This window comes from Eretmochelys imbricata, chromosome 10 (assembly GCF_965152235.1).
Source record: "Eretmochelys imbricata isolate rEreImb1 chromosome 10, rEreImb1.hap1, whole genome shotgun sequence".
Lineage (NCBI taxonomy): Eukaryota > Metazoa > Chordata > Testudines > Cheloniidae > Eretmochelys > Eretmochelys imbricata.
The window spans coordinates 61,275,209-61,563,566 of record NC_135581.1 but is presented as its reverse complement, the minus strand read 5'-3'; the positions used below and the strand labels follow the sequence as shown (position 1 = coordinate 61,563,566).

The following is a 288,358-nucleotide window of genomic DNA, read 5'->3' as shown; positions in this document are numbered from 1 at the left end:
TTTATTTGATTACAGCTGCTTGTCCTTAATTCTTGTAGTGCACTGCACTGCTGTATCTCACAAAGAAATGAACAGGAAGATATTTTATGAACTGGTCATTGATCTATTTGAATTTATTACAAACACTCTGAACCCTTATTATAAGAGCATCCTTGAAAGGTAAGCATTTTGAATGTCACAGGGAGATGTTGCTATAATAAAGGTGAATGTAATAGGCCTTCATGTACAGTATTTGACAGCCATAGAATTTTCATCAAAGAGAATAACATAAGAAAGGGCCTTATAAGGAAGGTAGATCCTATACATATTGCAGTTTGAAGATTTCTTTATATATTACATTACATTCATACTAACTAGGATTCTGTTTTCTGAAATTTTCAGATGTATACGAATGAACATATTAAACTGTGTATCCATATATGCTTTGGAGGGTGTATAATCTGCCCAACAAATAAATAAAATATATCACTACATTGTACCATGACGATGGTTAGAGAACACTGGCATTATAGACTCAGTTTTAGACCACTGAAGTCAGTAGGAGCAAGAACATGCCCTATATTAAAATATATTTACAGTGTTGTCAAAATTTAAGAGGAAAGTTATTTCACGTTTTGTTATTTGGATACTCATTGTTTGTTAAAAATACTTAGCTCTTAGTTACAATATTGGGTGCCTAGACTGGGCAATCAAAGCCTATATTTGGGTGCTTAAATGGGCACTTAGATACCCAGAAAGAGTGCTCATCTGAGCATCCAAAAGTGGAATTTGGATTATCAATTTAGGCCTCTAAAGTTGAAGGGTTATGCATATTTGAGATTAAAAACCTAAACCAATGTAAATGATAGCACTAAAGCTTTGTTTGCATTTCTATGCAACCTTCCATCCAAGGACTTCAACTCTAGGTGCTTCACTTTCCATGTTCTCCGTTGATCCCAGGACTGAATTTCCAACTGATTTAGCTGAGGTTTGTTCTTTTTTAAAAAGTGAATGCATTGTTTTTGAAAGGTGCTAGACTTCCAGATTTATGGCATTGGAAATTGAAGTAATTCTTCCACCAGGCAGGTATATCATTGGAAGTGGCAGTAGTTGGCCAAGCTTTACTGAAGTGCTCTCTCAACATACTTCAATACTGACCCGGAGGAATCATCTCTAGAGGTGAGACTAAAAATTAGCTCTTTGGCCTCTTTTGCTGAGAGTGCCAACAAAGGTACCAATGCTGATGATCATTTTTGTGATATTGACCCATATCCATCAAAACTAGAGAGGATTAATTTCAAACAGCCATCAGAAGGTAATAAATTTCAGTCAATATCAATCTTCCAGGATTTGAGCCAGTGACCTACAGGTGAAAAGCTCTGCATTCCTTCCCGTTGCTACTCAGCTGGGCTATTCAGTCAACTGCAGGTCTTACATCCTTCATGTCAACTTCCAGTAAAGCATTCAAAAGACTTTAAAATGCCATAAGAATCTTGTGTTAAAGATTTGTCATTTTCATCTCTTAATTGAAACATAGGCTGTGAATAGTTTTGAGGACTTGCCCTTACTCACTGCTTCATTTCTCAGTACTTACAGGACAGCTTCATTTCTCAGCAGCTAAATAATGAAATAACTGATGTAGGTTAATGTTTTTTAAAGCTCAGACAGTATATTTTTATGTATAATGTTTGGGTTGAGTGGTCTTAGTCAGTTACATATGGGAATGAAAATGTGAGCAGGTAACTTATTAATGTGGACACAGCGGGAAAATGAGGACAGACACATGCATGGAATTAAGCGGCAGGCCATAACTTCTATTAGACTTGAACACAGGGATCTACCCATCACCCGTGCTCTCCTTTACCAGACATTTAATTGGTTCCAGTGAAGGGCTTACAGGGCTCCTCACTGCATAATCAATAACTGGCATCATGGTTACAAGGCTCTTTATCATATAACCCATAATGGGGGGTAGGCACTCCTCAGCCTGCCTCCCACGACTCGGCTCTCTCTTAGTTCTAGTATCGTCTCTCCACGCCCTGCAAGGTGCAGCAGGGTGTGAACCTCAGCCTGTGAGGGCCATAAGGTCTGACCTCAGCCCACAAGGCCTGACCCTATCACATGAGCCCAAGGCGCAACACCACAATCCCAGGACTTTTAGCTCTGGGAACTGTTAATTTTATTCTCTTAACCGCACTGGAAACTGTCTACAAGTTGCAACAATTAAACAACTCCACCCCCAGTATCTCAGCTAGGAACTAAAAGCATTCCTACTTAACCCACTGTGGCTTGAAGGTGTTGTGAGGAAGGCTAAAATCCTCCCTTGTCCTGTGCCAATTGGCCCATGGGAGAAAAAATTCCTTTCTGACTCCCTAAATAGGAGATCAGCTGGACATGCAATATCTGTCAGGCAGGGTTCCCATTCCTAGTTCAAAAGGGTAATGTGCGCTGATGGAATGGAAGCAAAAGAGACTCCACATGGCCCCTGCACTGGGTTAAATCCTGGGAGCTGGGGAATGCTGGCCCATCGGCACCCCACCGACTCAGCTGGCCAATGAGTGCCCGAGATTCCCAGAGGAAGGGAGAGACTCACCAAGGGACAATAGGTAGCTCCTGAGACTGTTCCCCTTTCACCACTGGCCCCATCAAGTTCTGCCACTCATTGTTGCAGGTGGGTAGCATGTCTATGAGTAAGTTAAAGTTGGAAGGGGTCAATGTAATTTGCGTCACTGTATTTGTATAAGTGCTCACTTTCACTTAATGAGTATATTTGCCCTTTACTCTCTGTTTTCCACACACTAAATGATTGTATAGCCCATAAAGAAATACACACATCTCAAACCTGCGCTTATTTTAAGAAAGGGCAAAATACTACAGTCTTACTCCTATTTCAGTTATGCAAAAATCGGAGCTATACCCAGCAAACTTGAGTTTAAGAGTGTTGCTGGAACATATTGGTACCTATAGTTTACTCCTCTGAACATCTGGAATATTTCACAAACCAGTTCTCAAGTTCTGCCACTTTTCTCTCTCTCTCTTACTGTTGATCTGCAATTAGCCACTGTTTGCCTCAAAAGCGCAAGTCAATCTAAAGAAAACAAACCAACCAAAGTCTTTCTGAGCAATCAGTTTATCCAGCCTAAGTGCCCTGCTTCCTTGAGCGCTGTTGCTCCATTTCAGAGGTCTCTTAGTGAGTTGTTCAGACAGCCAACTAGGGATTCTCATGCTTTGCATATGATCACTTCAGCTCCTCACTGGACCGAAATCTCATTGTTCTGGTCCTTCTATGCTGTTTGTCCTTAATGCGCACTTCCCGCAAGATATAATGAGCTGACTGAACTGTCTGATTGATGGGGTCAGTGCTGGTTCAAACATTTACGCCATCTTTCACATCAAAAGTATAGTTTCAGAAAGAAAACATTGGCAGCAGGATATTTTTTGGCTTCTATGAAATACCGCCCCCCCACCCCAAAAAGTTGGCTGAATAGAAAACTCAGCCCCATATACCTTGGTTCTGGCAAATAACAAAGCTAGCTGAATAATTCAATATTTGAATATAGTTTTTAAGACAAATACAAATAATGCATTTGATTGCATATATCAAAGCTTGGGACCTGGGTTACAAGTCTAGTCCCAATGCACATTTGCCTGAATCTGAACTTCCCCTTAAAAATTTATTCAATATTTATTTTGTCTTATGAATACTTTGATGAGAAAGTTTTCAAAACTGCATATGCAAAAGTACAATGGCTGATGTGTGCACAAATCTGATATTAGTGCATGCTCTTAGCAATGCATACACAAATCTCCAATTGACATGCATGCATCAGGCTTTGCACATGTGGATGTTGTGCATCTGCATTTTCACAACTGTGGGCCATGATTATAGATGGGATAATACTATTCTGGAAAGCTCAGATACATATACTGTGAAGCTTAAGAGGAGGTTTCAAGCTTAAAGAGATGTGTCACTGAGGCACAACTAATCTTGAATTGTAGCATTTTTGGAAGCGGTGCCATACTTCTGGAATGACATTACAGTGCTACCTGACACTGAATGGAATTGGCTGACACTGGAGAGATTATTCTTCTGGAAACACCATGTCATTAGAAATGTGCTGCATAAAAATATGTTGGCTCTTGAAAAGCTGGATGCCTGTAGTGATGAAAGTCTGGGTTAAGCAGGTAGTTCAGTACTGGCCCCACTCCAACTTCACAGATTTTTTTATTGATCTCATAATCTGCAGTGCAATGGTTTTCTGTGTGTAAACAATTCATAAACCAAGATACGAAATTTTCCAAATAAAACCTAATTAAGGCACAAAATCAGATGTGGCTACTAAATGTCAAATGAATCTTCCACATTTTGCCAGAAGCATAGTACCGGAAGACATTTAGTTGTCAGTGTCAAAGTATAATCTCTATTCAGCTATTATTCAGAGTTAAGAAATTCACATGGTCACATATACAGACGATAGTCTTTTCCTGATGTAAGGGGATACAATAACTCATATAACTCCAAGAAGAATTTTGAGTGACAATACACATGATCAATGTAACAAGTATTATACATCAAAACAAATTCTCTTTGGCTGAATATTCCATGAGGATGGGAAAGACATTGTTATCTAAAATTCTTTGAATACTCATTTTACATCTTTTGTCAATGGCAGCTATGTCAGAAGACACTGTTCCTCACTGTGATACAGGAATTGACACCGTGAAATGTTTTTGTTTGCTTGCATGAGCATAACCTGTTGGTAGCAGCAATACCTAAGATTATTCTAAATCAAGGATGCAAGTAAAAAGAACAGATTTACTATTAATATGCTCAGTATCTGAAAAGAACTACACCACAGCTGACCACAGGCATTTCTGCCACACAGAATTCCTTTCTATTCAGATAAACTGAGCTAGCAAGACCATCTTCAGTAGTATATATCCCATGCTGAGCTTCCTATAATCAAGATGTGTGCAGAACCAACTTCATGAAGTTCACAGGGTTCTCTCATACAGGTCTAATTTTCCTGGGAATCGGAGAAATATTTAGATTAGATAGATAGGTGGATAGATAGATAACTATGTGTGAAGGAAGGAGGAATGACATGGAAATATAGGCAAGGGAGAAGGAAATTAGATTCTCCATGGAATATGGTTCTTGAAGGAGGAGAGGCAAGTGAGTCTAACCCCCATCTAGGTAGTAAATAAATGCAAATTAATTTAAAGCATAGCTGTGTTTATGAAGAAGTGTGAAGACAAAAATACCCCTAAAACTATGCCTAAAGCTGTCTATTATTCCGCTGATTTCTTTGTAGAATGTTCCATGCCCTAATTTCCCACACTTCCTTTTTGGAGTGAGGTCAGAGTCATCCACAGCCATAGAAAGAAACTTCCACTGAAGAAGCACAAATTATATTTGTCACTTTGGAATTTTATTTGAATAAACCCTGGCAGAAATATTTATTTACCATAGATATGCAATGTATGATAGGAAAACACAGATATTTTCCTGTAACCTCAGCAATCAGAATGAATATTCACTATTGTGGAAAATGGATAACTGCTTAGCCAGCATGACATCATTCTTGGATAAGGGATTTTTCTCTTTGAATGGGCTTTTTTTTTAAATATACCTAGGTATATTTACATTTTGCATTTCATGTAAGTTTTTTTCTCTGGGTTTAGGTGATTGCTTTGCCAAAGAAAAATAGTGGCTGCTTGTTAATGTTATTAAGGATATATTAGTATTTTTGAAATATGCTTTTCTGTTTTACAAATCATCTTAATCAAGGTTTATTATGAATATACTGTCAATAATAATATCTTAAATGTTTTCCTGGAATGAAAAAAATTCTCATTTTGCTAATGCATCATGTGACTAAAAATATTTAATTGACCTAATGTCTCTGAACAGTTAAAATTGTTCTATTAGTTTCTTTTGGGATAAGACTCCTAAATTAATCATGGGGAAAAAAATAAAATACCATCTTTTCAAAGTCTCAGGTCCTGATCCTTTGTTATGTTAAAGCTCCTTTTTGCAGCTCCGGCAGTGTAAAGAAGCCTTAAAGAGAGAGTAAATATAATTTATGCTCACTTTAAGGTACCTTTTTCTGGGCAGAGCGGCAAGCTGAATTCAGTTCTCCAGAGAATCTTTTTTTTCATTAATATTTTTTTAAAAAAATTAATTCACTTGAGAACGCTGCATCTTTTGGGCCAAAACTTGACAAATTAAATGATGTAAAGATTAATATTATCTAGCATCACACAATTGAAATATTTTGTTCTAATTAACATTTTCTGGAAAGATGACTAAATTACCTTTCTATTAAAGATTAACGTTCTGGATAGCCTTGATGGCTTAGTATTCCACCATAAATCATATTGGGATGATGCTTGAAGAAGAATTCATTTAAGTTTATTAATTGCAAATATCTATATGAACACACACACCCCCACACCCACCACTGCACTAGCAGCAGCAGCAAAGAGCATCTACTAATCCAAAGCACTAATAGTTTTTAAATTACAACATATAATTTTTATACACTACATTAGAGAGTGAGTAAAGCAGACTAGCCTCCGGGCTAAGTTTCACAGCTGGCACTTATGCATTAGACAAACACTCACTGACCTTTGCGGCATTATGGAAATACTGTGTTTACAAGAATAAACTTCATCCCTTCCCTTAGGCAGTTACACAGCTAGGCATTAATGTTCCCTGACCCAGCTCAGCTTTGAAGGGGGCACATGCCAACTAGAAAATTTAACTTCCCAGTGGGCAGTGACACAAAAACTCTGCAAGTCTAAGCTCCAAGGGTTTCACCAATGCTCTTTTTCCAGGCTTTTATTTTTATTTATTTATTTTGTTGTTTTGTTATTTTATGTTATGTAATATGTACATTTAGGACCTAGTTCTGCCACCTTTACTCACACAGGGCACTCTTTACTCCACAAATAGTCCTAACTGGTTTGAAGGGGATTTAATGTTACCACTGATTTCAATATCAGTGAGGATGGCTGAGTGGAGCCCTTATTTATTTCATTTTATAGGGTTTCCATATGAAGTCCCTTTGACTTCAAGTATGTGCTACTGTGCTTTGCTGAACTGAGGTCATATCTCTTTAGAAAGACTTAGACACAAAATTTAAATGGACATTTGATTTTTGTTCATCTCTAAGAGAAGATTATTGACTGAGATGAGCAGAATTTCGGTGCCACACCTAGGTCTAAAGTAAGATTAAAAGCTGTTAAAGAAATCTGAGTTCCACAGCCGTCCTTTCACCATTTTTCACTCAGATGTGCTAATGGGTAAATTACTACAAGCGAATACTACAAGCAAATTCACTCACCCCCACAGTCAAATATAGTATTTCATGTCTTGTGGCATACTGGGAGAGGAGCACAGCAAATCCTGCAAAATATTTTCAGAGGATAGCCATTAATATTTTTTAAACAAATTTTCTTCTAATTTATTTGTGCCTCTTTTGGTATCTCTTTCCATGAAGATCCTAGCGTACTGGAATGCTCACACAGTAGTCTATTGGGTTTGTAGAAGGTGGGGGTGGAAAAGCAAAATTAGGTCTAATTGTGTGTGTCAACACTATGTGATGGTTAAGAATTAATGTGTACAGAGCACAGGAAAATTTACAAAATGATTTCCAAAGCAACATTTTGAAAAACATCAATGGCTTATAGTATTATATTTCTGTATATCTATCTAGATATCAGGCCAAATTCTGGTCTCAGTTACACTCTGGAAGGCAGAGGGGTTGTCTGGGTGTAACCAAAAGCAGAATTCAGCTCCTCATTTTCATTTCTAGCAAATCTTTCATTGTCTTTTTTTTCTGCTCTGCAAGAAAAATCAGCACTCAATACCTCATTTGTCTGTTTGTTGGAAAAGCAAGTTGTTTTATTTTTAAAACCGTAATCAATAATCCAGAGTGTAGAAAGTATACTTGGAGTCAGGCTTTTGGCTTCTTATTAAGGGATCTGGGGTACTGAGATAAAGGAAACCAATGAAACTGTTCAAAGTTGAACCCAGTAACAGCCGCTGATATTTATTTGTACCTTTATTTGAGTGCTTCATGTTCACAACCATTACCGCACCACCCATTATGAGACTTGAATTTGAAGGCTGTCCGTATTTAATTGCAGAAGAAACAATAACCTATAGCCTGATCTGATACAGGTGACATTTGCCCTGTTCACTAGGGAGCAGCTCTTTAAAGTGTTTGAAAGAACTGCCTACTGCACTAATTTAATGGTTGCTTTGAAATTTTTGTGCAGCTACAGTTATGTTCAACATAGTTGTAGGAAAGAAAAGAAAAGAAAATCAAAAGGGGTTAACATTTAGCCCTGTGTGTAGGGAATTACATGTGCAACTCCTGTCACTGTTTATGGGAGGTTGTGTGTCCAATTCCCCCATGCTGTGCTTAGATTTATCCTGCCACATGTCTCAGGTACTACAGGCAATTTTTAGTGCTCTCATATATATTTAGCATTGAGAAAAGGAGGACTTGGGGCACCTTAGAGACTAACAAATTTATCTGAGCATAAGCTTTCGTGAGCTACAGCTCACTTCATCAGATGCATGCAGTGAACTTTATTTGTTTAGCATTGCAATTTTCATATGGTGAGAAATGCTCTAAATGGTTTATAGAGAATGAAAGCATGTTGCTTTGCTATCTCTGGTCTCTCCTATTTTAACTCTGATACCGGTGGGATTCAGCACATGACCATTTGGATACTTCAGTACAACACAATGCATTATTTTGTAAATTTTCATATTTCCCTTCACATATAAGCATCCCAAGACACTTCACAAAGGCAACAGGCTACAGAATTTAATTTAATTTAAGCTAAGTTAAAAACAAATGAGATACTCCTAAAAAGAAGCAATATTGAGTCTTGCCTTCAGTCTTGAACTTCAGAAATGTATTATTTATTTATTATTGTAAATTGTAAATTAATTTATGTTTATTGCAGCTCTCTCAGATTCTGCGCTAATTAAATTGATGGTAAAACATTCATTTCAAAGGCTGCAAGATTGGGTACATATTTATAGCCGGACTAACTCTTAAGAGTTAAGGTTGTTTAACAGTTTCCATTTCAACTTAGTGTCACTCCATATGGTTTTAGAACTTATTTCTGATGGTCTGAAATTTTCAGAGTTTTGGGACCTGATCCTGCTCCCATTGATGGCCCTGACTGAAAGCCCATGAAAAGTCAAGGGAATGACCCATATTGACTTCAGGGGATATTGAATCAGGTCTAAAATACTTTTTTTTAATATTGACTTCAGTGGGAGATGGATAAGGATCCCAGTTTCTGCCTGAATATGTGAGTTTGTGTGCACACATGTGTCTGTTTAAAAAGTGAAACCTCCCCAGCCCACTGCCAGAGACACTGGGCTGGGGGGAGCCAGGGAAAGCCAGATTGCCAAGAGCCTTTCAGGCTGGCAGGCAGGCAGTTGTCATTTCCATTTTCTTGATGGAAAATCAAAAAATTTCAACAAAATTGCAATTTTCTCATGGAGAATGTGGTTCTGTGAAAGGGGCATTTTCCATCAGCAAATCGTTAAGCCGAGGGAATTCCCAACCAGCTCTAATAATGACATTACCGACAAGCAGAACGGTAGACCCAGATGACCACAATGCACAGAATAAGCTCGGATCAACACCTTAGAACAAGCTTCAGCCACGTAACCGAAAACCAAAGTAATTAACATCGCCAGCTATTATGAAAAAATGATGCAACCGTAAAGATTTCTGAAAGTGGAGCTAGTACATCAGACTCAGAATTAATGTTTTTTTCTGAATTCTCCACTAGCCAGTCTCTGTGGGAATGGAAACAGAAACTGTATATTCTTTTCTAGCAGAGAAGAAACATTATCGTTTCAAACTGTATTTCCAGGTATAAGAGGCAGTACAGCTAGAGGCAAAATTAAAACTGTGAGGGAAAAGTAAGTCTAATACATGGCCAACTGTAGCAAGCCAAGTAAAGCAGACAAATAATAATTCCAGTGATAGCAGGGAACTTTCACAGGCCTCAGACATGAAAGCCTTCAGTGTTTTCACAGTCAGGCAAAACCCTGAAGACTCGTGGCTTTAATCCTTCGGGGGTGCAAGAGAACTCCGGGGAAGCAACCATCTTTGTAGACAGACAGCAGAACTCTGGGGAGGCATCAGACTTTTCAGACAAGCTACAGAACCCCAGGGAGGCAGCAACTCTCTAAAGAGGCAGCAACTTCTGCAAACAGGCATGCAGGAGCTAACAAAGCAGCAGGTTTGCACACACACACACAAAAATTGCAGGACATAATCAAGGTCTACAGTGGGATTCAATGAAGGCCTCAAGCCTTGAAATAATAATCTTTTATTCTCCAAACAAAAACACAACAAACTTCCCACACAATTATTACCCTTCAATGATTTTCTCAGAAACAATTAATCAAACTCTGTCCTTCCTCCACTTCCTAAAATATTACATCACAAATTCTCAGGTACAGAGAACATTTCAGCTTGAGGTTTCTGGGTCTCACAGTGAGTTTCTTCTCTTTATTCTGCTTCACATTAACATCCATTTACAAAAACAAGAATTCTAGTTTTGAAATTTACCTGTGTACCCAAGTGAAAAGGTCTCAGCAACAAAGTCAGTTCTGGTGTTCTGAGCATGCTCAGTCCTTGGGAATAATTCGTTAGCAACTAAGCAAAAAAGGCAACTCTTCCCAATTTTCCTGGCCTCACTATCTCATTCCACCCAGTAGGGTAAATTTGGACTTATAAAATTGTCAGACACGGATTAACCAAGGCAATTCCACAAATCAATGTAGGGGATTTCAGCTGGATGGAAAACTGGATGACAAACTTGAACAATATCAAATGTTTTAACATTAATGTATTGCACAGACTCTTTACATCAGTGGCTCTCAAACTTTTTTACTGGTAACCCCTTTCATATAGCAAGCCACTGAGTATGACTCCCTTTATAAATTAAAAACACTTTTTAATATATTTAACACCATTATAAATGCTGGATGAAAAGCAGGTTTTGGTGTGGAGGTTGACAGCTCATGACCCCCCCATGTAATAATCTTGTGACCCCCTGAGGGGTCCCGACCCACAGTTTGAGAACCCCTGCTTTACGTGAACTAACATTTAAGAAGATCATTCATACTTCACTTCCTAATTTTAAAGGGCCCAGGGTCTGCAATACATACGAATGTGAATAGTACTGTTGAGTAAATTGGGACTACTCATGTAATTAGGTAATACTCCATGTGGATTGCAGAATTGGACCATTTGTTAGTTAGGAAACAGAGAACCAGATTCTTCCATCCTTACTCTTATATTGAGTATTACCTGACTCGACATAATGGGGAAAGATGTAAGCCTTCCAGCCAGCATAATTTAATGATGAAAAAAGTGCATAAGTTTGAATGTGTTGTACTTCTTATGTATCTTGCTCCCTCTTCTTCTACTTCTTCCATAAGCTCTTTGATGTTAAAGCACCGTGGATAAATACAGAATTGCTCCTGTAACTAATACACAGCAGAAAACTTTCACCACCTTAACACGACTGATTTGTGGCATTTAAAGTGATGGTAAAGGAAGATTCCCCTCCATCATTTCCTGCACAAAGATTTGTGAAAAGAAGGATATGTTCTGCCACGACTTGAATTGTTGCCAGACATTTAACCAGTCCACTTTCCACACAGGTAAAGAACACATTTAATGAAGCAGCTGTTGTCACTGACCAATGAACAAGCATCAATACAGAGAGCGTAGAGCCAAAAGTGAAACATGGGGACCTTTTCACTGGGAAGATTCTGCTCTAGCTGATACAGGTCCTGCTTCTTCTGCTAGTCTAGCAGCTTCTGATATACAGTAGCTTCTGACATGGATAGTGATGAGTGGTGTGTAATGTCACTTCAAGACCTACAACATATTAGTGAAAAGGAATCCTCTTAACATGAATCCCATGACACCACAGCAGCACTTAAGAGCCCAGACTTTCCCGACTAGGAGATGACTGACTAAAAGATCAAGCATCAAATTAATTTATTGCCAAGCTGGTTTAAAACTGGACAAACAAAGACTTACTTGTTTTCAGTGTGACCATGATGTTAAAGCATATTTTTGACAGAGTTGCAACCAGGGTTGGTAAGCCCAAAGTGACATTTTTATCTATCTGTTTGCAAGATACACATTTAAAAAACACACACACAAAACACCAGTGTTCTTGTTCTAGCATATTCCAGTATCCTAGAACTCAGGAGTGACCCTACAATAACTCAAATGAGACTGAGTTTAAGTCTGTCCCTACATTTTGTTGCTCAGGCCTCATAGGTGAACTTTATAGACATTTATGAACATAGGGCCCTGCATGGGGTGGAACATCTCCCATCTGTGAGTAATGGCAGCTGAAGGCTTGAAGGAGGTGCCCAGCACCTTGCAGGCTCAGATTGATAAGCAAAATTATTTCCCTTCTTTTTTGGAGTGTAACTTTTGTTTCTCTTTGGCATAGCTAATATGTTCAGAGTGGCCTTTGTTTTGTTATAGATGTGTTTTCTAATTACATTATTGAATTGATAGAAGGGCAGTTTTTATTTATTTCCTATTAGAGATCTTGAAGTTCCTTTCAGTTGGATCAGATTTCTTTTAATGACCCTTCATAGTTAAGTGTTGATCCTGAAGGACCTGTTCCGACTGTCAATGACACCATAGAGTTCAGCAGGAGGGATACGGATTCCTATTGTTCTGTAAAAACAACGAGGAGTCCTTGTGTAAGGTGCCACAAGGACTCCTCGTTTTTATTGTTCTGTGTTGCAAGCTGATGCTATTTTGTAAAAAGCAGTTAAAGATAACTTCACTGACAAAGCAGCACTACAGTAGGACCCTGATTTTATGAACTAACTGGGGGTTGAGGAGCTCATAAAACTGAAAAGTTCATAAGATAGAACATCTCAAAATTACAGTAGGTCCAATGCACAAATTACAGTATAATGCACTGCATGGCTTGCTTCTTGTCCTCCAAAGCACTGCAAAGCAATTTCCAGTGCATTGAAGGCACTGGAATGTGAAGGGTTGTTGACTTGCTCTTCATCAGTATCACTTTCATTATATGATTCTTTTCCCTCCATTGAGAAAAAGGTTCCTATAGCTGGTCGTTTGTAAGATTAGAGTTCATAAAGTTCAGTTCTCCTGCATTCTAAAATCATATCAGTTAATCCAATAAAGAACTTTATTGTCATATGAAATGCTCTTTTAGAATATAGTTTTCTAGTAACCTACACTGCTGATAAAACAATAGATACTTACTGTAGTGTTGCTTTATTATTTTGCTGGTGATAATGGATGCTCTGAAGCTGCCAGCACCAATGAGCTAAAGGTGTGTTAGTACTAACATCTCTGATACATTATTTAATAGAGGAGCTGGGAGAACTCACCTTAGGAAAGAGCTCAGTGTCTGTTGCTGAGTTTTCTGAGGCTGCCTGTTTCAAGGGATTCCTTGTACCTCTTTGTAACAGTTGACCAACTTCACTAAAATGTGAAAAAAAAAATCACCTCAAACAGCAAGTGCATAAGACTGTGACTGATAGAAACTTTGCTAGTGTATAAATTAACTATACATGTGGTTTTTAAATTCAATTTAGTACCGAGAACCTAACCTTGGGGGTTTGAAATAATAGGACATTAATTTCACCACCTTTTACAAACTACCCTGGAACATAAGTAAATGACAAAGATGAATAAAATAAGAATGATAAATGGTTTATGGTTGGTATTTTTTAAAAAATAATGTTACTGCCATTGAAAACCTAAGTGAAATGAATTTGGTCATTTCAGTTTAGTCCCTGGTGAACAACAGTCCACATTTCAAAAGCATCACACATAATTTGGCAAAATGGGCAGCTTCTGCTCAGATGTGGCTTAGAGCTGAGTAAGCAGGCAATTCCCATAGTGAGAATTCTCCTCTCCTTCAGGGTTAAGGTCAATGGCTAGTCAGTGTGGGGTAGGGAAGCTTTGTCTGCTTGCATTTCACCTGAACGATAGATACAACATTTCAGTTGCCAGAGAGCATCTTCCAGTGCTCACCAGAGTATTCACAGCCTTCCCTCAGCACACACGTACTTCACTCCCCAAATTAGTGTAACCTTCTCTCTCTCCAGCTCTTTCTATTCCATTTTATCATCATCCTTCTTTTACTTTTCCCTCCCATCTCCCTCCAAAGTCATCTTTCACTTTCTACCAGATCCAAAGCTTTCCCATTCTTGACTCAGAATTCGGCTGCTTTAGAGCCTAGTTTAATGGCAGAAAAAAGGGGCATCAATGGAAATGATGGAGAATCAAATTGAACCGATGTTCGAAAGGTCATCCTGCATTGTAAGTGTGTGGGATGGTCCATCAGACAAAATTGTGGAGATGAAAATGCTGAGATCATTAAAGCCCTTAAAAAATATCTACGACATGCTTCATTTACCTGGTGCATTGGGCTAATTATTTTGCATACTAGACACTTAAAAATTAACATAAACAGTGTTCATGTGATTAGGTGTTTCTAACATCTCTAAGAAAAAGTGATAGCAGATTTATGACAACACTGAAATAAAAGTGGGACATCTATCATCTAAGGGTTTAATTTTCAAAGGCACTTTTCAATGGGAATTAGGTGCCTAAATACCTTTAAAATCTAAGTGATTTAGAAGCCCAATAGATGCTTAGTGGGATTTTCAAAAGCAGCTAGGTGCCCCATAGGAGTTAGGTAACCTGGATGCTTTTTAAAATCCCACTAGGCACCTGTCTGCATCTCTAGGCATCTAAATACCTTTAAAAATCTGGCCCTTAGGTGCTTTTGAAAATGTTACCATATCCTTGTAGTATTATAGTGGGAATGCATGTCTACAGCTGACAACAGAATGAGTGAAATTCTGCTTTCATTTAGATGGATGTAAATGTGGAGTCATTCCCATTAAAGTGAGTGGTGTTACACCAGAGTAATATAACGGAGTAAAAACTAAGTCATCATGTTTAAAGCTAGTGTAAGTTCTGTTGCAACACAGAATCATAGAATATCAGGGCTGGAAGGGACCTCAGGAGGTCATCTAGTCCAGGGGTCGGCAACCTTTCAGAAGTGGTGTGCTGAGTCTTCATTTATTCACTCTAATTTAAGGTTTTGTGTGTCAGTAATACATTTTAACATTTTTAGAAGGTCTCTTTCTATAAGTCTATAATACATAACTAAACTATTGTTGTATGTAAAGTAAATAAAGTTTTTAAAATGTTTAAGAAGCTTCATTTAAAATTAAATTAAAATGCAGAGCCCCCCAGACTGGTGGCCAGGACCTGGGCAATGTGAGTGCCACTGAAAATCAGCTCATGTGCCACCTTTGGCACGCGTGCCATAGGTTGCCTACCCCTGATCTAGTCCAACCCCCTGCTCAAACCAGGACCAATCCCCAACTAAATCATCCCAGCCAGGGCTTTGTCAAGCCTGACCTTAAAATCTCTAAGGAAGGAGATTCCACCATCTCCTTAGGAAACCCATTCCAGTGCTTCACCACCCTCCTAGTGAAAAAGTTTTGCCTAATATCCAACCTAAATCTCCCCCACTGCAACTTGAGACCATTACTCCTTGTTCTGTCCTCTTCTACCACTGAGAACAGTGTAGATCCATCCTCTTTGGAACCCCCTTTCAGGTAGTTGAAAGCAGCTATCAAATCCCCCCTCACTCTTCTCTTCTGCAGACTAAACAATCCCAGTTCCCTCGGCCTCTCATCATAAATCATGTGCCCCAACCCCCTCATCATTTTTGTTGCCCTTCGCTGGACTCTTTCCAATTTTTCCACATCCTTCTAGTAGTGTGGGGCCCAAAACTGGACAAAGTACTCCAGATGAGGCCTCACCAATGCCGAATAGGGGGGGATGATCACGTCCCTCAATCTGCTGGTAATGTTCCTACTTATACAGCCCAAAATGCCATTAGCCTTCTTGGCAACAAGGGCACACTGTTGACTCAAATCCAGCTTCTCGTCCACTGTAATCCCTAGGTCCTTTTCTGCAGAACTGCTGCCTAGCTGCTCGGTCCCTAGTCTGTAGCGGTGCATGGGATTTTTCTGTCCTAAGTGCAGGACTCTGCACTTGTCCTTGTTGAACCTCATCAGATTTCTTTTGGCCCAATCCTCTAATTTGTCTAAGTCCCTCTGTCTCCTATCCCTACCCTCCAGCGTATCTACCACTCCTCCCAGTTTAGTGTCATCCGCAAACTTGCTGAGGGTGCAATCCACACCATCCTCCAGATTGTTAATGACATCATTGTTTTAGCCCTGGATTCAAGTTAAACAGGCTAGTATTCCCCTTCTCCATTATTTGTATTACCCTCTGCTATCCTATCCTGTCAGTTTTATCCATAAGAAGCACTGAATTAAAAGGTGTAGTTTTTGTACAGCGTTGCCTACTCATCTTGTATTCAAAGGGGTCTTGTCCATATATGTTTTTAGCACTTCTAGTCTAGATGTATAATTTACCTGGGAGTATTTCATTCAGTTTGCCACCGGGCCAAGAACTATGTTAAAGTATCTACACCCATGTAAAAGTGAGCCTCTTCTGGCAACCCCCTGAAAAGAAACAGTAGCCTAGGAGTGAAGGCTCTGTATACCACGTAACAAAGTTCCTCCTCTGCCTTGGTGGGTCCTGTGCTTATTGGCAGATTTGCTCGCCTCAGAGATTCATGGCAGCCCGCAGTTTGGCCACTTTCATGGCTCAAATCTGCCAGTCACTCAGCTAACCTTGTCACTGGCCAGCATGGGGAAAAGGAAGAAGAACAATCCCCGCAGTCTCTGCTGATCTGCCAAGTGGGCCAGGGAACAGACCAGACACCTCCCCTCTGGTGGAACCCATGGTCCAGGTCAACACCTCCTGTGTCTGATCAGGAGTTGAGAGGGAACCCGGGCCCGCCCTCTACTCTGGGTTCCAGCCCAGGGCCCCGTGGATTGCAGCTGTCTAGAGTGTCTCCTGTAACAGCTGCATAACAGCTGCAATTCCCTGGGCTACTTCCCCATTGCCTCCTCCCAACACCTTCTTTATCCTCACCACAGGACCTTCTCCTGGTGTCTGATAACGCTTGCAGTCCTCAGTCCTCCAGCAGTACGCATCCCACTCTCAGCTCCTAGTGCCTCTTGCTTCTAACTCCTTGCACACACGCCTCACTGACTGAAGTGAGGTCCTTTTTAAATCAGGTGCCCTGATTAGCCTTAATTGATTCTAGCAGCTTCCCAATTGGCTCCAGGTATCCTAATTAGCCTGCCTGCCTTAACTGGTTCTAGCAAGTTCTTGAGTGTTCTGGAATAGTCCCTGTTATTTTACCCAGGGAAAAGGAACCTGCTTAATCTGGGACTAATATATCTACCTTCGACCACTCTCGTAGCCATCTGGCCTGACCCTGTCACAACCATTACAAGACTCTTAACTCAGCCAGTTCTCCAGTTCTGCAGATACTTTATGCTGGCTACCAGTGGTCCCAACAAGCCATTCTGTCAGCTGGGGATAACTGGGGAAAAAGGAGCCCCCATCCTGGCCATACCCCCTGCCGCAGCATGTAAGATGCAAGGTGGCATAGGAGGCACCACAGCAGCTCTCTGCTTCCTAAGGATCCCTCTCTATCTGAAGAATACTGATGTAGCCTGGTATGGTCTCCCTGTCAGCTTATGGCACAATGTACCAGGAAATCAGGCCTGTGAATGTTGTGGGTGTAATTTTGCACCTGGAATCAACAACACTCATTTTTAGCACCTTCAATTAAGTGCAGGCGCAAAAGATAGTTAATTATATTCTATCTAACTACCTTCTGAGCAAAGAGTTGAACACCTCCTTTGAAGTGCTGAGAACCTTCAACTCTATTCACTTTAACTGTTTCCTATTCACTCCAGGAGAACTTGGGCTTTGTCTACACTGCCACTTTACAGCACTGCAACATTCTCACTCAAGGGTGTAAAAAAACACCCTTCTGAGCACTGCAAGTTTCAGCACTGTAAAGTGGCAGTGTAGACAGTGTTGACAGTGCAGCCATGCTCCCAGCACCGATAGCTACTCCCCTTGTTGGGGTGGTTTCTTTTACAGTGTTGGGAGCGGGTTTTTTCACACCCCTGAGCAAGAAAGTTGCAGCACTGTAAAGTGGCAGTGTTGAAAAGGCCCTAGATTGCTCAGTTCCTCTCAGGCAATGCTTAGGTCCCTGAAGCATCAAATTCACAGTCAGGTAGTTAAAAAGTTAAATCCCCTCATTTTCCTGTCATTTTGCAAATTGCACTTCTGTCCGAACAACTTTGACCAGCTGTTGTTGGCAATAACATCTGAGATTGCCATAGCTGAAAGGATGGGAGAAAAAAAAGTCTTTCTTTTGCTCTTTTTTCAATTTTAATTTGTATATTTGGCAGCACTTTGTATGTAGTAAGTTTAATTATTTCCTTTGTGTTGTCAGTTAGTTACTTTGACCTTGACTCAGGAAATCAATATTATTCAAGATGGGCAATTAAGCACATGCTTAAAGTGAATTCATCAATAGAGGTAGCTTTAAGCATGTGCTTAAGCAGTCCCTGAATTGTAGACTTTTTCCCTCTTCTCTTTGGGTGTTTTCCACAGCAACAAGGGAGAGAAATATCATTCACAAAACAGGAAAATATGATTGTAAAATTACAAAACTTGGCAGGAAGACTCAGAGGCTGGTGTAGTGCTTCAAAGTATGTTGAACTAAAAATCATCTCAGTTTCTAGTTGATGGGATCCTTTTAATTGTGGGTGTAATTTAGAGGTCAGTTTGAGGTTCATTTTACAATTTAGCCCTTGGAGTGGAATGATGAACGATAGATGGATCACATTAGAGAGGGAGTGGCTTGAGGAAAGGAGGATCCTTAAGTGACGCCAAACTCTTCTCCTTATTATGATGAATTGTTCAGCCTTCTGTTAGTTGGTAGGTAGTTTGCAGGTAGCAAAAAACAAATGTATCCATCATTTTGTGGTTCTCCTCATATTCTTAATTGCTTCAACCAAGCCAGTCCAGCTCATCTTTAATTGGAATGAAACTGTTAATCTTTCACACAGAGCACCCAGCTGAGTCTTTGTATGCATTTGAATGTGTAAAAGGGCTTTTGGCAATTCAGCGTGTGTGTGGCATTAGCTGGATTTAGCTCATTAGCAAACCACAAAAGGCTCTGCTGACACTGTACTCTTCTGGGTAAAATACATGAGGCTAGTCTACACCCTGTGGATATGTACAGCATAACTGCATAATAAACAGGCATTTATTAATAATTTTATCTGTCACACATACAGAGGGAGGGGGTGAGAAGTCAAAAGCTGTCATATGTTGTGACAAAAGAGGCATAATTAAAATGATAAGTGTCATGTGATTATAACCCTTGAAGAATTAATCTAGCATGAAACAACAATGGTATAAATACAACAGCATATGTTCCAAAAATTAATTTCACATAATAGGCAGCTGATGTAGCACTTAGATTCAATTATACATGGTTATACAATGACAGCTGATGCATGGAAAATACTGTACAGCAGAATAATCACATTATATATGAGTGAATAGATTAATAGCATTTGAATGAAAAACTTCCTTTAGTCTTTCAGAATGTATGCCTGAGTGTGTGGGAAGAGAGAGCTAGAAAAACTAGAATATATATATATTCTAGTATATCATTTAACAAATTCTAGTTTTTCTAGCTCGCTGTCTATTCCTACACACTCACACAAATTCTATAGTCTCTCTCTCTCTCTCTATCTTTCTAAAGTAGTTCCAATATTCATGCAATTCATTTGTCCTTAAGGACACATTAACAAATAATTGTCAATTTTTAAAAAACATGCAAATACACTACACAGTTGTTTACCTAACACTCTTACACATGCAGTTACATATTCTGCAAAAGCAGCATTTGCCGATGCACTAGGTAGAGAATCAAAAATGTTATGAATGCAAGTAAGCACCTCCATGTGAAAAATTGGCCTTAGTTTTTTTTTTAAACACAGTTGTCTATTTTACCCAGATTATTACTCTTCCAGTAGTATTAGTATTGCTTGGTTCTTAGTTTGAAATCAAATGCAATAAAAATATGGAATACTACAGAAATGTCATGATTGCAATCCTAGTTTTCCCTTTAGCATTTAGTTCACTAGTTACTGAAATAAATGAATTAATTATTTTGCTTTATTTACGTTAATATATTCATCTGGATTAATTTTTGTGTGAATTAATTTCGTAGGGTCAGTATTCTTTGTTCCTGGGATGCTAGATATGGAAATCTTGCACATAAATTTGACATGTTGGTGTCTTCTACTTAAACTGCTCATGTGCACAGGAGCTTTGCTCTATGTCTGTCTATTCACCTCGGTACAGTTTGCGTGCCATGCAATGTCACATCCCAAGTTTCAGCTTGAGAGCACAATGTGCATCCAAAATTTTAAACCTGGAAGCACAGATAAGAATTCAGATGCACACAGATTACCTTCCAACAATGACAAAAATAAACTTATTCTGGAGAGAAACTATATCTATTGATTTTATGTTTGGCCCTGAAATCACTTTGGCTGCTCATTAGGGCAATCAGAATGACCTGCCATATGTTTCCATAGTTGAGTTTCTTTCTTTCAAATTACGTAACTTTTAGTTATGAAACTGTGAACATATTTACCATTAACCAATGACATTTGATACTTTGGCGTCACAAGTGTTTCCAAGTTCTCATTCTGAACAGATGGATGGAAACAAATTCTGCTCATTGTGTCTCAAAAGTCAATGTACTAGGAGAAAAAACAATGGAAGTATTATAGCATTATGACAAGAAAACACCATGATCTACTCCTTCAAATTAATGTTAAACTGTAAAATAACAGTGTTCTGGTTACAGTACCAAACAAATCAATTTCAACATAGATGGGAAAATAGATATGGGTTAATCCTTACCACCATTCACATCAAAGCTGTTTTGAGAACAACGAACAACTAATGAACAAAGTTTTTCTAATAAAGATTTGGTGAAGAAAACTATAGGACTTAACAAACAAAGCTCTTTTTCAGTCTACATGTTTGTATTTCCCATTATTTTGTTCCCAGTCCTATTCTTCAGCACCCTTAACTCATATAATTAGAAAGTTTAGGGTCACCTAATTAAACGGATTTATTTTAAGAACAGATTAATTCTTATGGACTAAAACATACAGTATAAACCAGCAAAAGTCAAATACAAAAGCCCTGCCTGGCTTCTTGGGCAACATACCTATGTGTTCCTACTTGGGCTGGCTTGTAACTGCAAATGAGAAGAACTGGACAAGATTTTTGGCAGAAATAGGTTTAACATTAGGCAGGCAAAGAATATTGTTATGGCAGGGGTCATGAGATGGCAACGGTACACATAGTCTTACAAATCCTTTTTCAAAGTGTGTGAACAAGTTTTTAGTCTTGGAATAAAATGCTTTACTGTTGTTGGTTTTCTAATGCAGTTTGTTTGGGGGAGCTGTGGCTAGCAGCAAGTGAGTTTGCTCTCTGCCTTAATCTTGAACTAGAGTAAACTCTGGAGAAAGACTTATTCCCTGGGAATCAGACATTGGCATTTGGGATGAGATCCCAGAAAGAGGGGAAATGCCTGTGTGCTGTTTGTCACCACTTCTATTTAAGGACTGTTTTAGATAATGCAACTTGTTTATTTTGCATTAAGAATATACCCAGCTTCCATGTCACTGATTTCTCCTCCAGTGGGAGGAAGCCAACCTGCAAAGCCCCAACATCTGCTACTGCTTGGTGGAAAGCTGAAAATATTTATTTGAAAACAAAAAAGCATTAAAGAGTCTTTAAAACAGTAGGGCCAAGCACTGGCTCCTTGAGTTGAAAAAAATTGGCAAGGTGAGGTGAGGTTCCAAAAAGAAGGTAAGCTTCTACTTTTCCCATTGCCTTAATATACATGTGGGTGCCTAGATTATTTTAAAATGTCGGCTGGTTTCCTCATCTGTGATTTCATTCCTGTTAGCACAAAGTAGCTTACAAATGACGATGTTAAGTTTCAAATCAAGTCAATATTGTAGGTAAAGGGGCAGAGTGGCATCGTGTTTCTAACTAACTGCCTCTTTTCAAACAACAACAATCCCCTTCCTTCTTGATGGCTACTGTGAGAATACCATCCCTTGGGACGATATGCCTGAAAGACTGTTCAAAAAAGTGATAGTTTAAAGTATTTCTTCCCCAAACCATGGGTCAGCTGTGCCAAACTCAAACTTGTTACAGTTGAGGGGAGGAGGCAAAGGTAGCTGTACAATTAGTTTTCTATCTCTTTTGATGCTGGGGCTAGCTGAGCGCCAAACCAGCCACTGGCAACACGTTAGAGCAGCCAGCGTCTGTGGATGCCAGCATCTGTGTCATTGAGGAGATCCCCATCTCAGCTGGCTGTAGGTCGCCTTTTCTCCTCAATCCACTCCCACCCACACACACAGGTTAGGGGATAGGTGTGCGGTGGGAGTGGATTGAGGAGAAAAGGTGACCTACAGCCAGCTGAGATGGGGATCTCCTCAATGACACAGACGCTAGAATCCACAGACGCTGGAGACACACAGGGGCTTAGATTGAGCCAACCGTCTGGCCCCAAATCCTTAACTTATTTTAGTTAGGTTCAATCATTGGAAACTTTCATTATTATTGTTCTAGTAGATTTTTTCCCCTCTTCTACTCTGTTCTATTCAGGATACTACACCTATCACCACATTCATTAAGTAACTGAAGCTCTAGAAAACAATGCAAGGTATGGAAAGGACTTCTAGGGGGAATTCTGCTGTGATGGGTTTTGCATGAGCAGGATTTGCACTTGGAGTTGTCAAATATCTGCAAGGTGACATATATGGGTTTGAAGGGTTGAGATCCATAAGTGCTGTAAGTGAATATTACAAAGAAAATAATGAGTTGGAGGTATTTAAAGTTCAGATCTTTGACCTCTAGGACTGTGATCAAAGCCCTGGCTATCATGTATTTGGTCATTTCTGGTTTAGATTCCCCAATAGTTAGTTTCTTTTATTGAGGGAGAAGTTACTTGATATAATTTAACTAGAAGGATATTAGCATGATATCATATCATCTGTTTACCCAAAGTTATATATATAAGATTTCAGAATCACTATAAATATATTTTTAACAGCACTGAAGAAAATAGTGAGATATACAAACATTAAAAGACTCTAAAATGAAGTATTTATATTAAATAGAAAAATACATTTACATCAAGTTTCAAAACTAGTATCAGTAACATTAATTAAAGGATTATTTTCTCTTGGTGAAAAGATGTCTTCAGTGAATAAGCAACATAAGTGTACTACTGGAATTCATTCCATTAACATGAAAATAACACTGCTGATGACCTTTCAAGTACTGGATGTTTTACAAATATAATAATATTACTCTATTATGGATGTATTTCATTAGTTAAAAGGGTGACATTACTCACTATTAATGAAATACTGTGAGTATGCAAGTAGATAAACTTGATGTACAGATCCAATTTTAACTGAAAGATTATTTATGATTCATAGACAATAAAGAACATGTTCAGGATAGGAAAAAATTGTCAAGTATCTAGGCTCCATGGAAAAATTGTTCAGTGTGTTTATAATATATCAAATTGCTGCTTCTATGGTTTTAAATAGTACACGTTCCCGATATTTCTTAGTCTTGTCAGGAATACAACATGTGAAAAGGCTGTAGAAAATCAAGGTATTGCCAGAGTTCCCTTTTTAATAAGGATGTTTCTTCATTGCATTTTCCTATTATTTTTTATTTGATACCTGAGGAAATATTTTGTTTGATTCTTTGGGTATTTCATGTTAATTTCCCTGAGCAGGTATATAAAAGACCCAAGCTATGTGCATACATGACATATTATTCTGCCAATCCTTCCTCTTATTCTCCTTCTTTTAATACTTGTGTAAGAGAGATTCCTAAGATATCAAAATGAAAGGATGTTAGAAATTTGGAGTATTGTTAATTCTCTGGGGAAAGAGACACAGTTTATTAATAGCAGCTGGCCAGCTGGGGCTTCCTAGATCTGTATACAAGCAGATTCAGTCTGCTGTAGCCTGCTCAGAGCTGGGCTAGTCATTTTCTAACTCTCTAAATGTTTTTATAGCAAATAGTCTGTGATTTCAAAAGCAAAGACTGCTCTCATCCTGACTTTTTGGCCTATGAGTCCATATTTATATGTATTAGGTTATTTAGTGCAAAACATTCCAAACTGTATTTCATTTAGAAGGTGTAAAACACAGGAATAGTTTAGAGCTAGAACTCACTTTAAAATAGTCTATGTCTATTTATAATGGTATTGTGCATTTGAAAAAGTCACCACTGATTCTCAGATGTATCTTCCTTACATAGATATCACATCTCTTGTGTGTAAGGGAGGTGTCAACCACTTTTGAGGCACCATCCCTGCCTCTCCTTTCTATGTCCCAGGAGAGTGTAGGGTCTGCAGTGTTACCAACTTTTGTGATTTTTATCATGCATCTCATGATCTTGGGGTTTCCCTTAATGTCTCCAACTCCTGGAATTGTGTAAAGAGTTGTCACTTTGGATGGGCTATCACCAGCAGGAGAGTGAATTTGTGTGGGGGGGTGGAGGGTGAGAAAACCTGGATTGAAATGGCCTAACCTGATGATCACTTTAGATAAGCTATTACCAGCAGGACAGTGGGGTGGGAGGAGGTATTGTTTCATATTCTCTGTGTATATATAAAGTCTGCTGCAGTTTCCACGGTATGCATCCGATGAAGTGAGCTGTAGCTCACGAAAGCTCATGCTCAAATAAATTGGTTAGTCTCTAAGGTGCCACAAGTACTCCTTTTCTTATTACCTGAGAATCTCAGCTTTCATTTAAAAAAGGAAGTGTCTAGACCTCATGGTTGTAGAGAAAAACTAGAAAGAGTGACACACACACCCCCCACACTCACCACATGATCTCCAAGGCTATTCCTTGGAAAAGGTAATATGGTCTAATTCTTGGAGCCCCCTCAGCTGCAGGGAACTTCCCCTTTAAGGATCTCCCAGGCAGCTTTGGCCAGAGAGCAGGACTAGCTGAAAAAACAGAGATAGTGTGGAGGCACAGGGCCTCTGCACAGATCACCCCGGCTTCCTGAAGATACCACCTGATCCATGGGCTTGGAAGTTGGCCCATTAGATCTTTCTGCAGGAAGGCAAAGCCTGCCTACACTCTCCAAATGCACAACCAAGTCTAAACTCCTTGCAGAAATCTTCATGGAGATTTCTCCATCCTTAGCCCATTCCAACTGGTTTTGATGCAGGAGGGTGTTATCTTGGCTAAATATTATTTTTTATTATTATTATTGTTATGAGCACAATGGAAATCCTGCAAAAGAATGTCCATGAAAAATCTCTCAAATCTTTAAGCAAATTTTCTTTGAATAAATTCACACTATTCGGATTCACTTCCTGTGAGTAAGATAGTGAACGAGTCTTCTGGAAGCAATGTCTGTGGACACAGATCTTGCTGATCGTAGAAAATGCTTTCAAGAATCAAATTTTAACAACTGTGCTTATGATTCTAGGAATTATACTCAACCAGTAAGGGAACAGCAACAAGACCATGAGACCTACCTGCTGACTTAAAATTAACACTGCTTTTCGTTTTGAGATTTTGCAGATTGAATGCACATAATGCACTGGATATAAACCATCTATAGATTACTCACAGAAACTATTCACTGAATGTTAAATAGTGACTTTCCCACAGCCTTTGAAGAAAGAGCAATGCAGATTTGCAAGGCTCTCAGACCAAACCAAGAACAAGATTGTGACTTAATGTCCTGGTCTGGTTCCTTATTCTCCCTTTGCTCTGGGAAGAGGAAGTAATTTGTGCTAGTCCTATGCATAATGTGGCTTACTTCCCCTGGCACATTGACTCAGATGTCCTGGTTAGTATGTTGTGGGCATTGGAGCTAAGATTTCATCCACTCCTTGCCCCTGCCCACATACTTGCATGAGAGGGTGAGTTGCAGCTCCAGGAAGGCAATCCATGCAAGGGATTATTTCAAATAGCAAATAAATTCAAGAAAATTGTAACTGCTTATAGGCAACTCACAAAGAGAAAAGGGCACTAAATCTATCAAATTAATTATCCCTTATGAATTATTCTCACCACTTACATGTTTTTCCTGGCTAACGTATATCCAAGGTGCACTTAACACCACCATTCCTATTACCATGGAACTGGATCTGTAAGTTTACACTCAGATAATTATCCCTGGTGTAGCAGTACTGAAGTCAGTGTTTTGCCCTAAATTTTCCCAGAGCTGTGTAAGCATTCTTCTCCCTCCCAATGGGAGGAGAGGATCTGGACTTATGTTATTCATATTTTCCCTGTTCAAAATTAAATGGCATAATAGGTGAGTCTGGCTATTTAAAATATATTCTAACATGAAACATAAATGAGAATGTATTTCATTTTAAGTCAATATAATATTCAAAATCCAGCTGCTGTTTGTGATTATAAGCAGAATTATAGATTTATCTCTAACTATTCGAGGACAGGAAAAGGTAAAACTTAGTAAATTTCTATAGAATCTATCAGGGAATAGCTGTGTTGGTCTGTAGCCACAAAAACAACAAGAAGTCTGGTGGCACCTTAAAGGCTAACAGATTTATTCGGGCATAAGCTTTCGTGGGTAAAAAACCACTTCTTCAGATGCATGGAGTGAAAATCACAGATGCAGGCATTATATAATGACACATGAAGAGAAGGGAGTTACCTCACAAATGGAGACCGAGTGTTGACAGGGCCAATTCGATCAGGGTGGATATAGTCCACTCCCAATAATAGACGAGGAGGTGTCAATTCCAGGAGAGGCAAAGCTGCTTTTGTAATGAGCCAGTCCCTATTCAAGCCCAAATTAATGGTGTTAAATTTTCAAATGAATTTTAGTTCTGTTGTTTCTCTTTGAAGTCTGTTTCTAAAGTTTTTTTGTTCAAGTATAGCTACTTTTAAATCTTATAGAATGTCCAGGAAGATTGAAGTGTTCTCCTACTGTCTTTTGTATGTTACCATTCCTGATGTCCGGTTTGTGTCTATTTATTCTTTAGAATCTATAGATTGCCATATTTTGCTAACATAGGCTGATGAACTAATGTTATAATTAGCTGTTTAACAAATATAAGCAGAACTTTCCTATGGTACTTTAAAAAGGGGCTGAAATAGCATCTTCTCATAGATCAAGAAAAGGCTTAAATAAAAAAATTCCTCCCCATTTTGTGATGTTGCTCTGCTATAAAGTGTCCATGATTACCATTACTTCCTGTAGATTGGAGCTGTATGAACTTCAACTGACATTCTGAGCTAGTTTTCTAAGTCAATATTACCATTGAATAGAACCCATTGATCAACCAAGTGAAGCAGTAAAAAAATGGATTCCAGCCTGAGAAAAAACTCACTTGGGAAGCTGTAAATGTGGCTTGACCTGGCTTGGCAAGGCTGAATTCTTTGTTATTCAACTGGGTTATAACTGGGGCCTGCACAGCCAAGTAAACCCCAAGCAATTACAATCTAGCTTTAGCAGCATGCTGCAGTTAAAATAGCTTCCAGACTCACAGAGTTCACTTAGGGAGGTCAGTAGATGAAGCCTGACCTGGCTTCAGTGGATTGAGCCAGTGATATGGTTTGATATGGCTATGTGATCAAACAAAATCCTAGTTAATTATAGTCTTGCCAGGAGCTTGACTTTGTAATGAGAGGTTGGCGGTAGCATTGCTGGTCCCCTGAATGCCTTTCTTGCCTTTTGGTTTGTCACATTTTAATGGAGAAGAAGAATAGGTATAAGAAGGCATGGGGAGAGATGGGGGAGGATGAAGCAGAGTATGGGACCCCAGCTGGTCCAACATAGCTCACTTATGAATAAACTAACTAATCCTTAGAAATGGGTGAAGATTCGTCACGAAGAGGAGCAGCCTTTGTGATAATCATCTATTTTTGCCTTAGACGCCACTGTGAAGGGTGACATACTTGCCGTACCTTTTTGGTACACAGACAGCTTCTTTCTTTAAGAAGTAGGGAAGAAGGTCATTAATAAATCAGCGTGCAGGGATTCCTTTAAGGTTAATCCTGCATAAAACATACTATGGCAATGTAAGAGCAAGTTTGTAATGATGTTAAACAAACTAGAAATATAGCCGTAAATGTTACACATCCAGAATTATTGCAACGAGTTCTGCACTCTGAAAATATGCTTTCACTAGTTGTCAAGGAAAACACAGGTTGGTTGGTTGTTTTTCACTGTTATCCTCACAGGGCTAACAACAAAGAACACCCACACTACTAGTCTATGATGCTAGCTAATCCAGTGCCGCTGATCTCAGCTGAAACTAGTTATTAATAGCCCACTAAAAGCTACTGGGGACTGTTTAACCAAAGGACTTCTTTACTTTTCTGCCTGCATCTTTCAAACTCTTTTGCCTTTTCATTCCTGATTTAAATAGCAATGTTTCGTTTTGTATTTTAAATTTTCATTTTATTTCTCTATTAGAGCATCTTCAATCTCAAAACACCTTACAGATATACCACTCAGTAACTGAAGATACTGATTTATTGTTAACATGCTGTGTATCTACAACAGTTATTTAGAGCAGAGAAACTATTTTTATAGAGTTATCTGGATTAGAGATGGGTTTCTGTTCTGTATATGTTTTTATATTGCCTTGATCACTTTAGTATGCTAGCACCTTTCAGTAATGCATTAAGTGATGTGACTAACCAATTGTCACAGGTTCTTCATTTGTTTTTCTGCTCTTATCCTCTCCCCAGATGGAGAATTGAGTTTAGTGATTTGTTTTGGTAGGGTTTTTTATTGTTGATTTTTGTTTGGTTTGGTTTTTGTGAACAAACAAGCACACAAACCATGAAGTTAAGAAAATATATAGTGTCTCTCTATGTTACCAAGATACTATTATTAGTTATATGTTGACAGTGTGCTTGGTACTGTACAAAGAACAAAGGAATGCATGGACCCCCCCCTTGGGGAGTTAAGGTTTGTCATGTGTCTTACAGAGTCAAGAAGCTCCCATATAGTCTAACCGTACAGAGCATAAGAAAAACACATTTCAGTTTGGGGCTATTTATTCAAATCTGTAGGTGAATATTGACAGAAATATCCTAGACGACTGATACAATACGAAGCATGTTATATATGGGTTTGCTGTTCAACTTGCAAGTAATTTGTAAAGCCAAAGTCAGTCTTGACTATGAAACATTGTATCACTGTGATTGGAATCAATAGTTCTTGCACTGTCATTTGTCACATATTTACAAGCCTGAAAAATAGTTCATTTTGTCCTGATCCCATAACTCAAAAGATTGAATCAGAACCCTGGAGGGATCTGTCAGTGGGACACATTCATTACTGATCACTAGTCTTTGGTGATTCTATAATCAAAGACACACCAAAAATAGAATGCAAGTTCAAATTAAAACACCACACCCTGGGCACTCCCATATTTCCTGTCTGCTCAAAATCATTAAAAATCTGTTGGTAAATTTAATCAGCTCCCCTATGTTAGAACTACCTAACAAGTGGATTTATTTTTGTTGCAATTTATTTTCTAGTTTTTTATCTGTCTTTTAAGAATAAATGCACAGCCTTTTTGTTTGAAATTTTTAAAAAAGAAATACACCTGTAGTTAGACAATGTTAAATAATAAAGCGAAGCCAAAACATATTTGTATCCATTTATATTTCCTTAATTTAAAGTCTGTCCAAACTGTTACAATTGAGTGAGGGCAACTGTAGTCTAAATATTCTTCTGTGGAAGGGTTGTGTTCCAGTCAGGATGCGTAACCCGAATGCAGCCCATTAAGAGCCTGAGCAGCAACGCTGTAGTCAGTGGGAGTTTTGCCAGTTATGTCAATGAGACCAAAATTACAGCCTAATGCAGACTCTGGGCTCAGTTCTGCTCTCATGAAAGTCAGTGGCAAAACTCCCACTGACTTCTCTGAGAACAGGGTTACCTCCTCTCCACACACCCTGCTTCAGTGTGTGTTATGTATAGTCTATGCAGCAGTTCTCAACCAGAGGACCGGGACTCCCTGGGGAGCCGTGAGCAGGTTTCAGGGGGTTCGCCAAATAAACCAGACAGCAGGGTCTGTGTTAGACTTGCTAGGGCCCAGGGCAGAAAGCTGAAGCCTAAGCCCGCCCCTGGGGCTCAAAGCCGAAGTCCAAGCAACTTAGCTTCGCAGGGTCTCCTGTGGTGTGGGGTCCTGGGCAATTGCCCTTCTTGCTACCCCACTAACGCTGGCCCTGGCTTTTAATCTACTGGATATGCAGAAAAAAAAGTTGTTCTGACATAGGTGGGCCGTAGAATTTTTATAGCATGTTGCGGGGGGCTCAGAAAGAAAAAGGATGAGAACTGGTCTATGGCATATTGTGATCCTGCACTGCCAGGACAAGAACAGGTAGGCACAGTCTCTGCTGCGGCTGTGCCTTACCGCACTGGCTGGGGTTCAAGAGGGTAGCCATCACAGTGCCTCCTCCCCACCCTCTGTGGAGTTCAAGGACTGCCATCATGAATGACCCTTGCAAGTGGGGAGAGAACATTTTGCTAACCCCTCCACCCCTGTGCATACACCTGTCACTATCTAACCCTCCAAAGTACAAGAACAAAGGCCAATTTCCCCCTTGCCCCACTCATGTTGCATAGTGCCTTAGCAGGCAAGAAGCCCCTTTGTAATATTTTCAAAAGTAATTTCAGGGTGGTACAGATGGAACCCCCCCTTTGGAGTTTGTCAGCTCCAGAGAAGCAGGACGGAGCCTCTAGGGTTCTGTCTACACAGCATTTTGGAGCCCAGCCATGGCAATGAGCCTCCGGCCCAGACTGGTAGACTCAGGCTCATGCTAGCACTCTAAAAATAGTCTGAGCTTTGAAGCTGCATTTTGGGCTGGAGCCTGGGCCCTGCAGCCCAACCCGTTCCTAGGAGCTTCAGCTCCTGTTGAGAGTCTGAAGCCTGGACAGAATAGACTGGAAACGCCTGCAAAAGCCAATAGGGAGGCTTCTGATGGTATGGTTTATACAGACAGTTTACTGGGCCAATGAGGTTGGCCCAGTAAACTGCTCCTGGGTTGGAAGCAAATACTTGAAATGGCTGGAATAACTGAAGTCTCCTGCAAAACAAAATGCTTCTCTTGTGTCTGCTTTGGTTACTGTATTTCTTCCTACCTCCATGTCTGGCACATTAAAATCCAGATTCAGATGTCTGAAATGATATCAAAGTCTTATTAGAGATAGCTAAGAAATTTGGGTCAGATTCTCAGCTGATGTAAATGAGTGTAACTCCACTGAAATCAAGTTATACTAGCTGAAAATCTGGCCCTGAATTAAGGTAGACATTTTGTGGGACTCCATTGTGAGCTGTAGTGCTTCTTAACTATTCCCCTAAAAAGTGTTTGTGAATTCAGTTGTAACCATCATCTTGGCTTTCAAACTTTATTTTTTGTAGTTGAAGAGCCACATAAAACTATAACATTTTTACAGTATATTATATTCCTGCAGTTGTGTTCCTGTGTGTGCCTGAGAAAATATTGAGGTGGGGGAGGAAGGGGAGAGAGTGAAAGAGAGAAAGGCAGCAGGAAGAAAAAAGTGGAGGGCAAAGTGTCAGTATTAGAGCAGGGCAAAAATCTAAAAATAACCCCAAAACCAAAACTCCAACAATAGTCACTCAGATAAGAACCAGAATTTCCTTCTGTGTTCTGTTTCACAAATACTCTAGTGTAGAGGTTCACAAACTGTGGTCCGTGGACCACCAGTGGTCTGCGAGCTCCATTCAGGTGGTCCACAGTTAGTTCCCTCTAAGTGCATGCCTGGGCGGCCATGCGTGAGAGAATGAAGGGCCACCCACCCGCAGGCGTGGCTCCACTAATTAGGTGCCTGGACCCTAGAGAAGAAGCACATGTAAAGTGAGGTGATGGCCTGGGGTGGGGGAAAATTGGGAGTCAGTGGGAGGAGACAGTGGGGTGAGAAGAGGCGGTGGGGGGAATTTGGGATGTGCAGGGCTGCGGCAGCCAGAGAAAGAGGTGACTTTCCCCAAATCCAGGTCTGTGACTGCTGGGGAGAGACGGCCCTCCTTCCCAGCCTCAGCCCTGTGACTGCTGCTGCAGGGGAGAGAGGGCACATCCATCGCATTAGAAAGGTAAGATACTGATATTAAAATATGAGTTGTGTGCTTTTATTCAGATTTTTTTATATAGCGCTCTTATCCAAAGTGCTTTACAATAGTTAGCTAACAGTACAAACAATATTTGGAAAGAACATTAAGTGGTCTGCTGAGACCCTCAGCAATTTTCAAGTGGTCCTCCAAAAAAAGAAGTTTGAGAACCACTGCTCTAATGAATACATTTTCTGGCAGAAATGTTTGTGGACACCAGAAATGTTAAGCACACATGAAAGAATATTTACAATAAGCAAACATGTTACTTTTAGTGCCAGGTCTGCACCCATCAGTAGAAACCCCATTCTGAGAGCTACACTTCGCCATTCAGGGAAAAACAGAAAAAAATACGAGGTGTCCTAAATGTCCCATCAAAACTGACCAACATGGCTGGAGTTTCAAATACAAAAAACTGCTTGTGACCAGTCTACAAATTAATAATAATTTGGATCTATTATTCAGTGAATAAGTTCAAATACAATGTGATCTACTCCTGAGGCAGCACAAAGCCGACAAAGCTCTCCAAATAGCGTATGATGTAGTTTTTAAGCACTGTACAGAATATATGCTGGTCCTTTTCATAGTGGCCAATTTCTTCCATAATAAATTCATTTGAGAAAATAACTTTTTATATTACTTTGTTTAGAAACTTCTATTTTGTTCTATATTCTATGTTATTTGTTTTTGATATAGTAAAGTTGTAGGTGTTTGAAAATAGTTCTAAGTGTATGTACAAGAAGTCCCTTTCTTTAACTTCAGAAACATTCCCTTGAATTTACTGAATGTTCTAGTCTTGTGCCAATGGCTGCCCTAAAAGATGTTATACATCTGATGCATTTGGCTGAAATCTGCTGTGATGCTTCAGGTAGAACCAGAATTGGCAAGAAAAGCAAATTCTCTTTTAGTTCAATAGGGAAACCTACTACTTTCAGATGCAAAGATCCCTGGTATCTTTCATGGCTGGGATAAATATTAAACATTTGCTGCACTCATACCCTTCTGTGTTCTGTACTGACAACACACTAGGCTCTGTAGAATGGGGATAATAGTACTAACTTCCTTTGTAAAGGACTTTGAGATCTGCTGATGAAAAGTGCTATCATGGGTATTAATTACTATTATTATTGTATTCCTTACGTCTCAATCCCAGTCCATGTTTACTACAGGTGAAATAAAACCTTTGCAGTGTGCCTACACAAGCCCTGTTCACTCTTTCATTCTATCTCTTGTGATGATTGGTGTCCAGGATCCAAAGAAATATACTTAATCTGAGTTCTAATTTAGTCACCGTTTCTACACCACAGCAAACTATATATGTGCATATCTGTCCAGATTAAAAAAAAACAATTGAATTTAGGCATTTGCCACTGACTTTAATAGGGTTAAGAGCCACTAAGCTTTTCATATTCATTTCTAGTGTTAATCTGCACACTTCCTAATTCTTCATCTGTCATCCCATGAAATCTGATCCCCATTTCAGTAAATCTCCATCATCTTCATTTGTGAAGCCAGATGCAAAATAACTGTTTAATATCTCTGCTGTTTCTTTATCCTCTGTTCCCTAATCCTTGCTATAGTATCATCCTTAAGAAGATCAATGTTTGCTTTTGACATTTGTCTCCTGAGTGTTCGTAGTACATGAGAACTTTTTACTAACAGTTGAGATGGTTTACATTATTTGACACTAATTATTCAGGATTACTTCTGAATTTATTACTTGCTTTATCTTCTTTTTATAATCTGATTAATTTTTGTGACACAAAAGGTCAAGCAACATGACCTTTTCAACAGTCAAGAAATCCAAATGTGAAAACCAAAGAATAAGGACAAAAGTATTGTAACCCAGGAGTTTGGTAGCAAGCAAGTTCCATCTGCAGATTTCTGTGTTCTCTGTACATTGTATCTTACATTAATTAACCTCATTGCCTACTGCTTTTCTTTGTGGAATTGCATGTTGTTGAGATTCAGAAAGATTGGACTTCATAGGTGCCAAATGAAACCCAAGTATATCTAGCTGGACTGTTGTATAAACACTGTATGTATTGTGGATATTTAACCATACCCTATTGACTCACTTCAGAGAACTAGTCAGTGAAAGGTTGCATACCGTACCTACTTCTAAGAAGTATTTTCACACAAGAGACAGTGGAAAAGTGAGAAAAGATACATCTTGCCCATCTTATTTCATCAGTGTGGCTCCCCTAAGCTTCTGTTCCTGCCTTTGAGTCATTGTACCACCCATTACAAATATGGATATATCCTGATAGTTTGTAGAATACTGTTTAGATTAGAATACCTATGTAAAACATACATCCCAGAATTGCAGCAATAGTGTTTTGTCTGCAGGATGGAGTGGCTGCAGGGAATTACAGAAGGCTACGCTGCTCTTTTCCATTGTTATTATACAGATGGATGGCATGGGACATCCCGCTAGCTCACCATTTTAATTTAGTCAGACCTCGCCCTGAAAAGCTTGTCTTGTGCAAACATGAGGTAGGCATTATGGACTTGGAAAACAGTGTCTGAAAGTTACATTTTTTGCTACCATTAAACAAGATTTTGAGATTTTGTGTGGATTTAAGTAACACTGAAGAAGTGAAACTAAGTCATTTTTATTTGAAGCATGAGCATTTCCACATAGCTCTGCTTGCATGCTTGTGCGGATAGACTAACAACAGCCCCAAACCTTTTTGGAAGTTTGCAATGCTTATATCCTTGGAAGGAGGGGAAAAAGAAATTAAAAAAAAATCTTTTTTTTTAATTGCTGTTAAGATGGAACAGCTGATTGCAGCAACAGTCATATTACTTAACAAAAATGTTTAGGGTTACTTATGAAAATCAGTCAGATTCTAAAATGAACAAGGTTTTTGAGACACTTTAACATTCACAAAGGGTCTTTTGTAAGCATGTATGTATTTATAACCCCAATGGGTGTCTTCTACCAAGGATAACTTCTACAAACAGTAGTATATATTACCCAGGAAGTATCTACTGTTCATGTGATAGCTATATAGGCTATGTCTACACAGCAATTAAACACCCTGCTGGCTCATGTCAGCTGACTCAGGCTTGCAGGGTCCCAGAGCTCAGGCTCCAGCCCTCGCCCATGAATCTTCACTGCAATTTTACAACCACACAGCCTGAGCCAGCTCACATGGGCCAGCAGCAGGTGTTTCATTCCTGTGGAGACATACTGATAGATGTGTTGCTGTTTAGTCCTTTATCCCTTTCTCCGTGTCATCTGTCTTTGGATTTTGAACATCCACCATCCCTCCAAGTTTGGGGGAATTCTGGGGTTTGGGTTGGACCAATATTATACATAAGGTTTGTGCATAATTTTGATTCAGATCTGGATAAGGAGTTTGAAAGGGGAGGCGTGACTCCAGAATTTTGGTTTGGGCCCAGTTCCTCTGAAAGACCTCAATTTTTAGAAGTGACTAGTAGTTTTGAATACTTCCATTTTTGGAGACACTTTAAAGAAGTGATTTTCAGAATGCGGGACTTCAGCGATTTCTGAAGAACAGTGTCCTCATTAGTTTCTCAGATCTTGGCCTCTCTTTTCTTTAGATCCCGCCTTAAAACCCATTGTTTCTAGAAACCCTACCAAAACTGTTCCACGTCTTGCCCGAGTAGCAGTGCCTCCTTTAAAGACACTCTACCACCCACCCTAAAAAATACACAGGCAACCACATCCGTCCCTGCAGGTCCTTCACATTTTCTGTCTCACCCAACTCTAGCTATGGCAGCTTATTTCAGACACCACAGAAATTGCATTTGCAAATTCTGTGCTGGACCAGAAAAGAAAAAATTATCAGACTAACATATGTCATTTCACCGGGCAGAGTAGTTAATCAACTTAATGATGGTAAACGTTTACCTAACTTCTATAGATTTGTCTTATGAAACAAGAAATCCTCTTTCTTTGTAAAGCACTTGAGCCTTACAAATCTACTAATGATGTGCCTCCTGTTGAGCCTATGGTTTAAATTGATCAACACTTAGCAAGGATGATCATCTTGGTGAAAAATACTTTCTCTTACGCATTGCTTTCAAGCTACAAAATTTCTGTTCCACCTTTCTTGAGAGAGTAACGCTTTGTAAGACATCATTTGTCATCATTATAGGACAATACGAGCAGCTGTTGCAAAGCCATTATCAAAATTGCTGAAGATGGCTGCTAGTATCCTCCTTGCACATTCAGAAATCGTTTCCCTTTCTGTAGGCTCTTGTCTCTTATTTGGGATCACTCAATAATAAACTAAACAGGAAGCAAGGAACATGAGACTCATCTGAAATGGCTGATCAGCACTCAGTCCCGTGGCATGAGAGAGATTCAAATGGAGCTGAACAATAAGGCTCCACTTACATGCACACAACTCTGGGAAAAAAGGCCATCCTTCCTGGACAAAGCAAGGCATGTATTAATGCCTCTATGGTTACAATTTCTTAGAACTTATTAACTGGGAGCATAGTTACAGACACCAGCACCATCCAGACATTAAGAGCACCTTGGGTTTTTTCCTATTTACATTTTAATTTACTAACTTCTTCCATAATGTCCTATGATGGTTCACACAGAGGTTTCTTATACTAGAGAATTGTGAAGGCTAACAAGGCGCTCCCACTTTGTTTGCTTATGTCTCTACATAGAGCTATATCTTTACCTATATATAGGTTACCTGGATGATTCATCAAATCCCAAATGGTCGGCAGCCTTTAACAAGGACAGCCATACAGCCCGATGGCAAAAAAGCTGACACCCTCAAAAAGCATTTGAGTAAGCAAGATCTATTGCGTGTATCAATGATTTCTCTCACTGTGACCAATTGGTTTTTACTACTAGCTCCTGCTGTACTTTCCTCTGCTTGGGCTTGTGGAAGAACGTACAGTCCATCAGAGGATGCCGGCAGCAGCAAGGTAGCACAGGGGCCAAGCAGTTGCTAAGCAATAATGAGGAATTTCTACATCTGCTCCAATTTCATTTGCAGAAGGTGCCCAGCATCCACTTCATACTGCAAATGCACCAGCACTTACCAAATGCCCAGTCACTACGGCCAAATGGTGAATTTTGAATCAGCAAATTAAGTACAGAAAGTGTAAAAGTGAAGGCATTCTCTTTTGTGCTTTGGGTAGCGGGAGAGCTGGGTATAGGAACGTCAGAGCTGAGAGAGAATGCAATTATTCTTCACTATCCAGTGCAGCAGGGGGGAAAAATTACAGAGAGAAAAGCAAGCAGCTGTGTTCTCTATGCCAACCACAACTTTTATGAGGATGAGCTCTTAGCATCTGTGAAGGCAAAACAGATGCTCAGCCTGCTGATCACTTCATCACACAATATTTTTGAAATACAGACATGCAAGACAGGTGTCTGGCTTAAGCCAAAGGATACTGATCATTGATGGAAAAAGAAGTCCACAGCCCTCCCCTCACCCCAGGCACAAGGAGCAAGGAATTAAAGAGAAAAAGACTGCTTTTGTCTTCCCCTACAAAGTAGACACTTTTCAAAATCAAAGATCAAAGTAAGCGGTGTAGTCTAGTGATTAGAGCAGAGTAATGGGGTTCCGAACTAAATCCATTTGTGGCACTGTCATTGGCTTGCCATTAATCCTGGGCAAGCAGTGAGCCTCAGTTTACCCATCAATATACTCATCACCATTGAGCCAATTTACCTATCACCACTGATACTGGGCAAGGAATGAGCCTCAGTTTACCCTTCATAAAGGGAGCTCTTATGAAGTTTAGTTAGGTAATGCTCAGGAAGTACTTTGAGATAAAAGGCTCTGTGGAAAAAAAAAAGAAAACAGAAGTTATAAATAGGGAGAATATTGGGTTAACTCTTAAACACTGTCACAGAAGCATAAATTAGTGGCCACAAAAAAAAGAAGGAAAGACAAACCTATCCCATCCCATAAAAGTGATTACGCATATCTATCGACTTATATAACCCTTGGTACTGTAGTATCTGCCTGTCTCACAGTCATTAATGGATTCTAGGGTCAATTCAACCTGGTGAGGCAGGAAAGTATAACCCCATTTTACAGATGGAAACTGAGGTCCAGGGTAGATTAAATGACTTGGCTAAGATCACCCATGTATTCTGTGTTGAAGGTAGGACTTAACTCCATGTCTCCTGAGTCCTAGTCTAGTGGTCTGCCCACAAGACCATCTTTCTAACCCTTTCCTCCCTTTGGTTGAGGGAAGAGAATTGGGAAGAGAAGAGAATCTACCCTTTTCGCCCTCCACTTTGCTCCACCATTTGTGAATTTATATTTCTCATGTTCTCTTATCAAACTGCACACTATCCTGCATTTCACAGTATATGGAATTATAGTGAGAGAACAGGGTCCATAATTCATGAGATTCAAAGCCTCAAGTGACTTTGTCTCTCCCCTCTCATAAAGAGCTGTTATACCTTTATCAATAACTTCAGTTTTAAACTTGTGTTGTTGGCAGTCAGCAGGTTCACCTGTACATCTGACTCTGTAATTCTGGAAATGGTATGTCTTGTTTGTAGCTTCTGAGTCACTGCTCTCCCTAATACTTCAGGTGTATTGCTGCAAGGGACCTGGGGTAGTTGGGTTGAAGATTCAGAGCTCTGAAAGAAGCATTAATTAAAACAGTCATTGTAGACCAGTTTTCACACTGAGCTCACCAACCTGCAACACAGGCAAAATATAAAATATTTACAATGTGCATTAATAGGCCCCCCCCTTGAACATGGAAAGGGTGAGATGTATCTTCTCCCACTTTTCCCCAGGAAACTAGTTAACTGTATCTGAATGTGTTCTGAAAAGGTTCACATAGCTGAGCACTGTACTTTATTTGGGGCTCCCCCTTTTGAATATTTGTCACTGAGTTAGTCACAATGTTTTCTATAAGCAGTTGTGTTTCAGAACACATAGAAGTGTGTTTTAAATAGACATGTGGTTCCAGCGGGGTTGAAGCTATGAGCCTGCACAGAACACGTATCTGAAGTTTTGTAAACATATATCTCAACTGAACAAATAATAATACAAAGGAGGTTTACCGGTGTATATAAATCTTCAAACATCCCAGTCTTCAGGTTGGCCACAAATACATTTGGCACATCACTGCACTTTCAGTCTGTCTTGTAGAAATGGTTCTACAGAGATCTGTTTCCTACTGTCCATTAGGAGACTGTAATTTTTAAGATCTGAAAAGCTAAAAAATCTGAATTTTTTCCTTCGGCATCCTGAAACTAAAGCAAACACCTACTTTCAAGGTAATTTGGATGTGCAGAAGAATGGCAGGTAAATGCCTACAAGCCTCCTAAGCAAAAAAAAAGTATGTTCTCTTTCCTCATTGTTAAAAAAAATGCAAACAGTAGAAGTTTCTTCTCTCTCATGCCAAATCCTGTTTCTCTGTCTCTAGCAGTTGTGATGATGTAACGCTTCAGTGTACTAGCTCGGTCCTACTACTTTTCTAAATAGGAGCTGCCAAACATGCCAAATTGTGGCAATTATGTGATGGTTTTGTGATGTGGACCATTGCCCACTTGGGACTCAGCTTTGACAACCAAACTGATTTAATTTAGGACTGCAGGATGGATTATACCAGGGCTACAAGCACAAAGGCCACTGCTGTTAAAATAGTTTAATCTCTATTATAAACAGATACAGATTGAGACTTTGCTGAGTCTTCGCAGGGTTGATTTACGATGACAAAACAGATCTAGAACATTATTATTTTAATTATTATTTGCTCAGATTCCAAAGTGATAGATCAACCATTTTAAATTTAGGTTTTACTTATAAATAGGGCTCCAATGAAAAACAAATATGGAGAAAGATTTAATAGGGCACAATATCTATTACTTATCTTCTTTATCCAACACAGCCATTCTTACAAGTAATGGAGTCACATTTTTCTTTTCAAGTCCACTTGCACAAAAAAGAAGTGTCAGAGTTCAGATTTGGACTGGTTAGATGCCCCTCACAGAATGCATATTGGGATTTCTAGTTTGTCACATATGTTTAATTTAATTACAATTAATGAATTACAATTTACCCTGAGGGAAAACTGGCTTTCCTCGCCAAAGAGATGTTTAGTGGATAGCATTCAAATTCATGACCTAGACCTCAAATTAACAGGCTATCCATTAAGAATGCATGACTGGCTTTAAAGACCGCATTTATCTGTTATGGTCCCTTTAATCCCTTGTGATGTCTTAAAGAAGACAATTAAAATACTATAAATGGAGATTCTAATGTTGCTTTGGATGGTATGTTTTTTCACTACAAAATATATTGAGCTCTACTCGGTTACAGGCCATAAAGAGATTTTCTACAAACCCATAGTGGAACAAGGTCTTCCTGTCTTAATCCTATTCTGCTGGCAACTCAGCTCTCTTAAATCCTGATGCCTCTTTTGGGGCAGGAAATAAATACTAGGACTTAAACTAGATTAATTATAAGATATGCACTTCCCTGATAGCTGAAGAAGGAAACTACACTGAGCTATTTGAAACAGTTAATGTAGGTTTGAGCACAATGGAATCACAAGGTAGGGGTGTGTCAAAAATACAAGCCTAAATAAAAGAAGAATTACAAATTCCCTATAGATCTCCTCTGTAACTACTAGACCACTGAACTGTTTTAGCATCTGTTCTTTAGAGGCTAATGTTAGTGAGTGTAAAAATTAAGCACAACAACTTCAAGAAAACCTTGGCCCAGTCTTTATTGCATTCCAGTCCACAGAAACCTGTATAGCTACATAGTGGAGACATGCAGAAGTTTTTATATGGCACAATAAGGTGTGGGGGACTAAGTACTGAGAGCTCAGTTCACACCTACTATATAAACGACCTGTATTTATCATTCACATATTATTTGCTTATTTCAGTGCTGAACGAAGCAATTCTTTCATACAGGGCCAAATTCAGCCCTAAAGAAAGCAAGACAATCCCACTGATTTACTGGAATGACACTAATGCTAAGTTTGGCTCATAAGGTATAGACCACTTTGCAAAGTATGTTGAGTTCCGTTAGATGAAAGGATTATATAAATGTAAGCCAGCATTATTGTAACAGTAGCCACTAGAGTCAGTGAATACTGGCTTATCATGTGAGAAGGGTGTGACCCTGACTCTGGCCTGAGGCAAGGAAATAAAGTCAAGTTTCTCAGTAGCACTCCCGTGTGTCACGAAGACTCTCATATAAGTATCATTATGACTAGAAATGTGCCCACGCCAAACAATTGGAAAGTTTGGACCAAGATCCAGATCTGGCCAAACTTCATAGTTTTGCCTCTGCCTACACTGGGGTGATCCAAAACCACAGTTCCAAACACCCTCAAACTGTGAGCAAGTCTCTGATCCAGAGCTGAATCGAATGTTGCAGCTCAAATCCATCTCTACTTATGCCTAATTTTGTCAAACTCGAGAAAGCAGCAAAAAGCAGCAAACTGAGTTTCTACCTCAGAAAAGCTCTCCTTTACTCTGACTTAAACCATGAGCACTAAACACACTGTTCAATGACATACTCTTTTGGCACCCACAAAACCCTGATAATCCCCTCATTGCTAGTAAGCCAGTAATACACAAGTTAATACAGTGCGCTTCTCAACCTATTAACACCAAGCAAAAGATAGTCAGTACATTATTTTTATTAGCAAATATCAATGAGCAGTCTGCTTTAGCCACCTCCAGCACCTAGGAAGAATGTTCCAGACTTTTCTAGAGTCAGGCACACATCGATGGAATGTAAAGGCTACAAAAGCTACAGAAGCAGAGTCAGATGCCCAACAATACAGCTAAATGTTATTTGAACTTTTCAACCGAGTTGGCTGGACAAAAATCCAGTCACCTTATTCTAGGAATACTTTGTTCTTTCAGTGAAACTCAGTAAGTTAAAGTTTGACTAACCCCAAAAGGGTTAGATGCCACCGTCCCTGATCTGTATCCCAATCAAGTGGGTGAAGTGTACCTAGCCTAGTTAGCTGGTTAGTCAGGCATTTGTAATTGAAAGGTGTGATATGGCTGGGGTGTTCCGGGATCTGGGAGAAGGTGTCACACTATGAGATACTGTAGGAGTAATGCATATTGACTAACAGCCACATTGTGCATTCTAGCTGGGAGCTATGGGTGGGATAGATGCTCAAGAAATACACAGCATGAAGTGTGCATACACTGACCTATCCCTTTTGAAGGGGTAGCCTACACACCAAGCCAGCATGTGGTAGTGGGACCCATGGCTCTGCCTCTTTCTGCTCTGCTCTTCCTCCTTGGGGATAGTTTGCACCTCTGAGAGGTAGAGGGGAGGTGGTCTCTGCAATCCCTTTACCAAGGGAGCACAAGTGTGCACTTAAACTCAGGGACAGGGCACAATCTGAACGTAAATGTTTTGTCTGCCTGTTTTTCCAGACAACAGAGAAGGCATAATAGATGTTTTGATATTTTTCCTGCATCTTTTTATCATTTTTCTTTGAATACAATCAATCATAGCCAGAGACAAAAAATTACCACGAATATTCACGTCCCTCCTGAAACTGGCTAAGAGCTGGCAGAGAGGTGCAAAATTATTTTATTAGTGGTAGTGTTTAGATTTCAGTAACACGCAATGTGCACTAGGTGCTTTCCGAAAGCAAACGGAGACACAATCCCTGCTCAGAAGCTTCTGACTGAAGGAGACAAAGGTAGAGGAAGATTACAGTTACCGGGAGAGCAGCACTTCAGACCCCTGTCACTCCCTCTTAAGTGCACCCCATCAGGCGACAGGTCTGGCTTCCTGCACCTCTTTCAAGGGTGAAACGTTGGCCCATAGCCCAACCACTCTTGCACAAGTTCTCTAAGTGGCAGTTCCCCTACTGTGTTAACACAACAGGCCCAATAGTGTTTGGCACCTGTAAGCCTTTCTCCTCCAAGGCCTGGTGACAGCAGCTGATTAAAGTGACTCAAAAACAGCTTTTTTTCAAAACAAAGCATTATTCATTCATCCAACAGTACATGACCACAGGCTCAAAACAACAAAGGCCTATACGCATACATCCCTCTACCCCATGCTTTGTTACTCCTAAGTCAGGCATAAAGGGAATCCCCAGGCAGGAGAAGGAGTTTGGGACCCTCAGCCAGAGAGCACTGAATTGTGAGCAGTTCACCCCCCTTTTAAAGTGTATCAAATGCTTGGTAATAACAGCAACAATACACATCCAATTATGTATCAATGACTCTTCACTTACCACTCTATGAAATTATTAATTTTTAATTTTTAACAACATAGTGCCTCAGACTTACAAGGCATTTTGCAGTCAAAGGGCCAGAGTGCGCTTGGCCTTTATGTAGGTATGTGCAGGGAGAGTGCAAGGAGCATCCCTGCCTGTGGGTGGAAACCCCACCCAATTGCCCTGTACTCTCTGTGGCAGCCCTCAGCTCCACAGTTAAAGTTAGGCAGCAGCAGCTGGAGCAAGACAGTTTCCAGGCCTGCTGCTACACTCGTTGGGTGAAGAGGCAGTGTACCCCATGGATTTGGGTGCCGGGGAAGTGATCTTCCCATGCAGCACTGGGGTAATAGTCCAGCTGGCCATACTTCAAAGATCCCTAAATAGGGGAAAGAAGCTGTTGAAGACATTGCAAGTAAAAGAATAAAGGGCCTATCCCTTTCCTGTCTCCAGAGGGACACACACAATTCTCCTGGAAGAGCGGGTATGAAAGGGAATTATGACTGGCACAGAAACTTCACTCTCTTCTTCCAAGACTGGAGGGCTCTGTCTATGGCCCTCATTGTTCCATTCCCTCACAGAAGGTAGAAGAGAGACTTTCACTCCCCTTTACTCCAGGGTGTGTGTATGGGGGGAGGGCAGGTAAGCAGCAAGGAACACCAAGCCAGGAGATCTCCTATTTTAGCTGGGGCAAACCATAGTGTTGATAGGTAGCAGATGTACCAGTCAGCAAATATAAAATTTGACTTAAAGCTCACGGTCATCAATTTTCACCACTAAACACTCCTGGTGCTCTAGGTGTTTGAATGGAACAGAAGTAAAGTGGCTCCAACATAGGGAATGAAAATGTCAGTATCTGACATAGCTCCGCACTTTGCATTTCTCTGACTGAAATCTCACACAGTCTCTAGCACCTCACTCTTTAATAGAAAACATCTGCAATATCTCATCAGGATCTTTCATTCTCTCTTTTTTAACTCAATGTGCTTTAACAGCGAGGAGACTCTACGGAGGACAAAGACCTTTCCAACAATACGCCCATGCCCCCAAAGCAGAACCTGCAGTCCCAGGCACACTCCGAGGCCATTCTTAGTGCATTCTCCCCATTTTAAGGGTATAGCACCAGTCTTTTAAAAAGGTTTAGTTTCTTATTTTTAGACATTGTAAGTAAGAAAACGACCATCTGTTTTCAGAAGAGCTCTCTTGGCTTTATTGTGTGCAGTTAGTCAAAGCACTTGGAGAACTGGTTCCTATCGATACAAAAAAATTGTATATGTTGTTCTGGTGCCACAAAGGGGACACAGAGCTACCTGGCAGGCCATATAGGGATTCCCCTGACATAGGGGAGTCGCTGCATGGTGTAAAGCTGGTGTAGCTAGCTCTATACCACCCCATCAGGGGAAGGGGGCTTACCTGGGTGGGCCAGCAGATTGGCCAAGGCAGAAGGGGACCAAAGGAGGGGTTGTCAGAGCATCCCTTGCTTTGGTGATGTAAATTTAGAGCCTTTAGGCTACTCTGAGGTATGCTGGAGGACAGTTCTGCCTCTGATCAGTTCTAGGATCAGGTGAGTGGAAAGGTGGCTTAGAATACACAGTTTGGGTGCCTTGTTCAGACCAAGGATCTAGCCCTACTTGTTATATCTTTGGAGCTATCTTAATTATTTAAGTAGCACACACTGTGTTTATTGAGATTACAGAACAGTTGCAAAATAAGGGTTTTTCTCTAGAGAGTGTAGACACATACATATGAATTTTATACAGACATGCATATAAATATATACATATATATATATATTTTATACATGTGCACACATTATATACAGCATACACATATCCTTGTGTATTTAAATGCCGTTATCAGTATAAGCAGTTTAAATGAGTTAAGAAATTAATATTTGATGGATAGATTAGGACAGAGATTGACACACAAGTAATTAATTCCCTCAAAATCAGAAGTATTTATGAAATTCCTAGGGCAGGGAAATCCCACTGAGGTCCCAATTCGTCTCTCACCAAAGTCAATTGCAAAAATCTCATTGACTTCGATGGGAGCAGATTTAGGTGTGGCACAAGGTGCCGACTTATGACAGGAATACATTTGGTCCTGTATTTTTAGCACATGATCAGACACTGCGAGAAACCAATGACAATTATATTTTACTGGTATTTAAGTTCCTTTTCTCCTGTTTTCTTCCAAATTGATTTACAAGCTATCAATAGTTTCAATATACCACTCAGAGGCAAAAAAAAAAAAAAGCCACATTTTCCAAAAATAGTTTCTGATTTTGGGTGCCTCTGTTTTTGAGGGCCCAGCTTGAAATATTTTGTGCCTGCTGTTCAGAAGTGTAGAGTGCCCATAACTCCCTTTTATTTCTGGTGGAATTATGGGTGTTTGGCATTTCTGAAAATTGTGCCTATGGTGTCTCAATTTGAGTACTCCAAAACTGAGGCACTCAAAATTAGATACCACTTTAGAAAATTTTGGCCTTAGATTGTAAATCCTTCTGGGCAGGGACTCTTGTCTGTTTTACCTATATATGGAGCATCTAGCACACTTTTAATTACACACACACACACACACACACACACACACCCCAAGCAATAACAGCACTAAAACATAGCCCCTTCTGTAGAAGCCTGGCAGATACCCAGAGTACAACATGCTGCACAAACCTTACATGTAGCCATTGGGCAATCCCCTTGTGACAATCTATACCTTGGGGGAGCGTCCTGGAACCCCCATAGTCCTCGTTTTTATATAATTGTGATCTTGGATATAAACCATGCCTTATAAGGTATCAGGGGGAAGGTTATGACTTGCTGAAAGTCATTTCTCTACCCATATATATATATATATCATTAATGCATATGAAGTTATGAGAATTGTGTTGATGGTGGTCACTAAAACATGCTGTAAGTTGGGGAATCAGCCAGACAGTAGCTCTCCAGAGGCAACAGCAAGGAAAGTAGCCAACAACTGGGCGGAGTGCCAATCAACCCATCAACAACCATGGTCCAGCAAGGGAGCTATGATGCAATGACTCACCTGCATGAGGCCACACCAGGGGAATTGCTTAACCTTGCTTGGAGAGACTCAGCAATGCCCCTAGACATGCCTGGACTAGTGTTTTCCAAGCACATGGACTGAGGGTATAAAACAGACAGAGTGGACACATACTGGGCCCTTCTCCTGCCCCCACCCACACTGCAAGCAACCAAGACACTGAGAGGAAGACAAGACTCCAACAGAGGAGACTGGCCCAGGTTTAAGGAACAAACCTGTATATTAAGGACTGCAATATTCAGTGGGGTGAGAAAAACTGCTTTAGCTAGTTGCTGCCCAGTCTAATAGGGTTGAGAGTTTAGACCGCGTGATTATATTTTATTTTCTTTTGGTAACTAACTGTCTTTTTGCCTATCACTTAATGTCACTCTTTTATAGCTTGTATGAAGTGTGGGGCACATCTGCTCAGGTTGGCAATGGCTGGTGTATGTCCACTTTCCATTGTTGAAGTGGTGAACCAATTAATAAAATTGAACTGCCCATCTTCAGCAGGGCAAGATGGTATATTCCTGAGGTACAGTGCTGGGAGCTGGGGGAATTTGGCTCTGGTACCTTTCTCTGGGTGATTCATGAGTGGCTCTGGGAGCATTCATGCACCCAAGCTGGGTGTGGGGCTCCACATGCTGTTGTGCTGAGTGATCACAGCACCTGGAGGGGCTTGCTGCTGGTCATTAGCAAGGCATTGTGAGAGACAGCCCAGGCTGGAGAGAGTTAAGGGGTCACAGAGGTCCTACAGTCCCAGGCTGCACTCCGGGGGAATCCTGTCACACCCCTATTCTTAAAAGTGTTGTCAGATTCTTAATGTCTTTGTCAAACAGACAATTTCAAGCATGGTGGTGGGGAATATATTCCCAGACTGAGAAATGGCTGAATATTGGAGATCAAGGAACAGATGGTGTAGAGGGTGAATTTCACCAATATCCTTATATTCCCTATACATAAAAGTTACTGATCAACATACTGCTATTAAAATGGCAGTTCATAAATTGTTTTTTTAATGTGAATTCAACTTCTGTGCATACCAAGAAAGCTTGGGTTAACTACTTTCCTCAGATACCCACTAAGAATCTGTTAGCGTCTGTATGGGAGCCCTTTGCTATTTAGATACCAGAAAGATAAGTATCAGGGGGCAGCTGTGTTAGTCTGTATCCACAAAAACAACAAGGAGTCCGGTGGCACCTTAGAGTCTAACAGATTTATTTGAGCATAAGCTTTCGTGGGTAAAAACTTCACTTCTTCAGATGCATGGAGAGAGATAAGATTTCTTCTTTAAATATTAGCTTGTTGAACTGTGTTATGTCTTATTATGTTCCATAAGACTGGCATTCAGCACAATGAAGTGTAACAGCACATGCTGAGAGCACACAAATAATGTCACATAACTTAGTGAATAACGTTAAAGGGCAATAGACCCAGCTACCTGCTTACCATTATTTTCAGAAGAATAAACTCCAACCACACAAGTAAATGTAACTCATATTTGCAAAACTGGCAAATACCTTGTTTCACCAGCCAGCTAATTTGTTTTGTTGCTGTTCAGAATGACTGCTGTGTGTACTGCACTATGATTTTTGGCTATTTTCAATCACAGTAATTTTTACACAGTGCTTTCAAGGAATGTATGTTTTGTAGTTCTCAGTGGAGCAAACTGCCATTTGAGAGGCATCCTCCAGTTCGGATGTGTCAAGTACAAATTAGATAAACCTGAGAAGCAGTAAAGGGCAGGTTCTGAATTGTTCGACAAGACTTAAGAAGCACTATCTTATTTAATATGCCGAGTTCATTCTATGCCTCAAATATCGTGTACATTTAAACCCCTTTCACCGCGAAGAAAGGTTAACTCTTTTGCACTTTCAAAAGGTAACTGCTGAATTTAACAAGTTTTTCCAAAGTAAGCTGAAAATCTGTCACCTAAAATTGTGCTCCAGAGTTCTGAGAGGAACTCAATTTGTCCAGTCCAGCCTGGAGGATGTTTTTCTCATGTCAACTTTTATTTTCTCCAAATTTGGCCTACTAATTTATTAATGTCAGATGAATTTTTATTCCCTCCAGATTCAAAGATCACATTTTTAAAGGACAAATATTTATGTTTAGGTGGGAATTAAAAAGCTGACCTTCACTGGACTTTTTTTTCCAGTGGTTTCCAGACTAACTGCTCAGTACCTGACAAATGAGGCAATGCAGTTCTTCCATATTCTGTTTGGGGTCTATTGGCTGAGGAACTCTTGGTCATCCTACCTGCCTGACGTCTAGGATCATGATGAATTGTCTCCAACTCTAGCCTCAGATTGTTTTTTAACATTTAATTTAGTTTCTTCCTGTGCTTGGATGAACATGGCCATGTTATGGATTTCTGCTCTAATGTACACCAGCAGGCTGGAAGAACAAGCCTCAGCAAGCTGTGGAAATTAGAGAGGCTGGATCAATAGTCAAGGTCACGACCCTGGCTCTGATTTTGTACACTGTCCTGAGATTTTCTTCCTTTAAAAGCCTCTGACTGCCTCTCATGTGAATCCAAGTGCGTGCATACCGAGGAGGAAATTCATAACAGTCCACCCCAGAAAGGACAGGTATATCCATATCCTCTTGCCTTTTGAATCTTACACACAGGGCAGACCAGAAATGTGAATTTCTGCATTTGATATAAAATTCATCTTATTGTATGAATCAACCTTTTTGATGGAGAGATAGGACAAAGTAAAAGGAAATAAAATCTTTTGTCATCTAGTGCAATAAAAGCATAGGCAAAGAAAGTAATTTACATATTCATTTAAAAAAATCCCATCTTTACAGTAAACGCAACATTACATTTGATTTAATCAAGGTGCAGAATGGTTATATAATCTGAATAGCAAAAGGGATTTACTTTGCAAGCATTTTGCATTGGATATTACAGGTAGAAACCAGCATCATAAGGTGCTGTAAAAAGGCAATAAAGATGTTAAGTCTGCCTGCCTTTGTGTTGTAGATAGAGCTCTGAGTCTTCAAATACATAACAGCAATGCAACTAGGCACGTTTCTGAATGGGCAGTAATTTTCCACTGCAAGGCAGAGTCTTCTTGAGATTTAGGGCTTTTAAAACAGGAATGCAGCTTATTATAAGAGTATTTAAAATATCAAAACTGAAAAAAAAATTCACTGATATAGATAAATGATCATATTCACTAAAATGCAGCTCAGAATGATGTGGAGTCAATAAGATAAACAGTTCAGTTTCCACTAGAGATGAGCAAAAAAATTCTCACAGAAAAAAAAATATATCCAAACCTTTTAATTGTTTTTGTGAAAGAGTTGGGAAAAAAAATCACTTTTCACTGGTGCCTGTTTGTGACTTTCACTTAGCGGAATGGAAAGCAGCACATCACAGCAGAATGAGGGAGCTGAAGGTCAGTCTGTAAATTCAGCTTGTTGCATGACACGGTCTTGATCTGAATCTGATCCACATGACCAACAGTTGGGTAGCTGCCGAAGCATTGGAAGGAATATCTATATGGAAAAAAAAAATTGCTTAAAATTTCCCCACAATGGGTGACAAGTGCTTATATGTATGATTTTGGTCTTGAACTTATCACAAAGTAATGGCGTGGGAGTTTATCGTGTTTTCTTTTGCTGTGGAAACAAGTGTATGCAGCCCAAATGAAAGAGAAGGACATGTGAGCTATGGAATCATGACACAGATTAAAAACCAAACCCCCACTCCACCCAAGAAGAGGAAGGCACTAATAAAATACATGCATAACTTAGGCCTTGCCTACACTGCCACTTTACAGAGCTGCAACTTTCCCGCTGAGAGGTGTGAAAAAACACCCCCCTGAGCACTGCAAGTTTCAGCGCTGTAAAGTGGCAGCGTAGACAGGGCACCAGCACTAGTAGCTACTCCCCTCGTGGGGGTGGCTTTTTTTACAGTGCTGAGAGAGCTCTCTCCCAGCGCAGGTGCCATGACTACAGAGCCACGTTAAAGCCCTGCCACGGCAGGGCTTTAACCTTGCTAGTGAAGACATACCCTAAAAGTACATCTCATTTGCTCATGGTATTACTATTCCTATTCCATCCCTTCACCCTCAGATTAGGCTCTACTCCTCCAGACACTGGAAACTAATCAATGGGATTACCTCACTTGCATAAAACTGTGCACATGTTTGTAGGATCAGGGCCATAAACTGTAAACTCCTTGGGGCAGGAGCCTATCTTTTTACTTCCCTATAACATGCCATGCACACCTGCAGTGTGATAAAAGTTGTAAATAATAATATCATGCCGACACTACAGACTTGTAAGATATGTTAAGTACTGGAATAAATTGCCTCGGGAGGTTGTGGAATCTTAGTCACTGGAGATTTTTAACAGCAGGTTAGACAAACGCCTGTCAGGACTGGTCTAGAATCTAGACTCTAGATAATACTTAGTCCTGCCTGGAATATAGGGGACTGGACTAGAAGATCTCTTGAGGTCCCTTCCAGTCCTACGATTCTATGATTTTATGTTTGGGTAAGAGTAGCTGGGCAAGGGAACCAGTTAAAGCTAGTTATCATCAAAGCTACCAAAGTCACCACTATTTAAAATGAACAAACAAATGGCAGAGTAGAGTCGACAGAAGTTATAGTAATATGTCCACCAACCCCTATAACCTTGTTAGTGCTATAGGGCTGAATTCTCTATCCCAATATGGTCCCTTTGCTCTGCTCTATCGGGTGAGAAACCTGATTGATACAGCCAGGCAGGATTTCCCTGTATATGAAAGAAATCCTTTGGCAGATGATGCAGTGCAGCCGTAGGGACTGTATGTAACCATTTGAGACTCCACAATCCTCAATTCCCGGTGGTGGCCAAGGAAAAGAGTCATAGCCAGAGTGTCTCTATGCTCCATCAATTGCTAAATACAAGAACAGCATTTTGAGGCCACTGATAGCTGGGTGTAAGTTAGAGCAGTCCTAAGGCTGCTCCATTTTCTGCAGGAAACTCAATAGTCTCTCAAGTAGCCCCAGAACTAAAAAGCCAAACAGGTGTCATAAAACCACCTTTGCCTTCCCTCATCTTTGGGCCCTGTACCAAGCGCAGCTCAGCCAAACCCCAGAATCAAGTCCATAAGCTTCAAGTGTGGGATACTTTCACCTCCCAGAAACCACCAGTTCAAATTTTAGCAGTGCTAACTTGTAACTTCATTTTCCCAAGGAAGATGAACAGTACCGTGCAGTTAATAGTGGTGGGGACTCAAAAAGGAACCACAACAAACCCTACTGTGCTCTCTGCTGTGTGTGGCCATTAAATGTACCAGGACGGTTCCCACAAGACCCCAATGACTGTGGTCACTTTCCTTCTCTCATGATTGTGCAGTATGCTGTGTGCCAGTTGGCTGCCACCCTGTACCATCGAAGAAGCTGCAGTTAATAGCGCTGTGTGATATGTATGTATTCTGTAAAGAGCTTTGGGATCCTCAGGGATTCAAGGCACTATATACATTCAAAAATAGCATTAAATATCCCTTCTGCATCCAAGCCACACCAGGCATGAGCTCTTCATCTATCATCATCTCACAGCACCTTCAGCATGGGCCTCTGCTCTGAATACCTACTGCTACAACGTGCGCATCCCCAAGAAAAAGCAAGCATGGCCAAGGAGGGTCACGACTCATTACAGTAGTAACGTTGTTGCTAATGACAACATTAATGATTTAAATTGAAAATAAAGATGAGGTTTGTCTCTTTCTCTGTTGTAAGGATCAGTTTTTTCCCCCCTCAGGAGAGGATTTTCTCACATCTGCTCTTGATTCCCCCTCCCTTAAAGACCCTTCAACCTTTGCTCAGGTCCAACAGAAGGCCCCACTGTGGTTCATAAGCCTTGTCTTGGTCCTATTCCTCAGACTCCCTTGATTCTTACATGGCCATAGTTCCTAGCTCCATATTGTAGATCAAGACAGTACTCACGCTGTTCTTCACTTGTTCAATGCATTTTGTGTCAGTGATTCACTCAGTTTTGTTACTAAAGGAAAATATTTTCTTTTGTCTTCACCCGAGGGCAGGCAAATTACACAGTAAGAGGTGCACTCTAATGGACTGAGCACAGGACAGGCAACCAGGAATTCATTAATTCCAGTTCAGTGTCAGACACTGAATTGTTCCCATAGGCCCAAATGTTCAAAAGTGGCCTCTATTTTGGGGGGCCTAATTGTTGGGGTACCCAGCTTTCAATATCTGTGGCCTGGTTTTTAGAGGCAGTGGGCACCTGCTGCAGTATTAAACTCACAGCTACCACTTGAATATGCAGCTTTTTTCTAACGTTATTACTTGCTCATTATATTGATTTTGTTCAGAAAAATAAACCTTATAAATAAAAAGAGTCTTGCCCTGTGGGGAAAGTCCATCAAATCAGCTGAAATTTCTGTGCTAACTTTGTCCCTGAAAGTCCACACTATTTGGAAAACAATAATCCAATACTAGGAACTTTTATCTCATCACAGTTCTATGTAGACTTAAGAAGTGCAATATTTTCCCTTCTCATCTGTTTATGATTAAACTAGATATCATTAAGGCAATATGTCTTAACTGGGGGAATTTATTCTAACAGTCAGCCCTAGGACAGGCAAACAGTTTTATCCATACTTTAAATCGGAATATTCTGTTGACAATAAAGGAGAGTTTCTTCATGTTAGGTATCTGTATGTCTACTATAGACTGCACAAATAGCCACATCTTAGTTATGTTCTGGTCCATTCACAACAAAAAAAATTTTTCTTTTCATTTCAGGCATTAGGCCATTCCCGCTCTGAATTCTGTATCTTGGCATGTATGCAGTCTAATTCTGATTCAGGAGACAAAGGACTACATTATATGATCCCTTTTTGTGCAAAACTCACAGTGACGTAAATGAGAAACTGAGGCATAGAATGGAGGCAGGTTTACGAAGGAAAATGCATAGGAAAGACACAGACTGTGTCCCAAAGAGCTTAAAATCTAGATAAAGAATAAATCATAATAGTGTCGAGGGACTCCACTATCATTCTCAGGGAGTTTTCTGACAACGCTCTCCTGGGTAAAATTTACCCCTGTGCAGAGGGCCACATGAGGCCTAAGCATCACTTAAATCACATGCAAGACCTTTTTTGACTTATGTGGTGTATTCTTCTCATGCTATTCCAAGGCACATGGGTGAATTTCATCCCTTGTGAATACAAATTTATCAGTTTGTGATGGAGAAATGTAAGGAAGGGAAATGATCTTCCAGCTTCCAAAGCTAGAGAGCCAGTGATATTTTAAAAGAACAGAAAAAATGGATGAAGAGAAAATTGTCCTTAATGTATTAGAAAAAGACCATAGTCTTAACAATGGGAATTCTGTTAAAAACATTTGAAGTTTTCTATACAGGCAAATTTGACCAATCCCAGTGGTAATTTGCATATGTAAATTGAGGCACTGGAAGACAGCAAATTCAGATTTATATATTGCATTAACTCCTTGTAACAAAACGTCTTTTTTGCTTTTGCAGAACATCAGTTGCTCATGGCAGCTCAAACTGCATTACAAGACCACCAGCAATAGCTACCAGACTTGTATTCTGTGGACCAACTCCTTCTATGCTTATTCAGACAATGCCCCTGTCAATGGAAATTTTGCTTGAGTAAAGACTGGATTTGGCCAGGCACATTGAGACCTGGTAGAGTTGGTGGTGAATTGCTCGACCTAGTAAGGAGCAGCCAAGATCTGCAACCTTCCACCACTCAGGAAGGCTTGTAAAACTCAGTAGTAGCCAGCAGCTAGCTGCAAGGGTAAGCATTTGAATATTATTGTTGTTTCTGCATACTGTAGTAGAGCTGAGCAACATGAACTACTCCATGGACTCCTAAGCTAGAAACAGTGTTGCATTGTGGGAACTATATTTCTCCATCCAGATGTTTTCTGGGAAATTCTCTAGGAAACTATTTCACATAGAAATGATCTGGGTTTACTTCACTAACTAGTCAGATTCTCTGTGCTGAATGGATATTCTGAGGAGTTAGCGGGGGTTGGGGCAGTGTTCATATACCAATCAGATCAAACCACATGTTTATGGAATGCCATACGCATCTTGTTCCAAATTCCACCCTCACTTAGACACGTGCAGTCTCAGGAAGTGAATGGAATTGCTCTGTTGTAATTGACAGTAAAATCTGGCCGATTCTTTGCTTCAGTCTGTGGAAGCAGGAGGGAATTTGAGCCTGAAAAAACATGGAGCCTGGGGATCTGCAAGGAACTTTGTTTCCATCCACCATGCTGCTCCCTGCCTCTCATTCTGCCCTGTTCACCCTATTTCCGCCTTCAGGAGCCATGATGACACTGGCTGTCTTCCCTCCCCAAGCTGTAGGGGGGCATTAGCCACAGAGCCATGTTAACTTCAACTCAGTCATCTGTCCAGATAACCAGGGGATCCAAAGTAGAGCATGAGCATGCTGCCTATCTCAGTCTCCAAGTTCAGAGAGACATGCAGCCTTGCGAAGAACGGCTTTGTCAGTGTGTTGCAGCAGGTTTGGCTCTCCTCTCTCCTAACTCGTAAGGCAAGGGCTGGAATATGGCCCAATGTTAGCTAATATTGTCATTGCTGATAGCATGAAGGTCCAGTTCTGAGCCAAACTTTTTCTGTCTTGTAATACTTTGCAAGGTAATAGTCTAAGAGGAGCACTCAGGAGCACATCTACTCTTGGGAGGAAAGGGAAGGCCTCGTTCCAGCACCTAGCTCTGCTTACGTCTTCCTCTCGGAACCTCCTTTTTATACTACACGTCCTCTTTTTGATGAATCTTAGTTTCAATTAAACCCATCTCACACTCTCTCTTAAAGTCTCACTCTTTCACAGAGGGGTTCTCGCTCTTGATTGCGCACATACTGTCTGTTTCTTATGGTGACTCTCTCCCAAAACATCTGAATCTGTACTGAAATCCCTTTCCCCTTGAGACAGACTTTTCTTGACTCCCTCCATTTTCTTCCTGAGTTCAGTCTTTGAAAACCATGCACTGGGCTTGCTCTGTGTTATAGCTCAGTCAGACACACATAAATTATACAGAAGAATGCAAAATATAACAGGCTAGAGCCATTCATAGCAATGCCCCTGACCAATTGCTACAGAAAAGACATGACCCTTCGTCCACTTTCATATTTGTTGAAATTTAGTCCTCTGATATTTAAGGACCAGATTTTTACCTCTGTCATATGATAAAGATCAATATCGACTCACTCCCGTGGCTACTGTTTCATCTTTGCCATTTGTTCAATACCACATCCATTTTAAGTCACGTTTATTGAACGTGCCTGTGCCCCACCTGGACACTTCTTTCCAGGGCCACACGTACTGCAAACAATGCTAAACATCCCAATCAAACTGCTACTTCAAACTGGGGCCAGGCAAATTTTGGGTATCTGCTATCTCAGTGAATAGGGGCAGCAGCAGATAGTGCCCAAATATATAACTGAAAATTGCTGGGATAAACCTTTACGCAGATGAAAAGCTACTAGCAGAACATTGTCATATGCATTGTATTCAGGCTTGAGTACATCTGGTCCAGATGTGGATTGGTTTCCCAAACATTCATGGATATTGGGTCCATTATATATTTTGTCTGGATTATGAATCAAATCCAAATCCAATTTGAAAAACTGCTTCTCAGATTGGCCAAAGAAAAACTGCTTAAAACCCAGGCATGGTAAAGCTTCATAGGCCTCACAGGTAGAAGCCAAAAAAAAAAAAAAAAAAAAAGAAGAAGAAAAAAAGAAAAGAAAGAATAACAACTTCTGGACAATTCCAATATATTTTCAACCAATTGTTTGACAGCAAAGTCAGCCCCAAGCAGCCTTCATCCTGGATAGCTGACAGCTTCACTTTTTAGAAAAAGGGACTTTTCTATTTGGTCTTTTGCAGGGGTAGTGAATAGGCAGACCATGGACTGAATCCAGACCGTCAGACGCTTTTAAATGGACCCTAAAATCTTTTTATTTACTGATTATTATTATCATCATTATTATTTTATTATTTTCTCTGGAGTCTGGACCTTGACTATACCTTGACCAAGAAATTTGGACCTTGACAAAAATTATTGACTACCCCAGTCTATTGCATATAATATGTTTTTTCTTTCTTAAGGAGGCTACAGTCTCTAAACATTGCGTGTGGGCTTAGAGGTTTATTTAGCCCCAAAATTTCCAGGTTTGGTGCCCGAAGTCATGTTTTATATATGTAGGGACTCGAGCCTAAAAATGTTTACTAGATTCGTAGATTCCAAGGCCAGAAGGGACCACTGCGATCATCTTATCTGACCTCTTGTATAGAACAGGCCATAGAACTTCCCCAAAATAATTCCTAGAGCAGATCTTGATTTAAAAATTGTCAGTAATGAAGAATCCATCATGGCCCTTAGTAAATTGCTCCAGTGGTTAATTACTCTCATCATTAAAAATGTACACCTTGTTTCCAGTCTGAATGTTGACTTTTGTGACCATATGGCTTTGAAGTGCATTTGTAGGCAGGTGTAATTTACCAAACTAGAGAATCTTGACCAAAAATAGGGGTGTGCAACATGATTTTTGTTGTTTTGTTTTGATTTTTGTCATCTCTGCACTAACTACAGGAGCTCCTGTAGTTTTTCCCAATAAACAAATATAAGCTCTCTGTGGGCTAGCAGAGATTTCATAAAGCAAATTCAGCTCTTTTCAAAAGCTATTCCCCCCGCCAACCAGACAGGCCAGATGTTTGTGAATACTGCAGTTTCCGCAATCAAAAGTACAACATTTACCATGGCTTTTATCAAAGATTTCAATTCCCCTCATCTTAAGGAAAATGACCCTTCTATTTTGTTGTGGACATAAAATTATGGCCCTTGGAAAATTGGAAGCATTTCTGTTGAAGGAAATCAATTTTCTCACTGCCATATATGATCAACATGTCACAGCCATCACCCAGATAATAATAGTAAAGTACAAGTAAAATGGTTGGTAATACTGGCTTCAGGGGGAAAAAAAGGGAGCAAGATAACCCCTTCTTTTCCCAAATATGTTTGGGGATGGGGAGAAAGGAATGCAAAGGTTTTTCACTTGATCAGAGCCTTTCAGATCAAGAACGTTTTATTTTGTATATGGCTAGGCTAAAGTGTTGATGAAACTGCCGAGAAATTTGTTCTTCCTGGAAAATGGTAAGCGCTTTATGTGTAAACCACTCTGGATCCTTTTCAATCAGACTGTTAATGGGTAGCTAATAGTAAAGAGATGTGACCAGCCTGAGATGACCCAGGAGTCTGTTTAGGTGGAGGTAACAGTGAGAGTACAGAAGCATCTTCTTAATTTGCAAACAAAAGGAGGCATCAAATCTGACCTTGCTATGGGAGTGTTAATGGCTTCTACCCATCATCCCCCTGCCACTTAGCATCTTTTGTGCCCTACCTTGGGAAGCTTCCTGGCAGAAGTGTGCATTAGCAGAACTCTACAGTAACAAAACCCTGGTCTAGACAAGGAAAAAACATTACAAGTGATTAAATGATGGGTTGATGTTCACTACAATAGATGTACTACGTCACTGCATTACAGGCAAACCTCTCCAGTAATGCTATATGTGTGTGCTCTAAGTCGATTGGAACTCCCTAAAACAAAATGCAATAATTTAGCTTTGCTGGTTACAGAATAAATGCTGCCAAATAAAACCCAAGCAGGTGTGTTGAAAAAACCTGGGGATTTTCAGAAGGCAACACTGAAAATGACAAAATATGCTGACTCTAATTTTCTATCTGACCTTTACATCTCAGTGCTCCATGGGACCACCCCTTTCTAGCGAGTCTGTCTGTCTCAAATATTGTTGAAGTAACTTGAACTTTGTAAGAGTTCAAATGGGAGATCGCATTTCCACAGAATGCGGCAAAGACCGTCTATGTGCTATGAGTTTGGGGTAGTGCTAAAGAGATGAATGTGATTTGGGGTGGTGTAGGTACATCCTATTGATTTGAATTACAAACTGGTTAATTTCCTGTATTTTGTTTTAACACTCTTGGATTTTGCAGTGATACTCAATTGTTAACCCTGGAAAAGTTTTGTCTTTTAATTAATTGTTATGGTGTCTAGAGCTGGGTATAAATCTCTTTAACTTTATACAAATCAAAATAGATTAAAAATAAAAAAATTGCAATATACACAGTATCTGAAACCATTTACTGGTCAGTGGCATGAGATAAATAGAAATGCTTTAGATTGCTTGAAGATGATTTGATTAATTGTCTTTCATTACATTTTAGGGGCTTAGATTGGCACTCTGACTTAGACTAGTTTGGTCTAGATGGCAACCCTTTTAAAAAAATGCAGGTTTCAACTCCCTTTGACTTCATTGGGTGCTTTGCCTGAGAAAAGACTGCAAGATTGAACGCCATTGTAACAAACGCAAAGGGTTAGATCCTCAGGTGCGGCCAACGTGCACAGCACATTGGTCAGAAAGTGATGCTCAAAAGAGACAATTTTCTCCTGTGCATGGCCCTGATGCTAGAGCTGCTCTGTGCATGATTATTACTCTTGCTGTTTTAGAATAGCCTGGGCTTCCTCGTTCTGATAGGGTCCAGAAGCCTGGGAAAGGCTGTGTTCTCCAGCTATGCTCATTCCCCAAAGAAACTAGAGATCTTATTAGAAACCATTTTCTTATGAGATTTTCAGTTGACTTTTGTAACCTCAGACAGTTTAATATCTGAACATTTAGATGCTTTTATAGAGCTAACCGGAACCTAGAAATTTCAGTTCAAGTGGGTTCAATCAGTCTCCATCTCTGTGGGGTCAGACTTTCACATCCTGAGCTTTGCTTTGAGTTTGGGATTTGACCAAACCCCAAAACTGGTGAAGGAAACAAAAACAGTTAAAACCACTGAGTTTTGCCTGATTTTGCATCAAAGCTACAAACTTGCCCAGGTTCATTCTAAAAGTTCAGAAGTATGATCAAACTTATCAGCAAACCTGGGCTGAATTTCCAGGGCTAGATTTCTAGATGCTTGATGTAGATGTAGCACCTTAGACTGGGGGAGCAAGGAAGGTGTTCCTCACTCTCTGGCCTCCCAAGAATGCTCCCTACACCTGAGTTGTGGGAGCAGGTGACATGGAGCTGTTCTAGTACTAGGACAATAGTATGAAATCATCGTTACTTTCCACTGGAACCTTTACATAACTGCATATTATAATTTCTTTAGGGCAGGTCACTGTTCTCTTTGTGCCACAAGAGCAGCATAAAAGGGGACAGAGCCAGTTTGTGACCCTTAAATTTGAATGCACAGATTGGGGAAATAAATAGTAGATAGTGCAGATCTGCACTACATGAACATTCTTCTTCTTTCTTCTCTGCTTTAATTGGCAGTGAAATAGTTACGCTTCCTCAGCTTTCGTCCCCTAATGCCCCTACTCTACTTGTGCTACATTGATGACATCTTCATCATCTGGACCCATGGAAAAGAAGCCTTGAGGAATTCCACCATGATTTCAACAATTTCCATCCCACCATCAATCTCAGCCTGGACCAGTCCACACAAGAAATCCACTTCCTGGACACTATGGTGCTAATAAGCCATGGTCACATAAACACCATCCTATACCGGAAACCTACTGACCGCTATTCCTACCTACATGCCTCCAGCTTTCACCCTGACCACACCACACGATCCATTGTCTACAGCCAAGCTCTGCGATACAACCACATTTGTTCCAACCCTTCAGACAGAGACAAACACCTACAAGATCTCTATCAAACATTCGTACAACTACAATACCCACCTGCTGAAGTGAAGAAACAAATTGACAGAGCCAGAAGAGTAGCCAGAAGTCACCTACTACAGGACAGGCCCAACAAAGAAAATAACAGAATGCCACTAGCCATCACCTTCAGCCCCCAACTAAAACCTCTCCAACGCATCATCAAGGATCTACAACCTATCCTGAAGGATGGCCCATCACTCTCACAGATCTTGGGAGACAGGCCAGTCCTTGCTTACAGACTGCCCCCCAACCTGAAGCAAATACTCACCAGCAACCACACACCACACAACAGAACCACTAACCCAGGAACCTATCCTTGCAATAAAGCCCGTTGCCAACTGTGTCCACATATCTATTCAGGGGACACCATCATTGGGCCTAATCACATCAGCCACACTATCAAAGGCTCGTTCACCTGCACATCTACCAATGTGATATATACCATTATGTGCCAGCAATGCCCCCTGCCACGTACATTGGTCAAACTGGACAGTCTCTACGTAAAAGAATAAATGGACACAAATCAGACGTCAAGAATTATAACATTTAAAAACCAGTTGGAGAACACTTTAATCTCTTTGGTCACTCGATTACAGACCTAAAAGTTGAAATTCTTCAACAAAAAAACTTCAAAAACAGACTCCAAGGAGAGACTGCTGAATTGGAATTAATTTGCAAACTGGATACAATTAACTTAGGCTTGAATAGAGACTGGGAGTGGATGGGTCATTACACAAAGTAAAACTATTTCCCCCTGTTTATTCCACCCCCGACTGTTCCTCAGACATTCTTGTCAACTGCTAAAAATGGCCCACCTTGATTATCACTACAAAAGGTTACCCCCGCCCCCCACGCTCTCCTGCTGGTAATAGCTCACCTTAAGTGATCACTCTCTTTACAGTGTGTATGGTAACACCCATTGTTTCATGTTCTCTATGTATATAAATCTCCCCACTGTATTTTCCACTGAATGCATCCGATGAAGTGAGCTGTAGCTCACGAAAGCTTATGCTCAAATAAATTGGTTAGTCTCTAAGGCACCACAAGTACTCCTTTTCTTTTTGCGAATACAGACTAACACGGCTGCTACTCTGAAACCAGTTAACAACATTGTCATCAGTTGGTTACAGAGATAACATCCCACTTAGATGAACTGGGCCATTTACACCTCCACCAGCTGTTGTTTCAAGCTCTTTCAAAAGACAAGATGTCACAACACCAACTACACTCAGTTCACATACTGAAGGTTTTCTTTGCAACCAGATGGGTTACAGATGTGACTTCATAAAAAAAAAAAAAAAACTTAGAGTCTGTAGCACAAGATTAAGACTCCATAAAAAATACAACCTACCAACCTGCCATGACCCAGCAAGCCCAATTCAACTCCTAGTACTGCAATTTCAGCCAGGCTACTTTTAAGCGCTTTGTATTTCCTGAAGAATATTTTGCATAGTATTAAAACTCACTCTCTCTTTATGCTTAAATGCTGCCAGGAAATTTCTCCTGAAAATATCTTTCTTCAGCTTTAAAGTTTATTTCCTCCTTGTTTTGTTGAGTCATGTATGAAATAACTACTGCTTTTCAGAAAGATATTTTGTTTGTTTGTGTATAAGTGGACAATTACCCAGAAATGGTAGGTTTCCAACTCTTCCGTTGAAATAGGTGGCAAGTGTTCTGTGTCTTTGTACATCTAAAATACAGTAAGCATAATGGGAGTTACCTGAGAGTCTCAAGCACAGTTATCATAGACAGAGCTCAGGCAGGCTTGGTGATTCTTGGCAAAGAAACGATCATTTCTGTAGTATATATAAAATGATCTTTTTAAAAAAGAACCAAGTTATATTGCTTCACCTGTTGACGACTCTAAACTAGCATGCTTTTCAGAATCCAGCACATTGGAATTACTGAATTGGTACGTATTATAGTAAATTGCTTCAAAAAAATTTTTGTCAACAGTGACCTACATTAAATCGATAAGTCGGAAACTTTCTCTCAAGACTGGATTATTTTCCAAATGCTATGTGCTTAGCTAAGCCACAAATTCAAGAGTCACTGGGTGAAATTCAGGAGTCACTGGGTGAAATTCTGTGGTCTGTGTGATTGATTCAGGAGTCACTGGGTGAAATTCTGTGGTCTGTGTGATACAGCTCAGACGAGACATTCAGGACAGCTTTAAAGTCTTTGAATTTTCATTTCATGACAGGGTAGTTAGCGGAGCCAATGCTTAACGTTGTTTCTTGTTAATATAGTTAATTATAGAAAGCAAATAAGTGTGTTTGGAAATAAACTGAGAAAAATATTTGGGTATTTCTTAGCAACTTTGTTTCTTGGGTAATTTCTTAGCAACTTTGTTTCTTGGGTAATGGTTAGCCCTTTAGTATGGTTGCATAAAATGGTATTGTCTAGCTACATTTGGCATTTACAGAGGTTTTCAGTTCTTGCTAATGCTGAATGTTAAATATAAAAGATATGAAGTATTGGAGCAAAAATAGATCATACCAGTAACAATGACATACTATTGATTATAATGGCATAAGATAGCCTGGTGCTAGCAATTTTACAAAAACTTTATCAAAGGTACCAATTTATCACAGTCATCTCCCACCCTACTCCTTCCTGTTGCATCACTGACTCTCCCACGAATATAAAAAGTAGAGAAAACCTATATACAGTTTATTCCTGAAAAGAGAAAAAAGAACTCAGTTTTAAACTGTGCAGTTTCACCAATGGGCAGTAATATTTTTGTCAGCCATTCTCAAAAGTAGTCCTCTCAGCACCTATACAACAAGCCTTTTCTGCAAGCATTCCCCACTCTGAGTGTGAGGAATCGCATCACAACAGCAACATTCAGCTCACAAACAGTTGTCAGGTGAAACTTGTGCTTCACTTTCAAATCCCCCTCTGCTGGTATACACACATTGTGTTTTCATTAAAAAAAAAAGAAGACTTCTCATTTAGGCACTTAATGAAACCACTTAAGCATGTGCTTACTTTTAAGCATATGAGTAGCCCTATTAATTATTAGTCTGCTTACAATTAAGCATACACATTAAGTGCTTTGCTCGTTTGGGGGCTAACTATGAATTTCATAAAAGAGCATTAGCGCCCAAGTTCACCTATTGCTTAACTTTAAGCAAATAAGGAGCTCCATTGAAATCAATGGGGCTCACATGCTTAAAGCTAAACACGTGCTTAAGTGCTTTGTTGGACTGGGGCCTAGGTGCACAGATTTTTTTAAAAAATCTTTATGCAGCACTGCAAAGAGACTTTTGCAGAAACCTACTTCTGTTTAATAATTCATGGTGAATAAAATGTTAAAATTTTTAAGCATACAACTGATCATTCTAAAGGTGTTGCAATATCGGAGACATTCTGCAACTTTAAATACAGTATCGTTGCATCTTTTTTTAAGAAGTAGGAAATACAGATAAAAATGTACTAACAAATGGCAAGGACCTTTAAAACCTTTTTAACCTTTAATCCATTATTTAGCGCTTCATTCTTTTAAGAGAAATCTGCAGTTATATCCGCTCAGAAGCACAACCTTGAAATAAAGTGTTTACAGACATGCACAGAAAGCATTGGCTGCTTTCATTGCAAGATGACACCTGTGTACCATATGTCCTGATCCCTGAAGTCATACTTCAGAGTATAGACTTATTCATTCAAAAACACTTCATCTGATTTATATCGAAGTACCTGCTCCTGGCTACACAGATTAAGTAAATGTCCAACTGACACAGTAAACATTGTTGTCTTGAAATCTTTCATTTTGGCATAGTATCATACATTTATCATTATGGTGTTTCATACCCATGTATCCATAAATATTTGGTTTTGGTTGTAGGCAGATCTAAACGTCATGGAAAGTTGACCTGCAAGTGAATCAGAAGAAAATCTTATCTCTGGCCTTGGAGAAAAGGAGATAAAAATGAAGGGAAAGTTTGAATATAGTGAGGGAAACTTTTTTTAACCTAAATTAAGTAAATGTCTTCTAGTTAATTATTAACTTTTCATGGTAAATGTGGCTGTTTGGATTAGAAAGAGGTTATCTGCTCTAACATTTCTTAACACTTCCATAATGTTATCAAGCATTAAAAGGTAACATTTATCAAACATTTACAACATATGTGAGTCAGAACAAAGTGCAAACATACAGCTCTGATAACATCCAAGCTGTCATTATAAAACATGAGCAAATAGCTCTGAAATATTTGCTTTTAGATGGTACATTCTTTGTCATGAAAACATTTAACGTGTGAAATACACATTCAGTTAAAGTCAGAAAACCTTACTTTCTTTTAATGATCCCTAAACCCAGATGAAAAAGATGAAGAGGTGGAGGAGAACTAGGAAGATGAGCCAGATAAAAAGTGGGCCTTTGCATGAAGAGATCTAATGGTCCTGTATATCCTTACATGATTGTTCCTTATTCACCAATGGGACTACTCAGTTGAAGAAAAGTTTGCAGGATCAGGCCTTAAGACTTCCAATTGCATGTCTCCTTTCTCAGCAAAGATTTGCTTTAGAAAATCCAGACCCAAAATCTCAGTTGTAAGTGTCTGGCAATGGACGAGAAATGGCAGGAGTAGGTATGAAGACCTCTAAAGGCTAAGAGTAACTCCCATTGAAGTTAATAGGAGAATCTCCTATTATGCTAGTTGGCAGTTCAATCCCTGGATGTAGGAAATCCAGACAAACCACTATTACGGATACAGTCATAAGACCAAGACCCCGACAGGTTACTTTTGTACTAAGGGAAGAGCCTCTTACACAAGGATAGCACGTTCAAAATCAATATAATTCAAAAACAAAAAAAAACCCCAAAAAACTACTGCACCTCTACATTTGATAGCAACCTAATCTACCTTTCTTGCCTCCTGTTTTTAAAGCAGCCTCCATTAGATAACGACACATAACCATGCCCAGAGAGGACTTACTGTAGATTGAGAGCTGTCTCTAACTTATCCAGTAGTAGGAGTGGTGGCAATTCCCTTCTTCAGCCAGGCTATTCACAGAATCATAGAAGATGAGGGTTGGAAGAGACCTCAGGAGGTCACCTAGTCCAACCCTCTGCTCAAAGTATTCTAATGATACTGCTACAAAGAGTGACTGGGATGATTGTGGGGTCTGTCACTGTAGTTCAATTTAAAATGAAAAACTGTTCTCATAGAATGCCTGTCATAAGAGACCATGTAGAGTGTGCTGCTCACTTTCTAGGCAAGGTGGCCAGGGGAAAGGGAAGGAGCCCATAAAAACCTGATCTAAAAAAGCCTGGACTCTGCTGAAGTTCAGACCGAGATCCAAACCAGAAGATGCCCATGGCACCTGCACATCTATGTTAATAGTGGTGTTTCAGACAATGGCAGTGGCAATAGTAAATAATTGAATAAAGAGCACTAGCTACAGGCTACAACAAACGAAAAAATATCAAATCAACAGTTTGTTTCACTGGTGCTGCATGGCTCCCCAGCCATTCAACACCTCCTGAAATTTTATCAGCTCATTGATTGGTTCTGGCTCATTAAAACTACACACCTTTCCTGTTAGTTTGCAACTTTTTTTCCCACCTACTTTAAAATTTGTAATTATTCATCATCATGTGAATGTTGTGTGGATGGAAGCATGCAGGGATCTTACTCTTCTCTCTTACATCGATGAGAAGGACATAGGTTGGACTCTGGCATATAGGCACCATCATAAGGGGGATTTAATGGGTTAGGGGAGATTTTCTCCACTGCAAGAGCAGCATAGGGCCAGCATAGACAGACCACTCCTATGCTACCCCTATTTGCAGGTCCTGGCATGGGGGGCATGCTAGAAATGTGACTGTGATGGGAAGGCCTGAATCAGAGGATGGTAGCAGGCATAATTTTAGCCCTCAGCACAATACCCTGGGCCTCCTCCAGTTTACAACATGGACTGTTTCTCTCAAATCACTTCAGAATCTGGGCAGTGCTAAGGGGGCAAAAAGCTACCTTTGCCTACCCTGTATCTTGACTGTGCTTTCCAGGCTGATTTTCTCAAGAGATGTAACACATAATCTAGATCTACATTTTTCTCTTTCCTGTCACTGGTTGATCTAATAATAAATAGTAATAATAATAAATAATAATAATAAAAGATTAACAATGATGGACAGCTAATTTCCTCCATTGTGGTTTAGGCACGTTGCTTCTTCTCTCTCTGACACCCTAATGAGATATCTCTCAGTAGTAGATACTGGTTCTTAAACTGCTTAAAACCTTCCCGCTTTCTTTTCTGATGATAAACATTTACAAAACCCCTTCTTGTACCTTTTCCAAGCACTGCTGTGCATCAGCTTTTGAGAAATGAGGGCAAATTCTATTAAGTGTTTGTGACTCACTTAATTCAGATTACTTTTCACATATATATTTTTTCATATATTTTGTACAATTTCGTAGAACCATTTTCATGAATCAAAACCCAGTAATATTCAATAGCTTAATGTTTTATTTAATAATTGTTTGAAAAATATTAACTGATCTCAGAACCACACTGTTCCAAATATATTTTGGCAAAAAATAATTTTATTTATTTAAATCTTTGAGTAAACTGGGCTTCCATTTTTTACAGCCCAGGCAATTCTAGACTCCACAGAAAAGTGTTTTCTGGGTTACACTAAATTTAGTCATTGTACCCGTTACGATACCATTGTCAGAATTAGCAATGCTAGGCCTGAACCAACAATCTATTCTGGGCCATGTTCTGATTCTAATTACAGTGGTGTAAATGCAGAATGACTCTGTTGAGTTTAGTGAAATCACTCTGGATTTACGTTGGTGTAACTGAGGTCAGAATCAGCCTATGTTTTAGGACATTGTTCTCTCAGATGCCTAGCCAGATTAATTGGCACAATTATATCCTCCTTTCCTCTTCCCCCTCAGGTCAATCTATATGTCAGAGGTTTACAAGCTCTGTTGATTCAGAGCTGAACAAGTGCTGGAGGGAATGGGCTGCTATGATCTGCCTAGCCTATAAAGGTCCAAACTGTTTTGTCTTTGATGTAGAAGTCACAAAAATACTCTAACCTTTCATTCACTCAGATTTCCCCTTCTTCATTTGAAGGACTAGAGATGTTTCCAGAATGGAATGGGCTGTCTCCCTTCACTTGAGAAGCAGTTAATGAAACCCTTATATGCACTTATTACAGCCACCAGAATACAAAACATTTGGCATTCACAGTCAGAAAGTAATCTTTCAACTAGATTACTTAGCTTAGCCAGAGGGGATGGCTTAGTGATCTAAACATCTAGGGTCAAATAAAGCCTGGGTGTAAAAGGGAGCAACTCCACTGGCTTCAGTAGGGTTCTACCTACTTATTCCGGGGATAAATTTGGCCACCAGACTCCATGAAAACACAAGTTCAAATCCTGACATGCAGCGATGGGTTAAGAATGGTTATGTCAATTCAGCCTCATAGGAGAAAGTATGTTACAAGCGTCAAAACAGGATGGGCTATTTTGAGTATGGCTCCTTATTTTGCTTATTGAGGTAGAAATGCAGCACGGCCATAAGGACAAATGCTTTGGTTTGTATGGGGCTAGGAATTTATGGGGGATAGGAATCTAACCTCTGTCTTGGATTTCTCTTTTTGTTTTTGTTTGAATGTTCATTGAGTATGTCTGCCAGACCTATTGGCGGGGGGGGGAGGGGTACACTATAAAAAAATTATTGCTTTCTTGTATTTCTGTATGAAAAAAGAGTATTTTATAAAGCCAAGTTGGACTTAGAGCCACCAAAATATTGCCAACACTCCACTCTTCCCTCCCACCAACCCCCAAATTCGTCCTTCAACAAAGTCTTCTAACCTTTTGCTCCAGACTCTTCCTCTCTTCACAGTTTGCTTCTAGTTCCCCAACGTGCCCCCACCCCCAGTCTCTTCTTCCCATTACTCTCAAGTATCCCTTTGCCAGATTAATTGAACTGTCAGATATATATATATATATATATATATAGCCTTGGAGTCGCTATGATGTATTGACAATACTTTAAGGAAAGAGACCAGAGGTGAAACCATTAAAAAGTTGCAGTGTTGTTTCTTACCTCGACTCATGTCTTACTTACGAGGCTGCAAAAAAGCAATAAAGCATATTCAGATTCACACAACCCTATTGCATGTAGCTATATCAAATACTATATTAATTTATTGGGGGTTGAGGTTATTATGAACAAATGTGCCAATATGCCAGCAAACTTATGAATTCTATCTGAAGCTGAAGGACAGGAGTATGTCAGCATTCAAAAAGATAGCCAGTGAATAATTATTTTAAGAAACTGTATATCTGTCTGAAATTATTTGTATATTGCTACAGGTGCCCACTGAACACCAACAAATGTCTGTGTGCAGATGTTTTCTAGATACCGCCAAGTAATAATATACCATTATTAGGCCTGGTCAAAAACTTTGTCAGTTTTTCTTTATGGAAGAATTTTTTTGACTAAATTTTTATGTCAATGTCCTCAAAAATTTTTGATTTTTTCCATCAGAAAACCGAAACCGCCAAAACTATTTTTGTTTTCTGCAGCTGTCAGATGAAAATGTTTTAGGCCTTGTCTACACTACAGGGGAAATTCGATTTAAGCTACACAATTTTAGTTACGTGAACAGCGCAACTCAAATCAACATAGATTAGATGTACTTACCATGGGGTCCACACTACACGATGTCGATGGGAGACTCTCTCCCATTGACTCCCCCTACTCTTCTCAATCCTGTGGAGTACAGGTCAGGAGTCAACAGGAGAGCGATCTGCAGTCAATTTAGCACTTCACTAGACCTGCTAAATCGACAGCTGATGCATCGATTGCCGCTTGTTGATCCCCCTGTAAGTGTAGACAAGCCCTTAGTTTTCAGCAGTTTTCAGACAAAAAGTTGCCCCAAAAAATTGGTTTTCCAGTATTCTTTGGTTGGTTGGTTGGTTGGTTGGTTTTCCTTAAAAGCTGAAATTTTATGTGAAAAAAAAAATCATATTTCCAACCAGCTTTAGTGATTATGTACTGAGTTAATGGTTTGTGGTGTCATTACTTACTGCATAAATATCGTCAGCCACCATACTGCCACAAATAATTTTTTTCCCTGCATCTTTTGGTAATGTCTTGGTTATGTCACTTTGTCTATTCTATTTTCTGTCATTCATAAACATTCGATCCAGTAGCCCACAACTCCTCATTAACAGAAAAACTACGAATGGTGACAGCTCCATTGGCCATATAAAAAATGTCTTTTTAAAAAATAATTCAGGAATTTTTTTTCCCTACTTGTTTCTTTCTAATTTCTCCAGTCCTTTGTGTTCAAGGGAGTAATTTCCTTACACAAGACCAAGGGAGACAATTAATATTGCATTTTCTTTTTCCATCCCCATTCCTACAGTGTTTCATCTCATCTGAGAAAAGTGATCAGAATTTTAGCTTAAAAAGAGACCAGTAAATAAACAATAATACTAGAAATTCCTTTTTTCTAACCTGCTGTGGCTTACTTTCACATTCAGAAAAAAATCAACACCAGCGTCTATCCTCTCCTGTTTAGACTTTTAGGGGAAAAGGCTGTTGGTTAGTGGAGTGCAAAGACAATGTTCCAATATTAGAAATCTCCCAACCAGAAAGTTGTATTTTGGATATGTGCTTCCCAGATCTATGCGGTAGCAAAGTCCCTAGGTGCTGTTAGGTGGCAATTACACCTTACACAAAAAGATATTGCAGATCATTGATTCTTGCAAATCTCCTCTACTTTGAGGTAGACGTATTTGCTTATGAACGAAGATACACATACTTTCACCTTGAAATCACAGGAACTTATTCTTGCCATTTAGTCCTGGAAACCCATGAATTAAATGCTCCAAAGACGCAAAAAGGCAGCTTGAGCCTTTAAGCATTATTTAGGAAGATGAGTAAATCTTACTTGTCTGAGTAGTCTCAGTGATTTCTATGGGAATATTAACGGGAATAAGGATTACTCATGAAAAGTTTATAAGATAAAATTCATAATTATATGGGTCCAATCCTGCATTGCATCACTCAGGTGAGTAAGATTTATTCATGTGTGTAATCCCATTGACTTCAGTTAGACTATTTGCATGACCAATGATCCCTTATGGGAGCTAGACTTGTAAGACTGGGCCATATGGAACTAAAGAGTTGTTTAGAATAAAATAATGGCAGAATTAAGCTCTTCTCTGATTTTACGGAGCATGGACTTCTGCAAAACTTGACTTGAAATTCAAATTGATTTGATCTTAAATGCAGGAGAGGTCAGCTACCTTCCAGGCAAATATGCTTCATAAGTTAAATACTAGTAAATATAGTTAAGTTCTCCATTGTCTATGAATGCAATACAGAGCAGATTTTCTGTAAAGACCAGATTCTCCCTGAGCCGTAGAGGATTTAAAAAGGTCAGTACTAGTAATGATCAGCTGAAAACAAGGGTTTGCCTGCAAGCTGTTAGAGCGTTTGTGTTCCCAGTAGGTCCTAAACCCCCCCATTTCACACAGTGATTGAAAATGAAGTAGAAGAAGAATTAAATGAAAGAAAGCCTCCATTTATTTCCTAGAGTTGATGCTGTTTGCCTGTTTATCATAGATTAAATAGCTTTTCACAGTACTAAACCGCTTTGTGTGCTATTTCTATCAAAACAATCAGAACTGTGATAAGACTCTTCAGAATTAGTATTTATTATAACATGAGCATTGTGACAGAAGGAGGAGGACCATGCTCCAGGGTATCAAACACCCTCTAACTGATGGGAGTTAGGAAGGCATTTTTTCTTTTGGCTTTTATTCCATAATTGTCCCCTACAGGGTTTTGCATTTTCCCCTAAAGTGTCTCATATTGACTCCCATCAGAGACAGGACTATATAAATGATAATGACCACGGTCTAATTTGTTATGTAGCTCCTATGAATTTGTTCAGAATATCCTGTATTTGGGGAGGAAGAGCAATATAATTTCTGTCCAAGAGACAGATTGTATATTGAATGCCAAGAGCTGGTGGGGAGGGAGGGGCGGGGGTGGGGAGGAGAGAGGAGGACCGACAACAAAGTGTTCATGGCAGGAGGCTTGATGAAAGCTTTCGGGAACAAATCCTGATATGTTTACTTTATTTTCTTTTTAATGGGATGTCAGTTCTGGAGAATAAACAGCCCTTCCTGCATCCAGTCACATAAGCACTTATTGGTCTAGATGAAGTACAGAAAAGAAATATTATATACTGTGCACCATAAGTCATCACCATAGCTCTTCAGGTAAAGTACCAAGGTATTTCTATAGCTGAGCTTTCACTGTGCAACTCTGTGGAACACAAATTGGTAAGCTGAGTGCCAACTGATCATGGTCATTGGAGCAGTCCAGAGTTAACACTCACCAGCTCATCTTAATCTTAGCTGTGATCGCTTCTTTGATGAAAGATTTTTCTGATACCATAACAGCAGAAGCTCTTCCCTTAGAAATTATACAGTTACAAAACACAGTAGTCTATAGCATATGCATTATACAGTACAATATCTGAGAGATATTTTGAGGGTCTGAAGGGCTTAAATATTTTTGGAGGGACTGGTACCTTGACATACATCTGACAAACTGTGAGGTGTTTCCAGAAAATTCTCTTAACAGTTGGGAAGGGTTTTGTGGGTCTGTGGAGGAGTCAAGACTTGTGGTCTCCAAGCTCTGCCAAACCATGGGAAAGGACCCTCCCATTCCTTGGGTGCTGCTCCCATCCTCTCACCTTTCCCAGCCCAGTTATTAGTGCAGGGTTACTTAGATAGCCACCGCCTAAAAAGGGGAGAATGCTAACACCACACTCACCCTCTCATCATCACTGACCCCAAAGCCCAGTGGAAAACATGAGCATGATTTCAGAGTACCTGTGGAAAGGAAGGAGCATACAATGAAGCATGAGACTATTTTCTCACCTGTCTGGGATTACAATGTAGCCATCACAAGTGCAATATCAATATTTACAGTTGAACAAAACTATGAACTATATACACATCTTCATAGGAACCTCTGGATCAGGAAGCAGCTAGTCCAGTATCCTGTCTTCCACAATGGCCAGTCCCAGAGGTTAAAGAGGAAGCTGAAAGAAACCCAGTAGTGGATAATTAAGGAATAACTTGCCAGCTTCAAATAGGGATCTTCTTTTATACCATCTATCATCGAGGCCAACAAAAAAGAAATGACTTACATTAAATCTTTCACAAAATAAGTTGCAGCTGGCCTAGAAACTTTAGTTTGGGTTTTGAATGGTGACAAAAATGAGTGTGTCAAACTTGTATCCCAAGGAAGCTGTGCTGGCCCCTTTTACCTCAGTTTCCTTGGCCTTGCTAAGTTTCATAATGTTCTCAGGATAATTAAATACAAAACTACGTCTCCCATAGTTCACTCTCAACTTAGCTGTTGAGAGTGATGCCCCAGTCTCAGCATTTCCTGTTAGCGATAGTAAACACCTGTCTCTTTCTATCATGCTATGGAGTGTATATAGCAAAGCGCGGTCCCTAAACTCCATGTGTCCTATAAACTCGGCAATGCCCATAATGTTGGTTTGTGGTGAAAGAGTCATAAGTCCCTTCCCCCTGCTTGGGGATAAGCCTTTCTGCAAGATGCCTCCTGACTGCATTGAGGACTCTGGGCCAGTTCCTCAGCTCATGTAATTCAGCATAGCCCCACTGACTTCATTCACACTGATTTATACCAGCTCAGCCCTGTGTTTCACAATGTCCCAGTGAGTCTAGTAGAAGTGAAAGTCATCTTGCAAAACAAAACCCCAGCTAAATAACTCCCTGTACTCTACTTTTTCAGGATATCAAATAGCCCCAGATTGCTATTGTTCAACTTTATTATCCATGGCACCCACTTTGGCGATGACAGTTTATTCTTTTTAAACAAAATATCGCTGGCTGCATTTATATTTTTTAAGCAGCTATGCAACTGCCACAGAGTTATTTCCAAACCCTGATTCTACTCAGGCATCACTTTTCAGCCACATGCACTAATGACAATTTAATTGGACATCCGTAGCTTCATAAAATATGAAAATATTTGCATAGGGCAAAATGTGCTAAGGAAGACACTGAATTGCAGTTTGCTATTAATTTCAGTTTGCTATTTCTAAGCAGCATATGGATTTCAACATTTCCCTCAACACTGACACTGTTGAAACAACCACTTGATCTATTGCATTTTTTTGAGTAGCTCTTTAAATTATAAATAGTGCTCAGTTGTTTATTTCAAGGGTTTTCAGTACTCCAAATGCGGTTAAATTATATTTGAAAACTGCCAAATATCAATGGAGATCAATCCTATGCCATTGATCTGTTTATGCAGTTAAACATGTAGAATATCAGATTCAGGCTCTAACATATTTAAATACTCTTCTATTGATCAACTACTGCCATGATCTAGCTCAGATGATGGTATAGATGATTACAACAAACTATCTGCTTTGTTTTGTTCCAGGAATACTTCTTACATTTCAAAATGCCTTAACAATGTATAGCAAAACTGATTCATAGTGCAAAATGTAGAATACTAGACAAGCAAGCATGTGAGGTTGCTTTACAAAGATACTGATCATTTCAGTGTGAGAATTTTAGTGTCTGAGATCATCTGGCCTGAAAAGCTGCAAAAAACAAATTATTGTAAGAACACAAAGGGCCATAGGCACCAGGGTTGGAGCACACCCAGGAAAAAATTAGTGTGTGCTTAGGGCCCGCCAGCAGCCAAGCTTCCTTCCCTCCCACCCACTGCAGATCAGCTGTTCTGTGGTGTGCAGGAGGTGCTGGGAGAGAGGGGGAGGAGCGGGGACAGGGCATGCTCAGGGAAGTGGGCGGAATTGGGTGGAAAGAGGCAGGGAAGAGCCGGGGTAGGAGCGGAGTGAGGGTGGGAAGAGATGGGGCACGGGTGGGGCCTTGGGGGAAGGGCAGAGTCGGGACAGGAAGAGGCAGGGCAGGGGTAGGGATTTGGGGGAAGGGATGGAGTGGGGGCGAGGTCTGGGGCTGAGTAGGGGTTTAGCACCACTGAGGGAAGTTGGAAGCTGGCACCTGTGCAAAGGGCTATATTAAAAATTTGCCCTTTGGGTGCTCAGTCAGATGTGTTAGAAGAGTATGGTCATATAGGAAGCATGGAGAACTTCTTCACCCCAGAAAAGTAGTCAAACAAGACTGCAATAGGAGTTTTGTTCACCTCACATGCCAAGGCATGTCCTGTGAAAGAAGGTGTCTGCAGCCCCATACTTCCACTAGCCTCTCATAGAAGAGTACTGAATTATTCCACCAAACAGGGGCAAAATTCCAGAGCTTACAATAATGCAGGTCATTGTTTTGGGCTATTATATACTCTTGGGCTACTGTACAATACTCTAGTGGATTCTTTTTATAAGGCCTGACGGCAGGTCAGAGTGCACTTATGTCCAGCTCAGAAGGCCCATAAAAGCACACCATTCAGTCCTGTATTACCTACTGACAACTCCACTCCCTTTCCTCTGTTAGAAACTGTAGATGACTAGAGCTTAGGGCAGCTAGCCAATCCAGTGGCTCAACACTCTATTTCTAGCATGCTAGTTCAATCAGAGCTAGAATGGGTACATCTCCTCGGGCTGGAATGAACTCATAACATTAGTCAGGGATCAGATTTCAACAGAACAGTATCGACAGTGCTAACTCTGAATACTCTACACCTATCAGAAACAGTAATGGGGATGGTCATGCCTAGTGGTTGGAGCCTGAATAGTCAGGCCTAGTGGTCCAAACTGGAATCAGGAGTCCAGGGTGAGGTTTGGAGTGAGACCAGGACTAGAGCAGGGCTGGACCAAGAGCCAGGCTGGAGCAGGCTAAGGCTTGGGGAGTCTGCTGCCACTGTCAGGCAGGAGTGAGTTTCAAGCCCTGGAGAGACATTGAGCAGACGGAGACGCTGTTCCTCCTGAGAGGCTTATATACCTAGTCTGGAAGTCACAAGACTGGTTCCTGGCTTGTGGATTGGCTGGAGCCTAGCACAGGAGTGACCCATCACTTTACACACCACTCAAAGAGCCTGGGAGAATGGCGGTGAAAGCCACCAGGATTATCTCATTAAGGCATCAAAAGGTAACAGGTCGGAGGAGGTTGGGAAATGGGGGTGGGAGGAGCTAAACTGACCTTGAGGCTTGATTGGACCGGTAAAGGTGAGAAAGTAGGCTTAGGTGGTTGGGGTTGGATGGGACAAGAAAAGGCAGTGCCTCAGCAGAGCTGGTGTCCAGACATGGAAGTAATGTGAGTATAATATTTCCTTCCCTTGAACCTGGAGCCAAAAATGCCTCTCTGAGGTTTTGGTGGCCTGATAGATGCCAAACTACAGTGCATGGCCTGGGATAAATAGGCAAACACCCACTCCAATAATCATGATTGGTAAGGGGAAGGGAAACATCATAACACGCAAAATGTGTATTTTACACAATGCATTACTTTTCCAAAAAGTTTAAATTCATGGGAGTTCATTGGACTCCTTTGAAAATTCCAGCCTAAAAATGTAGTAATATGACAGTGAAGAGGTCACAGCATATAGGGGGTGCCTTTCTTAAGAGCGCACCACTTCACCCCTACCTGTGTGTGAGGTCATGCTGGCAGGGGACAGAGCGGTGCACTCTTCAAAATGACATTCCCAATTGATACTGGAGAAAACGTCTGGTTTTGTCTGAGTTCCAGACGGTGAACAAACCCTAGAAAAGCAGGACTGTCCAGTTTAATACTGGACAAGTGTTCTAAGTTAATAAACACAGTTATTTGGAATCCAACTGTGCCAGTGTGATTCCCGCATTTTCTTAATCTTGTGTGGAGAGTGAGAACGCAAGAATTGGCAATGAAGGCAGGATCCTACTCCAGTAATAGAGAATGACTGCAGAGCCTTAAAGAAAGTGAAATTAAAATTGCAGCACTGAGACTGTGAGTAACCCTACTCATGAAGCTAGAAAAAGTGTTAAATATGTCCGGCTGTTAAGGGAAAATGGACTTGTTTGATAGATCAGTCAAGCACAGGCCACCTATACCAAAAGACAAGAATCGTTTGTAATATGTAATGCTCTCAGGGATGAGAAAAAGGGGGCAGTTTCACTGAGTATAACAGGGGCTAAAACCCATTACTTGCTGTACAGCCTAACAAGCAGTTAAACAAGCAGACAAAATATTTGCTGCAATTGTGGAAATTCCACAAAATCAGCTATCCCCAAAACCACTGGCGATTGCACTGTTTCTGTCTTTAGAGCTGGAAGCAAAAAGAAAACGAAACAATTTCTGAAAGAGGGGCTGGATTAAGGAAATGAACAGAGCATTACCAGTTTGGAGAGAGTTTAAATGACACAGTAAGGGAACAGTTAGTGTGTGGCATTCAAAATGTGAGCTTTTGTTATGGGAAACAGTCTCAAAATGCAAATAATTGCTGGTTCAAGGGCAAACACTGTAGAAGCTGCAAGAAATTGGGGTGTAGGACAGTGCAAAAAATCACAACCACTGCCTCACAAGGCAATACCAGAGAACCTCAGATTTATCACTTGGCAAATGACAACCTGGAATCCACTGAGACTGCTGCAGCATCTCTAAGTATTTCATTTATTGTCTTCTAAATTAAACATCACTTGGATTCCTTTACAAATGGAAGGAATAAGATTTAAAATGGAGTTGATATGGGATCTGCTATTCCTGTAATTTCATAGCAGGACTAGCAGAGTACTTAAAGGGGTAAAGTTTCAGAAAACCTAAGAACATATACAGAAAAATCCTTGCTCTCCAGAGCGTTTTCACAGGGAAGGAATTGCATAACTGTAAATATCATGTTCTAATCCTCTATGTTGTGAAGCGATGGGGGGTGTCATGTATTACTTGGTAGAGAATGACAGAGATTCAATTGGACTGGCAAAGCTTCAAAACAAAATTAGGAACTCCAGCAAAAGCTAAAATTAGATGAACTTGTAGACAAGGCACTTGATATCTTTCAGGATGATCTCAGACCTTTCAAACATATGAAAGCAAAAATTGTGCTTGAAGAGGAAACAATTCCTAAATTTCGCAAAGCTCCTTCAGTACCTTTTGCAATACAACCAAAGGTTGAGGTAGAACTTTGGCACTTACCGGACTTTGGTATTATATCCCAGGTTAACAGGAGTAAATGAAGCAGTGGAGTAGTGCCAGTGGTGGAAAAAACCCGGTGCAGTCTGAGTACGGTCTTAGAGCAAATACAGAAAAGTGTGATTTTTTTTCAAAATTCAGTTACATATTGTGGTCATACCATTGACAGGGATGGTTTGCATAAGTTACGAGGAAAAACTGAAGTGATGCTTATAGCACCTGAACCCCACAATAGAATCACAGTTATGCTCCTTTCTGGGGATGATCAGTTATTACCATAGGTTTCTACCTAACATAGCAACGGTGTTACATCCCTTGAATGAATGGTTCCACAACAGATAGAAATGGCTTTGGTCCATGCAGTGGGCTAAGGTTTTGGATAAGGCCAAGAAGCTATTATAATATGAAATGGCCCTTACACAGTACAATGCATCTTTGACTGTAAAGTTAGGTTATGACACTTCCCTATATGGACTAGAAGCAGTAATTTCATATGTAATGGAAAATCATACTGAAAAGGCCTATTGCTTTTGCTTCTTGATCTCCTACTTTGGTAGAACTTAACTATGCTCAAATTGATAGAGGAGCTTTGAGTTTCCTCTGGGGGGATAAGCTTTACCAGTATCTCAATGGAGAATTATTTACTCTGGTTACAGATCATCAAATGCTAGTTTCTTTTAACCCAAAGAAAGGAATACTAGCAATGGCTGCAGCAGTTACAGAGATGGGCAATATTCTTGGCCACTACTGAGTTAAAAAACAAACAAACAAACAGCCAACCTGGAAATGCACATCGCATCTCACACCTGGCATTGGAAATACTGAAGGATTTTGGATACTGAAGTGGAACCCGAGCCAGCTGATATGTTCTACATGGCTCAAATTGAACCCTTGCCAGTGACAAATGCCATGGTACACTGTAAAATTAAAAATGATCCAGTGCTAGCTGAAATGTCTGATATTATGATGAGTGGATGGACTTATGCACACAAACAACTGTGTCCAGAGTTTTGTTTTGCTTGAAAAGAACAGTTAAGTGTATGTCAAGGTTGTTTAATGTGTGGTACCAGAATAGTGATTCCTACGAATCCCAGGTCCCATGTGCTTCAGGAATTACATGGAGGCCATTTGGGAATTGTAAAAATGAAAGTCGTGGCCAGGTGTTTTTTGTGGTGGCCAAGGAGTGATATACATGTACAGGAAATAGCAAAACAATGTCATAGTTGTTAACAAATGCAACACATGCCTAAATGTGCTTCATTTCATCCTTGGGATGGCCAGCTACCCTGTGGCAGCAAATCCTTATAGACTATGCTAGACCATTTATGGGATGTATGCTTTTGATTGCAATAGATGCTCATTCCAAATGGCCTGAAGTATTCTGTATGAATTCAGTTAGTTAGGCACAGAGGTTGGAAATGTTAAAACTCTTGTTTTCTAGGACAGGAATTCCTGAACAGACTGTAAGTGACAATGAAACTCTGTTCATATCTGAAATGTTCCAATTGTTTGTGCAAACTAATGGTATCAAACATGTCATCTCAGCTCCTTACCATCCTGCCACAAATGGTGTAGCAGACAGATTTTTTTCAGACATTCAAGCAAGCAATTCATGCTACAACCCCAGATAATGGTAGCTTACAACACAAGATTGAAAATTTTCTTATTGGACTACAGAAATGCAGTACATGCTGCTATGAATTAGATGCCAGCAATATTGTTTATGGGACATATTTTAAGGTTTCACCTTGACTTGTTAAAGGCTGATCTTCAGAGGGACATTCTAAAGAAACAGTGTAATGAAATGGCTGCAAGTAGTCACACCTGGCTACACAGGTTTCACTCTGAGAAAAACGTTGTAGTAAGAGACACCTGAGTTAAATTGTGGAAACCTGGAGGTTTTACATCACAGACTGGTCCTCTGTCTTATTAGGTAGAAGTAACACCCAACATGTCATGAGAAGACACATAAATCAGCTTTGGAGCACAATTTCAGCAAGGATGTGCTACACCAGTGATTCCTGTTGAAAACCCCACTTCTACAGTACAGTTACAGACAGTGACTAGAGAGCACCAGTGAGCCTGTCTCTGTTTCTACTACAGGTGACCCTAACACTACAGAGCAAGAATGAATTGCTGACACAGCTACACCAGAAAGAGTATTAAATATTAATTTCTTCTCTAGAATGAGGTTCTTAGAAAGTGAGGGAAAATGCCTTTTAAAGTTCTCCTAGGTGTTTTTGTTTTGTTTGTTTTTGTTGCCACGTTTGCCTGGGGGTTTAACAGCCCAATAATGGGTTGGCCCTACCAAATACTGGGCCAACACAACTTAAAGTTCCACTTCAAGCTCTGATTACTACCCCCAAAATTTATGCACATTTTCATTTAACAGAATAACCCTCCACATATTTAGGTTAACTATCCACGTATTAAGGCAAAGCTCATGTCAATAAAGACGTACCGAATCTTTACAATGATGGAAATTGTGTAAGCATGCAAGAATAAAAATATCTTACAAAGTAGTACATGTGTATATGTAAAGGTGTTGAGTTTTGTGATGTTATATTGTTATTGGAGAACGAATGTGTGATGATATAATAAATGGGTGTATTGTAATGTGCACACACAGAGTGAAGGGTGTGCATCCACTCTTAATGCTGATATTTGCTGATTTCTGGGATGTAATCATGCAATCTTCATGTTTTTTCTTGATGTAGTTGTTGGCATGGAATGTGCAGCACTTGTATACGAAGGGCCTGATCAAAACCTCTCTGAAACCAATGTATTTCCATTGACCTTAATAGACTTTGGATTAGGCCCATAGTGAATTAATAGTAAATATACATTGTTATAAATAGTTCTGGTTGCATTTTGAAATAGTTTACAAATTTTAAATTTCACACATGCACACACAAATACCCATCACAATGGAGCATTCTTGGATTTGTGCGTGATACAAGTCCAAATTGGGCATTCAGCTTATGCTCTGGTAAGATGCCTCTCAGAATATCCCATAGTGGCTTCAGAGTTATTACCATTTCTTCAGGCTCCACTCTATGCCTCGTCTCAGGTTTAAAAGCACCAAGAAGCTTCTTGAGAGAGGAAAAATTACATTTAAGCACTTAATGTAATTTTCCCCTTACTTTTACAGGAATGAGTGGCTGATAGCATCTGACTCTGATACCCTATTTATCTAGGTACTGATACATACTGTAGTGATGGGAGCTGTGAGTGACTCACAAACATTAATGACCTTATCCTCACAAAACTCCTGTGAGGTAGAGAAATTTTATTAGCCCCCAATTTACAAGGGGAACTGAGATGTAAAGAGATTCTCATGACTTGCCCAAGGTCAAATGAGAAGTCTGGAGAAGAGCTGGGAACCATCTCACATCTCCTGAATCCTAGAGGAATGGCTTAGCCATGGAATCACCTTTATATATTTAAGCAACTAATCTACAGTGTATTGCTCTCACTTTAGTTTTCTGTAATTTCTGTATGTCTGCTAAGGAGAATATCTATAAATACTTTGCCTTACAGCCTGTAATTTATGGACAGCTAATCTCAAGAATAATAGCTACCTTTATCAGGTTAGACAGTGTGTTCGATCATAAAATATTTATATTAAGTCTAGTTTTTACATACAGGAAAAGAACATCCAATACTTGCAACTTTCCACTTCTAGTTTCTTTTTAAGAAATAAAATATTCTGTGTTTGAAAGGCTGCTGATGAGATGTCATTCTTGATTCCTCTGTTCCTCATTCCAAGTAACAAGAGTAGAGATGATTACATTTTCAACTGTAAAATGTCTGTTTGTCATAATGGCCAGGTCTGAGACTCATCCCATAGTCATCACATCATTGGTGCTTTTATCTGTTCTTAAAGAGGCTGTGATCATTGCTATTCTCTTCCGATTGGGGCGTCAGTTATGGAATAATCAAGACTACTTTCTGCAGCTGCCCTAGCTGTTCATGGAAAGTCTCCCCATATAAATGCTGTCCCAAACTTATCCTGTTTACCATTCATTATCATGGTGACTGTGTGTCTGATGCTGCACAAGACACAAAGAAAAAAGACATTCTCTTGCTCAAAGAGCTCATATTTTTGAAAGACTGCCACAGAGAGACAGGCCTCATAGACAAATCCAGAGACAAGTGTAACACAGGCCCTGAGCCTGCAGTGGAATCCATCAGCATGGATAATTGCTTCCTGGCTGAATCCCACTGTAAAAATATATATATATGTACGTCCCCAGAATTCAGGGATGTTCAGACTCAGAGTTCTAGCTTGGCATGTTATAGAAATAGACCTGCATTGGAGAAGCCAGATTTGGTATCCAGACCTAAACTTCCCAAAGTTCAGGAGGCTTCAGATCAGGTCTCCTGTTTTGTGCCCGTCTTTTTTTATGTGACAGAGGAGCCAAGGCTGTAGATTAGAAGAAGAAAGAGCAGTTATTTCCAACCCCAGACTTTATTAACATTTGTTGAGCACGCTGAAGATGATAATTAAATACACTTTACAATGTGTTCCCTTTGGCAGAGGATCCAATCCACGTTTATAATCATTACATCAAGTTCACTTTGGCAGTGTTACTGGCTGTTTCTCTCACCTTATTTTTCCTCTCTCTCCTTATCATTTTTATCACTTATTTATATTGCAGTGGTGTCTGGAGGCCCCAATCAGAATCCAAGTCTCATTGTATTAGGTGCTGCACAAATGTGTAGGTGACGTACAAACACTATGCTTGACACACACACTTTCCGTCTGTATGTTCCCTGCACATGGGTGTGTATTTCTATGTATACCTAAATGTGTGCATGTAAATGAACACTCACAAATAGATATATGGTGGGTGAAGAGATGGCAAAAAAGAATGAATAGATCATGAAGCAAAATAAACTAATACTTAATTTCACAAATATGGTTTGAAGTTTCCCAAAGATGCCAGCGAAGCACAAAGAGAAACGAATTAGCTTAGTCCTAACCATAAAAGTCTTCAGCATTCTTGATCTTGTTACTATGGTTTATCTGAACTCTAGCCTACAGGCATATCGCCTTGTGTTATGATTTTTACCAGTCGCAGTAAGAGAAGCAGAGTCAAGTCCAGTCTGGGTTCACATCAGAACTCCAAGGAAACTGTAGCCGTGGAGCTGGCGACCCTGGCATGCTAAGCATGGTGATGGGAGGTGGGGAAATGAATCGGCTGCTGCCTTGTGGATGATGTGAAGCCAAATGCCCAACCATCTGATGCCATTGAAGATCCCTTGGCATTATCCACAAGAACACGTCAATTGGATTTCACTCAGTTGTCACTTCTCCTAAAAACACTGGTGTGTAACATCAGTAGTTGTAGAATACTGAATCTCGCCATGGAGATGGCTCCATTTCAGTAGTGGGGGAAGTGATCCCAATACACTTTGTCAAGCACTTTGGGGTTCTTACAAATGAAAGGTGCTATATAAATGTCGGGTATTATTATAACCACTTAGGAGAAATGTTGCCACTTATTCCTCTGGATTTACTGTTGAATATGTAGAGATCATAGTCATTGCTAGTAATTGCAGTAAGAACAACATCTCAAAGGCAGCAGTCTGTGTAGTTTGTTCTGTATTCTGCTTTTTCCTTCTCTGTAATGAGAGGTCGCATACTGATAAGTGGGAGGAATTTTTTGACAATACAGTTATGGAGAAATAGCTACTTTCCACATTATATGGTCAAGGGGCAACTCTCAGAGTTATTTACATGCCTTCATCTTGTACATTCTAGGAATACAGAGCAGATGTCAGCAAAGAGTAGGTTGCTTTTGATGCTGCTTTTTTCAGAATAATGTAATAAAGCCAGCTCCCCATAGAAAAACATCCTTTAAAATAATTTGCTTTATATACCTTTACATATTGGTTTGCATTTTATTAATTAGTTTCAATAGGTTTCATTCCATTCTTTGTGTGCTTTCCCAGAATACCTGTGCTATATTTCTATTTATAGTCCTTATTAAGTTAAAACTCCCATTTACTCTAAATACACTAGTGTAAAATCACTCTATTCTGCATTTTCCTTAGCATAACAGAGCTGAACATGGCCCATTATAGACTTTAATGGGAGTATAACCAGGCAGACTGTTTTGCCAGATGGATTAGTAATTTCAGGCTGCTTGTGTTCTCCCCTATGGCTCTTATTGCTCACAGCTATAGTCCAGCAAATCAAAGCCAGAAAAAAATCCTATTCTAGGCTATCACTTGAGCCCTGTATCAACTCAGTGTAAAGTCCTCCTTACTCCACCCCCACCTTTTGCTAGTGGCTCCCATGTAGCTACTCTTATAGACTTTTTGCCTTCCTGCTGGGGTATCTGATTGGCCCACAGTCTCCATCCTTGCCTCATTATCTTCTCCTGAACACCTGAGCAAGGAGCGGGCAAGGACAAGCTAGAATTAACCCCCTGATTGCTGCTGACCAAGAAGTGCCTCTGAGAGTTTAGCCCAAGTAAAAGCTTGGTGAGGATTAGGGCTAAGACTGTCTAATGGAATAAAAATCTTATAATCTGGGGAGTCTGGTTGGTAGACGCTTGGGCTAGATCCTCAAAGGCACTTATGTGTGGCAGGGATCAGTGCTGCAGAGTTCCCACATTTCAGTTGCTTTTCACTGGACTATAGAATCATGCTCTCTGGCCCTTTCTATATTTAATTACTTATACCCCATGGAGAAGCTTTGACAGGCAAGACTGAGACACCCCCAGAATATCCCATAGCCCAGTGGTTAGGGCTCTCACATGAGAGGTAGGAAACCCAAGATCAACTCCCTTCTCTTCAGCAGAGGGGAGAATTGAACCCACATCCTAGACATGAGCCCTAGCCACTAGGCTAGATGTTATAAGGGGGCCAACTGCCAGCCTTTTGGTGTGGCATTAGGTGTGCACTGAGAATACCTACCAAAGCCAGCTCCCATAGGTGAGATAGGTGGGGGAACACCCAGTCTGAGAACTGTGCTGGGGCTTAGGCATTAGATACGCAGCCAAGTGCCTAGACTGAGGGAGCTGGGTGTGTGCTCACTAGCAGAAATGTAGTCCACCGATGGGAATTTAACAGTGAAGGTGCCTCAGTGGCATCTGCGCAGGAGTTTGGAGGATCTCAGTGGCACCTAAAATGGCAGTTAGACCTAAGTCCTTTTGGATCTAGCTATGGGCCTCTGCTACGGTCACTTTGCTCCACTGGAGCTTTGCAAGGAGACCTTAAAGTAGCTCTAAAGGGGCTGCTGAGGATTCCCCTAAGCCCCACAGCACAGTCCATGAAGGCATCAGAGGAAGACCCCAGAACTCCACAGCTGCTCTTACTGGTGCCGGGTCAGTTACACATCCCCAGTAGGCTTAGGATCAAGGAAAACTAAATGTTGCTGAGATCCTTCTTTGCATCCCCACACTCACCTGCACCAGGCATAAAATCAGTGCAGCTGAAGATTGTCCCGAAAGTCAGTGGGAGTCGAAGGTGCTTCGCACCTCAGAGGAGGTACTCAACACTTTGCAAAAATGGTTGCTCCCTATGCAGATAGCCCACAAGCCAGTCCTCCTAGAATACTAGTCTTAATAACTGTGAGATGTGCCATGCTACATATAATTGCCCTGCATGGATTTACCACAAGATCTCAGATTGTATCTTGGACATTGATGTCTGAGTTACTTGGCCATTTTAAATATATTTATTCCTCGAATGGGGACTGTTACTAAGGTAGTTTACTTCTATTTTATTTTTGCCTTATTACTATTTATTTGTAACTGTGATGGGGTGTCCACTCCACACAGGACTGCAAGGGGTTAAGGTAGCCAGGGAGGCCAATTAACTCCACAGGGTAGACCTGGAGGAGTCAGGAAGCAGAGAAGGAAGTGATTGCAAGAAGTGTGCAGGAACAGCCAGGTAAAGGGCTGCGGCCTGAGGCTGCTGGGAAAGGGTGGACACTCCTACAAGAAGGGAAGCGTGTTTGGTGACTGCAGAATGTGTGGCTACAGTTACTCCTGGGGAAGAGGAAGGAGGCTTTGAGAACTGGCAGACCAAGAAAGAGAAGGGGAACCAGTGGTAGGAAGCAACCCAGGGAAAGAGCAGTGAGGCTAGAGAGAGAAAGCTCAGACTGCTGAGGTGAGGGTCCCTGGGCTGGAACCTGGAGTGGAGAACAGGCCTGGGTTCCCCTGCCAGCTACTGAGGGAGTGGCACCATGGGACAATGAGAGGGATGATGAGGAAAAACTGCTTAAGACAGATGGGACATTGCTAGCCCAGATGGGGGTGGGGGGACTACTGAGTAACCCAGCTGGAAGGCTGAGTCATGAAGAGGATATGTCAGTTCCTGGAATGAGAGAGACGCTGTAGACCTGTGAGAGAGACAGAATGCTAGTGTGCAAACTGTGGAAGGGGGTGTTGACTTCAGAGTGACCAAGAGGGGGCTCCAGACCAGTGGTGAGTGAAGAATCCCTGTGATAGTAAGTGACCCAGTCTCATTGAAACCAATGAAAGTTCTGCCACTGACTTTTTGATGAGAACAAAAGGAAGCTCAGAATGAATATGCTGAGAAAAGCAGGCATTTTTTGTCACATACAAAACAATCACTAAGGAAAGAAAGATTGGTAGCATAGCAGAACCAGGAAAAGAGTGAATCCGAGATGTATGCTTAGCTTTGGGGGTAGGCCAAAAAGATGGAATAATGTAGTGTTAAATGCTTCATTGGGTGAAAGGAGAATAAATAAGGAGCCAACAGTAGCAAAGTTTCTTTATGAAAAGAGTAGAGCAGTTTCCATGCTTTGATCAGAGCAAGCCCCAAATTGAAATGTCTGAAACACATATAGGGGTAGTTTGAGAGGTGACTGGAGAGATGAGAGAACCACTATAGGAACTTTGCTACAAAAGGGACCATTAGAGTTGTACGTACAATATTACAAATACACCTTGAAACAGGAGTGATGCCCCACAGACATGACATATCTTTTGAATGTAAACTCGTGAAAATATTTAGTTGCACAAACACACAAGCAGATCAAGATAGCCATTCATCAGTTTATTAGCCAAATATGACAGGTAATGGATCAACCTAAATCTTCCCAGGAATTTATTTATGAAAATGACTAAAGAACCTCTGTAACTTAATCACTTGTCACTGTAATTGTCTGACTGCCTGTTAATTGCCTGCACGACTCCCAAATTGTCAGACCAAAAGACTATCCAGTGATTCATTGGGCTGTCACCCCACATAACTAAAGCAACAAATATAAGAAACTGTTCCTGGAATGAATCTTCACTTGTGGTGTCTTCTCTGATGTCTTCTCTCAGTACACAATCCATTAAAATAATTCAGCAACGTCTTAAACAACTCAATCCTCACTGTGGCAGATCTCGAGTTCCTAAAGTGCAGGTATACTCTGAGAAGTGACTAAAAATGGCACTGATTCAATATTTATTGCTTTTTCAGAGTCTCCGTATCCTATTTTCTCAAGTAAATAGGTGGCTTGTCTAATTCTAGGCCTACAAATTTTATCTATGTCTGGTATTTATATGGCTGCCTCCTTTACTGTGGTATTTAGGCACCTCACAATCTTTAACGTATCCCATGATAGAGATTAAGAACCCCCGAGCTTCCGCACTGTGTAGCAGAGCAGGGGGCACCCAAGTGGGAGATACAGCTCCCTGAGTCTATGCCCAGCCCCAGCATGAGTTACAGTAACCCCAAGCCTGCCCTAACCTGCAGCAGCTGGCACTGCTCCCCAAAAGAATCAGTCAGCTGAGGATAGTTAGAGCCCAGTGGGCTCCAGCTATGCCTTATTGCTGTTCCCTGCAAGGGTCTGCTATGCCATTCAGCTATGTTGGGTCTATGAAGACTCCCCCCAACACATTAGGGGAATCACTTTCAGAGCAGATAGGGCTGAATTCTGCCCCCTTTGCTTTGCTATGAACATGCAGCTAAGCAGATGTATACCTGTCTGCTTTAGCAAGCAGGCTACATTTAATACACCGTGCAGAGGGGCACCATCCTGGGAGAGCTCCAGCAGGAATTGTGCCCCAGTGCATCAGGAGGCTCTGAGGGCAGCATCCTAAATCTACCCCCCCAGCTTCATTTTCTGGTGCCTTTTTTCATACTTAATTATTTGAATTGTGGTAATACCTAGCAGCCCCAGTCATAAACCAGAACCCCTTTGTGCTAGATGCACAAATGCAGAACAAAGACAGTTCCTGCCCCAAAGAGATTACAAAGTCATTCCCAGTATAGGCTCTGCCACCAGTATTACTGGTAGCTGTTGTGAGCCTGTGTGATGGGAACTATTATCTCTTTGAGCATTTGGCCTTCTTGCTACTCCAGCTGCTACTGAACTCAAAGCATTGAGGAAAGTAGCACAGATTCATCCACAGTAAAAGTCACTTGCCAAATAACCACCCTCCCCCTCCACCATTTAAAAAAATTCTTTTCTATTCCAAGGAACTGGAAGTGAATGTGCTTTCCTGAGTTTGCCCATTCTGCTGCTCCTGTGTCTCTAGTCACCTGTGCAATGCCTGCTTTTATCCATCATGGCCTGAAAATGCTCCCACAAAGCCTCAATGAGGTTTCAGCTGATGCTGCAAGAGACAAAGGCTGTCACATGCTTAGTTTCACTGCTTCTCTTTCCAACCCTCTGTGCTCGCACCCAAAGTAAACATGAGACAGCAGACAGTTCTACCCTATGTCAAGTTAATTGGATGTGGACCCTCACACTGGGCTTTTCAGGATAATTTATACTATCTTCTATAAAGTACTATGCTTAGCAGAGCCCATAGAGCAAGAGTCCATGCTGTGTTCCCTGTCCATCTTCTTTGTCTTTATCATGGACAACAACCTGCATAACCAACATACTCCTACCCCTAGCCTTTGCTATTTCATAGTCACCCCAAAGAGAAATAAAAGAAGGGAATGCCCTGCTAACTCTTCACCTGCTTTGATCCCCCAGAGAACCAGTCTTGTGCATGAAATCTAGCAAAGCAGAAAAATACTGGTGATTTAATGATCATGAACCAAATACAACAAAATGCACAAAATGAGAACAAAATGTGATTTATATTCACATTAATAGATATGATACATTCTCAGATACTGTAGAAAGCCTTTTAAATATAGCTATTGTGATGTCATATGCTGCTTCAAGATATATGCAATCATGCTGATATTAATCTTAAAATCAGCATTTTATGTCATGTCAACAAATATTTTTGAACAATGTGTTGTGGAATAAAGCTTCACTAAAAGCTGATGTGAAGTTCAAGGCTTGAGTGTTGCTGCCATCTACATGGCAGGAAGACTATACACCAAAACAAACAACAGATGCATTGCATTTTCTGGGGAGATCTGTAAAGAGCCTGCCTGTCAAATTATATATGTTAGAGCTATGAAAATAAATTACGTGCTTTTTACTATCTTGATACTGTACATGGGAAATCCACAGTGACATTTAGTACAAAGAGCAACTTACCAAAATCCCTAGGGTTCAGAAGTCTGCACATTATTTTGCAAGGTTTGAAGGATAAAGGAAAATAGAGTGAATAAAAATAGAATAAAATTTGTTCACAATGTTCTTTATATTTTTGCTGAGTAACTGTAACAGGAAATCCACCCTTATAGCATTGAAAAAACTATCAGCCTTGTTTTGCATGGAACAGTAGTGGACATAGTAATGCTTAAATGTATTTATCATTGAGATGCTATTTTGCCTGCTTGTTTCCAGTGGAAATTTTTCCCAAGACGGGACAGCAGAATCCACTCCTAATTCTCCATGATTCTTCATGTAAACTCACAGTACAACCATCTCTGCTTTAGTTAAGCTTTTTAAAGGTACATACATGAAAAACAGAGGTACAGTTGAAGTTTTATTCTCTAATTTGGACAACAATTTTGTTTACAACCGCATGCTGAAATCTTCCTGCAAACATTACTAAACTTGATAATCTTCTATAATCAGAAGTGATATTTAATAAACTGCATTGCTTCATCTCGACTAACTGTATTGTTTATGCTTCTTGGCTGTCACATCTGCCCTACTATAGAAATGTTTGTGCAACATAGGTAATTGTGCAGGCATTTGGGAGTGCATCTGCACTTGCATACACTTGGCCTTTTTCAACAGGTGCCATTCAGAAGTGCAAAACTTATTGCATGTCTTAGTGAGAGAGGATCCCTGAGTCAGTCATTGGTTAAGCTTCATGTTGCAGCAGAATGGAAATTACTGCCCTTAAATTGAGGTTATGGATTTGGAAATTCACATGCTAATATTGGAGCTGTAGTAATAACGTTAGACTCTGCACATTCAGGCTCTAAAAAACAAAGCAAAACTATTATGAATATAAATGCTCTCATGATTTCTTAAAAATTTCATTGACTTGGCTATTGCTTTTCACAGGGAAAACCTCCAGGAAGGGAAAAGGGGGGGAGGATCAGCTCATGGAGTTTCTTCTGCTAACACAGGGGAAAGATGCATGACCCATAAACTCACAAAAATCTTTGTCCTGTTTGAGAACCAGGCTTCTGTCTTCACAGATCTCAAATCAGTAGTAGCATAGAGAGCTGTCCCACTGTGGGGCTCTCTGGCCAATCCCTCAGACCTGGCAGCACAATGACCTCAAGCCCTGTGTTCCCACTGCCCTTGTCTCTCGAGTCTGCACTGTAACTGCCATACTCTTCCAAAGGGAGGCGAAAACACTATGGAGAGGTAATGCTGCTTATTCCATAGGAGACACCCTGCTGCACACTTCACCTCTATATGCCCCACCCCATGTGCTTGCAAAAGAGCTTTCAGAGGGCTGAGGTTTGAAAACATTGCACAGACCAATTACTCTTCCCCTTCTCTTTGCACACAACACCTTAGTTATGTGCACACCGCTTCCTTCTACCAGCATAACTGGAGGGGAGCATCCGTGTAACACTGACAGACCCGGTCGTTGACGGGCGGGATCCAACTTGGGACCTCTGGAGCTTAGTGCATGTGTAAGGGGACTGTTGCCCCCTTACTAACATTCAGTGGGGGTGTTTTAGTTGCTAGCTCCCAGAACTAAAAAGGGAGAAGGGTCGATGGGGAATCGGGACCCTGAGACTGCAAGTCCCTAGGAGCAATGGGGAGAGGCCAATGCTCCAGGTCAGCCTGAATGACAGGGCGGGCAGGCTAATCAGGGAGTCTGGAGGCCAGGGAGGTCCCCTCCTCTGTGTGAGCTGGATTTGCCTGGGTCAGACAGAGTGGGGCCGAGCTAAGGAGAAAGCAGGGGCCCAAGCTAAGCTGGGGAGCAGAGCTGTGCCAGATCCAGAGAGAGCAGACCCTGTCCTGGGAGCAGAGCTGCAGCCCCAAAGCCAGAGGCACAGCCCAGAGAGAGCAGACTTGCCCTAGGAGCAGAGCTGCAGCAACCAGAGCCAGAGGGGCCTGAAAAGCAGCCCAGGAAGCAGGTCAGTGCTGGGAGCAGAGTCACAGAAGCAGCCTGCAGAGCAGACCTGTCCTGGGAGCAGAACTGGAGCAACCAGAGCCAGAGGGGCCAAAGAAGCAGCCCAGGGAGCTGGAGGCAGAGCAGCAGCAGTGCAGAGACAGAGTGGTGGAGATGGGGCTGGAGCAGTCTGGAACTGGGTGCAGTGAGCAGCTGGAGAGAGTGAGGGGGACCCTGCACAGCAGGCCCAGCACAGGGAGACACCTCAGCCAAGAGGCTCTGTAGGCCAGGCTTGGATCGTAACCCCGACAGGGCGGGGCGACACTGGGAAGAAGGGTCCTACCACTTAGAGCCTGAGAGCGTGTGGCCACCACCAGAGCAAGTGTCCAACCAACAGCATCCCTGCAGCACAGCCAGGGCCTGAGAAGGAGGCCTGGGACTTACAAGGAACAGACTTTCCTGACATTCCAGAGACACTGCTTGTGATGTTCCCTGCCACAGAGCGGGGTGATGTGTTTCCTTTAACCTTTCCCATTTTTCCTTATTCTTTTTAAAACTAATTGTTGATTAAATAACTTGCATTTACTTCAAATTGTATGTAATGGTCATTGGGTCAGAGAACTGCCCAGTGCAGAGAGAGTACCCCGGAGTGGGGACACCCTAGCCCCTGTCCTAGGGACAACAGCAGGGTTGGGGGTTGAGCCCCCCAGGAATCCTGGGCCCAGCCTTGTTGGCATTACGCGGACTCTGCCAGACAGGAGAGTAGAAGGGGAGTCCTCAAGGGCAGGGAGGCCACTGGGTAAAGGAAGTGGGAGCGAGGACTCAGATCCTTTTGCTAGACCACTTCACCGGGGTAGTGCAGAAGCCAGGAAAGTTCCCCACAGTAGCGGGACTATTTCCCCGCTTACATATGAGCCTCTATTGCATGAGCTAAAAGCCAACTGGCTGTTAGCTAAGGCTATAGAGCAGACTCATTAATTGCTTTCTCTCTCTCTCTCTAAGAGGTCTTGGTGACACTGGATGGGACAAAACACCACACGCAGGTGGTGCCTGGGTCACAGCTGCACCTCTGAAAGCAGCAGACTTATTATTATTAAAATGTTTCCCTGGAACACTCAAACACAACAGCATTGTGCAAGTACATATAATCCTGAAATTTGAAACAACTGCTGTTCATTTCACTTTTCAAGCTTAAAAATAAGTCAACAGCACATCAGAGATCAAACTGCTGAATTCTGGACTGTTAATAATATGGATCCTAAGCCAAATATTGCAATGTTTGGATCTGAGAATTTGAAGCAGCCCATTAGAAGAGATAGGAGCCAGTTGCAAGATTCTGATCCATATCCACATTTGGACTGGAAATTCCAAGTTTCAAAAGGGTTCTTAGGACTGGAATTTTGGTTTGGACCCATCTCTAATTAAAAGTAAATTCTATTTTAAGGTATTTTTTAAAAATCATGCAATGGATTATGAGTAAAATTTTTAAAAAAATGCCCAAGTGACTTAAATTGCTAAGTCTCACTGACTTATGAAGATTTACTTGTGAAAAATACTTATGACTTTTGAAAATGGAACTTAGGCTCCTAGCTCACCTGGGCACTTCTGAAAATTTGATATAACTACAACCTTGATAAGGACACTAAACTATAACTTTCATCTTGATGGAGTCCCTTTAACTTAATACAATTGAAAAATACATTCGCAAACACCTTGTAACTTCCTTATAAAATCAAAATTATCTAATAAATATCACTGCAAAGGTGCGCCAGATTGTATTAGAGTAGGGATCCTTTTCTTAGCCATTGTGGCTCATGTATGCTGCTCGTAAATGCAGGATGTTAATGCATATTTCTATATATAGATGTAAATTGGTTGAATAGGTACAAATATGTTGTCCTCAGCAAAAGTTGGTCTTCAGCCTCTGTTGGCATGCCTGGGTGTTTAAAAGGCATCCAAACACCATTTGGAAATACCCTCCAGGACAATAAATGTACCTAATAAAAAAGTTAATGCATTACCTTGCAGATACTTGCAATTATAATTAGCAAAAGTGAATAAACAATGGCATGCAGAAGCATGTGCCAAACACCAATCATCACTGCAGAAAGCATTTCAAAGTGTTATCAGTATTGGCAGTCTGCTGGTATGCGGTGCTTTGTAGAATTAAAAGCAAGCAATCAAACATCATGTTCCACAAATGTAATTGTTACCACAACACTACAGGATGTTGTGAACAATACTAATTCATTGATCTATGCAACATCCTTTGACCCAGGAATGCTTTTTGGAAGAGAGAGACTACTACTTTGGTGGAAACAGTTTTGGGCCCAATTTGCAGCCTTTACATTGAAGAAGGGGATGAAGTGAGTAAGGCTTTGTCTACACTACACTGCTTTTAGTGACACAGCCATGCCGCTACAGCCGAGCCGCTAAAAGGCGTGCAGTGTAGCTGCTGTTTGTCGGCAGGAGAGAGCTCTCCCATAGACAAAAAACTTCCACCCCCAACGAGTGGCAGTAGCTTTGTCGGCAGGAGAGTGCTCCTGCCGACAAAGTGTTGTTCGCACCATCGCTTTTCCTCGACAAAACTTGTCTTTTGGGGTTGTTGTGTTGTTTGTTTTTTTTTAACACCTCTGAACAACAAAAGTTGTGTCGTTCACTTGCCAGTGTAGACAAAGCCTAACTCTACTCAAGGGCAGTAATAGTTACAGAATTCAGAACTGGATCCTTAGATAGGGATGTGACTATGCAGCACAAAAAAAAGAAAAGAAAAGGATGATCCCATGATAAAAGGTGCACTAATACAACACATGAACATGGCTGCAATTCTCATAAAATGCCAAGATGATGCATTTTACAGAAGAAATGGAAATGTTGTTAGAAGGATCATGGCTTAAGCAATGCCTCTGAAAGCATCGCTACCTAAAGAAGCAAAATATCAAGATCTGGGCTTCTGCTTACAGAAATAAGCGACAGCCATTAAGAATAGAAGGTGGTGAAGGCAAGAATAGGGCCTACGCGCTCACTCACATTTGGATTACTGTCTGCCATCTGTGAAATTGCATATAACATATTTTGCTAGGTGTAGTTATAAATAAATCATGTTTTACATTCTCACTGTTTGCTTTTCTGCTTGTATCATAAACACTGAGAGGTAGATTAACCCTGGATTTTTCTCAGCTGATGATATGGGTCATTTCCTGCTTTCAGTTACACCTGTGTAAATTTGGAATAAAGTCTAGTGAAGTCAGTGAAGTTACTCCAAAATAAGTGAGCAGAATGTGGCCCACATTACACAAGATCCAGACAAGACTCAAGACAGGATCCAAGGATAAGCATGTAGGAGTGTGAAGTCTGTGTTTTATCTATAACTGCACTGCAAATACATATTGAAATTCCTCATTCTGAGGAATGTGAACAGCACCTGTACACACTGCATCATTTCAGCAGTGGATGCTAGATTAATGGACAGCTTTCTCCAAATTTCATATTGACATCAATATGTACATATACACATTTTTTCCTTGTATTGATATCTGCAGAATCACTTATCTACAATGCAATCACACACATTAATTTTTAATTTGCAGTTTAATTAAATGCTTAATTTTTTTCTTTACATTCACGCAAACATTGATGCACAAGTTGTTTTAAAATATATTTGGTCTTCCCCATGTTGAAATGTTATCAGTAATAAATGTAGTTTAGTAACAAGACAGAACATTTAACATTAATTTAAATCTTCAAATTTATGTCAAATGTAATATTTACCAGATAGAGTTACCATAATACTTCTAAAGTAAATTTTAATAATAATGACAAAATATCTCTGTCTTGAGATTCCTTCTGTTAGTGGAAAAACATCTCAAGAACAAGGAATCATTTAATGTTGCATATGTTAACAAAAATCTAGATTATATTCAATCAATGTGACTCTACTGAAGGGCTGTCATTAAACATGGAACCAACAACTAAGGAGAAAAGTAGATGATATGAAAGATATTTTTGAAAATTAATTGTGAAAGGTATACAAGAAATATTCAGTTTATGTTATTTATCAAAACACATTAAAGAAAATCATTGTCCTATGAAAGAGTCCTGCATTTTCAGTTCCTCTGCTGTACTTGACCACCTTCTAGTTTCATTGAAGAAACAGGCTTATCTAACACACCTTGCAGGAACACACCTTGGACATCCAAGGATGCTGTTTCATCTCATCTGGAAAACAAATGTATTCATTTCACTTTGGAACATTCTGTGGTGTGATTAATAGGCACAGCTTCCCTTGTTTAAAAGAGTTCATTATAAATCACTTTATAAAATGATAAAAACTCTCAACACTATTTGTAGTGAAATTAAGCTATGCATCAATATTATGCTAGTATTCAAGTATACCGCAATCTACAACCACAAAATATTTTACCCCCTCAAAGAGCAACATCACAAAAAGCAACATGGAAGTCAAATTGGCTAGAGAGTGCATATGTATCTCCTTAAAGCAATTCAACACAAATTTTCTTTAGATGTGCAAAACTTCCCAATTTTGGAAGGAGACAGCTAATTTGTGTTAGACGCTAACAGATTATTTGCATTTTCACTTCACTTGCAGATGGAATGTATAATTCTCTCAGCTGGACTTATTGTAGAATAAGTGGAAAGAGGAGTAATAATGTTATTCAGGTATGAGATCTTAGTCCTGTCACAATTTATCAAGAGTCTACCAGAAATGGGAATTAGTCAATCAATCAAATTTTTAGTCGCATAAATTTTCCTAGCTGATGTATGATAATACTTATAGCCTAAACTTAAAATATATTGTGTATTGGGTATTTTATAAGCCACTGTTTAAGTGGATGCAATGAAGAGATAAGGTAAGAATAGAGAGAAAGAGATAAAAGCAGTCTTTTGCAGTTCTAATAATTACAGCCAAAAATCCAGGAGATTTGATTAATTAAAAGTAGATATCAATTTATATTTGTATAGCTATAAAACATTTTTTCATACCACACTATGCAGTCGTCTTGATTTACTCTCTAATTTCATGTGAAAAAAAAATAGAATAATAATCTGATACTTTGAAACTGAATGCTAAATGGCACATGATATATTTTAATACCATCATACAGTATGATAAAATGTTTATAAAGTTTTATTTAACACAGACCAGGAGCAGTATGTGTTATCTGTGGTTATGATTAATGGGTTGTCCACACATTCCACATTCTTTCTGCTTCATGCATCATCAGCAATTGCTAACATTCCATTCCTGAATCTGTCCTTGTTTAGTTACCCTTTTATATTTTTTTGCTGTGATATTGGTACCTGAGCCAGAAAAAGAAAAAAAAAAAGCCTTGATTTTTCATAAGGTGCTCTATAGTTGTGAAATTTAATGGAAAACCTCGATTTGAGTATCAAGTTCCAACAACAGGATATTGATCCACAGATATAAGTGGTACTGCACTGATCTAGATAACATACCTTAGAGCTGCATACACTGGAGAGTGTTAATCAGGTATTCTAAAGGGTGATTATAACCCGTCTCTTAACAACACAGTCACACTCAGTGCTGCATATTCATGGCTCTCAGGTGCACTTGCCCAATTGGAATCTTTCCTTTTTGATTCATTTTCCCTCTTAGTGTAGTGCTATATCTCACAGATGAAATCTCAGGGGGGGCCACAGATTGTTCTCCCCCACATTTGTGCTCAGGATTTTCTGGTACATGAAACTAAGCAAGGTGTGAAACTATGGGGATTTTTCACTAGTGTCTGATATACAAGCAGAATTTTATTCTGTCCAGGCTAGTCAGAGAATGAAGGGCAAAATATTTAGAAGCAATGTTTTCCGTGTGAAGTGACAGGAGGGATTTAAGATGCACAAATGAATGTTCTTGGCTTAACCAAAGAGATACTGACAGACTTTTGAAGGCCTTTTTAGGGGCAGGTACAGGATCCTGGTCCCACCCTCCACCCCACTCCAATCCAGGGCCCAATGATAGGCAGTTAAGCCCTGTGCCTTGAGGTGCTACGCAGCTGCCTCTCTGGATGACTTCCTACCAATACCCCCTCTTCCCACAGGATAAAGTAAATAACTGAACATACAAACTAAGTTTCTAACCTTCAGAATTCACCAGTCCCTCCTTTGCATGCTTGCTCAGGTCAGTATCACCAGGCCTCAGGCAACAGGAGCTCCTGTGAGACTTCCTTCCAGGAATTCAGAGTGCACGTCAGCTACTTCCCTTATCTGCCTGCCACTGAGCTACTCTGCTTCCCTTGTTAAGCTCTTCCTCCAGCTTGTGCAGGCTTTGAGAGTGTGATGGGGCAGTGCTGCCTGGGCCCAGAGGACCTCCTTAATCCCTTCTTCTCCTGCATAGTGTTTGTATACTCCATTACACCCACACAGGGGAGAAAATGCTCTGCTAGTTTCAACCTCCAGCTTCTTACTCACTCTTCCGTTGGAGGAGTGTCATATGTCCCCACTACCCCTGAAAATACCTGGGTTTCTACCTGCTTACCTGATGAATATGACAAGATTTGTGGTGGGAGGTCCAAAGTCGGCAAGGGACATTTATGCCAATGTGCATTCCCTATATTCTTCCACCTGGCCCCGCTTATCCCTAGACAACACTGATCCTGCATGAGCCAGGCTTTCAGGGGCTCCCATTACTGGGTCTGTGCTAAAGGGCAGCACAGAAGGCAAAGAAATCTCAGGGTGCATTAATTTGTGCTGCTTTCCCTCCATGTTTCAGTGGGTAAAATTCAAAGAATCTTTGTCTGGTCCCCTCCAACTCCATGGGGCTAGACCTCCATAATGCTCCCAAAAGACTTCTGCATGGGTGGTGGGGGAATCATGCCTGCAATGGTACTCTTCCCTGGACAGGAAAGGTACCTAGGCTCCCTATGAGAGAAAGCATAGTCTAGTGCTCAGGAGTAGGAGTCCGGACATCTGGGTTCTATTCCCAGCTGTGCCACAGACTTAGTGCATTAACTTGGGCAAGTCACTTAACACCTCTGTGTTGCAGTTTCCCAACCTGGAAGACGTGGTGGTAACCCCTATCTCAGAGGGGCATTGTGAGGGTCTGTTAAGATTTGTAAAGTGTTTTGATATGCCTAGATAACCAGGTCTATAAACACAGTGTTGACATTATCTGATTATTTTATTACAGGCCAAAGCAGGGACAAGTTTGAAGAGCCATGGCTTTGCATGTTAGAGAGAAGTAGTCTTCAGTATGTAGGAAACTGGAGGACACAAACCTAGTATTAGACATCTGGGATAGAAGCCCAGCATTTCCTCTGTGTGAGGGAGGATACAAACATGAGCCAGTATCTCAGATAATGGCAGCTTGTAGGTACATGCAAGAGAGCATCTAAAATCCAGTATGCCCAGCAAGAAACCCTGGTCTGATATTTACTTGTGTCTGGTGCAGGTGAAAAATGTTTATTAATGAATTATCCAAGAGGAAAGTGCAGTCTGAGGGGTTCTATTACCTGTCGGAGACTAGTCATACCATATTATGAACACTGAAAATTATAGGTAAATCCCAGATTAGTTTCTTGGCTTGTCTAATGGATTCCTGCTATTCACCAGGGTATATGCCCTTTTCTGTGATTGCTTGAGGCCAAATCTGCAGCAGTGGGAGGAAGTGTACCTGTGTGGAACATCAGGAAGGCCAAAACCAAAATAAGTAAATAAATGGTGTAAGATTGTAGAGAATTAAAATCAGTTTGAAAATTACTCTGAATCTATTATCGGGGTCATCAAAGGCAAATGACACAGTCACATCTATTAGTAGGGGTTCTGCACCTCTGTAACCCATACTGGTTCCAATAAAATATAATAAAGTACCTTTCTAAGAATACTTATAGAGCTCTTTGAAGATGCACTGTAATACTTTCACCCTACCTTCATCAAAAGAGACGGTAAAGTCAATATACTCCTTACTGGTGTTTCTGTGGGAAATGCAGCATATGACAAAGTACTATAAGCAAAATACAAACAACTCTACAAACCTATATAGGTCGCTTTTTAATAAAAGCTTAGGTGGAGCTTCTAAGTTTTTCCAGGCTTTGAATTCATGGGACACAGATTCTGAAGTTGTAGATTTCATCAAGTCAAATGCTGACATCCTTCATGCTCTCAAATAGTAAATAAAATACACTACAAAGTAAAAACATGTGACAAAGACTAAAGAAAATAGTACCCAACTAAATGTTACGTTACTGTTTGAATGTTTGCCTACAAAAAAGTAAGTGGTAAGCTTCAAGCATTCTATCACCAAAATCTTTCTTTTCAAACAAATGCTTCTGTCAGAAGTGTCTTAATTTCTTATCACAGAATTTCATCCACACAAGGAGCAATAAATAATTCATGTTGCTGGCTCTTTGTTGTGTGTCCCTGAACTGCACAGAGCTGGAAGGCTGACAGCTGTGTCAGGACAAGCACCAAAGATCTGACATGACAAGTGACTAACAAGTTTCTTTCAGTCTATAGTGAAAGAAGACAATGGCACAAAGTGCAAAAACGAAATCCTGAAACAAAATGAAACTGTTTCTTTCTCTTTACCTAAGTGTTTGCTATGAGCTTATTTCCGACCCATAACCTCTGGTCATTTTATAGTACTGCCCAGCCCCCTTTACTCCTCACATTCGCCTGGCCATTTACGCCTGTCCACGGATCAATATGAGCAATTCTTGGAGAAATACGATGTCTCCATGACAACCAAGCCACAAATTCTCAGTGGAAAGCAGTGAGACCAGTAGTGAAATCTCCAGAGATTTTCAGACCTACAAGGCAAGATGTCTTAAAATGCAGGAATGGGCAGAGAGAAAAGCCAGAGTAATTCATGGTTTATTAGCAGTTTAATGATGTCAGATGGACAGAATGAAACTCAGTTTTTAAGTTTAGATTCTTTATCAACACACATTTTTCCCAATCAATATTCACCGCTGGACAGTTTTACATCCTTTTCTTTATTTCACACACACATATGGTATGCAGAACTATATATTCTACACTCCCATCCAGTGCCATACGCATTCAGTCACCCAAAATAACTTAAAGGAAGGTTAAAATTAATATCTTTAGGCAGAGGGAGCCCTAAATTAATTCTCACCTGAACCAGTTATGACTATTAACCTTTAATTAATTCTTTCTAACTTCTGTCCAAAACAGATAAAAAATGAGGCTGTCCATTTATCTCTAACAGTTCTAGAAAGGTTTATGGACAGTTCCTGAAGGGCATAAGCCTTAAAGTATGGTACCCTCGATGGTTTGGTGTAACTGAAATATGGAATTAAACGTGTCTCCCTACCCTGGTACCTATTATTTTTAAAACCAATGCTGCATTTTGCTGCAAAGTAGTGAGACCAAGCCAAAATGGTTTGAAAATAGGTGCAGATTTACAATTCACTGATTTCACTTATTCTAAAATATACCATTGCTCATTTCTGTGGAAAAAATGAAAAGGAAACATAGTTCAAATCAGGTACATGACAGCAGTTCAACTCCCAAGGAATCTTGAAGGAGTGGAGTGCACTGAAATATAATCCCATAGCCATGGGTCCTATCTGGGTTCTGAGATGACTTAGGGGACCTGACATGGATTTCAGACTGCACCCTTTCACTGAAAATTAAATCTCAGCAGCACTCCTTGGGGAAGGATCAGGGGACTGTTGGCAGCTGCCCCCTGTCAGTGCAGGCTGCAAGATTTGGAAATCTCTTAACTAAGCTGACAGGCCGCAGAGAGGATGAATCAAAAATATGATACACGGATCAGCACACAAAGATGCAAGAGGGTACACAGAAACCAGATAAAGCAGGAAAGGAAAATATCAAGTGAAAAAAAGACGTTTAACTCTTTCACTAAGGGATACTGTGTGCCTGTTACCTACATGTTGGTATGTGGGCCAGACCCACACCTTGCTTACCTTTCTTTTATTTAATCACACACTATGTTTTTAATCAGCTATAATAATATGCACTTTAAATTTAATTGTTCTCCCTTCAGATTCAATTAATAAGGTTCTCACATATACCATACATAGATAGAGAAATAAGCAACATTAAGACAAATCCCATAGCCACTAGAAGGGGATGCACCTTATGTACATCACTGCAATTAATCATTTCAATGTTAAAAATCATTAATTGAACTAACTACTGTGAGTTGATTTGAAAAAGGAATCAGGTTATAACACTGTCAATTTGCTTTTCTCCAGACCTATAGCATCTGAATGGCTGCTTTATATTCAGCTATAGTAGGGACAATCCTTCTAATTTTTCATAATCTTACTCTACCTTCAAAGGGTCAGACACTGTACATATATTAACTAAGCAGTTTAGTCCAAAACTAATGATAATGAACTAGTAGTGTCAGTTTTCTTTTTGGTCATAAAGCCTTTATCCTTCCTAGGACTTGAATGCTTGATGAAAGAGGAAAGGATAACAGCTCCACACTATGACCCCAGGAGGTGACCATTAATTTGACATTGCAGCTGCTAAAAAGGAAGGAGCATTACAATGTGCTTTATTTGATTGGCTCAAAAGCTGTGTCATATTTATCATTTGATACTCAGTGACTATCTTTAAAGGGCTCTCACCTGGACTCTCAGACTCTTCCAAGACACATCGGTCAGGCATATACTCAACTCCTTGGACGTTTGCTGAGTTTGAGCAGCTGTCATGCTTGCCCACACTGACTGCAGCTATAAAGAAGGAAAAATAGGGTAGAAACTTGTAATATATTCACAAATAAAACACTTTTCTTCTTTGTTACAGTTCTTTCAACATTGAGGTCATTCTTTGCAAACAAATAATAAATTAAAAAAATAAAACAGAACCTCTTAAATATTTATTTGGTAGGCACATAACAGTTAAACTCCATAGATGTGACTTTTTTGGGAGAGAAGTTTGAGGGATCAGCTTAAATGTGATCTCTTTGTAGTGAAAAACTTATTCATTTTCCTTGCATAAGTCTGAAACAGTAAAGTAAATTAGTAGCCCAACAAAATGCTTCCTTGCTCCACCAAAAGAAACTGGTAAATGGAGTAAACAATCAATTAGAAGGTCTTGTAAATATTGGAGTCACACACTGGAGAGTGGAATTGTGTTTTATTTTGGTCTACATTAATATTTTTTAAAATGTGCTACATAAGACACCTGAAATGTGATGCTGATATTTTACAATATTTATATTGTAACAGCATAAAAAGGAAACTGAATTGTAGTTTGGAGATTATCTAAATAGGAAAACATATCTTTCGTATCTAACTGGTGAATATTTGTGATTCTGAAGATAAGAAACTACACTCAATGAGATCTGAATTTTAAAATTTATTTATATACAATTTACCTGCATATTCACATAGATACAATGAAAGTTTTTCTATACAGCAAATAAGCAAGAACTCTGCCCTGACAGTCACTGTCTTTGTCACAGCAAGTAAATGTTTCTGTATCATCTCTGCCCCAAGCCTTTGCTGATCAGAAAATATACATTGGTAAAAAAGGATAATTACATAGTTAATGTAAAACTGTTACACATTATTTCATAGAACATACACAGTTCAGACGGACTTAGATCAAGCCTTAAGTCCTCAGACCTTACCTTCATTGGTAACACTAGTAACTGGACTTGAATTTTTTCTTAATTGTACAACTAATTTAGGTCCTAATCCTGCAAATTGATTAATGCAGGTGGACCCTTGCACCTGCATGCAGCCCCAAAGTAGGGACTCTTCACAGACACCCTTAGGATCAGTTTTCAGGATCAGGGTTGTGGTCATGGCTGTGTGCCAGTCACCTTTTGCTGAATTTTGCAAAGGTGAGTATGTGATATAAGAAGGGAATCCTCTCCAGGTAAACTTCAATGGACAGTCCCCAATGTTAAAAGAAATCAAGTTTCTGCTCATTTCAAAAGAAACTGGGCCACATGAGATACATTTTTTTTGTGTGTGCTTGCACAGCACCTAGCATAATGGGGTCCTGGTCCCTGAATGGGACTCCTACCTGCTGCAATGATACAAATTATAAATGATAATAATGACCATACTAATGCACTGCATTTTCCATCAGTCTATAACTTTTGGACCCAATCCTGCAATCAGCTCTATTAGTGTGGACCTCTGCATCCACATGGAGCCCAACTGAAGCCAAGAGTGCTCTAGATCCAATCCAGGATTGGGGGCCTTATGTAAATAATATAATAACGAAATATCTGATCATATAAAACCTTTCACCTGAAAAAAAATTAACTTTCTCAATGAACTGAACGTCTAGGGCAGCGTCAAGATAGCAACCAATCAGTGTACAGCAACTTGCACAATGAAGTAGGGGCCAAGGACACCAGGAAAACTTCTAATCTTACAAAAGGGTGTGTGGAATTATTAACATCCACACAAAGAAGAACTTTGTTTTTTCAGGTCCCTCTGAAAAAGCCGACAAAATAAACTGCATGGAACTCAGTGTATCTATACCAGAGAGTAAAGAAAGGGCTGAGAAAGGGGAAGAATAGTCAATAATGAATAATGAATTGTTCACACAATGTCTTGTACACATGCACCAGAGGTAATTTGCAGGGATGGGGGGGAATTCACCCCTGTGCAGAGGGGGCCAGGGTAAGGTCTATGCATCATGTCAGTCTCACTTAAGGTCTCAAACTGAAGGGTGTATAGGCCACTAGCTAGCCCTCTGAACAGGTCTAAACACCAATTGTCAAACATTCACAAGAACAAAAACCTCTTTGAGTGGATATTCAAAATAGCAAATTGGAGAGAGGTACAAACTGTCAAACCATTCTGAATTCATGCAAAAGTTCATAGATGCTATATTTTTGCAGAATTCATGCATGACTTCTGACTGAAATACATAATTTCCCTCAGAAACATTATGCCAAAACCTGTATGTTACTGGCATATATTTTAAAAATGCCAAATGTTCACATTTTGATAACATTGCTAATTATTTAAAATGGAAGCATTAGCTTTTTGATGCTTTTGTCTTAACTACTTTCATGAAGTAAGAAATAAAGGAGTATAATGATAAATTGTTGCCCCGGAATACATTTTTGCCAAGGCAAAATGCATGTTTTGTTTTGTTATCCTAAACATGTAAGTCTTTTTCAACTCTACTAATTGGGAATAGAGCAAGTAGTTGTGAGGAGTAGGATTCCTTGAACTGTGCACAAGAAATATTTGTTCAGAAAAAAATAACCAGAAATATAAGCTTACATGCTGGATTTTGAAATAAAAGTTTTTTGTGCCAAAAGTACTGGAGTATTTTTCTAAAACAGCCTATCCTATTAAATATCCTGGACTCTACTGAGGCAAGTGATAGATTGGTTTGACAAGGTAGGTGAGATAATAACTTTTGTTGGACCAACTTCTTTCCAGCTTACACAGAGCTCTTCTTCAGGTCTGGGAATGGGTATGTCTACACAGCCAACGTTAAATTGCTGCCCCGGCATCGCTTTAACTTGGGCATGTAGCCACGGCTCCAGCGCTGTAATAAAACCACCTCCGCGTGGGAATAGCCTCCAGTGCTGGGAGTGCCGCTCCCAGCCCTGTAGCACTGTTTACACTGCCACTTTACAGTGCCGAAACATGAGTCGCTCAGGGGTGTGTTTTTCCACACCCCTGGGCGAAAAAAGTTTCAACGCTGTAAGTGGCAGTCTACACTACAAAATTAAATTGACCTAACTTATGTCAGCATACAGCCGTAGCAGTAATCAAATCACTTGTGTATGTCTACATTTTGCTCCATGTTGGTGGTGTGCATACCAACCAGGAGTGCTTGTACTGTCAATGTGGGGCACTGCGGGATGGTTTCTGAAAGCCAGTAGCGGTAGATGTGAACAGTGCAGTGCCTACATTGACACTGCATCGACCAACTACATTAACATTAACTCTACACCTCTTATGGAGGTGGAGTTATTAAGTCAGCATAGTGAGGCAGTTACATTGGCAGGAGTGAAATTTTAGTGTAAACACTTACATAGTTAGGTCGGTATAAGCTGTCTTGCGTTGATCTAACTGTAGTGTAGACCAGGCCTGAGTAAGAGCTCTGTGTAAGCTTGAAAGCTTGTCTCTCTCTCACCCACCAAAGTTGGTCCAATAAAAGATATTTCCTCACCCACCTTTTCTCTCTAATATCCTGAGACTCACATGGCTACAACAATACTGTATATATAGACTGGGTTGTTAGTTATACACATGTGAATCTGAAAGTCAGAGCTGCTCAGAAGAAGAGCATTAGGAAAGTTTCAAATACAGAATATTGTGGTGACAAGGGAAACTCTCACAACAACTGCCTCCCAGCAGAGAAAGAAAAAAATCCCCCCCCCCTCAAAAAAGTATAACGACCACTAATTCTGGCCCATCCTCAAACCCTAATGGGTTCCTGGTGCAGTTCATGACTCTCCAGAGGGCAGGTGGGCTTTATTTTTACTCAGTAATCTGCCTCAGATAAGGTTAAGTTACTAGCCCTCTAAGAAGCCACTTTGTATAATATTTCATCCAGATAAGATGATATCATTTCTGTGGCAGAAAATACCGAATTGTAGTTTAGCCCAAAATGTGATGTGATATTGAGTCACATTTCACACTTCTGAGTCACAGTTCTTTTGGAATTCCTCTTTAGGGAATTATACTGCAGGGGGAGGGGAGTATATTGTGTAGGACAATTACCATACACTTTCATGTTCAGTCATCTCAGCTAGCCAAACCATAGGGGAGATAAAGCCATGGCTTTCTTGGGGGGATTATTGGTGTAGCAGCCGCTGTCCCTCCTCACCCCCCCCCCCCAACTTGTGATCCAGGTAATCAGGGAGATCAGATATCTGGGGCGTTACCAAGGGGTGGGTCATAATTCAGTCCTTTTTCATTTTGTATATATGTGTTAGTCACTTGTGCTAATTAGGCCTGCAATTTGTGTTTGCCTGGACAATTGTGTCCCTGCCTATGGGGAAATAGTAGCAGAATTTAAAATAATTTGAGATCAAAGTGAATAAACCAACATCAGTATTGCCAACTCCAAATATTCAAAAATTATGAGACCCAAAAATGAGATTGACTTAAAAATCTTGAAATTTTTAAAAAAAATAAAATCAGAAGTTCCTTTTTATTTGTGTTCTGGTTTTTGAGCCTTTATCCTTAGCATTTTCAAGCATTTGTCCACATGCATCCCTAGAACTTTTTTTTTTAGGAAAGCTCAGACTCAATGGAATTGCATGACTCTCAAAGCTCTGGCTTTAAGAAAAACACCAATAACATGAGACTCTCAGTAAAATCATGAGAGCTGGCAACATTGTGAACGTAAATGTAGATGAATAGTCATAGCACATAATTTACAGTCATAATTTAAACTACAAAATTACTGTATGTACTGTACTACTTATAAAGACAGGTTTCAGAGTAGCAGCCGTGTTAGTCTGTATTCGCAAAAAGAAAAGGAGTACTTGTGGCACCTTAGAGACTAACCAATTTATTTGAGCATGAGCTTTCGTGAGCGACAGCTCACTTCATCGGATGCATACTGTCTTTTTACTTATAAAGAGTTTCAAATCTAATTCCTAATAATCATTTACACATAAGGAAGGTATTTATAAGAAAATCATTAATAGGAGATCAAACAGACTGCAGAGTTTGTGTATCTCTGCCTAGTCAGTGATAGAGCAGTACACAAATCTCACAGATAAAACTTAGATATACCCCACAGTACCCTAGTTAAATTACAAAATGATAATATCAGAACTGTTTTTTTAAAAATATCACATATTTTGTGCACAATTTGAAATGGAATGTTCCTTACAAACAATCTCCTAAAAGACAAATGAACAAAGGGAATTGAAAAGTTAAAAATAAGAAAGGAACACTCTGGCCCAAATAAAGAGTGAAAGTCAGAACAGTGTTATGTAACCCTGGAGAAAGTGCAGCAAGTTAAAATCTTACAACTGACACTATTTACCCTATTTTAAAATATCCCTGTTATAGGAAAAGAGGGTTTATTATAAAATATCAAGAAACTGAAAAGATTCTTAGTAAGGTTCTGGTACCTAAAAGGAACTATAATCTTTCCCACCACATTGATGGGACCGAGGTCATTTATTCTTCTTAACATATGCGCAACGTGCCTGAGATGGCATGTGACCAAGATTCATCACCGAATTTGGTCCGCTGGTTGGATCATTAGTTTGGTACTGACGGGGACTGCAATGTGAACAATAAGAAAAGGAGTACTTGTGGCACCTTAGAGACTAACCAATTTATTTGAGCATGAGCTTTCGTGAGCTACAGCTCACTTCATCGGATGCATACCGTGGAAACTGCAGCAGACAGTTTCCACGGTATGCATCCGATGAAGTGAGCTGTAGCTCACGAAAGCTCATGCTCAAATAAATTGGTTAGTCTCTAAGGTGCCACAAGTACTCCTTTTCTTTTTGCGAATACAGACTAACACGGCTGTTACTCTGAAACCTGAAATGTGAGCAATCTCATCCTCATACACAGGAAGACCCCTTTGCCCTACTCTGTCAGTTTAAAGGGGCCTTAAAGTGGGTATAAACCATATTTATGCCCACTTTGAAGCCACCTTACATTGCCAGAGTAGCATAAAGAGGCTTTACAATTTATTTAGTGAAGTCAGCTAACCATGACATCACATCAAAGGGCCCGCCAGGCAGGAAAGTGTCAGAAACCTTAGTATGGAATCCAGATTTGATTGGCTTGGTGCCTTGGACAGCACAAGCATGTAGTATAATCCTTATTTGAATTGAAACTTTATGTAAATAGTTTCATATTATTTCAATCCTGCAAACTCAAATCACAAAAATATAAAGTACTTCAAGTACTTCACAGATACCTTGTGTGAAAAACACTTTTCAGTGATGAGCAGTGCTTTGGGGATATACAGCAGGAATTAATCACTGTAATTTCCATCCATCCTCAGTTTAAACTCTGAAAAGCCTCACTAGACTCTGGCTGGAAACACCATATAGTGAAGTAAATATACCTTTGATCTACATACAGATTCTCAAGATGGAATATGGAAAAGAAGAGGATTTTTCATTGTATAGGTAAATAACCTGATCATGGTTTCATTTTGTTTTTTAATAAGGCTATGTGTTTTAATGATTTAAAAAGAGATCATAAAAATCAGTGGAGAAATCTACAAGAAACTTGCCATCCTAGAACAAACTGACTAGAGCAAAAACAAAAATTACCCTTCAATCAAAAGAGAGGGAAGCTGGCCTGTGGGACTAGAGAACTAAAAGATTTATTAAATTATATCAAGGTTTGAAACACAGGATACAGCAACCTAAATATGAGTAAAGTCTGTAGTTGACCAAAAATAAAAGGGGGGGGGGGGTTTGAAGGTTTCTTCAGTAAACAAGTTGAAAAAAACCTGTTAGATGACACTATTACAAGAACATGCAAGGACTACAACCTTTTACTATGCTGCACCTAGGAGGCCAGGTGCAAAGGTAGGGAACAAAAGCTAGTATCTTATCCTGAAATCCTACCTAATAGGTGTCAATCTCAAGAGAGATGATTACTACATGCCTCATAATATTAGTGAAAAACTGTACGAAATATCTGCAGTGTTCTACAAAATCATTTTGAAACAGGATACCCACACAGCACAGCACAAATATCCTTATTCCATACAGTACTCCTTGCTGTGGCAGGATGCAGAACTCTGGGAAACGGGAAGAGGATTCATAAAAATGGGAAAGACATGGTTTCCTATCCCACCAGATAGCCACCTTCTGCCCTTCAAAAGTGTATGGTGTTCCCATGTGGAGAGGAGGGAGACATGACAAGCTGGAGGGGCATTAGGGAAACACAGATCATGTCAGATGTTGTACCAGTTTGTTCTAGGATGGTGCAACATCAGTGACACCTCTGTACCTTGTGTATACTGCAGAGAAGGCAGTTGGATGCAGTTGTCAGGGAAACCAGACAAGAGCAGCAAAGCAGGGAAAGGAAACATACTGCCAGTGGTTTGGTGGCCTGGGAGGAGTGTAGATGGCTGGCCATCTGTAGGAAGTGGCCCTATTGTTCCTTTAGAATTAATGAGCCACGTTATACAGGGGCCCTGCTTGGCCCCCGTCTTCTTCCCCACAGAAACTGCACAGAGTCCTCCAGGTGTGCTCTTACTGAAGCTTTATTTCAAGTCCCCTTCACCAATATCACCACAGTTCTCCGTGCTCCCACCTATTTACAAAGTTTGCCAAGGTTTAGGCCCTCTCAGCAGGAGCTGAGGGGAACAGAGGTCTCCCTACTCTGAGCCCTCTGTGTGACTAGCCTCAGCTAGCCCTGTTCCTCTCTTCTCCTCTCTCTCTGTACTTCCTTCCTGTTCCTCTTCTATTCAGCCCCGGGCTGATGGGGTGAACTGAGTTCTTACCCTACCCAGCCCACGAGCCTGACTGAATCATTATGCCCCAATCAGCTTCTCTGGTGGGCACTAATTAGCCTCCAAGTGATCAGCGTGCAGGCTCACATACTCACTCCCTGCACTGTCACACGTGTCCTTAGCTGTTTGGTGCTGCTGCTGCCACCACCTGCAGTAGGATGTGGAAGAAGCAAAGATGATGTGTTTTTAGCAGTAATACCCTCTGCCCTCACTTCTTTAGTCTGGAAGAGAAAATTGTGATAGGGTATATAAACCCCGCACTGGTGTCAAAGGGGTTAAAGAGCTGCTGTGGGCAGGGCTTGTCCTGTCTCTCCAGCCTCTATAATTATGTCAGGGGTAGAGTAAAGGTTTAAAAGCAGGAAGTCCCAGATGGTTGCTGGGCAGCTCCCGGGGACAGCAGACAACAGATCTACACGGAAACGCCTGTTTATGCAGTCTGAGGTGCCCTCCGGGTTTTGCAGTGCCCAGATGGCAGGAGTGCCCATCAGTTACCCAAGAACCATGACAGGGATATGGACCGCTGGTTCAAAATTCATCTCAGTAACAGGAAACATCAGATTTAGGCTAATTACTGGATTTTGGTGTCATTTTTTAAAAAATTCACTGATTTATGTAGTTGGAATTTAACTGAGAGCAGCCAGTTGTTATTTTACAGTAATTAAATATCAGATTGGCACAGTTTTCATTACCCTTTTCTTAAAAAAAAAAGACAGATTAAAGAATTAATCTGTACAGTCCCTTAAATTAGGATTCTACAGTAAATGTAGCAGCATACGACAGTTGGTATCACTTTTAAATAAACTAGTATAGAATGACTCTATCTGGAAACTAAATGGAACTAAAGCAACAAAGTTAATAGCACTGAGCTAGGACAAAACACCAGCAATTTATACTGCAGGGCACAATCCTGAACTGGCAGACAGAGAGACTCGAATAGATGATCTAATAGGCCTTTTCCTTGTCTAATTTCTACAATTATGACCAAACATATTAAACAGATGCGTCATACTGCTTCTACCTCCGACCTCCCCAGAAAGTCTCTGTAAAAAGCAGGCCAGGGGGAATTTCTGCTTACTAGACATTAGTTCTTACCGTTTATGGATCACAAACTTGGCAATACAAGACTTAAGTCTCCCAAAATGAACTTATATCTTGACTGGGAGACAAAAATATTACATTTTAGCGGTCCATAGAACATAATACAGGTGAATCTGCCACTAGCTTCCTAATGTGAGTGACAAGAAGGTATCCTAACACTTTGGAAACAGATGATCGAATCTTGAACATTATTCATGGTATCAGACCTCAGCATTATGTGGTTATCATTAACTTGCCTCGTACACTTAGAAATGCATAAATACTATGCCATGTACCTGGTGCAGCCAGGGTCACTTCACTTAGCAAGGACTCATTTATTGTCAATGACATGGCAGAAACATATGACTTCCCCTGCACGCAATGAAGTTATGGGCACATCAGGTGCACAGCCCACCACCACACCGAGTGAATGAAGACTAAAATGTAATGCAAATAGTATTTTTTCCTTCTAAAAGTACTAGAGCAGATTTTAAATCTTTATATATTTTAAAAAGCCATGTCTTTGAGGATAGCACTTTCCCAAGACTGTGAATCAGGAATTTTCTGTGATTCTTTCCCCAATATCCTTCAAAGTTTTATTCACCCAGAGGGACTTCCTTATTTATCTCAACTGGTTATACAAGCATGTAACGAATTATGCTCTCAAAGGATGTCCCATTTTTGTTTCATTAGTGCAATGAAACAGTCACACAGTTTTTAAAGCAATTGACTTGAGCTTAGTTGTGATTTACACAGGTATGTGTCCACGTACTGTATATACTATAAATAATAAAACACCTTACTAGTAAAATTTGTCTCTAGATTCTGCTATAGAAAATGGAATACTTTCACATAAAATCTTCTACAGCGTTTCTTGCAAAGTACTGCAGTACAGACATCACTGAACTTTGTAAAGGGGGAAAAATAAAGGAAGATTATTTTAAGATGTAAATCCCCTTTCATTTTTTTATTATTATTATTAGACATTGCTTTTATTTCCTGGCTTCCTTTTGCACCTAGAAAGCATAAATGTCATTTCCCTAGAAATGTTAGTACAAGTTTTCACTAAATATGGTGCAGAATTAACTTATCCACTCTGTCCTTGTTTATATCTATCTCACCACTTTCCCCACCTCCCAAAAAAGATCAATGAGCGGCAGCAGTAATCAACTTTTTATGGGAAGTGGAGGTACTGGTAGTTTTAAATTTTTGTTACTATATACAGCAATTGCTATGATTTTCAAAATCAAGCAGAATTCCCATTCACTTCAGCACTGGAATCAATGGGGGAGATATTTTACGTGTAATGTAATTATCCATCAGCATATAAATACTTTTTGTAAAACAAACACAAACAAACAAACAAACCAAAAGCCACTCATAACTTGACATTATAAAACAGTGGTTCTCAAACTTTTGTACTGGTGACCCCTTTCACATAGCAAGCCTCTGAGTGCAACCCCCATAATAAATTAAAAACACTTTTTTATATACGTAACACCATTATAAATGCTGGAGGCAAAGCGAGATTTGGGGTGGAGGCTGACAGCTCATGATCCCCCCCCCAGGTAATAACCTCATGACCCCCTGAGGGGTCCCGACCCCCAGTTTGAGAACCCCTGTTATAAAATATTAATATTGTCAAAATATTTCAGAAAACTTGATATACTTAGGATTTAGCACCTTATAATATGTATTGACTTGAGTCAAAACCTTTGTAGCCTAGATTCTGTTTTATCCTATTGCTGCAGAAGAATCCTAATCACACAGAAGCCAAAGTGTTTGGTTTAAAAAACTGTATGACGACACTGAGTTATATTCCTTTGCACCGTGTGAACATCATGGTTTGCAGACTCTTCCCTCCTTTTAATCTATGATCCTACAAGCTAAACTCAGCGAAAACAAATTTGGGGAGACTGCCTTGATTAACCTCTCTTGGCCAAGTTATTATTATTTTGCATTATGGCCTTCAAGATGTATTACTGATAGGAAGGTAAAGCCAACAGCAGCACAGCATGACTCTGCTGAATGGCTCCTGTATGGAAGTGGAAGTACTTATTTCCCAGACATTCCTTTTATGTTCCCTACTGCTAAAATGTTATCTGACTTTAAAAGATGTTCCATCCGATTGTAAGTAATAAGTAAACTCAAGCACTATAGTACAGTATATTGAAGAGTTTCACTTGCCGGTCAAACAGGCATTATTCCAAGAAACTAATGTTGTATAGGACTGCTTCCTGGTGGCTGAGATCTCCGATTGGCAAAAGACAGTGGACTTTTCAGTCAGCAAGCTAGTTACCGATGGATGTGGCTCAAGGCTGACACACAGATTGACTGGTTCACACTAATTTACTTCACACAGATTCCATTTATCTCCTAGAAGATCCCCTGGCAGCAGCTTATAATGGCATATCCTAGGATGCCTGCCTGCATGCGTTTTTAAAGCGGCAGAGCTTGATGAATCTAAGTCCAGAAAACAGTTCACAGATTGAGGACTAGGTGCAATCAAAAAACATCAAGTAGCACAGCTGGGACTTGCTAGCTTGCTTGACTGGTTTGAGCAGCTGAGCATTAACTACGCTTGCTTTCCTGCTGGCAGCCCTGTGTCACTAGGACAAATCGGAGCACCACTCGAAAGAAGAAAAAAAAAGAAAGAAGAAAAGAAAGAAAAGTATTGGATCACACAAAGTAATATGCACAGCTGCAGGAATAACTCATTGGAACATTTAACCTTTAATCTTTAAACAACTCCAGGATTCTAAACTAGCTAATACTCTATTTAGCAAGTTTTAAAGTTAAAATGTTGAGCAATTGCTTTTGGTTATTCAAACAGTACTTAAGCAAAAACCTGGAAGAAGCTGAAATAGTTTCCATTGATTTTTTTCTCTTTTTAGACAAAACCATTTACCATCTGATAACACATGCACAGAGAATAACAGACACCAATATACTGAATTTAACATTATAATAAGATGAGGTACAGATCTATGAAATCCCTCCATGGCCAAATATAGAATAATTAGCTTTAGCAGATACTAAGATTCCTAGAAGCAAAGAATTATAGAATATTATTTTTTAAATGACTGAAAATGTAGGGTTTCATTGCAGCTCACTAAATGTAGATGGACAGGAGATGATTCTTTAAAGACACTTGTCAGAAATCAAGCAAAAATTAATATTATTAGACCATTATAATATATTGTGGGAGATCCAAAGCACATTTAGTACTGATGAGGTTAAAGATTTGGCTGTAGTGTTAGTTGATGAAAAAGTAGGATTAAGGCTTTAGTATGAGTCTTGACATGATCATGTTGTCTGCCTGCTCTCTTAAGCTTCGAAAAACAGCTGGGATCATCTTCTTATAAGCTCCAACTCAAAGATGTTTAAGCAGTTCCCAATCCAATTAAACAGAGGTAAATATAAGGAAGGGCCCTACTGAGTCCAATCATCTTATTTTTTAATGAAAAACAGCATAATTGCAGGTTACACAACTCCTTAATCTCACTTTAAACCTAATAGACTGCTGTCTTATATTGCACATGGCAGGCCCAGTTAGCCTAAGCTTTCTGTATTGGTGTGCTTAATTTTTGGTCATTATCCTTTATTATGTTACTTGTAATCCTAAAAGCCTGTGATTGTGTCTAGATATTTGGTAAGGATTGTACCTGGATATACAGGGATTCATCTTCTAAGAATAATGGATTAGCTGAATCATACTGTATGACTAATATAGAGTTCTCCAGTGAACTACAATGCAGTTTGTAATTTGCCAAGTTCCTTAAATTGCTGCCTCTTTTTTGTCCCTCTCCTCTAAGCAAACTGCATTTGTGAATAGTAGCAATGCTGCTTTAGGAACCAAACTATTCATGATATTTGAAAATACAAATATGACAGGACTTCAGAAATAACTCTGCTAAATACAATTACCTGCTTACTAAAATCCCCAGAACAATTAATTGAAGAGATGAAAATCCTATTTTACAAGTGGAGTGACATCTTAAATTTAAATGTCTCTCTCACACACACATAGTCTCAGTTAACTTATGAGTCTATAGCTCTAGGCCACTTATCTCCCACACAGTTAAAGGAGTTTGGGAGCACATACAATACGTGATCATATAGTGCCATGTTAGAGGCATTTGTCTAGGTGTGTATTTTAATAGTGATTTCACCTAATATTATAAAAGCATAAATCCATGTGTGTAATCTTCCTTCCCTATCACATAAATATGCACCAGGACATTCTCTGAGGATGCTGTGAGGGCCAAAGAAAATCTCATCAGGGACTACTTCAAATACCAGTTCCTCATGTCCATAAAAGCTCGGAGGAAATTTAAATGATCTGGAGTGAACTGTTTGAGGTAGCTGTGTTACATTATGCATGATTCTTGACTGCACAGTATTTAATTAACGATTTTCAATTACATGTTAAGTTTTGTAGTGAACTGGGGTTTAAGGCAGTGTACTACTATCTAACATATTTTATATTTATTTCCAACTCTTTCTGAAGTAGATGTGCCCTCCTGGTGTAAATGGAAATATCTTTTAAACAAGTGGGTCCTGATTCTGCATTCAGTTATGCCAGTGTAAATCTGGGATAACTCTATTGATGACCCATCCACACTATTTACCTCTGTGTTGTGTAGGCACGACAACACCTTTTGTTCAGTCATTAACAAAATAGCATAGGCCACACTCTGTTCTCAATTCTAGTGGTGCAACTGAGAACAGAATGTGGGCTATGCTGTTTTGTAAATGACTGAACAAAACGTGTTCCCATGCCTAAACAACAGAGACTTAAATCTTGGAGATGATGGGCCATTAATGGAATGATCCCAGTGATTAATTTGGCCTGTTTTGTTTTAGTGATGCCAAAGAGGAAGACAAAACTTTGGGGAGCAGATCATCTGCCCTCTGTCAATATCACAGGATACAGATCCCCCAAACCAATCTAGTGTTCCCTCATCCCAACAGGATAACATTCTTAACTGCTTAACAGATCGTATAAGAAATAGGCTCTGACTAGAATACAAGATCTGAATCCCATCAAGCTTTGGGGATCTTTGAGAGCTGGAACGTTATCTACAGTAGATCTGAACTTTGCCGTTCAGACCCTTATTTGCAAGATGCATCTGTACAAAGACAATGGGTCTGAACCCTTTTGAACTTTGGGCGAGTTTGAATCCAGATCTGGACATAAACCCCAAGCAAAGATTACAGTAAAAAATGATAAACCACAACGATTCATGTGGTCCCAGAAATCTGGGGATGGGATACAGTCCATGGACAAAACCATATTGGAGCCCTCTACGGGGGAAAGCAGCTAAGGAGAATGCTGCCAAAAATGTTGGCAGTGTGGAAAAACTGGATGTGAGGAACCGTAATAAGTAACTGATTTCCCCTACAACTAGTGATGATCCATAGGTGAAGTCTGTGGACTGTCAGTGCTGCTAGTGGTAGCATTAGTTCCTGCTGATTCTCTCTGTGGAGTTATGGGGAACAGTGCAGTGTTAATGAGCCAATGCAGCATGACCCCTGCCATGCTATGGTGGCTGGGTGGAAGGGGCTATAGGGGAGCATGGAACTGAATGAATCCCTACACAGAAGAGGAGACTACGGGCCAAGGCTATTATAATGGCAGTGCCTTAAATTGTCAACTTTTTGCCAGAGAGGTTTATGGAATCCTGTAGAATCGTGGCAACATTTTGTACGGAGCAATATGAACCCTGTGTGGGGCCTGCAGTTTAACTTCACATTTGTCAGCTGGGGACTTTGTGTTTTCAGGCTGAGGTTTCTTTATATTTTTTAACAGAATAAAAATCTACACATGCACTGTGAAAATTTGTCTTTGTGTAAAGTTGTGTAAATCAGCAGAGACAAAAAGCAAATACAGAACAGTGTTGTGGTAAATGTAAACTTCTAAAAAAATAAAGGGGAAGCAGCGTTTTTTTCTTCATAGTAAAGTTTCAAAGCTGTATTAAGTCAATGTTCAGTTGTAAACTTTTGAAAGAACAACCCTAAGGTTTTGTTCAGAGTTACAAAGATTTCAGCGTTACAAACAACCTCCATTCCTGACGTGTTCGTAACTCTGAGGTTCTACTGTATTTAAAAACTCCTTTCAGCTATGGTTTAGTTTTTCTCTGTTCCCAAATTCACCAGCAGTCATTATTGCTGTGTCACCTGAATTAGAACTCATGCATAAGACTGTATTGGTAGAAGATCCCTCTCTGTCCTTTTCATCAGACTCAATCTATAGTCATTTATATCCAGAGCAAGACAGGGAAAACCTCCAACAGTCCTGAGGGTCAATTTATTTTGGCCAAAGCATCATAACAAAAAACTATTACAGATACCCTAAGTTAGCCATCTTCTGGGTTACAAATCTTAAGAGAAAGTCTGTTCTCGTTGACTTTGTAGCCAAATTTTGACTCCCAGTCTTCTGTTCATAGTAAGTGGGTCTACTATGGCTTGCATAACACAGATCAGACACAGAAAGCCAGCAATAAGTAATTACTGAATTTTTCCCCCCCATCTGTTTCAAAGGGAGATGTTCAAACACTTCATAAAGAACTGCCTTAGGACAAGAATCAGACTGAGTTTGAAAAACCGCATCTAATTTTGCATCCAGAAAAAACTAGAATGAAGGCAGATACCTAACTACCAGACTGCATTTACAAATCAAATAGGCATCTAATTGACATCATTTTTGCCCACAATTGGAGGGTGCAAAAATTGCAAGTATGAAATGAAAAGCCAGGTTAAAAATTAGATTCTGAAGGTCTGATGTTGCCTCCTGTCAAGAAAACTCCAGCTTCTCCACTTCATCATATGTCCTTTATCAAGGACAAAACCAAGAGCAATGCAATGGTTTTCTGGAGTGCCTGACATTTTTTCCCTTGCAGTATTATTTTGTTTTTCTCTTAAGTGAAGACATGGATCTCTTATATTGTGACTGCCAGGTGATTACTTATAATTAAATAATTAAGTTGTATAATAATTAACATTATACAATTTTGTACTGTATATAGATTTATCTTATCTCTGTAGTAATATTGCACAATTGCTTTTGACATCAAATTATCAATCCTGATTCCTTTTACCTACAGTGATTGAATGCCATTCTCCACATTTTTCTCTGTCTAAATTTTAGATCTTTGAAACGTTTTTACGATCATCTGAAATGTATTCTTGACCTTTCTTGTACACAAACCTCCTGCAAAGTACCTTTCATGGACATGTAACATTCATAATATATGGAAGGAGGAATGACAAATGCCTTTTTTCACTTTGTAAAGTACAATGGGATAAGTGCTAGGATGTTTTTCAGGTGTTAAGTTAGAAGGTGTTTCTCAGATTCTGTCACAACAGTGTGAATATTTATTGTGCCATGGTTACAATGCAGTTTATGTAATAACAAAGGCTATGAATAGGACCCAGGGTTTGCTCATATGTTAGTATATGGGGGCTACTCTAAATGAAGCACAGAGAATGCTGTGTTCTAAATGTCACAATAGAATTTGAGACTGTTCTAGAAATAACTTGCTTTTTTGGGACAGTAACATTGATTTTGAAACAAACAAAAATGATGTGACCCAAAACATATACAATTTTTCATAACTGCAAGATACTGATCTTACCTATTTGAACAAGAGCAGCTCTCAGCTTTGAACTGTGCTAAAAGTGAAGCTGTCCAGGCAACAATAATGTCTAATGATACTAGGCTGCAAATCAGTAATTGGTACATTGCAGCATCCTTGAATTACTTCCAACCAAAGAAAAAATGAATCCAAAGTGTCATAAAAACAACGATTAAGTGTACAAAAAAGTCACAATATTTGTATGTTAAAGAATTTGCCAGGTGAAATATGTTTCTGTGTTAACATTCAGTGACAGTAACACTAGACTCTTGAGCGGCTGGACATATCTGAAAGAAAACATTTCATTTTGATCAAACATTTATGTATGGCTTGACATTACATAGCTATTCCGTTAGACTATTTGAAACTATCAAAAGAGAACAGTTGATATCCTGGTTGGATTTTGGATATTACATACTTACTGGTGGCAGCTCTGGACTTTAAAATCTGATTGACCGCCAGACAGTTACAACACTAAAAACAACTATATATAATAAACCAATATTCCCTAAGAATGCAGTTATTCCTGATGTTTCTGTATTTTGTTGATTTGGTGTATATTTATAAAATGACAGATAATAAAACTCTTCTAAATTTTTTTCTAAGTGGTTATAGTTTGTCATGTTTCAGATAAGTACACATTTTGATACTTGAAAAAATAGATACTTTATCGCATGATTTAACAAGCCATTGTTTCAGTATGAAATTACTAGGAAGCTTCCATTCCTAAACAAGCTGTATATGCAATACATTGCTGAACTATATATTATATTAATACTTCACTGAGCATACAAACATTAATATAGGCTATTTGTTTACTACCATGTCAAGGTTATTCATCATATGCAGTGTCAGAAAGCACACGCTGACATCTCATATTGTCTGCTTCAAGGGCAAGACCAATGTGACCTTTGACTTCTTCTTTAAAAAGGATGAAATCATTCTAGAGGAATAAAGCTTCCTTTAAGAATCAATCTGCCATCTATGTTTCCCAGTTTTCTGTAGTATAGCTTGTTAAGATGTGATGGCTAATTTTCTGCTAAAAGGAGAAGTGTTTTAATGTACCCAAAGTACATTTCAGATGGGGATTCTTTTTAAAGCTTTTACTCATTCATTCCAGGATGAAAACCTGAAATGGTCAGTTCTTCATGAAAGAATGCAATAAAAGGATTTTTTTCCAGGGCAGTTGAATTTCTCATTAGGCTTCTCTTTGGGGATTAATGTGTTGCAAAGCATTGTTCAATGACTTCTCAGATCTGGAAGACACCTTGAATCAAATCAGGTTTAAAAATATTTTAGGCTCTCACTTGTTTTTCCTTGCAAAATATATTAAAGACATAAAACCTCTCTTAGTTGTTTTTGTCCTATAGTTCCTACAGCCAAGGATCTATGGAGCTGCATCAGCTGCTGGAATCAGAGAAATCCTGCTGTTGTCAAGGAAGCTACCTAAAAGGATGAGTGGAGTGAAAATGGGAGAATATCTAGGAACTGAACTATTTTGCCTTTAGCCATTTCAAAACTATTACAGTTGAAAGTGTATATTCATTTTATAATCTAATTTATACGTAAGGCAACTAATATTTTTTCCACAAGGTTAGCCAAGTACTTACTGTATGTATATTGAGGTATACGTACCATTATGTAGGTAAGCATTTTGAACTTTATCAATCCCTAGGTATCACTTTTTTTTGAGGGAGGGGGTAAGATTCAAATAAACTGGTAATCATACTATCTGTGCAATATACTGGTTTCACTATAAAATTCAACCAACTAGAATACAACATCCTTTGACCTAGCTGATAAAAGGTCAGAAAGCAATTTTGAATAATAAATGAGACCCGCTGACCTCATGACCCAAGTCTGGCAGGGTCAGTGGCAGCCCTCTCACCAGATGCTATGGCAGATATACAGACACAGACAGCTCAACTAATGAGTTTCCTGAATATGGGTGCTTCACTCCAAGGACATTTAAGTGCTATATACTATATAAAACAAACTTCAAAGTAATCTGCATCATATAAAATTAAAATGATATTTGTAGAGAGGTGTAATACAATTTACTTTGTAATCCTCATTAAAGCAGTCACTTCACAGCTTTTCCTAGCTGCCTGTTAGCCACAAAATTTTGTATCTGATGAATGTTTCCTTAAGATCTTTTCCCCTTATATTTATATGATTCGTATGATTGTGGTTGGCTGGGATGAAATCTCATTTAGCCATAGTCATCAATAATATATTAAAAATACAGTCATTTTATCATCCTTGAATTCATACTAAGGGGCACTGTTCTGCATGTTCACCTCTCAGCATGTGAAATTCACCTTTGGTGTGGAGGGCCAGCATCTTTCTCTGAACCACCTGAGCCCCCATAATGGTGCCATTCAGAAAGAGCCACAGAGTAGGTGGATCAAAGTGGACCATTGAAGGGGCCACACAATCCATTAAGTACATGTTCAGTGGCCCAACATTCCACACAAGTTGCATGAAAGGGCTGTGTTCGCTACTCCCTCTATAGGCTGGAGTAGCAATCATGGAGAGTGCACTACAGCCCTGGTTCCTGGCTCCAGGTTGGGAGGTGGATTTCACCTCCCCAACCCACAGGTACTTTTCTCATATAGAATCTGGTTGTGCTGGTTCTTTGTGGGTAAAGAGGATTTCACCCAGGGAGCGTGAATTCACAGAGATGTTTGCCTGTATGTTTTATATGAATTAGCATTTGAGACCAGATTTTTTAAATTTGGGGTCTGTGCTTGAGCCCAATTTTTGTGACGGGGTACTCTACAAACATTGGTAAATTAATCCTTAAAGCATTTTTGGAAGGTAGAGAAGTATTGGTTTCCTCATTTTATGGAGGGGAAAAGTGAGGCACTTGAGTTCATTATGTACTAAGGAAAAAAGTGTTTCCTTTTAGCAGTTTTAAATGTGTTGCCTTTCAGTTTAATTGAATGTTTGCTTGTTCTTCTATTATGAGAAGAGATAAATAGGAGCATGTGGTTGATTTGCTTTCTCCAAATCATTCATTATACTCTAGATCTTCACCATGTTCACTCCTACTTGTCTTCTCTTTAAGTTAAGCACTTCTCTTTAAGTTAAGACTTTTTAGAGTCTCCTTATGCAGAAGCCCTAATCAATTTCCTCGTCCATCTCTACACTTCTCTCCCTATTTTTGCCATATTCCTTTTGCGATAGGGTCGACAGGATGGCACACAACCCTCCCAGCATAGGATATACCATCACCGTACATAATGGCATGTAATATTTTCAGTATTGTTTTCTATCACATTTTTCTTACACGCTGACAATGTATTGGCTCCTCTGACTGCCACTGCACACTGCTGATGACACCCCAGGATGGAATTTACCTCTGCACTGGTTCAGAGCCTAGCACAGCTATGGGGAAGCACAGTTTGTGTCCTCACAATCCTGGGACTGTCTGGGGTCATTCTGATTCTTTAAAACAGTGTTGTTTAAGGCAGCCCAGAAGACTGCTCCGATTTTGCATGCAGCTGCCCAAGGCAACCAGACCTTGAAGCAGCCAGGGAATAGTTGAGGCACAGGACCATCTTGGCCACATTTTCCACTCCCTAGAAAAATCCTTTGTTCCATTCTGGCAGCCATGTATCAGCTGTTCACAGCAGCATCAAAAGCATGCTTCCTTTCCCCAGCCAGGGCCTTAGTGGTTCTGTGCCACCAGAGATTTCTCCCACATGGTGAAAATCATCCATTGCTTTGCATCTGCTGGGTTTATTGCAACTTTGCACTGACAAAGCAGCATAGTCTGCCCATGGTGTTTTCATGTCTCCTGTCATTAACTTTTGACAAATATCCTAATTTTTTCTGACTCACCATATTTGCCAAATGGTTCAGCCTACAAAACCCAAGATTGTTTGTTTGACTTTGCTGAGAAAATGGGTTTCTTTTGCATGGAATTTAAGAGCCAAGGGGAAAAGATTAATGGGGCAATTATGCAGATATATAAGGGTAAGCAGGGAAGGAACTAAGCAGAGGTTCATTAGGGCAGGAATATAAAGAAGAGGAAGCCAGAGAGGCATGTAGAAAAGAGTAAGCCCTCTTCCTTCTCATCCAAGTTGAGGAGACAGACTCAGGAAGCACACAGGTTCCAGCCTGCAAGCTAGGAGGAACTTGGGAAATGATCACCTTGCTCACACGGAAGAATTATACTCCTTTAAAAGGCTTTTTATATTATGCACTGTTCAGTGAGGGGAGAGAACCAGAAGGAACATGGGGGACGGGGGGCATGGATGGGTGGCTTGGAGCTATGCTCCCGATGTCAGACTGGAGGCTCTGAAGTAGGCAGGAAGATGAGGCCCATGGCTCAGGAGAAGCAGTTAGTGAGTATGGAGGTGATATAAAGAGGTGTAGAGGGAAGAGGTGTGGAAGATGGCAGGGTGCTGGGTATTTATGAACCTTTGTCATTGACTTTGATGGAATGGGATCAGGCCCTCATATGGGATTGTTCTTGATATGAACTCCACAAAAGTGGTACATGATACATAAAAGTCACCCGCTGGTTCAATGTTGTGACTTCCCTAATCATGTCGTATACTCAGTATCTGTAGATTAGCACTGGGTTTTTCCTTTATGTGATCAACCGCTATACACAGTATTAGAGACAATGGCCCAATCTCTCATACATGAGCAAAACTTGGAGTGAATGGCCTTTGTGCAGGAAATAAAGATAGACTGGAGAGCATTAAATCCTTCCCTCCCTATCACCTGCAGACAGCATGTGGAGCAGCCACACAGCTATTTTGTTTCAGAGGAGCAGCCGTGTGAGTCTGTATTCGCAAAAAGAAAAGGAGTCCTTGTGGCACCTTAGAGACTCACCAATTTATGTGAGCATGATCTTTCGTGAGCTACAGCTCACTTCATCGGATGCATACCGTGGAAACTGCAGCAGACTTTATATACACAAAGAGATCATGAAACAATACCTCCTCCCACCCCACTGTCCTGCTGGTAATAGCTTATCTAAAGTGATCATCAAGTTGGGCCATTTCCAGCACTGTCATAAATATAAAGGGAAGGGTAAACCCCTTTGAAATCCCTCCTGGCCAGGGGAAAGCTCCTCTCACCTGTAAAGGGTTAAGAAGCTAAAGGTAACCTCGCTGGCACCTGACCAAAATGACCAATGAGGAGACAAGATACTTTCAAAAGCTGGGAGGAGGGAGAGAAACAAAGGGTCTGTGGGTCTGTCTATATGCTGGTTTCTGCTGGGGATAGACCAGGAATGGAGTCTTAGAACTTTTAGTAAGTAATCTAGCTAGGTATGTGTTAGATTATGATTTCTTTAAATGGCTGAGAAAAGGATTGTGCTGAATAGAATAACTATTTCTGTCTGTGTATCTTTTTTGTAACTTAAGGTTTTGCCTAGAGGGGTTCTCTATGTTTTTGAATCTAATTACCCTGTAAGATATCTACCATCCTGATTTTACAGGGGGGATTTCTTTATTTCTATTTACTTCTATTTTTATTAAAAGTCTTCTTGTAAGAAACTGAATGCTTTTTCATTGTTCTCAGATCCAAGGGTTTGGGTCTGTGGTCACCTATGCAAATTGGTGAGGCTTTTTATCCAACATTTCCCAGGAAAGGGGGGGTGCAAGTGTTGGGAGGATTGTTCATTGTTCTTAAGATCCAAGGGTCTGGGTCTGTAGTCACCTAGGCAAATTGGTGAGGCTTTTTACCAAACCTTGTCCAGGAAGTGGGGTGCAAGGTTTTGGGAAGTATTTTGGGGGGAAGGACGCGTCCAAACAGCTCTTCCCCAGTAACCAGTATTAGTTTGGTGGTGGTAGCGGCCAGTCCAAGGACAACGGGTGGAATATTTTGTACCTTGGGGAAGTTTTGACCTAAGCTGGTAAAGATAAGCTTAGGAGGTTTTTCATGCAGGTCCCCACATCTGTACCCTAGAGTTCAGAGTGGGGGAGGAACCTTGACAAGCACAAATCCAGGTTTTCTCACCCTCCACCCCCCCACACACAAACTTACTCTCCTGCTGGTAATAGCCCATCCAAAGTGACAACTCTCTACACAATGTGCATGATAATCAAGGTGGGCTATTTCCTGCACAAATCCAGGTTCTCTCACCCCCCTCCAAAAAACACACACACAAACTCACTCTCCTGCTGGTAATAGCCCATCCAAAGTGACCACTCTCCCTACAATGTGCATGGTAATCAAGGTGGGCCATGTCCAGCACAAATCCAGGCTTTCTCACCCCCACCCCTTTTTTCCGGACACACACACACACAAACTCACTCTCCTGCTGGCAATAGCTCATCCAAACTGACCACTCTCCAAGTTTAAATCCAAGTTTAATCAGAACGTCTGGGGGCAGGGGGTAGGAAAAAACAAGGGGTAATAGGCTACCTTGCATAATGACCTGCTACTGTAGCCTAAGGGACTGTGGTAGCAATTGTGGCTCATTAAGCCCCCTTACATGGGAGGTTTTGGTCAGTGCATCTGTGTAGCAGACCCACTAGCCAGGCCCTCCCACATCACCATTCCAGGCTGCTATGGAGAGACCTCACCATTGGGCAATACTTCAGAGTCTGCTGTGTTCCCCTGCCTTCCCCCTCTATGCAGCAGGACAGCAGTAATTAAATTTGCATTTTGTGTTCCCCATACTTGTTCAGCGGCATGGAGGGTAGGAATTGCACAAATATTTTTTCACCTCATCCATCTCAAGCATGCATTAATCTTATAAATCTCTACATAGTACACGATGAATCTGTAAATTAGGACTAACTCCAAAAATCAGCCTAGGTTGGAAAAAGGGTTTTACTGACAGCTTAACTGCTTAACCTGTAACAATGTATTTTCTAAAGCAATTAACATGCTCAGCTTTCTCTCCTAGTATATATACACCCTTACAGAAGAAAACTAAAACCCTTTTTTCACTTTAGTACAATCTGCTCAACTGTGGGCCAAATTTTACTTCTAGATGCAAGCAATTGGTTACACATCAAAGGATAGCACCTGGCTTTTTGGGTTCATCCTCTTGTTTGAAGTTAGCAAGCTACTTCACATACCTCTCCTCCCCTTTTTTCCCCCTCCTGGAAAGAGTATGTCAATACGGCAACTCTTGCCATGTTCTAATTTGAAGCTGAATGTATAATACAGTTATGTAACTCTCATGAAATAATTTCATTGCAAATTTTCTAAGTGCAGCCTGTCTTTTTCCCACAGAGGGGTGAACACATTGTAATCAGCTTTTTACCTCAGATGAGCAGTTTCTCTGCCTGTATGAGCTGCAACATTTCTAACAGGAGTTCATAAAAAATGCAAGGGTTTCCCCCACTATTTACTCCCACATTGTTTAATAAGAAATTTATTTTCTGCCTCCATTTTTGTCTCAAAAAGAGATACTTAACAAAAATCAGTGTTGACATTTGTTATTTACAAAGGTCTTTTTTTTTCATGTCTTTTGAGCTTAATATATTATAAATCCTAATCAAATTTGCAGAGGTCTACAGCAACGTACGCAGTTTCTCCCATGCTTTACAGCTTTTGTGCTTGTAACGGTTTCTGACTCTTTATCAGCCATCAGGCTGAAGTCCTTTTTATACTGTATTGGGAGTAAAGCTCATTTGCAGACAGCTGCAGTGTGAGCTTCCTCACCCTGCCCTGCCATTGACCTTCAACCTGATCTAAAAGAACTACCTTCTTTCAGAGTCAGAAGTTATTCATTTACTATAATAGCTCTATTTTGGGCTTCCTCAGCAAAACCAGGCAATTGTGCCCAAATGGGATGGGGTTGCTATATTGACCATCGTTCTACAGACTAAGACAAAACCGCCAGGATATTGCAGTTAGTACTGGCTCACAGTAGGAGGCCAAAAAGTTGGTATTTAAAAGTATGGCTGACGTGAGGCATTAAAAAGAACAACCAAATATTGGAAGCGGATGCTTTGTCTGGTTTAACTATAAGGGCTTGCACCCAATTTATTCTCTGAACTTCAACAGATTTTTCATATGGTGAAATGCAGGCTCTTAGGAGTTAATTGGCAGTATGCTGCACTGCTTTCAAATGTAACCAGTTCAAAAGAATAAGTGAAAAACAGAAATAATCAGACTATTGGGTAATAATTAGAAATAAATAAAATGCTTCTGATGAAAACAATTAGTCCCGAGCATTACAAGTGGAAATGCAGTCCAGTGTTAAAGAGACAGTTTAGAAGCACATGGTACATTTATCACAGCTCCACAGACAAGTTATTGAGCTGTCTGTGAAAAACAGAGCCAAACAGGAAAGCTTTCAGCAGAAAGCAGTGGTTGAGGTCCTTGATTGATAGAGTTAGATGATGCAAAGCTGTCTGATAGCCTTTCTGAAAAATAAAGTGAAGGAACTCAAGGTCTTTCTTGACGATCTCTGACCACAGATGAACAGCTACTTTATTACAGCACAGATTGAGGTTACACCTTAGTCCATATTCTGCCACTTTTCGATGCACACAGTTAACTTTACCAACAATCTACTGTGTTTAACATAAGTGTCTACCATCTTTGCAGGATTTTAAAAGGTTACTACAAAGGACAGCTAATTGTACTGGTTAAAAGCTTTGCTTCTTTCCCTTTCTGTTTAACCACAGTGACTGAAAATAATATTGTCAATCTTGCTACAGACTTCTCATTGCTATGACAGAACTGATTGTTCTGGGACCAGCCTCTCTCATTTAAAAGATACAAAAACAACCCAGTTGTGCATAATAGCCAAAAATCTACCTGCTGTGCTGTTTCTTTCAGAAAGGAAGTTATTTACCTCCCGAGAAATGCAATCTCTTTATCTTCTTGAAGTCATTTTTAAACTGGAGTCTAGTATGCACTGATTTTACACCACGATTTGATCTCAGAAACTATTACATTTTAAATAGTGAGGACCGCTAACTGGTCTTTGGTGGGCTTGGGCCAACACTGGAGTGGATGAACATCCTTTGACAAAAACTTTCAAAATTGGATGCCTAAAGTAAGACAGTCAAACTCTTTGTCAGACACCTACATCAGTGGCTTGATTTGCAGAGGTACTGAGCACTGCAATTCCCAGAAAACCCTGGGTGCCAGGTTTTTAAAGGCATTTAGATCTCTAAGGATGGACAAAGGTACTTAGTAGGATTTTCAACAGCATCTAGGAGCCTAATGCCCATTGATTTCAAGGATACACAGGCATCTAGATGCTTTTGAAAATCCCACTAGCATCTATGTACATATTTAGACACCCACATATCTGTAGAAATCTGGCCATGGGTGCCTATCTATAGACATAGGCGCTTAACTTTGAAAATTCTGGTCCTAATTTCCCAAGTTATTTCCATTGCTCATTGTCACAAAATGTTCTCTAATCTCCAAAGTGACTTTTCTGTGTTCAATGAGATACAGGTTAGGAGAGATTAGGAAGGCAGGAAAGATGGTAAGGCTCCTAGTGTTTATCCTCTATGTTGCTTCCATCCCAACTGACATCTCTGGCACCAACTGAATGAAATCTCAGAAACCTTTTTTCAGAGAACATGATGCTGGGCTTGATTCTATTCCCTGCTCTGTTTCATTCTATTCATTTCATCCTATTTCACCCTCATTGCCATGATGTCTGAGCCCCTTCCAGTGGTGCATTAGGTGATATGAATAACAGCGGTCATGTTTGGTTCTTCCTTGCTCCTCTGTCCCCAGAGGAAAAACTGTGAGCATAGTAAGATTTATTTTTCTTTTCTTAATACATGATATGTACACTGTACTATGTGTTTATATTAGTGAAGTCAAAGCCAAAGAAGCCTGACTTGCACTTGGAATGCTTTCATTTATATCTTTCATTTGCACCACATTTACACCACTGTAACTTGATTGCCTTCAATGGAGACAGTCTGATTTACAGTGGTTTAAGTGAGAGTAGAACAGATTACAGCAAACCCCAGTAATCTTAATCTATTCTCTCTCAGGAGCCATTAGAGTATACGGCCAGATCTTCAACTGGTCAATATAGCAGAGCTCTAATGAAGGCTATGCTCACTTGCACCAGATGAGGATCTGGTACACTGGCTCTTATTCAATTTTCTAGCAATTTCTACTATCCAGTTAGAATGGTATGATCTTAATGAGGCCAGCAGACAGCATATGCTTACTTTTTAAAACTACTTTGGTTTTAATGTCTGAATTGTTCACTCCACACACCATTCTCTTCTTCAGAATAGTTTTTTCTTGCCATTATCTTAGTTTAATCTCCCCTTTAGAAACTGCTGCCTGAATAAAATCTGGTTTCGGAATTAAATTTCAAACTATCAAAGGATTGATAACAGCAATGGAGGAATCTACTTGAACGTGTGACCGTAGAGGAGCTGACACCACTTTTTAAGTTCAGAGCCACTTTTCACTAGCAGGAACTTTCAAATTTAAAAATATTTAAAAACAAACAAACCTCTTATTTTCATCTTCATCACATGCAAGCAACAAAACTTAGGTATAGGGACAGAAAAAGAAGATAAGATAAAGTAAAGAAATAACAGCAGCGCCAAGGTTTGGAGCTATGCCATTCAGTATTTAGAAATTACAATAAAATACTATCAGCCATTTTGGGATAAAGTTGTATAATCTTGTGACTTATTTGATCAACAAAGCTCATGCGGTAGATATGTTTCAAATTAGTACATAAATACACAGAAATTTCTTCCGTGATGATACGGGGCAGGTGGGCATTTTGCAAAGAATCTTAATTCACCTTCCAGTCTGGGGCTTCATTCTCATAGCTACCAAGTGATAACAGGCTCCTTGCTCTATGAGGAGAGGTTAAAAATTCTGGGAATGTTTAGTCTTGAGAAAAGAAGACTGAGGGGAACCATATAACAGTCTTCAAATATATTAAGGGCTGTTATAAAGAGGATGGGGATCAATTGTTCTCCATGTCCATGAAGGTAGGATAGGAAGTAATGGGCTTAATCTGCTTTAAGGAAGATTTTGGTTAGATATTAGAAAAATACTTTCTAACTGTAAGGGTAGTTAAGCTATGCAATAGGCTTCGAGGGCTGGACTTGATGACCTCTCGAGGTCCCTTCCAGCTCTACATTTCTATGATTCTATGTATATAGCTTTGCAGCTCATTACTTTATAACTAGAATACATCCAATTATGCAATAACATACTTCACTGAAGGTTATAAATCATAATGTTTCAAACAATTCATATGGATTTATTTTGACTGATGGCATAGTCACTAGAATTCCTGCAATGCTTAATACAAAATGAGGTTCTTACAGTATCATTCAGGTTTTTCCTCCTCTGTTTTCTAAAGCACTTCCCACACCGTAGTACAACCTGATAAAACGGAAGAGGCTCCCAGCGGCCAGTGTTAGATATTGGTCCAATGGGATTGTGGATAATGAAATTAACATTGATCACTATCAGCAGAAAGAGAAGCTTTTGCCTGCAAACTTAAAGTCCTAAAATGTGTTAAGTTGAAAACTGATGTTCTGTTTTTCTACCTATCAAACTTGAAACTGAGATTTGGGAAGCATACTATTATTTTAATCTTGCTTTTCACTCTGCTTGATACTAGTAATGTTGTTTTGTTTTGTTTCTCTTATCCTCAGGGTATAACAATGCAAATTTCATATTGTTTCATATTTCATTCTGTTGCATGCATTTCATCTTCAAAAAAATCTTCAAACCTAAACATATCTGCTTCATATAAATAAAGGTGTTTTTAAAATATGTATTGACTTTTTTCATGTATTAAGCTTTTTGGATGAATCTGGTTGCTAAATGATTGTCCTAGTAACTGTCTTGTCATCTGGACATGTTCTTAGATTGTTTTTTTGACATGATGTCCCTGCAGAAAGTTGGGCAATGTGACATAAAGAGCATGGGTTTGCCTATCACACTGATTACTTGACGTAATAGTAAGCAAGCTTAAGTGAACTGTGTGTCTTCAATCTTTCCAATCACTTAGGGATGGGCACCAGAGGATACCATCCATCATTCCTGGCCTGAAACATATGGTGCCTCAGCAATCTTAGGCTGACCTAAATTATAGTAAAAGCTGCTATGCTGTTCACAATAAGAAATTGTTGTCCACTGAATTACAGGTTTGTGATTAGATTGCTAACATGGTCAACTTGATGTATAAGTGAAGTGTCCAGGAAAGATATTTTCTAGGTTCCTTTGAAGATTAATTTATACCCTTGAAATGTGCACGAATCACAAAGTGAAAAATATGTCAAGATATTTTTTCTTATGAACAAAAAAAACACTGCAGTGGTAACAGTTATTAATTTATTTCTGGCAGTTTTAGCTAACAGAATTCAATAAACAAGATTTTTAATGGTTTCTGTTTTGTTGCAAGACTCGTATACTGCTTCACTTCTAAAAACATGGGATGCTAAGAACACTATGACAAAATTCTTGACAACAGAGCCAGCCTCGCTGCTCTTTTCTCCAGAAAACCAATACACAATCTTTCAAACATCTTGCAAAGACAAGTGCATTGGACATCATATTATCTCAAATGCAAAATAAAGAAAGCTTGCTGATATTGTAGGAATGCATGTGGATATGTGTTTATCTGTTAGACCCATAGTTTAAGTGACAAAAGCATGAAGTATTTCATTTCCAATTGGACCCTAGCTTAAGAGACTATAAACTAATATATTTGACTGTTGCTCCAAAACTTTACAGTCTTTTTTTTACATGAAACTAGGGTCCATTTCTGTCATCTTTATTTATTTGGCCATATTGTGAAAAAGGCTTTGCACAGCAGAATTAGGGTTCAGCTCTGGAATTTCTAGTGATTCTAGAGACATCCTATTTGAAAGGTTCCTAAATTTAGGACCAAACTATGCCTGTTTCTATGTGGGTATACTACAGGAGGAAAAAGGCACAAATGGAGCTGGGGAACGCAATGAGGGGCTAGTTTGTGCTGCCTACAGTACTAATGATCCCAAGAGGTGTACCTAGGCAGGGGCATGGGCAGAGCCAAGTGTCCACCCAACATAGTAATCCAGACCAGGATGCTTAGTGAAAGATCAATATATAATCAAGGGAGGCACTCTTTCTCCTGGGAAGCTAAAAAACAAAAGCTTTTCAGAGGCATATCAGACAGAGCAGGATACCATTTCAAGAACACCAATGCATTACATCTGGGAGCTAGAGATTCTGCTAGGCAAATACTGAAAATAATTTCCCATAAACATCTATTTGAATTTTAAACTAATGAATTTATCCGTGCTCTTAGCCAATTTGTGTTCGCTGTCTGTGAAGATTCATGTGGATGCATTTTAATAACAGCAAGAATGTTCATGAAAAGCTGATCACTGGCAGACGGATTCCTCTCCCCCGACTGTGGAGCAGTTGGGAAACCACTCTGCAATTACTACTTCTAACCACTGGGTGGATTAGCTTTCATGACCCTATTACACACACTGCTATGAGCAGGGCTGGGAATGAAAGGGAGGGTTCCCTGCTGCAGTGAATCTCCTGGCACGTCACTCCCTCAGCCTTGCTCTGTCATTCCCTCAAAAGCTCCCTGTCTGATGCCGTGCAAGAATCCCTTTGAGAAAGAGCTTCATTGTACTGGCCCTTCTAATTCTGCTTTGGTTCCACTGCCAAGATATTTATCACAGATACGGAGGCAGGGTTTGTCTTTAAATTATTCATTTTTTTAAAAAACTTTCCCAAACATACAACACAACTTAATACAAGATTATACTACATTAAAGCAAACAATTTTGCTTAGCTTCTTTCTTCTTAATCATTTTTTGCTATTCTTCTGTATCAACTGTTGTCAACGTTGTACTCCCCACTCTGAACTCTAGGGTACAGATGTGGGGACCTGCATGAAAAACCCCCTACGCTTATTTTTACCAGCTTAGGATAAAACTTCCCCAAGGTACAAACTATTTTACCTTTTGTCCCTGGACTTTATTGCTGCCACCACCAAGCGTCTAACAAATGTAACAGGGAAAGAGCCCACTTGGAAATGTCTTTCCCCCCAAAATCCCCCTAAGCCCTACACCCCCTTTCCTGGGGAAGGCTTGATAAAAATCCTCACCAATTTGCATAGGTGAACACAGACCCAAACCCTTGGTCTTAAGAACAATGAAAAAGCAATCAGGTTCTTAAAAGAAGAATTTTAATTAAAGAAAAAGTAAAAGAATCACTTCTGTAAAATCAGGATGGTAAATACCTTACAGGGTAATCAGATTCAAAACATAGAGAATCCCTCTAGACTAAACCTTAAGTTACAAAAAGACATAAAAACAGGAATATACATTCCATTCAGCACAACTTATTTTATCAGCCATTTAAACAAAACAGAATCTAATGCATATCTAACTAGATTGCTTATTAACCTTTTACAGGAGTTCTGACCTGCATTCCTGCACTAGTCCCAGCAAAAACAACACACAGACAGAGAGAACCCTTTGTTTCCCCCCGACTCCAGCTTTGAAAGTATCTTGTCTCCTCATTGGTCATTTTGCTCAGGTGCCAGCGAGGTTGTCTTAGCTTCTTAACCCTTTACAGATGAAAGGGTTTTTCCTCTGGCCAGGAGGGATTTAAAGGTGTTTACCCTTCCCTTTATATTTATGACAACTGTCCAGTAACAAAAATCCTATAATATACAGTAGATCTGCTTAGCATATATACCCATTTTGATTAGTAAAAGTAGAGCCTTTTGAACCTTTCCATTGGTACAAGCTAATTGCAAGATGAATCCCTTCCTATGGCATTGTAGATAGCCATAATATGCCTAGACTATCTGGAAACATCTATTTGAAGGATCTTTTTCATTTCTGTCAAAATGCAATGCTTTCCTGAAAACACGGATGAAAAGTGGTGCCCACTTAACTTACATAACAATACAAAAATAGATTGTGTTTTCAGTCTACATAAAGATTTATTGATATTCATTGTCAACATCAACCTCTCCAATCTGGCAAGATGTAAAATCTCGCCAGCAGTCCATTTTTAAAAGAAATGGAGGGTTTGGCAGTCGTGCACAATCAATTTTACAAAACCCAACAGGCATGATTCACTAAAAAGTCAGGTCTGCTTTTTTGGGAGGAGAGGGGGCTGTGGGGGAAAACAGATCAGCTGTGGGAGAGAGAAGAGAGAGAGAGTACATATATTTTCTTTCCTCTTCCCAATACAGCACTGGCATGGAAGACCATAGTCCAGACAGTAATTTAATTAATTTATTTATTTATTACACAAAAGCCATATTGGCTTCAATGGGAATTCCATTTGTGAAATAACAATGTGATGTGGTCCTTAGGGATGATGATCTGTACCGAGAATGTGATGTGAGCAGAGTTTAGCAAATAGCAGAAAAAGTGTTCTGTGAATATTCACTGGCATTTTAGAACAAATTTCAATTTGACTGTACTGGCAACCTTTTTCTGTGTTCATTTTCCATTACCATATGAGCAGCCCGCCACTATAGCATGATGTGAAAAATGAATCTGAAACTTGAGTGCTCCAATAGGCTCCGCTTCAGCCAAGTACCTAACCACTTGCTTACCTTTAAGCATGTGAGTAAACCCATTGAAGTCATGGGAATATTCACATGTTAAAAGTAAAGCATGTGCTTATGTGCTCTGCTAGAGCAGGACCAGAGAGGCTGAGAATGAATTGGTCTTGTGCTGGTCAGTTCTTAAGTCATCTGAGCAGGGAACACTATTACTACTATGGCTATTGTTATTATCATTATTGTTCATTTGTTTAGCAGCAACATTGTGCTCAGCTGTGCACGAATGACAAAGACAGTCCCGGGCCTGAAGATCTTACAGAAGCTCATCACTTATGGTAACATATACACTCAGAACTGGTAAACTGGAATATTAAATATCTTCTGGGCACTGTTTGTGAGCTATTCATATAGGAACAAAAGTCAGAAAACTTTGGACAACTAATAAATTCAAAAATTTCACTAGCTGCTCTGTAACTTTTCACTGACTGAAAGAGGCAAACTTGGTGAAATTATTCCTAAGAAATTATTCCCCCAGCTATAACTGGAAGTGATATACCTTTCTGCAAAGATTGGCTAAGATTTGATTTGAGCCCAACTCCTACATCGCTCTGTCTCCTATTCTTGCAACTTTTTTTGAACAATTTACAGCAGAAAATCTCTCTCTCCATTCTGGCTCCTCCAAAAGCCTGTGAAAAAGTTGCCTTCCTGGTCCTCCATGACAGGAGCTGAAAATATATGAAATGAGAAAGGGACAAGAGGGCCGAGAGGTGATCTACATACATATACAATCACATGGAACAAGCCATATGTTATTCTTACACATGTCACAAACAGACTAGTATGGAATGTACGAGGGACTGTTTGTAGGGTTGGTCTCAGCCTAGTTATGGGCATACATTACCACTGCTTTGGCAAAATATAAGAGTGTCTCCTTTTGGGGACTGGAGGCTTTCCCCTGCATCAGCTAGAGTTTGGCCCAATAACTAACTATTTCTTCAGGTATGTTCATAGTTTGCAGATTCTGTTTGTTACTTTATTGGTGGAAATTGGTGGATGGCAAAGCTGCCAAGAAGGATGTAGCAGCATCAGCAATGACCTCACAAGGAAGGACCTGATACTACCGCACCACCACACATTTGTAAGGTTGCTGCAATCAGACCTTCACTCTCAGTCAGACCGCATCATTTTGAATCTTAAAATAAATATTTTTTTGGAGTGAACTTTGTTCAGACTTCCCGTTTGAGAAAGCTTTGGTGAATGCATGTCTGCATGCAGCAAGTAATGCATTTGATTTCTTAGAAGATATAGTGGAAATACAAAACTGAATGCTTTCTAGCAGCATCAAGTTTACCTGTCATGTTTGTATGTATGTATGTAGGTATGTCTATATGTCTGAGAATAGATCTAAGCAATTTGAAAGTTGCTAGTTGAAGAAAACTCATCCTCTTGCCTTCCCATTTGATGTTTGAGAATCAGTCAGCTGCAAATACTGTGGTGAACTGCTTTTTCTTTCCAGCAGCTATGGAACCACGATAACAGGAAGCCTGTATTAGTTGATGCTACATCACGACAATGCAACTGCGTTATCTTTTGACTGCCAGGAAGATAAAACACAACACGGTAATAGGAGGTGCATATGGAATGGCTTTAGAAAAACACACACCAAACCACTAATTATTCACATTAGTAAATTTTCTCATTAGAAAAATGAAAATAGTTTTAGAGCTGCCAACTGATACATTTCATGTTTCTGAAACTCTTTGGTCCACTCTTTAAATGAAGAAGAAACAATATAATTCAGCAATTTTACTGAACACTGATCTTTTTGGTTCTTCCTTTCTTAACTTTACAAACTTTAACTGCACCTGGTGCCAAAGGGAGCTTGGAAAGGGCAGAGGAGGAGCAGGGACTTCAGGGAGCTGGCTATGATTCCTATATCCTGTGCTGGCTCAGTTCCAGTTAGAGCAGCTTAGTGGTTCCTTTAAGTTGCACCTATGGCATAAGGTCCCTAGGGAACTGCCCTCTTGCAAGGGGAATTCTTTACTGGCCATTTTCAGACAAAATCTGGCTACTTTACGCCACCTAAGTGATGTTCCTAGGAATCTGGCTCACCATCATGAGGGTTTTGCACCGTATTTGAAACCACAATATCTTTCCATCTAATGCAGCAAATATTTAGGACTGATCTAAAGTCCACGGATGTCAATAAGAGTCTTCCCACTGCCTTCAACGGGTGTTGGATCGGGCCTTTAATTCTTCATTACTCAGAGCAAAAGTCAACCCTTATTTAAAAACAAACGCATATGCAGGAGAGTGCAAAGGGAAAAAACAACACCGCTACTGAGACACAGAATCTTTGTGACTTTGAACATCTTAGGAAAAAGCAGAACAATGGGATCAACCCTTGAGAGATCTCAGACTATAAAAAAGAAAATCAGTAGCAGACAGTCGAATAGAAATGCTGACTGTTATCACCTGATGTTCTTGGATTCCTAATAGCAAACTATCGAGGGTACATTTAATCTTTATTGTTCATATGTGTCAATCTTTCGTATTATGTCAAAAGAGATGTTTCATATCTTGTGGGTCAAGTTTTCATATACATGTCTATATAAGTAAAGTTTGTTGTTTTGCAGATTACAAACATGACATGGCATTCTTCTGCAAGTGCAGCCTAATTATTAGTGCAAACTGCTTGGAAGCTGTAGTACATTAACTATACATACGAAAAGCCTGTGTGGAGTAAGGCACTTAACTCATTTTTAACTATTTGAAAAAAATACATTTATGAGTAAATGTAAGATTTATAAATATGCTGCACTGCATACCAGATCATTTATTTATATTCTGTTTGTAAGTTTCTTTACTGGTATTTTGAGATTTGTTCTTATATTTTGCTGAGAATTCTATTCAGCTTGGTCTAAAATGTGCAGTGGGCCAATTTTTAAGATTAGCTACGAGATTAGATTGTGTTTATAACTGAATGTTAGACATGACCCTCTACTGTTAAGACTGCCAACAGTTTCCATTAAAACACTCTTATTTAAATCACTCACAAGTTTCTGAAACATTAACCTTTTGGCTGAAATTTTCCATATCAGGCCTCTGCGACAAAATGATTTTTTTTAATGTCTTAAAACGTTTGGCAATTTTTTCAAATAGTTTTCAGAGTACAAAAATATTCATGCAATCTTTTATGAACACTGGAAGATGGAATCTGAGTTGGAAATGGATTAATAGATTTGAATCTTCCAGTGAAAACTGGTTTATGAGACTTTGAAAATCTTGTGGCACATGCACAGTGCATTTTAAACTACAACTGAGGTAAACTATTCATACAAAGATTTTAAGCTTCTTCATTAGATCCAAATCCTGGTTCCGGCCACTGAAAATTATGACAAACTCGCATTAGCTTCAGTGGGATGATATTTTGGTGCTTACATTTGTTAAATCCTTGGAGAAGGGACTATTTGTATTTTTTACAGAAACAAGCAGTCTGTTGACCAGTAATGACTAATAAATAGAAATGGTGATTAGTATAAGGGGCTGAAATTTGCAAGTTGCCCACTTTTTCTTTCCTTTAACCTGTACAGGACAGATTACTGAAAGGAGTCCTAGGCCTCCCTACATTAAGTAGGTTTTACAGAAGCAAGTGTCCTCATATCTGGGAGAGTCCTTTCTGATTTTTATTAATGATGAGCCCTGATTGTTTAGCCAGTGGATGTTGGGAGGAAGCAGTCTACCATGTTTAGCAAAATGTTGTGCAAGGTATTAAAACTAACTTTGAAATAGTAACACTTTGTAGAATGGCCTGGGAGTATCAACAATTTAAATCCTCTCATCAAAAGAGGACCTATGTTACTCTGTTCCAGGATGCAAAACTTTCAAAAGCTGTCTACATTTTCCCACTGATGCCCTTCACATTTTGTAGCCAGGGTATTCTGGCAGAGGGAAGGTTTTGCCCATGAAAGCACACTAAGCTGCAATTCTTAGATCATTATATTGTGTTGCTTTGTTACAATTAGGGATGGGATGAATCTTTGATTAATTGAGCAAATAAACCTGTTACAACTAGAGTTGACATGGCTATGGCTATTGCCATATGGTTCCTCAGACTTTGGCCCAAAGTGGCATTTCATAGCGAACAAAGTCAAGCCCTTCTGCTCCCCTTTGCTGCTTCATATTCTGCGTTGCACCACTTCCTAGCACAAGAAGCCTCATTAAACCCCCTCCAACTGCCTTGGCTCCTGCCATGATTTGTATTTATAGTCAGCATGGTATTAGTGAATCATTTATTTGGTATATAGTCAATATGTAAGAAGTGACTGTTGCATTATTATTTATAACAGAATAATGGCTAGGTGGTTAACGCTTAAAATGGTTTAAAATTAAACTCTATAAAGAATATATGTTAGTTTAGCTCCTTTCTACAATACCAGTGAATAATCCTATCACATGTGCTTGTGTGACGTAAATATTTGTTGACACATTCTTTAAAACAGTCCTACACAAGTTTCTATGTGCTTTATGTGCCTCCAGAAAAGGTGCTGTATATTTCAGCACATTTTGGTTACTATGCATAATTAATCTTGTTCTATTCTTTAATGTTCAAAGCCTACTTTGAACAAGGTGAACAAGTCTCTTCAACTGCACTTCTCCACTGGGAAAGGCAAAATAGATCTCTGCTCACATAACAGAGATCAGGTCCATATGGACATACTCTTGTACTGAACCTTTTAAAAAATGCAAGGAGAGGCAGAAGTGTGTGCAAAGCTGAACACCTACTTTAGTCTCCTGAAACATATCAGTTTCATGGGCCTGGGCCATTTCTATGTGCTGATGGTCTGTATCGCCTTCAAACGATAGCTCAATGTTTGTTTGACAGTGATTTTTGGGAATAATGAAGGTATCTTCCCGATTCTGTTGGGGGTGGGGGGGGGGGAATGTATGAAAGGCTTTTTTTTTTAGATTTTCCATGTTTGCTGGCTGAGGTAAATGGTTGACTGATTATTGATGGCTGATGGAGTTAATTTTTTTTTTTCTGTGCTGCTGGAGGGTTACCATCAGGGTACTCACATTTGTATGGGAGTTCCATTTTTAAAGTCAAATCTAAATAACTAAATATGATTTTTTAAAATCTACTTTTTCTTAAATTCAAAGAAAAAATTTTAAACATGGGAGAATTACAAATGTCTGTAACACATCTTTCATTTTCAAGCAGAAATTTCAAGTCCCTTCTGACAGACTGTGCTGTGTAAAAACATGTCACTTGCCTTATTGCCAAGTAATTATAGTACTTAAGTTTCTGTTTAATTTCGGGCTGTAGGTAGTTGAATTTTATTTTCTTCTCTTGTCTGAGTTAGAAGGATCTATGGACATGCTGCAGTTTCATGACAGAAGTACATTTGTAGACGAGTCATGTAGTGTGATCTGCACTCAACTAAAACAACTGTACATAAATTACACCATAAAATAAATATTTTAAAGACCCAATGAATAATATGTAAATTACTTGTTTCACATCACACTGAAAAGGCAAAAAAAAATAACACAGTCAAAATGGTATATGAGAGGTGAAGGTGAAGCATCTGAGGAAAGTTTATACTGACCATGGATGAGGTAACAAACAGAGGAAACTGTATCAGAAATGTTGTAGAGGGAGAAATTCAAATAGAAACAGAGAAGCAATAACAAATTCTTGATTTAGTGTGGGGAATGACTGGAAATAAATCTACTTCCACAGGTTCTTAGTGATCCTAGTTTTTTTGTGAGTAGAACAGGCAGCGATGAAAGACTAATAATGATAGGGTGAAACTCTGACAAGCATAAAGGCCCATTAGTCTGTGAGCAGTGAAGAGAAGAGTTTCTGAGGAAGATCTAAATGGAAGACGTTGAAGTATCCAGACACTGAGGGCATGTCTACACTTACCGGTAGATCGGCACTGCTGCAATCGATGCAGCGAGTGTTGATTTAGCGGGTCTGGTGAAGACACGCTAAATCAATGGGCGAGCACTTGTCCCATTGAAGTTCTATGATGTAATTAAGAATTACATGTATGGACAAAGCTGGGGAGAAAACAAAGGGAAAGGTGGAGCAAGATGGATAGGATAAAGGCAGAAGGAGAAAAAGACAGGAAAATACCCTTAGGGTTAAAGCAAAGGGGGTCAGAAGAGCTAGGTTGTATTTTGTACTTTTTATTAAAGACTTCCTGTATGACCTGCATGACTCTTTGTCCTGCACCTTCCCTAAATGCAAAACTTGGATAATAATATTTCCTTATTTATGTTGTAAGGCTTAACTGATATCTATAAGGTGCTTAGACACATAAAGTTATAAATACTGATAAATAAATTAGTAATTGGCTGCAATGTGATGAGAGTTTATTTTTCCTCATGGCACAAATGGAACTGTAGTGTGCCTTGTATGGCATTATGAATTAATATTTTAATAGTGCATGATAAAGGAATTTTAAGTTCATAAGTATTGATATGTTTATGGAATACCATGCAACCGGATTTCCATCTTGAGACTATTGCAATGGGATAGTAGTATATTGCCTGTAGTTTATGTAAATTGAGACTGTTGGATAAAGATAATGATATCCAAAATCCAGCCTTACCTCAATGTCACAGAAATGGCAATGCACAGGAACTGATGATATACCTGAAATGATACGACTTAAACCCTCATCCTTCAGGATCTGACTTAACCTCATCCACCTCCACCCCTAACTGCATGGTCCATCTTATCTAGAGAGGGAAACAAATAGTATTTGCTATCTGACCCAAATAAACTAAACCAGTGACTAATAAATAGTGCCCACTCTAGAAATGTTAACAAAATGCAGCTAAAGGTAAGATGTACTAGCAGCACACCCCTTAAAACAAACACTACACATTACCAGTTAGATAAAAATATATAACCATCTATATACACACACACAAATGCATACACATATAAGTTAATGAATATACTGCTATTAAATCCAATAAATGTAGCACTCATTTGATGTAAAGAATTAATGATTTTATGGTATGGTTGAGTTATCACAATTAAAATGTCCTTCCTAGAAGGCTATTTTAAAGTTATATTGCACTAATGATTAAAGTCTCAAGGAAGATTTTGATAAAACTGAGAAGATAAGTACCATCCTTACACAGGACTAAGTGTACTACAAACATGGGTAATTAAGCCATCCAACAAGCGTCTAGGGCAGGTAAGCACTCCATTCACTTTACAGCCAGGGCTTTCCTATATCTGCTTGTATCCTGATGTGTAATGTTTGTTTAAATGGTGTGTTGACAGGGGTGCACCAGGCTGTGCAAAGGATGCTGTAGGTGTCAGGGCTATGCTTTGATAGGATTGCATGACCAGGGGCCAAGTAGTTGGACACTCTCAATGGAGTGTTCCATAAATCACACACTTCACAGAGCCATTTTTCAATTGCCATTTTATTCACAACTATTAATTTTTATATCAGCAGTTGTGTCCTCTCCCGACTCTCTAACTTTTGTTTTTCTGCAAACAGATCTTTTTTTGTTTAAATGGTCTTTTGTAATTTCATGTATGAAGAATACGGTCAACATTCTCCATTAAGTATATCCAACTTCTGGTTATTTTATGCAAGTCTGGGGCCCCCGCATTTGCCACTTGATTCACCGACTCCACCCCTTGACTTAAATTTTCCTGGCTGAAAGAGAGGCACTGCAGAGCATACCCCAGTGCAATGACAATATTAAAATCACTTCCCATGCACAAATTAGCAGACATTTCTTTGATTTTAAGGTTGATAAATAAAGTCCAGTCCTCTGAAGACCAGTTCACACCATCATGACTGCACTGCCCGGGGGCATCTATGACACAATCTTAACAATCCTCAAACATCTCTCTCAGACAGTGCTTAATGCTTCTGTGCACAGCAGCTTGTACAATTGCAGACAACAGTTCTAAGGTTATGGACCGGCACTGGTTCATACCAAATTCCTTCTTCAAAGCTAGATAGTACATGTCTGTAGAATTAGCTCCCTCTCTCTCTAAGCATCCTGGTGAGCATCTGGTTTCAGATCTGGCAAAAGCAGGGCAGCTCTAATCCATTTGTGCCTTTAAGGCTGTCAGTGTCCAGACTCTCCAAAGCCTCTGAAGAACCACTGCTCAGCTGTTGAGAGATATAAAATAAAAAATCATTTTAGTTTTTATAACATGCTTTAAAACCTTTATTTTTGCATCAAGAGACTTCTATCTCATGGCTTAAATTTTTTGCCCTCTGGATGGTCTTGATCCACCATCCTTTTGATTGTGAGCTAAACTCCTTAGTCAATTGATCCATGATCAATTCTTATCCCCAGCACCCACACCTTTAACTTCAACCCATTAAAACATTCTTATGTACAAGTTACCTGTGACTTGTCTCCGTACACCCTGACATTTGAACTGTAGGGTTCTCCTGTCTGGTTTCTCAGACAATGCTGGGTCCAAGGTTTGTCATCATGCTCCTCCTCTGCACTGCCCTTGTGATCATTTTCATCATCAATTATCACAGTTTCGTGGCTCTCATGACAGGTTCTGGGGTCTCAAGCCCTGGTTGTCCGCAGGGTGTTTCCTCAGCCCCCAGCAATCTTGCCTGTGTAACGTCTCTTCATGAGCTGATTGACTATGTGCGGTGCGGGGGCGGGGGGGGGAGCAAGGGCAGATTCAACGGCTTTTTAGGCTTTTTCCATCTTTAATCCACATGCCTTATCAAGCAACACAATGACTGTGCAACACTGTCTTAACCAGGCACAGCACTTAAAAAGTCCATGGTTTCCCTCCTTACATAAGGAAGACCTTCCAGTTTAGTCATGCTGGGGTGGAGCAAGGTGTCAAAAAGGGAAGAGGTAAGATTAAGACATTTGCACATTTAGTTTTATATATAAATATATAAATGATTATATATATATTATCAAAACAATTCTATCTGCTCCTCTGGCAAGGACCACGTGTGTTTGTATATGGGGTGCAGGTATATAGTCGGGGGTGTTCCTGGGACTATGTGACGTGGTGCTTTATACTGTTGGCTTGTTATTCAAAGGGAGAGCATGAGAGATTCACCAGTAATGAAATTACTAACATTTTTGTACGTTAATCAGTTTCAGATTAAAGGATCATGGTGCTATAGGTTTTGGGGTTTTCATAGTATTGCCCTCTTGCTAGCAGCGGTAATGTGTTTGGGATCCAGTATGTTACAGGCCCCTAGTCATCAGGCTTTGCCTTGTGTTCTAACACCCCCATGCTCTAGATTAAGTTGTTGGAACAAAAAAACCAAAGTAGGTAGGGTTAAACACTTCCCTGGTCCATGCTGTCTAATGGTTTTCTCAATTCTACAGTCCCATAACAATGTGCCTGGGTCTGTTTTAATTAACTGGATGGTTCAGATGATTGAATAGAGGCCTGGTGTCCTCGTTTACTTTGTGTCATGTCTGTGCATGTACTTTATGCATGCACAATAATCTAAGCAGACTTTTCAACCATGTGTGGTGGGCTATCCTGACATTTAGTTTGGGTTCTCTGAAGTCCTGTGAATGTGTGTAAGCAGTACCAATGGGTGTCTGAAAGTGGCCTTCTGTGTTTCTCTGTGTGTGTCGGTTTAATGTTCTGTGTTGATTACCTTGTTTTCACATTGGCTCTGGGTGTGCATTTTCCTGTACATATACTGTTTTCTAAAACAATGTTGTGGATTGTAAACTGGAAAAGCCTTTCTATTAAGTAAAAAGGGCATATGCCTTAACTTTTCCACAAAGACAGCTACTAGAAGACATTAATCTTATCAAAGCTTTGTATAAAGTGTGGGGAAGGGAAGGAGAGGTCTCCCACAATATCTGTGCAGCCTTTCTACCAGTACTTCAGTCATTATCACTTATTCTCTTTGTCTTACGAAAGCTATTTTCAGGTATCTGTGTTACAGTGGAGAGCTGCAACCTCATGACACCTTCCCTGAACAGAGACAGTGAAACCAGAGAGCGCTAGTGCCCCCACAATGGACATACTGGGGAGAGCAGATCTATGTTTCTCCCCACCCCCCCGCCTCCCCCCAATGTTTTCTGCTCCCACATCTCATGGAGGCAAGAGCAGAGCAGGACCCAGCTATGTTCCACCCCTGTGGAGGAGGGACTGGAGTGGCCACTAGTCATGGCACAAGAGAGCAGGACAGTAACCAGATAGGACTCCCCAGCCCAGCCTGGACCTATCATCCAGCCATCATGAGTCCTGGTAGAGACACCGAACCTGGGTGAGGGGCACAAAGAGCATGTGCACCAGCTACCAGGGTGGAGGACAACACCTGGATTGGAGGGCAGGAGAGCACAAGGACACCAGCCACTAGGGTGGAGGATGGGACTGGGCACCAGCACCTGGGTGGAAGCATTGCTGCACAGCGCACCACCTGCCATAGAAATGGTGGTATGAACTAATGAGATGCCCCTTCCCAGCCTGGTGCCACCTGTCATCCCCTGCAGCCCCCCATCTCTTGATTAGAATTACTTGATTAGAATTAGATTTAGTATCACTTTAGTTGCAAAAACACAGAACCAACATAAAAGAATTAAGAGAAATGGAGGGACTTATTTGCCTACATTAGATTAACAATTGAGGAAAGATGGGCCAAATAAGATGAACCAATTTTTAAAAATTACTGACAGAACTTATACAAAAATACAAGCTCCAGTAGGCTTCAAAACTACAGTTCTACTGTATTCCCTTACTAATTGTGTTTGCTCCCTCTTAATACTAATGCAAGAATATCAACAATTCTTTTACCTTTAAATAAAAAGCCTAATATTTGCTTTTTAAGAACAAATGTGTAAGGAAACTATATAACTGATATCACAATTATTAGGTATCATTATAAATACCTAGCTATTTTACAATTTTCTCTCCAATTAGGCATAAGGGAAAACAAGTTGCTGTGTTTTTAGTCAACGCTTAGATTTACAGACTGTTTCCCTCTCATTTAACCACTCTCTTTGCACACATTTTAGAACACCTGTCTTGCTCTCTTTTTATGTTTTAGCTTTTCTTATACTTTTCCTGGGTTTTGGTGAAGTTCTTTTTTATTCCTAGGGGTGGAGATACCATTTAAGGCACTGGCTTAGGCAACTGGGGACATATAATAAATCCTATTGGTGCTTATCGCAAGGTGATACTGGGATAATAGGGTGCTAGGATCAGGGTCCTCTATAATTATGCAAGTGGGAAAACATGTTATTGTGTTTAGTTAACACTTAGATTTACAAACATCTAGTTCCTTTAACAGGTCTCTTTATACATATTTTAAAACAGCTGTCTTTCTTTTTACATTTTAGTTATTCCCATGCTTTTAGCTGTATTTAATCATTCTAGGGGTGGCTCTACTTCTCAAGCTTCTGGCTTAGGGGTTCTCGGCCACGTACTAAATCATACTGGTTTCCTGTCCTAAGCGAGGATGGACTAGAGGAGTCCAGAGGCTTGGGTCAGGACCCTCTCTAATTAAAATGTACTGGGGCTCTTTAGTTCACATTAGATCATTTTTCCTGTAACACATCTCACTGCATATATTTAAAAACATCTCTCTCCCTTGCATTTTGGCTTTAGTTCTTTATAATTTCTAGGGGTCGTACTACTTATCAGGCCCTGGTTTAGGGGTCTGGGCCATATACTAGATTTTTTTTTTTGTCTCCCTCCGTAGGTAAGGTGAGCTTTGAGGAAAGCAGAGGGATATGGGTAAGGCTCCCCTCCAACTGCAATATTTGGGAGTTGTTGGGGTTTTTTTTGGTTCTTAGATTTGCATATATCCACTTCTTTTATGTGTCTCTTTGTATGTATAGCTTTAAGCATCTCTTTCTGTTTACGAGTTAGATTTTTCACAATCTTAGCTATGTTTCTTTACAATTTCTAGTGGTGGCACTACTTATTAGTCATTGTTTTCAGGTATCTGGGCCATACATCAAATTCTATTGGTTTCCTTCCCTAGATAAAGCTGGGATCAGAGGGTGGAAGAGGTTAGGTCAGACCACGGAAGGGTAAAGATTTAGGTATTAACATCCTTTTCGGTACATCACCATTTCCTGTGACACTGAGGTTTGGTGGGACTTCCAGAAATAATCATCTTTATCTCATTTATCAATCTCTTATTCATCTGGGGCAATACACAACTGGGGATAATAAAAATGTTTTATAATTTAAAATAAAAATGGAACCCTATTTGTTATAAAACTGAATTGTACATACACACACCATCAGGAACTATACATCTTTTAATAAATAAAATGAGTGCAATTATGACTGATGAATGATAAAGTTGACCTGACAGGACATAATAATTAATACTTTATAATTTGCTCATTACTTTGTTACACTTTAATTATTGATGCAGACAGCTAGAGATACATATACACAAACACTATGTATATTTTTTCATAGAATGATGTAAAAACAGCTCCCAAAATCTGCCAAGGTTATTAAGCTGCTGCAGATAAAAGCCTTCTGCAACAACAAATACTATTCAGCTGTATTTAAAATGTATGGCTGCCTTACTGTTTTCTTGAAGTAAGTCCTGGTGGAATCCTATCTCTTCTAATGTTTTGGAGAAGTCTGAGGTGGCGCCTGTACAATCTGATTTCTGTTACAAATACACACCAAATCTGATTTCTGTTACATTAAGGACTTCTCTGGTAAAATATATGGAGCAAGGAATGAAATAAGCTATAGTTTAACAATTGGGTCTTCAAGCTTGCTTCCTTTAATAGCTGACCACTAATATTAAAGAATATTGGATCAAAGTACAATTTTAATTGAATATATATATGAGATGATATAGTGGCAGAGTTAAGCCACAGGTTAGATACTAAAAAATAAAATTGATTTGTATTCTTTTACTGGAAATATTTGTAATATGAAACTACTATAAAATATACTCATTTTAATGCATATTCAGTACAGGACAAAGCAAATTGCTGTCAGTGGCTTATATTCAAACTCCATTCATCAAACAGAATGCTTAACTCATTGGTTTGCTGTTGCAGGGATATAAAATAAAACATGAATGAATACCATTCTCCTTAACGGTGGTGATATGTTGGTGTGGATTATGCAATCATTTCTAATAGCTCTTTGTGATGTTGTCCATCAGATAATAATTGTCAATGTCAAGATTTAGAACAAAACAAAAAACAATGGCTTGACTCTGAGAAGTAAAAAAAAATAAATGCCTACAGTATTTTGAAATTATTCTGTTATACATGAACATGTATAAGGGGCCACATTTTCAAAACATGGTCTTTAACTGTGTGCATGTCATTCTGTTTCTGCAGAGTGCATTGCTGCTTGTAATTAAATCAACAGAGCTGGGTGGGGAGTAGAAATTCCATTTTGCAGACTATTTCTTTCCACTTCAGAACAAACCAAAAAAAAAATCTGAAATTCTATACAAATGAAAATTTAAAAAAAAATTAATTTCAGTGCAGTTGAAACATTTCTGACTGACCAAATCAAAGTGTTTAGTTTCAATTTGACTCTTTATGTGATGTAATTTTTTAAAGGCCATTTTAGAAAAATCAAAAAGCTTCATTCTAAAAATATTGAAATGGGATGTTTCAACACTGTTGTAATTTATTCCCTTGTTTTTTACTCCAAAACAAAATTCTGGGAAAATTAACATAATTTTATGAAACATTACAATTTTGACAGAACTACATTTTCCAACTGAAAACTGCTAATTTTTTCTAACCAGCTGTAGAAATAAATGAGAGTTTGCTCTTGATTTCCATGGGAGCAGGAGCAGGGCCAAAATTCTGAATACACCCGGAAAAAACATCATGTTCTTCTATACTTTTTCACTTTGACCTTATTTTCCCTGATGGATTCTAAAACAATTTCTATGTGCATAATCTTTAAACATGCTTCCTACCTCTGATTTCTCCACTCTTTGCGCAGCCTCACATTTCCAGCTGCTTTTCTTCTTGGACATCTTACCATTATCTAGGCTCAATTTCTCTAAAATGGAATTTATCTTTTCCCCTAATTCCTCTTCTCTGCATTTCTCCTCTATTAGCATTGACAACTTTACCATCCTGGTAACTTTACTATCCTTCCTATCCCAAGGTTTCTCAACCTCAGTGTAATCCCTGGCTCTCCTATCATCTCCTTCCCCATACTTACTTTTGAAGTAGAACCAAAATTCACTGTTTTCTCACTGTCCTAAGTACTGAAGTCCTATTCCATGCCTTTGTCTTTCATCTTGAATATGATACCTTCTATTCTCATCTCTCCTGTTCATCCTATATTTAGTGTCATGTTCCTCTCCCACCACTCTAACCCTATTTTCCCAATTTTGATTCTGATCATTGACTTGATGTCTCCCAATAAATTCAAGCTTACCAACTTCATTTCCAAGGCCCTGAATAATCTTGCCCCCACCTAGTGTTGTTCTCATTTCCCCATCTGAAGTCTTGCTCCTTGTCTTATCTCATTGTTCTGATCAGTCAGTTCCTGTCCTGGCATGGGAGAGGGGAAAAGGGCACAAGGAGAGAGCATGCCTTCCCTGCTCCTCTTTACCCCCCTTCTCCAAGGGCCAGGGAGAATCAGAGCCCCAGCAATTACAGGAATACAGGGACTGTGCCCCAAGACCCTAAGGTCTGGTCCACAAGTCCATTGCTACAGACATTTATCATTGTACCTCCTTCCTCTCCCAAAGTCTCCATTGCTCAGAGCCTCTGCAGCTACTCACTATCACCATTCACCTGCTGAGTAACCAGTGGAAGTGACATCTGCTCCCTGAGAGAACCCAAAGGCTTTGAGGTGACTGAACCAGACAGTTTTGAAGAGCAAAGCAGTGTAAATATTCAGGACTTTAGGGCCCTTCCCCAGCATGAGAACAAGCAACAACGTCTGGAATAGAGAAAAGCGTGGAAGACAGGAACATATTGTATGGACTGGGAGTGGAGATGGCCTCTGGAGAAAGCTAGGAATAAGAGGCAAAATGGAGGACTGGAAGCAGGAGGAAGGAAGGTGAGATTACAGGGACATGGGACTGGGAAAAGAGGAACTGTTTGCTGGGGATGAGCAAGAGCCCAGATGCAAGATAAAGAATGGAGAAAGAGGAGAGGAGGGACCCAGAAGCCAGTCCACCTGGAATGCCAGAGATGATAACAGCTGGCTCAGGAGTTGCATTGGGCTGGTTTGGATGGACATTTCAAGAGTGGTTAGGGTCAGGGAATGACAAGGGGCCCGTTTTGACATTGTGGTTAGGGGGTCCTGTGCACTACACACTGTTAATCTCCTGTTCACAGGGAGGTTGGGAGGCTTAACACATCATTTCATTTGGTAAATTTTGTGATACCCTTGGATGAAAAGAAAAGGAATACTTGTGGCACCTTAGAGATTAACAAATTTATTTGAGCATAAGCTTTCGTGAGCTACAGCTCACTTCATCGGACGCATGCAGTGGAAAATACAGTGGGGAGATTTTATATACACAGAGAACATGAAACAATAGGTGTTGCCATACACACTGGAACAAGAGTGATCAGGTAAGGTGAGCTATTACCAGCAGGAGAGCGGGGCGGGGGGGGACGGACCTTTTATAGTGATAATCAAGGTGGGCCATTTCCAGCAGTTGACAAGAACGTGTGAAGAACAGTGGGGGGGTGGGGAATAAACACGGGGAAATAGTTTTATTTTGTGTAATGACACATCCACTCCCAGTCTCTATTCAAGCCTAAGTTAATTGTATCCAGTTTGCAAATTAATTCCAATTCAGCAGTCTCACATTGGAGTCTGTTTTTGAAGTTTTACTGTTGAAGAATTGCCACTTTTAGGTCTGTAATCGAGTGCCCAAAGAGATTGAAGTGTTCTACGACTTTTTGAATGTTATAATTCTTGACATCTGATTTGTGTCCATTTATTCTTTTACGTAGACACTGTCCAGTTTGGCCAATGTACATGGCAGAGGGGCATTGCTGGCACATGATGCCATTATCACATTGGTAGATGTGCGGGTGAACGAGCCTCTGATAGTGTGGCTGATGTGATTAGGCCCTATGATGGTGTCCCCGAATAGATATGTGAACACAGTTGGCAACGGGCTTTGTTGCAAGGATAGGTTCCCTGGGTTAGTGTTTTTGTTGTGTGGTGTGTGGTTGCTGGTGAGTATTTGCTTCAGGTTGGGGGGCAGTCTGTAAGCAAGGACTGGCCTGTCTCCCAAGATCTGTGAGAGTGATGGGTCGTCCTTCAAGATAGGTTGTAGATCCTTGATGATGCATTGGAGAGGTTTTAGTTGGGGGCTGAAGGTGATGGCTAGTAGCGTTCCGTTATTTTCTTTGTTGGGCCTGTCCTGTAGTAGGTAACTTCTGGGTACTTTTCTGGCTCTGTCAATCTATTTCTTCACATCAGCAGGTGGGTATTGTAGTTGTATGAACACTTGATAGAGATCTTGTAGGTGTTTGTCTCTGTCTGCGGGATTGGAGCAAATGCGGTTGTATCGTAGAGCTTGGCTGTAGACAATGGATCGTGTGGTGTGGTCTGGACGAAAGCTGGAGGCATGCAGGTAGGAATAGCGGTCAGTAGGTTTCCAGTATAGGGTGGTATTTATGTGACCATCGATTATTAGCACTGTAATGTCCAGGAAGTGGATCTCTTGTGTGGACTGGTCCAGGCTGAGGTTGATGGTGGGATGGAAATTGTTGAAATCATGGTGGAATTCCTCAAGGGCTTCTTTTCCATGAGTCCAGATGATGAAGATGTCATCAATGTAGCGCAAGTAGAGTAGGGGCATTAAGGGACGAGAGCTGAGGAAGAGTTGTTCTAAGTCAGCCATAAAAATGTTGGCATACTGTGGGGCCATGCGGGAACCCATAGCAGTGCCGCTGATTTGAAGGTATACATTGTCCCCAAATGTGAAATAGTTATGGGTGAGGACAAAGTCACAAAGTTCAGCCACCAGGTTTGCCGTGACGTTATCGGGGATACTGTTCCTGACGGCTTGTAGTCCACCTTTGTGTGGAATGTTGGTGTAGAGGGCTTCTACATCCATAGTGGCCAGGGTGGTGTTTTCAGGAAGATCACCGATGGACTGCAGTTTCCTCAGGAAGTCAGTGGTGTCTCGAAGATAGCTGGGAGTGCTGGTAGCGTAGGGCCTGAGGAGGGAGTCTACTTAGCCAGACAATCCTGCTGTCAGGGTGCCAATGCCTGAGATGATGGGGCGTCCAGGATTCCCAGGTTTATGGATCTTGGGTAGCCGACAGAATATCCCAGGTCGGGGTTCCAGGGGTGTGTCTGTGTGGATTTGTTCTTGTGCTTTTTCAGGGAGTTTCTTGAGCAGATGGTGTAGTTTCTTTTGGTAACCCTCAGTGGGATCAGAGGGTAATGGCTTGTAGAAAGTGGTGTTGGAGAGCTGTCTAGCAGCCTCTTGTTCATATTCCGACCTATTCATGATGACGACAGCACCTCCTTTGTCAGCCTTTTTGATTATGATGTCAGAGTTGTTTCTGAGGCTGTGGATGGCATTGTGTTCTGCATGGCTGAGGTTATGGAGCAAGTGATGCTGCTTTTCCACAATTTCAGCCCGTGCATGTCGGCAGAAGCACTCTATGTAGAAGTGCAGTCTGTTATTTCGACCTTCAGGAGCAGTCCACCCAGAATCCTTCTTTTTGTACTGTTGGTAGGAAGGTCTCTGTGGGTTAGTATGTTGTTCAGAGTTGTGTTGGAAATATTCCTTGAGTCGGAGATGTTGAAAATAGGATTCTAGGTCACCACAGAACTGTATCATGTTCGTGGGGGTGGGGGGGCAGAAGGAGAGGCCCCGAGATAGGACAGATTCTTCTGCTGGGCTAAGAGTATAGTTGGATAGATTAACAATATTGCTGGGTGGGTTAAGGGAACCACTGTTGTGGCCCCTTGTGGCATGTAGTAGTTTAGATAGTTTAGTGTCCTTTTTCTTTTGTAGAGAAGCAAAGCGTGTGTTGTAAATGGCTTGTCTAGTTTTTGTAAAGTCCAGCCACGAGGAAGTTTGTGTGGAAGGTTGTTTTTTTATGAGAGTATCCAGTTTTGAGAGCTCATTTTTAATCTTTCCCTGTTTGCTGTAGAGGATGTTGATCAGGTGGTTCCGCAGTTTCTTTGAGAGCGTGTGGCACAAGCTGTCAGCATAGTCTGTGTGGTATGTAGATTGTAATGGATATTTTACCTTCAGTCCTTTTGGTATGATGTCCATCTGTTTGCATTTGGAAAGGAAGATGATGTCTGTCTGTATCTGTACGAGTTTTTTTCATGAAGTTGACAGATTTCCACTTCATACGGCTAAATTCAGTGCCTTGCATAATGACAGGCTTCAGAGTAGCAGCCATGTCAGTCTGTATCCGCAAAAAGAAAATGAGTACTTGTGGCACCTTAGAGACTAACAAACTTATTTGCGCATAAGCTTTCGTGAGCTACAGCTCACTTCATCGGATGCATGCAGTGGGTGAAAGGAGCTCTAGAAATGCAAAGAATTATTCATATTATCATCATTTATTTATTTATTTTACAACACACACCTGCTCTTGGCAGTGTTGCACCAATTCATATTTCAGCATTATATAATGAGGAGTCTCTTTGCTTTGACAAGAACCAGACTTTTTGCTCTGTGCATTCTGTAAACAGCATTTTGACACAAAGCAGCACCCACCCCATTGAGTAAGGCTGGGGAGACACTTGGGTTAATGAAGAATGGGCTTTAGCACTGCCTCAGTGCTATTCATTCATGCTGCTGCTCATAAAGCTGTTGCCTCCACATTCTCATCTGCCTTTGTCAATGCACACACCTGGGAGATGGGATGACAATATACTGTAGATCTTCATATGCCAACATGAAGATAATCAATCTCAATTCTCTTGAAAAATGGAACTACGTTGAGAAAGGAGCAATGAGGACTAATAGTTGCTCTAAGGCAATGAAATCTTTAAAGCTGTTTCTATAGGACATAGCTTGGGCCTTGCAGAAATATTTACATATAAAAAGGCAAAAAGTGAAATTTGTCTTCTTGTCAGTTTCACAAATAGGAAAAACAAGAACAAAACACAAACCCTTCTCTCGTTGCTTGCTGTTCCTTTAGAAACTTTATCAGAACTGAAAAGCACTCGTCAGTCCCATTTTAGTCTCTACCAGCCATTTGTTTTCTTTTTATTCTTTTGTGCGATTTAAATATGTTCTAAAGAGTAAGCATCTCATACTGATGATCCTCAAAAGCCTATGTTTTGGGGGGACATGGACTCTTAGTACCTTTGCTTTTACTGGTTTATCTTTTCTACTGTATTTCAATCCAAAGTTCTGCAGTCTGTAAGACTTCCTCCTTTCCTCTCCCACTTACTTATCCCATCCTATTGCTCCTACTTTCTTCATATCAGAAAATGGTTCAAAATCCTATCTTTGAGATTTTGGCAATGACCAATTTGCTGATTAAGTTTAACATTAGCAGACAGGTGATGTTTTGCACATGCCTACATTGCCATGTTTCATGTACAATTCCCTCTTCTTCCCACTATTTCTTGGGTCTTTCAGTGTCTGTCCTGCCCACTATCTCTCCTCTTGAATCTCGTCTCATTCTCTCCTTAGCGCAAGCCATCCTCTAATTTTTCTCCCTCCTCATTGACTTTATTATTGCTTGTACAAATGGTCAGCATGCAAATGACTGGAAAATGGCACAAGTTGCAGAGAGAGTGGCACTGATAGCTGTCTCTTTCTTTGTCTATTTCAAATGCTCTATCATGCAATAGCTGCACACCAGTACGCTCACGACAGCCCAGATTTTGGTCAATGTACATCTTTTCGCTGAGTCTGGAACTCAGCCAACACAGAGAAAAGGATTCAGGAAAAGTATATTGCTTATGGAATGAGCACAGACCAGGACCCAGACTTGGAACAATCAGCCTCAAGGGCAAATGTGTGTGTGGGGGGGATATCCAAACGGGGGGAGTGTGGTGCAGATGCTGCATCTAAGGATAGCTTGATTCCTGAGAGAAGAATGTTCAAATATCATCAGAGTTTAGTGTTCTGCAAGAATACTTTATCCATCCATACACATTACATTAATACAAATAACAGTATGCAGATGATACCCTCAGCAAATCAACAGAACAAGGCCAAGTTCTGATTTAAAACCCATGCAATCCCAGTGAAGTTAATGGGCACAAATAGGGCTTAAGTCAGAGCAGAATTTGAACCTGGGTATTAAAAAAACAACAAAAAGCCACAGAGGGGTATTTGGCCAAATGTGAACAGATACCTGGCTGACAACCAGAAGGATCTTCAATAAAGAATTCCACAGCCACCCCTCCACCCCACACACTATCCGTACCTTCTTAATCAGGCAGCAAGACTTCACAGGGGGTAGCGGGAATTCATTTGCTACAGATAAAGACCTTGTCACAGAATGGCTTTCCCAGGGAGGAGTGCATAAAGTACATCATAAATGGTTTCCACAACCGGACAGGTTTCCTTCTGAAAAACACAGCAGGCAGTAGAAGTCTGTTCTCAGACCTTCTGCTGCAGAAGGCCACTGAACTTTTCTGTTGAATAGAAGCTTTTATGTGGTGCTTTTCATTGATATACCATTACTGTCTGAATATGATTCTCTGTTTTAAGAAAACATATTGCTATATTAGTACATTGTGTAGATGAAAGTCTTTGAAGATTATTTATGTAATAAAGATGATTATTTACAAGGTTTGTGTATCTGTTTAATTTTTATTAAACAGCAGTTTAAGCAACTTTAAAATTCAAAACCACTATTAATTTCATAATGATATGTTTACCCGCAAACTCTTCATTTCACCAAGGACCAATTTTTCTATCTAAGGCCGGGGGGGGGGGGGGGGGGGGTGGCGGCGCGGGAAGAGATTCAAACCACATGCAAACAATGTTATAGCAAACAGCTTTTAAATACATTTGAAAGCTTGAACCATTAACACTTTCTTAAATCAGGAATTTCAGACTACAAAAGCAGAAATTATTGCAAGCTAACCTTTATAGTGTGATTTATATGCATTTTTGCATATTTAAAGCATTCACTAACTATTAAATTATAGCCTTCTCTGCCACAGAGACATAGAGTAAAATGAAGTCAGTCAATAATAATGTTAATTTTTTAGGAATAAAGCCCATACTACCATTTAACATCACACTACACTTCTTCAATATTTGCATCACTTCATCAATTATTAACATTTTTTAGAACAACATGACATATCTATCTGTTTATATCAGCACCCCCCATTGCTGAATACCCCACAATACTGAATACCCCACAATCTTTAATGTATCTACCATCATAATACTCCTGTGAGGTAGAGAATTACTATTATCCCATTTTACAGATGGGGAATGGAGTCACAAAGAGGCTACAAGACTTACCCATGGCCTCACAGGAGAAAAGCTAAACTATCTGACAACTTTTTAGAGCTATTACCCTTGACTGACCTGGCAGAGCAATACAGTACCACAGTGGAGATCTGCTTGAGAAATGACTCTAGGATTCTTTCACTTCATTTAGGAAAGAGGCTAGAAGGCTTAAAACTAAAAATACATCTTTGGTTACAGAAGTCTGAGACATGTAAGAAAACTTATGAGAAGACCCCTGCTTTACTAAAGGACTGAGGCAAAGTCCATCAAAATCAGTGGAAAGATTCCAACTAATTTCAACAGGTTTTGGATCAGGCCCCAACTGAATAACATAAGAAAGTGTTATCCCTGTTTTCATGTTCTTTTCTCATGGCCATTTAGGGATGGAGAGTCCTTTTGATAAGGCAACAACACATACACACACACACACTCAAAACCTATTGGGTTCTGGCAGAGAAAAAGACCAGCTATCTCCTTCCCTGGGGTGCATTACTGGAATCACTTCTTTTATTAATTCTTCAGAATTATTTTTCAAAACAATATGTTACATGCCTTCTTTGCCCAAGCAACAAATAACTGTGCCTGCATTTAATTGCAGGCAAAAGTGATGACATTTCTAATTAATTAATAAGTGTAATAAATAGCTAGATGTCTAAATGTTATCATTTGTATCCACAAAGTTCAGGAGACAAATCTTTCAGCCTATATAATAAACTATCATTTTAAAAGATAATACGAACCTCTGTTCAAATCCTAAACTCATATCTCAGCCTTTAAAAAAAGGCTCAACTGACTTTAGTGAGCGTCTGCTGAGTAAAAACAGGTTAAATATTTCAGGATTTGGACCTTTGTTGTTAATCACAATAAACCAAAAACACAATACAATGATTGTGGCAGCTAAGACTCATATTCTTGCCTCACAGTGCATTTTCTTAACCTTGAATTATGGGTTAAAGACCCGAGACAATATTTAGCACTTACCTTGATGTCATACAACCTGAAAACTACACTACAATCCATAAAATGAGAAGTGAGAAGAAGTGCTTTATCAAATGGATGGTTAAAAATGGAATTTATACAGCATGTAGACTTACTCTTAGATCAGTTTAATAAACTTCTAGCAACATCACTGGCTAGCCCATATGTTCTAAAAGATCTGTTGAAATAATATTCGAAGAAAAACCTTTGGCAGGAGAGTGTATCATACAGAAAACCAGTTAGTTTTATAATGTATACACAGCCTTGCTGACTATTGGAAATATATTTGTGCTACATGCATATTATGCCAATATAATACAATTAGCACAAGTCTAAATGGAAGAAGAGAACGAACAGTAGGTTGATATGTTGTATACTGTTATAATGTATAACTTCAAACAGCTCTCCCCCTTCCTTTGTGTGTTCACAGTTACTCCACAATACTTTAAAATGGCTGCAAAATTGATATTATTTCATACCATATCCTTTTATTCAGCATAATACATGCACACAGTCTATACTTGTGAAAAAAGACTATATCCCATCCAATATACAGTAAATATAAATACTATGCTCATTAACATATGTAATTGTTTATGTCCTTCCAAAATTTTAGTTAATTAGTTCCTCAACTGAGTTTTGTTGACTAACCTGCATGTAACATGGTTAAAAACAAAATATAGCCATAACCAACCAAACATGCCATGGGCCAAATTCTACTCAGTTATACCAGTGTAAATTCAGAGTAACTCCATAGAATCATAGAACTGGAAGGGACCTCGAGAGGTCATCTAGTCCAGTCCACTGCACTCAAGAAAGGACTAAGTAATATCTAGACCATTCCTGGCAGTGTTTGTCCAACCTGCTCTAAAAATACCCAATGATAGAGATTCCATCACCTGCCTAGGCAATTTATTCCAGTGCTGAACCACTCTGACAGTTAGGAAGTTTTTCCTAAAGTCCAACCTAAACCGCCCTTGCTGCAAGTTAAGCTCATTGCTTCTAGTCCTATCCTCAGAGGTTAAGAAGAACAATTTTTCTCCCTCCTCCTTGTAACAACCTTTTATTCACTTGAAAACTGTTATCATGTCCTGTCTCAGTCTTCTCTTCTCCAGACTAAATAAACCCAATTTTTTCAGTCTTCCTTCATAGGTCATGTTTTCTAGACTTTTAATTGTTTTTGTTGTTCTTCTCTGGACTTTCTCCAATTTGTCCACATTCTTCCTGAAATGTGGAGCCCAGAACTGGACACAATACTCCAGTTGAGGCCTAATCAGCGCAGAGTAGAGCAGAAGAATTACTTCTCATGTCTTGCTTACAATACTCATGCTAATACATCCCAGAATGATGTTTGCTTTTTTTGCAACAGCGTTACACTGTTGACTCATATTTAGCTTGTGGTCCACTATGACCCCCATTATCTAAATCCCTGATGAAGATATTGAACAGAACCGGACCCAGAACTGACCCCTGTGGGACCCCACTCGTTATGCCCTTTCAGCATGCCTGTGAACCACTGATAACCACTCTCTGGGAACGATTTTCCAGCCAGTTATGCACCCACCTTATAGTAGCTCCATCTAGGTTGTATTTTCCTAGGTTGTTTATGAGAAGGTCATGCAAGATAGTATCAAAAGCCTTACTACGTCAAGATGTACCACAACTACCATTTCCCCCCTAGCCACAAGACTGGTTACCCTGTCAAAGAAAGCTATCAGGTTGGTTTGACACAATTTGTTCTTGACACGATTTGTCCATTTAAGTTACGTCTTGGTGTGACTTAGGTCCAGATTTTTAGAGGTATTAAGGTGGTTCATTTTCAAAAATCTCATTTTCAAAAGTGATTTAGGCACTTAGGAGCCTAAATGTCATTGATTGTGGGATTTAGACATCTAAGTGCCTAAATCCCTTTTGAAAATGAGACGTAAGCACTGAGATGCTGAGCAAAGAAACATCTATATACACCTTTAAAATCTGGGCCTTAGTCCCTAAGAATTATCATTATGACTCCACCTTAATTAGTGAAAAAGACAACTAAATTTTGTAATGAACTTTTCTGTTACAATTTATATAATAGAAGTGTATTTTCACCTGCTAAAATAGACAAGGACTTGATCTAAAGTCCAACTTCTGAACATTCTTGAATTTGCAGATGTCTCAATGCAGGTCTAAAATTCCCAGATAGCCTCTCTGTAACGGACCAAGTCTAAACCCCAGATTCTAAGGAAGTTTGGATCCAAATCCGGACCTGAACTTTGGGGCTGGGACTTTCATAAATTATTCTGTCCCCAACCTCTTCAGGATAAAATGATCAAAAAGATTTCCAGTGTAAGCAAAATATAACTTCATAAGTGAAAATTATTCAAAGCTTTAGCATTTTTGTATTAATACAACAGTCCAAGTTATGGAAGATGTAATTTTTCTTTGTGGCCTGAAACATGCATCACTGATCATTTTTAGTGTCCTGAAACAAGTAGATTGGTAACAAATTTTCATGACAGAAACACACACTCAATGAGATTATAAATTAGCTTCCTCAGAGAAGTCTCACTAATAAGATTAGATCTAAAATTTAGGTCATTTAATTTTAAGACTCAGCTAATGGGCTAAAAAATGGATATCACTTCATAACATAAATTCAGATTCAATCTTTTCCTACCATAAACATTAGCACCATTATAAAGTTACGACGATTAAGTTTGTTGTAAAATGATATGATCCAACTGTAAAATTCATTTGATTGCTTATTGTACAGGCTCTAGTGCTAAAAAAAGAAAAGATTCCATATCACATTACAAAGTTATAAAGTTTAAGCAATTAATTTTTTAGTATAGTATAAGCCTATTCTCAATGAAAAAAGATAAATTTTAAAATCTCTTCATTTCAAATTTGTAATACACTGATTTAATCTCCAAACATACTTGCTTTGTTTGTTTTCAATCATATTAACTATTAAAACCATTTTAACAAAACAATCCTCACCCTTTCTTCTTTAATGTTCATTACTTAAATATAATAATAATAGAATGTGGATGTCCTTTGAATACCTGACAATTGTATGAGAAAATTGATAGGCTGGTAGGTCAGAAACAGGGCACTTGGCTTGTCTTGTAGCAAAATAATATATTATGAACTCATATTCTTAACATGTTTTAAGTACTAGAAAAAGTTGTGATGAAAGAATATGCCAATAAATTTTGCACTTACTCGGTAAGGGAATGTTTTTAATGCATTTTGCCATCTGCTCTGTCTGCTCATTTTTTGCCAATGTCTGCACCTCACCATTTCCATTGTCTACCATGGTCACTGGCTGATTGCTGATTGATGTCTTTTTCAAGGTTTTCATACTCCTTTGTACTTCTGCCAGTAGCGCTGCTTGTATCACCTCAATAATCTGTCATGGATGTAGATTATTAGTAGAAGATATTTGTATTTTTAATTATTTACATGGTTTTTTCAAATGTTGATATTAGAAACACAATTTAAGACAGCTTTAATAGTTGTCATTCGAAAGTCAACATTTGCCAATAGTTGCCACCTAGTGATAAATGAGATACCACCTCTTTCCTTTCCATACCTAGATTAAGAAATAACAGTTAACTGGATAGTAGCTGGGTGGTATCTGTTGTCAATGATGATTATCGTACAGCACGAGTTTTTAATTTTCACTAGCTTTATGTAAGGGGACTGTTGCCCCCTTACTAACATTCAGTGGGGGTGTTTTAGTTGCTAGCTCCCAGTACTAAAAAGGGGAAGGGTCAATGGGGAAACAGGTCCCTGAGACTGACAGCCCCCGGGAACAATGGGGAGAGGCCAATGCGCCAGGTCAGCCTGAATGACAGGGTGGGCAGGCTAATCAGAGAGTCAGGAGGCCAGGGAGGTCCCGTCCTCCGTGTGAGCTGGATTTGCCTGGGTCAGACAGAGTGGGGCCGAGCTAAGGAGAAAGCAGGGGCCCAAGCTAAGCTGGGGAGCAGAGCTGTGCCAGATCCAGAGGGACCAGAAAAGCAGCCCAGAGAGAGCAGACCGGGGAGCAGAGCTGCAGCCCCAAAGCTAGAGGCACAGCCCAGAGAGAGCAGACTTGCCCTGGGAGCAGAGCTGCAGCAACCAGAGCCAGAGGGGCCAGAAAAGCAGCCCAGGAAGCAGAGTCACAGAAGCAGCCTGCAGAGCAGACCTGTCCTGGGAGCAGAGCTGGAGCAACCAGAGCCAAAGGGGCCAAAGAAGCAGCCCAGGGAGCTGGAGGTAGAGCAGCAGCAGCAGTGCAGAGACAGAGTGGTGGAGCTGGGGCTGGAGCGGTCTGGAGCTGGGTGCGGTGAGCAGCTGGAGAGAGCGCGGGGACCCTGGGCAGCGGGCCCAGCATAGGGAGATGCCTCAGCCAAGGGGCTCTGCAGGCCAGGCTTGGATCATAACCCCAACAAGGCGAGGGTGACACTGTGAAGAAGGGTCCTACCACTTAGAGCCTGAGAGCGTGTGGCCACCACCAGAGCAAGTGTCCAACCCACAGCATCCCTGCAGCACAGCCAGGGCCTGAGAAGAAGGCCTGGGACTTACAAGGAACAGACTGTGAACTGCCCTGACGTTCCAGAGACACTGTTTGTGATGTTCCCTGCCACAGAGCGGGGTGATGTGTTTCCTTTAACCTTTCCCATTTTTCCTTATTCTTTTAAAAATTAATTGTTGATTAAATAACTTGCATTTGCTTTAAATTGTATGTAATGGTCATTGGGTCAGAGAAGTGCCCAGTGCAGAGAGAGTACCCCGGAGAGGGGACACCCTAGCCCCTGTCCTAGGTGACCACAGCAGGGTTGGGGGTCGAGCCCCCCAGGAATCCTGGGCCCAGCCTTGTTGGGGTTACGCGGACTCTGCCAGACAGGAGAGTAGAAGAGGAGTCCTCAAGGGCAGGGAGGCCACTGGGTAAAGGAAGTGGGAGCGAGGACTCAGATCCTTTCGCTAGCCCACTTCACCGGGATAGTGCAGAAGCCAGGAAGGTTCCCCACAATAGCGGGACTATTCCCCCGCTTATATTTACTATAAACTAAAAGCTCCAGTAAATTAGTAAACTAGAGATTGTGGGTCAGATTTTTAGCTCGCGTAAATCAGCATAGCTTCATTGACTTCAATAAAACTTGCCAAATTTACACCAGCTGGGGATCTGACTTGGTATGATTAGCATGAAAATTCTCCAATTTGTTACATGCTGTGGGCAGCAATGAGTAATGACTGCATAAGGACTTCATGATTTGGCTCTGCCTTCTTAGAATTCCAGTTGTTTAATGCAACTTGGATTAATGTTTTGCTATTAGCACTGGTATCATATGCCTGCAGCTGCACCTCAGCCAGGCTGGTGCTATATTCTTTTTCAAAAGGAAGGAGAAGAAAGCACTCCACAGAACTCCCGTTACGCTAAGGGAAAGGTTACATATCTGCTGGAATTACGATTGGCCTACAACGTGAGTTCAGCAGTATGTTCTGGCAGTTGATTATTTCTGCCCTTGCTTGGTGGTGTCACTGCATTTCAATATGAATTAAACACAGAAAATCTATTTTGAATTAATAAGGCTGAACTTTTTGAATTAAATCTATTACAGCATGGGAATTCTGCTAAAGCTTTTGTAGTACTCCTTCAGCCTTGTGCCTAGGTACCACAGAATGGTTTAAAAATACCCCCAATGCTCTGAGACTCACTGGCTGGAAAGCATAGATGTTTCAACATCAAGGTATAAATTGGCTGAGATTCAACACACAACAGTTAATTGCTTTTGTGTGTTTAAGGCTTGACATGTTTTCACATATTTTAATGTGTTAAATTTCCACATGATTTTGGATGACACCTTAAACCCCACACCCTATCTTCTCTACTGGGAGATTAAAAATCTCATAGCTCTTTTAATGAGAAGAGGGCTTTTCTCAGGAGTTGTTTTCTAAAATGTCTCTTTCTTCAACTGTAGTACACGAACCTTTGTATTGGTTGACTGCTGCCCTGCATCCTATAGGTGGCTGCATGTCAGTGTTGCATGGTATACATGTAAAGACAGATCCTTGCGTCTGGCTGTGCTGTGCTCAGTGCAAGACATGATAGGAAGGAAGCAAAGGAGGCATTACATCACCGTTGCAATTCCCCAAATCTGGAGATAGCAAGGGGCCAGGTCACCTCCGATGCAGTATGGAGCAGCCTTAGAACTACTCTAACCCTTCTTCTGGCCACAGGTTGCCAAATCTCAAGGCACTCTTTCCATTCACTCAACAAACCTACTATATTACGCATGGGGGCCAGGAACATATGATGTGGAGCTGGCTATGCCAGCTTTAATCATTTGGGAATTCCTCTATCCAGAGGGAATCCCCAGTCAGCTGTTAGTCAGCTTTCCATCCTCTTTGCTTTATAGAAGCAGCACAAAGGGGGACAGGATCTGGCCCATCCAGTTTTTAAAATATCTTTGGGATCATTCATCATGAATGATACAATGAAAATATTTGTTAAACCCTTGCAGTCTCTTTACTCAGTCCACAGGTAGGATTTGTGCTCTCTCTCTCCCCACATTACTGGAACTTTAAAATTCCATATCATCTACAGAACGGAATGTCTTTTTCGTTTTGTTTTGTTTTTCAATTTACAGGAATTAAGTATTACACAAAGTCATTCATTCTTCAGGGCAGGAAATTGCCTGCAGAGCAACAAGGTTGTTAAGGCTTCAGGACTGTAGAGCTGAGAGACATTCGTGTATACACACACCTCTTTAGAGGAGGCCAGCTATGAATTTAGGTTAGTGCTTGGTAAGAGCTAGGTCACTGGAGACTGATTGGAACAGATGCAGAGTCAGCACATCACCCTACAGTCTAGCCCTGCTTGCTCCCAGGCTGCCCTTGCTCACCTTTTTGACTGCACTAAATCCATACTCTGGACAGATGTACTTCTATCAGGAGCCCACAGTGTAGGAGTGAACTGAGTAAACTGAAAGGAGCGAATCTAGCTCTTTTGTGTTTTGTCAAAACACAAACACTCCAACTATTTATTAAAAAGTGTTGGTTTTTTTGCAGGAACTTTCCTTATGTTGTAGAGAAACAACAACAAAAATGGAGATTTGGATTAGACATGAACCAAAATGAAAGCCACAGATCTAAACAATGCTGAACTTTGGGCATTTCGGATCCAGACCCTGCAGCTGGATCCTGAAATAAATCCAGACTCTTTAAGAAGCAGAAGCAAACACAAAGATGCTGTCATTGTTCTATGACTGCTTCTGGCAGAAAATAAAAAATTGACAGGGGTTCTTACAAGAGCTGTGGGTAGTTTGTAGAAAAACATGTTCCTTGTGTTGATAAGACACAGTGCATACAGCCTATAAAATTATCTGCTTTTCATGGTTTTCTGATCTGCTAAGAATCTGTCACAAGTCTGGATCAGATATTCATTGCCTGAATCACTACTGTGTACACTGGCCAAGGGGTATTTTGTAATGTGTAATTTCCTCTAACATCTTAGAATGGAATAAAAAGTGTAGCAAAATGGCACAACATGATATTGTGAAGGCACTTGTAAATCTCTGCATGCAGCTTGTCTATCACTTTGTTGAATACACATTTCGGCATCACTCTGTGTGGTTTCACATCTTCAGCTATGCCCCCTCTCTGGACATTTCCCAACAACATGAATATCTCTTCTAACTTTGTCAGTGAATTCAAAATTTCCCTTCAAGAGCTTCACCTGTTTCTACCAATAGACCCTCATCACAGCTTTCCACCAGTATCTCTTTATTACCTATGTGCTAATTTCTACTACATATCCATCTAGACTCCATTTTTGTTATTGTGGATGAATTCTGTTACTACTAATGTGTCTGCCCAAACTAGCAACGGGACAATTCCTGTACTTTCGCAAGCACTGTTGCAAATATTAGCTGCTTTTAACATTGAATAGTGGGTGGGAACCTATGGCAATATCTTCATGGTGACATGGTCATTAGAAATAATTGTGTCCTGAGGAGGTCTCACAGAGCATAGGTGGTATTTTTTCAGCAAATAAATATGGATACCAAAGCAGAGAAGGCAACGGTCTGATGATCAGGACCCCCACCAGCAACACTACACAGCGGTTCAGCAAGAAAAGTGAAGTCTTTCCACAATTTAGCAATTACTTTGAATGGCTATTATTGTCTTTGTTAGGACTGGACCAAGGAAAGAGAGCATAAGAAGCTGCTTCCATACTTGTCAGGCAATAAACTCCAGAGAAGTAGAAACCATGTACCTGCTGCTCTCATTCCATGCCACCAAATGATTGTGGAGGGGAACGAAGGGGCTATGTAGGAGGGTTGCTAACTGTCTAATCGCACAAACCCAAACACCCTTGCCAGGGTGCTGGCATGTGGGAGGGGGTGGGGGCTCTGGGTTGGGGCCGAGGGCTTTGGAATGTGGGAGGGGGCTCCGGACTGAGCCTAGGGCAGGGGGTTGGGGTGCAGGAGGGGGTCTGAGGTGCAGGCTCTGGGAGGGAGTTTGGGTGTGTGGGGGGTGAGGGGCTAGGGAAGGGGGTTGGGGTGCGGGTGGGGGAGAGGGGTGCAGGCTCCAGCTGGGCACTGCTTACCTCAGGCAGCTCCCGGAAGCAACCAGCATGTCAAGCTAGGCTCATGGGCGGCCAGGCAACTCTGCAAGCTGCCCCTGCCTGCAGGCACCACCCCCACAGTTCCCACTGGTTACAGTTCCCGGCCAATGGGAGCTGCGGTTTTGGTGCTCGGGGTAGAGGCAGTGTGCAGAGAACCTCTGGCCGCCCCTGCGCCTAGGAGTCAGAGGGACGTGCCAGTCACTTCTGGGAGCCGTGCGGAGCCAGGGCAGATAGGGAGCCTGCATTAGCCCCACTGCGCTGCCAACCAGATTTATAGTAGCATATTAAAATCTCCCAGATTGGTTTCAGTAGCCACCGGGAGATCAATTCCGGGAGACTCCAGGTCAATCTGAGAGGGTTGGCAACTCTCTATAAATCCTACAATTGCAATATCTACGCTGTCTGGTTTGATGTTTTTTATAGTCAGAGACATTGGCAACCATCATCCCACTGAAACAGGAGAGGGGACGGAGGTGTGGGAAGGTGGAGGGAACCACTAGCCACAAAAAGCTGCACTGTGCTAAACCATGTTCTTCTTAACATGCTTGGGAGATTTTACCTAGAGCCTCTCCAACCCACAGAACAGACTGTATGTGGACTGTGTGCAAAGGGAACCCTCTGGCTAATAACTAGGCACAATTTTACAGGCCCAAATAACTGTAGGCACATTTTATAGCTTTACAGTACTTAGGTTCCTAAGTGCTCCAAAACATGCACCAGTTAGCCACTGGGGCTGTGGAGCCCTCAAAATCAGGTCCTAAATTTTAACAACAAAGGTTCTAGAAACACTTTTTGGGATTGAGGACTACTGGGAAACTCAAAAAACAACTTTGTTTTAAAAAATATAATAATACACACATAGAAAGATTACGTATAAAATGTCATAGTATAGTGTGAATATAAATTTATTTTATTACTATTATCCAGACAAGAGGCTCTGTTTATTCCAACGCATAGACATTACATTGTATAACAGTTAAGATTGCTCAAATATAACTAACACCCGTTCAAACATTAAGAAAACATAGGAAATCTGCTAATGTCAGACACACCACATAGCAACAAATCAACAATTTACAATATGCATTCTTAATCCAGCTAGACCAGAACAACTGGGAATACAGAAAGGAAACTAAAAGATACTCGGACTAGTATGATTAACAAAATAATAACTTTACAAATAAACTCTAAAATTGCAAAGGGAATGGATTGCCCAGTGTTAGGGTAGTCAGTTTATTGATAGGGAGATAGGGAGTTTCGTGGAGTTCTGTCCATTTCCTGGTAGACAGGTAAACATATTAAGGCCCTGCTCCTGCAATGTGTAGTGTGCAGGCGGGCTGTTGAACCCACATAGAGCTCTTCAGTGGGACTCTGTGCAGGCACAGGAGTCTGCTTGTGTGCTATATGCCACATGACCAGCGCCTCGATGTACTTCTTTTGGCTCCAACACTGCAAAACTTTATGTAGGTGCACTTCACGCAATGTGAGTGGGACCGCTGACTAATAATAATATCATGTATAAGGCACTACCACAGTTACGCTAAATGGCAGTCTTCGCAGAGAGACCAAGAACTGGATGGGAAGGGAGAATACAAAGACTGAGCTAGCCTCTTTCCTATAGCTATAAGGTCTCTCCAGGTCAGGAATTGAGGAGCATTGTGTGGGGAAGCTTGCCAATATTGTAACTGTTCTGTGGATAGATAAAGGATAGATAGTCTCCAGGGATGTCAGTCTGGCATCTTTCATAAGGACTAATGTCACACAAGAAGATTTAGAAAGACCTGGGAACAGGACAGGGAGAACCAGGTAGTGGGGAGAACTGCATTTTTCCATTTGAAATGACTCAACGAGAGTATTTGAAATTCCAAATGAAGGAACGGGGAGGACAGACTTGAGCATTTAACATTTCAAAGCTAAGGAGCCAGGGAGAATAGGGAGACAATTTAAAAAAAAAAAAAAAAAAAAAAAAAAGGATTCTCAGCAGAAATCCTTGAATATATCTTTCTTCCTGCTAACAGTCAGCAACAGGAACAACATAGTTTAATTGCACTATGGACTGACTGACCTGCGGGGAGGGAACTGTTCTTTGGAATGCTGGTTTTTATTGTTCAGATTTCTAACTAGATCCTGCATAACAACTACAATATAAATTAATGCATTAAAATAAAAATACAATCCCATACTCATTGTGCAGATAAAGAGGGAAATAAACTACTTTTAGTATGAAATATTAGCAGACAAGAATAGCAAAACAACCATTTCCTATACTAAATGCTATAGGGCAGATAGTCCAGTACACGAGAAGAGTGAGGGAATATATATGTTAGGACAATGTGGCAAGAGGGTGTTACATTTCATTTGAAAGAGCAATGAGCCAAGTGGTAGAAAAAGACCAAATAAAATTTCCTTTAAAATGATGTGAGATAGAAAGGCATGTACCTATGCAATATTAGTGTAAAAAGAAAAACCGTCTAAAATTAAATAAACATTTTAAAAATACAAAAGTAAATCTGTAATTCTTGCCATGTACAATGGACTCTAAAAACATTAACTCTGCTTGAATTTTGTCATGATTTGAACACAGTGTTAAGCAAGCTTTGCTCTTCAACTTTCTCTCTGTGTGTAGCCAAACTGCTGTGAATATTGTAATCATTTGTGATATTGGCAGTAGGGGCCTCATGTCATCAGCTATTAAACCAACTCTCATTCATGCTTTATTGCTGGTAGGCTAGCTCTGTTAACCCCTTCACTTCAGGAAGCATAGGCTCATGGCCAAAGCATTAATAAAGGGAGATCTGAGGCATGGGTTGAGTAGGCAGCTGGTCACTCTGACAGATGCGTCCCAAACCACTCTTCAGATCTGAAGGTTTTTGACCATAGTTGCAGCACCTCTTAACAGGTGTCTTTGTCAATTCTCAGTCACATTTAATGGGTGCCTCTGACTTCCGCATACCTGCCAAAATGCTTTGTACTGACTGACACAGTATCTGCTTACAAACACAGCTGCAGCTGCCACAAAGACCTCTGGGCATATCTGAGAACTAAGGAAACCTGCTGCAAATGGCTGAACAGGGACTTCTGCCTCAATAATGAAGCAGAAGTCTGATTGTCTTGCTGAAGTAGGCAGGCTACCGGGAGATCTTTTTTTGGATGTTAGGATGCTAAATCCACTCATACGTGTCCATGTTCCTAAGATCAGTCATGGTTTTAATTCAGCTTCCACTCTATTAGTTGGAAAGTACAAATGGAGAGACCACAAACTTCCTGGATATATGTCTTCCAATCCCCAAATGCAAGAGATCAAAATGTTTCAGAGGCTGAGCAGGTGAGAGAGCTATTATGTGGCTCTCACCTGACAACTGCAGCTACTGACACTGACCTCCTATATTATATTTGACTTTTCATCGAAAGGAATCAAAAGAGAGAAAACCTTGGCTTTGGGGGAATGTTGAACTAATAACGTGGAAGATGATAGGACAGAGAAAGAGAATTAATAATCCTTAATAACTGAGGTACATCAGGAGTGTACAAGAGGAAGTGTTGACTTCACTTGGATGTGCACGTTTGCAGACATTACTGCTATCTATTATGGCTAACAGAACAGTACAGAGTATTATTTCTACTGTCCCATGAATACTTTCTCAGCTGTAAAGTGGTATTCTTCTCATTGATACATGTGCCATTTGAAATGCAATATATGGCTACATACTAGTACAAGAAATTCAGCAACAGAGTAAAACAGACAAGGAATAAGTTTATAACAGATACTGGACTCCTTCAGAGCCAACTCTCTTGTGGATGCAGTGTTGCGAACCTCAAACTCATACTCCTGAACACCAAATGACCCAGATCACAATGCAGGATCCACTATGTATCTAATGTCAGTATGATATTGTGATGGGGGGGGCTCACCCCTGGAAGCTCGGTGCAGCAGCGCAATTACATCTCTACCTCTACCTCAGTTTCCCCTAGTGGGATTCAATAAATCCAACATCGCTTATGTATATTTCATAGATTTCATAGACTTTAAGGCCAGAAGGGACCATTATGATCAACTAATCTTAACCTCTGCATAACACAGGCAAGAGAATTTCTCCTACTGGTTCCTGCATCCAGCCCAATAACTTGTGGTTGAACTAGATGGAGTAAATCGTCTAGAAAGATACCACTCTTGATCTAAAAACTCCATGTGATGAAGAGTGTATTTCAAGATTGGTGTGGGATGGAATCCAAAGACAGACATTGGAAAGGTATGTTTCTATAGCCTCATAAGAAGATTCTTTAGGCCCCCTGAATTGAACTTAATGGTGAGGAGGAGACATGCAGATGCAAATGACTCTGGATCGTAGGTGGTTAAAAGCACATATTGTTAAAGGAAGATGGATGCTAATTTAAACAAATATTTTGGAGCAATATACATGCAAGACGGTTTGTGTGACAAGCAGTTTTGCATAAAGCATAGCTGAGTGGCTGCACCCCCTCAAAGCGTGGCGTGAGCTGACCACAACTTATGCCTTGCTATGTGTTGAGCCAATCTGAAAACGCTGCCAACTACTATTTTTTTAATATAAGGATTGTTTGCTTTTCCCTCTTTAATTTTTTTCTTTCTACAAGAGACAAGATTTCCTTTTCCAGTTATGGGTAATGATATTAATAACACATATTGATAAGTATTAATAATCACAGGACTGGAAGGGACCTCGAGTGGTCTTCTAGTTCAGTCCCCTGGACTAAGGCAGGATGAAGTATTGTCTAGACCATCCCTGACAGGTGTTTGTCTAACTTGTTCTTAAAAACCTCCAGTGACGGAGACTCCACAACCTCCCTAGATGTTTTGGTCCAGTGCTTAACCACCCTGACAGGAAGCTTTTCCTAATGTTCAACCTAAATCTCCCTTGCCACAATTTAAGCCCATTGCTCCTTATCCTATCCTCAGTGGTTAAGAAGAACAATTTGTCAATCTCCTCTTTATAATTACCTTTTGTGTACTTGAAGACTGTTATTATATCCCCCTTTAGTTTTCTCATTTCCAGACAAAACACACATAGTTTTTTCAATCTTTCCGCATAGGTCATGTTTTTAAGACGTTTAATCATTTTTGTTGCTTTCCTCTGGACTTTTGACAATTTTTTCACATCTTTCCCAAAGTGTGGTACCCAGAACTTGACACAATACTTCCGCTGAGGCCTTACTAGTGCTGAGTAGAGGAGAAGAATTACTTCTCGTGTCTTGCTTACAACACTCCTCTATTACATCCCGGAATGATGTTTGACTTTTTGCAACAATATTCCATTGTTGATTCATATTTAGTTTGTGATTCACTATAACCCCCAGGCTCTTTTCTGCAGTACTCCTTCCCATGCAGTCATTTCCCATTTTTTATTTATGCAATTGACTATTCCTTCCTAAGTGTAGTGCTTTGCATTTGTCCTCATTGAATTTCATCCTATTTAATTCAGAACATTTCTCCAGTTTGTCAAGATCATTTTGAATTCTAATCCTGTCCTCCAAAGGGCTTGCAACCCCTCCCAGCTTGGCATCATCAGCAAACTTTCCAAATGTACTTTCTATGGTGCACCTCAGGGGTCCAGTTTATTTAATCCAAAGGTGGAATGTTGTACAACTAGGCTGCCACCCCAGCATCTCTAGCTGGAGAGGAAGGGGCTGAGTTAACTTTAGTCCATGAACCCCACTTATGTCCAGGCCCCTTACCAAAGAGGCCCTCTTTGCCTGGGACCATCTTCTGGAGCCAGGGCCTCTTGTCTTCAGCTGAGGAAGGGTCTCTCCTCTTGGATTAAGGTCCCTACAGAGATCAAACCACAACAACCCTTCCTTGGAAAAGCATATAATTCCCCTGATCTGAGCTTCTGTTACTACCTGGTGAACTCCTTCCATAGGGACCAGGCTTCACTGAGGCTTGGCATTCATAGATCCTCCACTTTGGAGTCTCTGCCACCTAGGAGTATTATACTTTGGTTTCCTTCCCTGGTGAGCCTCTTACCAGGTCCCCCCCCGAGAAGACCTCCCTTTAGGAACTTCCTCTTTCTACATTCTAGGGACAGTTCCTCTTCACAGGAACCTCTGTTCTCTAGCCACTGGGAGTAGGTTCCTTTTATTATTGTTCCTTGACTTTAGCAAAGCTTTTGACACGATCTCCCACAGTATTCTTGCCAGCAAGTTAAAGAAGTATGGGCTGGATGAATGGACTATAAAGTGGATAGAAAGTTGGCTAGATTGTCAGGCTCAATGGGTAGTGATCAATGGCTGAATGTCTAGTTGGCAGCCGGTATCAAGTGGAGTGCCCCAAGGGTCGGTCATCGGGCCGGTTTTGTTCAATATCTTCATAAATGATCTGGAGGATGGTGTGGATTGCACCCTCAGGAAGTTTGCAGATGACACTAAACTGGGAGGAGAGGTAGATACGCTGGAGGGTAGGGATAGGATACAGAGGGCCCTAGACAAATTAGAGGATAGGGCCAAAAGAAATCTGATGAGGTTCAACAAGGACAAGTGCAGAGTCCTGCACTTCGGACGGAAGAATCCCATGCACCGCTACAGACTAGGGACCAAATGGCGAGGCAGCAGTTCTGCAGAAAAGGACCTAGGGGTTACAGTGGACGAGAAGCTGGATATGAGTCAACAGTGTGCCCTTGTTGCCAAGAAGGCCAATGGCATTTTGGGATGTATAAGTAGGGGCATTGCCAGCAGATCGAGGGATGTGATCGTTCCCCTCTATTCGACATTGGTGAGGCCTCATCTGGAGTATTGTGTCCAGTTTTGGGCCCCACACTACAAGAAGGATGTGGAAAAATTGGAAAACATCCAGCGGAGGGCAACAAAAATTATTAGGGGACTGGAACACATGACTTATGAGGAGAGGCTGAGGGAACTGGGATTGTTTAGTCTGCGGAAGAGAAGAATGAGGGGGGATTTGATAGCTGCTTTCAACTACCTGAAAGGGAGTTCCAAAGAGGATGGATCTAGACTGTTCTCAGGGGTAGCAGATGACAGAACAAGAAGTAATGGTCTCAAGTTGCAGTGGGGGAGGTTTAGGTTGGATATTAGGAAAAACTTTTTCACTAGGAGGGCGGTGAAGCACTGAAATGCGTTACCGAGGGAGGTGGTGGAATCTCCTTCCTTAGAAGTTTTTAAGGTCAGGCTTGACAAAGCCCTGGCTGGGATGATTTAGTTGGGGATTGGTCCTGCTTTGAGCAGGGGGTTGGAGTAGATGACCTACTGAGGTCCCTTCCAACCCTGATATTCTATGATTCTATGGTTATGCCCAAGTTCTTCCCTGTCTAACTATCTGCCTCCCAGCTACTCAGTTAATTAGTCCCAGGTGATCCCTTCCTGAGTTGCCTCATTTCCCCTTGTGAAGCCTGCCAGAGGTAGGCTGAGCCCTTGACCTCTTCAGAGGGGCCACCTATCCTCTGACGGACATGACAAATGAGTCTTATGCTACAGTAATCACCAGGACATCCCACAGCTACCTAGAGTCCCCCATAGAGCATTAAACCGCCTGTACCAAGATCAGCACAGGCAAAGGTGCAAGTTAAATTGCCTTGAGAAGCTGGAACTTGCTCACTTTTTGGGCCTGCTCTTGGAGGGGATCATACTGAGTAAGGTATGGAGCCCTGACCACACATTCTTTTAAGAAGGCCATACCCACTTCTTCTACAGCACATACGAAATTGAGCTTCCCTAGGAACATAAAACAGCTTCTTTTTTTTTTTTAAGATAACTTAGAACGTAAAGATTATTGGCAACTTCTATATCATGTACTATATATTTGACAACTTTTTTTGTCAAATGAGCAACATTCACCAGATCAGACATACAAGTGCTGTGCATTTGAAAATGATTCCTGTTACTCAATATCACCTAGATTAGGCACTATAATGTCTACTTTGCCATCTCCAACCACATACACTAAAAAACAAAATAATTTCATAATAAATATACACTGTAGTTTAACATGAAAATTCTTTCTCCACAGGACATCTAAATGGCAAAATGTATGTGATAATTTCCCCAAAGTCTACATTTATCATATTACATCATGATATCAACATTTACACTAAATAGTAGTGAACATCACTTTAAAATGACATTATTACAGTCAGTGTGCACTATTTCCTACCTTTACAGATTGGTCTCTCCAACATGAAATGAGTTTCACCAGTGAAACATTCCCAGGATCAAGGAAATGGAATCCACTTTTATCTGAAAATATACAAAATATTCTTTATGAGCTCACAATAAAATACACATAAATAACACACATGAAATTTCAACTGGTCTTGCAGTATACATTTTTAAATTTTGTAATGTTCAGCTACATATCTGAAACAGAATCATTTGTCATACTTTGTTTTCATTTTATCCACAGACATATCAATGTAAGATATTTATATCATGTACTATATATAATTACATTAGAGTTATTTATATATGTCCCCTAACCCTAAATCTAATGGGTAAATTTTATTTATAAAGGGTTAGTTCATGGTGTCTATTAGAGCTCAGTGAAACTTGGTGGCTTCTTTTTGCAGAGGTTTGTGCAAACATTTTATTCTTTTTGAGTCAGTTTGCCAGTTCCCAAATAAGTCTTTCCCCATTTCAGAACTGATACTGTGCACTAGCTTTCACCAAGATCGTTCAAATAAGTCTCTCCTGATGTTTCTAGGGTAAGTCATGCTTAAGCTAAGACAAGGCAAAAAAAAGCTTTAGGAGAATATTCAAATATGCTTCACTATTTTTAATAAAGTCTCATATTTCAAAAAGAAGCTTGTTACACTGAACTCAAATTCCAGCAAACAACTCACCCATGGCTACAGCTATCACAGATATTTAGTAAGTGAAGTGGAAATTTTCTTTGAGTATTTTAAGATGAAGGAAAAGCAGGCTTACAATATAAAAGCAAGCTTGAACTTTTAACTATGGAGAGGCTCCAGCCTCCTGCATGCAGTGAATTTCATTTAATGCAATGAAAGCTGTGACGAAAGGGTCCGCAACGGAGTATACTTACAAAGTGGGGTGGCCTAATTATTGCGATATTTTTGGAATTTCTGCACTCATATCACTCACGTGCTAAACATATATGAAATATAAAGCAACAGTTTATTTAATCGGGAAAATGGGCCAGATCCTCAACAGATGCAAACTGGCATCATTCCATTGACTTTAATTGGAGCTAAGACAATTTACACTAGTTGAGGATCTGGCTCAATATTGTTACAAGCTGACTATGATGTTCAGTGTTGTTACAGAAAAAGTTTCAAAATCATGCTATGGTTCAAAGGTGGGATTTTCTTTCCATAAATACATGTTATGCTTCTATCACATTGTCTTCTTTGGTATAATTGAAGATGTAATACTGCTATAGAAACTAAAAGGCCAGTTTTCTCCTATACTCAAGCTGATGTCAGATTGTCTGACCTCTAGTAGCAGCCGAGGCGAATTACTGATGTATTCTAATCATGGGTATTGCATTTTATGGAAACCAGTTTTAATGTTTGACCTAGAAACATGTAGACAAGTGCTTAGTGTATAATAAGTCTAAAAATTAATACAAATAAAGTTAAAATAAAATATGCAAAGGAGAATAGAAATATTTTCTGATTATATTTTAAATTAGATGATGAGTCCATGCGGAGGAGAGACACAACAATAAGGCCATTCCAGCTGGCAGGCTCTACTATGGAGAAAGGGAGCTATTTTAAAGTGGCTGCTGAAATGAGTTTGCTGGAGGTTATGGTAATGTTTCTTTCCACATGAGAAAAGGCAGGTGGCAACACATAGCAGGGGAGGGAAGGGAAGAGGGGGTATTGCATTAATCAAGGCTAAAGGTATGGATAAAGTTATGGATAAAGATTTCAGCAAAGGTGGAGGAGACGTATGGATATTCATATTTTACTAAATTTGCTCCTTACAGTGCTGAAATATTCAAGAACAATATAAGTATAAAAGAATAATAATTCACCTCTTAGGGTTAAACCCATCCATCCTTTGTAAGGTATGTGCTACACAGATAATCTCAGACTGGTCTAAATTGTGCATCTGACTTCTCAGATGATTTTCAGAGCAAATGCATGGTCATGAACTGGTAGGACTTTCTTGTTTAATCCAGTTCTTCCTCATTTGAAATGTAACAGCCAATGCCATTCATCAGCTGCTTATCCCAATATTTGGCTAATAAGCTTTGCTGCTAAATAAATATGTTGTTTAGAGTAAGTGGGTTGCATCAGCCTTTAAAGTAACATGACAATCCCTGAATATTAATGCTCAGTAAATGCTCTGATTACAGCCCTGAATTGTATATGGTAGTATTAAAATATTATCAGAGACCTAAAGTATCCTGATAAAACAATACATTATCATCCACATTTAAAAAAGGTTGGATTGCTGCAGTGCAGTTTGTGGGGTTTACAGAATTATGCAGATGTTTTGTGGAGAAGACTGCAAAATTTGTGGTGTGAATTAGCACAATCTGATTTGGTTCACTGTGCCTTTCAGTTGATGGCTGTGTAAGTACAATTGCACTTGTACTGTGTAAGTCCTTTTATAATATATAAAAGACAGAGACTGACAAAAGCAATTGTACAGTACTTACACAGCCATCCATCCATATATGTATAGGGAAAGAAAGAAAAGAAAGACCATGCAATGCAGTTTTACAGCATGAAAGAAATGGCACAAGAGGTTATATTTTTATTAACTGATTTGACACAAACAATGTCAAATGCAGAGAATATTAAAAATGCCAAAAATGAGAGAGAAGCAAAAATGAGAATATCACAGTAAAACTGTTCTTTTCCATTTTTAAATTGAGTTTTCAATGTTTTTTCATGTAGTGCTGGTCAGGTGAATTTTCTTTTTGATCTTTTCCTTGTCTTTTTCTATCATTTTGCTAACTTTGTTACATTGATCATCAAAGCTCTACTGTAGGTTAATTTTGGCTATAGCTGCTGACTGGCGTCATGAGGTAGTTTAAGGGAATGTTAAAATTATAATAGAGGAAGGAAATTCCTGCAAACTTCACTTGACACAGTTGGGGAGTTAATACAAAGAAGTTGTAATTTCAGGGAAAACAAGTAATAGAAAAATAATGATAACATTTACAGTTTCACATGGGCCAAGTCCTGAAGTCCTTAATCAGTTCACACTCTGTCCTTGTTCAGGCAAAGCTTCCATTCACTCAAGTGAGGGCTTTATTTGAATAAGGACTAAAGATTTGGCCCTATTTATACAGATATAAGACCAAGATGACATAGTGACAAGTAACATTTTCTCTTTTGCGCTGCCCCAACCCAATCTACCATATCTTTAAATAGTAACTAATTATTTAAAACAAGGTTCAAATGATAATTTACTTCTCTAATCTGAGCCTGCTGAATCAGCTCAGGATTCCCACACTGTGGGAAAATCCTTGCTGGTGAAGAGCTGGTATAGCTGGCTCTACAAAACCCCAGGTGTGGGGAATGAACTGTGGCCAGAGTACGGCTACATTCCAGCTATCCCTATTTGGTGTAAAGACCCTTTGGGGTAGTTACCAACAGGCACATGTGACAACTGCCCTGTACCTGCACTAACTTTCTACAGGGGCAGAACAGATCCCTTTTCAGCCCCACTCTATAGCAGGGGGTAGTCCCTAGATGGAAAAAGGGCTAAAGGAAGTGTATATCCAACTTTGTCCTTCACTCTTGTCTTGTGCCAAAACACCAGACTTGTGGGTTGGCCCCAGTTAGTGCAAAGAGAGAGTAAAATGGTACCATTCTGATTTGATTGGATTCACCCATCCACTTTGTACAGCTATAAATCAGTGTACAAGGTACAGAAGAATCAGGCCCTGGGATTCTGAAGGGAGGCAATGTCTCCTTGATGTCACAGGAAGTGGAGCCGGTACTCACTCTTGGAAAGACTGTGAGGTCTCTACTGCTCAGATCTAGTGGTTCTAGTTTGCACATCCAGAACAGATGTGTTATCCAGAGAGAAGGGCTCATCAGACTGAAGAGCCCAGGGCAATCTGGTTCCGACCCCAAGGCAAAAATCCCTAAGTCCTCCATCATGTTACCCTATATTTCCCAGTCACTTCCTGTCCCTTCTCTTTCCCCTTCCAGGCATGCCTGCATGGGGTACTGAAGTCTCAAAGGTAAAATAAACTCCATAATTCCTGAGCAGAAAACAGAGAAGGAAGGATCTATAGAAGACTGGTTGTGCACAGAGGTTTAGGAGCTCATTTGCATGTATACCTGACTTTCACATAGAAAAGGGTCAGGATTTGGCCTTAATGAATTTGTGTTATAAAGTTACATAGGATTTACTATGTATTAGAACCACATTATGTTTGTTTGGTAAAACAGGCAGACAAATAAGTCATCCATATGCTACCTAATGTTGTTCTAGAAAATTGGTTGGTTGGTTGCATGTTGTAAAAACAAACAAATATTGACTGGTTTTCAGGGAAAGATTGGTAAACTATTGCCTAAGAGATGTTAAAGTGCCAAGATTATTTTATTCTGCCCTAAACCAAAAGTCTAAGGACATTATCCAAACAGCAAGATGACTGCAGTATTAAAAAGGCAACAGTTTGCTTGAAGGTTGAGGTATTTTGTTGAGTGTGTGTGTGATGTTGCTGAGGGAGATAGAATTGGATGGGAAAAAAGTCAGTGTTTGTTTCATTACATTCGCTCTTGTTTTTCACATGGCTAGAAAATGCCTTAGGAAATGCAATTGGATATTTTCTTGTCACACAAAATGTATTCTTGATTCCACTTTATAGTCAACATGTTGTCTACATGCTTTTGTGATCATCACATAAGAAAAGAACAGAGCACTTCAAGCTTAAACTCGTCTAACTACTGTATTTGAAGAATTTAAAAAGCCAATTTAAACTCCAATGGATGTAAAGGGCAATAAAAAAATTGTATTAATATAAAAGGATTTCAGTGTTTATACTTATATAACGCATTGTGTCTAACGTAACACAAAAAACAAATAAAAACAAAAATACTGTATATGTGTTAGCATTACTGCATCCTTCTATACTTACAGTTTGGTAACTCTCCATAAAAAATGGAAAATGAAGGGCTGAATGTTTCTGAACTTCTCCCCTTGTTACGTACAGATTCTAATTTCTGTGGACTAAAAATCAAACAAACATTAAATCACTACATAATACTTACAAAAACTTTGACAAAATGTTCCATTAGCACATATTCAAGTCTATACACTTATAACAGCCACTGCATTATTAATTATTATTCTTATTACTTTTAATATAGGAACCGACCTTGCCACAACCATGAAAGGCACTTACTTTTGGGAACAGTCCAATGCCCAGTAGTGTTTGTACATTTTGGCCCTTTACCTGCTATTTAAAACACACACACACACCTAAGCACACATATACAAACAAATCCCGAAAGGTGATAAGCCCTAGCAACTCTCAATAACTTCAACATTGTCCATGTGCAGATGGAATTAAAAGAAGATTTTCAATGACAGAAGAACTTTCATCAGTTCCTAAGATATGTAACTATTCAGGTGAGAACACTCCCTAAGCATACACGTTTTAAAACAATGGTGAATACACTGTGACGTTAATACAGGATCAAATTCTGCAGTCCCTACTCATGCTATATTCCTACTGAAGTCAATGTGTAATTACTTCAGCATCTGGGCCACAGAACTTACTATGAAGAACTTTCTTATATCATTACACAAACAAAATACAATGAAAATTCTGTATTCAGGATCTCTTTCATGAATTATTTGTACATCTTTACTTTTAGTACTGAGTAAAAGTGTTAGTGCAATAGGCAATTTGAATTTTAGAGCTAACTTTTATTATATTGTACAAAATATATTTTAATTGCACATATTAAAAAAAGTACTTCCTTTATTGTTTTTCCCATTCGTTTCAACTAGCAGTAAATCATAAAATTAAAGGAGGCCTAAAAATACTGAACAATTCTAGAAGCCTCCTGTACTTGATAGTAGTATCTTTAAGGGATTAATATAGATACAAATTTGAAAAGGCAGAAAGAGAAAAAAATCTTTGAAGATCGTTTACCTTCTAGTTTGTCCTGCTCTTTCATGAGCATATTGATAAGAAGCAGAGTAATGCAAAAGGTTTATTATAATAGTAACATGGCTAATATCTTTACCAAGCAACCATATCCCAATTGTTCTTTCCCATTTTATAATCAGAGATATTTTTACTGTAAGTTCCAGTGTTAGAAAGCTGATCAAATAGCAAAAAAACAAAACAAAACAAAAACAGATTCATAAATATTTCCATGAATTAAAGCACTCAGCTCAGTTCATGATGATTTCTTGGCTCATGTGATTTGTAATTTGTTACTGTTTTTGGACAGCAGACTTCTGTGAAAATGTTTGTGAATCCCAACAACGTCATTAATTTTAGTACAGATAACTACTGGTCTGAAATTCTGCACCAGAAGCATGTTGTTCATTGTTCATTAGTCTCAGGTTCAAAAAGTTTCAGCCATCGAAGAAGAGAAAAAGAGATACTGTGCGACTTAGGTGACCAACTAGATAACACAAATAACAGAACAGTAAGTAGTTAACTGTTCATAAACAAACTATAGCTTGAAAAATATTGATCCAAACCATTAGGTGGAAACTTACAAATAATAAATACATTGGAAGAAAATCAGGATGACTTCATGTTCTACAAACCATTCATATTATTATTTTTAATTTGTGCTGCAGTAGTTCTTAGAAGCCCCAGCGATGGACCAGAGCTCAATCGTGTTATGTGCAGTTCAAACTCAGAATAAAAGACAGTCTCTTCCCCAAAGAGTTTACAATCTAAGTAATCTACCCTTGCTTTAACAGCACTGGCAGAGCACCATGGAAATAAATTGGGCTTCCACCCAAACCCTGCTCAGGGTGGCAGTTGTTGGTAGGCTTTTTTCCACCTTGATGTTGTTGAGTTTGAATCCCTCTGGCTCAGCACTGGATCCTTTCCCATCTTTCCTCCAGTGGGTCGTGTGAGACAAACCATCTGTACCTCCAGCCTTCTTTTTCCCTGCCTTACTGATGGGTTCTTTCAGTGGCATGGCAAATTGGAATTGAATTTTTATTTATTTTTCCAATGAGCATTTGGTAGGCTCAGCTGGGCCAACCATGCTACTTTTCAAGGTAAGTATGTGCTTGTGATTTAAATTAGACCGATTGGGCCAGGTGCACTTGTATAGTTTCACTGCAACTTTTAATTGGGCAAGAGTCCATTACTGAATGGCTCATTATCCTTATTGTGGCCAGAGCTTATCCTAACTCTGAGCACAAAACTGGCAGTGAGTGAGGATGGGTGGGAAAAGGGATGTTGAGCACAGATTATTACATCCCATTGTCACAGCCCTAGTCTTTGCAAGAATGGACCTGGTGAAGACTAAGTCCGAAAGTTCTGAGGCATAACCTGAATCCCATTTGACTCTGGACATATTTTCAGAGAGCGAAGGAAACAAGGGTCTTCATAAGTTCCTATGAAACGGTTGACTGCTGGGCAGAGAGACGGACATGATTTTGTTTTTGTATTACTAGTTAATAAATAAGTTAATAAAAATTGGGCCAAGCTATTGTAAATCAGTGTAACTTCATTGAAATGTCAATCAGTGTAACTTCATTGAAATCAATAGAACTATGTCAAGTTACTCCAGCTGAAAGCTGGCCCCATTGCACCCATTCATTTAAACCATGAATTAATGAGTCACATCTTTATTCCAGCCTTGCATTGCTGTGATAATGGTTACATTTCATAAGGCCTGGGCAGACTGACCCTTTAAATTGCTGTTCTTAAATTATAAAAAAATATTTCAGATAGAAAATATTATTGAAAAGCCTTTACTATTACTCATACAGAAAGAAAACACTGTCATGGTGAGGGAGTACTGTGTCCTTTGTTTCCTTGCTTGACTTGGAGTTTTGGTAGCACTTCTTTTAAAAATACAAAAATCTAAAGAAAACTGGAGCTAATTCCTATGGCTGTATTCCATTCCTCTCACAATGACAGCTAATTGCTGGTTTAAAGGACCTCAACGCTTTTGTCTCAGTAACCTTGTCTAATAGTTCCACTCTCCACAATTTTGATTCTATGTGAATATAATGGTTCTTGACTGTGACAGGGCATTACTCATAGTTTTACTGATGCAGGGAAGCAATACAAAATCGTTTACATAACCTGCTCTGCTCATATCTTTGCTTATTCAGGAAAAAAAAATAGGTGGTGGGGCTGACATTGTGACTGGAAACAGTTCCTGGAGTTCAATGTGGGGGCAAAATTCAGTTTCAAACTATACTAGGACACAGAGATGGTGGAAATGAGGGGAATCTTATTAAGATGTCATCAGATCATAAGAGGGAAAGGCTCGAAATAATTCAGATCTTATGGGATCAACTAACTGTTGGCAAAAATGCAAAAGTTTTTGCAGTCACACTGTTGTGAGCTGATTAGGATTTCTGGTGAGATATGCAGGGTAGAGCATGAGAAAGTAGACAACATATTGCACTTCGCAGAGAGGCTATAAAACTAGATTCTGAAATTTGCTGTGTCTGAGAGGCAAGGAGTAGGAGTGCAGCCTGAAAAATGGGCAGGGCTGGCTATAGTATGGCCAAAGCAGCCAGGAAATACACTGGTTCTGCATATGCCCTTGAGCAACCTCTATCCTAATTAAAACTCTCCTATATAGGAATGCCTATAAAAAACTTCACAATGCTTACGTCAGTAAGATACTGAGACCACAGCCTCTCATGCTGACCAATATTGTCTCACTGCATCCTTGTACTCTCCCAGATCCATAATCATTTGTTTCTTCTTGTCTTATATTTTGTTTGTAAGCTCTCTGGGCATGACTGACCTGCTGCCTGGAATCCTAAGAAAATCAACAAAAAGCCATATTTTCCCCACCTTTGCTAGCCTGCCACTTATCCTGTCTGTCCATGTCAAAAGCAGGAAAAGTGACCATCCTTCACATCTCAGCCCTGAGCAATACAACTGAACTTTTCCTTCCCGCCCAACGAAATAAGAGACTAACTGATCTCCTCTCTTTTAAGAGAGACTTTGATAGGCTTTGGTTATGTTTTTTAAATATGAACATTCAATTTAAACTTAAAAGTATCTTATAATTTGCTTTACCTCCTTTTCTCTTGTATTCTAACCAACAAATTTCCAATTTGTGGCATGCATTTCTTGTGTGTTTGCAATGGAACTACGCAAACCGAAGTCACTGTACCCCAAATCCTGAACCCTGGTAACATTGTCTAATGTTGTACAGTGACTGGGTCATGCTAATACCTTTGACTCTTTATACCCATTTATTCCATCTAAATTAATGGAAAATCACATGGCATCAGAAACAGTGGAGTCACTCTAAAGTACTCAACTGAGACTGGTCTAGGTTTGCTGAATAACGACAGTCTATGGACGATATCTATTGCCTGATTAGTGTGCTCCACTTGGCTTGGTCAAAGAATGTTGAACATGTTATTTTTCCTTTGATGCTGAAAAAGGATTGAGCTAAGTAAATTTGTTTTGAGTAATGTAAATGGAATTTGGGACAGGTTCTCAAAACATAGGGGCAGGTGATGCATTCAGCATCAGCTCCCAGCAGCTACTTTAACTATTGGGTTTTGTCTCTTTGTATTAGGTAGGGGAACTAAGCAAGACTGTTTCTGATGTTTAATTTGCTTTGGCCATGGAGCCACTGCCTTGAAGGAGTCATGACAGCTATTGGGAATGGAAGTTAGAACAGCAAAGAAGTCTCCCCTAAAATGTGGCTGTGCTTTTATTTTGAAGGGACCCAGTAGTTTCACTTTGAGTACTGGGGGAGAAAGATTGATCTTGAGGTAAAGGCATGGGAATTGGAGCTTGGTGATCCTAGTTGTATTCCCAACTCTGATTCAGACCTTGACAAAATCTCTGTGCCTCTGGTTGCTCTTCTGTTAAACAGAAAGATAATACTTACTCCTCTCATATTCTGAGAGAACACCTCGTTCCTCCAAAAATCTCTCCCTACTTCAAAGAATGTCCATGGAAATAAGCCTGACCAAGTTTGTTGTGAGCTCCATTATATAACTGTCTACATTTAAGAATACAAAAGCCTGGATTTTTTTTCCCATAGCTTTCCCTTTATTAAGGAAAATAACTGATAAGAAAAAGTTCTTACCTGTCAATTGTGTTGGTGAATTCCAAAGGCAAAGTAACTATCCTGTTGACTAAAGATATTCTGCTCAATAAGTAGAATACAATTTGTGATCCTTGTATGCCATCAGCATTATGGTCTAGTCCATATTTCTTTCCAATTTGTCCTTGGCCTGCAGTGATGTACTTGTCTGACAAATCTAGCACTTTTCTGGAAAACAAGTTAATTGGCGTATGTTCTTCCACCACACCACAGTGATTACAATTCCATCCTGGCAGCATTAGTGATATGTGATTTCCATTTGATACTAGTCCAAAAGAAACTGGACACTGAAGTCTGAAGAGATCTAAATATCTAACACAGTGATTGTCTAATTCTTTATCCACACCCCATGGTAAGAGACATGACAAAAGCAGTTTAACTGTGTCTGTGGTGACGTTAGCATCGATTTTTCCTGATGGCTGCAGTCTAATCTTTTTTGAACTCTTCATTTTTTTATGTCTTTTGATGCCACCAATTTCTTCCAAAGACCTCGCTGCATTATTATCCCTATGGACCTTTTTTTCACAAGCATTTTTTACTTGCCCATCCATTGGGAAGAGAGAGCCAGCAGTTTTATTTCTTTTCAACATTAGTGTCCTTTTCTCTGCTGTGCTTTTGGCTCTTTTTAAAATGTCATAACTGTGGAATGAATTTGATGATTTCAGTCCACTGAGTTGAGATGACAGTAAAAGTTCTACAAGTTTTTCCAGATCAAATAAGAGAACATGAAAGCTTATGTTGTTCCATTTTGTCTTTACTGGCAAGATAGTAAAAGGCCGTTGGACATGGCTGGTACCAGTTTGCTGAAATAAAAAAGTTATGTATTAAATGTCAAAATCAAATCCACAGTTACATAAAACTTTACCTAGTTCTAAGCTTAGAGTTGCATATGGAATAGGCCAGATTCATTCCTTGTTTAACTCCACTGATTTCAACTAAACTACACTTATTAATTATGTATTCACAGCAGCATGACTATGTACTAGGCACTTTCCAAATGGTAAGCACAAAAATAAATGCCTGCTCTGAGTAACTTACGAGACAGGTAAGTAGAGAGAAGCAAGGGAAAGAGGACTAGGAACCATAGACAATTACAGGCAATGTTGTTAGTGACGGCTATATTTAAGGGTGCCTAACCCTTTCCATATAAGATCCTGTATTCACTTGGTTATAACTCTACCAAACTTTTACCATTTGGTCTGAAATTTTCTCTGCTGCCTCAGGCTGAATTTTTTTGGAACATTTCAACAAAAACATTTCAGCTGCTTCCAAGAACACACTTAGGGGAAAGTACATTTTTTCCCATGCAGAAAAAGTCTTACAATGATTTTCACTGAGAAGCTCTAGCACCTCCCGGCTTTGGAGCAGGGACTAAAAATTTGTCAGGGATGTGTGTTTTGCCATCCATGTAAAAATCCAGTCAAATCTGGACAAGTTATAAGCCTATGAAAATATCATGACACACATCTCAGTACAGGTTTGTGAGGGTATGTCTACATTGTGAAGTAAGCGTGGGCTTAAGCTTGGGCTCAAGCCTAACCCAGAGCTTGGACACAGGGTCCCAAGACCCTACAGCGCTGCAGGGTCTGAGCATGAGTCAAGCTGGGACCCAGGTTCCAAGCCCTATTGCTTTGCAGAGTAGATGCAGCCCCGCTTGAGTCATACTGGGAGGCTGCCAGAAGTATTCCACAATTCTATGGGGCAATTTCCTTAGTCCTCTCTATCCCAACAATCTCCAATAGACTCTACTGAAAACAGAAGCCACACTCACACCCTTGGCATAAGGCACCAGCTCAAGTCAGTGTTAATCCATTCTCTTCTGATCACCAAGCTAAAAGCCCAGCATCAGAGAGCCTCCTGGATTTGCAATGGAGACCAAACAGAGCAAGCCTTTTGCAAAGCATGCTACTTCATGGTCATGGGAGCCCAGCCAAATTTTGGTGAATCTCTGGTGCAAGGCCAGTAAAACTGTCGACTTCAGCAAAAAGCACCAGGAATGACCATGCATACCACCAGAGAACTAAAAATATGAATGAGCTAAATATGAGAGCTAAAAATGACCACTCATACTACCAGAGAGCTGGCAGCTTTGCAGATTTTCCAGACAGGCGATAAGCGCAGGGAGTATATTAAGAGGCTGAAGAGTGAGTACCGGAAGGCCAGGGACAAGAACTAGCACCCCAGACAACTTGCCAATGACATGCCCATTTTATGAGTTTGACCAGGTCCTGGGCACTGTGCCCAGCACAGAGCCAACTGTGCTTTCTGACGACCTGGTCAGTCAGGATGGTGCCCTACTAGCTGCTGAAGCCACTGTGGGAACTGATGGGAACCAGAAGCAGGTTCCAAGTGAGGTGCATGAAGTGACTTCATTCATGTAGCCAGCCCCAGGATCAATCAGGATCAATAGCAAATTTTAGGTCTCTACTCGGAAGAGCTGTTTGTTCCACCCCTGGCAGAACAGCCTGCCTCTGAACTTGCAGCAAGCCCAACGGAGACAGAAGCCGTCCCAGAGCCTGGTCAGTTTATGATTCCAATACAGTTTATTATTACAGTAATGGGAGGAATTTCTGCTCTAAGAAACAATACAAAAGTTATGATAAGCCCTGGCTACCAACGTGTGTCCATAATGGTAAATTGTATCACAAAGCCTCGGCATCCTCCTGCCCCCTACCCTTCCCTGTGCCAGAGAGGAGGAAAGAGGAAGAGTTCTGCATGTTCGTGTGCAGCAATAATGGGGAAGCCCTGTGTGAACTAACACAGCTTCTTCTTAATTCCCTCATGGATTCTGACCCAGTCCTGGTTGCTGATAGCTGCAAACTTTTCCTGCTGCAGGAACTCAAGATAATTAGTCACACTGCTGGGAAGGGCATATTTTCCAGGCTCCCTCTATAGAAGACAAGCCCACTCCACTAACAGATGTGCTGTTCTGTCACCAGATGTACTGCTGCTGCACACACCGCAGGATTCCCACCAGCAGCTTGGAATAATATTTCCCTTTACCGATAGGGCACCACAAGAACAGCTGTGTCCTCCAAAATGCAAAATGACAGAAAAAGCCTTTTGCAGCAAGGGCACTTTCCACACTCACCCCTACCTATAAAAAATTCCTAACTAACTGGCATAAGGAAGAAAAAAAGGTTGTAATTTTAACCTTACAATTGTCCCTGAACTTCTAGAACTGTGTCCAGAGAAAGTATGTGGACTGAAGCATTCCCTTCAAATATATGTTGTTTTTTTAGAAGTGTAAATATTCAGTGCTCCTCTGTTGAACTACGTTTGACAATAACCCTCTGTTTCTGATCCTGTTTCTGGTCCCTCAACCTCTACTGCCTGCTCTTCATCAGAAACTTGATCCCTGGCCCAATGTAGTTTCACAGACCGTTGCAAAAAGAAGCATTTTCGTGATGAAGTTATGGTCAGTGTTCTTGAGAGGGCTGACCAGCAGGTCCTATACCAGAAGCAGAGGGGCGAAAAACAGGAGCAATGGTATGCTGACAGGCAGGAGGAAAGGGTGAGGCTTGTCACCCAGATGAAGTACAGGGTTTTAACAGCAGTTCCTGGAACAGAAACGGGGCTAAGGGTGGAGGACAGAGCTCAACAGAGAGAACTGTTTTGGCAACTCATGTCCATCATGGCTGCAAAAGCACCATCTCCTGATGCCATCCCCCACACCACAGCCTGATGCCCCTGCAAAGTACCCTCAGGCATGCGGTAGCTTGGACAACTCCATGTCTGGGCGGCCCGTGCATTCAGGTCTCTTGAGCAGCTGGGCAGAGCAACTAAATACCATGAAGCCTTCCTTCTTCAACATCTCTCCTGTGGATACTTCCACTTCCCCCATCCCCAGCACCAAGTGAGCGGAAAACAGGGAAAGAAGGGAAAAGAGAACATGGGGCCCAGAAGCATGCAGTGGCACAGTTGGGTTTACATGGTTTCCATCACTTTTTTTTTTTTTTTTTTGCTTCTGGTGCTTGTTTTGGGGGTGTTGCAATAGTAGCTGGCCTGTCCAGCACTGGGTGACTGTTGTACTGTTTTAATACCTGTTTACAAATAAAGCCTTGTAGGTCTTCAGGAAAGATTACTGCTATCACTGCATCACATGACACAATCATGATTTCAGATATACTATTAGAGGCCGGCAGCATTATTCCTTGATGACCATCTACACTGAACATACTCCATCCCCACACATAGCTCCTATGTGCTATTCCCACAGAGCAATTGTGCATACCGCCTTCAGTGAAAAAGGAGAAACAAAAACACATGCATGCTCCAAGACAACCAGTTCATGGACACATTCCACCACCCAAGAGGTGGAAGTCCAGAAAGAGTTTTGCGTCTGGAAATCCTTTACCCCAAAATACCACCACAGAAGGCTAATGCGTAACAAAATGGTGAGAAATGCAAATGATCTTGGAGAACCTGGTTCCTTCTGAAAACTCCCCCGGCACAGACTATGAACAAAAACAATGATGTACTCTAAATCGAGCTGGGATGGAAAGACTGGTAACAATATGACCACGTAGAAGCTGAGGAATGACCTTTGAAAGTGGAGTGTCAGGGCAAACACTTCCACACTGTCTGATGCCGTTTTCCCTGTCAACATCCTATATCTCCAGATAACTATTTGAAATAAGTGACAACACCTGGTCTGGCTGCGGTTTTGGAATGACAAACTATGATGATGAGAAGATAATAGGATAACTGGTAGAAGTAAAAAGAAAAGGAGTACTTGTGGCACCTTAGAGACTAACCAATTTATTTGAGCATAAGCTTTCGTGTAGCTCACGAAAGCTTATGCTCAAATAAATTGGTTAGTCTCTAAGGTGCCACAAGTACTCCTTTTCTTTTTGCGAATACAGACTAACACGGCTGTTACTCTGAAACGTGGTAGGAGTAGTAGGTGGCAGAGGTCTGTGTGGTTTGTCTATAGGTCAACCTTGCTGATGACTCACGTGGAGGTCCATGTAATAGAAATTCTGTTTTTTCAATGTGCTTTTTTAAAAAAGAAACATGTATGAAATTCCATTAAAACCCCGCCCCCAAACCCTAACCTATGTTAAAAGAACATTAAGGTTGCAAAATCAAGTGGACAACAACAGTTCCCCGCCACCCCTTCCCACATCATGCATGAATGCACTAGGATACAGTCTTTAATTACATAACCATATACTATTTCCCCCCCCCCAAAAGGACCCCTGTCTCATTCATCACCCTCCCGTCCAATGTGTATCTGAGGTTACTAGAAAGGATCTTTAGAGGACATGGGCTGCGATGTATTCAATGTGCTGAGGAGCCCCAGCTCTATATTTCTATCAGTTATAAGCCAGTTGATACAGTGGAAAAATTGTCCCGAAAGTGCAAAGTTTGGAAGGGGCCTAGCTGTCTGCAACTCATTCCAGGTAAGATGGAGACAAGGTTTGTGTATGGAGGGAAAGATAGAAGAGACGGGAAGATGGATAACTGGAACCTCTATCTGAGGCAGTGCAACATGACATTTGAAGATCTTGGGCTCTTCATGGATGATCAGGGTAGCAGCTATAGCCCAGAACACTTTTGTTCATCTGAGCCTAGTGAGAATATCGAGATTCACTCTCTCTGATGTGGCCCTTGCTATCCAGGCTTTTTCATCTAATTTAAATTGTATTCAAGGTGAGTTCTACACACCATCATTTTAGCTCCACTTATTGTGATATTATTAATGTGATATTATTATCCCAGCACAACTATCTCCTACCCACAATTACTGTTAATGAATAGCCAACAAAAATTGTAAGTCTTCTTTTAAAAAACTGACAGAACTGCAGATTTGGGATCAGCTATAATTACTTATAACTTTCAGCTGACCCATTAAAAAGTGTGACAGAAGTAACCTTGCATGCTGAACCACAGTACTATGTCAGCTGAAAAATTTATGAAAATATTGCTCCAAACCATCTTTTCTCTAACTATTTTTATTTCCACCGCTTCACTCTTTACAAGATTCATTGCATGCAATTCACTGAGATCAAGTGTTTAACCTTTTTTACTAGAACCCATTGCCATTCAGTCAACCTCTAGCTGACTAAGAAAAGAAGACAGTCCTGTCCCAAACAGCTTACAATCTGAAAGAAAGACATGAAACTCTAGGAAATTCAGAGAAGGGATTTAAAATGTCCAAGATTAATTGCCTCGTTGTGGAATCACAGAAGAATTTACCCACACAACTCCCAGGGGAAAGAATTCTGTCCTCAGAATTCAGGGCATGCATCTGAGGGAAGAAGTTGGCTCTCGGTGCACAAAAAGAATAGATTAGATGAGGATATAAATAGGAGAGCAAGGGACTGAGTCATGACAAAAAAGTACCTGGAAAAATTTTCAGTTTTAGGATATCAACTTGATACATAAGTCAGTCTCCAGGCAGAAGAGTTTGTGGACTTTGCTGATATTAGCCAAGAAATGTAGGGTATGGTCACTAGAGTGAGAGGACACGTACATATTGACTAAGAACCACAGTAAAGGTAAACTATGGTAGGGCGCACACAGATGGGACGGTGATCCTAATGATGGACAGATCCTAAGGGTCCATCAGGAATTCCAGCCTCCACCTTGTGGATCTGGGGACATCTGCCTAAGTCAAAATCCTTACATATTTCCTTCTACCCCCACTTTCCTGGCAGTATGAATTCCTCAGGAGCGATGCTGTGTTTATGCCCCCTGTTGTACCAGTCCTGTGACTCTTTAAATGTAGCTCACGCAGCATGTTGCCTGAGATACTGTAGCTACAAACAGCATAATCTGACATGCAAGATTTCTGATCAGAAAAATCTGTGGTTTTAGAAGAGGAGGCTGCCACAAAAGGTGGGTCCTGCTGCCCCTTCTTCAGCATAATCCCTCCATACCTGCAGAGCGTCAGCTGCACAAAACTGTTATGGAGGGATTTCTGCGGGCTTGAGGGAGAGGGAGCTTCTTTCGGCAGTAAAGAGGCTTATGCACCCCATTTTTTTCTGCTTCTCTGCAAGGTGGATGGTGTTTTTTATACCATCAAAATCTGTCAACATATCATGAAAAGGACAAGTCTAAATAATGATGCAAAAGTGGTTATTAACTATTATTATAATTCTTATCATTTCAGGCTATTAAAATTTGCCCATGACTTTAATGAATTTTCACATACATGGTGCTTGGAGAATATGACAGCTCACATTTGTATGTTCTGTGTTGCTCGTATAGGAAATGTTCAAGCTAATTCTCCATTTTCTGTCAACCAGTGACAGGCACCACCATGAGACCTCCAAGTGTTTACACAGCTTCTAGGATGCAGTTTTGTAGCTTCTATTTTGCTTTAACATTCTGTATTATTTTCTCTTATACTATGTTTTGAAATTTGTATACATTAGTTATAATGATTTTTGCTTTGTATAGAATATGATAGAAGTCTTTAGTGGAAAGTTGTAAATGTACTACAAGTGGTAGATTATAAATCTAGGAACCAAAAGACAAACAAACACTCAACAAAGAACAGGATTCCTTCCCTTTGTACAAGACATCAGTTTGGCATAGACATGATCTTTATCTCTTGAAACAAACTTCATAGGATATTATGTTTTAGAAAGAGACCTGATTATGTGAAAGATTGTGACGATATTCTTTATTCAGGATAGTCCAAAGAAGAGTGATGCTTAGGATGTGTTATCAGAACTATTACATGAGCAAGTGGGACTGTTTACCCCTCCCTTTTGCAAAGAGAAAAGCCTTTGTTTGAAACCCAGACAAAGAATTCTAGAAAGATCCTTATTGAAACTGATTTCTTTTATAAATACTCAAAAGGCTTCATTCTTAAAACTTTGACATTTAAATGTTTTACAAAAGATAGTTACTTGTAACTCATGTTTCCAATTAAAGGTGAAAAACCTTTGTTGTCCTTCTTCTGAGATATATATTTACAAATATTTTGACTCTAAATGAATGCCTTTATATTATAATTCCCTGATACCACTATTATATGAATAGTAAGTCATTTTATGTACAAATAATATACTCTAACTGGCTATTAATATAAGAAGCCATTTGAATATAGAAATTAATTGGGGAATTAGTTATCTGGCAATGCTTAAGCAACTCCTTACCAAACTGAAGAAGAAAAGAGCCTCTTCAGAGATTAAGATAAAACAATGCCTTCTTTGATGACCATTTACATTTAAAGAATCATTTATGTTGGAGAAAAAAATATTAAGAGCTGAAAGGCTTTTATATAGAAGTGTTTGGAGTTTTGGTCTCATTTGAAACAAAATTTCAACTTCTATTAAACCTGTATGAAACTAAAGGGATGTCTCAGAAAATGAGCTGATTAAAAGTGTGTTTAAACTCTTACTTTAAAAATGTTTTGAGAGAGTATCCTGCCTCAAAGATAAAAGCAATATAACGATAAAATTGAACATTTTCAATCATGCTGCATACGCATTAGCAAACTGCATATTTATGATCGGAATATGCTGTCAAGCCCATCCCAGGCAGGTGCTGAGCTAATGAAAGGTGACAGTAGCTGACATTTGAATCCAGCCGAGCCCCTTAAAAAGGTACGTAAACACCTTCAGGGAGATGATGGAAAGAGTTAAGTTAAAGAGTATAAGTTCCTCTGAACTTTTGTCCTCTTATCCTCCTAAACCCTCATGCGCTTTTATCCTCTTTCGCTCTCACACACTCAGCACGTGAACAGCAGCAACAAGATAGCCAAGCAAAAAGAAGCCACAACATAGCATCAAGAAGAAACTGTCTTCCGGCCCAGCACTGCTTCTATGACATGACATCACCAAGACTTCAGCATCATTGGTGAGATGGAGTTTGCAAATTCTACTAATGTACTAAGAGATTAGACTTAAATTGCTCCTGGAATAATTTTAATGGGATATTGAAATGCTATTGTAATATAAGGTTCTTACAACTTCTCCTGTTAAAACATCAGATTGTTTAGACCATGTCTATTCTTGAAAGATGACATTGTTAAGTAGAGAAGAACGGTGGGATTTAATTTGAATTTAACATTCATTAATTTGTCTCTCTCAAAACTGCTCCTTGAATTATTTAGGTAACTGAGTTTAAAAAACAAAACAAAAACAAACAAAACTTTCTTTGATTTCACAGGACTTAGTTAAGATCACTCCCCTTTGCCCATTAATAAAGTGTTTAGGTTATCCTTGAGAAAACAAACAGGATTCCCCAACCTTAACTGAAATTCCTTTGTCCCCCTCCCCCGTGCATTGTTGTATTGTGTACACAAGCCCTCCACTGATTTGTGGAATAATATACTTAGGTCTTATTTGACCTAGAGAAGTGCCCAATCAGAACACATTTACTCTTAGTCTCTCTTGAAAGTTCTCCACAGACAGAAATACAGAAGAGATTGTAACTGTCGTAACCACTAACTGCTTGTTTCTGTTTTGTTTCATTTTTTCTCTTTTCCTTTCTTTAATAATAAAATAGTAAATAATTGTGATTATTTTGCTTTTTGTTAATTGTGGTGTCCCCTAAAGCATGGCAAGAACCCATGTGACTAAAACAGTGGGAGTCATGTCCCTGTATTGGCACCGAGAGATAATTATTAGGGGCTAGTCTACACTAAAAGCACTACACCAGCACAGCTGCACTTATGCAGCTGTACTACTGTAGCACATCTGGTAAACATGCTCTATGCTGATGGGAGAGAGCTCTCCCGTTGACATAATTTCTCCCCCTCCGTGAGAGGCAGAAGCAATGTTGGCAGGAGAGCATCTCCTGCCAACATAGCGCAAGTGCGGACAGCACTTAGGTCGCTGTAACTTGCATCACTCGAGGGTGTGGGGTGGCTTTTTCACTCCCCCGAGCAACCTAAGTTATATTGACATAAGCGGTAGTGTAGGCCTGACCTAAGACATCATTCCTTGTTCCTCTACACTATACATTTTTAGTACCTTTTGGATAGTTACTTGGTGCTCAATACCCCTTTTCCTACTGCTCAGTGACCAAACAAACAAAAGAAAATACTCTGACAATGTCAATCTGCCATTGCATTCTGTGATGCCACTGTGTATAAAGTCAGAAGAAATGCTTACTGGTAATGTGAAACTTTATTGACATTGAGCCGAATAATGTCTACCAAGTTATCTTAGCTTTCTGCCACAAGCATTTCATTCCACTGAAAGGAGATGGACATATAAGCCTTTAGACATAAGATACCATTTAGAAAATATGGACCAACTACTGCAGATAAAAAGAAGATAACAGAGAATGGAAAGCGGGCCATAAAACTAAACATACACTCAAGAAGTGGGAAAAACAACTGGTGAAGGATATTGAAAGAGAGGTTAACAACTTACATTCTACAGACCCTTCTTTCTAAGGTTCTGAAAACACTTTACAAACATTACATAAAAGTCCTACAACATTGCATAATGGAGGTACGTATTACAGATCAGGAAACTAAGGCATCGTGATCACATTTTCTGTGCTTCCCTACAATGAATAGGTGTCAATAATAATAATATTACATTTTCTCTCATTTTTGCTCTGCTCATGTTAAATCAATCTCAATTATTGTCGATTGAGCATTTCAGTCCAAACTGTTCAGTTGGATAGTACTGGGTCTATTCAAATACAGAGTCATTCACCGCTTCTCACTCTCAACCACTTGCAAAGTTGTGCTGTAGAAATAAGCCAAAATGAACTAATTTTATGATATAATATGAAGGCTTACTTCTCAGTGGAACTGTAAATTAAATGACCATATCTAAGGTTTATTCAGCATCATACACATATTTGGCACTCAGCACTACAGAGTACAGTTTAGTAATTCTTTTATTTTTTAATTCACTACAATTATTTTAAAATGTAAGCAGCACCCCTTGGCACTCTCAAATTGTGTTACATATGTGATGGATTGGCTGAACTCTTTGTGAAAGATTTTTCCTCCTACCAATATCCTATTGACTTATTATCTAGCTAAGCAAACAAGGACCCATTTTTGTCGTCTTAAAGATAAAACTTAAAATAAGACAAATTCTACATTATCCATTCAGAATATATGGCTGTTCATAGTCAATCAAATTTCCTTTCTAAATTCCTCTTCATAGGTTTACGGTAATTTATTTTTTGGCTTTCCAATAGCTCTACCCAAATTTTCAGAAGCTGATCCCTGCCCATTTTGTGGCTGCCCAGGTCTGTGAATCTGAACTGACCACAATAGCTCGAAGCTACGGATGCACTTGAGTTGTAAACACAAGGTGATGACTACCTCACTTTGTGGGTCAGGAACAGCAACAAGTCTCACACAAGGTCATTGAATGATGATAACAAGGATGATAGTCCAAGAGATAATGAAGTTTGTAATAAGTAAGTAAGGGGCCAGATTTAGTTAGTGTTGTGTCCTTAACACCCCATGCCAGTCAGGTTATGGTTATATTCTTGAGCAGAATGAAGAAGTTGAGAAGATATTTGCTTTGCAGTGGTCGTCTGATGGCTGATCCAGAGATGGACAGTTTAACTATAATTCTAAATAATCTTTAATAATGTAAAACATACAGGATGCTTTATTCCTTGACATTTTAAAATATATTTTCTTTAGCAGTAATTTAGAAGGATTTTGTTGATATAGTACATAAATTCACATATACATATTGTTATACATATATATGCATCTTCATCCATAATAGGTAGTAACTTCTGAAGCTGAGTGAAAACAGTATCTACCCATGACTGTTATTTAGTGGATCTGATGCTGAGCTCATTAAAGTTAATGGAAGTTGGAGCAAGTCCATAAGTTACACAATGAAAATATTGCCACATTAGAAGAACAATTCACATGTAATAAGATCTGAAATTTTACTCATGGCCAGAATTATGTAGCTCACTAACATGAGAGATGCACAAACATCACACATTCTTTTTCAATAATTTTCATACTAATGTTGATCAAAGTTCCCTTAGACCAGTGGCTCTCAATCTCTGCAGACTACTGTACCCCTTGCAAGAGTCTGATTTGTCCTGCATACCCCCAATGCACACCCTTGCATTTCACCTCATTTAAAAACGACTTGCTTACAAAAATTAGACATAAAGATACAAAAGCGTCACAGCACATTATTACTGTAAAATTGCTTACTTTCTCATTTTTACCATATTCTACCATAAAATAAATAAATCAGAGTATAAATATTGTACTTATATTTCAGTGTATGGTATATAGAGCAGTATACACAAGTCATTGTCTGTATGAAATTTTAGTTTGTACTTACTTCCCTAGGACTTTTTATGTAGCCTGCTGTAAACTAGGCAAATATCTAGATGAGTTGATGTACCCCCTGGAGGACTTCTGAGTACCCCCAGAGGTACATATACCACTGGTTGAGAACCACTGCCTTAGACTGCACTTGCAGCCTCATTTTTCATAAATATTCATGCATACAGAATTCACTTGCACAAGTATCCACGGAAAAGCAAAGAAAAAACTTTGTAGAAATGTATATTTGTGGTAGAAATGTTTGCATGACCATCTTGGAATTCTCTTTGTGAGTTTAACAGCTGATCAGAAAGAAGATGGAAGAAGTAGAGATGAAACAAAACAAACCATAAGCAACATACAGTGTTCGGACAGCAAACTGCATCACATTCTTCCCACAAACCCCAGAGTTAAATATTCAGTGGCTTCTTGAAACCCACCTCCTGTTTTTAAGATTTTCATCCCTTAAAGACGAGTAACAGGAACTGACAAACAAAACTGCTAACATTTTTGAATTTTTTCAGACTTTTTTCACTTTTTTCAGACCTACCTGCAATGTATAAAGTTTGAGAATATTTTTGTGAAAGCAAATGAATTCTCAGTTCATGTACATTCAGCAAACTAACAAAATCTGACAACTGTTTTTATGATTAAGAATTTGAGCAGCTTTGCTAAATATACAGTTAGAATTTTATCTCACATGCTTTACAAAGGTGCCATGGTGAAGTTACCAGGTGTAGACAAAACACTTAAGATTTCACTCTCTTCACAATGATTTTACATAGATGAAATTGAGTTGGCTTCCATAATTGCACCTTAAAGATTAAAAGTAGAATTTTATTATTACCATTCTGAACACCACTTGCATTTGTTAAAAACTCAAAAGCAGCAGAGTACCTCTTTATTTTGTTTGGAGCATTGATGTACTGTTTTGAAAAGAAGCCAGCAGCACAATAGAACACTACTGCAATTTACATATTGGCTAGTCCAAAAACAAAAAATAATGAATAAGTGTTTAAAATGTCCTTATAAGGATGAGTATAGCACATTTAAAATAAAATAAAAAATGTTTAGCAGAATTATATATTCCTCTTATAACTACTTTTTTCAATTAATGCAATTTCAAACATGTAACAGAGGCCCCAGTTGCAGCTCCATAGTTAAGGTTGAGTTGAACTTTTCACTTAAAATTCAATGTCTTTGCTATGCATAAAAATGTGACATATCTTCCCCAAAATTATAGTACACACTCTGAGCATGGAATCAGAGTAACAGCCGTGTTAGTCTGTATTCGCAAAAAGAAAAAAGAAAAGGAGTACTTGTGGCACCTTAGAGACTAACCAATTTATGTGAGCATAAGCTTTCATGAGCTACAGCTCACTTCATCAGATGCTGCACCCGATGAAGTGAGCTGTAGCTCACGAAAGCTTATGCTCAAAAAAATTGGTTAGTCTCTAAGGTGCCACAAGTACTCCTTTTCTTTTTTCTTTTTGAGTATGGAATGAATTTTCTGAGAATTTAAACCATTATTTTAAGAGTTAAATATACTGTCTAAAATTTAGCAGTAACAGGATTTGTCTTTTTGGGGGGCTTATCTTTTTCTGGACAAACTCCTACAGTTATAAATGAAGTATTGTATACTTAGGCTTATCTCTCAGTTTATGTTTTACATTTTCTGTAATTATGCATACAGAAACCCTACATTCTATGTGAAACTCAAAGCTTTATAATGATGGGTAAGTATTATCATCACCAGTCTCCAGATACTGAGAAGGTAGGTAACTTTCTTTCAAGGCATAAACTGAGATAAGATTACAAAATTTTCCTCAGGAAAAACTATTAGTGTTTCTCTCATGACTGAACAGTGCTCACCCTTAAAGAGTGAATTGCTGTAATAACTAAATAGTCAGAATTAAATGAAATTAATAAATATACAAAGGACCCATCGCCACACAGTCCTGATGTGGAACTTACAAAATCTGCATAATAACTGAATTTCCAGAATAATGTTTGTCGGATTTGAAAAGACAGCAATGTTCTCTTAGAGTTTGTTTTTCCTTCTTCCTTTTTTTAAAGTAACTAATAAATATTTATAACCTTTTCTTGGTCTTTACGTTTGTGGGTTGTCCACTAATGTCCATATCCATTTGTCTAACCCTTCCTAAAAAATAAGCAAAAGTGATATGTGAAACTCAATAAACTATGGTGAGCTAAATTCGCAATGGCTGGTGCCCACCCACGCTCACCCTGCTAACTATCATCATCCTCTTCACAAATTGCAGGAGTTACAATGTCATGGGGAGACTGCAGACCCTTTGTAGAGCTACCATCTTCCAGTAGACTTTCCACAGCCACGTGTTCTACACCTGTGCATTTTGGATAATCTTAATTCGAAGTGTAAACATATCTGAGAATCCATGTTGCTGTATTTGTATTAGCAGCATTATGGGGAAGATCTGACTTTTATTCTGTGGGAGTGGAGGATCCTACACACAACTAATCTGCCACTGGTACACTGAATACAGAGATAGTAGAATTCAGGAAGCCCATGAAATAGGGAGCGAATACCATGAATGATGCAGATTATTCCGTAGCAAAACTCACGGTTTGCCACCAGAGGATGTTTGGGTCAGGACAAAGTAGAGTCCAGTGTATTCAAACTATGCAGATCCTTCTGTTCATAGGAGGTGGGATGCAAGAGATATGGACACATTGTCCGTTGTTGCTCTACAGCCCGGGGGTAGTTTCTGACCTCCTTCCCTCCTCCCTGCACAAAGCCTGAGTACACAGCCTTGGCACAAAGGGGAGAATTTTTCCTCCCTCCTGGCCCCTAGTGACATCAATATATGCTATTAACTATAACTGGTTTAAGACAGACACACCACATAAAAAATTCATGGAAAGAACAATTCAAATGCTATTTTACCTATCTACCTTCTAGTCAAGAATCTTTTCCACTGGGAGTCTACTTATTCTAGGAACTGTGGTCCACTTAAAATATACACTTCCATTAGCTCATAGAGATTCCCTTATTGTTTCAACTCCTCACACACCCATCTTCTCCATGCATGGACTTTCTTTAGCTTTAGTAGATACATTCTGTTGTGAGTTTAGTGCTGAAAAAGGTATTTGACAAGAAATGCCTTGACATTCACTTTACATAAGGGAAGTAAAGTGGTAGAATCACATGATGGATTTGCAAGCAAACCTGATCCAAAATATACCAATGGATCACCTCCCCTATAAGCCTGTAAGTAAAGGGCTTGATTCTTCACAGCCTTGAAACTTTTGTAGTTATTTATACCTGTGCAAAGTGAGTGCAAAAGTATCAAATGTGAATGCTCCACTCACAGGGTTTCAGGCTTTTATATCTATTGTGCACTTACTGTGCAGATATATGAATGACTACACGAAGTACAAGGCAATGAAGAAGGTGGCCTCAAAGTTGTCAGCGACTTGGGCCTGATTCTCCTGTCACCAGTGTAAATCCTGAACTCACCTGAAGCCAATGAACCAAATTTCTCCATAAATTATGCAAGTATAAGTCTATGGTCCATTAATGTCAATTGAGTTCTTCTGAATTTACTTTCTGAATTTACTCTGATGGAAGAGCAAAATTTGGCCAATGGTGTATAACTGGTTTAAGTGAAAGAAGAATCAAACCCCTCAAATTCTTCAGAAGGAAAAAAGCTGAAGGAAATATGTGAGACACAATTTTGGTAAGTGTCAAGTGCAGAATTGCATTAAATCTCTATTACAAAACAGATGTACGGCCCAATTCTGTGAATGGATGAGTTAAATCAGTCAGAGTTGAGGAAGATCAGCACCTCGAAGGACCAGGTACCGTGCATCCAAGGGGAATATGAAAATCTTTGCAGTAATGACATATAGATGGGTTCTTTCATGGTGGAGTGTTTTTATAAAGCCTTCTGTCTTTTGAGTGTTTCTATTTTTTTATATCTTTACAGTTTTTCATTTGTAATTTGAGTACCATTAAGATACCACTTAGATATAATCCTAACAAATGGAGGCCCCAATTAAGCAAAACATTTAAGCATGTGCTTAAAGTTAAGTGCATGCTAAAGTACTTTACTCAACAGGGAAATACTTTTGTGTTTACAACATAACCAAAATGATAATTAGTGTGTTATTAAACTGATGGGCTGAATAGAAAGATCTATTAAATTTATCAACTACGAGTTAAACATCCTGAACCTAACATGTCTTTTTATACATATGTTGACTGAAGGCAGATTGACTATATAACTAAAATATACATAATATATTTATGCTGCATTTTACCCAAGTATTATTAAACAATACCTCTAGCTAATACAGATTTCAAAATCTCTATCTTATAGTGTATCTTCAACCACACCTTCTCTAAGTGATCATTTCTGAAATACCACAGTAGTCTCTCACAAGCCCTTTTTAAAATTCAAGATCATTATACATATTTCCATCTGATTAATAAACATTTGCTTTTGTCATCTGTCATGTCAGCTCTGTAATTTGACTTTCAGTTGTATCACAAAGATGACACGAATTTTAAAAAGCATTTATGTCTGAATCATTCACTGTTCAGTATTTCTGTGAATCATTCATTGTTCAAAAAGAAAAGGAGTACTTGTGGCACCTTAGAGACTAACAAATTTATTTGAGCATAAGCTTTCATGAGCTACAGCTCACTTCATCGGATGCGTAGCTCACGAAAGCTTACGCTCAAATAAATCTGTTAGTCTCTAAGGTGCCACAAGTACTCCTTTTCTTTTTGCGGATACAGACTAACACGGCTGCTACTCTGAAACCATTCACTCACTGTTCAGTATTTCTGTGGTAATCAATACCATTTACAATAAAGACAAGATTTTATTTTTCAGCTAAAAACTGAAGAACCTCAGTTACCAGAAATGTAGGGGATGGGGGAAATCTGTAAGCCAACACTTACTGAGGTTCTAGGAATTACATAGGGCCAGATCCTGCCATTCACTGCAGTCTGTGAAAGTTCAGAGCATTCATCACCTCTGAAAAACCAAGTCCTGCCCAGTTGTAAGCTTGTAAAAATAAAACACTGCACAATGTCAGGTGTGACTGCACAAAAAAAGTGTCATTTACTTCTAGCCTCCCTCTTGCTTCTTCCCATTGCTGGGACTGGGATGGTGGCTGCAATTGAAGCCTATCTACTGAATGCTATAGTATCCAACTGCTTTCAGTATGAAATTATAGTTCCAAAGAGAGATCATTTCTATTTCTCCATGATGCTTTGTGCTCTCTGGCAGGAAGCAATACCTATTTTTTAAAACAGATTTTATATTGATTGAATACATGGAAAAACTATACAAAGGGCTTTGCTTATTTAGCACTTGCAGTTTCAGCATTTATAACAAAAATTAATATTACAGAAAGAGAACATGTGCAATCCTGTATTTTGTGTCGTGATTAAAGATGCTACATCTTACACAAATTATTTTGCAAAATATGAAATATGTGCTTCTCCCATGGAATTATCTGACCAAATATACAAACAATGCACGAAATGGCTGGCATAGTGTAAATTAAAGCATTGGCCATTCATTTCTAAATCCTCTGAGCCCTGGGTTGCTGTAGATGGTTGTCGATAGTGAAAAAAATTGCCTCCTTCAAATGCGCCTGGTGGACAGCAGCTTGATGATTGGCAGCACAAATAGAAGACAAACGAGAAAGCCTTCAATCTGCAGCTGATGCACAAGAAGAACATGGGGAGCTGAGTTTACAATAGAGAAAACATTACCAAGCTAATAGCACAGGCAATCATTTGACCACCATGCATCTTTGGTAGCAGCAGGGCATCCATTTTCAGTTAAGTGTTAGAGTACCTTTTTGCTTTCTCTGACCACTGCAGGGGTAAAACAACCTAGTGCGTGAAACCCAGTGACTGGTAATAAATTACTATGTTGGATACTTTTTGTTTTCTTTCAGCAATGACTTTACTGTGTATTCCTGCTATCATTACCAATTAAAGTGGAGACCGTTTTAGCAAGCTGTATCTAACTGTATATCAGTCCCCATGCTCCAATTGCTTTGGCAAGTACCACAGGGTCAAGAGGCTCCTTTGACCTTTCTCAGCTAAGTCTCTCTGACCACTCACTATTTGCAGCAATCTCAGCTGAACAGATGGATACTTCCCAGACTCTATAAAGCTTAGAATATAAAGATAAATGAAATTGTGTTTCAGGCTTCAAACTGGTTTATGAGCATAAAATATTGTCAGCGAGCTCCATGAAAATCTCTTACTTCAAAGTGCACCCCCCGTACCTATCCAATAAATGTAACGCCTCTCTTTTGTCTGTGGGTAAATTGTATTATTTTGGTGCAATTTTATGCATGTAACAAAAAGCTTTATATAATTTACATGGCTACTTATTGCAAAGTGACTTCAGAATTTCACAAGGTACGATTCAGTTGTTTAAATAAAAAGCAAGGAAAGGATGCGACTCCAGGCTTACACCTCAGCACTCAGAGTAGGTATGGCAGATCATAGTATATGGTCCAACAGGCCATTTAAGGCAGGAACATTCTACAACAGTCAGGCACAACAAGAGTGATTAGGAACAGCTTTAATCTTCATTTTATATTTCTGTGATTTTATAATTTCATGAAAGGCAGTAAGACCTGCAAGCACTGCACCAGGGTTTAGCCATATTAACTTTAATGACAATCACATGTCAAATTCCCTGGGAAATGCTTCAGAAATTTAGGAATAAATGCCGTTTCAACATTAGTTATCCCCCTTTTATTTTTTATATTAAATCATAGATAAGAATTACAAAAGAGTATAATAATGTCTTACCCTCTGAATATAGGATTAATGAATTTTATGTTTTGAGCTAAACCACATCAGTGGAGTTCCCCTAAATACTTAGTTGAATTTTGCATATTATTTTTTCATACTATTTTTAATAAAAATTCAGAAACATAGAGCAATGAATATGATCAGGTTTAGCATCATGTAATGTAATAGTCTCAAAATACTTTCACATTATAGCTATACTGTAAAGCAATATTTAAAATGATATACTGAACAATATGGATGAACCTTTATAATTACAAATGTTCTAATATTCTAGCATACTACTATTTTACAGTATATGTACTGAGTATATATTAACTAGATATAAGTCATAATGTGGATGAACTGAAACAACTATGTGAAGAAACTATTTAACTGTAGTAGTTGAGATAAAAATATCAATGGTTCAGGCTATAGAGAAAGGTTGTGTTTTTATAAGTACACAAGCATCCAGAGCACTGGATATATTTAAAAAAACTGAACTAAAATGAATTACATTTGTTTTAATGTACATGGTCTCTCATCCCCACACAAAGCTTCACAACCGCCTACTATGAAGTTGTAGGGTTTGGTTGTTTTTTTTCAAGCTTGCTTCTACAGCAGGTTAGCTCCCTTCCATGGACAGGTCAACTTGTTGAGTGAGCCACTGCAGCCTTTCATTGCTTATGCAGTGCAGAAGGCTGTAGCTGTGCTCTATTGGACACAATCCTAAGTAATCTAGTCTAGTTCTTTAATGCCAACTCAGCGACTGTCTTTAAAAGCAGTCTGATTTGACACAAACTTATTTTATAAAACATTATTTTCCCTAAAAGGAAAGGGATTCTGCACAAACACAGTTAAGAGTCTTACTTTGCTCACAAAAGGGCGGCAGAGGAGAAGGGATGTGATGCTCATATGAGCTAAAAACCAAAAAAGTCCTATACATACATACAGCAGAGAAGTAAACTTATGACACACTTAAGGAGCTTCCTTTATCAGACCCAGCAGAATGCATGCACACTGATATTCACCAGCATAGCTTCAAACTAATACCTACAACCCACTCATGGAGGAAAAGAGGGAGCCCCATGTTCTTATCACTGCTCTTTGAGGACTTAGCCTGGTAAAACAATCCCACGATGGCTACAGACTATAACGGTTTTTGAGAAGCCCAGCACATATTAACAGAAAGCACATTTTATGCCCTCTTACATTTACCTCCCCATCAATATGTAACAATAACAATTAACAATAGTGGAGGACCTCACTCGTTACAACTACTTACATTAAAATATACAGCATGAAGAGTAACCCTAACACATTTTAATTAAAACAAGTTGTTATATTTTCTTGTTTCAGTCTAGTACTGTTTCTGCAAACTCAAAAATAATAGGAATTATTTTCTTTTGCACAGTGGGTACTATAAAAAATTCGAACATTCACTGCCCCAGCTATCTATATTAAATGTGGTACTTTCCCATATTTAGCATAAAAGCCACAGTACCACAACCACAGAGAAGGAAAACATTACATTTTTAAATGAAGCTTACTGAACTTATTCACAGATTAGAAACACATTTCCTTGTGATTACCAATCACCTTGCAATTTTAGTATGGCTTTCACTGACAACATTATGATGTAAATTAACATAACCTGTGAAATATGTTATATCAGATTTGTACAAACATTGAATGCCACTGTGCTCACACCTGCTTTTGAAAATATATCTCCTAAGGGACTGAATGCTCTTAAGCCACAAGCTATGTGTATTGTAATTTGTTTGATAGCATTGGCTTCTCAGTGCATAGGTAGCTAAATATGGTCTTGATCCTGCAAGCACTTACACACTTGCATAACTCTACTCATGGGATTTGCCCTATTATGACCAATGGGGTTACTCCCAAAAAGAAAATTAAACACCTGCTTAAATGCTTGCAGGACTGACACTTATGTTTTAATATTAGTCCTAAGCATTGAGCATTAAGTAAATAAATATATAAAGTTAACTGGATTCTGCAATTTTTTCCTTTTCTATTCTAGTGTATGATGTTCTGAGATATCTTGGTTGCAGGTGAAACCTACTATGTAGGCCCCAATCCTGCAATGACTTATACAGCTGCTTAACTTTACACAATAGTCCAACTGATGTTAATGGGACAGAGTATGTAAAATTGAGCAGGTGCATAAATCTTCACTGGATGATGAGATTTTGTAATCATATACCTTTATGTTATACTTGACTTCTGAAGTTCTTCATATATTTTAGTACACTGGAAGCACTGAACTGGTATGAAATTTAATAAAAAACAATATTTTAAAACATAACTGATTTGCAGACAGAAGTAGACCAGCATGGGGAAATGCCCCCTTTGACCCAAGTCAAATTTGTGCTTCTCCCAACTTGGGGTCATGCCCAAGAAAACTGGGAAATTCCAGCTTATCCACTAGTACTAACCAGTAAGTGTGTCATCACCCACAGCTCCCACTGCTACAGACACTCTCTCCCTATGGAGAATGAAGGCCAAATTCATTGTTGATATATTAGCTGGTAAAATTACACGTTGATAAGAGAATGTCTACTTTGATGTAACTTTGTTACCAAGGAGCAGGTGTATGATACAGAAGAAGTTGGCATATTTAGTTACACCACACTTTCAAGTACGTGGGTGGGGGGTGTTTTTCTTGGTTTTGCTAGCTGCTCTCTTCCAGCCCCTGGCATACGTTTTAGAATAACTGAGACTCACTTCTGCATTTTACATCCATGGCTTTTGATGGAGCACTGAGGGTGTACTAGGCTAGGATCACAATGTTCTGGGGTGAAGTCAGAGCCCCACTGAGTTTTGCTAGAGAACTGGGCCACAGCTAGTGATAAGGGGTGTTCGTGGTAAAGGGGAAGCAATTTCCAGCAATCAAAATATTGTTAAGGTCCATTATTATTCCATATGGCTTTCATGGTCATAATTTTTGATCACTTCCAAATGGAAAATTAGTAACAAATTAGTGTATCCATCGCCCTTCAGACTTTTAAACATAAATGTTCTCGTGTTTCATCAGCATGGAACAGGGTTGAATTTTCCTTTCTCCATGGTGTATCAAGAAGAAATATATATACACATGAAAATAGACAACAGCTTCTGTCTTATTCAGACAAACTGATCAAGCTTATCTCCTGATAACTGGGGACAGAGTCCCCTTGACCGAGAGAACAAAGAAACTTTTACTTGGAGGAGACTGTGCCACAGTTTAGAGTTGTACCCAGATAGACTGAGGGTCCATTTATTTGGAAATAGGACACTGGCTTCCCTATCACTGCAAAGCTTTGGACCTCACATGACTAGAAAGTATGAAAGCGTTTGGGATGTTTTCAATCATATGTTGGGATTGAAAATGTATTGGCTGATATTTAATTTAATGTGCTTAATATTTAATATGCTATTTATGTCTCTCAGTATGGCAACCTACCTTCACTACTGAGGTCAATGCTTCAATTAGAATATATTTCTACAGATTCTGTACAGGGCCCAGAGGTGGGTGACAGTCAAATTAAATACTAGCTGGCTTTTCAAACAAACACTTTACACATCACTTAGGTAGGTATGGCAGGAATGAGATTGAATGTCTCCTGTGTGCCTTGATGGATCAATTGGACAAACCTACTGCTAAAGTGACCTACTAAAGAGGAAAAAATTTGGTGAACCACAACACTATTCGTTTGATATGGATGTAATAGGAGACTGGTCAGTTTATGATTAAGATATTTAGGAGAATAATATTGAACTACTGGAGATGCTGCCAAGGTGGGTTTAGAAGAAGGCTGACGGTACTGGAACAGTGTATAGTGCTTAGAAAAGGATTCACAGGAACTGAAATTGCGTGAGTCAACTCGATATGGCTGACTCCTGGGCTCCAATAGGATAACACATGATGTCTTGGGTGCTCCAAGTACATATTTCACATAGTCAATTGGAGATTTTAAGGACCCAGTCCTGTGAATATAATTTCCACTGAGACAATGGAAATTTTGCATAAATAAGGACTACAGGATCAGATCCTGAAAATGTGACTTTACCCTAAAGAGTTACTAACTAGGTAGACAGCTACATCTGTGCAACTCCAACATCTTCATATTATGCCCTCACTGACACCTCTGTAATTCCACTGATGACTAACGGAGTTGCAAAGATGTCAATGAGGGCATAATGTGAACACAATGGGGCTGCATAGAGGTATCTGAAGGTTTAATTTATCCCACAAAACCTCTGGGAAAGAACCAGGTCAGACTATCAAAGCCCAGGGTAAGTTTGCAGTGCCAGTAGTTAGAAGAGGCATCTATTTATTTTCAATTTGAACAAATCGGATATGGAAATCATTGAGACACAAAGAATATGGGACCCCACAATGCTCTGTCACATTTTAGTGCACAAGCACACTAATTTGGACATATAAACCTGTTTAGCACTATTTTTCTTTTCAGACACGGTGAGAGTTTAGTTAAGTAGATCACAGCACGCACCTGATAGCAAGTGACTAGCGTTTGCTTATAATAGGAGGTGTAAGTGTACAATGTAAGGAGCCTTTCCAAACCCGGGTTCTGGGGTGGAATTTCAGGAGAAAACATCCTGCAAGATCCTCAAGGCAATACTTAATTTCATATATATGGCTCGCTTACTGCCGCTAAGGCCAAAATTATTTTGTTTTGAATAGATACAAGGAGCAATGGGGCTCAAGAATTTCTTAAACATCTAAATGCATGCATATGTTTTTCCTAAGCTAACTGAACATGAACCAGGGAAAGTATTTAAAGGGCCAGGAGCCCAAAGTTATTAAGGCTTTCGTTTTTGTCAACCATCAAGAAGGTGGAATATAATCCGAAGAGTTCATCCACCTCTGTCAATCAAAGAACACCACTCCATTCTCTGACAATCAAGATACAAGGCTCATAACAAAGAAAAGGATATTGATAGCTGTTGTTTCTAACAAAACCTGCAGACAGGTCAAGTTGGTAATTGAAAGATTTGCCATAAAGAGTGTTCCCACACAGCACACACAATGGAAAAATACAGCTGATTGCACGCAGGAGTACTATCTTCTGGTCTAAAATATTCCACAGGGCCTATCAACAACATCCGAATTATTTCCATGAAATTAAAAAAAAAAAAAAAGTTCCACCACAACATTCTTAATGCTTCAAACCAGAATCAAGTTAGATGCCCGCATGAGAAAAAGCACACGGAACATCTGTCTTTTAAATAACTCTTCAATATAATATCGAAGAGAAATATTGCAGAAATACATAAATGGTCTCTCAATAGGCTGAGTAAATATCTAGGGTCTTATTCTCCAGTGCCTTGTTTTTACTGTTGTCATTTACACTGTATTAATACTTGGAGGAGCAGGTCTCTGTGAGTCACAATTTACATGCTCCAGTGAAGCCTCTCTAGGTAGGCCTGGAGAACCCACCTTCACTGTTCCCTTCCTCCTACACTGCCTCTTCCTGGGACAGTGTGTAGTACAAGGGTGGGAAAACTACAGTCCGCAAGCTGTTTTAAGCCGGCCTGCGAGCTCCCGCTGGGGCGCCAGATTGGGGGCCAGACCACACGGCTCTGCCCTGCTCCAGTGCTCCAGCCAGGGTGCAGGGTTGGGGGGCCGCACCACGCAGCTCCCAGAAGCCGTGGCATGGCCCCACTCTGAGGGTCACGGGCCGCTCCAAGGCTAGGAGCCAGAGAAGGGACATGCCACTGCTTCCAGGAACTGCTTGAGGTAAGTGCCTCTCGGAGCCTGCACCCCTGAGGCTCCCGCTCTCCAAACCCCTCAATCCCAGCATGGAGCACCCTCCCGCACCCCAAACCTCTCATTCCCAGCCCCATCCTGGAGCCCACACCCCCAGCCGGAACCTGAACTCCTTCCTGCACCCCTGCCCCAGCCCTGATCCCCCTCCAAACCCCTCCGTCCCAGCCCAGACCACCCTCCTACACCCCAAACTCCTGATCCTCATCCCCACCCGAGAGCCCGCACCCCCAATCAGAGCCCTCACCCCCTCCTTCACCCCAATCCCAATTTTGTGAGCATTCATGGCCCGCCATACAATTTCTATTCCCCGATGTGGCCCTCAGGCCAAAAAGTTTGCCCACCCCTGGTGTAGTAGTACTGCAAGGCCTTCTGTGGGGAGCCGCAAAGATCAGGTACACCCCATCACACTGCCATTCTCCAAACATAAGAGGTAGAAATTAAACAACAGGAGCTTCCAGCTAGCTCAACATGTTTTTTCTTGCCATTCCTGTTTCTTGCTATTCGAAATGTACCTTGGTGTTTACTATCCTAATGAAAAATAGTAAGTTTAACTGGTGCTCATCAGTAACCTTTAACTAACAATGTTATTTCTAGCTACCAGTTCAGAATGTTATCACAGAATGTTATTAGAATGTTTAGGTATTGTAACAAATAATTATCTAATATTCTTCTATATTCTGAACTGGTTTTGTGTGTGCAGTCACAGTATAAGTGTGGTCACAATAAAAGCAACTGCAGGTGATAACAATTTTGTTGCTATGATTACACACTAATTCTATAGTCTGTGGAATATCTGTCCCTTTTTAATTTTGCACAAATATAAGAAAAGCAAACTCTGGCTCCCCTAGTGAAAATACCACTCCATTGCAGGAGATTTCTATCTAGGAACATAAACTGTAGTGTTGTAGATATTTAAGGTAGCATACACAAATTAATACAGAAATGTATTAATGAAAAGTCTCCTCAGGAACAAACAATATTCATTATGGCAATTTATAGCATCTAAAGGCTTCTTTCCTAAAAGGTACAATGGTTGTTACTTAACACCTCTACTTGTGATTATTACAATAATAGTATAGATCCACAATAAAATCTAATGGTCACGAAGTAAAATTATGTTTGTAAAGGATATTTAGATATTTTCACTGGACTCTTTGTAAAGCTTATTCAGTGTTGCATGCCTTGTCAGCAATGGAAGATCAACATTTTTTCAGAAATCTTTGTTCAGTGAAACATATAAAGCACTAAACATGTTCAAAATGTATATATATGTGTGTGTGCGTGCATTTCTCTCTGCATCTTGGTGTCACTATTATATCCATAAAAATGCACAAGTTAATCTTAAATTACCTAAAATGGGTCAGTTCATTCCTGGTGTAACTCAATGAACCAATTACTACAATTACACCAAGGATTAATTTGGTTTATTTTTCAAACTTTTCAACGCTAACTCGTCTTCCTCATTATGTTTGTCTATGAGACATTCTAGTCATAGCTTCTTAAATAAGTGAAAAGACCAGTAAATTGTCAAGACAGTTGCATTATCACATTAATTAAACTGCAGTTGAGGTTCTAACAGTAACGGTTCCTGAAACACCAAGAGAACGTTTCTTAGGAACATCACGTTTCTTGTGAAACAATGAAATATTTACATGACCATATGAAGCATTATTAATTTTTTCAAGCTTTTCACACAGTTGCACATTTTAAATAATAACTCTGATTTAAAAGCATAACGAAAGTTCAAAAACACAATAAATGAAGAGGTCTTGTGTGGAGAGTCTACTGTAATTAAGACTAGAGATTCAATACCTATTGCTACCAGCCAGGTATCATAGCAACCTTGTGTCACTGAATACTGCTAGAAAACTGTTCAGCACCAGCAAGAGTCTGCTTTCGGAAAATCTGCAATGGCACTACATATTGTCAACATCTGTGGTGTTGCCATGGGCACCACGACAAAGAAATCGATGTTAAAAGGTACGAAAAGAGAATTGACAAGAAGAATCCTGGGGGTAGTAGATGGCAAAATATAAGTAGAAATGAAGGATCATTTTATCAAAAGAATAGTTAAGTAACTTATGCATCTACACCCTAATATCCATTTATATGAGAAGGAGAGACCAAATAATATGGAGTTATAATAGTGATTAAATATGTACCAGTGTTAGAAACACTACCGTGTTGTATACTAAAACTCTACACTTGTATCTTTTATTGCCAGTTTTAATCTGAAACTAAAACAAAGCCACTTTTAAAATAATATTTAAACTTCCACCTATAAACTCTAGATAGTCTTGTATAAATCTGCAGAAAAGAAAAAAGCAGGTTACTATGAACAAGAGCCCAATATTGATTTTTCTGCGGTGCAGTAAAGCATCTCCATTCTATTTGGCTGCTGTCAAAGCCACTCTTTAACAGCTGGAGTCAAATTGCACTATTTACAGCAAGAGCTCTTGTCAAGTGGACCATAAGTATTCTAACAATACACTATTCAAATGGCACTTTGCCACACAAATTGCTGACTTGATGAATACCCTATGTCAATGACTAAGGCCAATATAAAAGTTTCATTTTTATTAGAGGTTTTACATTCACACATTAACTAAAGCTTTCTTTGAAGAACTATTCAGCTATATATTTCAGGCCTTTTGACGTTGAAAATAATTAAAATCTGTTTAAATACATCAAGGGTATTTGACAACATTAATATGGATTTTGTGTTAACTGCATTGGTCACACCCTTCTGTTATTGGTACTCGCACTGGCACGTGCAGTACAATAAAAGAATTAAAATGGCCAAAGCACCATGAAATCAAAGTATTCTTCTTTTGTATCTGTGATTTACATGATGACAAATGTTTTGATACAAGAAAGCCTTTGAAGTCGCATTGTGATATGAGGAGTTTTTTCCTTTCTTCCGAGCATGGGGTAAATGTGCATTCATTAACTTGCAGACATTTTTTATCATATAGTATTACTAATAGAATATACTATCAACTTTAAAACACAAAACCAGGGCCAAATCCTGCTTGCCTTGCTCATGTGAATAGTCTCATTGTGTGAAACTGGGACTAACTTGCAAGAATAAGGCAAACAGGATTGGACTCCTGCTTTTCCAGTTTTCACGATTCTTCGTACCCATCTTTTGAATTGGAGCCTATCTCACACATTTTTATGCTAAAAGATGGAGGCAAAATGTAAACTGTAATACTGATAATTAAATATATTTTAGGAAAAGGTGAAAACAGAATATGTCCTATTCACTATTTGTTGGTAAAAACTGGCGTATTATTAAAAACTTGGCATTGCCAGTAGATCTCTCAAGAATAGTTTGTCAAACAGGCAATTTAAGACCCAGACCTGTTAAAGATCACATTTGCCATTCAGATATTCGTGTTCTGCGGTTTTCATGTTAATCTGACAGAAATGTGGGGATAAGTCCTTGCTCCACTGAAGTCAATGTCAAAACTCCCACTGATTTCAATGGGATCAGGATTTCACCCGTAACGTTTATTTGTAGACTGCAATCTAAGATTATTTTAAAACATTGTTATGAATTGATGTGACAAGTGTGAACACTATGAAGAATTAAAGACTCCTACATTTAAAAAAAATACCATTACAGGGATATTTTATAACAAGTAATTAATTATTTTAAAGATAGGGGGCCAGATCATCATCTCCCAAAGTATAACCCAAAAGAGGAGGCTCTCTGCGAGGAAACATTCTGCTGCGTCCTCATGGAGATCCGCTGCATCACCCCATCCCCAACACAGAAAAAGACATTGGCCCTGCCCCAAATCTGTTGAATTTCTTTCCCCATGAGGGTCAGCAATAAGAGGTTCTGTACCCTCTCTGGCCCCCTGTGGCTCTCAGTGGTTTTCTGGAGTTGCATTGCCAGGGGATCTCCTTAGTCATGTCTGCCCTCTAGTGTACCCACCCCATACCCAGCCCTAGGCAGTCTCCAGCACTTCCCAAACCATATATGCAGACCATCCTCTGTGCTGTCTGGAGGAAGGGTGGAAGTGCTGCAGAAGTGACAAGACAAGTTTGTTGTGTGAGGGGTTTTCATGGGTGGGGAGTCCCTTCCATTTGTGAATCTCAGAGGAAAAATGCAAGCCACGATATCTACATTTAATACACATCAGGAACAAACAATACAAATCAAGCTTTTTTGGCAGATTTGGAGAAACCATCAATAATTTCCTTTTCAATAATAGATTTACAAGTGGACAACAGAAATGCAATTTATTGCTGACCATCAAAAATAAACTGTGAAAAAATGGGACACTACAGAACTGATAAGTGATTGCTTAAGAAACATGTTTATAGAACTACTGTACTATTTCATCTCCACCAGCTCTGAATAATAAAGCTATCAAATGATCATAGATTGCAATCAGCCACAATGTGCTAGTTAAGATACCCATTTCATAATCAGCTCAAAATCACGGTTTTTTATTCAAGGGACAGTAATTTTTCTTCTGACCACTCAGTTAAATTTACTAAGTTAAAATGCATTAGAAAAAAAAATCAAGCTTCACGGTTAACTCCTAATACTACTTGTTTCTGTTTTATTTATTCTAAAAATAATGTAGGAAAAAGCCATTCTTTCTGATAATACAATAGTGAGAATCAGATTCTGTGTCAATAGCCTACTAGTGCACCATCTGCCCTGCAAGATGCTCAGCAGGATTATGCTCTAATAAGACTTTTCAGCAAATGGCACCAAAAGGAACTTTAGACATCAGACTGAGGTCAGTCAAAGGTCAAAGATAAATACAATGAGTTTGCCAGGCACCAGTCTAAACTGAACTGTACATTTAAATGTATAAGTATATTAAATAAAAAGTCCAAAAAATTAATGAGATAGGCCCTGATTCTGCTGTCCTTTTTCAGACAGAACTTCCCAGTTATGGACAAAAGGTTTCCAGGCACTGGAAGTCATAAAGACAGGAAGTTCAGCAGAAGTACGGAGACCATTTGGCTGTCTATTTTCCATATATTGTGTGTTCCTCTTCCTGCCCACTATTGAGGAACACATTTTCGGTCTACATTCATTGGTGAGGAGTAGCAGTTATGACCTGCTCTGTTCTACTGTCAAGAATGGAATTCTCAAAGTCCATTATTTTTTTTAAAAAAGTCATGACCATGAACACACACCACACACAGAGGCCTTGTATTTAGGATACTATATGTGAAGAATGCAGTGAATACACATTCATTGTGATGGGCAGATTGTACTGGAAAAAGATATGCATAAAATCTCTGTTCAACTTCCTGAAACACCTGAGAAGGGGTGTTCTGGAACAAGTGACAATAGGAATGTATGGGAGCAGAACTATAGTGAGAGTCATCCTATCATGATGTGAAAGGGAAAGTAGTGTGGAGGCACTGGGCCTCTGTGCAAGTGCCCTTGCCCTCTGTGGGTTTTCCCCATGGGTGAAAGTGGGTTTCACCCCTCTCTGTTCTGTGAGTTGGGGCTAATGCCACCACCTCCTCCCCCCATACCCTTCACTATTAAAATATGAAGGAAACTTCACAACAAATCTTGAGTTTCCTGGTCCCTTCTTGGGTTCTTTCCCACAGAGAGAGATGGTGCAGTCATTTGGACCACTATCAGTTTCTACCAACTAATATTCTACTCATTCACTCTTACCTTAGCTGAAGATTTTTCTGTGTGGGTAAGATTGTGGGACACTGTGCCACGTTTGTAAGTGCTGGAGGATTTGTATCCTGCATTTTTATGCTTTTGTGTATCTTGAGAGACTGGAAGTATAGAATCAGTCACTAAATACTCTGAATCTTCACAGGAAGTAAGAATTGCTTTTGCCATTTCATCTGTTTCATGTCGTTCTAGAGTCCCTAGGAAACAGAATAGAAGAGCTTGTGAAGTTTTTAAAAATGCAGTGTTATTTTAGATAAAAATTACAGCAGATTTTCAGCAATCACATTAGTTATTAATAGAATACACTAACTTTTATTTTGCCCTAATTTAACGAGATATAAATTTATTCTCAAAAATCTTTGCTGCAACTTTGTCAGACACAGAATGTATGGAACTTATTATGTATTGTACGATGTATGAAAGCATTCTGAAGGCCTTTTCAAAGCATGCACTGTATAAAACTGGAGAGAAAAATATTATTTGCCTTACTGTGTTCAAAACATTTCATTCTACCTTTCACTTTACACAGTGAGATCAATGTGTCATGTGTTATTCTTTAACAACAAAACCTGTATTTACTATATTTATTATGAACCTTGTAATCAATAATAAACACTTATGGCATATTTTAGTGCTGTCCTCTAGTGTTCTAGGTTACAAACAACAAGAGGAATCTATAAACTTTTCTCTTCTTCCAGATTCCCAAGTAACATCTTTTCTCTATATTCGACTTTTTAATTCATAAACATTACTAGTTGAAAAAGTGATGTTATAGTCAGGATTATGACAGTTTGGATCCAGAGATTTGGCTTTAATATTACTATCTGCATGGCTCAAGGGAATCTGGCTCAGTGCCTGGATTGTTATATCTGGAAGCAGAGATTGACAAGAATTCTGTTTCCCCAGATGATACATATTCTTTGTCTCTTCTCTTGCCTTTTCTTTCTTGTGTTTTTCCTTAATCTTATTTTCCATTTTCCTCTTTATTCTCACTTTATTTCTACCCACAATCCCTTCTGGCTAGAGTATTAACCATTAAAACTCAACATTTTCCTGCTCTAACCACAGTTACCATCGGTATTTTCTTCTTTAAGCTTAAGGAAAACCTGCAGTCATCTCAGATACCACTGTGTGGCACCTATAAATGATTATTTCTTAAAGGTGACCACTTAATTTACTATTACCTCCTTTCCCATTTTATTCTTCCAATTGATAATTGCCTAGATTATACAAATAGATGGAACATTGTCAGGAAGCAGAGATGATACAAGAGAATAAAAGCTTTGCATGGTATCTTGGACCACTAATGGTATTGATATTGGTAACCTTATTCACACATATGCCTCTACTGATTTCAGATCAATTAGATGGCTCACATGTGCTAGGTAAGTGATATTTGGCTTTTAATATATTTTTAAGTTAGGTCCAAAAAAACCCCCCAAAATGCCTCAACTATCTAAAAGGGCTGGACTTCGACTTTAATTACACACCTAGAGGACTAAAAATCCCCTTTATAGCCATACACGTGATACTCAGACCATGAGTCCAGGCATGCAAAAGTAATTGGACATTGATCAAATTGTGAACTATTTGCACACACAGAAAAAATGGCGGTATTGGCACCAAATATTCAGATTCATTGTCTGGCTGCATTGTGCTACTCCTTTGTCATTAAAGCATCATAGACCTGGCATATTGGGACAAGTAAGCCTGATTTACTGCTGCTTTGCATTGCCAGAGCAGCGTAATGCAGGCGCTGTGAATCTGTAAATTTGGCTCATTATTTGCAACACATAATTCAACCAGCTTTCGTATGCAAAATAAATTTTAAAACCTCACAAATAAACAAAAAATAACATGAGTATTCATGACCTAAAGAGGCTTGTTATATTTCTATGATTGTACTTTTTTTGTGAGCTGTACTAAGTATATGTTTAAACTGATCTTGGATAAAAATTGACTTGTTCTAAATGCAAATTATATTGTATAGTATTTACGTAAGTAGTTTAAACTAAGGTTCTTGTATATGCCACGTATTTCCCATCTAAGCAGAAATCACAAGAAATACTGATAGAAATTGCAAGTTTCCAATAAATGTCAGAGATGAAGGACATAAGGTATTTTAAAAGTACTAACCATTTGATGTGAAATGGTTTTTGTTTCTGGGTCTGAATTTTTTGTAGCCTGCAGTTATCCAACACAAATTTTCTCTTTCACTGCTACCAAATAAAAGTATGTAACACAGACATCCTACCAGTAACAGCTGGTAAAAAAAATATTGGACAGGGATTGAGGGATCTCATAAGGTGTTTTTAAAAAAACTAAACTCATTTTGTCTGAAATTTTATTTCTTTGAAAACCCACCCTCCCCTTTCATCAAATATAATATCTTCTCCATGTCTTAGATTGGCCAATGGAGCCTTTCTTTAAATTCCAGGCAACGGGAAGTCAAAGGCCTGATTCTGCTCTCCTCTCAGTATGACTCCATTGATTTCATTGGGGTTACTACCAATACAGATCAGTCTCAGGCGCAATAATTTATTTTCAAAAGTAAGTAGTTAAGTCCCTTCCCACAAGCTGCCAAAGCCAGAGTCCATCACGGGTACTGGTTATCTAGCACAGCAAGGATGGCAACGTTCCCAAGATCCAGGATAAGAACAGCCCAATGATCAGGCTATGTATGAACACCTCAAGCTAAGCTGTCTGTTCAATTATGTGCTCACATGGGTCCCATCACTGTAGAGTCCGAGCACTTCTCAAACATTAATGCATTCATCTTCACAACACCCTGAGACGTAGGGAATTCTCTCTTACTCAGTATCGAAAGGCTGCCTCCTGCCTCCAACCAGGCCAGAAGGCCAGCCTCCATCGCCCACTTGTTACATTTTCAAAACAATCACCTTCACACTTTCTCCCATGTTGCTCATCACACTTGGGAGGAGCTCCCTGTAAACATCCACAGACTCACTCATTATCCTCTGTCAAATTTCTCCTTAAAACTCTCCTCTGCCATAAAGCCAACAAAAAAGTGGACAACCCTTAGGCCTCTGGTGCAGGGAGACCAGGGTCTACCATGCTGACCAATATTTGTCTGATTGTTGCCTGGTATTCCCCCATCAGTCAGTCTGCCTCCATTGGTTAAATTTTGTCTTGTACTTAGATTACAAGCTCTTTGGGGCAGGACCTGCCTTTTGTTCTGTGTTTGTTCTGCACCTAGCACAATGGGATCTTGGTCCATGACTGGGACTCCAAGGCATTATAACAATTAATATATCCACATCGCCCCATTTTACAAATGGGGAACTGAGGCCCAGAGTGTGTCACATTAAGGGTAAAATTTACAAAGGGATTTAGATGCCCAAAGATGCAGACAGATGCCAAGTGGAATTTACAAAAGCACATTCGCAGGTTGGATACCTATTTCCCATTGAAATCAGCTCCTCTGGAATGAACTTCCCCCCTGTAAGCCTCATGTGCTGCTCTTGCCCACCTGTTTGCCCTTGCCCCTCAATCCATTGCTCCTACTTCTATCTCCCCTAGAGGTGCCTTCCGTTTCCTCCTCCAGCTCCACCCCACAATGTGCTGCTGCCTCCCTCATCCCCCATCCCACACCTTACCCCAGGACTCAGCTCCCCACTTATCACAGGAGTCTTCAGAAGGGGGCACCAGAAATGACCTATCCTACTGCCTTCAGCCTCCCCCTACCCAGAACAGCCCAGCTCTGGACCCACAGGCAGACTGCCCAGGAATTGTTTCACCCCCATGGAAAGACCTTGATCATGGTAAAACACTTCTCACTGGGGTGAAGTTTCCCCTGGGCCAGCAGGTCCAGAAGTAGAGCTAGGCTGTGCTGGTTGAGTGGAGGCTGCATCCCTGTACCTGAAGATGGGGTGGGAGGAGAAAAAACTCCATAGGAGGAAACAGGGGTAGCAGCTTATCACTTATTGAGAGAGAACCAAGGGTGTTGTGGGAAACTTGAAGGGCCCATGTGGGAGCCAATTACTTGAAGAATTGGGACACTGGGAGTTTTTTGCCCAGAGAAAGGAGAGATAGATATAAGAGCTAACAGGCAGGAAAGTGAGGCTTCCACTTAATGCTGGGAAAACTCATCCTTCTCCTGGGTTCTACCTATGAAAGCTAGAGCCTATGGTCATATGTCCTTTCCCTCTTGTTGCCTGGGGGCTGGCCTGGGGGATGTGACAGCTGAATTGCCCTTGAGCATGATGGGATGTGTGTGTGCGCACGAGTGTGTATGGAGTAGAGGGATATGTATGTAGAATGAATATAGTTGTGATGTTGCACTCCATATGTTTTATGGAAATATGTTTATAAGTGTGAATATGATGTAACTGGAATATGCTTTATGCAAAAGGTCTCTTGTAAGGTATCATTACAAAGCTTATAATCTACTATGTGTTCATCCTATCTTGTAGCTGAAGCTAGAAATATGAAGTATTACTCTCAAGTCCTATTGTAACTATGCAAAGTGTGGGCCATTAATGGTGGCTTGGAATCTTGATTGCTCCCATTAACTAAGACAAGTGGTGGTAAAAGGCTCTGTTTACTTGTAAGCCTTCCTGTATACCTGTGTGCCAGCCAGTGGGTAATGAGGTCTTACAGGACATGTGACCACGTCACCTGGTACTGGAATCCATCTTATACCTGGTGCTTTTCCATTTAGAAGGAGGTTTGGAGACCCGGAGAGACAAAAGGTTCCCACCTTCTGCCAAAGCTATAAAAGGGGGTGGAACAGAACAAAGGGAGCTGCAGTTATGAGAAAACCATTAGTTACCACCTGAGCTGGAACTAACAAGAACTGTACCAGGGGAAAGGATTGGGCCCAGACAAGGAAGGAGTCTAGTTTGTGAAAGAAGCTTATTGGAACATCTCTGAGGGTGAAATTTTCCTGTATTCGGTTTCTTAACGTATTAGGCTTAGACTTGTGTTTTGTTTTACTTTGCTTGGTAACTTACTTTGTTCTGTCTGTTATTACTTAAAATAATTTAAATCCTACTTTTTATACTTAATAAAATCACTTTTGTTTATTAGTAAACCCAAAGTAAGTGATTAATACCTTGGGGAGCAAACAGCTGTGCATCTCTCTCTATCAATGTTATAGAGGGTGGACAATTCATGAGTTTACCCTGTATAAGCTTTATATAGAGTAAAACGGATTTATTTGGGGTTTGGATCCCATTGGGAGCTGGGTGTCTGGGGGCTGGAGAATGCAGAGAATAGGTCTTCCTGGAGACCACAACTTCCTTGGCTTGGACAGAAGATGACACTGCCTTTTTTTTCTGACACTCAGGAATTTGTCAAAGCTCCAGTAGCTTTTACTACTCTATATCACTAAATACTTATTGAACTATGTCACAATCAAATTTACACAGCCAGATAACCATTTAAATTATCTACTGCAAGCTAGGGACTGAATTCAGGTTTGCAAGCAAAAAACATGGTATATCATGAAAACTGCAAAAGAATGGCAAATTTTAACAAAATGGCTGTCAGAACTTATGTGATTCCACAAAGAATCAGGTACTGTATATTCACATTTATGAGCTATTTTGAGTTGCTCATATTTTCAACATATGCTAATAGGTTGTTTGTTTTTTAACATATACTAGTCAGTTTTCTCTTTTTGAAATGGATTCAAGCATAGTATAAAATATGCAGAGGAACTGCATTAAGTCGTTAACTTTCCATCTTCTTCCTGCACTTTATCTTTTGTGTTGTATTTCACCTCTACAACAGTTTGACTTTCTGCTAAACTGCTTTCTTAAAGAATGACTATCTATAGCAGAAAAAATGAAATTGTTTAATGTTGCATTGCGTCTTCCCAGAACTCTAGTGCTCTGGGCCCAAGAAGTTATCTTGTATTGGTTCAATAATGCAAAACTGTGCTAACTACCTCCCTGCAGGTTTTTCCTTCTCTACAAAGAAGCACAGCTCTTAAAACACACACTCTTACCAACCAAGCATGACAAAAATCAAGACCTCACCCCACATGGTTTCTGACCTGACTATTAATGTTGAAGGTCAAACCACTACCCTTGAAGAACAGAACGGCTAAATCACTAGAGCCTTTTTCAAATATGAAAAACTCCCTTCAGGGGAGATGTAAGCCTTTCAGCCCTCAATTAACTCCTCCTAGTGATGCAACAGGACACTTAACAGTATTTGAGCCATAGGTTTATCAGCTGTTAATTACTTATTTGGTATGCTACAATAGATGATAAAGTTCCATGTGATATGATGTAGAAATATCATAGTTTTGAATTCTGATGTTAAAATTCATAGGCGATATGGATGAAAATAAAGCGTGTCTTGTCTTTTTGTGTGGGCCAGCAGATTCTTACGCAAATTTTGTTGGGGGCATTTATGGAGATCATTTGAATGAAAACTTCATCTTTAACATTAAAATAAATCTTTCAATAGGTTATACACATAATGTAGTTACTAATATTACATTGTTTCTATGATCCTCAAATGAGATGATTGGAGGAAGAGGGCAGTGAGTGTGTGAGAGGGACTCTGACTTCTTAAATTTTGAATCCTGGGGATAGCTGAACTAAAATTAAAGAGGTGGAGAAATTTTACACAAACTAGAGAGTGGTTTAGAAAAAAGATCAGTATTTGCCATATCTCATTTTATTTGAAAATACTAGCGTCTATTTGAAAACGTTACATGACCAAAGCTATTAATATATTCTTCTCTAAGACAAAACATAACACTAAAGAGTTACTTTATAACAAATTTAGATCTTTGTTTATTATCCAAAAATCTGTAATCAGAGTTCACTAAAACAACTGGATACCCATTTCAATCAAGTAACATCTATCATGGAACTTGGCCACTTGGCACTTTTGAAGATTTATCATTTATCATCAGTTACAGATGAAGTTCATTGCCTTGTTCACATGAACTGCATAGAGATCGACCTGGTGCCCCTTCCTAACAAAACCATTTCACAGTTACTGCATCTTACTCCAGCAAATATATAAATTGACTTGGATTTCTGACCAGGGGCATGGGACCCTAGAGGTATCAAACTTAGTTAACTAGAAAAAGTATTTTAAATGAACTTTATACAAACTATATGAACTATGAATAGATATTTTGCTTCCAAATGTGTTTTATTGCAGCATGTAAAGTAGCTAGAAAAAAGAACATGTAATTTTTATATATATATATATATATATATATATATATATATATATATATATATTCCATTAAAAAGCTACCAGATACATTAAGCAACTCACAACTGAGCTTTGTAGCAGCCCAGACCTTTAGGCTATACAGAATGCATTTAAAAAAAGGCAGTGACCACTATGACCTTGACCCTAGCTACACCATAGCCCCCAGCATTTAAAAAGCAACTGCAGGATTTATCAGCTAGGCCATACTCACCCACTCAAATCTAATTCTGACCGATGACCTGAAGAGAAACAGAAAGAGAGAGACAGAGAGGGGGAGAGAGGGAAAATGAAAAAAAAAAAAGAGAGAGAGAGAGAGAGAGACCGAGGGAGACTGTAAATTACTAAAATTTGCAAGGACAAAAGGGTCACAGTGATGGAATTATAATTGCATTTGACAATTACCTAGGCATAGAAATATAGTCAATTAATAGGTGGGTTTACCTTGATATACTGCTGAGACTTTCATTAATATCTCCCAAATTATTTCCTCATGGGCACTGGAAGAGATCTTAAACTTGGTTTTATAAGGGTTTTAATTGCTAACTTCTCTCTAAATCTAGATAGATTGTCAATCTAGTTAAATGGGGATTGCTTTATGAAAAGCTACATCATCACCATTTTTATTAGTCAGAGGATTGGTCAGGTTAACGATACTATTATTTTTGAGAAAATATTTTTGAAGACTGCTATAAAGAAGTGACTACTGGATTAAAAAGAAATAATTTCACTTTCAAGTTTTCCTGAAATGTATTCCACTCACTTCCAGATACTTTGCTAAAGAATCGGCTTCAACTCAGTGCATATGAATGATGTACCTACATTTTAAATCACTAGTTTATTTCATTTATCTCTTCCTGTTACTTGTCTCAAAATCATAAACAACTGGGAAAATTCCTAATCCAATACCCACTGAAATGAACAGCAGTCCTTCCATTCACTTCACTGGGCACTGAATAAGGCAATGGGAGTGTAATTTGGTCAACCATGGGAGGAAGCATCAGGCAAAAGTCAGTCCTTCTTCCTATCTGCTGAGTTGCCTGGAGATGGACTGATGGATTTGTAATTGGCCCATGCCACACCCCTTTCAGAGGAGATATGGTGCCACCAGCGGCCGGGAGTGCATTTACACTTCTTGGAGCAAAGATCCTCCTATATACTCACACCCCCCCACCAATGGTGTTGGGTTTTGTGATAGAACAACTATATTTGAGACCCTGGATAGAATGAGGTTGCCATTTCAACTGTGCTTGATGGCATACTCAGGACTACAGCCAACACCACAGGAATTTTCCCCACACTGCAAACTGGTCTGACAGCTGAGTTTTTTCACCCTCACTGGAGTCAGCCATATACTAACGAGTGGGCTAGAGGGCCACATTTTGTTGATTATATTCTATCCCCCACTCACCCCCCAGTTATTTTGAGGTTCTTACATAGTTTCTTTTACATCTGGTTGAAATTCCCATCCCACAGGAAATTCCAGTATGGCAAAATGCATTTTCATACTGAACTGCGATAGAAAGTCAAAAATGAAAAAAATTCACAAAATGATGAGTTACAAACAATTTCAATTTGGAAATGTTGAACTGTTTCGTTTTGTCATTTCTGAACAAAATGTTTCTGCATTCCCACACTGAAACATTTTGATACGTTTCAACAAACCAAAATGTTTAATTTGGGTTAACCCGAAACAAAACATTTTGATTTTTCTTCTGGAGAAAAGAATCCGTATATTGGTAAAAAATTATATTTCCTATTATTCAAGCTCAGGTATCCCCACACCAGTTACTTGAGAGCAAAACTGTCCAATGCAAACACCTCATTAAACAATGTAAATAACAGATTCTAGACAGACTGGGACCCCGGAGGCCTGTGACTGTTAGGATTTAGCCTCAAACCAAAATGCCACAATCAGACGTTTCCTTGGGGCTATGAAGAACTGAGCACTATTAAGGGCCTCTAATCTCTGCATGATCATAAAAGTTGTTCTTGTGGTCTGCCACCTGCTGCACTGAATGCCCAGTGTCTGCCACACTTGTGTTCGGGTTGGGATAAGGTATAGCCTCAGCACTAAAGCTGTATTATAAGGACTTCTACTCCATGACATTGCAAATGATAAACAGAAACTAGAGCAGCTCAGGAATTTGCCATCAGTGGAGAAACTGCATTTTTCCCCTGAAAAAGATATTGGTGATGTGCAGGCAGGGACTCTTCCTTCCGGCGGAAGGGAAGTTTGGGATGATGCCATTGAAGGAGGTAATTCCCTCTCTGCACAGCACTAATTCATCCTCACCAGAGGTGACATACAAATATTTTGGAAAAGCATTTCTTCTCCCTTATAGTGAACTAAATTGTGTCATAAAACACATTTCTAACAAGTAAACAAGATCCAGAAAAGGACATTTCTTGTTCCACTAATGGCCTGCACCCCGATTCCCACTCTTTTGATTATACAAATTGTGCCCTATGCTGTACTGTCAAAATATACAGAGAATATTTGTCAGGAACAAAATACAAACTTTTATAGCAAAGTGCAGCTTAATATCAGTTTATTGCTTCAAGCGTTGGTTAGGATAAGTTTAAAATGGGAGGACAAACGAGAAGATTCCCCAGCTCCAAGCACACACACATATCCACCATCTGCAACCACACCCCCTTCTGGTACACATGGTTTCTCACACATAACTGCCTGAAAAAAAAATCTTGAATACAGTGTTTGAAAATGTTCCAACCGTTTGCCTGCCAATATGATAAAAAGTTTTAACTAAGCTAGCACTAGGATATTTGTGAAATAGAAAAGCTTTTACATTACAGTATATATTTTCAAAGGTAGCACTAACATTTGCAGAAAATATTTCTACATTTCACAGCATCCTTTTTTTGGTTCTTACATAATAACATGCTTTATATTTTGTTATGATTACAAAAATATATTTTATTATAAGCGGAGCTGATAGTGGCACCTGTACTTTAGTGGCACCTGCCCAATTTGTCTCTTAAAAAAATAAAAACCACAAACAAAAAGAACCTGTTTGCGGTTGCTTTTACAACTTTGCCAAATTTTAACCCTCGGGCTGAAATTTTCCATGCCAGATGTCTACCTTGGGCTGACTATTCTTAGAAACTCTGCAAAAATGGGTCACATTAGGGAAAAAGACATGGTTTTGCCCATGTTAAAAAAAATTGTACAACTGTTCTATTGAGAAGCTCTAGTGTCTCCAGGCTCTGGAGCAGCAACTTGAACTTGGAGCAACTTGGCGGGCAACAAAAATTATTAGGAGGCTGGAGCACATGATTTATAAGGAGAGGCTGAGGGGACTGGGATTATTTAGTCTGCAGAAGAGAAGAATGAGGGGGGATGTGATAGCTGCTTTCAACTACCTGAAAGGGGGTTCCAAAGAGGATGGATCTAGACTGTTCTCAGTGGTAGCAGATGACAGAACAAGAAGTAATGGTCTCAAGTTGCAGTGGGCGTGGCTTAGGTTGGATTTTAGGAAAAACTTTTTCACTAGGAGCGTGGTGAAGCACTGGAATGGGTTACCTAGGGATGTGGTGGAATCTCCTTCCTTAGAGGTTTTTAAGGTCAGGCTTGACAAAGCCATAGCTGGGATAATTTAGTTGGGGATTGGTCCTGCTTTGAGCAGGGGTTTGGACTAGATGACCTCCTGAGGTCCCTTCCAACCCTGATATTCTAGGATTCTATGAATAATTGACCCCACAATTCCTGAGTTTCAACATTCCTCTATTGTCAGCAATATTTGTGAAACCCACTGGCAATCTCTGTGTCTCATTCTCCTTCAGTGGCTGGTCTAAATAGAAGATAACAATATACTGTTTCTATCAGTCACTCTGTTAGCGCAAGTCACAGAGATCTGTGCCATTTATATAAATATTCCATTTCTGATTATGACACCTGTAGAGGTAGGTTTGATTCTACATGATGGAATTTCTGGGGGGGGGGTTCAGTTTATTTTTAAAATTAAAATAAAAATAAAAAATATATTACAATTTTTGGTGTATAATTATAAAATTATACACCAAAAACTATGTTGACAGAATGCTAAGGTTGCAAAGTCGAGTATTCAGAACTTAGGAATGCCAGAATTAAGGTTTGTTGTACTATCTTAATTCAGACCTCTTGGGCATATGCATTATGATACATACTTTAATTACATGAACACACATTGTTTTTTTCCATAGAACAGCATTCTGGAGATGAACCAGGGTTGTTTACTGAAGGAAGCTTTAGTCTGCCTCCCTCATGTGTTGCAGAAGTTCCAAGGTGTATAGTTAATGAGGCAGGGGACTTCAAGAGAAGAAAGGATGGTCTCATGGTTAAGGCACTTGAATGCTATTGTGGCAAACTGGATGCTATCCCTGCCTCTGGCACAAAGTTCCTACGTGATGCCAGGCTCTTCACTTAAACCCAGCTTTTCACACAGAACCACTAATTGAGTTTTTTCATTTTATGAGTGCCCAACTTGAGCCCCAGGGCCTTTTCACAGCTGCAACTGAAGTCACTCGGTGCTGTGCTTAGAAGATATAAAGTGCCATATAATGCTAAGTACAGTAGAACCTTAGAGATACGAACACCAGAGTTACAAACTGACTAGTCAACTGCACACCTCATTCGGAACCAGAAGAATATAATCAGACAGCAGCAGAGACAAAAAACAACAACAGCAACAAAACTGTATGACTAAGCAAAATGGCAAGCAAGGGCACAAATGTGTCACACTTTCAATTGACACAATGCTAGAAATATTAAAAAAAACTCGACAATGATGTTAGCTTCAGCAACATAGTAGTAGAATATGGTATCAGGAAATCAACCAATAAGTCCCCCTTAGGAAAAAATAGAGCAATTTGCAAAAGAAGCCAAAGACAGCAGAGCAGTAAAAAGTAGGTGTATTGTACATAAAGCTGCTGCTGCTGATTTTGATGAGGCAATGCATCTGTGGTTCTCACAAGAGAGATCAAAAGGCACTCCTATAAGCAGTGTGATGGTTACAGAAAAGACAAAATTACTCCGAGAAATGTATCCAGACAAAAAAGGAGGATCATTTTAAAGCAAGTGTAACCCACACACCTCCTGGGTGTGGTGTTCTGTCCCATCTAGTGGCAATGAGATCACTTACAGAGAGAGAGCAAGATTAATGAGTTTTCTCTACAGCCTTAGCTAACAGCCAGTTGGTTTTTAGCTCATGTAGTAGAGGCTCATGCACTAAGCTCCCGAGGTCCCAGGTTTGATCCTGTCTGAAAACGACTGGAATCTGTCAGCATTATACAAGCACGTGGTGGCTCTGTCAGTTCAAAAATCGGCATGGAATATAGCAGTTGGGGTTGCAAGGAGAGTCTCTGAGAGCTGACTCAAATACCATTGGTGAATTTAAAAACACTTTCAAATCACTGAATAAGGCAGTGGTCCTGTGAAAATAGTAGTGTATTATCATACAATTAAAACCTAACATTATGCATATGCAGAGGGGGATGAATTAAGGTTGGACAGGCAGCCTTAAGGATGGCATCGCCTCACTTTGAGTTCTTGAGTTTGCAACCTTTCTGTTCCTTTAACAATTTTATTTTTCTGTGAAATTATCTATTTACATTTTCCTGTACTTTGCTTTATGTACTTTTCTGGGTTTTTCCCTTAACTGTTCAATGTTGTGTGCAAATAATACAATTATTTCCTTTATTAGTGACTGATTTTTTTTAATTCCTTAAATTACTCTATATGTAATTAAAAGTACAGAATACTAACACATCAATCAAAGATAAGGAACCACAAACAAATGAATCAAAGAAAGAAAATCAATTCATAAAGCTAACAAATATTTCACTTGATATCAATGCATATTAAAATATTGCATGTGAACTATCTTTCATATTATGAACAAATCTTTTCTAACAGTGCATATTTTGTGGAAACAGTGTGAAATCAAGAATGTTGTCCACTGATCCACAGATTATGCAACAGGATCCCTATGATTTCTATAATTCCTAAACAGACAGGTAATCTAATGTGGAAAATCTATATCTTGTTTTAAAAAGTAATGATACTTGGATAAATTAATCTATCTAAATATTTTGAACAAGTTATATAAGATATAAATTATAAGCTAAAGTGTTCAAGTTTCTTCTTCCCAAAAGCCTGGATAATTCAATTACTTTCTTAATGCTCCTACTGTTATTAACAAATCCAGTACTACCTGAAAAGTAAACTCTTCCCCTTAACATAGGTTGGAAAAAAAAATTCCTCTGACAGCCAGAAGTTCATCATAAACACATGTTCTTTAAGGGTATGTGTACGTTGCAATTAAAAACCCTAGCTGGCCCATGCCAGCTGACTGAGGCTTGCAGAGCTTGGGCTGCGGGGCTGTTTAATTGCATTGTAGAGTTCTGAGGGGTGGAAGCCAGCTGCAAGTTTTTAATTGCAGTGTAGATGTACCCTTAATGGACTCAGATGGGTCCTAGACATCACTGAGTATTAACTAACTGACATAGAAAAGAATGGTCTCCACAGGAAAAAAATGTAAATTGCTTTTATTACTGTAGTTCTTATCATGTTGATATTTACCTCATTTCATAGTCCCCCAGAAAGATACCAACTGCTCGGGAAACAATAAAAGCAATATAGATATCTGAACCAATTTTCTTGTTAAAGTAGATTTTAAGTGCAGAAAATATTTATTTTTTACAATTAGAATGAAATTTGTTATTGATTTTCATATTTGTCTTAGGGCACATAGAGGTTTGGAAAATACCTTGTATATGCCATTGTAATGACTATCCCAATGTACTTTTTGAATCTTTAAGATCCACAATAAAAGAAAGCTGGGACTGGATTACACAAAACAATTCAAGTACACAGAACCAGTTCTGGAATTATGCATTTTGAAAAAGTATCTTATCAATTTAACAGACCTATGCAACATTTGGTGTCTTGGAAAAATAAAAATAACAAACATTTATTACAAATTTGATTAAAATATGAAACATTACCAGCGTTGACCTTAACTATACACGTCAAAGATTATAATGTATGGCTTCCATATTATTTTGTGTGGGTTTCTTCAGGGTGCACATGTGAACAGTGTCATTTCCTACATGTAACTTTTATAAAAAGATAGTTTTTTGTTCATAAAGCAGAAAAGTCATTTACTGTTCAGTGACTTGTAGAGCTACTGATTGTACTAACCACCAGTATTCAAAAATACTCAAATACTGATAGAGGCAGCAGGGGTACATCCCCACATACCTTATAAAAACAGCCCCTGGCACATAGTAAAGAGAGGCTGCAAGTGATATAACTGCATAGGGATGCTAGTGAAGCTATCTGAATGCTGGGATAAGCCCCAAAGCTGGATATTCATCTTGTAGCTCAGTTTTATAATTCTGTGTGTATAATTAAGGTATGCATTTGCCATGGAAAATCCTAGCATATATCTTCCCACTCCTGCACCTCCTGGCCCATGACATGCTCTCCCAAAATTATGGAGACAGAAACTAACAGAAAGCTACTGCAGGATCAATGGTGGTGGGGCTGGACGGGACACAAAGGATGATGCCACTTTCTCTCTCTCACCAACTCATACCAGCCACTTTTGACCTCTACATGCATAGCTTGCTTTCCCTCCATGTTATCAGGAGGAAGCAGTGACATGAAGGTATACATTATGCTGCTTCTTCCTTGATAACTTGGAGCAAAATCAGAAGCTCTCTGCTGCCATGATGAGTGAAAGTGATCAGCCAGCAACACTGTACACTAAGTATCTGCAGCACCATTTTGTATAAAACTAAGAAGTACTTTGATAGAATGAATTAAGTGGCAGAAATGGATGAATGAGTCCATCTCAGACAGAGAGAGAGAAATGACAGATATTTCCAAATGAAATAAAGGGGAATGTGTCCTTCAGAGCTGCTGAAAGTAAAAAGAACTCAAGGTTTAACAAGAGAAATTACAACCAATGCAGGTAAGCAATTTGAAGAACCATCATCTGCTAAGATCAAGAATTAAGGATTCCACTGCCATTTCTGTAGCTGAGAAATGAGATACTTCTTTTAACTTTGCCCTTCCTTCCACCAACTATCCAGTATTTCTCTAATGCTATGCATTGCTTTTTACAGTCAAAAGAACAGCACTATCCCAAAACACATAAGCAGAAGGGACAGACTGTTGATTATCAGACATGCTGCAGTTGAAGGGTGTTACACATGCAAGTTCACCTTGTAAAAGGGGGGGGGGGGAGGGAGAAATAATGGCAAAAATGAGTCACTAATGACCTCAGTTTTCAGAGTAACAGCCGTGTTAGTCTGTATTCGCAAAAAGAAAAGGAGTACTTGTGGCACCTTAGAGACTAACCAATTTATTTGAGCATGAGCTTTCGTGAGCTACAGCTCACTTCATCGGATGCATACCGTGGAAACTGCAGCAGACTTTATATATACACAGAGAATATGAAATAATACCTCCTCCCACCCCACTGTCCTGCTGGTAATAGCTTATCTAAAGTGATCAAATGGCCTAACCTGATGATCACTTTAGATAAGCTATTACCAGCAGGACAGTGGGGTGGGAGGAGGTATTGTTTCATATTCTCTGTGTATATATAAAGTCTGCTGCAGTTTCCACGGTATGCATCCGATGAAGTGAGCTGTAGCTCACGAAAGCTCATGCTCAAATAAATTGGTTATTCTCTAAGGTGCCACAAGTACTCCTTTTCTTAATGACCTCAGTGGAGTTAAAACAAGGGATGAATTTGACCCACTGAGTTTGCAACAAAGAAGATCCTTTGGGTTAAATCCTAGGCTAGTGCAAATGGGCATAACTCCATTGACTTTCATGGAGCTACACCAATTTACACTAGTTAAGGATTTGTCCCTTTGTGTCTTCCTATCTAGGTTTTATAAAGGTTGCCCATCACAGTTCAAGATACTACCTCTGGTGGACACTAATACAGTTTTTAATTTATTAACAAAAGAATCTTATACTCCAACATAGAAGAGCTGCAGCAATAGCTGTGTCTATATTTGGTCACCTGTAGGGCCAAATATAGGCCAAGGGGGGAAATCTATGTATATATAAATAAAATACGTATTTTTTTCCGCCTCAGGATATGTCTACACAGCAGCTAGGAGGTGCAATTCCCAGCTTGGTTAGACATATGTGCACTAGGTCTGCTCAGAGCTAGCGCCTAAAAAACAGCAACATGACTGCAGCAGCATGGGCAGCGGATCAAGGGCATAATTAGGACCTTGTATGGAGCTGTATTTGTGTGACTAGCCCAAGCTGCTGCCCCGGCAGAGGCAGCCACACTATTACCTTTAGCACACTAGCTCAAGCAGAAATATTTAATTCATCAGACTGAGCCTTAAAAATGATTGAATTGAAGATATTTAATTGTGATGTACATTTTAAACCCATGAACATCCATTAATAAAAGGCTAACAAAAGGCTATCCATAAATTATGTAACACGTTTTTTGGTGATTTTCAAGACCCCTCATAGACACTGAAACAAACATGCAAAATTATGGACCTGCCCAGCCCCTAATTTATTAGGTAATTTATGGACAGCCTCCCAAAAGAATCTGAAAACTGGGGGGACGACGACACTTCAGCTTGTTTTTCAAAAGAGCCTGATAGCACATCTGATGTCCTGGAAAATGCTGGGGGAGCCACAGTCATGCACAATGAAAGCTTCCATGTACAAATAGCGGGCCAAAGTCTCCTCTCAATTATTTTCCTGTGTTTGGAGTTGAACTGATGTAACTGAGGAGAATCTGACCCAGAGGGCCATGTTCTAATCTTGTCTGAAGTGGTGTGAATTCAGAGTGTCTCCATGAAAGAAAAACAAATTACTCTACATTTATACCAACAAAATTGCATCAAGTACCCCTTGGAATTTCCTTGGTTCACATCCTGGAATTGCTACAGGTTGGCAACTTTCCCAGTTACTAATTAATTCTAATATAAAAATAACATAACAGTTTTGTTTTGTTTTACTGCAAATGGTAATATACAAGTTTGACATAAAACTAGATTCCTAGCATGGATTTCACTTAACCTAAGAGGAAAAAATTAGTCACGTAATTGACTGAACAGCCAAAAGAATAACAATGATTATTAACTGTCCCCATCAAATAATCTACAGCTTCTTTCAAACACAGAATCATCTTCTGGCCAGTGAAGCAGAACTCCCACTTAAATCAATGGGGTGATATAGGCCACACCTAGACCATAGGTAATATATGTTTCACTATGCTCACCTAATCAACAAATATATTACTTGCAGCCCATAGTTAAAGTCTGCATTGTTTCCATAGACAAATCTTTATTTCTGTCTGATGATGCTGTATTCATCTTTTCACATAGGTCTATGAAGACCTAGACAATGCCTCTGTCTTCCTGACTGGCACTGACATATCTACATAGTTCTCGATCTAGGTCAGACCAATTTCAAGGATCAGTGCCATAACCTCCCATGCTCTACTGTTGTACAGATATAATTTATATTAACCAACTACAGTATATCTTAGGAGGAGTTCCCTAGGTATCCTAGGTACTATTTCAATTACAGACACAAAATGAATCAGAAAAAACTCAGAGCTACCCATCAGTATGACAAATAATGACTGCCTTGCTAACTTCTAGCTACTCCTCACAGGTTTAGTAGTAGACCCTGCTTCTTGACGCTAGCAACAAAATATATAAAACAGTGATTTAAAATAGTCTATGGTTTAAAAATCCTGCCTCTTGCCCCCTTTATGAATCCATAATATTTGTGGGCCATTGCATCATGGTACCTTCTATTTAATTGTGAAATAGGCAACATCTCCTTTAGGTACCAGGAAAGAAAGGCAAAATTACGTTCTGACTTTTTAGAGGGTCTCTGTAGTACTGTAACACTGCTTTGCACACCAGGATGCTCAGAAGTCACCATCCTTTAGTATGATACAGCCTATTCCCACTGGTGTCCCTGGCCTATTCAGTACCAGTCTCTGCCTCCTCTCCAATCTTCTTCACTCCATCTAGGGTTTGAGTCCTATGTGGTGGGTAAGAGGGAACCGTTCCTGGATCAGGAGTGCAGGGACTTGCGTTTATGTCTGGCTGCTGCACAGGGCTACAAACAGGAGAGGGCCCTCTTTTGTGTCCCCATCCACACACAGCAACTGAGTATGATCTGGTCCATACTACTTAATTTCCATAACCTAGGACAGAAATGACTGACATTCACTTGGGTCCTTATCCTGCAAACGCCATGGAGGTGAAACGCTTCTTTTTGTATAGAAGGCCTATACACTGTTTAAGTCCCATGTTAGCCCTCAAAATAAGTCTTACGTTGTGCAAATAAGTCTTACGTGGTAGTCCTCTCCACTGGAATATATTTCATGCGGGGGGCATGGAGTGGCCATTAGCTTCAATAGGAGCTACGCACACAGAGTGCTTGCAACAGAGAGCTCAGAGTCTCATTTCTTAAATGACAAAGTGAATTACTCACTATCTAATTAATTTGACCCATAAAATTTGAAACACCTATGATCCATCAGCACGATTTCTACTTAAGTTTAAATGATAAGTAAAAAAGCAAGAACATTACTGAAGGCTGCAAAAGTCATGTAACTTCATAAATTTGGGAACTAACTTCTTGCACCAAATTTCATTAAATGTGGGATGTAACAATAATAAATTAAAGCTTCACAGTTTTCACCAACATATTATCTTTGTTCATAGATATCCAAAATAAAGCACTAAAAATGTTACATTTAAAAACCTTCCCCTTGTACCACCTTCTTGTGACTGGGTATTGCAGAACAGAGTTCTGCTCTGACATACCTTCTGCAGTCACTTCATTTTCATCGAGTATAAGTTCTAACAAAATTTAGCCCTTGCTATGGAATGAATAACCAATGCTTTGTGGTCTCTTTCATACAGGTATAATGGGTAGTGTTAGTGCTTTCAAATCTGACTTTTCTTCCTTGTATGAGTTTAAATTACACTCTTAAAATAGTTCTTCTAGTTTAATTTCCAGTTTTAAAGTATTTTTAAGTATTTCATGGATATGCTATAGGGTCTGAATTTCCTTAGAATCCAATAGCATGTCAATAGTCCCTTTCAGTTTTAGCTGAGTTGTGAGCTTTAGCCCTAATTCATGTTCATTTATATGCTATAAGAGCTCCTGAGAAGCTATTGCAGAGTATCCTGCAAATACTTATTAACAACAGCACAGATTGCATATTATGGATCCATAGCAACAAATACATACTAAAAATGTGTATGAAAAATAAATATTGTGAATGCATAGTAACAGTTTTTAAGAACATCTCAGTTGTTTAATTTTTAATATCCAAAGTGATTAACACATGATATAAAATAATCCCTTGTAAAACTCATTCTAAAAAGTATTGTAGCTGTGATTGAAAGAGAATTACAGTGAACATCTAGAAAGTCTACTTTATTTTGTCATTCTTAAACATGAACATGAACAGTCTCCTGAGCTCACTGTGGCTCTCCACCTCAAGAACAACATCTTTTCTGTTTCTTTTGAACAAAAAGGTGTTATTTGGAAGAATTTTAAAACCTAGAAAAAATATTTTTGCACAATATGTCTTCCATACTTGAAAAAATCATACCAGTTTTGGAAAAAATGATGGTTTTCAACAGATTTTAAATGCTAATAACTTCATTTTAACTTAAGCCAACTTTTTTTTTTTTTTTTTTTTTTTAAGATTCAGTATATCAGAGGAAAAATAAGTACCATATGTCTTGGCAGTTCCTATCCTCATTACTCAACTGTATTAAATAGCTTACTAAAATCCATGTAGTATATAATTTATGCAGTCTGCTTTTTGCCAAGTACTTCATTGAATATTAGTATTTTTCACATTTAAACAGGGAACTTTGTCTAAAATAGGTACTTTTTCAGGATAGCCATTGACTTAGTTATATTAGTTTGTAGAGCAAAATATCTTTATAAATGTTGTGAATTGAGTTTTGTATAGTGAATTTTGTAACATTATATTTTCCTCTAGTATTAATATTCTGTATATCACGTCTTCTAAACTCATTATGTTCTCTTTTTTCACAAGAGGTGTTCTCACTTGCAGAGATAAACATTGTATTGCAATTTTCAATAACATTAAAGCTTCTAATAATTGTAAGTCTCAACGTTCAAATAAGTACATTTACCATCCTTATTAATCAGCAGTAACTCTACTAAAATCACCTGTGAATTCACAATTTAAGCTGAAATACTCAGTGTTAGTTTTCCCAACTACACAGTTGTGAGAGTTGCAATTAATTATCTTCCATTATTACTGATCATCAATTAACTCAAAAGGTTGCTAAGATTGTGAGTATGCTGAAGAAGGCAAAATGTAATGACATAATTTGAGATCGGTAGGACAGTAAATTTCTCTCTTGTTAATAATTAAAGTAGATAACTTATGTTTTTATTTATAGCTTCCAGAAATATCCGGCTCACTTCTCTGTACTGCAATATCAGCTAATCATCTGCTTGTCAGGATCTGACTCAAGCACTTGTATTTTATTATTGACATACTCTGTATCACATGAAGCCTTTAATTCTTGCTCATTTATAATACAAAATTTGAAGTTTCTAGTTAATAAAGGTAATCTGTTACTATCTTTGCAGGGCCTCACTACAGATCTGGGTACCAAACATCATAGATTAAAACAAAACTAATTAGCGAGGGCTGAACAAGAAAAAACACATTACCTGTTTCAATTTCCCAAACATAAACTGAATCATCTTCGCATCCAACAATTAGCAGATTTTCAGCAAGGTGCCATTTTATCATCTTCACAGGAAACAAATGCTTCCTGGCATGTAAGAGACATACTCTCTCCTGAAGGTGTAGAAGTGCTACTGAATGATCACTGCATATACAGCACACAATCCTGTGCCCGTTTAGCTGCAAAAACATATCAATAAAAATAATAATAAAAATTGAATTATTTTTATTGTGGTAGCACCTATGAGCTCCAGTCCTGGACTGGGAGCCCATTGTGCTAGGCACTGTACAAACACAGAAAACAAAACAAAACAAAAAAATTGAATTATTATTAAACAAAACAAAAAACAGTCCCTGCCACAAAATATATTCATTTAGAAACTAGTGTTACATTTCAGCTTGCATCCCCAAAATTGTTTGAACAGATTAACTATAAATCTGATCTCCAAAGGAAAGGTACAATCCAATTCATGTGAATTGAATCCTAAAAAAAATCACATACATCAACAGGTGGGCTATTAAAGGAGCAACTATATAATCAAATATACTTAATAATAGAGGTTTTCCCTGGAAATAAAAATTACTTCTATTCTCTATTCACCTGACATAAAATTGTGTGTCAGTTCTTAAGACACAAAGGCGAAAGGCAAAATATCGCCAGTGCAAAAACTGGGTGTGTTATAATTGCATTTTGCACTGTGTGGATCTGTTCCTATAAAAGCTTTATTTCCACAAGTAATCCTTACTGACACAGGGTGGAATTCACTCTAGGGTAAAATTCACCCCTGTGCAAAGGACCAGAAAAATGCCTAGGTGCCACGTAAATCCAACACAGCCCCTGAAAACAGGGCTTAAGAGATCATGTTACCACCTTTTGCCACAGGGGTGATTTTCACCTAGCGGTGCAGAGGGCCAGCACAAGGCCCTGTGAACCAGTTAAGCCTTAAAACTCTGTGTACATGTAATTTCTGCCCAATATCCTAGTATTTACTCCTGCGGCAAGCCTAAACCACCACCTATCTGAACCACCACCTAGTCTATCATGTCTACACTGTTGTTTTTAATTAGCTAGCTCGAACAAAGCTAGCGCGTATATGTCTACCCAAGCTGGAAATTACACCTCCAGCTGGAGTGTAGATGCACCATAAATGGACCTTGCTTGGTAAACATGTTATTGCGCAGGCCTTTTGAACTAAGGTTTATTTGACCTTTAAGGGCTAAAATCCTTGCTCCATGGACTTCAGGGGCTTCTCATGTAAGTAAGTGTTTGCTGTAGTGAACCCTGTACATTTCAAAGATGCACAAGAATATTAGAAATTAAATATTACTAGCGCTGATCATTCATTCTGAAGTAAAAGACTGTTTCTAAAGCATCTAGTTAGATATGAGAACAACACCAATAGAAATTTGCTAGGTATCAAAATAACCAAACACCACACATTTATACATAACTAAGTGTTATTGGCCTGATTCTCCTCTCACACAGTTTTTACACCAGCGTAACTATTGACTTCAGCGGAAGCCACTTCAGATTTACACCAGCATATATAAGCGAGAAGAGAATCATGATCTATGTGCCCGCTGGCAACTACATTTATTCAGAATTAGTTCTCTCTAAAAATGCCACATTCAGAAAGGAAAGTCTTGATTCTACACTCCAGTTCACCAGGTTGATGACTTAATGGGAACTGCACTGATGTAACAGTGGCAAATCAGACCCCAAAACAGGAAACCAACGTCACACAAAACATAAAGTAGTTAGTAACTGGGAATTAAGTTACAAATAAAATAAAAGTATTACTATATCATTATGAATAAATTGTTACTTCGCCCCACCCTCTAAAAAAACCATCATTTACTCTGTCTTTACTTACTCTGTAGTTCTCTGGTGATAACAACAGGTTCATTACTGGACCAGCTTGCAGAGTGAATTGATGCAAAACTTCCTCCTTAAATATATCCCACCAGATCACACAAGAATCCTGGCCACCTGACACCAGCCAGCTTGGATCAAACCTGACTGATTCACTGTGTGGATAAAGTAAACAAGTAACACTTCTGCGGTGGCCCTTAAGAACTTTGGAAGGCAAAGTATCTGTAAGACAAAAATGTTAGACAAATGATTTCTGCCCTTTACAAATAAATAAATAAATAAATAAAAGCTTTCAGATTTTTACTATATATGTGCTTGCAGACAGGAAATCTGTACGATGCAATGTATTCAAGAGCAGAGTCAGCGCTAGGCATAAACAGAGTAAGCAATTGCTTAGCACTCCAAGCAGCTCAAGGGAGCCCCCTATATGCTTTTTTAATATGTGTTGTAGGCGAGAGGGGGTCAAAAATATTCCTGCTTCGGACCACCATTGGGCTAGCACCACCTCTATTCAAGAGCTCACTCCTAAATGAGTAACAGTTTTAGGCCAATATAGCCCTTACTCAAGATCAAATTATTTTTTCTGTGCCACAAAAGGCACACAGATCCACAGCTCCTGAGCTGCTGCCACTCTGTTATATTTTTCCTTTTGGGGAGGGGAGTCAGAGGGGACTTGAGAAATGACCAAAAGGAACACAGCCCCGGATCTGCAGGAGGGAACCAACTGGATCTGAAACCTTCTGCACCTCCCTCAACTACAGAAAGACTCTGGATATGTCTGCAATGCAATGTCACCCTAGGGTTAGAAGAACTTAAGTTAGCAGACCCTGGGTTTGTTAACCTAGGGTTTAAGCATCTACATTCATTTGTAACCCCAGGTTAGAAATTGTTGAACCTTGTATCCCAACCTGGGGCACCAGCATCCACACTGCATTTGCAGGCCTGAGTCCAACCAGCTATATTCCAGACTTCCTCGCATAATGTGGCCGCTCTAGTCCTTTGTTCATGGTGCAGTGTGGGAAAACTTGACCGTCCACCAAACTTGAGTGTTCAGAGGAATCGTGGGGTACTTTTGGCAGAATCCCAGAGCATGAGTCCAGTGGGGCTCCATCTACACTGCAAAGCAATAGGGCTTTAAACATGGCTCCCAGCTAGACTGGGGCTTGGACCCTCCACCCCTGTGGGGTTCTGGAACCCTGGCTCTGAGTCCTGGGTTAGCACAATTTGTGTGCAGACAGAAGAGCGATTAGGCTTGAACTTGAGTTCAAACGCTGGGCTTACATTGCAGTGTAAACATACCATCTGTTTTTTGCAATACATCACAGCCAGCTCTTCTGTATATGAACAGAGCATTGGCTGTGCAGAGCTGGGCTCCAATGCAGGGTTGCAGAGGGGAGAAAAGTGGTTCAGTGCTGGTGGGGGAACATACTCTACCATTTTCCCCTTGGCATTCCCTGATCTTCACCCCAGGGCTTAGGGCCTTTCAACTGCTCAAGTGGAGGGGAGTGTGGGGTCCTCAATCTTACTTGGGTAAAACTCTCAGTAAGCAGGATTAAATAAAGACTACAAAAAGTCTCCACACATTTTAAAATACAAACAAAACTTAGGACCAGACTCTGAAAATGCTCATGACTAGACACAGTGTTCATGATTCCAAGTAGTCCTATTGGTCCTATTTTCTTGTCAGGCCTGATTCTCCTCTCATTTACAGTAGTATAATCAAGGGAGATTCATTTACACTGGCTTTATTCTGGTGTATCTCCCTTGATTATACTGCTGTAAATGAGAGGGGAATCAGGCCTGATAAGAAAATTCATCACAGTAACAAATCCATGCTCAATTGTAAGTATTTGCACAATAAGGCTTCCACTTCTTTAATGGAAAAATGTGCCCGGAAAGAACCTAAGGTGCATCAACATACGGGCCTCAGAATTAAAAAGTGACCTTACTGTATTAAAAAGAAAAAGAAAATATCAAACTAAACCAAAACACACACCAAGTTTTAAACACCTTCTGAAACTGGAGCAGAGGAAACATTTAAATTATTTCAAGATTGAAATAAAGATTCTTTTATCTATGCTCTGAAATTCAGTATTAAAAAAATGTGTTATAATCTAGTATTATTTTTAATTAGGCTTAAAATGACAATTCATACCAAAACAAGCGTGGATATAAAATACCATTCAGAAGAAGCTAGTCAACCAGATCTTGCACTTCTGAGAATTAAAATCAGTTACGTGGATTTGGAATATGTAAATAATTTAAATACAGGGTAACATGACCCATATTTATATTTGACTTACGGTGGCAATTTCTTCACCTGTATAATGAAACAGTGCAAACATATACACTGTACAATACTAAACAAATAATTCATGGCAACATATCCATGAATATGTTGAGAGAGCAGTATAAACATATATTTGTTTCACAAGAGAAACATCTTGAATAAAAAGGAAAGGGCTCAATTCTGCCCTCAGTTTCAAGGCTGCTGCTCTCAGCAACACCACCAGGAACAGGACTTGTGTAACGAAGGACAAAACTTAGCCCTCATGTCCTTACTTCCTGCATCCTTTTTTATTTAGGGGAATATGAAAAGATGATTGATTGAAAATTAGATTAAGTAGAATTGCATTAAAAACTTACGTTTCAGCAAAGAAATGTCTTCTAAAATTCTTGCTTTGGCAGCATGCAAAGCAAGTGTTATGAAAATTTTCCCATCTTCACACCCATACACCAGCTTATCAAGGTTGGGCACATATACGGATGAAGTGACTGCTGCACTTTCGGTCCCATCTTTAGATGCACAAAGATGATCAATAATGCCTTCCGACATAGCACAATGTTTGTCAAAATCATCCTGCAGAGTCCAAGTTTCTGCTATTGGGATCTCTAGCAAAAAGGAATAGTCAAGAATAATTCACATGAAATTTCCAGGGATTCAAAAATTGAGAACAAGTCAGAGAAGTGACTGATTGTAAAAAAATTAAAATAAATAAAAAGCACACTTGCCTCTGTGACCACCTCCTCCCAAAGGGCCTGTCTGTCATCCTGTGGTTTGGAATAGTAATTGCAGTTTTTCCACACCAGTTGGATCACATGATCCCTCAGTGGGACAACCTCCATGCACTGGCCTATGTAGGCCCCGCGTGAAAGTCCTTTCCATGGCATTTTGGCCAGGGTGGACAATCTGTTCAAGGACTGTACCTATGTTTCTCCCCTCCAGACCTATGCATGGCTTGATTGGTGTGGAGAGCCTTGTGTTGGTTTTACAGATCAGAGATGAATTCTAACCTGAATGACTACAGAAGCTCCACTTGCCCGGGTGACTTTTCATGAGAACTGAAGTAGAAACAATGTAATTAAAAATTGCACAAAATATATAAAATTGCCTAACCTTTTGGAGAACCATCAAGCGTCGACACTGGGACATCAGGAATATGCCACAAGGTGATTCTTCCAGATGCTTCTCCAGAAAAAAGAATCTTATAGAAAGGTTCCTTTCTTTCATTCATAAAGCCCATAACAAAAGGAAAACTCTGGAACAAAAATAATAGCAACTAGTCAACTTTTCCGTATGAAAAAACGGATTAAGACGATACAGTCCCTAATTGCAAAATAAAACTATAATATCTGGAAATATATCTGTAGAAATAAAGGGCTGAATTCTCAGCTGTGGCTGAACTTTCCTCAGCCAGGGGCTACTCTAAAGCCGGGGCTGCTCTAAGTTGCACTGGCTGGTATGGCCCTCTTAAAGGCCACTAGGAACCCAGGTACTGCCAGAGTGCAGCACTGTTCTACCCATGCTCTTGCCACAACCCATACACCAGGCCTGGAGTTAATTAGACAGGACGAAGCCAAACATCAAAGAATAAGAACAGAAAATGGGTAGATTGTGGATACTTAAACAAAAATAATGCTTTCATTTGTTGGAAAAAATTATCCATAAGCTGCTCTGCCATCACAGTGACCCAATTATTACTAAGCCATATCTTTTGGCTACTTCTCTTCCTTGATGGTTTTTGACTTTTTGACATCCTTCAACAATTATCCTATCTGATTTTATATCACAAGTGTTTGAGGGGAAAAATAAACTAATGGCTATTGCCCTTCACATAAAAATTAAATCTGTCAGGTTTAGGAAAACTATGCAGCAAAAGTGGTATCTAAAATCCTTAACCCAGCAACAAAAAGGAGGGACTATTAAAAATCTCACACAAGCCCATGTATTTAATAGTGCTTTTGGTGGGGTACAAATAAAAATATGCCTTTCTCTCACAATCCTGAAAAATGGTTTAAGGGCCTGATCCTGGTCCACTTAAGTCAACATCAAAAAACCAAAACTGACTTCAACGGGAACAGGTCCCACATACTTTTTGATAGCCAAATTATAAATAAGTAAAATTCCATAAGTACTAAATCTTAGCCTTGGTCCAAGGGTTGCTGTTCTTACTCAGACAAAATCCCTGTTAAAATCAATCGGGTTTTTGTTTTTGCCAGAGTGGGCACTGTAGTAACTGATCCTTTATTTGTATCTTTCAATCGCTTAATTTCTGTTAATTCAACCAGCCATTATCTCTCTAGTCACACAGAGAGGAAAGCAACCATTCAGATGTATTCTTTCCAATAGCGGAGTTCATCTGAGTCACCCGTTGTCAAGCTAGTAACTAGTAAACTTGCAACGGGCACACCTAGGCACACATTTACAACTGGAAGTATAAGGACTCTTAATCCATCTGATTCTTCAATTTCCCCTGTACAGCCTTCCCTAAACTTTAGGAACAGCTTCTTAGGCCTTAGGTGCCAATCCTACAAAGACTTACACATGTGCTTAACTTTACACACTGCGTACTGCCAGTAAAGTCTGCTCACACTGGAAAAAAGGTCACATGCACAGGTCTTTGCAGGATCAGGATAGGAATCTCAGTATAATGTAATGTGTTCAAACACCTGATTACAAACAGTTTGTGGTGAATGCATTTTGTAATGAACTAAGAGAGTCCTTGGGTCCAAACAGTTATGCATGTGTAGTCCCATTGACTTCAGTAGGAGTATTCACACAAGTAACTTTTTGCAGGATTGAGCCCCGTCGGTTCAAGGAATTCTAAATATTCTAGCTTGCCTTTTAAACTGTAATACAAATTTTGTATATTAACAAAAAAATCCCAAAAAAGAGCCTTTTATAAAATACAAAGTATATCATAAATTCACCATATTTGAAAGTCAGAATCAGAATCAAGGAATAAGCCTTATTTATTATATCAATATAACTAAACCAAGTTTGACTCAATGCCTTAAATGTCCAGTTTGCTGAGAGTCTGTCTGGTCATTACAAGCAAAATATGAAGCAACTTTTGAAGCTCACTGTACAACATTTTCATGTTACCTTATTTTCTTTCACATAAGTGGAGCAGAGTAAATGAGGATAAACAGTTTCTTTGAGCACTTTTCCATCAGCAGGATATATGCTTTTAGAATGTCCACTGCATAATTAAAAAGAAAATCAAATGATTTAGAAATTCGTCTTTTTAAAAGCAGAATTTGTGTCCAAGATTCTCAAGTTCAGCTAAAGTTGTTGGGTAAGTAATTACAAGTGATTTCTTTTTGAAACCACAGCACCAGCTGCCCAATTTCTACATGGCTAATCTTATTCCTGTATCCCCTGCTGTGTCAAACAAAGACTGAGGGCTGTCAAACTCAGGGTAAATCTTCTTGTGCCAAAGTGTTTTTGTTCTGGTGTTTCATCATTTGCGACATGCGGGGATTTTCCATAATAAACCTCCCAAAAGTTCATCTTGTACCTGAACTTTTTGTGTTCATTTTCAATCTGAGCCCACCTGTTCAGCAGCTGGTAGATGTAACTGTGACCATCTTCCATCCAGATGATGAGTCTCTGAGCAGCTAGCACTTCACCACCAGCAAAGCACTGACCACTTTTGTTGAATTCAGTGCACAGCAAGGAAAAATCACAATAATCATAGACCTAAAGACAGAAAAATGATAGATAAACATAAATGAATGCTATAATGTGTTTCCTGTTGACGATTTCATTTTAATACAAACACTGGCTTTGAGCAAAGATTCAGAGAGTAAAGTATTTATGAGACTGTTTTTATGGTGTACATTCAGACTACCCTATTAAATTCAATGGGGTTACACTTTTGTTAAAACACAGTCAGATCAGAATCAGGCCACATGATTCTAGGAAGAAAAAACTGCCAATTAAAATTAAAACAACATTAAAGGCTTAAAGGTAGAGTTACAATCAGGGGGTTGGGAGGAGGCAGGGGATTTGCTTTGTTTGTAGTTACAAAATTCATCCTCTGTATAACTACATTGAGTTCAGGAGTGAATATAGCCTTCAAATTTCAAGACCTTCAAATTTCCTCTTGGGAGAACTTTTACATTCCTCTGTTAATATTATTTAAAATATTGACAGTTCTCCTGGCATGATCACACTATATGTTTAGCTTCTTTAACCCAACACTGTTAGATCCACCCACAGTTCTGTCATCTGGGACACACATTTGTTCTTCACCACAGATTAATTTCACCACCAAAAACAAAGCACGCAAACCCACACCTTTCCAGGAGTGCATAGCAAAAGACGGCTATCCCACTCCCAGCTCCTCTGAAAACACATAGGCTGCTATTCCACAGGGCCTCCTCTCCTGCAATTGCAGGAGAAAGTAATGGGGTGGACGGGGGGCAGCATGTGGTATGGTCTGCTTACTGTCTTTCAGTGGGACTTAGGAACATAAGTCACCTTTGAAAATGAGACTTGGACACTGCAATACAGAGCAGAGCATAGCATTAAATACCTTTTAAAAATCCAGGCCTTTATCATCTCAGCTATGCAATTAAGATAACTGGTGAAGAAATGGAGCAAGCAGTTTCCTCTGATACCCCAAATAGCTAGTGAGCACTGTTTCATTTGATTGAAGGAGAAAAACAACTACTTACATATAAAATCAATCATGTTCACTTTTCCAAAATTCTACTGAATTCCTAACGATGTTATATAGGAAGCATTAAGTACTATGTGTAATGCTGTACCTTCCAACAGTTTGCAAGCACGACTAAGAGGAGTCTTTCTGTGTATGTGCAAAATCTTATTGCTTGGCAGTTTGTACAGTCCAGAGACTTGGATTCTTGTTCATACACACTTTGCCTCTCCTAGATATTAGAAAGAAAAGTAGTAGTATTAGACAAACAAGATATTCTGGATCTTCAGGCTATGAATTTCAGGAAAGAAACCAGCTATTAAAAACATTTTGTAAATACAGACTTTCAAAATGCAATGTAAACTGTAACTTTTCATTAAACAGTGTGTTGGGGGGGGAGGGGGATTCATGGCCCCCGTAGAGATGATGGGCATTCTGTGGGGAAGAGCATAGGCAGCATTGATAGATCTGCCACTATGAGGATGCACTAGTCATTGCTCAATGTAAAGCCAACAAAGCCATAGCAGTCTATACACTTGCAGTTTCAGATGCACAATGGCCAACAGGGGATTCTTTTCCTACAGCATAGCAAACAATAGTACCAGCACCTGGTTGTATGCTCGGTAAATGATCTTGACTTAAATTAATACTTTCCCACCACTTTTAGGGGTCACTATATTCCTAACCTTTTGGTTTTCAATGCATGAATGGCTTGCAAAAGAAAAAAATCCTACTTTTTGCCCTTTTCGAGGTGAATATCAAAGGCTCACTATCGAGGCTGACAGGCCCAAAATAGTTCTGTTGGAATTATTTTTTATTAATTATTGATCACATCACAAAAAACTGACATTTTCTGCCTTGAAACAATCCCCCTCCCATCATCAGTCCTCCGCAAGAAGGTCTACAGTGGTCAGACAATCTCAGCTGTTAGGTTAAAAGCAAAACAGCCACTATCACAGGCAGGAATGTCATGGCATCCTCTTGCTCACCCTTGTAGCTCCAGGAGGGAATTACAATTGATGAGAATTGTGCTCTCTAGGTATTTGAAGGAGTTGTATTCTCACTAACTCTGAACCCCTCCCATCTCAAAGGGCAGAAAAGTAAAGGGTCAGCATAATACCCACATATGCTCGTGTTCTGTTTGTGACTGGTGGCTGCACAGTCACTCAGCTTTAACAGCAACAATTTCAAGGCTGCAGTAGCACTAGTTATCTAGGACTGATACACTGAACGGAAATGTTAATCACAGACTTTTTATAACAATGAACAAGTTTTTAGAAGTGACATCAAACCTGACAGCATCTCTTTAAGGTTCTGATCCTGTCAATTAATATGCATCTCCCATGAGGTGCTCCTACATTAAGGTACCAATATAGCTAAGAGTACTCTGGAGAAAGGAAGTGCTGAAAAGGTTGCTAGTGTGGCTAAAAAGGCAACCTTCCTATTTTAAGAAAAGGATTATACAAATTTGAGTCCTCTCTTAGTAATCGTACTAATTTTTTTTATATAAACAATATAAGTGTTGTGAATCTCATTGCCACAGGAAGTTGTTGGGGCAAGAATTTAGCAAGATTCTAAAAGGAACTGGACACGGATATCAAGAATATTCAGAGCTATAATAAACAGCAACAAAAATTTTGGAAGGGATATTAAACCTCATGCTTCAGGATTTAAGTCAATCCCTATCTATTAGGGACCAAGATTTGAACCAGTATGGGGGCCACATCTGTCTACTGCAGGGTTCTGACATTTTCCTCTGAAGCATCTGTTTCTGACCACCGTACTAGACTAGATGGGCTTATGTCTGCTCCAGTCTGGCCATTTCTATGTTCCTGTGTGCTTACAAAAAGCAAGAAGTTGAATTCATCCACATTTTAATGCTATTGATGTCAGTGGGGTTACACCATGGATTAATTTGGCCCAAACCATCAAAGTCCTTGGCCTAAAGTACTTTCAGATTAAGTGGGACAAAAGAAAAGCTAGGACTCCAGTTCCAGCACAAACAGGTGTCAGGGCAGCTTTGGTAAGAATATTAATATTCATAAACTGTACACAATAAGTAGACTTGAGGAGAGAGGGGACACTTGACACAGAGTGGGTGAAAGGCTGTTCCAAATGAAGAGGATAACATGAAAGAATATGAAAAGTAGACAGTGGGAGAAGGAAACAAAAATAGTATATAGGAGACAGAAAGAAGGACTAAGAGAGCATACAGGTAGAATTATGCAGAGCTTTGAACATAATGTGGAAGGAGGGGAAAAAGGGGTTTAGAGGAGGGAGTGACAAGAAAGGATTATGATCTTAGCATCAGTGTGGAAGAATAACAGGCAAGATGTAGGAAAGCCAGAAGATGATGCAGGAGTCAAGGCAAGAGATGTACAAAGACATGGACTCATGTTTAGTGGAGATAGGAAGGATGGATTCTAGGAATTATATTGAGAATGAAGAGATAGGGCTTAGTAAGAGCCTTAGCTTTTTCAACAAACATGCTTGCAAAAATAACTAACTCTGTTTAATACACATTCACAAGACAGTATGTTCAGATTCCGTGTTTTTGTATCCTGACAATACTTCCATGTTCTCTATGTTACATTCCTGTTTTAAGTTAAGACTTACCGTTTCATGCAAACTGACCTGTATACTGGTCACTGATGAGGATAGATCCCATACTTTAAGATCTCCAGTTACAGATACTGCTACTAGTGAATCTTCTATAAAAAGGAAATACAAAGCTGTTCAATATGAAACTAAATTCAAGTCACTGTGACTTGAGCCGAATGAGAACACAAGTACCACCAATGCTATCTTACTGCACACTGTGGAGCTCTGTTTTGAAAATACCAACTTTAGCCTTTTGGATCTGATGCTCCAGACTGTACACACAAAACAGAATGTCTAATTTGTATGTGAAGCCACTGTATTGTTCAGGGAAACGGGGTCCTTGTATACAGAAATGCTCAACCATGCGCTTAACTATCAATCTCATGTGCAAATAGGATATTTCATCAAGGTAACTGTGTGAGCAAAATAGGTGAATAATTGCACAAGCACTTTGTTAATGCAACTGCACATAAACACTTTTGAAAATCAGGCCCTGCACACATATAATCATTTTCACAGGTAGCCTTTTAATTGAGCTAATTATAAGCAAAAAGTGTAAGAAAATACTACTTTCCAGCTCTCAGGTTTCTGCTTAAGAAGCAAAATACAGTAATTTAAGTCTGATTGACATTAAAATTTAAATGTATCTTGAAGTTTCGATACTGAAGTATTTTACATCCTGAACGCATTTGTGAAACATAATATATTTAACTAACTATAATTAAAATATGGCATAGAAAGAATCTTTAGGCATTTGCTGCTCATGACTGGCCATCTTACATACTAATTTCAAGACATGACTGGCCATCTTACATACTAATTTCTGCATGTCACTACTATATGTACCTTGAATCCTTGTGGAGTGAACAATGCACATGCAACTGATCCAGTCAGAAGACTGAAAAGATATTAAAGTGTGAAGAACTGCCAAAGTCTTAGCATCAATAATGACGACATCTTGATATTGTCCACAACACAGAAGCCAGCCATCTCCTGTCATTCGGAAGGAGCAATGGTAATACTGTCCAAATGGAATTAAGCAAGAAAAGGTTAACAGAGAGAGCTACACAAAGTTCTCTTGCATATTATTTCTGGCTTTCATACACATCATTTTTTTAAATGTTAATTAACAAAAACAGTATTTTAAACACATTAAAACTTATTTTTAAACTGCATCAGAATCATACTGGTGAGCCAATTAATACCTGTATATAACTCTGAACAACCAGAAAAAGAAGCTCCCTGCTTCATCTCATGACACTAACATTCTGAAATGTATGATGGTAAGATGAAATTAATGCAAATGAATGCTTATTGAGGAGGCCTCATGCAGACATCACATCACATCACACCAGAGCTCTATAATCTATATTAGCTATTAAATTCCTGGTGGAGTTAAAGGGGTTAGTTTTACCCTATAAAACCCTAAGTGGGTTTTGGATTTGTTCATCTGAGAGACCTCATCTCTCCCCATCCACAAGACACTGCTGCCATTCTGATGGTGCTCTAACCTAAAACCCACCAGTATGAAAAAGAAGAGGCCTGATGGTAGGTTATTTTCCAGGAGGGATTCTCAACTATGGAATTCACTTGTTTAAAAGGAGGCCAAATTTGTTAGTATTCAGCACATTTTTGTTTTTTTAAGTGTCTGAGGGTGGGGTTGGCTATTGGGTGGTGGATGCGAAGTAGCTAATGTGGGTGTTATTTTGGGCAAGTATTATTATGGTATGCATGCACAGTTGGATTGTGTGTGATTTTTATTTGTAATTCTATGTGTAAATGTTGTAAAAATGCCTAGGGCCTGGGACTGCTGCTTCAAATGGACTCTAAATAAATAAAGTTGTCAAAATAAATTGAGTGATCATGTACTAGCATGAAAATATACTGCTGAATTATACTTTTTTATTCATTGTTGCTTAGCTCTATATACTTTCAGTTTTGGAAACTTACTCCATTTTGTTACAGTTAACTAAATAATATCTGAAAATTATAAAGAGTTACATAAATAACAAAATGGAAAAAGATATACAAAACTACACAGCACAAAGAATGCATATCTGGAAATGTTATCATAACAGTAAATGTTACTTTGGCTCCATAGAAACACAGCAACAATGCTTTCAACCATTTGTAGCTACTGCTGTTCTTTAAAAAAGCAGCTTTTAACTGGCAGATTTGGACAGTCAGTCCTGTAGGAAGAGAAGATCTCACATTTACTTAACCACAAATGATTAAAAGGCCTGTTGCTCCTTGTGTTCAAGTTTCATGTAAAATGGCAAAATGTTCACTTTGCAGTGTCCTGACATCTGCCATTTTCTGCTGAGGCATACATGAGTACAGAAGGAACCTACAAAACTAGATTTGTGAAATGTTAATTGGCAATCAAGCAACATTTTTCATGTGCTGATACCATCAAAATCTGTGTATGTCGGCACCCATCTCAGAGTAACCTCATGTAGGTAGTAATGCTCTCACAAATACTACCAGCAATCAGTACTTCTGGAGCAGTAATACAAGGTAGTACTCACTTTTGAAGGCTGTTCTTTTAAGAATGATGATTCCTGTCCTACCTCCTTCCCCTCCACCCCCAATTTTCCTCTCAGATACCCATTTTCTCCTTTTATCATCTTTTCAATGTCTCCACATACCTCCTAGTGAGGGGTGCTAGTCTTTCCTGGAGAGGAGTACGTTGTTTCTCCTGCCCTCCCAAGCTACCTGGCATTGAGAGCAAGGTATAAGGACTGTACCTTTGATCTCCTATAACAGCACAATGGACTGGTACTAAACCAACATGCTAGCCCACATCTCTACCTCTTTTTAGTAGTTCTCTAGCTCCTTACCTCTTTACCTCTAATTGAGCCACACCCCGCAGCAGAACATATTGAACCCACTGTTACAACATTATTGCTGTTGTATATGTATGGTAATATGAATTGTTGAGGAGTGATTTTCATTACAATATGGCATACAGGCCCCAAGTCTGTTGATAAAACTATAAAAGTACATTTAATTGTTAATTGACAAGTTGAAGAAACAAGGTCATTTAAAAACTAACATTAATATTTATGCTTCAGTCAACCAGGCAAACCAAAAAAGTTGCATGGAAACAGTATTACCTCTACAAGCTTTGAAATATTTAAATTTTCCAGTAGCTTGGGAGTCTCATGAAAGCTCTAAAAAGTTCTCAGACTTTCAACACTTGCAACCTAGACTTCCACACTCAAGAAAAAGAGCATTTTAATTAACTTAGGGGCCCTCAGCAATTCTTTCATGAACACATCCAGAAATAAACCAGCAGCTCTCTGAATCAGAGCCACTCCTAAATCATACACATACATATTTCACATACCCCTCGCTCTCTAGCATCTACGTACTTAGCAAGTACCTGGATATACTTCAAAGCAGAGACTTGAAAGGGAATTGACTGAAGAAAGATTTAAAGCAATTTGACATCTAAAAATAAGGTTACTACCACTGAGCTCTGTCATGAAAGAAAGTGCATTTTTGGAAAGAGAACCAAGTATTTTCCTGGAGGTTAGCAGCTAGGCAATCAAAACCCTCCAACTAATCTATCTAAGTTTAAAAGTAAGATCACTAGCAAACTGTCTTACAAAATGTTTGGCTATAGATTTGCATTTACCCATTTTCAAGACAGACGACCTTAAACTAACATTTTCCATGTTGCCCTCATGAAGGCCAAAACAAAAACCACAAGAAATGGCCTTACTGTGCATCAATACCTGAAGCTCAAATGTCACAATCAATAAATATATGGATATTACTTTCTAGAAACATTAGTGGCTGAAAAAGAAATGCTTCTATTTGTCTGAGAAATAGAGGTGAAATACAAAGCGGAAATTTTTTTAGTTCATTTCCCAGATGGAAAATGAAACAGGAATAAATAATAAATGGTAAAATGCTACATACACGGCAGCAAGATTTTTGCTCTCTATGCTTTCTTCCTTATGAAGTATGTTACATTCATAAACAATTTTAAAACATATTTCCCCAAAATCAGAGATGTAATAAATAAAATAAGAATAATGAATAATGTGCAACTCACATTGTAAAGCACTGAAATATTCAATGAAAAGTTGCTATACTTACACAGATTGCTGTATGCCTATAAGGAAGGTTTGCACTGTCAATGCACTGTCCAGTAGTGACATTCCAAACACACATCTCCCTGCCAAAGATAACTTCATATTACTCTCTGTCATTTCCACTCAATTGGCTGGAATAATTTTGTGCCACCAAGTTTTTCTTTAGTGCTGCACTTTTGTGGCTTTTTGTTACAGATTACTGGGTAAGAAAATGTTGTGGTCATTAGCAAGGGATGACATACTGTAACTGTTTCTTTTTGTTTTGGTAATTACACCCTGCTGCCTTGCAGCAAACCCTACTTTAAGGCTAGGTCTGGCCTACAACAAATTGTAGGTATACTGCCATTATGGCTCATCAATGTGTCACCATAACTATCATTCGCTGGAACTACATCCTGCTGAAAATGATTCATTTCACTGAACTTAAACTACACATTTTGAAAAGAATAATGCATCTTCTACAGCACCCGACTTTAGTTCTTGAGATAAGCTATCATTTTCTGTTAAGAATAAACAGTGCCACCATGAGGCTGTTTCTAAGGCTATTTCATCTATACAATACAGCATTTCATATATCTATTACCTATTCAGTAATAAAAATCAAAGGTTAATATTTTGACAACAACCTTTCAAATATTTTTGTATGTTAGCCAATGTACTTTACTTAAACCATATTCAACATGCTTTGGAACTAATGTCTAGTAGTTGTACAATCAAGTTTACCTGGCAAGTGAAACCCTTATGAGGTATCAGAGTAGCAGCCGTGTTAGTCTGTATCCGCAAAAAGAACAGGAGTACTTGTGGCACCTTAGAGACTAACAAATTTATTTGAGCATAAGCTTTCGTGGGCTACAGCTCACTTCATTGGATGCATGCAGTGGAAAATACAGTAGGACGATTTTATATACACAGAGAACATGAAACAATGGGTGTTACCATGCACACTATAACAAGAGTGATTACTTAAGGTGAGCTATTACCAGCAGGAGAGCGGGGCGGGGACGGGACCTTTTGTAGTGATAATCAAGGTGGGCCATTTCCAGCAGTTGACAAGAACGTCTGAGGAACAGTAGTGGGGGGGAAATAAACATGGGGAAATAGTTTTATTTTGTGTAATGACACATCCACTCCCAGTCTTTATTCAAGCCTAAGTTAATGCTGTCCAGTTTGCAAATTAATTCCAATTCAGCAGTCTCTTGTTGGAGTCTGTTTTTGAAGGTTCTTGTTGAAGAATTGCCACTTTTAGGTCTGTAATCGAGTGACCAGAGAGATTGAAGTGTTTTCCAACTGGTTTTTGAATGTTATAATTCTTGACATCTGATTTGTGTCCATTTATTCTTTTACGTAGAGACTGTCCAGTTTGACCAATGTACACGGCAGAGGGGCACTGCTGGCACATGATGGCATATATCACATTGGTAGATGTGCAGGTGAACGAGCCTCTGATAGTGTGGCTGATGTGTTTAGGCCCTATGATGGTGTCCCCTGAATAGATATGTGGACACAGTTGGCAACAGGCTTTGTTGCAAGGATAGGTTCCTGGGTTAGTAGTTTTGTTGTGTGGTGTGTGGTTGCTGGTGAGTATTTCCTTCAGACTGAGGGGCTGTCTGTAAGCAAGGACCAGCCTGTCCCCCAAGATGGGTCATCCTTCAGGATAGGTTGTAGATCCTTGATGATGTGCTGGAGAGGTTTTAGTTGGGGGCTGCAGGTGACGGCTAGTGGCGTTCTGTTACTTTCTTTGTTGGGCCTGACCTGTAGTAGTTGACTTCTGGGTACTCTTCTGGCTCTGTCAATCTGTTTCTTCACTTCAGCAGGTGGCTATCGTAGTTGTAAGAATGCTTGATAGAGATCTTGTAGGTGTTTGTCTCTGTCTGAGGGGTTGGAGCAAATGCGGTTGTATCGTAGAGCTTGGCTGTAGACAATGGATCATGTGGTGTGGTCAGGGTGAAAGCTGGAGGCATGCAGGTAGGTATAGCGGTCAGTAGGTTTCCGGTATAGGGTAGTGTTTATGTGACCATCGCCAATTTTTCCTCTCCTGCTGGTAATAGCTCACATTAAGTGATCACTCTCGTTATAGTGTGCAAGGTAACACCCATTGTTTCACGTTCTCTGTGTATATAAAATCTTCCTACTGTATTTTCCACTACATGCATCTGATGAAGTGGGCTGTTGCCCACAACAGCTTATGCTCAAATAAATTTGTTAGTCTCTAAGGTGCCACAAGTACTCCTGTTCTTATGAGGTGTGTCAAGTTGTCAGAACTTGGCAGCTATGGGCCAGTTCCACAAAGGTATTTAGGCTCTTAACTTCCATTGATTTGAATGGAAGTTAGATGCTTCTATATCTTTGGGAATCTGGGCATACATGTTAAGAAAAAAAAAATCTACAGACTGAGTTAAATAAATGGTAACCATTATTCTTTCAGCAATTTAACCAAACATGTTATGCTATTCAGAAAATAATTGTTTCACAGTGTTGTCTGGAAGAGAATATATTAGGTTCACACTGGAAAAGTAAAATCTCTTTATTAATATATCAGAAAAACAATTTAGAGATTTAAACTTCAACTGACACTGTTAATTTCATGTAATTGGCTAATCCAAAATGATTTTCATGTTTATTTACTACTGTGTACACTGTAAATAAAATCTGCATGTGCTATGTTCCAGGAAGTTAGCTAAACAGAATGCTTTCTAATAATCATTGGCTGGTGGCCAAATTCTTCTCTTATTTACTCTGGGGTAAATGAGGGGTAACTCTACTGACTTCAGCATTGGATATCTACAGTAATGTAACTGAGAGCAGAATTTCACTCACATTTCCATATTTTCTGCATGTTGCTTTGAAACAATAAGAGTTTGTTTTCTTCATACGACTAGGTGGAGAATAAAACGTTATAAATATTGTATCATGATGCCTTTTTTCTCTGACCAATACTGTTCACATCAGTGGATACATGCAGGTGGAAATATAAATCTTAACGGAATAAATTCAACATTTCCACACAAAAAAGGACACTAAGAATTTCCCATTATGAATTTTTCTAAGGAATGTCAGCGACAGAAAAGAGGAAAGACCCTGACATTTTTAAATTGAATTAGAGGGAAACTTGATCTTTCTCCATGCAATGTTCTCAACCACAATCCAAGAAGACAGAAATCTGAAAGTAGTAAAAGGACTGATCCACAGTCCAGAGTACACAGTCTGACAAAGCTTGCCTCTGCTGAAGACGAGGCATCCTATTTGTAATCATCCCAGCTTCATATTGCAACCTTCCAGAGCTCACTGGTGAATGTCTTGCTCTTATATGGTGCACCAAAGAAGTTGCCAGTAGTTTTGTCGAGTGAACATTTAAAGGGTTCTGAAGACCATTTGTCCTTATCTATATGTATCCCAGATACACAATACAATCCATCCAGTAGTGATCTTTCATTGTTTCTCCAAATAACATATACATATGAGAAAGCTTTTAGTCTTTTTCTAAGTTAATTTTTACACATATATAGTATTTAAGCAACAGAATACTTTTCCCACTTAAAACTGTATAGATTAGGGCCAGAAAAATGGAAGTTCAGAATTAAGATGAAAGTTAGCCTCACTTTCAGTACAATGGGCAGGATCAACTTTGGGAGAGTAGGGGTGCCATAAATATAAAGGAAAGGGTAACCACCTTTCTATATACAGCGCTATAAAATCCCTCCTTGCCAGAGGCAAAATCCTTTCACCTGTAAAGGGTTAAGAAGCTAAAGTAAGAAGGGTTAAGGGTTAAGAAGCTAAGGTAAGAAGCTAAGGGTTAAGGAGCTAGCTGGCACCTGACCCAAAATGGCCAATGAGGGGACAAGATTCTTTCAGATCTGGAGTTCATGGGGGGAACAAAGTGTTTGGGCTGTCTGTGCCATGCTTTTGCTGGGAACAGATCAGGAATGCAAGCTGTCCAACTCCTGTAAAGTTAGTAAGTAATCTTGCTAGAATGTGTTAGATGTTCTTTTGTTTAATGGCTTGTAAAATAAGACGTGCTGGAGGGAATGTGTATTCCTGTTTTTGTGTCTTTTTGTAACTTAAGGTTTTGCCTAGAGGGATTCTCTATGTTTTGAAGCCGATTACCCCGTAAAGTACTTACCATCCTGATTTTACAGAGGTGATTCTTTTACCTTTTCTTTAAATAAAATTCTTCTTTTAAGAATCTGATTGATTTTTCATTGTTCTTAAGATCCAAGGGTTTGGGTCTGTGTTCACCTGTACCAATTGGTGACGATATTATCATCAAGCCTTCCCCAGGAAAGGGAGTGTAGGACTTGGGGTGGATATTTTGGGGGAAGACATCTCCAAGTGGTCTCTTTCCCCGTTCTTTATTTAAAACGCTTGGTGGAGGCAGCATACTGTTCAAGGACAAGGCAAAGTTTGTACCTTGGTAAGAATAAGCTTAGGTGGTCTTTCATGCAGGTCCCCACATCTATACCCTAGAGTTCAGAGTGGGGAAGGAACCTTGTGGTGCATAGAGTGGTGTTACAAGGTGGCTGGCCCCTTTAAGAGGAAATGGGACCTCAGCCCACCTGTGCCCAGATCAGCTCCCCTCCCCAGGTGGGTAATAATGAATGAGATAATGAAGTCATGGGATTAACTCAGGCCAGACCTTGGTTTATGAGAGAGGAAGGGATGAACTCCTGGAGTAGCTACTAAGGGAGCTTGTATGCGAGCTGAGAACACTCTAGGTAGGAGGATTCGGCAGGACAGAAACCTGTAGCTGGCTTGAGGAAGCAGCTGCAAGGAGCAAGACTGACTCCTGCAAGAAGTAAAGGACCTGAACCCAACTTCAGGATGGAGGACTAGGGACTTCTGACTCAACAGGAGAGAAACACTGATCTGCAGTTGGGACTTGGAGGGTCCTTTATTTAGTGAGGACTTATACCTCAGAAGGGGAATGTTTAAATTACTGTTGAACTGTGAGGGTGAGTTATTGATGAGCCCTGTGAGAGAAGGGAAATGGAGGCAGTTGTGACATTCTATACCTTGGGGGAAGAGTCCTGTAACCCTCATATTCCTCATGTACATATAAAGCATTCCATGTGAGGCATCAGGGGAGAGGTTATGAACTGCTGAAACCCACTGTTCTATCTAAATATGTATATCTTTAGTGCATATAAAGTTATGAGAATTGTGTTGTATGTTTGTCACTAAAACATGCTGTAGTTGCGGAATCATTCAGATCTTAGCTCCCCAGAGGCAACAGCAAGGAAAGTAACCAACACCCAGGCACGGTATCATCCAGCAAAGGAGCTACAATTCAATAACTCATCTACATGAGGCCACACCAGGGGAATTGCTCAACCTTGCCTGGAAACTCAGCAATGCCCCCAGACATGCCTGGACTTGTGCTCCCCAAGCACATAGGACTGAAGGTATAAAACAGACACAGTGGCCCCATGCTGGGCCTTTCTCCTTCACGTACCTACGTTGCAAGCAAGAAGGACACTCTGAAGACTTCAACTGGGGACTGGCCCAGATTTGAAGGGTGAAGTCTGTGTACTATGAACTGCAATATCCAGTGGAATAAGAAAAACTGCTTAATCTAGATGTTGCCCAGTCTAATAGGTTTGAGAGTTTAAACTGTGTGCTTATATTTTCTTTTGGTAACTAACTCTGACTTTTTACCTATTACTTAATATCACTTAAATATCTATCTTTTTAGTCAATACGTTTGTTTTACTGTTTATCTTTACCAGAGAGTTTGCCTGAAATATGTGGTAAATCTGCTCAGGTTTTGCAAAGGCTGGTGTATGGCCACTTTCCATTGATGAAGTGGTGAACTGCATTGCTAGTCTTGAGCAGTGCAAGACTGTATATTCCTGAGGCACAGTGCTGGGAGTTGGGGGGATTTGGCTGGTGCCTTTCCCTGTATGATTCATGAGTGGCTCTGGGAGCATTCATGCAACGTAGCTGGGTGTGTGGGGCTCCACATGCTGTTGTGCTGAGTGATCACAGCACCTGGAGGGGCTTGCTGCTGGTCACTAACAAGGCATTTTGAGAGACAGCCCAGGCTGCACCCTGGGGAACCCATCACAGCGGGGTGCTGCAGAGCCATGCTTGAGAGATAGCCAACCCTGTTACAGGGCCTGGGTACATCAACCTCTCTCATAGCCTCATTCCCTTGAGAGTCAGTATTCATGATGCTAAAGAGTTTTCTGGTCCTGCCAATGCCCTCCCACAGCTCTGTGTTCCTGGTAGGCATAGGGCCCCTGATTACTCATTCTCTTGGGAATGGGCTCCTGGAAACACATGGATTCTCTGGACCTGCCAGACCTCTCTGCATTCCAAGAGATGGGCTCCCCATCTCCATGTTGTGTGTGGGCCAGCTGATAGTTCAGCATGGCAGAAGCAGAGACCCTCTTAGAAGAGGAATCATAAAGTTATTCTATACTGTACTAAGTGACCACTGCACCTTCCCATGTCATGGGGAAAATGGATTGAAAGTCTGCTGCCAAATGCAAAATTTGTTCTTAAGCCTTGCCAGATGGTTTAAGATTCAAAAAGTAATTGAAAACTCAGTTACCTACCCATTTTCAGTAGCACTAACCACATATGGTTGTTTCTCAAAGTCTCTTGCTTTCGCCAAGCATGTTACTGAAGCAGTATGACCAAAGAGAATTTCTTTAGATGAAATCTAGGAGAGCAATGCAGTTATTTCACTTAACTAAAACAGTACTTTTCTGTATAAATCATCAAGTAATCCAAAGTTAAGAAACACCTTCATTATTAATTTTATTACTGACTGGTAAACAGTACACATTGTATTCCTACATAAGGCCAGATTTTGCCCAGCAGCTCCAAGGATGCACAAGCAGAGAAGTGTGTAAGCAGCACTTGCCTTTTGCACCCCTGCACACAGCAAGGTACAACTGTAGTCCCTGTGATCACTGTGGTATAAAGACTGCCCATTTTGAGTGGCTTCTGGTGTGCAAGATGCTCCAAAAGAATCAAAACAGGACAGCCCCAGCCCTGCCACCCAGTACACACGGGATAGCAGAAGTGGCTGAGTGCACTAAGGATCTGATCCAGCAAAGCACTTAAGCAATAGGCTTCACTAAATCCAAAGGACCTATATTTTGATGGGCAAAAAAAAAAAGAGTATATTTTTCAATTAAGTTAACTTAACTTAATTGGAAAGCCCCATTAAGATGCCAGCAAACATGGTCTGAAGCCATGTTAGCCTAATATTATTGAAAAGCCTGTTAAGATGCTAATTAACTCGTTTGAAAAAGGCATGCTCCTCGGTACACCTGCAAGCTGTGGGAGGAAATCTGCCTCAACTCTCACCGGCAAGGTGCAACTTCGCAACACCCCAACCTGCGTCTGTTTGTAAATGGCATGCTTGAGCCCAAATGAAGAAGAAGCAAGAGCATGCTTGAGAACACAGCAGAATCAAAGCCATATGAATGATGGGTTACAGTAAATACATATTTTTGCTACAAAATTACATCACTGATGTGTTTTACACTTCATCTCACTCGGTGTTTTACACTTCATCTTTCCTCAAACAGTTCATTTGTTCATTCACAGAATGTAAGTCTTTCCATTTCTCTTAATTCTTTTATTCCTATCAACCACATTTCTATAATGGTATCTTCTCTGGAACTAGAGAACCACACTTTGCCACTGATTTTAAAGAAGAACTCTCCAGGACAGGACCCATCATAATTATACAGATTTACTAACTGCCATCATCTGCTGCACTGGATCTCAAACTGTGGTCCATGGCTCACTAATTGTCCATGGAACACTCAAAGAGGCCTGCAAAGAACTGGCTGCTCCTGTGAGATTTACATTTTATTTTCACATTTATTATGTTGGTTAATTCCTTTTCTCCAACAAAAAGACCCACACACATTATCTTTTACATTAATCGCAACTGAGTTACATATAGTCTATTAATAATAAAAAGGTGAAACTCCAACAGGTTATTTGACAGACAACGCCACAGTGGTCACAAACCTTTAATTCTGATGAGAGATTCCAAAGACATATTTGCCCCTCTTGACTTCCTGTAACAACAGTCTTCTGGTCACCTGTAATCATTATGGCAGTGATGCTGTGAGAGGGTGCTTTTTTCCCCCACAGTGCCACAGCTGGCACTGAGGTCTTCATAGTGAACAAAACCTGAAAATAAAAAGAGGGTAAAATAGTTCCAAGTAACACAAAATATGAAAAATATAATCCCAAACATTTCAAAGGGGTGATCACATGTTACTGTTCAAGGAGCATAAACTGAGATTTTGAGAGTCAGGTAACTGAACAATGATTGGTTGCTGTTGCTATTACAATACTACTTTCTCATTATTGCCACCTAGTTATAACAGATTAAGAATATTTTGGGAACAATATGGTTTAAGACCACTGCAACGAATACGATTAATTTAATTTAGATTAATATGATGACATTTCCAAAAACAAAAAAACTACTCAAGTCATGGTTGTCCAAGCAGCTTTCCCCATAACCACTCTCTGAGATTTTCTATATGGGGAGAGTTTGAGTTCCAAAACTGTACTTTAACTCCCTTTGTTTGGATTTGGTTTTTTTGCCTCGTGCTGGCTCAACTTGCTGGCCTAATTCTTTTCTTGTGTAGCTTCCATGGGTCAAAAATCTTGAGGAACAACGGCTATCTCATATTCACGTAATGACTTTTTCACATACTTTTTGCTGTTCAGGTTACTATGCTCTGAAAACTAATTGAAGTCTGGAGTGCTCCCATTAATGTCAACTGCAAAACTCCCTTTGTCTTCAAAATAAATAAGACAGAGATCTGAATATGGTTTGCTACATTGCCTAACTTGTCTAAAAAACATGGATCTTCAAATATTTCCCATTGTTAGGATTCTTCTAGGTAGTAAATCATGTGCCCAACAAGTATGTCTTCTCCTGGTCATATCATGTGAAATGATTGTTGAAAGGGGGAACAGAGAGGTGTTTGAGTGCTGGATTTTGCACCTTCAAATGTAAGGTTTTTTGCACAGGAACACATACACACGTTTTAACATAAAGTTGATTATCTACCTATCATTATTTGGTTGCTCGTGCCAGAACCTTAAAAGGACACTGTAAACTACAGTTTTAGAATTTGACTTCTAAAACTTTATTTTTAATTCTCTGTGAACTTATATAAAATATTTTTCCTATCCATTTTGTGCTTATCCACTTAGCAATCACTAAAGTTTTACTTTTTCTTTCATTTCTTCTACAAAGTAAACATCATATCAGCTTAACTAGGAATATTCTTTTAACAGCAAAGCAAGCAGGAGGAGTTCAGTGTTTCTGTAGGTCCTATAAAAATGGGAGCTACTAATTTAACAATTTTAGAATAGGTCAAATTTTGGATCTGAGGATTTAAGAGTGTCCCTACTATCTAAATTCAGTGGGATGTATTTAACACTTTGTGCTGTGCTTCCTTCTGATGACGTTTTACAGTAGTTTGCACTCACTTTGCACAGTTATAAAAGATTATACTGGCACAAGGAAGTGGAAAATCAGAACCAGTATTTTTACCAGGATATTTGATACTATACAAGTCAAGAATAACAAAAGAGTGTCAAAACCCAGCTAAAATTGTAACAAGACTCTAGAAAAGTCTGGTAGAAAACAGATTTATTTATACATTTTTTTTGTTGTGGACAGGCTGCTATGGATGAAGAACCATCCACTGTCTATTACCAAACTATTGCAGAAGACAAAATATTACAATTAGAAAGGAGAGTAGGTTAAATTTGAAATTTTATGAAAATATTTTGTACTTGTCTTTTTGTACTGTAGCCTCTCTAAGTATAAAAGATCCATAGAAGGCACAGAATTAATGTAATATTCTTTAGTTGTTATTTTTCCTCTGCTGGTCGAATGTCTTTTTCAGATCTGATTCACAAAACACACAGCTAAAGAAGACATTCCATTTTGCATAACAGTTATCCTGTTAGAATGTGTTGATGTGAGAGTTTTTTAGAAATACTGTGTACACATATACACTTTGTCTGACAGCATTTGGCTTTATCAAAGTTATTTTGTTATGAGGATGCACCTAAAGCAAAATTTCTTATATTTTATCAACAGATTTTTATCAGAGTATACCTTTTAAAAGGTATAATCTGTTTCCACAAAGTCAAATACCGCCAGAGGCATATCTGGGCTACATGTAGCTTATCAGCAGCATGCGTTAAATTCCACCAGCTCTGTCCACTCAAGCATGTCTGATTCTTGGTATTAACCCATAACCCGACTCTCAGTCAAGCTTCTTTCAATGCTAGGAAGTGACTCAGCTTGGATCCATAATAAATATATTAAACTTTGACCAAAAATGTATAAAGAAAGAATCAGAAAAAAAAATGTTAGTTGTTTGGGGAAGTGAGAGGTAGGAACTGTAATGTATACCTTAATATTGCAACAATGCACTGGCAAAACCCTGAAGTTCAGATATTCAGTGAAGAAATTCAAAATACTCATGTACCAACACCATGTTAGCAAATGCAGTTAACAACCAATTAAAAATATAGAAACTATGATTAAAAGGCTATACACGTTTTCTATCAATCAAGACATTTGGGCCTGATTCTTAGTTATATTAGGGCCCTTTTCTGCCACTCTTGCAGCAGAAGAGGACTTACTGGGTATGGAAATGGCCCTCTAAGAATATTGCTGGAACATGGAGCCTCCTCAGCTGGTGCAGAGATAGCAAAGGGGCTATGCACCAATCTGTCTTCCAGAACTAAGGCAGACGGCAGGAACAGGTGAAGGTATGTAGGGAAGCAGGCCAGAGCCCACTGCATTTAAGCTATTCAGTTTCTCCTAGGCCTCACTGGGATCAATGAGAAGGAGAGTGTATGTCAGAGTAGCCCTGAGGCCAGCAAGTATTTGAAAGAGCCTGGAAATTCTGAAATGAGCCTTATGGGATGGCTGACAAATGTTACCTCCTAGGCCAGGACCAGACTCATAGACTTTAAGGTCAGAAAGGACCATCATGATCACCTAGTCTGACCTCCTACACAAGCTTCCAGATGCAAAGGTGACTTACAGACACCTTTACACTCCTGCCCCAAGCATAGGAACAGACTACCTGAGAATTAGATGTCATTATATAATTCTCAAAGATAAGAATCTTAACTCTCTAAAGCTCTCTTGATGAGAAGTCTATGGGTGTCAAGAAAAAAAACTGACTCCTGTCATTCCCTGAGGAGAACTATTTCCCTCCCCCATCCTGTTCCCTGTCCAAAGCCTAATAAACTCCTTCCTTTGTCCTCCCAATGGACCATCATGATTACGCTGCCCAGAAGTCTCCTCTCAAATGGCTATCTCACCATCTTACACCAAGCTACAAGCCAAAGCTTCCCCTCCTCTGGCTTGCCTAGTGACCATGTCTTGCCTCCTTTGCTGGTTCTAGGGAGGCCTTAGCAACAGTGTGTTCTACAGAAGTGCAACACAGAACATTATTAACCTGGAAAAACTGTGTCATGAGTAAAGTACAGATCATATAATTTAGAGGATTTCAGCAATTTTATTTTTGCAATTCTGGATCATTTGCACAGAATCTAAACTGTAATTAAAAACCGAAGGCTCCCCTTATGCAGGCAGAGCAAGACCACTGGAAGCTAGGGTAGGGGCTTTGAGGAACCAGAGAGCAGGTGGGTCACGCTGTCCTGGTACGGATGTCAAATAGAAATAAATTCATGACTCCATCTCCTGATTGATTTTTCTTTATGGACGGGGAATACCAGCAAAAAAGATGTGGGAATGACCAGGAAGTCTCAACACTGAGCAGAGAGGAGAGGGCTGAGTCACACCATGTAGAGGTAGTTCCCACATGGGACTGGAGCTTGCTTTCTCTGTAGAACCCCAAGATCCGTAAGGTAAGCCAACTATAGCCTACCTCTTCCCCTACCCCTTTGGTCCCTGCCCTAAGGAAAGCGTTTGTCAACAACAGACTTGCTGGGCAAGTCACACGTCTCTGTGCTTCAGTTTTCCATTTCTAAAATTAGAATAACAACACTCCCCTGGCTCAAAGAAGCAGTCTGAGGATAAATTTATTAGTGTCCATGAGATGCTCAGATGCTAAGTAGAAAACCTAAAAACATGCAGAGAGATATGAAATGTAAAAACTAAGCTTACACCCTGTTGAAGTCAATAACAACTCCCCCCAGTTAACTTTTGTATTGAGTTTCCTATTGGAATCCTTCAAAGAGCAGTATATCATTTATTGATAAAGAATAAATGATCCCCCTAATTGTGAACATAGACGTCAGAGCACACCGTTTCTCATATGTATCGTCCTCTGAATGATGAATCTCCCTCTCCAGGAGTTGCTGCCTCAACAAGTTGGTGCAATGAAAAATTGATTCTGACAGATGCCTCATTCCAGACGTTACAGGCCATCATTCAACATGTGACTAAAAGTTCCTCAAGTAGAATTTATATAGCGTATAAAAAACTTCAAAGAGAACTCTGCAGGTAGTACAGTGAATCTACCACCTACCAGAAAAAAATCTTTGCGGGTTTACGTTTCTAATTATTGTATCTTTGCTAGAACTTCATATTCTTGGATTACACATGTACTTTATCTGTTGTTAAAATATGTTAAGAAAGAAATTCATATTAATAAATGCCACAGCTTTCAGAAACTAATTAATTGCAGCCAGCAAATACATTTCATTACCACAGGTGCAAAAACAAATGCATACTACAGACGTGTGGTCAACAACAATAAAAGAATTAAGATGTGAAAGACATACTGCTTTTATTAGGTCAACAATCGAACTATTTGAGGAAAGATGGGATAAGTGGGTTGAACTGATTAAAAACAACAGCATGTGTGCTTCCTCTCAGGCTTGCAAAATTCTACTTACCCAGCGAGACTAATATATTTTTGATAGGTGAGTAAAATATCATTAGTTTTTTTCCATGAGCTGCCTCATCATGGTAAAATGTAAGGTAGTAAATTTTAAGGCACAGGCTGGAAAATTTTCATGACAGTTTTGTAAGGCTGCTGTAACCAAGAACCTATTTTATTTCCATGTTTCTGTTCTGTTCCTTGGCTTTTTTTTCCTGACACCTCTGTTTTACTGCTTATGTTAAAAAAATTAATGGTCCTGTCAACAATTTTGTTTATCTTTAATAAATAAAATTAGTTACTTTCAATAAAGGTATATTTTGACCTGCAGCCTACAGTCCCAGTGTGAAATACTCACACAACTCTCACAAGCTCCTTACACATTGTAACCGTAACACACATCATCCTTAAGGAAATAAGTGTTGGTAGTAATTAACAGAATTTTCAAAGAATATAATATAATCATTTTAGTCTTTTAGTTTGTTCTGCATTATTACAATTCTATCTGTTACAGAAAACTTCACTGTAGCAGGACAAACTATATGGGACAGATTCTTGGCACTGCTCTGCTCCCTTTAGACCCCATCCGTGGATCCCCATCAATCTATCTTATCTATTTATATGGCCCCACCTGCCAAAGTATCGGACCACTTCAAAATCCTCTCCTCCACACCCAGTGAGATAGGGAAGGAATATCATCACCATATTACAGAAGGGGAACTGTGGCACAGAGAGACTAAGTGATTTGCTTTATTTATCAGAGCTTTAAAATTCCATTCATTCGCTGTGTGCAGCAAGTAAGAAATTCTCTGCGAGAGGCATTAAAAAAAATCTTGCCTTGACCATTACATAACTTGCCAAATGTAAACCAGTTGTAGAATATAGTGCTGTCTTTCTAAGTCTCCAGACACATAGCTCCAATTCTGCTGCTGTGGCTGCTAATAACTTTGCTGTTCATCTCAGTTGTCATTCCGAACCGTGTTTGTAGTCATGAAACTTAGAAGCATAGGTTAACTGCACTCTGCTACTGCTTGGGGAGTGGGTGGGTGCATGGACCTGTATGCAGGTGGGAGCAATGGAGGGGATAAATTAGAAAAAAAGAAATATGGTATTGAGAGTTATTTGATGGAGAAGTGGAAATACAACAGAGATACAGAAGTTATAGGGGAGGAGGTAGGAAACACAATGTTGAAAAAGAGAAAGAAATAAAGGGGTGAGCAAGAGAAGGACAAGAGGACATGTCAAAAATAGGAAAAGAGAACCATGATAATAAAGAAAAAATGTTGTTTAAAGACAGAAAAGGACAAAAATTATAACAAAAGCAAGAGATGTATTAAATTATATTTTTAAAGTTATTAAATAGGAAGTTGATTGACAATATATTGCCAAATATGGGCAATGTTTGTAATACTGTAAACATTTAAGCTAGGGATGCATCTGTCAGAAAAACAGAGGAGCAAGACGAGAGCGTTTTAGGCAATCACAGGATGACTCTCAGCCATCGATGTTATGTGATCATGAAAAAAGGCAAATGTGATCCTTAGATATATCTGGTGATGCATTTCCAGTAAAGATAGGGAACTATTAATGCCAGTGTATGAGATGCTGATTAAAATCCTCATGGAATACTGTTTACAATTCTAGTTACTCATGTTCAAGAAAGATGAATTCAAATTAGACCTGGTACAAAGAAGGGCTAGCAGGATGATCAAGGGAACGGAGATCCTATCTTACGAGAGGAGACTAGAATAGGCTGAGAGGGAATATAATTGCTCTCTATACATATATAAGGACTGGAAGACACCTGGGAAGGAGAAGAGCTATTTAAACTAGAGGACAATGCTGGTACAAAAACAAATGGGTATAAACTGGACATGAATTAATTTGGGTTAAAAACTAGAAAATTTCTAACCATCAGAGGAGGGAGGTTCCGTAACAGCCTCCCTATAGAAGTAGTTGGGGCAAACAGCCTAGCTAGTTTTGTAATGGAGTTTGATAAGTTCATGAATGGAATTATATGAGAGGTTTGTCTGCATTAGTAGGGGCCTGGACTTAATGACCCAAGCGGTCTCTTCCAGTCCTATGTTATTAAATACAGTACACAGTGGAGAGTGCACAAATGAATGGTTTCTTTAAATTGAGGGGACGTAGCCTAAGGGCGTATGGAGGCATAAGTATGCTTTCCTTGTTTAGTAAACTCTAGTCATCGGGGAAAGTGTGTTGGGTTAATTATTCCAACTCTGAACATATCGACCCCACATCCTCACTCCTAATGGTCCTCTATATTCCTGCCAGGACCTTAAGGATCTCACATATATTATTCAGTTCTGCTTCAAAAGGCCTCCTCCCTTCATATTCCTCCTTCAGGCCGCCACTGTACTTCCATCTTAAAACTTAATGGGACTCCTCTTGGGATCTGTCAATGCTACTCCTTAATCGGCCAGAGGAGTCACTGCTGAGAGTGACTTACAGCTCTCCCCTGGGATATGAATGTACTGCCTCTGCAGTCCAAAGGAGCAAGAGACTGGGACCCGGAATCAATACAACCCATTTTAACTAGCAAGAACCACCTAGTAATACCTTGTTTGTATTTCTTGAACGAATGACACAAGAAACACTTATTTCATTCCACACAGTAATTCACCACAATCAGAAGGAGCACAGCAAGGGCAACACCATCTCCCAGCTGCTGATTACATCAAAGGTTTGCAGCACAAATTCAATTTTATAATGTTAATCTCAGCCTGCCACTCAGAAATTTTCTCTGAGGGATATGATTTTTCTGTGGATTTCATTTTAAGAATGATTTTCTTCTTCTACAATCAATAAAGATATGTTTTCATCAAAAGACTCTATCTTGGTAGAATTCAATTGGCCATTTCAAACCCTTTTGGTGACACAATATTAATTAAAATAGTTTATGTTGCACCTAAATTGGAAAATGGGGCAGTGAAAACAGCAGCTACTCAGAACATGTACTTAACACACTACCACAGTGTACAGTAGAATAATCTTCACCTCCTTGAGGTGGTCATGTTATTTTATAAATTATATCATTTTAAACTTACTGAAAAAAAGAAAATGCAAAATTACAGTGTGTGTGAGACACAGTATAAATTCTGACCACCTCATCCCCAGACAATGAAGGCTTCACAGAAATTGTTATCCTCTTAGCTAAACATTTACATAGCCATCAAACATATTTTTGTAAGCTAATAAAAGAGACTCTTGCTGATTTTAATGAGAGTTCTCAGGGATTCTGTATTTAACTTTGTAAAGTTATTTGAATAAGAAATAAATTATTTATGTGGTTATGGAACCACAAACATAAATTATTTTCTATCCAGTCATTTACTATCTCCATCATTGTTGCATTTGAATGCTTTTTAACATCTACAGCAACAGCATGATTTAGCTACAGAAAATGAAATATCCTTTTGTAGTAAAGTAGTGTAAGTTTTCACAAGGGTATCAACTGTTGGTAATTCTTAAATGAGTAGTGTCATGGAAGCTTTCTTGTATGGGATTCCATACAAGTTATTTATGTGCTGAAACAGCTTGCTGAAAAACCTTAATCAGGCTTTGCAAAATTCATTCAACAGTGTCAATAGGAAATCTTCTCTGATGAGCCAGGCCCATCACTTCACAGAATATCAGGATTGGAAGGGACCTCGGGAGGTCATCTAGTCCAACCCCTTGCTCAAAGCAGGACCAATACCCAATTTTTGCCCCAAATCCCTAAATGGCCCCCTCAAGGATTGAACTCACAACCCCTGTTTTAAGCAGGCCAATGCTCAAACCATTGAGCTATCCCTCCTCCTGCAGAATGAAAACTTTTATTCTTTAAGAAGGCCCACTCACATTGACTACAAGTGTATCACGATTTCATACTAATTTTATACCCATTGTAAAGATTACATTAGGAACAGTTAACATTCAGAAAGTTAACAGTGCTGTCTGCTGAGTCTGCAGACAGGCAGCTCCACTGAAGCTGCTGCTTATTATATCTGTTGTGTGGGCAGACCCTTGCACCCATGCAAAGCCCCATTGACTTCAGTGGGACTATGCATGGACAAAAGGGTCTGCCAATATGGAGATGACTGCAGGATCAGGACCACTGTTTGTAAAGTGCTGTGGAAAGACAAAGACTATTGAAGTGCTAAGTATTAGTGTTATTACCCAAGCCATGTCAGCCCATGGACTGAAGCAGAGTCATGTTTAATTTATGTTAACTTTGGTAGAATTTCATTTTTATGAGGAATCCTGGGATTCTAAAATGCATTAACCTGCAAAACATGTCTGCAATTAAGTTGTTTTAAAGTGAAAAGAAAAAGTCTTAGAATCCAACTAGAAGTCAAGAAGAAGTGGAGAATCTGAGAAAAAAAAACTCCATGAAGTCTCATGAACAAATTGACAAGCAGTGCACAGCCAACTATGTTTTAAGGTAGTCAGAGTTTGTCTCCCTTAGGTGACCTTGAACTCATTTAGCATAAAAACCTGCTGATCAAATAGGTGATGTTTTGGGTTCTGCTACACAGTACCCAGTAATGTTGAAACAACAAACAAAATTGGAATCAGTTACAGAAAGGAAACAAAAAAGCATTTTCCATACCTATTCTATGGCTTCTAATTAGTGGTATAATCACCTCAACTTAGTAACGTAATTAACTGTATCTTACTGAAGCTTTGCAACCCCAAAATTCCCCTTATATTTTCACTTTGCTATTCATCCATCTTTGTGTATCTTCTCCAATATTAAATAGATGACTTCCCTGCACTGTTCTTTGTTATATGGCATACTACTGTTTAGTGTAAACATTTCCTAGTGAGTTATTACACATACTTTGGAACCTGCTTATAAGCAGCTCAGATACAAAGAAACTCTGTTTAGAGTGAAGTAGAAAGAAAGTTCAAAATTGATTCAATGCATTGAATGTGCAGATTGTGCTACTGGTTACAGTGAGCACCTGCTTATAGCGAAGGTGTTGTCTTAAGGGGAAAAAAACTTCACTAGAAAGGCCTACTAGTGTAATTGAATATTCATAGATGTTTTAGATATTTAGGTCAGAAGGAACCATTATGATAATCTAGTCTGACCTCCTGCACAGCGCAGGCCACAGAATCTCACCCACCACTCCAAATATGGTCATATTAACTAGCAAACTTGTCGCACAGAAGTAATACACTACAATGAATATCTGTGCTATTAAAGTTCCTAAATATCACATCTTTGGCATACTGACATGTCAAAACTTGACAAAATGGTTATAAATGCTCTGTTGCTATCACTAACACTGGTTAAAAAAGTATCCTGACAGCAATGATGAATCAATGCAATAACACCACAAGAGTTCACGCTGATCAGAGTAAATCTCATAGAACAAACTCTCAATAAAAGCAACACAGAACCAGACCAGTTTAAAGGGAAATGGGAATCAACAATCAGCTATTTCAAATTGAATAGCATAGGACTACAATAGGAAAAATAATAAAATAGTTGTACTGTACAATAGTTTCAAACCTGCGTGCACAAAGTTCATTTACCTAAACATAAAAGCCCCCATTTGGATTGGAGAAGAGGTTTTTCAAAGGAGTCTAGTGGATTTAGACACCTATCCTCCACTAAAATTAATGGCAGATATGAATCTAAATCCCCTACGTTGCTTTGAGAATCCCAATCTAGATGTCTAACTTCAGGCACCCAATCTGAATATTACAAAATGATATAAATGATGGTATTTACCTTACATTCACATGGGTCCAAATCCTGAGGTCCTTACTCAGTTTTTACTGTCTTTACTTAGACAAAACTCCCACTGACTGCCATAAGGTTTTGCTCAAGTAAGGACTGAGTAAAAAAAGTGAGTAATGCAATCAAGATCTGCACTTTAGAAAATCTGATTTATATAGCAGATTAAAAGATTTAAAATCATGCTGCAAACCATAATGATCAGAGATATCAAGAGCAATGCTCTTCTTATCCACACATAGGTGAAAAAATCCTACCAAACAAACAAAATAATAGCACAAAAAATCTACCTACCAGAAACTCAGGCTGCTTTCCTATCCTCACCACAATGCTTTGGGAAGCAAAAGTCTGTGATATCCCCCTAATAATGAGATATTTAGTAGTTATTATTATTCTCATTATTAGTGTCTAACTGCGTAGAGGACCCAGTTGGGGATCTAGGCGCTGTATAAATACATTAAAAAGACAGCCCCTGACCAAAGCACTTCCAGCCTCAGTAAAATGTTCTCCCATTGAGAACTATGCAACCCCCTATAAAATAGTCACAGATTTGCTTACAAGATGCCTTACAAGTTCTGAGCGTCACAGAAAGTGACTAAAACAAACAACGAACTTTAGTCAGACGATGGTCGTGATGGCCCCTTCTGGCCTTAAATATCCCACAGCCACAAATAATCCACACCACTAACCCCCCAATCTCTACCCCTGTCGGTCTGGCACAGTGTGCAGGGCTGGCAGGACACTGAGCCCCCCATGCCCCAGAGCGCCCCGGCCCACGAGCGATGCAGGCTCGTGCTGGTGGAGGCAGAAGCTAACGGGGCCCCAAAGGGGCTTGACAACGTAGGAGAGGGGGAACCTCACTGGAGGGGGTGGGGGGTTGCCTGTCCCCGGAGGGGACAACGCGCGCAAGCGGAGCGGCTCCCAGCTCGGATGCTGAGGGGCAGCGCAGGGGCAGAGCGAGCCTTACCTGCGGCGGCTCCCCGGGCACAGGCCGCGGGAGGAGGGGACGGGGTGCGGAAGAAGAAAGCGCCGCCAGGTTTGATGCCGGCTCTGGAGCGCCTGCACCCTGGCCTGACCCCGCCTTGGCTGCGGACCGGCCGCCGCCGGCCTCCTGCGCTAGAGGTGGCCCCAGTGCGGCAGGAACTCGCCGTCCCTGCTCCCGACCGGCGGGAGAGGCCGAGCCCAGGCAAGGCCCGGGACTTGGGCAGGAAACCCGCCCCGGCAGGAGACTGGGGCAAAGTGGGGAACGGGGCTGCACTGGGTGATGCAGTCGGGCCCCCTCCCACACACACCGCGCCGCAGGAGCGGAGAGCGGGCTCCCCGCGGCAGGGCGGGCAGCCAGCGGGGTGTACCCAGGGCAGGCCTGCCAGGTGAGGGCTTCCCGCCTCTCCCAGTCACACTGCCCCCCTGGCTGCAGCTTCTGCAAGAGACATGTCGACAATCCGGCCTGTTTCTCACATGGTAATGGGGCCTTGTATGCGGTGTAGGGGTAGCCCTGTCGGTCCCAGGATATTGGAGAGACAAGGTGGGTAGTGTTGCCAATTCTGGTTGGACTTATTCCTGGAGGTTTCATCCCCTGACAGAACATTTAATTGAATATTAACCTTTAATTCCTGGAGACTCCAGGACAATCGTGTTAGCAATGGGCTCGTCTTCACCAGCAGCACTTTAAGGTGGCTTGTGTGGCCAGGGTGCAGGCCTGGAGAGAAGAGCTCTCCCAGCGCTATAAAAAAAACCCACCGCCACCAGGGGAATAGTTGAAACTTGCTGTGATGGGGGGAGGGAGGGTTTCACACCCCTGAGCGAGAAAGTTGCAGCACTGTAAAGTGCCAGTGTAGACAAGCCCTGAGGTAACTTTGGTTGGTGAGAGAGACAAGCTTTCACAGCCACAGAGCTCTTCAGGTCCCGGGAAGGTACTCCCAGTGCCACAGCTAACTGGGAGTTGGAACAGAGTTTAGCATAACCAGTTAGCACACAGTCTAAGGGCTAGTCTACCCTGGCAGCGATTTAACATGCCTTGTGTGGTTGCGGGGCAGCACTGGGAGAGAGCTCTCTCAGTGCTCGAAAAAAGGCACCTCCACCAGGGGCACGGCTCCCAGCGCTGGTGCACTGCCTACACAGGTGCTTTACAGCACTGAAACTTGCTGCACTCGGGGGGGGGGGGGGGGTGTTTTTCCACACCACTGAGCAAGAAAGTTGCAGCGCTGTAAAACGCCAGTGTAGAGAAGCCCTTACGGACCATTCAAGGTTGAGTGGCCCACTAACACCTCTGCAGTTGTTGGACAAAAAGAGGGTGTGATAAATGGGGGGTGGGGGGAAGGTAGCTCCCTTTTATAGACATCCAGCCAGCCAGTTCGCTATAAAATTCCTCTTAGTAGGTTTCAGAGTAACAGCCGTGTTAGTCTGTATTCGCAAAAAGAAAGGAACTACTTGTGGCACCTTAGAGACTAACCGATTTATTTGAGCATAAGCAGCTTATGCTCAAATAAATTGGTTAGTCTCTAAGGTGCCACAAGTACTCCTTTTCTCTTAGTAGGTGTCTACTTGCTTTACCTGTAAAGGGTTAAAAAGTCAATAGGTAAAAGGAAGGGAGTGGACACCTGACCAAAAGAGCCAATGGGAAACTTTTTAAAATTTTTTTATAACTTTTTAAAATTGGGAAAAAATTTCTCCTTTGTCTGTCTGTGTTGTTCTCCCAGAGAGAAGGGACAGAGCAGCTATGCTGTAAGAGGGGCCAGGTATGAAAAATCATCAGATCATACGTAGAAGCTACTCATTTGAAACCCCAGATATGTAAGTAGCTCAGAAAGTGTCTAGGAAGACGTGTTTAGGTTTATCTCTTATTTCTTTATGGCTTGTGGATTCCTCTGTGCTAACCTCAGGTGCTTTTGTTGTGCTTGTAACCTTTACTCTGGCTTGTAACCTTTACTCAAGAAAGCTATTCTTGATTCTTAATTTTTGTATTTTTTTTTTTTAAATCTAGCAATAGCCTAAGTTTCCAGATGTATTTTCTTTCTTTTTGTTTTTAATAAAATTTACCTTTTTTAGGAACAGGATTGAATTTGTGTCCTAAGAGATTTGTACACATGTTGTTTAATCAGCTGGTAGCAACAGCTGATTTCCTTTGTTTTCTTTCTCATCTCTTCCCTGGGGGTGGGGAGTGGGGTGGGGGGGGATGAAAGTGCTTGAGGGTACCCCACAGGAAGGAATTCCCAAGTGCACTTTCCTGGGTTCTCAAAGGGGTTTTTGCACTTTGGATGGGTAGATGCTACTACCACACAAGTCAGAAAAGCTGCAACCTTGGGAGTTTAATACAAGCCAGGAGTGGCCAGTATTAATTTTTAGAATCCTTCTGCACTCGAAGTGCCAGAGTGGGGAATCCGCCTTGACAGGGGGTCAGTGGGTTACAGAGCATTGTAATAAGCCATACGGCCATCACTGTCTGACCTATTGGTCTTTCTCCTCAAAGGAAACCTGTACAACACTTTCAAAAGACGAGCCTGGGAGCTTAAATTTATAACTTTGCTAGACACTAAAAATCATGGACTGAACAGAGACACTGGATTTATGGCTTATTACAATAATCTTTTTGTTCTAGGACTGCAGAGGTGCTAATGGGCCAATTCATTGAATGGTCCCTTGGAAAGTGTGCTAACTACGTGTGCTAAACAGTCTGTTCCACTTTGTATTTATCTGTGAGGCTCAGAGTACCCCCCTCCCCCAGATGCGAAGAAGAGCTCTGTAGAACCTCCAAAGCTTGTCTTTCTCACCAACAGAAGTTAGTCCAATAAAAATTTTTACCTCACCCACCTTTGGGCAGCTGGAGTGAGGCTTGTGTAAGTGAATGTAAAGTTCTGCAGCATAGAATTAGCACTTTTCCCAATGGGCAGGCTTAGGTGCAGAGAAGTTAAGGCCAACGTTTCCAAACATGGATGTCTTAGGGCTTGTCTACACTGGCACTTTACAGCGCTGCAACTTTCTCACTCCGGGGTATGAAAAAACGCACCCCGGAGCAATGCAAGTTTCTGAGCTGTAAAGTGCCGGTGCAGATAGTGCATCAGCACAGCCACCTTCAAGATGCCGCGGCAGCGCTTTAACGTTGCTAGTGAAGACGCGCCCTAAACTTCAGCTCCTAAATAATGTAGCTTGATTTTCACAGGTGTAGGTGTCGGACACCCTTTGAAATCAGTGGGGGCTGTAGAATTTCAACACCTTTGAAAATCAAGCTGCATATTTGATTGCTTAAATATGGATTTAGGTGTTTAACTGAGGCACTCAGCATTCAAAACTTTTGGCTTAGGTGGATAGCCCAGGATCATACAGCAAAGGCAGAGCATGGGAATAGAAACCAAGTCCTGATTCACTATCACCTGTTCTAATAACCAGTGTGCATCTTCCTCCCATCAGATTTCCCTCATATGAATTGTCATAGTGTGAGAACACCCTGTGACTAATCAGTTGGGGATGTACATTATGGGCCTAAATTTCAGAACGGACCAATATGGAACTTGGACAGTGTGCACATAAACTCATTTTGACTGCACAAATGCTCATTTGCAGGTTCAGTATAGGTAGTAAATTCTGAAACTCTGGACCTACAAATATTTATCTGAGAGTTGGTTGAATACTACTAACCAAATAATGCATTATAATATATATATATAAAAGAGGTAGTTTTGAAAAAATATTTGGCTTTTATTTACAAACCATCCTGAATTTCCTGGCAGAGTTCTAGGTTTCAATGACGTTAGAGAGCAAGCTAGGTTACAAAGACAAAAAAGGGTTCTGAAATATCATTTGGGGTTGATATCTCATTCCATTCTGATGGGATGCCATCACATTACACATTATGATTTTATTGTTTGGCTGTAAAGTTATTGTGGTTACTCCAAATTTACACTGAATTGAATTTGAATGGAATGTAATCATAGTCTGAATGGAACAGATGTAATTATATAGTCTCAGATAATGTATATTTTGGAGGTGAATTATTTAATGTAATGAAATGAAATCCATAATGCATCTGAAACTTTGAAATATACATTTCTTTCTATCTACATTTAATTTTTGTTTTTGCAGTTCTGTTATTTAAAATCTCTCAACAGGGTTATTTTAAATTGTAATAAAGCAAAACCTCTTTCACTTCAGAGATAAGATCTTTTATGCCAAGTTTCAGTTTCAGAGAGATCTTATGTGTGCATGTTATAAACCCCATAAAATATAAGTTTAATGGAAATGATGACAGATACTTGATTATAGCTGTGCCAGTGAACAAGCCTATAATATAATATTTTAGGTGAAAACTAACATTGAGATATAGCTTTTTCTGCACAGGCTATCAAGGTCAAATATACTTATTTGGATTTTGGTAGTATCCACACTGAAAGCAAAATGAGATAATCGAAGTCAACTTATTTAAAAAATGATAGAATTCTCTCTCTCAGAAAAGGTAAACACTGTAGTAATTTGAAGTTGGTGCTAACAGAAACTTCAACTATACGTTTTATAAATAATAGACACTTATTGTGAAAGTGAAACAACTGTATGAGGCCATGTAACATAATGGTTAAACCCAATGTAACTTTTGCTTTTGGGAACTTCTTGTGAATTCCTCCTGTAATCCCAAATAAATGAGTTTGACAGCCTCACCTTAATCATCGATAGATGGAAGTTTCCAAAAGAAGAGCTGTCACATACATTTTAACACAATATGACACAAAGAGAAGGTCACTGCTCAGAACTTAATTGGATCTCACTGAGAGGGTCAAAAACTCTGTAGTCTCTATTTTGTCTTTCAGCACCATATTTTCTTATCTCGGGAAAACTAGTCATTTCATAAAAGTAACTACTATTCATATTAATACTGTAACCTAATATCCAGTAGAAACTTTATCTGTCCCACAAAATATATATTCACTATTTCCAATTTCCTTTATACTAAAAGATTGATATTAAAATAAAATGTTCTTGTGCTATACAGTTTGTAAATGTAACAAGGCATTCTATTTAAATATATTGATGAGGAACAATAGTATATTTTTGGAAGTTTTAATATAATATGCAACATGATAGTATAATATGATCAATGGATTTTTTTTAGTATAGATCCTAGGCAAAAACAAAACCTCCAATACCTATTATTGTCCCATTCTGAAGTTTTCATTTTCATCCTTCCTGTAGTAATGCCAAATAACTGTTGTTGAGCTAAAATTTCTAAGTGATTAAAATAGTGTTTATACAATAGTTGTTCAATGCAGATGGGTCAACACACAAAGTTGCACCAGTTTAACTAAAAGTATGATGTTGCAACAATTTAGCTAACCTGGTGGAACTCTGTGTGTGGACACTTTTACATACATTTAAATCTGGCTTGCATCTGTTAAGCTTACCCCAAACTGTTAGAGGTCAGATTTCATCCAATGTAAGGGTGGCCATACCACAGATTGTGCCAATTCAACTAAATGGTTAAGTTAAATTGCTGCAACTTCTTTATGTCATAAGTGCTCATGTAAAGCCTGACCCAACCCCCATTGAAGTAAATGACACTCTTTCCACTGAGTTCAATAAGAAGTGCCATTTTACCAGATCCAAGCATTTAAAAATCATGAAATTGGCTTAAAAGTCATGAGATTTTAAAAATAATACATTATAGTTCCTTTTTACTTCTTTTTCTGGCTTTCACACCTTTAGGGTTCACATTTGCAAGCTCATGTCCACAGCCTTTGGGCTAAAAACTTACCTTTTTTCAAAATGAAAGTTGAGATTCTGGTATATTCACAGGACTAGTCTAGAGTTTTAAGAAAAACACCAAATGTCATGAGACTTATGTTAAAGCTATGAGAGTTGGCCACATAATGGGTCCATTCATTTTTGCATAATACTTCTCAAAGGGCTTCTCTGCTGGCCAGGGTCACCAAAGTGCATCGTGCTTTGGCCTTTCCCGTTTTGCTCTTAAATGCCCCTTCCTGCCAACCCTCTTTTCCACCAGCCTTGCTGCAGCCCACTATTCTCTACAAAGAGAATCTACAGCTACTGCGAGAAAGCAGCTGCCAATTCCATTTGCACCACCGAAGTGGTGCAAAGAGTAATTAGGTCGAACTGAGGATCTAGTCTTCTGAGTTTAGGAACAGTCTTAGGAATCCTTATGACCTTCACTAATTATGTTCCAAATTAAATATTTTACTATACCCACACAAGTATGTATACAAACAAAAATGTTATTGTCTGGGTGAATCTGGCAAGGGACACACAAGCTTATAAAGAGTTTATTTTTATTGTTGTATTTCTTTTTCCTGTTTGAGTAGCTCTGGTTGTCAACAGTAGTCTATGTACTTTTCATAAAGATAGATCAGACTGATTGGGTAAATACAGACTAAGAGAGGAGATTCAAGCAAGTAGGTTGTATCTTAGAACCACTAAAAATATGTCATGTACAAATACTGTTTATGCAGAATTTGTGATGTATACAGAATATGCTTGAATATAATTTTTTTGTCGAATCAGAGCTGAAATGAATTAGATTGTAAGTGAAAGTATCACATATTACACCAGCTAGTGATACTGGGAAAAATGCACAGAGAACACAATCGTAAGTAAGGCTGATCATGTCCTGCAAGGGCACTCCACAAGTCCAAGGATAATACAGCGAAAGTGGATGTGCATTGGGCAGGCTGGGGTGCTGTGGGTGGGATGGGACATAGGGGCCTTTTCTCTGTGAGGGGGTACAGTCATGACCTCAACTGCTAGTGGTATTTTTTGTGCATTTTTTCATAATGTATTGTCCATTGTTATGTAGTTTAATATATACAACTGGGAATAAGGAGGCCTATATTCTAATTCCAGCTCTATCATTGATTTACTTTGACTGTGACATCTCTCAGAGCACCCAGGGCTGAGAGTCACCTTGTTGCCACCTGCCTCCAGCCCAAGGGAGTCTTGCCGATGTTAGCTGGGTGTTGGCTCCCTAACACAAACAGCCTGTCAGCCACTCAAGCACTCTCCTCTGGTCTATACCAGTCTTGCTTTTACCTAGCATGTTGACAATAGATGCACCCCAGCCCCCAAGTCCCTTCATAGTCTCCCCATGTGGTATCCAGCCCCTGATCACCGGACACCCACAGAATTCCCAGATCCTGTATTCCCAAAGGAAAATGTACCCCAGTTTGACAGTTTTACCTTAGACCATTGCTCCTGTATTACCTACAGCACTTGAGTTCAATTATAGCAAAACAAAAGGAAAATTTAAGAAAGAGTAGAGATTCAGATAAAAACAAGTATGAGTGATAGAAACAAATGGTTACATGTAAAACAAAATAATAAATAGTGAAGTACGGCCTACACTTATTAATAGTTACCTTTCCTAGCTAATAAAATAGAGATTCTCAGCCCAAAGTTCAGTTTTTGCAGGACATGTTAGCCCCAAGGAGCTAGGACCATGTCTTTCATGAACCAACCCCACTCATCAAGGTACTTCCTAAAGTGAAGGGATTCAGAGTGTCTTTCTCCATTGACTCAGTCTTTTGTTATTCACAGATAGGGCACTCCCCTCAATGTCCTTTCATTCCTTTTCACTTCCAAGTAGTTTTGATGTTTATAGTTTGTCTTTGATGGTTTTCAATTTACTTTTCTGGGTTGGTGCAAGGATAGACAATTGAGCAATACATTACATAATCAGCTAGCCATGGAGGGGTGAAATTCCCTCCTGCCTGAATGGGCCTTCACTAAGGCCCCCGTCTACACTGGTAAGTCTGTGCGTAGTAAAGCAGCTTTGAGCACTGTTACTCCCAAGATGTACACACTGCCAAGCCACTTTAGTTAGCAGAAACTGCACAGATGCAGCGCTCTAAAAAGACTATCTCGATGAGAGGCGTAGAGCTTTCTGCACCATGGCTACAGCACTGCGGTGCCAGTATAGACACCGTGGTGATTACAGCGCTGCAACTGGCCTCCGGGAGGTGTCCCACAATGCCTGTTCTCACCTCTCTGGCCATCGGTTTGAACTCTACTGCCCTGCCCTCAGGTGACCAACCGTCAGCCCCACCCCGTACATTCCATTGCAAATTTGAAAGTCCCCTTCCTGTTTGCGCAGTGATGCGTGCAGTGGTCTCAGCGCATCTTTCCAAGTGGCCATGCCTGCTCCATGCACCAGGCGATCCCCCGCTGGAAGCAATGCCAAGCTGCTGGACCTCATCGGCACTTGGGGAGAGGAGGCGGTGCAGTCACAGCTGTGCTCCAGCCGTCGGAATTATGATACCTATGGACAGATTTCTAGATGCATGATAGAAAAGGGCCATCACCGGGACACATTGCAGTGCAGGGTCAAAGTGAAGGAGCTGCAGAATGCCTACCACAAGGCGCGGGAGGCAAACCGCGGCTCCGGTGCTGCGCCCACGAGCTGCCAGTTTTACAAAGAGCTGGACACAATATTCAGTGGTGACCCCACCTCCACTGCAAAGTCCCCTGTGGATACTTGGTTGGCTTTGTTGCCAGTTGAGAGCAGACCGAGCCAGGAGGAGGCAATTTTGAATGAAGAGGAGGAGGGGGAATCAGAGGCAGAGGATGACTCGGAGGCCAGAGATGCATGCAGTCAGGAGCTCTTTTCTACCCCGGAGGAGCCTAGCCAGTCGGATCTTGGGGTGCAGCGCAAACAGGATAGGAGGCTCCGGGTAAGTGGATCTGATTTGGGGAATTGCTGAAGTGAGTTGTTGGGGGCAAGAGGGTTGCAGAAAGCAGGCTTGTCTCCCACCTCATGCCTAGTTTGAGCAGCGGAACAGGCTGTTGATACGCTCCCTCACTTCACTGTGCTGTCGGGGCCGGGGACCATAGCTGCACACAGGCTAGCCACATAGGGGCCAGGGTGGAAGCCGCAGGCTTGGAGAAGCCCCTCCTCTCGATTCCCTGCTCACCCTCAGCAGTGAGATATCTTCCATAATGATCACCTTCTGTGGAAAGTTTGGGGACAGGAATGATGATCAGGGCCCCCCTACAATGCTGGCTCTCCCCAAGTGCCCAAGAGCCACACGCCTAGTGTACAGCAGTGTCCAGGAACAGTGATTTACCCTGCCCCTGTGGCTACTCACCATTTTTGTGGTCTTGTGGCTTATGTGTGCTTGCCTGGGGTCAGCCAGTTAGTGACAGGTGTGTGAGTACTGGCTGTGTTTTAAAGCACTGAAACAGTGTTGTCTGTGTTGCAAACAATACTGCTTCTGTAAAATGTTGCATTAAACTTCACAGAGATGACCTTGGGAGCACAGCCTCCCTCTTTATAGGCGGCAGAACGGTTGCAAAGCATTAGAAAGTATCCAAGAAGAACTTTATGATGCACTTTACTGCTTAATATGGAGATATACCTATCTCATAGAGTTGGAAGGGACCTTGAAAGGTCATCAAGTCCAGTCCACTGCCTTCACAGTAGGACTAAGTACCGTCCCTTATTTTTGCCCCAGATCCTAAATGGTCCCCTCAAGGATGGAATTCACAACCCTGGGTTTAGCAGGCCAATGCTCAAACCACTGAGCTATCCCTCTCCACACTGAGAAAAAGGAATTGAAGGAGTGGTGGGACAGCAAGAAGAGGAACTGAAAGGAGAATGCGGCACACCAGAAAGAAGCCACGGAGCGGCTCTTAACAGTTATGGAGCGCCAAGCTGACATGCTCCAGGTGGTACTAGCTCTTCAAACCGAGCAGCTCCATGCCCACCCTTCCCTGCAGCTGCTGTCACAAAACTCTTTCCCATGCGCCCTCTTCCCCTCACACATCGCCGACACACTCTTATCAACCAACTGGCTCCACTCTCTATCTGCAGCATTCTGCTCCTCCCTCCTCACAGTCCAGCAGTGTGGACTCCCAATACCCACTGCACTCAACAACCATCCATCTGCAGTTTGGCCCTGCTGAAGTACAGCACCCTCCGCAACATACTCCAAAGGAGAAGGTCGGTGTGATCCCTGGATATACACAAATCTGTAGCTATCCCGGGACCCCCTCCTCCTCTTGAGACGTTCCATTCCCCCATGCCCCTCCCTGCTGATGAATTTTTTCATTTGACTCTCTCCTCTGATGAAAGACAACGTGTGAACACACAACAGTGATTTTCCTTCGGCGCCCTCTGAGCAGCACTGTAACTGCTGGCGCTGTAACTTGGCCAGTGTAGACGTGCCCTCAGATATGTGACTTTCACTTCAAGACCACGAGACCATAATTTTAAATATAGTTACATTATTCCTTAACTATTACCCATACACATATCTCTCAATGGTTATGAGTATCAATAGGTTGCAAGCTTTCAGTAGAGACCTCACATGCTACCCTTTATGGATAAGTACCATGAAAGTGGTATATTAGGTGTAGTGACTTTGTTAGGTCTGAGACAGGAATTGCTTGTAAAGAACAGTGAGCTTTTTGCCAGTTGGCACCACAATAACAATGATCATGTGCAAGACATTTGGGGCTAGATTCACAAAGGGGACTTAGGGCACATCTTCACTGGCGATGCTGCCACGGCAGCGCTTTAACATAAAACTCTCCCAGCACTATAAAAAACCCACTTCCACGAGGGGCGTAGCTACCAGAGCTAATGCACTGTCTATATTAGCACTTTACAGCGCTGAAACTTGCAGCGCTGGGGGTGTTTTTCCCACACCCCAGAGTGAGAAAGTTTCAGCGCTGTAAAGTGCCAGTGTAGACAAGCCCTTAGGCATTGCAACTGCGAGTGTTGCAAACTAGGTGCCCTGCGGGAGTTCCCAATTTTGACTTAGTTGTCCAGGCTCCCCATACAATGCATAGGGAGAGTTACGTACCTAGATAGGGATTCTCAGAAGCGAGCAAGGTGAACAGCCAGGAGTGGCAAAAGCACCCTAAAAGTGGGGAGGGGGGGTCACAGGCACCCAAATCATAGCCCTGCCCCACAAAACCCCTTTTCCCCCCCGAGCCCCAACCCTCCCACCTCCATTCCCTCCGAGGCCCCATTCTCGCACTGCCCCTTCTCCTTGAGCCCCTGCGCTTTCCCTTCCCTGCAAGTCTCTGCCCTGCCTCTTTCCCCAAGATCCCACTCCCATCCCGCCTCTTCCCCACTCCTCTCCACCCATCACTCACCTTTATGGCTGGTAAAAAGTGATGGGGCCCATAGCCCCCGACTCCTCCTATTCCGGCACCCTTGTTAGCAGGTGACCACCTGCACCAGCCAAAAATGAGATGCATTAGGGCCCTGATCCTCAAAGGAACATAGACACCTTTGCTCAGGTCAAGTTGGAAATCTAAATAACTTTGGGGATCTGGGCCCTAATGCCGAAGGATCTGGGCCATAGGCACCTCCCTCCACGTGAGCCCTCTCCTTGAGTTAAGCACCTAACCCAGGTCAGCTGTAGATATTGGAGCCTAAATATTGGATTAAGGGGCTTGAGGAAGCAGTTAGGAGCTAGATTCACAAAGAAATTTAGGCTCCTAATCTCTCTTTAGCTAAATTTAGTTATTTATAAACTGGGGTTAATAATACATAGCTTTGAAAAATATTTCAAGATCTTCAGATTAAAGGTTCTATGTAAGTGGAAAGCATTATGGACCTGACCCAAAGCCCGCAGAAGTCAATTGAAAGACATCTCTCAACTGACTTAATTGAACCTACATTTCAGCTCCTATACTGTGTTCCCATCATATTCAGCATCATTATTGTAATCAGTTAATTCATTTCCTATGCTATCTTCCCTTTAAGTTAGGGAGTCCCCCTTCACCAAAATAGGCAGGAGACAAAGCAACTCTTTAGTAGAGTAAAATATTTGTCTGGCTTCCATTAGCAATCAGGACATGTTCTCAGGATGAAGAACAGCAATTAGTGGTTAACAATGTTGTTGACAGATGTCAGCAAACTGTAACAAAACAGCATTAGTGTAGATTACATCAGGGCAGAGTTGTCAAGGACTGAGGATTTATTATATGTCTAATGTGATGAAATATTGAAGAAATATGTCACATTTCATGTCAATAAAGCTATTGTTTTGCAAAGATAAACTACAGGTATATACACCATTGGATACACTTCTGAATATTTAAGGATGCTGTTGATTAAATCACTGCTTTTATGAGAATGAATGCAATTTCACAAATTGGGGTAGGATACATGGATGAAAAATATCTTTTTTTCTCATTGCATTCTGGAATTAAAGGAAGAAAATGCCTACTAATACAGAATCCCATTGCTTTTCCTCCCTTTCTTCTAATGGATTTACTAGTTGCAAGCTATCATGATTTTTGGAGAGGATAATAACACAATAGCCTCTGAGTCCAAGCACATAGAGTAATTCCAGAATAACAACAAATACAATAATGATGTTACTGTATCTACTCTAATTGTAAAGATTCATGAGAAGTAAATACAGTACATACTGGAAGACACTAGAGGGAGCAACAGGAAAATGGTTGAAGGGAATAAGATGGCTTTAATTGTTGCATTTTTGTGAGTTTAGCTGAATAAAGAATCTAGTTAAATCCTATTAACTATTTGTTTAGCTCAGCTAAAGTATGGAAGCTGTTAGTTATACCTGAATTATATTTAGACCTGATTTTGTCCATGGTAATACTCCACACCCTTTTTTAAAGCATTCTTAACTTGCCCTAACAGTTCACTTTGCAGTTAAATCTGGCTAAATAAGATTTCAGCCCCAGGGACATACTTTCTTTTTAGAGAAGTCATTTTCTCTGGCTGTAGCCTTACATCAAGAATGCATAGATCCGGAAATGAGTAGAGCTGGGTAAAAAATTGATGAAATTTAGAATTTAAAAATGCTTAGGCAGCAGAAAAAAACTCAATGAAGTTTTCATGTCATTTTCCCATTTTGAAATTGCAATGAAATTTTGATTTTAAAAAAATCTAAATTTTAGTGGAGAAGGGGAATGAAAAACAGAAGAAAACCATTTTTAAAAATATTAGAAATCAGTTGTTTCAGACTCCTTTGTATGTATATATGTATGTATTTATTTTGTTTATAATTCAAAATAGCTTAGCTTTTAAGAGCATATTTTCAGTCAGGCAGAAGCCTTTGGTTTTTTTGGCCCCCACAAATGAAATGTTGATCCTATTGTGAGTAGGGTACATTTCAGTAAGATGTCTCAGAAGTGAAAATTAGAGATGGCCAACTTTGTCAAATCAGTCCTAATTTGGTAATTGCATATAGTGACACAAAGCAGTTTGTAGTAGGTTACTAATTCAAAATATAATCGTATATACAGCTCTTCAGACACTAGTTGTCCACAGTTTGAATCCAGAGCTCATCTAGGCCTCCTTCAGTCATTAACCATCTTGTTTTTGTAGGATATTGTGGTAGGCACAGATTGTGGTAATGAACACTGATTTCGTACAGCTGCACTTAGGAAAACAGGATCGGTGAATTAATTACACACTGTCATTCTTAAGTTTGAATGATCTTGTTTTTGTCAGTTTGTGACATAGCTGTAATGTTACTTACATGGTTTATTTAATATTGTGTGAATATACATTATCATCCAGATAAATAATGTGGATTTACTGGCTATACTTAGTACTTTGATTCTATGATGCTAATGTAGCATGATATACTGCCCACTTAATGTTTGTATCTTATATGAAATTTGTTCCAGCTATGTACGGTTGAAGGTTTTCAACTAAGTATTTTGCTGTCAGGAGCTAAATAATATTAATTAAGAATGATAAAAATGCCATTAGGACAAAGCAAATTTCATATGTTGATAGTAATATCCTTTGCTTTTCTTACTCTCAACTCCTGGTAATGGCTCTTTGGGTGACTTTGGGAAAATCCTCCAGTTCAGTCTCTGAAAAGTTCCAAGAGGCACACAGAGATTATCTTACTCTTTTATATTTTTCTCTGACTCTACAGATTGATGGGCTTGACTTCTCAGTAGCTTAGAACCAGTCTAAATTCCACAGAGCTTCTTTTATCCAGATGCCTAACTTTGTCTCTTCCTGAAACCTAAAGTCAAAACCAAAGATCCCCCACCTTTTGCAAAGTACCAGACACACCCCTCTAAATCAGAATAACTGAACAAAATAACAAAATCTCAAGCACCTGCAGTTGCCCCACTGCTGCAGGGAATCTCACAGACGTTTTGGAAGTGAGGACATGCAATGTTTTGTGAAGTTAAAGGACTGGAGATGCCATTTCAGGTATACCAACTAGGTCAGTGTGATCTAGTAAATAGGTCATTAGATGGAAATCAGGTAATCTGGATTCTATTTCCACCTTTATCACTTCCTTGTTGCATGTAATCTTGCCTTTCATTGATGGATTCATGCTTGCAGTGAGAATGGAGAGATAGCAAACACCTGTTAATGATGAGAGACTGGGATGAAATCCTGGCCCCATTCAAGTTGATGGGAGTTTGGCCATTAATGTCAGTGGGGCCTGGATTTCACCCCTGGAACAGAAAGCATCTCTCAGGTAGTAAATTCCAAAAGGGGTGGCACATATGTCAGATAGCTGAAGGCCTAGCTACACCTCTACCAGCAGACCAAACTCCCTTGGGGTTACACAGTCTAGGCAGATATAATACTAGATAATAATACTCATTCAGCATGAGTAATGATTGCAGAACATGGGCCTTAGCCTGGGGGTATTGGAAATCATTTGGGACACCAATGTATTCAAGGCCTAGGGAAAGACTGAAAGAGGGCAAATTCAGAGTGAGCACAGAATAAAGCCAGCCAGAATAAATAAGTCTGGTTCTTTTTAATGTTTACCCAAATCATATTTCCCCCTATTTCTTCTCCAGACATTGTGATGTTCATAAATGAAGCCATGTGCTTAGAAATCCCTTGAGGTCTAGTGTTTCTTGAAATAGGTGTCTCTAGAAATCAGGTGAAATCTTGGTGAAATAAGTTGTTTGTTGAAATCTGGCAGTTTCTTACTCACTTCATCTGGCAAGATAACTTATTCCTTAAGTTTATTATCCTTGAAATAGGGGGAGTTGTGTGAAAATGACCAACATAGTCTGATTCCAGAGCCTACTGCTAAATTAATTGCTACAACATCTCCACTCCATTCTTGGCTTTCACTTCTCATTCCTATTTTTCCTCTCTTTATCTTCCCTGTTTCTCTCTTCCTTTTTCTTTTCATTTCATTTCTTCTTAATATAGGTGACCTCCAATCGGCCAAATGCTTTGAGTATAGATAGCAGGATTTTTATAATCAATAACATTGTGACGTTACATCCCATATTCTTCATAGAAATATTATAATATGAATATGGCATAACTAAGGTATATTTTAGGCAAGGTGGGTCATGTGAGATATCATTGGAAAGGTTATGATTTATTGAATATGATTATCCTATTTGAATGCATGTATCATTTTTGTATCTACAGTTAGGACTATGAACTATGTAACAATTACAACTGTGTTTGGACCTTTGGAATGCCCACCAGACAGAATGTAATCAGCCTGGTTAGGCCATTAGGGAGAACGATAGGACTTTGAGGATGCTAAACTCCCTCCTTCCTGAGAATTTTCCTGGGATGCTGTTTTGACACTGCAGGGTCATGTGATCATGTCATCTGGTACTGGATACCATCTTGGACTTCTAGTGTTTTTCCACTAAGGCGGGGGGGTGGGGGAGGTCAAACTGGGAAACAAAGGATTCCTGCCCTATGCAAATCCTATTTAAGGCTGGAAAGTGAGTTAATCTTGGTTCTCTCTTCACTGAATCCCCACCAGGATGACTGCTGGAAACATCTAAGGGCTAGTCTACACTGGCAGCACTTTAACCTAGCTTGTGTAGTCACAGCAGAGCACTGTAAAAAAACTACCTCCCTGAGGGGCATAGCTACCAGCGCTGTGAGCATGGCTCCCTGCGCTGGTGCACTATCTACATTGGCACTTTACAGCGCTGAAACTTGCTGCACTCAGGTGGGTGTTTTTTCACACCCTTGGGCGAGAAAGTTGCAGCGCTGTAAAGTGCCAGAAACAAAGACAAAGGGGAAGGGTACTGAACCCAGGCTAGGAATGGTTTCTGGCCCGTGAAGGATATACTTGGAATTTTAAGCTGCTAGCAAGGGCAGTTTGTCCTCAAGAAATTCTGCAACTTGCCTAAAACAACATTTAGGTTAAGAAATTACTACTTTTAGCCAATTTCTTTAGTGTATTAAGACTAGCTTGCATGTTTGTTTTATTTGCTCAGTAATCTGTTTTAATCTGTTTGCTATCCCTTATAACCACTTAAAATCTACCTTTTGTAGTTAATAACTTGTTTTTTTGTTTGTTCTAAAACCTGTTTGTGTAATTCATAACTGGGGGTGGGGGAGAGGGGGCAAAAAGCTGTGCATAACTTCTTCCACATTGAGGAAGGGGGCGGATTTCATGAATTTACCCTGTATAGATTTATGTGCCACACAAGACAATACAATTTTAGGTTTACACTCCAGAGGGGGTGTACGCTTGAGTACTGGGCAATCCCCGAGCTAAGTCTGATCTCAGTGTCTTTGTCTTTTCTTAGCTGGGTGTTGCCCTACCTGTATGTGTGTGTGCTAGAGGAGGCTTGAGGGCCTGGCCCAATAGGACAAGGTGAGGGAGCCCAGGCTGGTGGAATAGGCAGACTCAGCAGGACTCCAGTACATCAGGTGGCACCCTGGAATGGGGGGGTAACCCGTCACAAACATCATGACAAATTTTGGTTTCCATGAAAATTCTGTATATAAGTTTCAGTTGTCGATCCTACACAGGTGTAACTATTTTTAATGATTTGGGAAACAAACATGTTTTGTATAGCCTGGGATTTGGATAGTCAGTTTACACTGTATTGTTTTTTATTAGGGACAGATTCTGCTGCCTTACTCATATGGAATATCTTACTGCACAAGTAGTCCAACAGATATGTGAGACTCAATACAAGTTCCTTTCCAGAACATTCATTTCACCTATGCCATGTTTCAAACTGGTTATCCTGGCCTTTGTATCTTGTCCTACATATAAATCTCAAGTGGATGCTATTTCCCATGGTTTTGGGGAGTATCCTTATGCATGCAACCATCACTCCTGAGTTTGACTTTCTGAATGGATTGCTTACAGCGATGCTACTGATTTCAGTGACTGCTCCATGTGAACAAAAGTGGCAGAACTAGGCCCAAAATAAGAATGTAGGTAAACCTCAATTATCCCAATTCTCTCCTCCACCCTTACCTCCCACCTTTAAGAAAAGATACTTCTGGCCAAGAGGACAAGAACACAAATAGTTCTAATTTGCTTATTGGGCAATATGAGTCCACTTAGTCCATTATATGGATGCTGTAACCCTGCTAAGTGTTTTCCTATAATGCCCGTAAATATATCATTTATTCTGGACATTACATGATCATTCCATTTAGTGTGTGAATTTGTCTTGTCCACCATGTCATTGAACCCTGCAGCCAACTCCTGTTGGCAGAAGTGGAACTACACATGGGGACCAAGAAGAGCAGGGGTTCTCAAACTGGGGATCGGGACCTCTCAAGGGTTTGTGAGGTTATTACGGGGGGGGGGGAGGGCCGTGAGCTGTCAACCTCCACCCCAACCCTGCTTTGCCTCCAGCATTTATAGTGTTAAATATATTTTAAAAAGTGTTTTAATTTATAAGGGGAGGGGGTCGCACTCAAAGGCTTGCTATGTGAAAGGGGTCACCAGTAAAAAAGTTTGAGAACCACTGAAGAAGAGCATAATACAAATGAATATTTGAGATTCTACTTCCAATACCTTTGTTTAAAGTACTGTTTAATATATGAGAAATGTTAAGATCTTCAGGACTCTTTTTGAAGCACTGAATTTGGCTAAAAATCGTTATCTATTATTAGCTAAGTTGATATCAAAAAGCTATTTTAGCTGCCATTATCTCAGAAACCAAAATCCGTCCTGTTCTGCTAATGGGAGAAGAGGGAGTAAGTAGCTTCTTTCTCCCAATCCCTCATTCTCCACAGGAGCAGGGCAGAAGAAAGTATTAGGGAGGGACAATGGCTACCAGTATTATATCTGCCTAGGCTGCATAACCCCAAGGGAATTTGGTCTGCTGGTAGAGGTGTAACCAGGCCTTCAACTATCTGACATACATGCTACCGCTTGCAGAATTCACTAACTGAGGGATGCTTTCTGTCCAGGGGTGAAATCCTGGTCCCACTGAAATTAATGGCCAAACTCCCATCAACTTGAATGGGGCCAGGATTTCACCCCAGTCTTTCATCGTTAACATGTATTTATCTCATGAGTATTTTTCACTCATGTCAATAATTCCACTGAAGACTATAGGACTATTTGCACAAGTAAATACCACTCAGAGTGAATTACAGTTTCAAAATCAGACCCCAAATAAGGCTACAGTTTGTTATAAATCCTTTCCCTTTGCCTCTTTCCCCCACAATCCTCTAAAAAATTCAGCCTGTCTTCATCACTGGTCTTGAGTATCACTTATGCTAGCTCTCATGAAAGTAAGGCTCAGTCCTTTTCAAGGATAAAATACCACATGCACTTATAGGAAGACTTGCAACTTCTCATTTATAAGGATTTGACATGTCTGGCTCACATATGGGGAACACTGGTATAAGGTTATCATGCCTCATGTCATCAGCCCTACAATCTGACTGGATGTTTTTTAAAGAACGATTGCCTGTTGTAACAAGATGGAGCGTTAGCATGGGGAGAATATAGAAGCTACATGATTTTAGTGCATGTTGCATTTCTTAGTAAGTTAAGTAATTTTAAGAAGTTAGGCAGTATGATATACAGTTTGAAAATTTTAAATTGTAAGAAATATTGGGGCAACATTATATTTGTCAGTGAGCGTGCAGATGACTTATGCTGTTAAAATCGTGTCCATTTTTTTTTGTAAAGTGCAACATAACTACTATATTATGGAATATAAAATTAAAGAAGGTCTATAAACATTTGAAGTTCACTAGCGCTCTTCTCCTAGCATTCTTCTCCATCACTGAACAGTTTCTAGCCACTAGGTGTCACTAAATGGAAAATACAAGCAATCAAGAAGACGGATAAGTTTATTTGTATGTCTGAGTAAAAGCAACAGAGATGTTACACCTTCAAAAATACTTCCTAGGGAGTAGATCTGCATGCTTTACCCAATCGATTTGCCCGAACTGACCAAAGTTTCTCTTGAAAATATCTCCAAACTTTCAAGCCTGACAATCTTACCAAAAATAATGGAGAATAAAGCTTAATATCCATCTCTTCAATTCATTATAAAATTAAATACAAATAAATGAATGAATACCACTTCTATATAACAAATGGAGTAAAGCTATCAACAAAAAAACAAAACAACTCAGCACCAGAACATAAAAATCATGTGCTGT

At 39.7% G+C, this 288,358-nt stretch overlaps 1 protein-coding gene across 1 annotated transcript; it reads right to left on the bottom strand.

Annotated features, from left to right (window-relative positions):
• Positions 1–94,860: 94,860 nt before the first annotated feature.
• WDR72 (WD repeat domain 72) lies at positions 94,861–280,239 on the bottom strand. Its single transcript, XM_077828602.1, has 20 exons — positions 280,135–280,239; positions 257,422–257,586; positions 255,987–256,093; positions 249,437–249,515; positions 246,176–246,350; positions 245,363–245,439; positions 242,841–242,960; positions 241,622–241,767; positions 241,171–241,267; positions 239,182–239,323; positions 238,431–238,676; positions 235,786–236,006; positions 233,896–234,091; positions 212,946–213,151; positions 182,432–183,252; positions 177,292–177,383; positions 172,381–172,463; positions 158,855–159,041; positions 101,297–101,401; positions 94,861–94,916 (listed from the first exon to the last, which is right to left on the bottom strand). The coding sequence occupies exons 1-20, from the start codon at positions 280,237–280,239 to the stop codon at positions 94,861–94,863; spliced, it is 3,426 nt and encodes a 1,141-aa protein (XP_077684728.1).
• Positions 280,240–288,358: the final 8,119 nt, after the last annotated feature.

What these genes read in the sequence shown, in the direction of transcription:
- WDR72 (XM_077828602.1), bottom strand. Translation starts at nt 280,239, where the DNA reads ATGCATCTCATTTTTGGCTGGTGCAGGTGGTCACCTGCTAACAAGGGT. An exon ending in ATCTCTCATCAGAATTAAAG is followed by an intron (nt 256,094 to 257,421) that starts GTTTGTGACCAC and finishes TTGCTCTCCTAG; the next exon opens with ATTTCATCTAAAGAAATTCT. An exon ending in GGAAGAGTCTGAGAGTCCAG is followed by an intron (nt 94,917 to 101,296) that starts GTGAGAGCCCTT and finishes TTTGTTTTCCAG; the next exon opens with ATGAGATGAAACAGCATCCT.